This window comes from Maniola jurtina, chromosome 15 (assembly GCF_905333055.1).
Source record: "Maniola jurtina chromosome 15, ilManJurt1.1, whole genome shotgun sequence".
NCBI classification, from domain to species: domain Eukaryota; kingdom Metazoa; phylum Arthropoda; class Insecta; order Lepidoptera; family Nymphalidae; genus Maniola; species Maniola jurtina.
In genome coordinates, this window is record NC_060043.1 from 12,234,139 (window position 1) to 12,474,473 (window position 240,335).

The window sequence follows — 240,335 nt, forward strand, 5'->3', positions numbered from 1 at the left end:
TGGTTTTTTATTGTTGCTGTTATTTGTAGCGACAATAGAAATACACACTTTGTAAAAATTTCAACTCTGTACCCTTTAGAGTTTAGTGCATGAGATACAGTCCGCTGACAGACAGACAGACGGGCGGCGGAGGTCTAGTAATAGGGTCCCATTGGCATCCTTCGATATGGACCTTGAATTGAGAACCTCCTTTTTGAAAGTCATTTAAATAAAATTGTCAGCATTGTAGTTTACCAAATTATGAATTTTCCCAAATAAACGTTGCTAATGTAACCTCACCTTAACAAAACCGGTAATAATATGTAAATGTGCGTATCATTGGTTCCCCAATTCCCATGCGTACACGAATGTATATTAATTATTATTATAGCATACTAATAGGTATTTAATATTTATATTAATGTATCTAATATGTATCAATAATTTGTCCTTGCTTACATTATAATATAATTATAGCTAGTAATTTTAACAATCGAGGGGTTGAAACTAGCGTTGAAATTTGAATAACAATAAAAAATTTAAGTTAAGTACATAAATATTATGTTCTCAAGGGTTGTGAAATCTACCAATTCGCACTGGGCCATCGTGGCGGGCTATGGTCTAAACTTTAGACCATAGCCCGCCACGAGATTTTAACCCTTTAAAACCCTTATCATTCTGAGAGAAGACCTGTGCTCAGTAGTGAGCCGGCGATGGGTTGTATGAATGAATGAATATACTTTGATTGTACACCACAAAATTAATACAGAAAAGACACATACAAAGCACAATTTGGCGGTCTAGCGATCTTGTATTTTTGCGATTTTATTGCGATATTGTATTGTTGATGCTGATGATGATGGTTCCTCTGGTGCTGCAAGTGTTCATGGGCGGCGGTAATCACTTAACATCAGATGACCCGCCTGCTCGTTCGCTTGCTATTTTTACCCGACTACGGCAAAGCCAAAAGGAAGGGTTATGATTTTAACAGTTTATATATGTATAGGTATATGTTAGTTGTATCAGTTTTTAATCCCCGACCCAAAAAGCGGGGTGTTATAAGTTTGACGTGTGTATCTGTGTATCTGTCTGTGGCATCGTAGCTCCTAAACTAATCAACCAATTTTAATTTAGTTTGTTTTTGTTTGAAAGATGGCTTGATCGAGAGTGTTCTTAGCTATAATCCAAGAAAATCGGTTCAGCCGTTTGAATGTTATCAGCTCTTTTCTATATCACTGTAACCTTCACTTGTCGGGGGTGTTATAAATTTTTAATTTACACTTGTTTGTATCAGATATTGTGTGTTCCACTGTATGTGACGAAGGAGGTGTCAATTGATTTGTTGTTATGGACCAGGTGACATAGGCTACATTTCACACGAAAAGATCGACCTGACGGATGTTACATCCAAAAAAGTGGGGGTCTCCAAATTTTTTTTTGCTATTGTATCGAGTGGGATATGAAATAAAAGAGGAGAAAGTTTTGAGTTCATAAATATAAATATACTTAATATAATATTTAAATATATCAAGCGATTTTTTACTTTATTTCAGCGTTTTAATATTTAAAAAATGATACATAGTAAACTAAGCAAATTTCTAAACATTAACTATCCAGACGAAACTCATTTCAGTTAATAACTACTCTGAAAAGTTAATTAATCCTGAAACAACACTTACTTCTAGTTGAAACTAAACCGAGGAAATGGGATAAAGCTAACCCTGTTTCAGAGGTTGTGATGTCCTTTCGTTCATAAAAAATCATAAATCCTTTATTTTGCCAGAAAACATCTAACAATGGGTGTAAACAATTTTATAGATATTTTATATCAATATAATCGGCCATTTCTGGCATGCAAAATTATCCTTATTAAGTATCACTTCATTATAAGTATATAAAATTTTTATTCGTTATAATATGTTTTGTTGACGAATGATGATGATGATGATGTGAAATCTTTCAATAGAAGCCCGATATCTTAATTGATGTGAGGCTGATCGCATGACATTATAGGTACAGCTATGTTGTACAGCTATGCAGCTGTACAACAGCTTTGATCGTCAAAATGTATAATCTCGTAAGGAAAGTTAACCGTTGAAAGGATTTTCCAGGGTAGCAGCAAACGACGCGGGGCATCCCACGACGGTATAATCCCCGTCGTCTAATGAAAACAAAGAAAGCTTTTTGAAAATTAAACCGGTTTGCAGACAGTTCCAGCTCAAACATACAATATTAACATTACTTCTAATTAAACTTATTTAAATGTTATGAAGTTAGGTTAGCTAGAAGAGCGCTACCTATAAGATTCGCCTTTTGTAGGCGCACTCTTTTTTAACCGAATTCAGAAAAAGGAGGTTCTCCTTCGTCGGAATCTTTTTAGGGTTCCGTACCTTAAAAGAAAAAACGGAGCCCTTATAGGATCACTTCGTTGTCTGTCTGTCTGTCTGTCCGGCCGTCCGTCCGTCCGTCCGTCGTGTCTGTCAAGAAACCTATAAGGTACTTCCCGTTGACCTAGAATCATGAAATTTGGCAGGAAGGTAGGTCTTATAGCACAAGTACAGGAATAAATCTGAAAACTGCAAATTTGTGGTTTCATCATTAAAAAAAAATTAAAACGTGTTTCAATTTTCAAAGCATGATAACTATTACAAGTGGGGTATCATATGAAAGGGCTTTACCTATATATTCTAAAAAACAGATTTTTATTTATTTTTATGTATAAATAGTTTTTGATTTATCGTGCAAAATGTTGGAAAATTAACCAAGTACGGAACCCTCAATGCGTGAGTCTAACTCGCACTCGGCCGGTTTTTTATTATGTGTTTAAAGAAAGGACAAGCAAACAAAATCCACTTGATTTTTGAATTATTTTGAATCCATGTTCATCATCATAAACATCATCCCGACTGCCGGATATAATATTTTATGTCTCTTATAGGGACTTTCATATTCCACAGTCTTGCGCCGCCCGAATCCAGCGGCTCCCTGCTTTATGTGTGTAAAGAATTCAAACAAACAAACAGAACTTGATTTTTTTGAAGATAAAAAAAGGAAAAGTTACACTAAAAGTTATTTAGGTTAGGCTTGGATTTTATATCTACGAGGTCGGGCAAAAATCACACTAATATTATAAAGGAGAAAGTTTGTATGTGTGTGTATGTGTGTGTGTGTGTGTGTGTATGTTTGTAACTCCTTCACGCAAAAACTACTGGACGGATTGGGCTGAAATTTAGAATGGAGATAGATTATACCCTGGATTAGCACATAGGCTACTTTTTAACCCGGAAAATCAAAAAGTTCCCACGGGAATTTTAAAGTACCTACATCCACGCGAACGAATTCGCGGGTATCAGCTAGTACAGGATAAAGCAATTGTAGCAATTGCCAGTAATTCGGGCGCATATCAGTGAACACTTTGAAACGAACTACATAACAAAGGTGATACTAAATCTCCTTGGCATAGAAATAGTACGTTTTTGTATTATCGGATAGTACTGAAGTGGCTCTTTTTAAGCTGCGAAAATTTTAGTAAATAACTTTTCATCTATCTTTTTCTTTTTAATATTGCTAAAAAAGGACAGAATATGAATTTTACATTTAAAGACTATGTCAATTTCCGGGACTCAAACTAGCTCTGTACCAAATTTCATACAAATTGGTTAATGGGATGGGCCTTTAAGAATCCGGTGGAAACTCTTTGATTTTCCGGGACAAAAAGTAGCTGACAGACAGACACACTTTTGCATTTATAATATTAGTATGGATTTAGAAGTAAATGCGCCTTTCCAATATGACCCTATTATAGTCCGCCCCCGTACCTGGCGTCCGCGTTGACAGGCGAAAATGTAATTTCGCCGCCTGACCAACCTTTTGGTCAGTTTATTCCGTAAGCCGGTCCACGGAGTTACCTAAGAATGGATAAATCATGAATGTTTCAAGCAGTTTCGTATGAATAAAACCGTTTACGAATTTTTAGTCTGAGAGTTGAAGAACATTTTCTTTAGCTAGTCATCATCATTATGATCAACCCATCACCGGGCCACTACTGAGCACGGGTCTCCTCTCAGAGTGAGAAGGGTTCGGTCATAGTCCATCACGCTGGCCAAGTGCGAATTACCAGACTACACACACTTTTGAGAACATGTTTTTCTTCACCATTAAGGCAAGTGATATTTAATTAGGTACTTAAAACGCACATAGCTCCGAAAAGTTAGAGGTGCGTGCCCGGGACGGAAGTTTGGACTCCCCGATTGGAAAGCCGTCTTAACCACTAGGCTATCACCGCTTTTAGCTAGTTCACTATTATATAAACAAATCGATAAATAACATAGGTATTGACCTAAATACTACTAGATGAAGCCCGTGTCTTCGCCCGTATGGTTTAGCTTTTCAAGGGGACTCTTCGATTTTCAGGTATAAAAAGTAGCCTACTCCGTATATGGGATATAAGCTGTACCTTTGTTCTCTGTACCTTTCGTTAAAATCGAATGGATGGCCCGTAAAAAGATAGCAGATAGACAGACATCCTTTCACATTTATAATATTCCTATGTACGCTTGCGGATAACCTAAGGGTGATTTTAGAACCCAATTTGTTGTTACTTTGTTGATTTTATGTACATAGTTTATACGTAACATTTTTTTGGGAAAACTGTTTTAGAAAAACGATTGACTCTTTGACTATTTGTGATTTCGCCAAACACTCTATTCCGACAAGAAATGACGTAAGATTGTTTGTGTAACGAGAATCCAAAAGCATTTTCATTGATGAAATAAATAAGTTTTTGTCTAGGTATATTATTGTTACGTCAAGAGAATTCGGAGGGAAGTTTTCTGCACTGCATCATAAGTAACTTTAATCGTAGTTCCAATAAAAGAGACCAAAGATTTCAAACTAGAGTTAAGTTCTGTAAAACTCTTAACTTTGTTCTACGAAATCAGCGATTTCGCCTTTGGTTTCGTATTTTCGTACAAACTTTCATTCCTTATTTTAACCTTTACGGACGTACTTTCCAAAAAATCGTTCTTAGTTAGAGCTTATGTCATAAAGATTATGACGACCTCCTTGGCGAAATCGTGAGCGCGTGTGAGTGTGCTGTGTGAGTGTGTGAGTGTGTGTGATGTGTGTGTGTGTGTGTGACATGTGTAAGGTAAATGGGAGGTCCCAGGTTCGATTCTCAGCAGGGATAATTTGGGAATTCATAATTTGTAATTAAATTGTCTCTGGTCGTCTGGTCTGAGGAGGATACGGCCATGGCTAGTTACCACCCTACCGACAAAGCCGTGCTGCTAAGTGCTTTAGCGTTCCGGCACGACTCTGTGTAGAAACTGATGAGAGGAAGGGTGTAATAAAAAACTGCCACACCCCTTCCAAGTTAGCCCTCTACCATCTTAGAGATTGTAGTCAAGGGCTAACTTGTATTGGAATAAAGAAAATATAGGTGCCTACTGCCTATATACGTATATTGATAGATCAGTTTAGCTAGGACAAGTAGTTTTTTATGTTTTTGTTTCAGTAGCGTTAGTATTTTATGCTGATTTTTTGCGAGCAAAGCGTTCTAAATTGCTCTCGCAAATGGATCCATTTTTACAAAAGCAAAACTCGTTGGAAAAACGATCACGTAGAAAGAATGTAAGCAATTGAACGACTACAAAGAGTCTTCTGGTCCATTCTGCAGTAATTATAACTGGTTATTACCAGCGATTACTGGCGGCAGACAATAGCGAACCACCGGATTTAGCGGCCAACTTGGTCACTGGTCCAAGTTGTAGGCTTTTTGTGGCCGCGCTGCTTCGACAACGCTTACTCGCAAGCTTAGTGCCTCCTACTACTAAAAGCAAGCAATACACACTACTAACACACAATACAACACAAATATTCTAGAATTCGACTTACATTTCACTTTGACACCGGAGCATCTTCAGAAGACGAAGACTCCGAGTATACAGATTTGTCCATTTTGGTGGATTGTAGCGAATTGAGATTGTTATTTTTTTAAAGTCATAGCTTTTTTAATGTACTAAAAATGAATGAAACTTGCTCATGAAAAACGATCACGTAAAAAGAATGAACGAGCGCAAAGGCTCTGCTGGTCCATTCTGGACGTACTACAACGTCTACAACGTACTGCACTGCCTGCTCTCCCACTACTAAAGATGCAGGAAAAGCAGGTAAAACACACCCCAACACACAATACCACAGAGATCGTTTGGAACCTGTTAAACGTACAGACTCTGACTTCATAAAGATTTGTCGGTGCCAATGAGGTGCCATTGTGGAGTCTCAAATAAATATGAAGTATAGACGATTCGTGAAGCCAATAAGCTAATTGGCACCGGCTCCAATAAATATATTATTATAGAACTATATTACATCTTAATATACATAATAATATATTCGGTAATAAATTAAATTAATTTTTAAGTTTTAGTGTCTGTAGTTACTGGTTATATATTGAAGTTGGTTTTTTTTTTGTAAATTTCTTTTTTTTAACTAAGATTTGTCTGTTTTGGCGTAAGTGTTATAGCTAATTCATTTTCGCTATACGCTTTGGACTTGTGCCATCTAATTGGGAATAGCGCGGCATCCAACATTGCGGACACGTCCGCCATAGTCCGCGAATCGAGTCGGAAAATTGAAAATTTTCGTTTTAAATAAATAATACTGAGATACAACCGTATTTGCGGTTGACTTTACATTTCACAATATTGTTTGTTGTTACATTTTAGACCGCATTGTACAATATTTCTGGGATCAGAAAGTTATGAATTTAAATACTTGCAAAGGCGTAGTTGGCGATTGTGGTCCTTTTTAACCCCCGACCCAAAATGAGGGGTGTTAGAAGTTTGACGTGTGTATCTGTGTATCTGTCTGTGGCATCGTAGCTCCTAAACTAATGAAAGTTTCTTTTGTTTGAAAGGTGGCTTGATCGAGAGTGTTCTTATCTATAATCCAAGAAAATCGGTTCAGCCGTTTGAAAGTTATCAGCTGTTTTCTAGTAACTGTAACCTTCATTGTCGGGGGTGTTATAAATTTTTAATTTACACTTGTGTATGTAAGACCAATAATCCTAATTTTTTCCTCATATTAAATATACGTAACGCCACCTAGGCCCATTCTGATTCTGAGATCTGAGCGCACTTTAAGTTTGCTCAGACTTAGGTACTAAAACGAGACAGCGCTATATTGCTTGCCTAAATCTGTCTCGTTTTAAATGATACTTAAGTCTGAGCAAACTCAACGTACCGTTTATTGATCTCAGCCAAGTTGTATAGTAGTTGTGTAGGTATATAATGTTTATTTTCTAGAATATGGTACATGCATAATAAAAATGACAATGAATGATACTATGGATAATGAAATCGAACAAAAATTATACTGTTCTTTTCTAGTTTATACAGTCTAAATAGGATGTGTAACGTTGTAACGTGTTACCTTAAAGACTAAATAAATAATTAAGGCGGAACCCGCGAGCTTCGTTCGCGCCGGTTGGGTTTTCCATGCTTTGAACTGCAGTGCGCACGCGGCTACCGAACCCTACCTACTAGAAACTGGTTTTGCACACGGGCCGCGTCGCGGCCGGACGGCGCTCGCGGACACTCACCACCGGGACGCTGCGCGGGCGGTTGTTCTCTCGTTACACTAAGAAAACTGTTAAACGCACCACACGCCCTAACCTTTGTGACTAAGTGTGCTAGAGTGCTCCTTCAGGACCCGCTGGGGTCCGCTGCATAGGCACTGAGCTCAACGGCCCTCCTTCTACCTGGTGCAACGCTCTAACGCCGAGGAGCTGCCTCTGGAGCACGTCGTTAACCTGCCTGACGGAACCCCAGAAGGCCACGGAATTCCTCCTGGAGCAGGCCAGTCTCGTTTGTCCTAACTCATCTGCAGGGTGCGTGCGGTGGTAAAGACGATTAAAGGCAGGATTGACCCACACCCGGGACTTTTATTTAACTATTCCTGTGACGGCCTACCCCGTCACAGATGGCCATAATGATTTGAGCCATCTAATTTATACTTTGCGCAAGGATTCGGGCCAGTCATAAATTACCTACGGCGACCTATAAATCGATCAAGCAATAAGCTTGCAAAACATTAATTCAGCTGATAATATAATAAAGACCATTAAAGTACAATTAAATTGTCCGTGCCAAAATAGAGCTGTTATTTTTAAATAATCCCGCAATAAATTGTAATGTACATTTCACCTCGCGTTTTGCCCATTAAAATGGCGTGAAATTTAACATTTCCATATGAATTAAATTGATGATGTAATAATAAATAATTCCACATTAATAATAAATAAGTCCTTTAATAATAAATAATTCTACATTAGTCATATTATACTTAATTTTATTCTATATTATTATCTTATTATGTAATATGTTCAGGTGAAAGATACATACATATATAGACATACACATAGACAGCCAAAACAGCAGTTTAGGCGCCAATAGTAGTTTTCACCGTAGCGCCTGAACTACTGGACCGATTTTGATGAATGAGGTGTCGATTCGATTTATAAACCGGAATAAAAAGTAACCTGTAGGTACTAAGGCTGAAATCTATAAAGCGCACTTTGACTTTGCTCTGACTTATGACTGAGTTAAAACGAGACAGATTTATGTGAGAGATATAGCTCTGTCTCGATTTAACTCTGTCTTAAATCTAAGCAAAGGCAGAGCGCGCTCTATAGATCTCACCCTAAGTACTCTCCAGGTCTTCAAATATATTCATTTAAAAAATCAGGCCAATCCGTTTCTCTGTCGCAGCGTTATTCAAGGACAAACCAACAACCCAATAAACCAGCAAACCAACAAACAAATCCACTCTCATATCTATAATATGGGTAGTGATAATACTTTACCATGTTGTAGCCCACGGTATTATACATAAGGAGGTTGACGAAAAAAGTTGGACTTTCAACTTCCCCGAGTAGATTCCAATCAGTTTAGAAAATCCAAAATCCAATTCACGCTTAGGACAGTGAATTCTCCCTATTCCAATTTGGTTCAGAGAGAATTAGGTGCGCAAATCCTCAACTCATCCGGTTGCAGATGTAAAAGGCTTTGATGCCGCGCTACTGTATTGAGCCTTTTGGATTTATCGCTCCTACCCAGTTACTATGGTGCGAGAGTAATTACTTATTATAAATCTTTTACTTCTACTACTTCACTTTTGTTTTACTTCTCGTCCGCATAGCCTTCACAAATTCCAAACCCCTATTTTACCTCCTAAGGGGTTGAATTTTCAAAAATAATTTCATAATGGATGTCTACGTCATAAACATAATAGACAACTGCAAACCAAATTTCAATCCGATCCCTTCAGTAGTTTGAGCTGTGCGTTGATAGATCAGTCAGTCAGTCAGTCAACTTTTCTTTTTATAATATGGAGATACTGTATACTTGACGATGTTGTGAGGTTGACCAAAAAAGTAGATTTTCACTTTCCCCGAGTAGATTTGAATCAGTTTAGGAAATCCAAAATCCAATTCACGCTTAGGACAGTGAGTTCTCCCTATTCCAGTCGTATATAACGTCAAAGTATGGCGCAAAAGGGCTCAAATTAATTCCTTTTCTTGGTCTGGACGCATTATATCAACCCAGAATCTGAACCCTACCCAAAACTTTTTAAATAAGGCAAACCGAGCTGGGGCAGTGAAGGTATTCAGTGACGGCATTTATCACTCACTGTACCTGTCCGCAACGCCATAAAGGCCATGAACTCGCCCTTGTGCGGTAATTAATGGGCCTACCTTTTATTGCGCACTCCAGAAAAAAGTTCTCACATACGTTTTTTCTGGACGTATATTATATCAACTTCCGGAGTACGGTTTATGGAGTGCGCAATAAAAGGTGATGATGATGATTATTAGATTCATCATTAACCCATCATCGGTCCACTACTGATCACAGGTTTCCTCTCAGAAGGGTTTAGACCATAGTTCAGATGATGATGATATAACAACTAGCTGATACCCGCGACTTCGTTCGCGTGGATGTAGGTTTTTTAAAATTCCCGTGGGAACTCTTTGATTTTCCGGGATAAAAAGTAGCCTATGTGCTAATCCAGGGTATAATCTATCTCCATTCTAAATTTCAGCCCAATCCGTCTAGTAGTTTTTGCGTGAAGGAGTAACAAACATACACACACACACACACACACACACACACACAAACTTTCTCTTTTATAATATTTGATTTAGGAAAGTTGCCAACGATTTATACGGTTACGATTACTAGGTACGTACTAAGCAGGATAAAAATACCGAATGAAATTGCAGGCAGTGCCATACTAATATTGACATACTTACTTCACATAGCATACAATTTTTGTTAAGAATGACCTCAGTACCTACTTGGTACATAGAGCCAATGTTCATGACAGTTAGAGAACTTATAACAAATTGTCGAGGCTTCTACGTCACGGGCAGGCGTCAAATGTTCCTACATTTGACGCTTATGAATCGCCTATTTTTATATGATTTGACGTCAACTATAGCCCAATATTTGATATAGACTATCGTTGATTCAGGATCAAACCGAGAGTTCCCTCACTCTAGTTCACTCTGACTAGAATAGAAATGTAGGAACATTTGTCGCCTGCTAGTGACGTCGAAGTCTCGTTGTTTTGTTATTCCCTATCTGTCGTGAACTGTGCTCTAGTTCACTCTGATAGAGATTATTGAAAGTTCCTTTAGTTTTTAGGGTTCCGTACCTCAATAGGAAAAACGGAACCCTTATAGGATTACTTTGTTGTCTGTCTGGCTGTCTGTCTGTCGGTCCGTCCGTCCGTCCGTCGTGTCTGTCAAGAAACCTATAGGGTACTTACTTCCCGTTGACCTAGAATCATGAAATTTGGTAGGTAGGTAGGTCTTATAGCACAAGTACAGGAATAAATCTGAAAACCGCGAATTTGAGGTTACATCATTAAAAAAAAATTTAAAATGTGTTTCTATTTTCAAAGTAAGATAACTATACCAAGTGGGGTATCATATGAAAGGGCTTTACCTGTACATTCTAAAACAGATATTTATTTATTTGTATGTATACTAGTTTTTGATTTATTGTGCAAGATGTTGGAAAAAATACCCGAGTACGGAACCCTCAGTGCGCGAGTCTGACTCGCACTTGGTCGGTTTTTTTACATCTTTTCTTTCTTTACTTTTCTTTCTTTTGTTAATATAAGCCAAAGCTCGATTCAGTTACCACGAACTCATGCTCACCAACATTGTAATATATTTCTTCATAACATTTGGTTGTAACATAAAAATATCGGCACTTTTACACGCTGTGCCTGACATTCATTCAGTTGAAAAGTGTGTTTCCATTAGACTCCAACGATACATCGACCTAATAATGATGTTAAGTACCTACTTATCCACTCATTGTTGGTCCTAAGGCTCTTGGTCCTAAGGCTCATACAGTAATATCACAGTGATTGTGGATGATTAGGCATCAATCTCATAGTGAACAGTCTAGAGTTCAGACTTCACAGTTCTAGAACCTCCAGCTGCAGTTTTTTTATTTATTTTTAACCCCCGACCCAAAAAGAGGGGTGCTATAAGTTTGACATGTGTATCTGTGTATCTGTCTGTGGCATCGTAGCTCCTAAACTAATGAAAGTTTTTTTGTTTGAAAGGTGGCTTGATCGAGTGTGTTCTTAGCTATAATCCAAGAAAACCGGTTCAGCCGTTTGAAAGTTATCAGCTCTTTTCAAGTTACTGTAACCATCACTTGTCGGGGGTGTTATAAGTTTTTATTTTACACTTGTAACAAAATCAGATTATAAATTGGTTTGCTAATGCGTGCAAGCGCTTGACAGCTGTTTATGTCGACGCGATGTTCAACGGCGTTTCCCGTTAAACCTAGATGTAGCCACAATCAACCTACAACGGAATTCACAATTAGGGCGTTAGACGATTTTAACCCCAATTCTATTGGCATTATACGTTAACCGTTTAATAGTGGCCACTCAGTTTAACGCGTTGACTATTGCGATAATTATGGCGTTGTTGGGCATTGACGTTAACCTTGACACTTTAAGGTAAGACAAGCTTGAACCCAAGTTGTAAGGTAGGTAATTGAAAGATAGAAGAATAAGAATATTTAACAAGTTCCAATTGTGTAGCCTAAGGTATAATTATAGTTCTTTAGACCGTTGAAGTCAAGTACTTTTGTGTGGATAGACTGCATCAACGGAGTGCGCTGTATGAGGGTACCAATGAGGCTGGTTCCATCTAATTAGGGACAGAACTCTAACAATCGTCAAGAGCTGCTGTTGCATTCTGGGTCATTACTCATTTAAGACCTATGTAGTCTGTATTTTTAACCGACTTCCAAAAAAGGAGGAGGTTCTCAATTCGTCGGAATCTTTTTTTTTTTTTTTTATTTTTTATTTTTTATGTATGTTCCCCGATTACTCAAAGACCTCTGGACCGATTTGGAAATTTTTTTTTTGTTTGAAAGAGTATACTGTGCAGTTGGTCCCATATAAATTTGGTGAAGATCTGATGAATATCTTCGGAGATGGAGAACAGAACTCCTCAATAGATAGGAGCAAATTGCTCGCGATCAGTGTAATAGCTTAGTAAACAGTAGGGTTTTAACTAGGCATAGCATATTATAGTACAGTGGGCCACTAAAAATTGTGAAATAAAAAATTTTCAAAAGAAAAATAAAACCGACTTCAAAAACCACAAACACTAAAAAGTAAAAAATAACTTTTATTTAGCTACACGTGTAATGTACCTAGGTATGAAGTCGGGCGAGCTTCACTCTTGGATTTCTAATTTTGTTTTAATATGCTCGCTCGACTTCATACCTAGGTACATTACACGTGTAGCTAAATAAAAGTTATTTTTTACTTTTTAGTGTTTGTGGTTTTTGAAGTCGGTTTTATTTTTCTTTTGAAAATTTTTACGAGATCAACTGCAGGTGGTCCATCGTAATTTTGCAATCTAGTATTCCTGTTGCTAAACTGTTGAACTTTTTCAAGTTGCTGTTGAAACAATCATATTGTCATGACCTAAGTTTCTGATTAGCTGGTATTATACAATACTTAATAATTTAAATTAAAAATAATTCACTTAATTGATATAAATTAAAAATTAATAATTATAAATTAAAATTACTATTAGTTATCGTCGTCACTCGTCAAAAAGACCACCCCTGGTTGCCCCTGGACCGAAAGTGCCCATCATACAGGCAGCATTGCCCCGCTGAATGGCGATGGACACCCTTTGGACCAGGTAGGCCCCAGAGCGTGGATCGCAGCCTCTTTCTCTTAGACGACGGATTTTTAATTTTTTATATGTGACCATAAATAAATAAAGAGATACTTAATTAGCTTAAATTCATAGGTCCCAATATTTTTTTTTTTTGCTATTTTATCGAGTTTTTCCTGCAATGTTAAAATACACCTAGCGATAAAAAAAATTATACTATACATGGTTATATATCGGCCGTTCGCGGGTAGTAGTTAGGTTATATTGGTGTTTAACTTCATCTATAACTGCACCGTACGCCACAGTAAGCAATTTCAGTCTCACCACCTGGTTGCCTGATGCACTTCGACCGCTCATTGTGTCAGATCTTTTTTCAGGCACATGCAAACTGTGGAACCAACTCCCTTCGGCGGTGTCCCTACTAGATTACAACATGGGGTTATTCAAGGGGCGGAATTTCAAAATTTCTAAAAGGGGAAAATTCCTCATAGGTTGAAAATGCATTTCCCTGTTTCTTTGATTTCCCTACATTACTTTGCGCGCGTTGGGAATAAAGTCCCTTTAGCCCAAAATCATTCAAGGCCAAACAAGTACGAAAGCCTTTTTTGAGACGTATGTCAAAGCCGTGTCGTAGTAATTCAATGCATAATGGAAAAGAAGGTCGCAAGCCTCAAGTCGTCGTAAAATCCGCGCCCAATCCGCAATCCATTGAATTTATTAACCGTCCTCTCCGGGCGAGGTAATAAATGTGCCGATATAAAATGTATATGTAGTATTGGCTCAAAGGGAATGGTTTCAATAATAAATGTGTTTAGTATGTGTTAGTATGGAAGCCCTTGGTGTAATTCTGTAAAGGGTAAGGGCGCCTGCTTTGCCCCAAACGCCGCGTGGAGGCCTAAGGATGAACTGACGCGCTAAGTCTGGCCAAATCCAAAATTCTTTTCTTCAGGGATAATGATCTATCTCATCGTCTTTCATTGTCATACAAGACACGTAAAACCTTATTTCCCATGAACCACGGTGGTACAAAGCCTGCCATAATAATATATCAGGTGAATGTGCCTGTCACCGCGTTGCCCGCACGGACTCACCCTTTGTAGTAATTAATGGCCACATTTTATTTACTCCCCAGTCCCCAGTTGATCACCTCAATTTTGTTTCATGAACATTTTTTAGATTAATTTGGCTATATTCCCATTAGCAGCAATATGCTAGTATGGGGTAGGAGTTAGGACGCAATCCGATGCCACATGCATTTCTAACTTTTCGGAGCTACGTGCGTTTTAAGAAATCAAATATTGCATGCCTGAGAGTTTTCTAAAACCACGACAAATGAGCGGTTACCCACTGCATGGCAAACGCTACGAAAATTTCTGCGTCGTTTAATTAGGTGCCATAACAATGTCACAGGCAACTTGATGTGTTTTGCCGGCTGTTTAGTGAAGTGTCTGTCAATAACAAAAACCTAATCAAAAACCAACGAGACAACCGAAAATCAAACATGTCTTGTTGCGTTCGTTACAAGGGAATCAAGCCACTATACCGTCAAAGAAGTTGTTTGAATAAAAAAGATGATTACCAGGATGTCAGAAAGCGTAAAGAGCTTCCACGAAAAAAATGATAAAGCATTTTCCTAAAGAACCCGTCCTTCTTAATCAAACTCCAATATAGATTCATCTCATTCTTCACTCGCTGTCTAAATCTGCATTTGATATAACGTATTGGAATAAAAGCTGCTAAAAGTGTTGTCAAAACGTTATCTCCGCATGATTGATGACTTCAATAAATTCGAAAATAAATATAATTTGTGACGGGAGCAAATGCGTCAAATAAATCTACTCTAGGATTCTATAATAATTTGTATGGACAGGCCCGTTATTCTTTTCCACACGCTCTTATAGTAATTGACTGTAGTGTTTGTCAAGTTAAATAATGTGAGCGCGGAGTTCATCTCCTAACCTAGTGGTTAGGACGTGCGTCTGTTAATCGGAGTTCGGGGTTCGATCCCAGGCACGCACCTCTAACTTTTCGGAGTTTTCAGTAATTATATATCACTTGCTTCAACGGTGAAGGGAAACATCGTAGGGAAACCTGCATGCCCGAGATTTCTCCATAATGTTCTCTCAAAGGAGTGTGAAGTCTGCCAATCCGCCAGCGTTGTGGACTGTGACCAAAACCTGTCTCATTCCGAGAAGAGATCCGTGCTCTGTAGTGAGCCGGCAATGATGATGATGGTGATGAAGATCATCTTAATCTGCAGACATGTTATTTAGCAAAATTGTTATTTGGTCAAAAAATACCGGTTATTATTCAAATTAGAACCAAATTACGTTCCTATGAAGCGCGCTACGAATATAGGTACTCTTTAGAGGCGATACTGTTTCTATTACTGTATTTAGGACTAGATGATTCCCGCGACTTCGTCCGCGTGGATTTAGGTTTTTGAAATCCCGTGGGAACTCTTTGATTTTCCGGGATAAAAAGTAGCCTATGTGCTACACACACACACACACACACACACACACACACACACACACACACACACACACAAACTTTCGCCTTTATAATATTAGTGTGATTCTGTGATCCTGACCGTAGACGGTTTATTCATTTTTTGAGGGCTGACAAACATTGGGGGCATCTTAAAAAGAAATGAGGACTTACGGAGGCGCCCTTATTCATCTGAAATATCAAATTACGTCTTCATGCTCTGTTGTTTTAGGCTAAGGTGGCTTTTACAAAGGCAAACAATTCCGACATTTTATTGAATTTTTGACGGAGACTCTACACTGTAGGTATTGAGCGCAAATGCAAACGACTGATTTTAATCACTCAAGTTACTCACGTCACTCAAGTCACTTTATGACGTATGAAAAATAAATATTGAACACCATATATCTTTATTCTTTATTCTTTCTTTATTTGCATTCATGTCTTCATCATAAAAAATATTATTACAACATGAAGCCCCGTCAGGGCGCTGCAAAGTATAACATTGGTGATTAAAACAATTACAATTCTATTGTTAACAATTATGAAAATTATGAAATGTAAATAACAATTTTGAGTTAATTTAATGGTAGGTAATTAATTAAAATATACAATATCACAAAAAAAATACAATAATTAAAAAATACAATAATTAAAAAATACAATGTCACGTATAAATAAATGTTCTTATCCATTGCTCAGAATACATCTATCGTAACAATATTCATTGGAGTACATAATTTATCGTGGAATTGAGGTCATATGCGTAAAAGTAGGTGCAGTTAGTTACGAGGAAAGTTCATTTATGTCATAAAAACAATTTAGTGTGAGCCATTGTTTGAGTATACCATTTCCCATAATATAGTATAAGGGAGATTTCCCAAAAAAATGGTCCTTTGAAAATCGGAGCAACGCCTACTTTGGCGGAGTAGTCAAAACATACGTTTCAGTACGATACCGTGGAGAAACCAAAGGGGTAGGTATAGGTTTAATAAAAACTGCCTACCCCTTCCAGGTTAGCCCGATTTTATCTTAGACTGCATCATCACTTACCACCAGGTGAGATTGTAGTAAAGGGCTAACTTGTATCTGAGTAAAAAAAGCGGTCGTCTACGCTAACGTTTATGAGGTATTGACAACAAAAGCGACGTCTTTCTTCATTAAATGTTCCATGTCTTGAGTATAATGAAGGTTGGAAAAAAGCGCAATTTCTTGTTCATTAGAAAGGAAATATTTGGTTTTTATACTTACCCCTCTTTTTAAAACTTATTAGAAACCGTGGTGGTCTTGTCATGGGATAAGATGTCGCTTTCACGCACAACAGACGGAAACGTTTAAGTGCGGAAACCAGCCCAGAGAGAAGAAGAGAAGAGAAGAGAAGATGTCGCTTTTTGGCCAAAGAAAGCATCACTAGGAAATATTTTGCATAATAATTTAAAATAGGAAGTTTTAGAGATATCTAGGTACATTTAAGAGGTAGCAATCCTTCTGTGATGAATTTTTGTTCTAAATCCTTCTCAATTTGAGAGAAGACCCGTTCTCAGTAGTGGGCTGGAAATGGGTTGAGAAATAAAGGTTAATTTTAGTAAAAGAGGTAAAATTGAGTGTTACTTTACTTTACTAGGTATAAAGCTACATACAGAAGAGATGAAATCAAGCTGTAATAATACAAATAATAAAAGAAACCCCCGAAAGGTTAAATACGGTTGAATGAACACGGTATCTTCATTATAACGTGTGTCATACGATATCTTATATCGGTCGTTCAAACGAATATAATCACTAACAGTATAGGCATAAAGTTGAATATGTTATTGAGATAATAATTTCGGTGGCGCCCTGAATTATATTAAATTATTCGTATCATCTGAATTGTGCTTCTTTTGTACATCCGGTCGAGTAGTCAGTATTTTCCACAGACACATACATAGACATACGTAGATAGGTTTTTAAAGATCCCGTGGGAACTGTTTGATTTTCCGGGATAAAAAGTTGCCTATATCAATTACAGGGACGCAAGCTACCTCGGCACTAAATTTCATACAAATCGGTTAAGCGGATGGGTCTTTAGGAATCCCGTGCGAACTCTTTGATTTTCCGGGATAAAAAGTAGCCTATGTCCGTCCCCGGGATATAAGCTAACCCTGTACCTTTGGTCAGAATCGGTTAAACTGTTGGGCCGTGAAAAGGTAGCAGACAGACAGACAGACAGACAGACAGACAGACAGACAGACGGACAGACAGACACACTTTCGCATTTATAATATTAGTATGGATTTTTCTCCATCATACTCCGGTATCCGAGTAAACGTACACGGCTACATAGTGTGTTTTAGAAGATTTATTTGTTGCGTACCGTTTGCTTGTCTGCTAGCTTTTCCTGCATGTTTAATAGTGTATCGCTGCATCCGCTTCTCGATTGTAGTAGAATGACAGCTACAATGTCACCATCGCAATCGGCTCTGATTAGTTGACACTCGCTCACTATTGGCTACAATGCATATTGCAACAAGAATACCATAAATTCAGCCAATCACATCAGTTGAGATTATAATGATTATTGATGCGGGTTTTACGGAATCAACCTACTGTTTTGGCGGATTATAGCGAATTAAGCTTAATGTGTGCTTTTGCATAGTAACGACTGCTTCTATTCATTCATATACATTCGGAACTCGCATTGCCAGTGAACTGAACTCGCGCGAGTGCACTGGCTCGTTAAAAGCAATACTAATAACGCGTTCGCGTGCGTACTTGTGTCATATCGCACGACGGAGAATAATGAAGGAGCCTTTTGGGCAAATTTGCAGGCTGACATTTATGTTAATACCCCTATTCGTCCCTAATACAACACTTAACAGGGCTCTCTCCGTCACTTACTCCATACAATCGTAGTTCCAATTTCATTTGAATATTAAGCAACCAAAGTCCATTAAATTTTGCAGACATATTCTAGAAACTAATCTCTGCCTGTGGTGTTTTAAATTTTTCTGAAAATATTACGTAGTTTTAAAATTACAGGGGCCAAAGATTTGTATGTGAATTTTTAAGACCGCGTAACTTTGAAACCGATTATTTTAACAGAAATCTGGAAAACCACAGGCATAGATATTAGTTTTTAGAATATGTCTTCAAAATTTCATGGACTATGGTTGCTTAATATTCAAATGAAATTGGAACTACGTTTTTATGGAGCGAGTGACGGAGAGACCTCTCTAAATAAATTCGTTCACACGATAATGTATCGTCGACGCGAATTATGTGGGACCGAGTCGAATAAAAACGTGTATTATATTTACGATATTTACTCGTATTCATTTTATTTGAGGCAACTTAGGGGTAAAGAGCTGATCTCTTACTCTGCGTTGTCAACCCTAAGGCCTCATTCGCACGAGAGCTTTTTTAACCTCCGTTAAAAAAGTGCTCAAATAAAACAAATGCATTCCCAAGTGTCTTGGTCTGTTCACACATCAACGCTTTTTAACGCGCATTTTTGTATTTTCAGCGCAACGCCGGGTTTTAACGCAACGCTTTTTTAACGCTCGTGCGAATAAGCCCTAAGGCCGTGTCCCCATTAGGTGAACAGTGAGTGCTTGACTGTTCCGCTGGCTGACACTAAGCGGTGTATCTGTCGCTTTCTCAATGTCGAGTTAGCGGCGATCTGGCGATCTCTTGGGGAGGAAGGTAAACGGTTAGTAAGTATCAGTGTACCACGCGCATCGTTCGTTGCAATTCAGCTGCGCTAATTGAATTAGTTAGCAAGCGAAACGCGAAAGGAAGCAAACAGCTAGCCGCTCACTGTTCGCCTAGTGGCGACAAGGCCTTATGCTAATACCCATATTCGTCCCTAATTTCGTTCACACGATAATATATCGTTGACGCGAATTATGTGGGACCGTGGCCGTATAAAAACGTGTATCATATTTACGATATTTACTCGTTGTATTCAAAGTCAAAATCAAAATCATTTATTCAAAGTAGGTACAATTGTACTCCTTTTGATGGTCGAAATTATTAAATTTGTACGATATAGTGGTGATAATAATTAATTACGTAACTTAAAACTAAATTTTATTTGTGGTAAATTAGGGGTACAAAACTGTTCCCTCTTACTCTGCGTTGTCAGCTCTAAGGTCGAGTCCCCGTTAGGTGAAAAGTGAGTGGCTGTCGCTAGTAATACTAAAACCAATGACAATAAAGTATCTAACAATAAGTGTAAATTAAAAATTTACCATAGTAACACCCCCGACAAGTGAAGGTTACAGTAACTAGAAAAGAGCTGATAACTTTTAAACAGCTGAACCGATTTTCTTGGATTACAGCAAAGAACACTCTCGATCAATCCACCTTTCAAACAAAAAAAACTAAATTAAAATCGGTTCATTAGTTTAGGAGCTACGATGCACAGACAGATACACAGATACACACGTCAAACTAATAACACCCCCCTTTTTGAGTTAGGGGTTAAAAAATAAATCAAGCAATTATTTTAGAGGTTTCTCACATGTTCCCAGCTTTAGTGATTCATTAAGTTATCTAATTAAAATCTTTTATACAAAAATTCCTATTTTCATTTAGAGTCCACCTAACACATCTGGTTATAATAAATTGATCATGTGCATGCCAAGCATGCCGGCTCGGATTAGCATGCAAACGACTGCATTATAATATTTTATGGCATTGTTGCATAACATTGCACTGTTCTGAGGCGATTCTATTGCGTATAGTTTAAAGTTAGGCGTGCACATCGTGGCTAATTCTGTAGTATCTTTTACACACATTTACAACATTTTAAGACACAATCACATAGGTTTTCTTTATAATATAACCTGTCATCGAGTATTTATTCATCCATGCCTGCCATTATGTAATTTGTGTTTTGTGGTGCAATAAAGTATATGTATACGGGGTGTTTGGTAATAATCTATACTAATAAATAAAATTGGAGTGTCTGTCTGTAATTTCGAAATAACTACCTCATATTAAGCTCATAGGGTTATTTGAACGATACCTTAACTGAATCACACGTTTTTAAATTTTTGTCTGTCTGTCTGTCTGTCTGTCTGTCTGTCTGTTTGAAAAGGCTAATCTTTGGAACGGCTGAACCGATTTTGACGGGATTTTCACAGACAAGTAGAGGATTGACCAGGGTGTAACATAGGCTACTTTTTTAACCGACTTTCAAAAAGGGAGTTGTGTTTTTCTACTTATGTACACCGAAATCTCTGAGATTTCTGAACCGATTTGCGTAATTTTTTTTTAATCGATAGGGGAACTTTGCGACATTGTTTCATAAAAAATTTGGATTCCAACTCCTCAAGCTGCAGGGGATCTGACCAATCCACGCGGGCGAAGCTGCGGGCATCAGCTAGTTAGTATAATATAATGACGACACGTACCCATGCTACTTTGATCTGATAAACACAATGCTGAAGTACAGTGACGAAATAAAACTGTAAAAATTTCCATACAAAATTAAAAAAAATATATGTCAAAGTTTTCATGACCCTAACGTGCCCTAACTCACTGATATCGTTGGTCATCTTTAGATAGGCCGAGACCAACGATCTCAGTGAGTTAGGGTGCATTAGGGCCATGAAAACTTGGTCATAAAAAAAATTAAATTTTGTATGGAAATTTTTATAATTTTATTTCGTCATTTTACTTCAGCATTGTATTTACCAGATCAAAGTAGCATGGGTACGTGTCGTCATTATATACTAATTACCAAACACCCTGTATACAAATACATACATGTATATCGTTGAATGGGGATCTAAACTGCCAATTTATCTCGACAGGTGGCGCATAAGCCAACCGGCCATAGAGGTAGTAGGTATCATCATTTGTGGAACCGGCCAGGTACACTTAGTTGTCAAACGCCATAATTTTAACGGTACGAGCTTCCAGGTAGCTTATATGAAAATATCTCTACTTATTAAGGTTCATGAGGTAGTTACAGCCCATGGACAAACAGACAGATGGACAAACGGACAGCGGAGGCTTAGTAATAGGGTACCGTTGGCACCTTATTTCCACTCATGTTTAGGATTTCGAACCTTAAAAATGAGTGAAAAAGTTTACTTTTGTCATTACTCAAAGCATCATCAACATTAGCCGTTGTCGATTAAATCTAAATTGAATTCCCCTGATAATGAGATTAAAAGAGGGACCACTGAGTTGTAAACCATAGAGCAGTACAACTTTTACTTCAGGTGTTAAATAAGTGTCCCACCGTAATGACTAAGGGCCGATTTTTCAATCGTTAACCGTTAACTTTTATCTGAGGAGTGACGTTTTGACAGTTTTCTTGTACAAAAACTGTCAAAACCTCGAAAAGTAATTTGACGATTGAAAATTCGACCCTAAGTCAATACATATTTCTAAGTAAACAAAGTACTAAAATAAAATAAAAAAATTAAATTGAAGACCGTCAATTGATAGTGCAATGGTGAACGCTATGGTCTTATAAATGAAAGAGTTAGATTCCCGACAATTTGTAAAATAATTTCTATATTAGCTCTGTAGAGTTGGTTTAGTCTCTTGAGAGCTTTGTCCACGACTAGAGCCCTTAGTATCGTTCCATTATGCTGCCGCGAAGAAATATTTTTTTATTTTTTTTAAATGTGTAAAAGATAAAATAATATAATAAAGCCGAATTTTTAAGTGACGAAATAATCTAACCACAATAATGGACGGATGTCCAATGTCCAATATTGTCTTTAATCTTCAGTTAAACATTATTCAGTAATTGAAAAATTAGCTTACCCTTGTAAAAATATCGAAGGTCCATCATGAATGATCATATCGATATTATTGACAGATAATGTGAAAGCATGTACAGCGTCTATTTACTGAATGATATTTCGACCGTTTTCTCGCATCGTCTCCTCTAGAACTGGCAACTCCCTGGCAGAGGCTTTTATCTTTCCGCCCAAAATACGCGTCCCCACCGACCTGTGTAATTAATGAGCCGGAAAATTAGTAGTCGAATACTTTAGACGGAGACGAATTACAATTTAAAGGAAAACTTTTTTCTAAAACCTTCGCTGGTAGTAGCACGCACAACTTTAAAAAAACCTTCATACAGTCGGTCTACTATGACGTCATCCCTTAATCCACGGAAAGAAGTTAGTATAGTGCTCTATCTGTTACGTAATTTCTCATGAAAATGACAGAGACAAAAATATTGTATAGAAGCAGGCGTTACTTTGTGGAAGTCCATGATATAACAAAGAATCAAAAGCTTAATTTGCTATAATCCGCTAAAAAGGCAAATACTTATAATCTATACTAATAAATAAAATTGGAGTGTCTGTCTGTAATTTCGAAATAACTACCGCATATTAAGGTCATATGGTTATTTGAACGATACTATAACTGAATCACACGTTTTTAAAATTTTTGTCTGTCTGTCTGTCTGTATGTCTGTCTGTCTGTCTGTCTGTCTGTCTGTCTTTCTGTCTGTCTGTCTGTCTGTCTGTCTGTTTGAAAAGGCTAATCTTGGGAACGGCTGAACCGATTTTGACGGGATTTTCACAAACAAGTAGAGAATTGACCAGGAAGTAACATAGGTTACTTTTTTAACCGACTTTCAAAAAGGGAGTTGTGTTTTTCTACCTATGTACACCGAAATCTCCGAGATTTCTGAACCGATTTGCGTCATTTCTTTTTTATTCGATAGAGGAACTTTGCTTCATAAAAAATTTGGAGTCCAACTCCTCAATTCTGATGCTGCAGGGGATCTGACCAATCCACGCGGGCGAAGCTGCGGGCATCAGCTAGTATAATATATATGCAGCATGCGGCATGCACCACCTTGCTTGCAATGGTACAGCTCCTGAGGATGCTCCGGTGTCGTAGCGAAACGTACGTCGAGGGTGTTCTGGTGGATTTGTGTTGTATCACGTGGTGGTGCTTGGCGCTTGCTTAGTGGCTGGCTTTTCCTGCATGCTTAGCAGTGAGAGGGCAGGTGGTGCATGCCGCATGCTGCATGTAAATCATGTTATACCGTACATATTTGCCTTTTTAGTGGATTATAGCAAATTAAACTTTTCATACTTTGTATACAGACAAAAATCTCAGTGGGCCAGTTTTGGGAAGGTATTGCAATAATTCGTTAAAATTATTTAAATAATACTCGTACCTGCTTTACTGAGTGACGCTTAGGTATAATACACTACCTGATGCCCGCGACTTCGTCCACGTGGATATATGGTTAAAATAATCCGCGCGAACCATGGACTTTTACGGGATAAAAAGTAGCCTATGTATTAACCGAGGTATAATTTATCTCCATTCCAAATTTCAGCCAAATCGGTTCAGTAGTTTTTTGTGTGAAAGAGTAACAAACATACACACACACACATACACATACGAACTTTTGCTTTTATAATATTAGTGTGATTGCGCCAGTGTGAACGGCAAATTCTTCCATTGAATGTTACATTGCATGCTACCTTGCGTCAGTCTATACACAGCGTAACTTTTTAACCCCCGACCCAAAAAGAGGGGTGTTATAAGTTTGACGTGTGTATCTGTGTATCTGTCTGCGGCATCGTAGCTCCTAAACTAATGAACCGATTTTAATTTAGTTTTTTTTTGTTTGAAAGGAGGCTTGATCAAGGATGTTCTTAGCTATAAAACAAGAAAATCGGTTCAGCCGTTTGAAAGTTATCAGCTCTTTTCTAGTTACTGTAACCTTCACTTGTCGGGGGTGTTATAAATTGTATATATACTTATCAACTTTAATGTTCTCGCGAACGACCTCGCGGGTTTCATCCAGTCCGGGGATAATCACAGTTCAATTTAAGCCATTTCAACTAAATACAATGGTTAATACTGTCGCTCACCGAAGAACGGATCAGCCCCGGATATAATGAGACTTCCCATGGCTTCTTTTTCATTTTTATTGGATATTCCCAGATATTAAGCTGCCTTCAACCGTGTCCGTTTTAAAGTAAAGCCAGTAAATTTAATTTTCAACGGAAAATCCGATTTTAAAATGTGTTGTTAAAAATGCAAAACTCATTTCTGAATTCTCTTTGTTTGGCATACGGAAGCTGTAGTTATTTCATAAAATTATTTATTGTGTTGACACACTTTAAATGACATACTCTTATAAAGATCCCGTGGGAATTTTTTGATTTACCGGGATATATAGCCTATGTCTAACTGTCTATCCCTGGGTTGCAACTTGGAAGCTATCTCATTTTGTCAATAGCTAAACGCATGTTTAGTAAACGTAGGTTTAGTAACCCTATAGGTTTCTTGACAGACGCGACAGACAGACAGACAGAGAGACAGATGGACGGACAGACAAACAGACGGACAAACAGACGGACGAACGGACGGACGGACGGATGGACGGACAGACAACGAAGTGATCATAATAAGGGTTCCTTTTTTTTTGAGGTACGGAAGTCGGAACCTAAAAATTGAGCCCAGCCTGGTCGTATTCTGTTTGGTCAGTTCATATATAGGTCAGTTCAGTCCCCCGACAAGTGAAGGTTACAGTAACTAGAAAAGAGCTGATAACTTTCAAACGGCTGTACCGATTTTCTGGGATTATAGCCTAAGAACACTCCCGATCAAGCCCCACCTTTCAGACAAAAAAAAACTAAATTAAAATCGGTTCATTCGTTTAGGAGCTACGATGCCACAGACAGATGCAGTATACACAGATACACACGTCAAACTTATAACACCCCTCTTTTTGGGTCGGGAGTTAAAAATAGGACCACTAAAATAGTTTCATTGGGGTTCTATCAATACAACACGCCTTACAAAATCGAGATTTCTAATCCGTTAGGGTCGGTACGTGTAAAAGCGGAACATCTCGTATCAAAGCTTTTTCTTTGAGCGTTTGTTGATAACTCGTACGTTTTGTCCTATTTTGCACGTTTTTCCTTATCTACATTCCACCAGCCCTCTGTTTCTCTCACTGCTTACGTCACGGAATATATACTTATCATATTAAATGTAGAGTGGGTGCGAAATATTATGCTGATGAGAAATTTTTGTTACAATTTGGCAGCGAACTTAAAAATATAATTTTGTGACATGAAAATACAAAAATTTTGACAAATTTTTGTAAAGTTTTAAAGTCAAGTCTTTGTACTGAAATTGATATAATATACGTACAAAAGCAAATGATATTTCAACGGACATAACTCCGAAAAGTTAGACTTGCGTGCCTGGGATCGAACCCTCGTTACTCAAACAGGAAGCGAACATCTTAAAACTATCTATCACGACCTAACGCCAATATTTTCAGCTAATTTAAAACCGATTCACACCAACTGCGTATACAGCACGTATAGGTGGCACGTGCGTAGTGACGCGCGTGAATCCGTAGACATAACTGCACGCATTACGTCTACGCGCACGTTCACGCCACGCAAGCGGTATGCCATGTCTCATACAGTTCCATACATTACAACGCAATGGTACGCCCTACGTCTACGCTTACGCAGCCTGTGTGAACGAGCAGTTACTTTTGAAACCAAACCGAATAAATAAATAGCTATAACAAATTGAGCTGCATTAGCATAGAAATAGTTTATGTTCCCTGTATGATTTAAAGGCAGAACTTTTCACCTAAGCGAATTTTCACCACGCTAAGAGAAAATTCAATTAAATCTACTGATGGTATGCGGAAATTGCATTAAGCACATTCACACCCAAGGTATTGTTACCCGCCCATGCTGAGCGAGTGTTACGCAGTTTACTGGTACTTTAACTGACTGACTGTATCGTCAAAATACTACTGCTATTCCTATCGCGACGAACCAGCAAGAAACTCGGCGGTTGCTCTTTTATATTTGGTTGCAATTCACAGTATTTTGTTACATCAAATTATTATTATAGTTAGACAATAACATTACGAGCAAAAATTAATATATATCACAATTTAAATGAACTTTTCAAAATAAGAACACACAATCTTAGACTTGGACCTCTTATTTAAGGGGTCCGGGGTTCAATGATCAATCGTCTAACTTTTCGGAGCTACGTACTCGTAGGACCTGATACTCTAGTAATAAGATATCTCTCTGTCTACATCCCAAATAGATCGGAAACAAAAGAGTCTGTGTAGGTAGGTGATTAAATTTCATCCAAGAGGTCACTAATGGATCTAAATGGAAAGGGCTCATGTATAGACTAAAAGAATAATACGGACAGAGCATATTTTAGTAATATTCGTTTGATATTAATTTAAAATTTAAGGGGATCGTAATCTTTAACTGACGGTTTTATGCCATTTTTCTTTATAGAAGTATTTCTCATAAAATAATACGCATTCAATCTTTACAACAACTACACTTAATAACCTTTTGAGAATTTGTAGGTAGGTACTCTTCACAATCGCTATAATGATAACCGACAGAGAACAATGGAAACAGAATGGATCCCAGCAAGACCCAGGACCACGACCATACATGGCATAATATTATTGTAAATCGAATCTTTGAAAAGAGCAACCGCCGAGTTTCTTGTTGATTCTTCTCGCTATGAAAGACACTCTACGCACAGGTAGATGCTTCTGACGAGTTAAGTACTTGCAAAAGTTAGATTAATTGAAAATCTTTCTATTTTTATTTTACCATCTTCTAGTCTCTGGGTTCATGTAAAATTAAGTCTCGCAGAAACATTCACGGGATTATACTTACAAGTGCGTCAATATTGACGTTAAAGTTTTGGTCGATGAGGGGTCTCTCCATTACTCGCTCCATACAAACGTAGTTCGTCTCTCATTGGAATACTAACCAATCATACTCAATGGAATTTTGTAGAAACGTTCCGGGAACTAATATCTATGCCTGTTTCCAGATTTCCGTTAAAATATTCGGTTTCTAAGTTACGCGGTCTTAAAAATTCACATACAAATCTTTGCGCCCCTGTAATTTTAAAACTACATATCTTTAGAAAAATCTAAAACACCACAGGTACAGATATTATTTTCTAGAATATGTCAGCAAAATTTCATGGACTTTGGTTGCTTAATATTCAAATCAAATTGGGGTTACGATTGTATGGAGTAAGTGACGGAGAGAGCCCTGTTAAGTAGATATACCTACACTGTACCGCAGACTACTTGGATGTAGTTGTAATTCAACGACCTTTTGGTAAAATAAACCTGCAAAGAAACTAGTATTTTGCAAACCTCTGTGAAAGGACCGTTAGGAAAATTTCTCATTATACATTTTATTGCGTAGCAAACTCTGAATTCAAAGTAGATAAGTACGTGCTTTGAAAGTACTACAGTCGGCAAAAATATTCTTGAGTTCATTACAGAAAAATTTAAATAACTCTTTTAATGAAAGTCATATTTGCGCGGGTCTCACACGGTTCTGTTACAGAGAGATGTTTATTTTTCAAATTATTTTATGCATACCTACTAGAGAAACTTACAGGCGATTTCATTAATTATTTTATATAAGATTTTAAGCTAGTTTCGTGGAAAACTTGCATACAAAACAAGAAAAAACAGGCGATTTTAAGAGGAAACAAATGGTAATAATAAAATCTTGTTCCGCCCACAAACTCAATCTTTATTATATTAATAATTATAATTTAATGTTTACAAGAAGACATACTTTTTACGACGATCATGTGGAACGAAACATCGAATCTCGATTTCGAATGACAGAAAAACATCCTACAAAAATAGAACATTATTTTTGTCTTAAGTTTTTCTTGATGTAATGAGATTACATATATTATGTTCCAATAGAAACCTGCATACTTGATAATTCTTCATAATGTTCTCAAAGGTGGGAGAGGTCTGTCAATCAATTAGTGGTGTCTACCTGAGACTGAGACTGCCGAATATAGTTAGAGAAGAACAGAGGCGGACGAAGGCGCGGGCAAAACTTAGTTTATGCTAAGTTGCTAGAGGAAAATCGAGACACTTTTAAGAACTGTACCACATTTTTGAATCATACAGCAAAACTCAGCTCGGTTTCCTTTGACGCGCTGTAGGGAAGTGTAAACTGTTCGCTTACAACGCCCACTTCCCCCGAGCCATTGTTGTCCACGCGTACATTTTGACCCATTTTCTCTTATCTACGCTTGCCAGACCGTGGTTTTTATTTATTTATTTCAATACAAGCAATGGCTGGGTAATATTTGAGGTGGAATATTGTGGTAATATTTACTCCTTATGTTATTTCAAAAAGCCGTAATAGCCTAGTGGTTATAAATGAAATAAATAAATGAATGAATTTTATTTCAGGCCATAAAATTATGACCCATAAATAATTACAGTATAATATTGTAACAAAAAACACAATATGTAGCAGATACTAAAGGTAAATAAAAAATAATGAGATAAATGGAAAATAAAAATATATTTAAAAATGGAGCTTACAATTTTAAAAAGTAAAAATTAAAAATTTATAACACCCCCAACAAGTGAAGCTTACAATAACTAGAAAAGAGCTGATAACTTTCAAATGGCTGAACCAATTTTTTTGGATTATAGCTAAGAACACTCTCGATCAAGCCACCTTTCAAACAAACAAAAACTAAATTAAAAGCAGTTCATTCGTTTAGGAGCTAAGAGCCACAGACAGATACACAGATACACACGTCAAACTTATAACATCCCTCCTTTTGGGTCGGGGGTTAAAAATAAAATAAGGTTTAAGACGAATGGAAAATAAAAATACAGTGAAAAATTAAAAGACAGACATTCAATTCACTTTTTTATTTTATGTTTCCAAAAGTTGAAACAGGAATTCAAACATAATCATTCTTTATGCATTAAACACTTTCACTTTAATGTGGACATATTAAGTGAATACATTATACATATCCGTAAATGTCGGAGTACCTACCCTCATTTTATACGGGCCCTCTTCATTTAGGTCCATTAGGCAGTCTTGGGTGTAATGTAATCACCCACTCACCAATCTATTGTTTTCGATCTCTGGTACGTGAAAATGTCGTTAACAGCCCTTCATTCGCACGCATGCGCTCGGCGGGCGGACGTGCATGAATCCATGCGGCTAATTGTTTACGTACACCGTTAGTTTCTGAACTGCATACGACGCGACGCAATAAAAATGGTGCATTGTAACAAGTGTAAATTGTTTGTTTCCCTAACCAAGGACGATGTTATACAATGTAAAGGGCCTTGTGAGGCAGTGTATCATAAGAAATGTGTACGTGAGAAAAGTTTTTTCAAAAAAGGAATATGTGGAGGATGCCAAGGAAAACAGGAAGGAGGGGAGATAGATGTAAACTTGACTGAGGCTTCGCCAGAAGGACTTCTAAAAGAACTGAATAAGAAACTGGAAATCATATACAAAATGGAAAAAAAACTAGAAGACATCAGCGAGGCCGTCGATTTCTATGCCGAGCAATACCAACAGATGGTAAAATTCAAGGAAGAGGCTGAGAAAAAAATCAAATCCCTAGAACAAAAGAATGTCTACCTAGATAAATGTAACAAGGCCCTGGAAGAGAGAGTATTAGATTTGGAGCAGAGTATGAAAGTTAATAATGTGGAAATTGTGGGCCTAGAGAAGCAAGATAATGAGAACACAACACAGGTAGTTCGAAAAATAGCTCAAACATTGAAACTAGACCCGGACGACATCACGGAGACACTGAGGGTAGGAAGAGAGAACGACAAAAAACCGCAACCTGTAATCGTGACACTGAAAACCAGACGTGCCCGAGACCTATGGATTAAATCCCGGAAAAATCTACTCACTAATAAGGATGTCTATAATAATAACAGTGCCCTGCCCATCTACATAAATGAGGACCTTCCACGAGCCACGCGACAACTATTCTGGAACGCTAAAAATCAACTGAAGGGAATGTACAAGTATATTTGGGTCCAAAACTCAAATATTCTAGCACGGAAGGACAATGAAAAAAGGATATATAGAATCAGAAATGATAAAGACATAGAAAAATTAGCAGGCTGAGTTGCAACTAAGGCTCCGAGTACACACGAAACATAATTAAATAATTATAAAATTCAACAATCTTACCGACTCTTCACCAGATATAGACTACACTAGATATAGCAACATTGAATCTTGGTTTAAAAATAAGGATTACAATACTAAAAAATTACACATATTGCACATAAATATAAGATCAATCCGAAAACACTTCAACGAGCTATTGGTTGTACTGGATAAAATAAAGTATCAAGTGGATATATTAGTACTATCGGAAATTAATATAAAAGAAGAAGAATTATCCTTATATTCCATAAAGGGCTTTATTACCTATGCCAGAACACGACAGACAAGCAAAGGAGGGGGATTACTATTGTACGTGAAAGAAAATCGAAGCTTTTGTATGAAAGAAATTAAAACTACGGTTACTGAAAATATTTATGGTATACTGAAATTAGAGAACAAGTTAGTACATATTATCGCATTGTATAGGCCACCGAACAAAAACAAACAGAAATTTTTAGAGCAAATAAATATATTATTGGAAAGTATTCCAAAAAATGAGGATCTAGTTGTCATCGGAGATATTAATATAGATATATCGGAAGTCAAATTGAATGCAACTTCAATACACTATAAAAATATCCTATGTGAACACGGCCTACAATGTGCGATCCCTACAACGGAGGTAACACGCGAAGCGATAGTCGACGGGCGGCTCGACCGATCGTGCATTGACCACGTGTGGGTGCGAGCGGGACAGCTGCGGCGAAACGAGCATGTTAAATCTTTTCTACTTGAAAGCGATATCTCTGATCACCATATGATAGGCGTCTCGTTCGACCTGGACCGTCAACTCAGCGACTGTAAGACGCCCGAATGCAATAAAAAGTATGTATTACGTGACAATCTTGTTCATGAAAAATTAGATAATTACGATTGGACTGAACTTCTGGGTATACGTTGCCCAGTGTTATTATTTAGCAAAATTTACAATGTTTTTACGAGTGTTTATAGTGATAGCACTATACAAAAAACTGTAAGACCGTTTCGAATAACACAACCATGGGTAGATGAAAAGTTATACAGCATGATTCTAAAGAGGGATAGATTGTTCCGGGCATGGAAATCGTCACCTGATTGTATGTGTAAACGCTTAGAGTATACCAAATTTAGAAATAAAGTAAACAAGTTGATAAATAACGCTAAAAATAATTATAGAAGGCAAGAAGTTAAAAATTGTGAAGGGGATTATAGAAAAGTGTGGTTAACTATTAATAGCTGGTTAGGAAGGTGCAAGCCGAATGTAGATAGTGTCATTAAGAGATATTTAGGTAAAATAAATAGTATACATTGTATTTGTAATGAGTTTTCTAAAACATTTACTCAAGAAATAGAGAAAATAAAACATAATTGCAGTGTTAAATTTTTAGAGAGAAACACATATGTCAAAAACAGTGAGGTCTCGTTTAGATATATAAAAGTTAATGATAAAGATATAAAAAAAATAATTAGGAAGTTAAGTAGTGAAAAATCTCCAGGCTTTGATAAAATTAGGGTACAAGATGTAAAGGCTATGTCAGACCGGTTGAGCCCAATATTGGCTTATTTTGTGAATTTGTGTGTTCAAAATGGCTTATATCCTCAAGAGTTAAAAAAAGCAATCATACGACCTATTTATAAAGGTGGTAGCCATCTTGAATACACAAACTATAGACCGATAGCCATACTATCTATAATTAATAAAATAGTTGAGAAAGTAATTGTGGGCCAGATATCAAGGTTCTTAGAAAAATATAACATATTGACAGACGCACAACACGGTTTCAGGAGAGGCAGGAGTACAGTTACAGCCCTCACTCAGTTTGCAGACGAAGTAAATGCCAATTTAAATAGTGGTAGGCAAATTTTAGCTCTTTTTATTGATTATAAGAAGGCTTTCGATACGCTGGAAAAAGAAGTGCTACTCTTGGCCATGCAGGAGTGTGGCATTGCAGGTCCCACCAATGAGTGGTTCCGCAATTATTTGTCGGAAAGAACCATACGCACCGATATTGATGGGACTCAGGGCGACGAGTGGCACGTAACCCTGGGAGTACCGACTGGCTCAATATACGGGCCAGTGGGTTACCTGATGCTCGTTAATAGTGTAGTCAATGTGATTAAAAAATGTCGAGTATATATGTATGCTGACGACATGTGTCTGCTGTACGCGTCAAAGGACGTGAGGGAGGCGCGCGATCATATCCAGTCAGACTTTGAAAATGTGATTAAATGGGCGCATGATAATGGTATAATTATTAATATGGAAAAGACGAAATGCATGCATATATACTCGCCATACAACAGACGGGCTAAAATGGTTCAGTATAAAGATATAGGTATAGTTGGCCACAGCTATGACTGCTTGCATGGTGCTAAAGACTCGTGTGTATGTCCACAGCTACAATATGTAGATAATTATAAGTACCTAGGTTTGATCATAGATCAAAATTTTAATTGGAAATCTCACATAGGAGCTGTGTGCAACAAGCTAAGGTCAATATTGGGAAAATTTTATCACCTAGACCGAGTTTTAAGTAAACATACAAAACTAGTAGTATACTATGCGTTAGCAGACTCAGTAATTAGTTATGGCTTGAGTGTTTATGGCAGAACATTTAGTACCTATCTCACAGAAATTAAAAAAATACAAATTAGACTTTTAAAACATATTTTAGGAAAAAAAGAGAAAAAAAAATACAAAGGACAATATGACAGTATTTTTAAAGACTTACAAATTTTACCTATCAACAAAAAAGTAGAATATTTAATAGTAAAAAATAATTTTTTCTCAACTATTTATAAAAAAAAGGTTAAAATGGGGGATAATCCTAGAATAAATAGGAAGGTGAGATTCTCAATGCCAAAAACCTATAACTACTATGGCAAAAGAATAAACGCATATATAGTACCCAAATTATATAATGTAATCGGCTGGGCTGAGGAGGACAGCGATGGGCTCAGTGAGGGAGTCCTTAAGAAGAGGTTAAAGGAACACCTACTTAGGGACTCCCTAACGGAGTAGGTAGGTTTAAATAAATATTTAGTCGTAGTATAGTTTATTATAAGTATAGATTAAGGTGTAATGTAATGTGTAAGTTAGTTATATAAGTTAAAATAAGAGCGCCACCTCGCCAACAAACTGGCACACCAGTTTGGCGAGCGATAATATTATAGTTTCTTGTGAATTTTCTTTGATTAAATAAATTAAAAAAAAAAAAAAAAAATGATAATATAACTTCTAAAAGTGTTTTAGGGCTGGTCCACACACAGCGCGTTACTGCCGTATCCGACGTTCCTTATATACTCTATCCATGGAAAGAAGTTAGTAAAGCACTCTCTCTGTTACGTTATTCCATACAAATGATAGAGACAAAAATCTCAGTAGGCGCTAACCACCATTTGAGTCACCAATCAATCATAAGCGAAACTGTGTACTCTGTCTGTCTATCTATCCGTCTGTCCGTCTATCAAGAAAACCTATAGGGTACTTCCCGTGGACCAAGAATTGTGAGATTTGGCAGAAAGGTAGGTCTAAGTAAAAGGAAAAACCCGAAAATCGTGAATTTGTGGTTACATCACAAAAAATACAACTTTCAAAATAGATAACTGTACAAAATGGGGTATCATATGAAAGGGCTCATTCTAAAACAGATTTTTATTTATTTTTACACATTATAGTTTTTTATTTATCGTGCAAAATATCGAAAAAATACACGAGTACGAAACCCTCGGTGAGCGAGTCTGATTCGCACTTGGCCGCTTTTTTCTCGTCTAATCTTTCTTTTTTGACCTCAAAGCTGTATTTAAAAAAATACAGGTGCAGTTGAGTGCAAGTTCCAATGTCAATAAGAATAAGTTAACCCGAGTGGAGCATATTCACCTGGATCGTACTATGGCCACAGCTTGTCGTGGATGCATTTCCATACGAATAGCGGAAGTTTGTCTCGTTTTAAAGCTTTTTGACATCTGTTTGTAAGTAGTTTTTTGCATTCTGACGACACTTCATATGCAAAATGCCTGGGTTTTTAATTTTTTAATTCAGATACAAGTCAGCCCTTGACTGCAATGTCAACTGGTGGTAAGTGATGATGCAGTCTAAGATGGAAGCGGGTTAACCTGGAAGGGGTATGGCAGTTTTTAATAAACCCGTACTCCTTTGGTTTCTACTAGCCATGCCTGAAGCCTTCGTGATTTAGAAATTATGAAGTTCCGAACCCGGGACCTCCCACTAATAAGACCACAGTGCTTACCACTACACCAGGGAGGTCGTCGAAAGCTTTATTTCTAAAACACACATAACTTCAAAAGTTAGAGTTAACAGGGCTCTCTCCGTCACTCGTTTCATACAATCGCAGTTCCAATTTCATTTGAATATTAAGCAACCAAAGTCCATGAAATTTTGCAGACATATTCTAGAAACTAATATCTGTGTCTGTGGTGTATTAGATTTTTGTAAAAATATGTAGTTTTAAAATTACAGGGGCTCAAAGATTTGTATGAAAATTTTTAAGACCGCGTAAGTTTGAAACGGAATATTTTAACAGAAATCTGGAAAACCACAGACATAGATATTAGTTTCTAGAATATGTCTGCAAAATTTCATGGACTTTAGTTGCTTAATATTCAAATGAAATTGGAACTACGATTGTATGAAACGAGTGACGGAGAGAGCTCTCTTAAGTAATACTTAAATAAATAGGTCATCCCGTGATGAGAATAACACCACGCAATTTTGATTCAGAAAATATCTAGTTATGGGTAGTAAATGTGTAGTAAAAACTCATCTTATTTAAACGAATTTATCCCTAGAGCGAGAGTTTAATTAAAAACAAAAACTAATAATGAGGGTTAGATCTAAAAAGTTGGGAGAACAGTATAGAGTCCCATTAGAGATTTTGTCATTAGAATTTTGCAGTAACTAAGGTCGTAATTTGTCACCAATTTAAATACTAATTTTTTTGTAGGTAATTAAGGACCGATTTTTCAATGGAAAAATAATGACCTTTAAGGAGGAATAAATATGACGTTTTGGCAGATTTTCTTAAACTTATCTGAGAATAAAACCCAAAAATCAAACTCTTATTATAAGTAGGTCCACATCAAAACTGAAAGCAATTTAAAAAAAAAACATTATTCCTTTTTCAAAGCAACAAATCATCATTAAGAGCAAGAAACTGGAGTGCGAGGCGTTTATTCTCGCTCGTATTTAATTTTCCGCAATTCAGATTGCTTTGCTGCAAGTTGCTTGCACATAATGAGTGAGCTTTCACTTCGAAGCTGTGCCTAGGATTCAAACTTATAACGTTCTAGCTTTTATGTATAACTAGAAGATGCCCGCGGCTTCGCCCGCGTGGATTTCGGTTTTTTTTAAATCCCGTAAGAACTCTTTGATTTTCCGGGACAAAAAGTAGCCTATGTGCTAATCCAGGATATTATCTATCTCCATTCCAAATTTCAGCCAAATCCATTCAGTAGTTATTGCGTGAAAGAGTAACAAACATACACACACACTCACATACAAATTTTCGCCTTTATAATATTAAGTGTGATACTTTCCGATTTTGATGACTTCGTTCGCGCGGATTAAGGTACTTAGTTAGTTTGAAAGTTTTTTTTTATTCACCATAGGTCAGCGCTTGATTACAATCACACCTGATGGAAAGTGATGATGTGGTCTAAGATCGGACGCGTTTACCTAGAAGGTGCCTATTCACTCTTGTTTTAAAAATACCCGGATTGCAATTTTTTTTTATTTATTTTTATTTATTTCACTAAGATTTAATTATATAAAAGAACATTTTACACCAATTGTTGTAGACCAAAGCACTAGACAAAAAAACTGAGACTGGTGCTTGCAATTATGCAGCCCAAATAGACCGTGGTCTGTGCTAGGGCTGACAAAAAAAAAGTTTGGGAAAAAAAAGATAAAAATCGAGAGTGATAAAAAAATAATTAAGCCTATATTTACATTTTTTCAAAAATATATATATGTATTTTAATTTTAGTTAACAATAGTGCATCAGTGTTAAATATATAATATATATAATATGTATAAAAATATTTCAAAATATATAAGGATAGGATAAAGTGTTTAAGTAATTCCAACATTAAGTAATTTCAACAGATCTTGTCATAAAGGCATTTAAAACTTTCAAAACCGGATTCTAGCAAAAATTTCTTTATATAGACTTTTAGTTTTCTCTTTAAGGATTTACGCTGGGCATATAAAAGCAGTTTGGATATCTCCAAAGGAAGATTATTAAACAGTTTTGGCGCCGCAGCTGTAAAATGTCTACTCGTGAATCCAGATGTTCGTCGGGGAACTGAACATCTTTGTTGCCTTTGCCTGAGGTGACTGGGAGTTTGCTCAAACGTAAAGTCGTCTATATATTTTGCCATATACATTGTTAGTTGCCATATGTATATTTTCCTTGGTGTTAGTACTTTACTCAGCTTAAATAGTTCTTCTGTAGGAAATCGACGATTTTTTCTTAAAATAATTTTGAGATTGAGTTTTTGAGCCTTATTGAGTTTGTCTAATAAAGTTGATCCACATGAACCCCATGCTATGATGCCATACAATATTAACGACTGAGTTAAAGAGCAATACACTGTTAAGAGTAGGTTGACACTCATAATATTTCTTAGATCATTGTATATATAGCTCAAACTTCGGACTTTTTTAGTCAGCATGTCTACGTGTGCGTCCCATCTTAGATGTTGATCAACAATAATACCAAGATAAGTTGTGCTGTTGGTAGGAATAAAAAGTATTTCTTGGTAGAGGCATGAGTAAAGATGTTGTTACTCTGTGGTAATTTGTCCGGGATCTTTTGGTGATATTCCCAAAAAGAAGTGAAACTGAAGTGAGTTTGGGTTACGGGCTACGTGCACGGGACTTTGTGAAGACGGTTTGGTAATGGAAAATGCGTTGAAATTTTTTGTCAAGGAAACCAATAGCCCCTGTGGCCTAATGGATAAGGCATCGGCCTCCTAAGCCGGGGATTGTGGGTTCGAGTCCCACCAGGGGTAACTTAATTAGTTTTTGATATTTTTTTTACCTTCTTCTTTGTTACCTACGCCTTCTAGCAGAGTTTATCCCATTGAGTTGAAACTTTGTACAGTTGTTGTGAACACTTGCAGGATGGTTTCTGCTAATTTAACATATTTATATAGGTAGAGGGCGGGCGAGTCACAATGCAATGCAAGGAATGGGGCGCCAGCCAGGTAACATCCCAGTGTGCCTGGATGCTGCTGGTCCCTTTTGGATGCGTCCGAGGGGAAGAGCAGTGTTCGGGCCGGTGCGCCCCGGTAACATGGCTAATAATTTCTCTTCGGAGATATAGTTGGCTATGGCTAATGACCTGGCAGGGAGGGAGGTTTCTCCGCGTGTCCCTCTGACTAGCAGAGGGCACAGTGGACGAAGCGTAGGATAGGACACGGGCGACGTGCGCGTCCCAGGGTCGGGGGACGCACTTCGTTGGTGCGTCCCGGAGGTGCGGTGGTGGGGACCGAGCAGGTCCCCGGTGGAGGGTCTGCCTCGGCAGACGTCGCTGGCTGGGTCGCGGTTGTTTGCTTCGGCCGTTCCCGTGACCCAGTCGCCAGGCGACGCGCAGTAGCGCCGCTGGGGTTTAGTGGCTATTCCGCTCGCCTCTCGGCCGGCGAGTCCCACATACCCTCCCTCAGCTGGCTGGCTGCCTCACGGCTGGCAAATGCATTCCCCAGCGTCAGCAAAAAAAAAACCCTTATATGTGTAATTTTTATACCTATTTCAATAGGTATTTAGCAGGTATTCCATTTTCTTTTGAATTAATAGATGGTACCTATTTAAATCAGTACATGCTGAGTATTGAGAAAATAAAATAAAAATATGATTCCAAAGCGTAGAAATTGTAAGAAACGATGTTATTTTCCCTGCAAATAAATATAAAAAATTTATAACCTCCCCTAAAAAACAAAAAAAATACGTTCAAAGCACTCAAGATGCTACGTTTTATGTACAAAATGCAATGATTTCAAGAAAACATGCTCGAAGAAGTCCATTTCGCTACGGTTATTAGTTATAACTCAGAAATAAAACGCGAGTCCTGCAAATACTTTATTCAATACGGGTTGATATAGACTTGAGAAAAGAAAAATACAATATAAATAAATATAATATACATTATAAATAAAACCTGGCCGAATGCGAGTCAAACTCGTGCACCGAGGTTTCCGTACTACAGTCGTATTTTTTCGACAGGTTTTCTTGACAGTCACGACAGACAGACGGACAGATGGATGACAGACAGACAGACAAAAAGTGACCCTATAATGGTTCCGTTTTCTTTTTAGGTCCGGAACCCTAAAAATAAAATATAGAAATATAGAATAAAAAAATACCTAATAAAAATACCTGTTGCGGTTTATGAGTTTCAGCCCACTGACAGATGAATGGACAGACAGACGGACTGACAGCGGAAGCTTAGTGATAGGATCCCGCTGGCTTCCATCGGGTACAGAACCTTAATAAAGAAGCACAAGCTCTTGTAATCACATATTTGAGGGTAGACACTGAAACACATGTGCTACTTTCAAAGTTTACTTAGAACTCGGCATTAGGAGTAATTTTCTGTTGCTAATTGGTCCAGGAAGTGTTTCAATTATAACATTTCCTAATCTAGCCATATCTCGCCTATACTCTATCTGCAGAAAGAAGCTAGTAGAGCGCTCTCTCTGTTATGTAATTCCATACAAATGATAGAGACAAAAATTCCAGTGGGTGTTAACCATTTTGAGTTACCAACCAATCAATCTATTTACATCTTATATAACAAGTAAATAATATAATCTCGTAGACAATTCGTATAATAATACAGTCTGATTGTATAATATAGCAATATCTCGTAGGCGTATCGTAGCGGTGCTACATGCAAAGCTACGCCTTCTACTATTAAGTGCTACGCGTGACTTTGACAGTAAATTATGTTGCACATGTATTATTGCATGTTACTTACTGCACATGACAGAATCAAAATTGTAGCAATATACAAATTAACTTCTTAGGTATAAACTACTGACCGAAGCTGAGGTGGCTTCAAACTGGGTTTCAGTCTAAAAGTGAATTTACCATAACCTTCCTCTAAAATTTTCAGGATAATAAATACAACATTGCTCATACACTTATGTTTGTGTAAGATATAGATCATTATCACACACCTGACACTCCATACAAGTGATCTTATTTAGTTACTACTACCGGAGTACTGCTCTGTCCGCACACGATTTGTATACGTAAGGTTGAAGTCAGAAAAAAATCAACTTTACACGAGACAAGAAGGTACAACGCTTTATGTAAGCGAGCGTTCATTTTACAGTGACTTCATTATATTACATTGACGTTATACATGGAAGAAACAATTAGACCAAAGCCGATCACCCATCAAGTTAATGATTCGGGTTAGTTGCAATAGAAATCTAGAGCCTCAATAGCTCAACCGGTAAAGGAGTGGACTGAAAACCGAAAGGTCGACGGTTCAAACCCCGCCCGTTGCACTATTGTCGTACCTACTCCTACCACAAGCTTGACACTTAGTTGGAGAGGAAAGGGGAATATTAGTCATTTAACATGGCTTATATTCTTTAAAAAAAAAAACAATTGATACAAGCGTCGCCACACGTCCTTCTTGCTATGCTATTGTTACATATAAAAAATTGGTTGTATGGGCTCAACAATCTGTAGTATAACTAAGTTCTAAGTTAAACCTATGTTAAACTATCTCAAACCATAAAACTATCATGGTTCGTTAAATATATTATAGTACGACAAATTAACAGAAATACAAACGTAGACTTGTAAAATATGGTAGCTAAACGACTGTTCACGGCAAAGGTCTAGTGGATTTCATTCTACCGTGACCGCTGCTTAAGTTACAAGAGAATAGCGTATTTACTTTATTTCCTCTAAAATATGTACCTACTAAGTACAAACGTAGAAAGACAAGAATAAATTAAAAATTTATAACACCGCCGTGAAGGTTACAGTAACTAGAAATGAGCTGATAGCTGATAACTTTCAAACGGCTGAAGCGATTTTCTTGAATTATAGTTAATAACACTCTCAACCAAGCCACCTTTCAAACAAAAAACACTAAATTAAAATCGGTTCATTAGGTTAGGAGCTACGATGCCACAGACAGATACACAGATACACAGATATACAGATACACACGTCAAACTTATAACATCCCTCTTTTTGGATCGAGGGTTAAAAAGTACAAACGCTGAAACGATTGTTCACGGCAAAGGTCTAGTCGACCAAGAGAAGAGCGTTTTTAGTTTATTAAATGTCCTCTAAAATATACTACTTATTAAAGAAATGTACAATCGTTGAGTTGTAAGATATGGTAGCTAAACGACTGTTCACGGCAAAGTTCTAGTGGATTTCTTTCAAACATGGCCGGCACTCAAGTTCAAAGTCAAAGTTATTTTTAAATCAAAATCATATTCAAAGTAGGTACTATTGTACATCTTTTGCTTGTCTGTTAGATTTAAAAGATGATATAGTGGTGATAATTATTTATGTAAACTTAATAACTAAAGTTACGAGGGTTCCAAACAAAAGTTATGAAAGAAAAGCGTTTTTAGTTTACATCCTCCAAAATATACTTACTAAAGAGAAATACAGAAAGAAATTGGCTCCTAAAATGTGGTAGCTAAACGACTGTTCATGGCAAAGATCTTAGTGGTATTTCATTTAACATGATCTTAGCCAATGAAGGTCGAAATTGATTTGTGCTTATAATATCTGTATGTACACACACCAACATTTTATGCATATAAAGAGTTTTGATTTTGAATTTGCTTATAACTTGGACTGACGTCATAAGGGCAGATTTCATTGAGCGCCCGCCTTAGGCCGTGAATAATTCATCCGGTGAGTTCTCGCTGAATAAACATGAAACAAACGCCAACTGTGCGCAAACACTGCGTTATTTTTATCTTTCAACGCTTCAACTAGATTACTGACATCAATAGTTTTTTTAACCCCCGACCCAAAAAGAGGGGTGTTATAAGTTTGACGTGTGTATCTGTGTATCTGTGTATCTGTCTGTGGCATCGTAGCGCCTAAACGAATGAACCGATTTTAATTTACTTTTTTTTGTTTGAAAGGTGGCTTGATCGAGAGTGTTCTTAGCTATAATCCAAAAAAATTGATTCAGCCGTTTAAAAGTTATCAGCTATTTTCTAGTTTTCTTGTAGAAAAGAAGTTTAACTAACCGTTAGGATCATAATATTATGTCAATTGACAAATGTCAAGCTGTCGAGATGGACGTTGCCTAGATACATAATTACATATTTATTTGAAAATGATGTTTTGGAAAACTCAGATACTTTGGATAGCTATAATTCTAGAAAATCAGTTCAGCAGTTTGAAAGTTATCAGCTATATTCTAGTTACTGTAACCTTCACTTGTCGGGGGTGTTATAAATTTTTAATTTACACTTGTATCTTTCAACGCTTCAACTAGATTGCTGACATCAATAGTTTTTGCGGGATTCCTTTCAGATCGGCTTGGTTCGTTAACTCAGTGATCAACACTGATTGAAAGTCACCAAGCTCATTTGAAATTTATTTTAATCCATTGAAGGTTTGCTACAAAATATTACTTTGTCCAAAACCAGAGGGACGTTCAAGCTCTTAACATCTCGCCAATAAAACCCAGGATAGATAATCATGGCGCTTACCTATATATTATACAATCTTTTTATACAATCGAAGATTACGTAAATGACAAAAAAGCTTGGATTTGACTCGCTCCAGAAATACACGGCGTTGCAATTGCTTGTATACAGTATGGCATATTGTTGTAAATTGAATACTTGAAAAGAGCAACCGCCGAGTTTCTTGCTGGTTCTTCTCGGTAAGATCGGCATTCCGAACCAGTGGTAGATTATTTTGACGATTCAAAAGCACTTGTAAAAGTTTAATTGAATAAAAATATTTTGAATTTGAATTGAATTTGAATAAGTAGGCTCAACTCCAAATGAAATGGGACAAAGATAAGAGAAAGAAGAAAAAAAAATAGTCAATTGATCAAGATCCGGTTGAGTCATCATTTGGTAACGTAGGTATTATCTTACTAACCTAACTGTTCACGCTCTTCTCTAAAGAAGATTATGAATAGTTAGGAATACTTAAAGTGCATGAGACGGGTCTGCCCGCGAAATTCAAAATTAATTTGGTTTTTCTCAGTTTATAAACTAATACGACAAAGTAGGTTTATGGCATTCTAATTCCGACAATTGCAGTATCATCTTCACGGGATTACATAAAAATCTTTACTTGAAAGTGTTCAGTTTAAGAAATTAGTCAAAATAATGAGTTTGACATGAGTTACTCACAAATTAGTCGATACTATAACCAATTTTTTAAACTAGACCCTTTCAAGTTGTTCTATTGAATGCCTTAAGCAGTAACGAACCATTACATTATTAACTTATACGGGTATTTGATATTTGTTCAGTTTGAGTATGCTTTATGAGCCTATTTGTGTTTCCTTGCCCTCACTTGACCTTGCTAAAGGGATTATGAAGTATAAGGAAATAAAACTTTCTACATAGTTTAGGTGGAATTTCCCCATGTGATTAACTTTGTAAATATTGAGTTGAATAAAACAAGCACCATTTTCTTATTTGATTGATAATCTATATACTTAATCCGTTCCGTTTTCGGGTATATTTTCCAACATTTTGCACGATAAATCAAAAACTATTATACATCCATATAAATAAAAATCTGGTTTAGGATGTACAGATATAGCCCTTTCATATGATACCCCACTTGGTATAGTTATCTTATTTTGAAAATTGAAACACATGACTGACAGACAGACAGACAGACAACAAAGTGATCCTATAAGGGTTCCGTTTTTCCTTTTGAGGTACGGAACCCCAAAAAAATTACAAACCAATCTCTCTGTGTGGAAAATATAAATGAAAACATATTTTGAACAGAGGCATTTTTTTTTAATTTACAGGACTTAACATTTAATTTAAATAGTGTTTGTAATTTGGAGATCAGCAATTAAATACATAAACCGTATCACTTGCTCATAAATCATATCGAGATAGGCTCAAATAAATTATCTTAAATACAAACTAAATAAAACTCATATGATATATTGAGTTAAGTGCTTATATAAATATCAGAACAAATAAATATAAAATATCACGCTCTGCTTTATCGTGCAGTTTAAGGCAAATAAAATATTAAAAGCGTCAAACTAATTACGATTTAGTTACTAAAAGCATAGAGTTTGTTTTAGATTGTACGAAAATTAACAGTAAATCGTCATAACGGTTTCGTTAATGGGTTTGCACTGCATTTATCATTAAGATTAATATAAACAACGGTTATTTTAAACTGGATAACTTTATGTTTTGAAGTTTAGCAAGAGTCTTAGCGCGTTACATTAACTATTTTAACTGGTGAAGTGTACATATTAACAGAGAGTTAAACTATATTTTCAAATTACCTTTTTAAAAGTTGGACTTTTGGTTTGGCTACTACACGAGAGCAATTTTTTAAATTTATTCGTAAGTACCAAAAATTTTTAACAGTTAAAAGACAAAAAAATAAAAAAGTGGACACGGAAGCATTTATCTCTATCAAAGATCTCTGCCAGTCAGCCTTGGCAGTTGAAGAAGTTGTAAAGAAAGAATAATAATAAATTATAGGTCCAACAAAGATAGAAGGTTGGACTTATATTTTAATGCTCAAATAAATCACATTATCACATTAATATTATAAAGGAGAAAGTTTGTATGTATGTGTGTGTGTGTGTGTGTGTGTGTGTGTGTGTGTGTGTGTGTGTGTGTGTGTGTGTGTGTGTGTATGTTTGTTACTCTTTCACGCAAAAACTACTGGACGGATTGGGCTGAAATTTAGAACGTAGTTAGATTACATCCTGGATTAGCACATAGGTTACTTTTTATCCCGGAAAATCAAAGAGTTCCCCCGGGATTTTTAAAAAACCTACATCAACGCGAACGAAGTCGCGGGCATCAGCTAGTATTATATAATAGTACCTACATACAAACTTACGTAAATATTCATGTAAAGGTACAGTTTTGTCTCAGTTTCATTGGTCGACAGGGAATACAAACATTAGGGGTGCGGTGATTTCTGAAAGGTTGGTAATTTTAATCAACTAATGAATTTCAGTGATCGTGAAAGATACGCGCTTTGATGATGCTTGACCCGTGTCAATACCTATCTACACTGATGTTATAAAAAGGTAAAGTTTGTAAGTTGGAATGAAGGTGGTAACCTCCGAAATGAATGATGATTCTGGAAATTCTTTCACTGATATTTAGGTAATTACTAGGTACAATATCCCCGAAAGCTATAGGAATAGGAAATAAAACATTATATAGAGTGTAATTAGAACCCTAGCGAAAACTTATCACTATTAACAGCTATACACAATCCAATACCAATTACCTGCCATTTGCCTTATATTTATAGTTTTAGTGATTTAGTATACCTATTTCAAACCTGCAATGTATAGCGTGCAAAATTCGAGGTCAATGCCCCGCCCTCAACAAGGCATTATCCTGTGGCACCTATCTACGCAACGTTCGTTGACTCTAGCGACAGTCAGATTTTTGATTGCGAACTTTCAATATACTTTCGTATTTTTTGTGGTATTTCGTATTTATCAGTACTATCCCGTGACTTCATTTTTGCCAGTGTTTTAATAACACCGTGTATAACGCGGATGAAGTCGCGGTAAAAAACTAGTTTATCATAAAAGCAATGTTTGTAAATAATTAAACTGATAAAATACATCAGTAGTTACTTAAACGTTCTGGCAACAGAACGACAGTCATATCTAAATATTATGTAAGTAATATATTTCGCAGAATTATTTCAACGTCTTATGAACTTTATTCTCAAGGTATTAAAGTATATTTTTGCTTATTAATATGTAAAGTTTGGGGAATTATTAACGGCAATACGAGAATTTGACCATGCGAATAACACGTCCAATAAAGTAGCTAATGTGGAAGATCAATATGGGCGCTCGAGTTTGTTATATTTTGGTAATAATCTTACAAAGGGAACGACTGTTGTGTACCAACTTTATTATTACAACAAACTACTCGAGATGTTCTGAGTTTTTTGAGTGTTCTTAACGCAGGATAAATAGTTTTCATACGTAACCCTCTAGGTACCTGCTTGTGCTTATTGTAGTTAGTTTATTAACTCCCGACCCAAAAGAGAGTTGACGTGTGTATCTGTGTATCCGTCTGTGGCATCGTAGCTCCTAAACTAATGAACCGATTTTAATATAGTTTTTTTGTTTGTTTGAAAGGTGGCTTTATCGAGAGTGTTCTTAGCTATAATCCAAGATAATCGGTTCAGCCGTTTGACAGTTATCAGCTCTTTCCTAGTTATTACTGTAACCTTCACAGTCGGGGGTGTTATAAATTTTTAATTTACACTTGTTAACTGAGTAAAGGTCGTAGCCCATTTACACGTCCCGTTCCCAAGGCTCTGCCTCAAGTCGAAGTGACCGCTAGTGGCGCTAGTTGTCTAGAAAGCTTGCTGTCCACGCGATGATAGCTAGCAGTACGACATCTCCTTACTAGCAACAAAGGAAACTTAATAAGAAAGAATCACACTAATATTATAAAGGCGAAAGTTTGTATGTGTGTGTGTGTATGTTTGTTACTCCTTCACGCAAAAACTACTAGACGGATTTGGCTGAAATTTGGAATGGAGATAGATAATATCCAGGATTAGCACATAGGCTACTTTTTATCCCGGAAAATCAAAGAGTTCCCACAGGATTTAGAAAAACCTAAATCCACGCGGGCGAAGTCGCGGGCATCGGCTAGTCAAAATATTATAATGCAAGTCAACAAACATTTAGATTTTATCTGCTCAGTACACAGTCTAATAAAAATATCTTCAAGCCACTCTGTCAAGCGACGTCGCGAATTGCCCGGAAAAATAAACAAAAGGCTCCAGATTTATAAGCCAAAAGACAGCTTTAATACGCTTAAATTAGATTTATAACGGCACCCCAAAAGGGTACGCTGTCTCTTCTTTGAGGGCACGAGCGGTACGTGGCGTTCAATTTTGCCAATGTACAAGACCATTGGGTTAATAAATAGAATAAGAAGTGGTTATCGCAGTGAAAGGCAATAGTTGATGTGTTTATCAATTATTTGGTGTGTAGCGTTGTCGTGGTTAACTTTCTGAAAATTATTGTTGTGTAAAAAAACACGTTTGTTGCACTATTTGCAAGAAAATTAATCCATACTTACGCGTGTCAATTTAAACACAAAATTGCAGGTTCGTATGCCAGCCAGTTTCGGAAGTCCGCTCCACAACCGTTGAGTCTCAGAATACAGAACAAACTTTCTCTGTATTCTTGTTTGTTCTTTATTATTTGTTCTGTATTCTGAGCGTTGAGCTATCGAGGCTCAAAATAAGTATAGTATTAATTTAAATCAAAAGAGAAATAACGATGTCTACTCTTATACGTGTAGCTAACAGCTCTCTCACCCTCACCAAAATTAATTCTTTTGTATAATGACAAATGGCCCGTTTTGTTTTTATTTGGTTTTCATAAACAATTCTCGGAATAAACGCTTTAGCGAATATTGTGGTAGAGGAGACAAAATAATTTGTTTCTATGAAATAGCTATTAAAAGTGACACAGTTTCCTTTTTTTTGTTTGTATTTAGTGTTTTGGTACTTACACGTGATTAGGCTACTCTCAAGTTTGTCTGAGTCTTGGATTGTGTACCCTTAACATGATATACCATCTTAAGTTAGAAAATTAGAAAAGAAAATGATTTGAACTAGAAACTAGGAAGCAAATCGTACCCACGTGTTCGTGGAGTTTTAGGTACGGGTCTAGACCTCGGTGAAGCTTTACGGTACGATAGTAGATATAAGGCAGGAATCAGGTAAAAAAGGTCCAAAGGATTCAATTCCAAAGGTCCAAAGTACACCAATAAAAAGTTAAGTGGGTGACACATGTCAGTATTCGTACCTCCATGATTAAGGGTTTAAAGGTATTTTAAAGGTTGGTTCATTCGTATTTTCAGAAGGTACTAATTTTAACTCTTGATAGTATTGTAAGTACATAATTAAACCCTATGCGGCTTAATTTGCAAACGAAAAGTAAAATTATATTCATTTTGCGAAAATATCACTGCGAAAGTAACTTAATTATTAATTATTGAGGCACAAGCTGAGTAATATAACAAAACTTCAATTTGTAAACAAAAAGCTGGTAAAATAATATTTATTCTGCTAAAATATTCCTTTACAAAAATAACTTAGTAATAATTAAGGCGAAAACAACAAAAATAAAACTTAATATTCAGAACTCGGAGCAGAATTAAATTACTATTTGAGTTTTAGAACTTTCAGGAACCACAAGTTTGTTTTAGGAAACAATAGACAAAGTAGCTAGTAATTTGAAATGTATACCGCAGACCTTATTAATGAGCAAAATTTTGAAATTAACAGAGCTCTCTCCGTCACTTACTCCATACAATCGTAGTTCCCATTTCATTTGAATATTAAGCAACCAAAGTCCATGAAATTTTGCAGACATAGTCTAGAAACTAATATCTGTGTCTGTGGTGTTTTAGATTTTTCTAAAAATATGTAGTTTTAAAATTACAGGGGCTCAAAGATTTGTATTTTTCTTTAAAAAAAGGCCCAACTTTGTGCTCGTTTTTCTAGACAACGAAGCAATTTAATGAAATTTGGAAAAACCACAGACCTAGAAAATTTAATGAATATTATGTAGTAAAAAATTTATCTTTATATATTTTATATTGTTATAATTATGTGGGAACTACGAAAACCAGAAATTACACCCAGAAATCTTGAAAATTTCGTGCTGTCTCGATTTGTGCAAGCGGGGTGGTGAAGTGCGGGGGACGACACGTGAAACTGACAGAAACTGACAGTCTAAACACACGGGCCACATTTAGACTGCACCCAACTCCAAACTTGTCGATAGGTCTAACTAAATACACTGGTACATTTCAACTTGCGTTAGACGTATGCGTTACCTACTCAGACGTTGCCTGTAGATAAAAATATGTCTCATGTTTGCTGGCAATAGCGCATGCATCAAACCCTGCAAGTTGCAACTCTCTTGCAACCTATTCCTCACGCAATACGCACAGCTTTAATATTATAATTTTTGACAATGTATACTATATGTAATGCCATATCACAGGTCACTCTCTGATTTATTGCTAACAATTTACTTCCAAATGCAAAGAAATCTAAGTGTGTTGAATTCACACTGCAAAATACCAGGACCTTAAATGACATAAATTCATTGATAAATAATCATATGTTGAAAATAAAGGAGAACCCCGTGTTTCTCGGTATAAGGTTAGATGCAAAGCTTCTATGGAACACCCACATATCAACACTTGATGGTAAACTCAGCTCTGCTGCTTACACTGTTAGAAAAATTCGACAGGTACTGACGTGGAAACTGCAAAAATTGTATATTTTGCTTATTTTCACTGTATTATGTCTTACGGACTCTTGCTATGAGATAAAGCGGTAGAAATTGAGAAAAAAATGTATTACAGAAAAGGACAGGACGTGCAATTTATAATTTAAAACCGCGCGCTGCCATACAATAAAAATATAAGGAAATAAGTACCTTATCTATTATCTTATAGTAGCTTCTAAATATATTTACAACTAGCTAATGCCCGCAGCTTCGCTCGCGTGGATTTAGGTTTTTAAAAATCCCGATCCTTTCATTTCCCAGAACAAAAGTTGCCTCTCCGTAATAGCCCGTCCCCGGGATGCAACTTGTTTCTGTATCACGTAAGAATATTTAAACGGATGATCCTTTTCAAATCCCGAGGGATCACCAGGATTTAGGAATGCAATTTCTTACAGCATCAGGGTTGAGGTCAACGACAAAGTGTTTACTTGGTATAGATACCTTCAATATCAATTAATAATCGACACTTTTTAAATCCCATTAGCTTTAGTAGTCAGGTCCCCTGCAACATCAGGGTTGAGGAGTTGGAATCCAAATTTTTTATTGAACAATGTCGCAAACTTTCTTTATCGATTAAAAAAACTACCCAAAATTACGCAGTTAGGTTACCTGCCAAATTTCATGGTTTTGAGTCAACGGGAAGTACCCTAGAGGTTTTCTTGACACACACGACAGACAGAGAGATAGACAACAAAGTGATCCTATAAGAGTTCCGTTTTTCATTTTGAGGTACGAAACCCTAGAAAACGTAGGATCGGCATTCCGAACCAGTGGTAAATTTATCTGACCATCCAAAAACACTTTGAAGTTTACCTAAAAGTTTACAGGAATAAAAATTTATCATTGTATTCCATTCCATTTCATTCTGTTCAAAGATAAATAGATAATAAAAATATTTGTCACCGAAACAATAATTTACGATACATCGACCAATATCAATTTTACTGATGACAATCTGACTATTACCAAAGTGAACGACTACTATAATATCTATTATATACGACTAACATAATATGTATTATAAATTGTGTGCCGTTTGCATTCTCACTAGGTTCTCATTAAGTTTGTTTTATTTGGTTAAACTTTCTGGCATTTATATTGTTATGACGTTTAATTGGCAAATAGTCTGTTTATTGGCTGAAACTCAAAAATTCAGCCAATCACAACAAAGAAAATATTGTAATAATGATTGATGCAGCTTTCTGTAATTGAAAACAAAATATTTGACATTAACTTGAATGTGACAGTGTTTTCCGAATAGGGTTGCCAGAGGCCCCGTATTTTACTGGTTACCCCGTATTTCAGGATACAGAAACCTGTAATTATGAAAATAAAATACGGGGCAAATAAAACTAAATATTTTTAGGGTTCCGTAACTCAAAAGCAAAAAAGAACTCTTATAGGATCACTTCGTTGTCTGTCAGTCTGTCAGTCTTTCCGTCTGTCCGTCTGTCCATTTGTCCTTCTATCCGTCTGTCATGTGTTCATGAACAAATATTAGTATTTTCAATTTTCAAAGTAAGATAACTACATATATCAAGTGGGTTATCATATGAAAGGGCTTTACCTGTTCATTCTAAAACAGATTTTTATTTATTTTTATGCATATTTTTTTAATGCATAACAGTTTTTGATTTCTCGAGTAAAATGTCGGAAAAAATACCCGAATACGGAACCCTCGGTGCGTGGGTCTGACTCGCACTTGGCCGGTTTTTTACAAATTCAGCAGGAGCTGGCTGGCGAAATCAAACACTGACGTTATGTCCAGTAGAAAGAATATTTTCCTTTTGCGGCAATGCGTAGCCGAAACCCACTCGATATTGATCATGATCGTTGTCAAGGCGGCGGGGCTTGGTTTGAGGATGTAAGCCTTTTTTTATACAAGTTAGCCCGTGACTTTAATCTTTTCTAGTGGTAAGTGATGATGCAGTCTAATTTCTTGGCCGTTAGGGCCATACTAACCATATAACTAGCCATGACCGAAGCCTCCCACCAGACCAGAAATTTCGAAATGGCGACTGCGCCTGGGAAGCCGTCAAAAACCTAAGCCTAAAATAATACTTACACTATTTCTTGCATTTGCTTACCAATTTTTTTTTGGAAATATATCAAACATTTCGCGCTCACTTCACTCGCGCTTTGAATTTCTATTACTTGGTGTAAACCCCGCAATTTCGTTTGCATGAATTTAGATTTTTAAAAATTCCGTGGGGGATTTTCCGGGCTAAAAAGCCGCCTAAAAAAAATGTCTGGGATGCAATTAGTTACCTCTGAATAGTAAGTACCAAAATTTTGGTAAAGAAGATGGGCCGTGAAAGGGTAACAAATAGATAGGCAAATAGATATACTGTCGTATTCGTAATATTAGTATGGATAGGAAGCTTTAAAAATAAAATCTTGCTATGGCTACACTCGTTTCCCTTTCACTTTAATTTTTTCTGTATTGAACCAAAAACACTTACGCTCACTGCGCTCGCGCTTTTTTATTGTTGTATTTTATCTCACTGTCAAATTGAAAGGCGAAATTCCACTAACCAGGTAATTAGCTCATAAAGTTGAGCGAATGTTTTTTTCCTCATGACAGGATTCAGTTCCGGCCCTAATAAAACCTGTCCCGCAATCGATTCCTGGCTACGGCCATAGTATTGATACTGTGAAGGTGGAATTACAAATTAAATGTAATTTTAAGTTGAAATGAGAAGATTGTATGCATGAAATGTATAACATTTTGCTTTACAACACTAAGAGTTTTTAAAAGCTATTTAAATAAATAAATCTTTTATTTAAAACCACATTGCAAACACAGTTCACCAATCAAGATACGGCAACATACAGAGAAAAAATACAAAACTTATAAATAAACTGAAATATCTAAATAGGCTTTCCATGCATTTCAGAGAGAACCACCGCCTATATATATATTCTTCAAATACTTCAAAATTTCAAATTTCTTCAAATCTAAACCCCGTATTTTTGATGGTGGTAGCCTGTAAATCAAAAAGAGCTAGGTGGCAACCCTACTTCGACCTAGACAGAATGAAAAATTGTTTTCATTACTCGGTATGCCTACTGCCATAGTGTGACAGAAAGTGTGACGGTAGTTGTGACCTCTGATTGGCCGACTCTCTTTCACTATTTCCTAAAATTGATGATTGCAACAACAATTTTTTCTTTTTTGTAATCGAAAACAGAACACGGACGTCAAACAGGTTGACTAATTGCAATCATTTCTGACCGGCTAACATTGTTCCGCTAGTGGCTCAAACTCACTGTCGCAGCAAGAACATGGTAAATTCAGCCAATCACAGCAATTTGAAATTTGGTTATCACAAATGTACCGATCTAGGAACCGAGAATGCACGAACCAGGGCAGATAGAGATAAGAACAATAATATCATACGTAGGAAATCGACGGGGGATCGTTGGCAAGGATAGCCTTAATACGTCTAAATCCATTTCAACCCATGGCCTGCCTTCGAGCCTTTCATGATTCTAGGTCAACAAGAAGTATTATAGGTTTTCTTTACAGACACGACAAACAGACAGACGGACAGACAGATAGACAGACAACAATGTGATCCTAACAAGTGTAAATTAAAAATGCCCGACAAGTGAAGGTTACAGTCATAACTAGAAAAGAGCTGATAACTTTCAAACGGCTGAACCGATTTTCTAGGATTATAGCTAAGAACACTCTCGATCAAGCCACCTTTCAAACAAAAACAAACTAAATTAAAATCGGTTCATTAGTTTAGGAGCTACGATGCCACAGACAGATACGCAGATACACACGTCAAACTTATAACACCCCTCTTTTTGTGGTACGGGACCCTAAAAATAAAAATAAAACTCTCGACCCCCGAATAGGAGATCAAAGTCTTTTACCACCTGGTTATCATAGCTACATAAAATTACTATCTAATGTAAATAACTACTGATGGAATCTGTTTAGAAATTTGTAAATGGCACGCGATTTATCTTAAGCACCGCACGACACATTGTATTTCGCGTTCATCAATATTGCACCTGACGCAGGCCGGTAGTCGGTCACACCCCCTGAATACATAAGCCCTAGAGAAAGCATATTATACAATCGAAGGTTATGTGCAGTCAGCAACAAAGCTAAGTTTGCACCCAGTACCTACAAGCAACTATGAACGGGTGCTGCAAACCTATTTTTGCTGCTGACTGTACCTAATAATGAAAAAAGTCGTGGATTTGACTGGCTCTAGTAATGCGTGGGGCTACAATTGCTTAGGTATATACAATATGACATAATATTATTGTAAATGAATATTTGAAATATGTAGCCACCGAGTTTCTCCCTGGTTCTTCTTGGCAGGAATGGCATTCTGAACCAGTGTCAAATTCTTTTGACGATTTAAAGGCTTTTCTAAAAGTTTATCTTTATATCTTTCTCGGTACACTACAGTGAATAAACGTATCTTGCTCACATTTTTGCTTAGTTCTGGGCTCTGGGTTCCAAATGCCACTCTACTTTCGGAATTCTCAACTTAGCAAAGCTTCCAGCTAGTTAGAAATTATTGTGATGTAGAAATTAATGGTGGGAAAATTTATGAACTTTCTGTATCGATGATATACAGCGATTTGGTTGACCAAAGATTTATAGAAATGGGAATTTAAATTAAAACTTGGCGTTTGCATCGTTAAGAGGGCTCTCTCCGTCACTCGCTTCATACAAACGTAGTTCTAATTTCATTTGAATATTAAGCAACCAAAGTACATGAAATTTTGCAAACATATTCTAGAAACTAATATCTATGTCTGTGGTTTTCCAGATTTCTGTTAAAATATTCGGTTTCAAAGTTACGCGGTCTTAAAAGTTTACATACAAATCTTTGAGCCCCTGTAATTTTAAAACTACATATTTTTAGAAAAATCTAAAACACCACAGACACAGATATTAGTTTCTAGAATATATCTGCAAAATTTCATGGACTTTGGTTGCTTAGTATTCAAATGAAATTGGAACTACGATTGTATGAAACGAGTGACGGAGAGAGCCCTGTTAAAAGTTAGTATTGAATCACTGAGTTGTTGACAGTTTGCGATTCACTACGTCTGCTTCAAAGATATTACAAAACTCTACATTCGTATTTAAAAAAGTGAAGACAAATTCGTACGCTTGTGTGTGTGACATGCATGTGCATAGTGGCACAGATTACTAGACACTGCACTGGTGCGGTGTTCACACCAGTTACGTATTCCCACCGCCAGAAATTACGTACTAGGTACATCTACGTATTTCATGAGAAACCCACCAACGTAGTGCCATTGCACCCTTGCCTATACTAGCGTATAACCAACATGGAAATTAATAGTTACTTAGTACTTAATAGTAAAAAGTCTTCGTCTTGTCTTCGTTGAAACGACACCTACGTGCTTGTTTCAATACCGGCGGTCCATTTATAAAGTTATTTATTAAATTATCAAACAATAACTTCCAAGTTACAATACTCTGAAAATTGCTTAACAGTTATTAAACATTAAATTAAAAACTCGAAAAGTTATTCTGTTGATGTATCACAAAATTAAGTAATCAGTCTCAAAATGGCACTGCCAGGTCTTTGGAATGCACCTTAAACCTAGAAAACACTTAAAACTGCCAACTTTACTTCGCTTTCGGCTTCTCATTGGTACCTTCACTTTGGTCTTTGATTTCCTTTCTAACTGGCCCCGTTTGGGCGATGGGAACTTTTCTTTCGCCCTTGATCGCCTCTGGGACCTTTATCGGCGCTGTGATCGTCAATACTCCATCGGAGGAAAGCTTCGATTCAACAGTTTCTGGCAAGGTGCCCTCTGGTAAGGCGTATCGTCTCACAAACTGGCGGGAAATATACCCGTGCTGATCTTGCTTTTCCTCGTGTTTGCCTTCGACGATGATGAATCCATCGGCAGTCTTAACGCTGATCTCCTCTGGTGCGAAGTGCTGAACGTCCAGGCTGATTTGGAGCTTGTCTTTGTCTGCTTTGATGCAGCCGAGGTCCCTGGCTGCGGCGGCTAGATGACGCCAGGGGCGGTAGTAGTCCCTGCTGACGAGAGGTGCTGCTGCAACCGCGGTGAGGAGGTCGTCAGGAGTCAACGCCAAGCCGAAATGCTGGTCCACAAGGCGGCGGGGACGTACCAAAGGAAAGTCGTCAAACAAGTATGGAAGTAGAGACATCTTGAAAACTTCTTGGTTTATAAGTCACGTAGAGAGTTTGCGTAGAAGCGCAGTCGAACACTTCCAGTTCCAAATTCAAATCTATTTCCATATACTGGGCGTTCCTCTTCTCTAAAAGTTTTGTGCTCAATGGCCACACCGTAATTAATGTTCCAGCGTCCAGTTCCGATACATAACTCTCGATGAGTTCTATTTTTAGAACCAGACCATTTCATTGTTGTGGTAGTTTTGTATAGAGCTAATTACGAAATTCGTTGGATTTGTTTGTTGTTTTATACCTGTGGACTTACCATCGTATACGCTAGCTATACGAGGTTTAGCTACGCGGGTTCCAAATGCACCCAGGTCTTAAAAGAAGCCATCAATAAACTCAGCCGATTATTCTTTTTTAACGATCGAGAGTGTTCTTAGCTATAATTCAAGAAAATCGGTTCAGCCGTTTGAAAGTTATCAGCTCTTTTCTAGTTACTGTAACCTTCACTTGTCGGGGGTGTTATAAATTTTTAATTTACACTTGTTATTAGCAGGTAAATACTAACATTTGACGCCTGCCAGTGACGTCGAAGCCTCGACGTTTAGCTAAAAGTCCCCTAACTATCGTAAAATGTGACCATTGCCTAATGGAAATTCAATTCGATGTTTACTTGAAAACTTTCGCTCAAACATCAAGGTAAGGAAATCACTCTCCACAATATAAATCAAAGGGCCTTACTACCGTATCTACTAAAAGGTAAAGCCGTTTATCGGCTCAGGGTTGACCATAAGGTCGCAGTAACGAGTATCTCTGAGTAACGCGCTCAGATAACGCGGTTATGGCCCGAGTTAGGACCCTCATAAATTAGGTATTAATAGCCCCAGACGACTGTCTTACGAGACGGTGAGAGAAATATTCTGTAAGTTACCAAGACTATTATAGATGTGAATAGTTATCTTATAAGGTTGATGAATAGTTATTTTATATGATTAATATATATATATATTTTTTTAATTTATTATTACACCAACAACTTCCATACAAATAAGACAAAAAAAATTACAAAAATAACTTCAGTATGGTTGTCAATTACAGGTGTATACTTTATAATAAAACTAATCTAACACTAACCTAAAGTACAAATTCTTAATATATTATGCATATATTTTTAAAACAATGGAAAGTAAATTTACAGTTAAACTAAAAAAACACAAAAATATCCACTATCAATGATCACTAATTAAAACTATTCTCTTTTTAAATTTGTTTAATTTGTCGTGAAAAATGTCCACATCAGTAGCGCCTGACACACATACGTCATTATAGCATTTAAGCATGCGAGGATTTTAATTGAGGATTTAAAAAAAACATTAATATGAATAGTTATACAGTGTTTTTTTTAACCGGGACAGTATGGGGAAATCCAAAACCATAGGAGATACAAGGAACTGTCTAAGAAAACTTTAGCTCTTTTTTTGTGAAAACAATTTTGGCATAGTTAATTTTTCGGTCAAGCGTGAGTTGTCCATAAAAATCAATGATATTGAGCAAAAATTTTTTTAGTGCCGATCGATTCAGTTTATGTATTTTTTATAAAAAGATAATAGTTATAAAACATAGCTAAAAAAGAGTACCTATTTCTTGAACTAGCACACATGCTAAAAAACAGGTTTCTACATGTACTCACATCTTTTAAAACCAAACAAAATGACATCGAAAACGAAAATCCTTAACAGGACGCTCTCCGTCACTTACTCCATACAATTGTAGTTCCAATTTCATTTGAATATTAAGCAACCAAAGTCCATGAAATTTTGCAGACGTATTCTAGAAACTAATATCTGTGCCTGATTAGATTTTTCTAAAAATATGTAGTTTCAAAATTACAGGAGCTCAAATATTTGTATGTGAATTTTAAGACCGCGTAACTTTGAAACCGAATATTTAACAGAAATCTGGAAAACCACAGGCATAGATATTAGTTTCAAGAATATGTCTGCAAAATTTCATGGACTATGGTTGCTTAATATTCAAATGAAATTGGAACTACGTTTGTATGGAGCGAGTGACGGAGAGACCTCTCTTAAAAATATACGTAGCGGAGTTTGCATACGCAGCGACGATATCAGACCCGCCAATTTAGTTTAGAGATTTTGTTCAATACTTATTCTATATCTATGAACAGAATAGTCCAAGTGTGACCAAAGTCGCATAATTTCCTTATTTGTTTAGTAACACGAAGCAATTTCATATAATATTTTCGGAAAGGAGAATACAAACACATTAGGCAAATGGAAAGCTCTCGTCGAAAGGAAGGAAATTTTAAGTTTATATGCGTGTAAGGGGGAAGCGACGCAACATTATTTTCTTAGGGCTCTTCCTACACAAGCACTTTAATATACTTACAAGGAACACTGTCAAAAGTTCAGAGTCTCTACAAAAATGTTATGGTCTTCTTTTTAACCCCCGACCCAAAAAAAGGGGTGTTATAAGTTTGACGTGTGTATCTGTGTATCTGCGTATCTGTGTATTTGTCTGTGGTATCGTAGCTCCTAAACAAATGGGCCGATATTAATTTAGTTCCTTTTGTTTGAAAGGTGGCTTGGCTTGATCGAGAGTGTTCTTAGCTATAATCCAAGAAAGTCGGTTTAGTAGTTTGAAAGTTATCAGCTCTTTTCTAGTTTTCTTATAGAGGTTTTTGTGTCGGGGGTTTATAAATTTTGAGTTTTTAAATTTGTCATTCATTCCTTCATTAGCAGAGTATACGGCTCGTATGTATATTCATAAACCGACCAAGTGCGAGTCAGATTCGCGCACCGAGGGTTCCGTAGTTGGGTACTTTTCCCGACATTTTTAACGATAAATCAAAAACTATTATGCATAAAAATAAATAAAAATCATTTTTAGGTAAAGCCCTTTTATATGATACCCTATATTTTGGTATAGTTATCTTACAATGTAAATACTAATTATTTGTTTTTGAACACATTTTTTTTGTGACAGACAGATAGACAATAAAGTGAGCCTATAAGGGTTCCGTTTTTCCTTTTGAGGTACGGATAAATATACTATTGGTTCAAACACCATGATAGGTTCAAATGACGATGACTTTAATTCACTACACAAGTAAGTACCTATACCTACTCGTTGTACTAAACGTTGTTTCTATTCCTGAATGTAATATAACACGGTCACTCAACTAAATTACTATCTAGGGGCGTATTCAGTACAATTGGTTTTTTCTCAATCGGCTCTGAATTCCTGCGGGGCCTGTTCGCTTATCTCCTTTATTGGCGCGATTAAAGGACCTTGCCGATACCCCCGAGATGCTCTGACGGAATAAATGCGTTTTATTTCTAAAGTGAATGAATGAATCATCATGATCCACTACTGAGCACGGATCTCCTCTCAGAATGAAAAGGGGTTAGGCCACTGTTCACCACGTTTGCTTAGTGTGATTTGACAGACTTCACACATCTTTGAGAATATTATGAAGAACTCTCAGGTTGCAGGTTTTCTCACTATGTTTTCTTTAGCCATTAAATCGAGTAACGTAGCTTCGAAAAATTAGAGGTCCGTACTGGGATCGAACCCCCGACCTCCCGAATAAGAGGCTGAACCACCAATTCTACTTAATAGGTTTTCTAATTTTTCCTTTACTTGTGGCTATAAGACCAATCTACTTGCCTAACATGATTCTAGGTCAACGGGAAGTACCCTATAGGTTTTGTTGACAAACACGACATACGGACAGGCCAACAGACAGACAGAACTGATAACAAATTGATCCTATAAGGGTTTTTTGTTTCCCTTTAACCCTAAAAATTATAAACTTATAAATGTCAGATTTTCAGGTCAGATAATATTCCTTCTTCAAAAAAGCTGGTCGCTTCCTAGATTAAAAAAACAGTTTATCCAAGGAGGCGAATCTATGGCAAGATATCAGCATAGCATTAAAAATTTCTTCATTATACCAACCTCTTTTAGAGTATTAAAAAAAAACAAAAGGAGAACCAATTTTTTCACTTTCCGTATAACAATTTCGCGTGAATTTTTCCCTCGGCGATGTTATACGATTTTCATTTCTCCAAGGGTCTTTTAGACCCGAAACACTTGAGATTAAGGCATTTGTCCCACTGCCAAAGAGATGTAGGTTACACACATTCTTATTTAAAAATAAAAGTTTGAAAAAAAGAAAAAAAACCTTCACTCAGATTATTATACTTCAAGACTGTTTTGTTATCATTGATTATTGATGTTGTTGTGAGAAAAATTAAAACTAAATTTTTACAAAGGAACTCCGTGTCGTTTAATTACTTTATCACCAACGCACCGAGGATTCCTTTACTGGTGACCTCTATATACGAACATGAGTAAGGACGTACAAGGCACGTCGGCATCATCGCCGCCCGGCGATAGTAAGGGGAACGAGTCGACAAATCACAACGATGTTTTTAAAGTTGGAGTACGGGTCCCGCCGTTCTGGCCCGAGGAGCCAGAGATTTGGTTCGCGCAGGTTGAAGGTCAATTCGCCATATCTGGAATAACCAGCGATGCCTCAAAGTTCAATTACGTCATTGGTCATCTTGAAAATCAACACTCCAAGGAAGTTAAGGATATTATAATTAACCCTCCCGCTAGTAACAAATATGACAAACTCAAAAGCGAACTGATAAGGAGACTGACTGCATCGAACGAGAAAAAAATAAAACAATTGTTGATGCACGAAGAGCTCGGCGACCGCAAACCTTCCGCCTTTCTGCGCCACCTTACAGGTTTAGCAGGCGCTGACGTCCCAGACGACTTTCTGAAGACGATTTGGATCAGCCGACTCCCGCATGGCATACAAACGGTGCTCGCCGGTCAGCCTGCAGGAACAGCGCTGGAAGACTTAGCCGACTTGGCGGATAGAGTGAATGACCTGGCTTCTTCAACACCCAAGGTAGCTTCCCTAGCTAATGAGGTCCCTAGCTCACTCATCAGCGACCTCACTAAGGAAGTAGCTGAGCTACGGAAGCAGGTTCAACAAATGGCGATGCAGAGGAACAGCAGATCACGTTCTCGCACATCCCAAGGCACGCGTAATTCCTCAAGGCAACGAACACAATCCAACTACAGGAAGTTTCCGCTGTGTTGGTATCATAGCAAGTATGGAGATAAAGCCCGCACATGCGTTCGCCCCTGTGACTTCAAGTCGGAAAACTCGATGGGCGGTCGGTAACGGCGACAAACGATCGTCCTTCAACAACTACTGGTCGCCTGTTCGTCACTGATCGATCGTCGAAGATGCAATTTCTGATCGACACCGGTAGCGATCTGTGTGTTTTCCCCCGATCTTCGCTAAGTGACCGTCGTACTCGGACTGAATATACTTTGAGTGCAGCTAACGGTTCTGTGATAGCTACTTACGGTTTTGTGAATTTAGCTTTAGATTTCGGACTTCGTAGGACTTTTTTGTGGCGTTTCGTTGTAGCAGATGTTACAAAACCAATAATAGGCGTAGATTTTCTAAATTATTACAACCTTGTAGTAGATTGTCGCAACAAGCGTTTATTAGATAATCTCACTTCTATAGCAACTACGGCTACATTGGCTAACTGTAAGAATATATCTACTTCTGATATGCTTGTAACAAGTGTGAAGGTTCCAACCGGCGGCAACAGCAGATATCACAACATTTTATCTGAATTTCCGGATATCACTCGCCCCGCCGGTACACCAGGTATAGTGAAACACACCACACAACACCATATCCGCACTACACCAGGACCCCCAGTGTCGTGTTCACCCCGAAGGCTGGCTCCAGATAAACTGAAAATCGCCAGACAGGAGTTTGACGCGATGCTGGCTAATGGCACCGCTCGTCCTTCTGACAGTCCGTGGTCATCACCTCTCCACCTTGCGACCAAAAAAGATAATGGCTGGCGTCCTTGTGGTGATTACAGGTTACTCAACGCAAGGACGATACCAGACAAATACCCAATACGTCACATACATGACTTTTCCCACAGCTTAACTGGTTGTAAGTACTTTTCAGTTATAGATTTGGTCAAGGCTTATAACCAAATCCCTGTTGCTGAGGAAGACATTCCGAAGACTGCCATTACAACTCCCTTCGGATTATACGAATTTCCTTTTATGACGTTCGGATTGCGGAACGCAGGGCAGACTTTTCAGAGATTCGTGGATGAGCTGACACGTGGATTTGACTTTTGCTACACATACCTCGATGACTTTTTGGTATTTTCCAGGACTCAGGAACAGCACGAAGAACATTTGCGCCAACTCTTCACACGTATGCAAGAATACGGCGTACTCGTGAACACGGCCAAATGCGTCTTTGGCGCACCTGAAGTAACATTCCTGGGTTACCAAATTTCTGAAAAAGGTACGAAACCCTTAGATAGCAAAGTCAAGGCTATCGCGGATATCCCTGCTCCCAAAACCGTCAGAGAGCTGAGGCGATTCTTGGGCATGATAAATTTTTACAGACGATTTTTGCCCAACGCTGCCCAAATCCAGGCCCCTCTGAACGCTCTGCTAACCGGATCTGTAAAAGCTTCCCATCCGGTCGTTATAGAAGGAAGATCACTGCAAGCTTTCGAGGACTGCAAGAAAAGTCTGTGCAATGCAGCCCTACTAGCGCATCCTCATCCCGATGCTAAACTAGGTCTCGTCACGGACGCTTCAGACAAAGCCATCGCAGCAGCTCTACAACAATACGTGGATGGAGCTTGGCAGCCCCTAGCATTCTTCTCGCGTAAGTTGAGCCCATCGCAGGTTAAATACTCGCCATACGATCGGCAGCTCCTTGCAATATACGAAGGAATTAAGTACTTTCGTCACATGCTAGAGGCCAACCACTTCACTGTCTATACTGATCACAAACCGCTATGTTACGCTTTCCATGAGCGGAAAAGTAACTGTTCGCCACGGCAGTATAGACACTTGGACTTCATCTCACAGTTTACGACAGACATCCAACATATTGCGGGCAAAGACAATGTCGTGGCCGACACTCTTTCCCGCATATACGAACTACAAATGCCAGTCGATCTAGAAGTCCTTGTCAAGTCTCAAACCACAGACTCTGAGCTTGCAAACTACCTTAAAGGTGAAACATCTCTTCGCCTCACCAAAATGACAATCCCTGGCAGTCGTACCGAATTGTACTGCGACGTCAGTACCCCGACTCCCAGACCTTTCGTCCCCGAGAGCTGTCGTAGGCAAATCTTCAACTGCCTCCACTCCCTTAGCCATCCTGGTCCTAACGCTACAGCTAAGCTCGTCGCACAACGTTTTGTTTGGCCTCTCATGCGCAAAAACTGCCGTGAATGGGCTAAGGCATGTTTGGACTGTCAGCGCACTAAGGTAAGCCGACACGTGTCGTCACCTTTGGGTACGCTTCCTTTACCTTCAGCGCGATTCAAACATGTCCACATAGACCTGGTCGGCCCACTACCATATTCAAACGGTTTTCGGTATTGCTTGACAGCCGTCGATCGCTTCACGCGATGGCCGGAAGCTGTCCCAATTACCGACATAACCGCCGAGACGGTTGCCAAAGCCTTTATTTCCTGTTGGGTGTCGCGCTACGGAAGTCCAGTGGATGTCATAACGGATCGGGGAATGCAGTTTCAATCGGCACTTTTCCAGCAGTTGGCCAAATCCATTGGATTTCAGCACCGCAGCACAACCGCTTACCACCCACAGTGCAACGGTTTAGTCGAGCGCTTTCATCGACAGCTGAAAGCAGCTATAACTTGTCACGCCGACGAGAATTGGACCGAGTCTCTACCACTTGTACTTCTTGGCATAAGAAGCGCAATAAAAGAGGATCTTAACGCCTCATCAGCCGAGCTGGTATACGGTGAGCCACTGCGCTTACCTGGCGAATTTTTTGGCCAAAATATCGCAAGCTACACCACCGACATCACTGATTTCTCAGCTCGCTTGAGATCCTTTGCCGAGAAGCTACAACCAGTACCAACTCAGCACCACTCTAAACCTAAAACCTTCGTATTTAAAGAGCTGAGCACCTGCAGCCACGTATTCCTTAGGGAAGACACGCTACATGGTGCCTTGCAGCCAGCTTATACAGGGCCATACGAAGTTTTAAAGAGAGGCGCTAAAACCTTTAGATTAAAAGTTAAGGGCCGAGACGTGACTGTATCAATTGACCGACTAAAGCCAGCCTACATATTATCTGACGATACTACCTTACCCAAACCACCTAATCCTCCCCAACCTAAACCTCCAGATGTTCCCCAGCAACAAGCCGGATTGCGAACCACGCGTTCCGGTAGACGAGTACGGTTTCCGGATTATTATCGTCCGTAGACACGGCCTCTGGAGGGGAGTGATGTAGGTTACACACATTCTTATTTAAAAATAAAAGTTTGAAAAAAAGAAAAAAAACCTTCACTCAGATTATTATACTTCAAGACTGTTTTGTTATCATTGATTATTGATGTTGTTGTGAGAAAAATTAAAACTAAATTTTTACAAAGGAACTCCGTGTCGTTTAATTACTTTATCACCAACGCACCGAGGATTCCTTTAGAGAAGCGACTAGCTATCAACTATTTTCTCGCTCAAAAACGTATATTCGATGTCAATAAAAGAGATAAATAAAAACTCGTAAATAAAGTGCAGAGTCAGCTGATCGCTGATTCTGCACTTTGTTTACGAGTTACGAGCGACAAAAGACAAAACTCACTCAGCGACGCTCTCTTGGCGGTCAAAACACTCGCACATTTTGTGCAAGGATTGAAATATATCTTGAGCGATCGGCGCGAGTAATCGCTCGTCAAACTCGCACACTCGCTTGTAGCCCAGCGACAAAGCTATCCTTTTCGGCGCTCATAATTCAGTTCTAGTTTTTAGAAAGAAAGAAAGAGAAAATGTTTGTTTCTTAAATCGTACCACACATCGCAATATCTTATAGATACGAGCAAGAATTTCTGAGAGTTGATTATTCCTCCATTTGAGCTTTAAAGCCAACATGCCTCAAGCTTTTTAGCTTAACTTATTTCTCGCTAATCGTCGGTGGTCGGACAAGTACCTTAGATCCGAAACACTTGAGATTAAAGTACGGACCCGTGTTCTGGGAATTTTTCATTTCACAGTTTAAGAAAATTTGTAACAAGGTGTAATTACTGAATGTTTAAAATGGAATTACCTACCTTTTTTTTGGAGTGAGTTTCCACAGTTGAATATTTCTGGCCGATAATAATAATTTTCAGATGTTAATCTGCAGCGTTAAGTAGATTAGAGGTATGAAATAATCCATCCATTGCTACATTGCAGCCTTATTAAAGGACAAACCAAAAAAAAAATACCCTTAGTGATTTATATTATTACTAGCCGATGCCCGCGACTTCGACTCCGTGGATTGAACCTATCCCGTGAGACCCCTTTGATTTTCGGGGATAAAAGTACAAGTAGCCAATGTCACGCTCCAAATCTTCATCTATGTAAAAATCACGTCGATCCGTTGCTTCAAACAAAGACAAACAAACAGATAACAGTGATTAGATCAGTGATTATTTTTTCATAACCAAGCTAGTAACAGTAAATAATGTTACATTATTTCATCTCAGTATTTTCTTTATTCAGCCTATCAATCTACTTTGCTTTCTCTTCTTTTGTATATCGATTTCAATATTCACATGGTTCATTCGAGAAACATAGCATCCATCAACGCGCCGACACCGCGTTTAGGACATTTATTGATGACCTAGAAGATTTAGGCTTTTTCCCTCTAGGATTCTAAGACAAGGGTCTGGCCGACAGTGATTCAAATTATGTGTGAGAGAAGTAGCCTATAAAAACAAGCTATGTCCTTTTTAGGGTCCCGGTAAAGGATACCAAACGGGACCTTACTACTAAGCCTTCGCTGTCCATCCGTCCTTCTGTCTGTCAGTGGGATGTATCTCGTGAACCGTAGTAGGTAGAGAGTTGAAATTTTCACAGAATGTGTATTAATTTAATTCTAATGCCGCTATAACAACAAATGATAAATATTTCAATATGACCGCTATGAAAATTAAAAAAAAAATATTACGATGGTACCAAACCTTTCGTGTGCTAGTTCGATTAACACTGGACGGTGTCTTTTACATCTACACATATATTGGTGACAATTACGGCCGTGGCTAGTTACCTCCCTACGAGCAAAGCTGTGCCGCCAAGCAATTTAGCGTTCCGGTATGATGCCGTGGAGACTCCGATACGGCTACATCCCTTTCAAGGTAGGCTGGTTCCATGTGAGAGTAGGTATCATCACTTATCATCAGGTGAGATCGCAGTCAAGGGCTAATTTGTAATCGAATAAAAAATCGTCACGCGAGCGAAAACCTTCAGCACGCTGGACCGATGACCTGAAGAAGGTGGCGGGGAGCGGATGTATGAGGAAGGCGTAAACCTTGTGCGCTCTTGGAAAGGCCTTTGTCCAGCTGTGGACACATACATGCTGATGGAATGGAGCGAAAAGCACTGATGTTGCTTGCGTATAACGATTACCTTGTCCCGCACGGTCGGTTTCGCTCAGACCTCGGCCCTACCGTTATTTACTTACATATACAAATCGTGTGTGGACAGGCCGGTGTGCCGATAGTAGTAATAAGTAATTGAATTAAAATGTCGGGGGTGCCCTTTCAGTGAACGTATATGAGTAAGTAAAATAATATTACTACCACAACTGAGCACAAATCTCTCGGAATGAGAATGGTTTAGGCCATAGGCCACCATGCTGGTCAAGTGTGGCTTTGCAGACTAGTACTATACTACTTACTGATAAATACTCGACAATTACTTCTTCCAAAAAATAACATCTCTGCAGACGTAATTTACGTAAAAGGTATAGGTAAGTGTGATTGCATAAATAAATCAACATAAGAAATTCTATCTAATCTGCGAGTAGATTGGAATGTAATGAATAAAGTAACACAATAGCAAGAATAAGTGGACCTATAAACCGTCGATGGGCCCGATTGATCTTAGTCCCCACAACAAATAACTTTGTATCAGAGTTGTGATGGAAAAATATATCTACAAACGAAACGTTTTGATAGAGAAAAATAATCGCCGGCTGAAATTGTACTTTGTAGTCGGCTTTTCATTTTCAGGAGATACCTACTCTAGAAATATATTTTTTCAAAATTGAAATACAGGGCAGGGCGTAAGCATAAAAAATAACGATTTTTTTAAAAACCTATATTTTTTAAAGTTCATAATTACAAATAAACTGACTGACGCTAGGGTCAAGGAACGTTCCGTAAATAGACCACTCGAAGTCAATGGCGCATCGAAAGTGTTGCATTGACTCGAGTTGTATACAATGCGCGTTCAAAAAATACTAAATCACTAAAACTACAAGATAAGGTTATCGGCATTGAATTTTATAATATCGCTAAGGTTTTGCTCGCGTTCAGTTACACCCTGTATTTATACCTTTGTAGGTTTCTATACTAACTCAATTTTACAGCTCTTATTGTTTACTAGCTGATACCCGCGACTTCGTTCGTGTGGATGTAGGTTTTGTAAAATTCCCGTGGGAACTCTTTAATTTTCCGGGATAAAAAGTAGCCTATGTGCTAATCCAGGGTATAATCTATCTCCATTCTAAATTTCAGCCCAATCCGTCCAGTAGTTTTTGCGTGAAGGAGTAACAAACATACACACACACACACACATACAAACTTTCTCCTTTATAATATTAGTGTGATGTGTAGGTGGCTGTGACACACAGACAGACGGACGAAGCTGGAAGGGTTCCTTATTTTTTATGGAACGGTAAAAAGAGAAAATATAAAGGCTCATTAAAACAACATTCTCAAAGCATACAAAGCAATACATTTAAAGACATGCAAGTTCGTACATTGTGAACATCATAAGGGGCACTAAGTATGTTTAAAGTGCTTCCCTGCTTTGCATTGCACCAGTATAAAATAAGCTCTATCAACTCTAAGTAGATACTTAACAGGGCTCTCTCCGTCACTCGTTTCATACAATCGTAGTTCCAATTTCAATTGAATATTAAGCAACCAAAGTCCATGAAATTTTGCAGACATATTCTAGAAACTAATATCTGTATCTGTGGTGTTTTAGATTTTTCTAAAAATATGTAGTTTTAAAATTACAGGGGCTCAAAGATTTGTATGAAAATTTTTAAGACCGCGTAACTTTAAAACCGAATATTTTGACCGAAATCTGGAAAACCACAGACATAGATATTAGTTTCTAGAATATGTCTGCAAAATTTCATGGACTTTGGTTGCTTAATATTCAAATGAAATTGGAACTACGATTGTGTGAAGCGAGTGACGGAGAGAGCCCTCTTAAAGCTACGTCGTAGAGCATACTTGAAGCTGGAGAGGGGTCTTTTGAAAATGGTTTATAAAGGCGTTCAGCATACTGTAGCACAATCACTTTTTAGTTTATAGGTGGGTATTTGTGAATAATGTTTAAAGTGTTTGGTTTAATATCACATTAATTGCGATGCTAAAACTATAGCCGCCGAGTTTCTTGCTGTTTTTTAGGGTTTCGTACCTCAAAAGGAAAAACGGAACACTTATAGGATCACTTTGTTGTCTGTCTGTCTGTCCGTCCGTCCGTTCGTCCGTCTGTCGTGTCTTTCAAGAAACCTATAGGGTACTTCCCGTTGACCTAGAATCATGAAATTTGGTAGGAAGGTAGATCTTATAGCACTAGTACAGGAATAAATCTGAAAACTGTGGATTTGTGGTTACATCACAGAAAAAAATATTAAAATGTGTTTTAATTTTCAAAGTAAGATAACTATACCAAGTGGGTTAACATATGAAAGGGCTTAACCTGTACATTCTAAAACAGATATTTATTTTATGTAAAATAGTTTTTGATTTATCGTGCAAAATGTCGGAAAAATACCCGAGTACGGAACCCTCAGTGCGCGAGTCTGACTCGCACTTGGCCGGTTTTTTTCGGTAGGGAAAACATTCCGAACCAGTGGTAGATGCATTTGACGATTCATAAATGCTTGTAAGAGTTTATTTGAATGAAAAATATTTCTATTCTATTCTTGTGACGCCTGTGAACCAGCAGCTCCCTGGTTATGTCGTTGGTACGCTGGGGAGGGGTCTTCCAACGTGCAACGCTGCACTTTCCGTTACGAGGTCGCCTTTCTAGAACCTTGAAAAGAGCAACCGCCGAGTTTCTTGCTGGTTCTTTTCGGTAGGAACGGCATTCCGAACCAGTGGTAGCTTATTTTGAAAATTCAAAAGCACTTGCAAAAAGTTTACTTGAATAAAAAGCTATTCCATTCTATTCTATTCCTAGGACTTCAACTCAGAGTGGTCATAGGCTGTATTATTTTGTAAAAATAATAGAGAGAGCCGGTGAGGGCCAGACCTTCGTTATTTTATAAAAGCTAAAAGTTTCTCAGCACATTGTCACAACACGGAGGAACGGTGAGCTACAATGTTAGAATCATCGTGGCTTTGACAGATAAAGGGTAACTAAGGTATATAAAATCTTTCGTCAAATTGTAAGGTCAATACTTTTTATATTTTCTTCGGAATAAAAAATCACGTCATACGTTGCCAGACAATAGGCTGAGATGTATAGACCGTATTTGACTTTGCTCAGGCTTAAGCTTCAGTTAAAACGAAACGGTTTTATGTCAGCAGTATAGGGCTGTCTCGTTTTAACTGTGTCTTAAGTCTAAGCAAAGTCAAAGTACACTCTATAGATTTCGACCTTAGTGTCGTGGCAACCTCCTGATAGAACCTTTACATTTTAATAAATTCTTAAAGTTTCAGCTTTTATAAAATAATGAAGGTCTTGGTCCATAATAAAAATCATAAAAAAAATCTGTCAACATTTTTGTCTGTTCGTAGTAAATCCGAAACGAAAACGGATTCCACGTGGCTATTTGATGCTGTAAGCAAATTAAACTAACATCAACATAGTATCCCATTGGCCCTTATCAATATCGGGACTCGGGGGAAATCAGAGTTGTGACTTTGTGACAGGCCTAATCAAACGTAAATACGAAAAAGGTATACCTCAATAAGGGTTTTCAAATAAGGGAATCGGTTTGGAAAACATTTTGTAACATGAAACAGGGTATGGAGGGCGTATAAATATGACAAATTGTAACTGTGCTTGAGTTTAACGATGGCTGAAAATGATTAAATTTTTGTTCAAAATAGGGGCTTCTTTAGAAGACCATTCAGAGGACGTGACTGTCATATTCAACTTCTGCATTAAAGTTGAATATGACACATGTAATTTGAATATCTAAAGAAGTGCCTATCTCGACTATTGGCGAGGCAAAATTTATGCACTATTAACAACTGGCTCTTCAAATTGTTTTTAACCCCTGACCCAAAAAGAGGGGTGTTATAAGTTTGACGTGTGTATCTGTGCATCTGTCTGTGGCATCGTAGCTCATAAACTAATGAACCCATTTTAATTTAGTTTTTTTTTTTGTTTGAAAGGTGGCTTGATCGAGAGTGTTCTTAGCTATAATCCAAGAAAATCGGTTCAGCCGTTTGAAAGTTATCAGCTCTTTTCTAGTTATGTAACCTTCACTTGTCGGGGGTGTTATAAATTTTTAATTTACACTTGTAAACTGTACCTTCTGGTATCTTATGGTGGTGGTGTTATGGTATCTTATGGTGGATCAAAAAAAAACAATAGGTATTGTTTATTAACAAAATTTTATTTCGAACTTGAAAAGCATACAAAATGTATTCAATAATAATCCTTAAACTCTATTAAAATTTCATACATTGATAACATTAAATATTAAAATTCATTTAATAAGCTTGTCGTTAACGTATATTAATAGCTTACATACAAAGAGTCATTTTTTAAAAGTTTCTTTAAGTATAGAATTATTATTTTTAATATTTCTGCTATAAATTACGATTTATTTTTATAAACATAACTAGTGTTTTGCTCGGTGCGCGAGCTGCTAAAGCAGCTCACGTGACGTGGTAAGGTAGACTTAATTATATAAAATAAATTTATTTATTAACCCCGATTAATTCACCCCGAAAAAACCCATAAAATGACAGGCATTTCTATTTTTTGTAGAAAATGTAAATCCACCATCTTGGATTTGAAAATGAATGTCATTATCAAAATCAGCACCCTGGAAAACCCTGAAAACGACATCCATATCATTTTTTATAAAAACGGGGTAGTTGAGGTTAATAAAGTAGGTTGCGTGGGTGCGCGGACCACTAAAGTGGTCCGCGAGCATGCAGGGTTTGTTCCACCGAGTAGAAATTCGGACCCTGATCATCTTTTGCCACGACACCACTCTTCCATCTATTATAGCCTCCGAGATAGACACCGACGAAATTTGTACGACGGCCATCTTGTTTTTTCAAAATTTTCCGCTTTTTCTATTAATCGTTTACTACTTTCTTCAAAGATTGCGAGTTTCAACGAAATCGGTTGGAAAACAAAAGAGTTGCAAAAATCACGTCAGTCGCCATCTTGTTTTTCTGAAATGTCATAATTTTCCCCTACTCATATTGCGCATCCGAACATATCTCCCATACATTAATGTATCGTTTTCTGTCTCTTTCTAGGAGAATGAGACATTCAATATTCGCCATACAAAATGTATGGGAAAATAAATTCCGCCATTTTGAATTTTTTTTTCTATTCATCGATTAGACCTTTGGATCCTGATCCTCTTTTGCCAAGAAACCGCACCTCCATCTTTTATACCCTCCGAGCTGGACGCCGGCGAAATTTGTATGGCGGCCATCTTTTCTTCGCCATTTTGAATTTTTTTTCAGCTTTTTGGCAATTGCATGACGTCATGAATGACATTTGGTCGAGCACCCCCCACCTATCTTCAATACCTTAAGCGGACCCTTCACCCGTCTCCGATATCCTCAATCATCAGCTTTCTCCATAATTTTGGCTTACTAAGTTTTTGTTTTCTATATAACACCATCAGTGAAAAAAAAATTTTTCATACAAAATTTTACAGGAGTTTCTTAGTTGAAAATCTCGAAAATCTCCCCAAAACTGGCAACACCGGTTGCATATCTCCATATTGCCAGCCGAGATACACAATCGATTCATACATACTGACTTTCCAAAATGTTGCCAACTGCCTCAAAAACGTGATCAAAATTTCGAAAAATGAAAAAAAATACAAAATGGCCGCCAACTCGTTTCACAGAAAGATTTTACACGGTTTCATAATTTTCCTATTAACTACAGGATATACCGCGCCCGATGACGTTTCAATCTTTCCTCTCGCTCGCACCCACGCGAAAGGGGATACCGTGAAAAAGACCGTGTCGAAAATCACTTTTACTTTGATAAATTCCAGTGTTGCCAGTCTCCGGTGACAAAAATACCCAAATGTCATTTGTACGAGCAAAACACGTAATCACTCATACTCGGATTTTGCTAAAAGTGCGTATTTCGATTTTTTACAATTTCCCGAAAATCTTGAAATTTCCCTAAAAGTGGGGTAATTTTTTTCCTCCAATCTATACCCCGAGTCTATACGTACAATCGCTTCATAGAAACCGAATCGCTCCGATGTTGCCAACTTTGAGATATTTAACTTTTAAAATTGCGTTTTTTCATACCTCGAACAAAACGGCCTCCATGACAGCCGCCATCTTGAATTTTTAAAAACCACTCCCGTTCTGTCAAAATACAGGATAATCGTGGGCGAAACACGAAAAAATAATTATCCTCGACTTCTCCGTCTTGGATCTGTGGCGCCGCAGTTTGGGGTCGAAAAATCAAAATTTTGAAAACGTAGCGGTTCGGCCGCCATCTTGTTTTTTCAATTTTTTTGACATTTCCTATTAATCGTTTACTATTTTCTTCAAATATTGCAAAATTCAACGAAATCGGTTGGAAAACAACGGAGCTGCAAAAATCACGTCGGCCGCCATCTTGTTTTTCCGAAATGTCATAATTTTTCCCCAGAGGACTCCCGAATCCGACCACATCTCCCCTACATCATTATATCATTTTCCGTCTCTTTCTAGGAGAACAATTATGTCAATGAGTCAGTCAGTCAGTGGTAATCGAGCTATATATAGTATAACTAGTGTTTTGCTCGGTGCGCGAGCTGCTAAAGCAGCTCACGTGACGTGGTTAGGTTGAATTTATTTATTAAGATACACAATTCACCCCGAAAACCCCGTAAAACGACACCCATATCGATTTTTTTCTTAAAAAGTGCATGTCCGCCATCTTGGATTTAAAAATAAATGTCGTTATCAAAATCAGCACCCTGGAAAACTCTGAAAACGACATCCATATCATTTTTTGTAAAAACGGGGTAGTTGAGGTTAATAAAGTAGGGTGCGTGGGTGCGCGGACCACTAAAGTGGTCCGCGAGCATGCAGAGTTTGTTCCACCGAGTATACCTTCGGATCCTGATCATCTTTTGCCGAGAAACCACTCTTCCATCTTTTATACCCTCCGAGATAGACACCGACGAAGTTTGTGTGGCGGCCATCTTGTTTTTCCAAATTTTTCCACTATTTCCATTAATCGTTTACTACTTTCTTCCAAGATTGCGAGTTTCAACGAAATCGGTCGAAAAACAATAGAGTTGCAAAAATCATATAGGCCGCCATCTTGTTTTTCTGAAATATCATAATTTTCCCCTACTCATATCGCGCATCTGAACATATCTCCCATACATCAATGTATCGTTTTCTGTCTCTTTCTAGGAGAATGAGGCATTCAATATTCGCCATACAAAATGTATGGAAAAAAAAATTCCGCCATTTTGGATTTTTTTTCTATTCATCGAGTAGACCTTCGGATCTTGATCATCTCTTGCCAAGAAACCTCACTTCCATCTTTTATACCCTCCGAGCTGGACACCAGCGAAATTTGTATGGCGGCCATCTTTTCTTCGCTATTTTGAATTTTTTTTCAGCTTTTTGGCAATTGGATGACGTCATGAATGACATTTGCTCGAGCACCCCCCGCCTATCTTCAATACCTTAAGCGGGCCCTCCATCCGTCTCCGAAACCCTCAATCATCAGCTCTCTCCATAATTTTGGCTTACTAACTTTTTGTTTTCTATACGACACCATCAGTGAAAAAAAAAAATTTCATACAAAATTTTACAGGAGTTTCTTAGTTGAAAATCTCGAAAATCTCCCCAAAAGTGGCAACACCGGTTGCACATCTCCATACTGCCAGCCTAGATACACAATCGATTCATACATACTGACTTTCCAAAATGTTGCCAACTGCCTCAAAAACGTGATCAAAATTTCGAAAAGTTAAAAAAAATACAAAATGGCCGCCAACTTGTTGCACAGAAAGATTTTACACGGTTTCATATTTTTCCTATTAACTACAGAATATACCGCTCCCGATGACGTTTCAATCTTTCCTCTCGCTCGCACCCACGCGAAAGGGGATACCGTGAAAAAGACCGTGTCGAAAATCACTTTTACTTTGATAAATTCCAGTGTTGCCAGTCTCCGGTGACAAAAATACCCAAATGTCATTTGTACGAGCAAAACACGTAATCACTCATACTCGGATTTTGCTAAAAGTGCGTATTTCGATTTTTTACAATTTCCCGAAAATCTTGAAATTTCCCTAAAAATGGGGTAATTTTTTCCCACCGATCTATACCTCGAGCCTATACGTACAACCGCTTCATAGAAGCCGAATCGCTCCGATGTTGCCAACTTTGAGATATTTAACTTTTTAAATTGCGTTTTTTCGTACCTCGAACAAAACGGCCGCCATGACAGCCGCCATCTTGAATTTTTAAAAACCACTCCCGTTCTGTCAAAATACAGGATAATCGTGGGAGAAACCAAGAAAAATAATTATCCTCGATTACCCCGTTTCGGATCTGTGGCGCCGCGGTTCGGGGTCGAAAAATGAAAATTTTGAAAACGCTACGGCTCGGCCGCCATCTTGTTTTTCCAATTTTTTCCACATTTTCTGTTAATCATTTACTACTTTCTACAAAGTTTGCAAAATTCAACAAAATCGATTGGAAAACAACGGAGCTGCAAAAATCACATCGGCCGCCATCTTGTTTTTCTGAAATGTCATAATTTTTCCCCAGAGGGTTCCCGAATTCAAACACATCTCCCCTACATCATTATATCATTTTCCGTCTCTTTCTAGGAGAACAATTATGTCAATGAGTGAGTGAGTGAGTGAGTGGTAATCGAGCTATATATAGTATAACTAGCTTTTGCTCGGTGCGCGAGCTGCTAAAGCAGCTCACGTGACGTGGTAAGGTTAACTTTATTATATAAAACCAAATTGATTTATTAAGATACATAATTCACCCCGAAAAACCCCATAAAATGACAGGCATTTCTATTTTTTGTAGAAAATGTAAGTCCGCCATCTTGGATTTGAAAATAAATGTCATTATCAAAATCAGCACCCTGAAAAACCCTGAAAACGATATCCATATTATTTTTTGTAAATTAGGATAATAATTTAGTAGGGTGCGTGGGTGCGCGGACCACTAAAGTGGTCCACGAGCATGCAGAGTTTGTTTCACCGAGTAGACCTTCGGATCCTGATCATCTTTTGCCATCAAACCACTCTTCCATCTTTTATAGCCTCCGAGATAGACACCGACGAAATTTGTACGGCGGCCATCTTGTTTTTCCAAAAAATTCCACTTTTTCTATCAATCGTTTACTATTTTCTTCAAAGATTGTGAGTTTCAACGAAATCGGTTGGAAAACAAAAGAGTTGCAAAAATCACGTCGGTCGCCATCTTGTTTTTCTGAAATGTCATAATTTTTCCCTACTTGCTTCCACCAGCCAAACACATCTGTCCTACATTATTGTATCGTTTTCCGTCTCTTTCTAGGAGAATGAGACATTCAATATTCGCCATACATTTTCTATGGGGAAAAAAAATCCGCCATTTTGAATTTTTTTTCTATTCATCGAGTAGACCTTCGGACCCTGATCATCTCTTGCCAAGAAACCACACTTCCATCTTTTATACCCTCCGAGCTGGACACCGGCGAAATTTGTATGGCGGCCATCTTTTCTTCGCCATTTTGAATTTTTTTTCAGCTTTTTGGCAATTGGATGACGTCATGAATGACATTTGCTCGAGCACCCCCCACCTATCTTCAATACCTTAAGCGGGCCCTCCACCCGTCTCCGAAACCCTCAATCATCAGCTGTCTCCATAATTTTGGCTTACTAACTTTTTGTTTTCTATGCGATACCATCAGTGAAAAAAAAATTTTTCATACAAAATTTTACAGGAGTTTCTTAGTTGAAAATCTCGAAAATCTCCGCAAAAGTGGCAACACCGATTGCATATCTCCATACTGCCCGCCGAGATACACAATCGATTCATACATATTGACTTTCCAAAATGTTGCCAACTGCCTCAAAAACGTGATCAAAATTTCGAAAAATGAAAAAAAATACAAAATGGCCGCCAACTCGTTTCACAGAAAAATTTTACACGGTTTCATAATTTTCCTATTAACTACAGGATATACCGCGCCCGATGACGTTTCAATCTTTCGTCTCGCTCGCACCCACGCGAAAGGGGATACCGTGAAAAAGACCGTGTTGAAAATCACTTTTACTTTGATAAATTCCAGTGTTGCCAGTCTCCGGTGACAAAAATACCCAAATGTCATTTGTACGAGCAAAACACGTAATCACTCATACTCGGATTTTGCTAAAAGTGCGTATTTCGATTTTTTACAATTTCCCGAAAATCTTGAAATTTCCCTAAAAACGGGGTAATTTTTTCCCACCGATCTATACCTAGAGTCTATACGTACAACCGCTTCATAGAAGCCGAATCGCTCCGATCTTGCCAACTTTGAGATATTTAACTTTTAAAATTGCGTTTTTTCGTACCTCGAACAAAACGGCCGCCACGACAGCCGCCATCTTGAATTTTTAAAAACTACTCCCGTTCTGTCAAAATACAGGATAATCGTGGGCGAAACCAAAAAAAATAATTATCCTCGATTACCCCGTTTCGGATCTGTGGCGCCGCGGTTCGGGGTCGAAAAATCAAAAATTTTGAAACGCTACGACTCGGCCGCCATCTTGTTTTTCCAATTTTTTCCACATTTTCTGTTAACCGTTTACTACATTCTTTAATAGTTGCGAGTTTGAACGGAGTCCCTTAAAAAACAAAGGAGCTGCAAAAATGACGACGGCCGCCATCTTGTTTTTCCGAAATGTCATAATTTTTCCCCAGTTGACTCCCCCACCCGAACACATCTCCCCTACATCATTATATCATTTTCCTTCTCTTTCTAGGAGAACAATTATGTCAATGAGTGAGTGAGTGGTAATCGAGCTATATATAGTATAATAATAAATACAGGTTTTTGGCAATTCTTTTTGGCGTTTATATCTACGATTTGATTAAATCTGACTAGAACAATACTTATTAAAGGTACTACTAGTATGTGATATAAAATGATAAGAGTATATTTCTACACGTCTAGATCTGGTGCTAAAGCGATCAAAGAGCTATTGAAAATATTAAATTAAAAAAAAGACAATCAAATATAAAATAATTAAAAAGATTATAAACTTTGATTTATATTATTTGTTTTTTAAGATTTTTACTAACATATTTAAAAGTTATTCTTAGACCCTTCAATATCATTGTGCAATAGTTATTGCATTTTATTGTTTGAATCATCATGCCCTCAATAATTTGCCTCAATATTTCCGTATGAACGAAAATAGGGAGCAACGTTATCCATAGACGGCACAGTAATAATATGTTCAATCTTTTAAAATTATTGCACAATTCATTGCGTAATCATTAAAAAGATTTCAAAACTACCTACAGTTTCAATCAATAAACCAATATGAATATTGCACAATATTATTGTTGGTGTAAAACTTTTCTCAGTAACTATGATAATTGAGTTACTTCAGTAGAGGAGCTGGTGAACAAAATGGTATATAGTGCGTAAAAAATGACTTCTTCCGCGCCATTTTAACTTTAAGTGTCAAATTTCATGTCAAAAGTGTGATTTAGTCCTTATTTTAAAAGTGAACCATACTTTTGATAGAACAGGTGACCCATACAGTTAAAATGGCACTTGAGAAGTCATTTTGTATGGACTATAATTACATTTCTGGTCAAAAAACTTTTTTTTTATTCCAGACCTTTTTGGACCAGTGCATTTTAAGTAAAACCACCTAAACTGTCCTAAACTGGGGTCCAAAGTTTATAATTTCAATCACTAGATACAAAATATAAACTGATTTCCAAGCAAAAGGGTCTAAAACTTCGCTGAAACCAAGTCCAAAATTAGCAATTTCGGTCAAAACAGTACAATTACAGTAAAGTTTGAAGAATTTAATACAGTTTTTTGCTCGTGCAATTAAATTTAATTTCGTACTATTAAGAGTCTCTCTTTTTATAATATACTCGTAATCAGATATGTATATCCAACGATAAAATTTTCGCTATAACATACATCGCAAAGTTGCTGTTAATTTGAAAAAATAAGAACGCAATTTGCAAAATTGATTGAATTTATTAATCAAACTATCAGTGGCATGATTCTGTGAATAATGAATTTAGTATTCAATTTTTTAGCACAAATTTTTACAGGCGATTTTTTTTAAAGTCTGATATTTTATTGCCTAAAAAAATTTACAAAGCTGCATGGTGAAAATAAAAAATATATTTCTATAAGCCATTAAGGAGATATGGGATAGGAAATGAGCGTGAAAAATAGATAGATAAATACAAGTAAAAAAAAATTAGTCGTATTTAAATACTTGGCCTCCGAATTTTTTTAAGTGTTTTTAATAAGATCCGTAATTTAAAAATAAATATTAAAAATTCGTAAGTAGTTCCACTTCTTTAGATTATTGTTCTTAAATATTTATAAAACTGTGATAGTCATATTAATTAAGTTTTCGACTTTTTAGTTGTCCTAGTACGCGGTAGATTACTTTCATTTATTTACAAAATCGTTTAATTAATGGTATAACTTATTAATAATAATATGCTTCACGTTCGTTGAATTAAGTAATCTGAAAATAAAAATAACGAAATTAATAATTAAATATAATTATTTATAATAAAGTTATCTAGTTAGTTAGGCTTATCATCTACATATTTTAAAATAATTGCAATTAAATGATGATAATTGATGGCATAGTTGTATTTAAAAATAATTTATTTGCATACATTAATTACATTTACCTTATACAGGCTGTAACCAGAACGCTAGCAAAAACGAAGACAGGTGATGGTACTCATGATTACTGATAAAATACCACAAAATAAACGTGAAAAAAATAAATAAAAAAATCATGTATTTTTTAAAAGTTCACAATATATTGCAAATAAAACATCTGACTGACGCTAGAGTAACGTTGCGTAAGTAGACCACTCGGAGTCAATGCCGCGTCGTAGGTTGGGCATTGTCTCGAATTTTGCACGCTATACATTGCGGGTTGAATAACACTTAAAACTACAAAATAAGGAAATTTATTTACTAAGGTTATTGGCATTGGATTACGTTTAGGTAGTTTAAAATAATTGTGCTAAGTTTTTGCTAGCGTTCTGGTTTCATCCACTATGTATTCTATTACTAAAACAACATTTACCTCTAAAACACCTGCACCCTATGGTTCTCCCGATCGCAGACAATAATGTTTCCACCAGACATGACAGCGATGCCTTCCAGACCCTTGAACTCCCCATCACCGGAACCCCAAGACCCGAAGGCTCTCAGGAAGGTCCCGTCTGGATGGAAGATCTGGATCCTGTTGTTGCCAGAGTCAGCTACCACGATGTAGCCTTGGTCGTCTACTGCTACTCCCCTGGTGACAAAATACATATTTATTGGTATAAGAATCATCAATATTGATCCGCTCATTTTGTCGCTGCAAAGGAACAAGACTGATGAACACATCATAACACTCGTGGACTTTTTTTTTTTTTTTTCTTTAAATCTGGCTTTACTCTGATCAGCCAATGTCAAGTTTGTGATATTTTCAAGTTATTGAATTTATACAAGTATGGACTCCGTCTGCGCCGGCGCCCGCCGAAATACGCGCGGCGCCCCTTTAGAGCGCTTCCCAGTCAGTTCCACCACCAAAAAACACCAACTAACACAAAAACCAGCCACTCTTAACAAAAAAAACACTCCAAACAAGCACAACACGCGCGCCAGCAAACGCCATCGCAGTCGAAGTCCCTCGTGGACTTGCGCAGTCGGGTAAAAATTGATTAAAATCTTTATGTCACAGACTAAACAGATGCCTCAAACCATAGACATTTTTACGAATTGTAATGTAGAAATCTCCAAATTAAGTAGGTATAACTGAGTGTTGCTGTTTGTTGCATTTAATATAATTTTCTTACTTAGTGCTGTGCCACTCTCATCCCAAAAACATTTATTTATTTATTTTATTTACCTTTCATTCTACATTTAAATTTCATAAATTCATGGAATTAAATTTAAAAAAAAAATTACTAATCAAAAATATTATTTAAATTCCAAACCACTGTAATGAGACAAGGTGCCCAGAACTCTGGAAGCGTTACCTCGTTGAATAGCCAGACTAATATTTTATTTATTTAAAAAAAAATAAGGCGAAAAACTGTACACAACGGAAAATACCCTAAGTACGTTAAAAGATTGCGAAGTTTGCTTTGGAAACTTGAAACTTAAAGTTAAAACTTATTTAAAAGTTAAGTTTTAACACTGTGCCACTGTTATAAATACCAAAGATCTAGATTTTCTTAGACATATCTCTGGAAAGACCCCATTTTATGTCTGTGTAAGTTATGGATATTAGTATGAAAGTATAGATTACGTAAAGGGACCACAAAAGCTATTAATAGGGGGCCTTGTTAAAGAAACTCGAGGTTAGTTTACAATGGATTGAAGTCCTTGGCAAGTGTAAAGCTATTAAGGTCCCTTGTGGTTCAAGTAAAGGCCCCATTGTACGAGCGACCGAGTTTTAGTTTAACCAAATACTTAACGAGTACTTAAGAGGAAAACCAATGCGAATGACATAGACGATTTCACCTTCAAACTAGCAATTTTGACATGCCATGACCCTCTATTGACAATTAATCAAGCAGACATTTCAATCTGCGAAATTTACGCGGACTTTTAGTATTTTGACGTAGGAGGGTAAAAGATCCAGTACATGAACGAATAAGGACTACCCTGATATTGACCTAAAATTAAGGTATATGAGAATCGTTCTATATCTAATTTTTATATTTTGTGTGTCTGTACACAGTAGGTAAACACTCTTAAATTATTTAAATATCAAAAAATCAAATAAAATGCGTGGTATTAATTATTATAAATTATTTTATTTAAGAAAAGGATAAATTGCCAGTAAATGAACTGGGAATTTCAGTGAATGAACGAACTCTATCTAGTGCATAAACTCTCGATTCCTATTAATAAATAAATTCTTAAATATATTTTCGGCTTGGAATTCAAAAAAAATTGTCAGATTTTCACAGTTTTTGACTTATTGTATATTTTTTTCTACATTTTGCGCGATAAATCAAAAACTATTTTACATAATAATAATAAATAAAACCTGTTTTAGAATGTATAATAGAGCCCTTTTATATGATATTATCCCCTTTGGTATAGTTATCTTAGGTTGAAAGTCACCTAAATTTTCTGGAAAACAGTCTAAATGATTACAGAGAAAATGAAACTTAATGCCCATGTTGCACCCAAGTCGCTGGAAGTGCAACATCAGCTGCTGAATGTTTTGAGAGTAGTGAGAACAATATACCGTAACACATGTTATCAGATTTGTTCCTTTGAGCCGAGAAGCCACATGTTCTGATGCTTTTTAGACAATCTAAGATCTCTCATTAAGTGGTCCAAATCATTTTGATTAAATAGTCTAAGTTGAGATGTAAAAGTCACTACATCGTCACTACCTTCTGAAAGTTCTTGAAGTTGATTGGAGGTACTGGGTTGGGGCTGAGGTACAGATTTATCACCAGAAGTCAGAATCGTTCTAATTGAAGACTGCAAGTTACAATAGAGTCGCTTGGAACAATTTTTTTGCTGTTTCTTCTGGTTATATTCACAATTGTAAGGTTATTTTTAAAAATTGATTTGAGTTGTCAAAAATAATATTAATTTATCTAATGCAGGTAGTTTGATAAAATCGATATTTCGCTCATTCGATGTCATACAATCTGTTACTAGGAGGCCGACAAGATTGAACTTGCATAAATACGGGTGTTTTGAAGGTTTTAGTTCAGTCTCCCTCTGAGATTCGGAGCGATATCGCATATTTTCGGTATTTGGGTTGTGAACTGGATAATTAGATGTTGTGATAGCAATCACGCTCTAATTAAATTATTTATTTTGGCATTAGTTTGTTTAGATTAAAACTCTCGGATAACCTTGCACATTAAACTTGTGTTTTTTTTGTGTTGGTTTTGGAGAGGACATTCCAATAATTCGATAAAAATATTTAAATAATACCTGCTTTTCTGAGTGACGCCAATACAATGCAGAAATAATAATCATCATGGTGTTTAGATGGTTCGCGCCAAATTATAAGACTTTTTTTTAGTAAAAGTAGGGTCTATTCTTATTTGCTCATAAACGCAATGAGGAAATACAGCTTCCACATATAAAAATTTGGAGTCCAGGCCTTGCTGTTAGCTGCTAATGGGTTCTCAAAGTAGCCCGAGTATGCTTGTTTTACAAAGTTAGACCCACTTGCACGACATTCTTTAATACGTACTCGCCACCAAATGGTACAAAAATGATTGGAATAACTTGCAGATGTTCTTCTTGATGTTAACACCTCGATAAATTTTGGAAATTACTTGTGAGATCTTAATAAAGTGTGAACATACAAAGTGTGAGTATAGTGCAAAATATGGGGGTACCTGTATCTCAAAAACTAGAGCTGCTGTGTAAAAAATTAAAGTAGATCTGAAATCAGCGACGTCAAATTAGTAAGAAACAGTTTCAAAACCTAATAAAACAAAAAAGTTGAATTTTGTATGCCAGTGAAATGATTCGGAATCGGAAGCCACTTTATATATCGCGAAATTTGGAAATGTGGTAAAATTTTCGAAATCCATATTTATCAATGAAAAGCGACATAATTTTGTAAGTAGTACCTACTTACTTCAGTTTACTATTTTTGAACAGTTTCGCAGAGGTACAACAATCGGCCTCATTCAATCAGCCGCCATATTTATAGTAACAGGCAAATAAATACAATTAAGTATTGGAACTACAATACCTATGCTCCTAAATGTATCTTAAATAACAAGTCTCATTCAGCGTTACAAGTGCAGAAGAGGAAGTAGACAGACGGATTAACATCAGTTCGAACAAGTACTGGGCACAAAAGGAAAGAATGAAAGGAGCTTACCCAGTACATCTTAAAAGATCCGTTACAGATACATGCATCCTGCCATGCCTTACCTATGCCAGCCAAACATGGGTCCAGACAAAGAATATAAAAAGAAAAAGTGACTTGCTAAAGGGCGATGGCAAGGAGCATAACTTAAGGAAAAAATATTCAAAGTGAGAATTGAAGACATAAGAAAAAAGACAAAGCCTACAGACACCTTGAGACATGCCCTAAAACTGAAATGCAAATGGTCATATTGTATCGATTTTTACAGATGAAAGAAGGACAGGAAAAATCTCCCCTTGGCAAGGTCCAGCAGGTAAAAGAAAAATAGGTAGACCGAAGACGCGTTAGTCTAATGCTATTGTGCAAATCGCGAGAGAAAATTAGCTTGATAGTACCAAAGACAGAGAGAAATGGGGATACCCAAGAGGGATCCTTATCCAAGAAAGAAGAATACCAGAATAAATATTTAAAAAAAATCTAAAGAAAAATTAAACCGACTTCAAAAACCACAAACACTAAAAAGTAAAAAAAATTTTAGTGATTGTGGTTTTTGAAGTCGGTTTTATTTTTCTTTTGAAATTTTTTTATTTCACAATTTTTAGTGGCCCCACTGTACTATAATATGCCATACTCAGTTTACCTAAACAACCCGAACCAAACCCTAACCCTAACTCTTGCCAAACCCTACTGTTTACTAAGATATTACACTGATCGCGAGCAATTTGCTCTTATCCATTGAGGAGTTCCGTTCTCCATCTCGGAAGATATTCATCAGATCTTCATCAAATTTATATGGGACCACCTGCGAAGTATACCCTATCAAACAAAAAAATCCAAATCGGTCCAGGCGTCTTTGAGTAATCGGGGAACATACATTAAAAAAAAAGATACCGACGAATTCAGAACCTCTTCCTTTTTTTGAAGTCGGTTAAAATATACTAAGATTTACTAACATGGTGTTATACCACAGAGTAGCGAACAGAGGCAAAGCTTCTAAGAAGCGAGCAAAATTTATAACTATTTTGGTAGGGTTGGCACAGAAGAATACAATTTAATAAACAATAGGTATTTGTTCAACAAGATGGCAAAGTTTGTTTTTGTTGTGATTGCTTAGTTTAAATATCGATCGATAGATCTAAATATCGATTTTGAACGAAATCAGTCACTTTACAAAGAATTATAAATGGTGCCAACTTTTTTAAATTTTGGTAACAGTTTCCTATTTTGTGACCCCAGGGAGCTCTAAATATCGACTTTGAACGAAATCGGTCAATTAACAAAGAATTTCAAAATGGCGTCAACTTTATTAAATTTTGGTAACAGTTTCTTATTTCGTAATCCCAGGGAGCTCTAAATATCGATTTTGAACGAAATCGGTCAATTAACAAAGAATTTCAAAATGGCGTCGACGTTTTTAAATTTTGGTAACAGTTTCTTATTTTGTGATCCCAGGGAGCTCTAAATATCGATTTTGAACGAAATCGGTCAATTATCAAAGAATTTCAAAATGGCGTCGACGTTTTTAAATTTTGGTAACAGTTTCTTATTTTGTGATGCCAGGGAGCTCTAAATATCGATTTTGAACGAAATCGGTCAATTAACAAAGACTTTCAAAATGGGGTCGACTTTTTTAAATTTTGGTAACAGTTTCTTATTTTGTGATCCCAGGGAGCTCTAAATATCGATTTTGAACGAAATCGGTCAATTAACAAAGAATTACAAAATGGTGCCAACTGTTTTAAGTTTTGGTAACAATTTCCTGTTTTGTGATCCTAGGGATCGTCAGATATTGATTTTGAACAAAATCTATGACAGTTCAAGAAAATAGATTTTAAACACGATTTAAATTATTATCATTAACATTAAATTAAATGAAAACACGACGCGTGACGTGTACTGCAGCCCCTGAGCTTGAGCACAGGCCGAGCCGGTATAAACCGATTTCTCTCCGTACGCGACGTAGGGCCTGTGCTGACGCACACACGCGCCTCAAGCTTGTAGTAGTGTACCTATGGTAGCGCGCATGTATGAAGCTTTGACTCTGTTCGCTACTAATGTGGTTATACAACGCAATACCACACTCACAAACACTCGTACAAACATACAGACAAGTATATACTCACACACACACACATGGACGCACGCACACGCACTTTTGAACGGTTTGAACGGAACACGGTTTTGAAATTGAAATTGAAAAAAAGTGTAAGAATTTGTAAGAAAATATTTAAAAAAGGTATATCAGCCGGTTTTTTATTCCAGTTCTTTATACATGTAAAAACGTCCAATCTGTTCATTTACTCGAGCCTTTACCCTAGTACCTAATTATATCGACCGCCCCATATCAAAACAAAGTAAATGTCATTTTTCCGAAAATCGTTTTATGTCATAAGCCTAACTTTCATAGTATGTCCCGTTGTATTGTAAGGACACCCACATTAAAGTAAAATTAAAAGCTAGTAAGTCGCTTTGACCATTTTAAAACATAGTAAGTCTATGAACTGGCTAGGTTTTTTATAGATTAATGCGCCTTACTAAGTTTTTCAAAGGAATTAGATTAAATAAAATAAATATCACCCATTATCTAAATACCATGTCAAAACAGTAAATACTTAATAATGCATTAAAACTTAAAAGTAAGATAGGAAAAGTCAATGACCTCTACATGTCAACTGTTAAATATGGTTTGCAAGGGAAATACTTTGCATACTTACATAATGTTTTTAGGGTTCCATATCTCAAAAGGAAACACGGGACCCTTATAGGATCACTTTGTTGTCTGTCTTTCTGTCCGTCTGTCCGTCTGTCGTGTCTGTCAAGGAAACCGATAGGGTATTTCCCGTTAACCTAGAATTATGGGCAGGTAGAGAGGTCTCAACTCTCATAGCCCAAGTAAAGGAATAAATCCGAGAACAAATTTCGTGATTCTAGATCAACGGGAAGTACTGTATAGGTTTTCTTGACGGACGGACGGACAAATGGACAGACAACAAAGTGATCCTTTAAGAGCTCCGTTTTTCATTTTGAGGTACGGAACCCTAAAAAAGAAAATGATGCACATGTAATGAATAAATGTGTAGGCCAGTCTTCACACTAAAATATTTAAACCCCTTTAATTTAAAAACTGTCATAGCCTAGTGGTTAGAACGTCCGCCTCCTAATCGAGGGTCGGGGGTTCGATCCTGGAATCACGCACTACTAACTTTTCAGTTATGTGCGTTTTAAGCAATTTAATATCACTTGCTTTAACGGCGAAGGAAAACATCGTGAGGAAACCTGCATACCTGCAAGTTTTCCATGTTCTCAAAGGTGTGTTCCTAAACTTCTCTTGAATTTAAACCACTTACTAGGTTTTGATATGAGAAAGAAATTTGACATTAATTGACAAAATTGAGAGACCTAAGCTTGTATAAGAACACAGAAGTGTCATAATTCGTGTTCACTTTGCCTAACGTCTCTCGGAGAGCAGAGAGAGATTTAAACTGTTTCTTATAATCATTGGCCATATTTCAAATGCGAAAGTGTGTTTGTTGGTTTAATATTCAATCACGCTGCAACGGAGCAACCAGTCGACGTGGTTTTTTGCATGGATACATTTAAAGACCTTGAGAGTGACATCTCTCTCCGCATCGTATTCTTTATTGCTGAGGGTTGTGACCTCTTTCCATTATTCCTACATCTAATGGTAGGTTTTCTTGGGATAATAATGCGGTGGGTTCAAAGAGCCTACGGAACTCGACTAGAAAAACGAGATTTTGACTCTTAGGTTTAACGGTTATGAATTAGTTATTATTATCAGTGATAAAATTGATTAGGGCTGCCAAGTAAAATGACATTTATCTCGGAAAATCAAAGAGTTTCCACGAGATTTTTTCCAAGTTTGCGCTACTAAGTGCATATATTATGAAGAGGAAAGGTTTGTTTGTTTGTTATCGATAAACTCTGAAACTACTGAACTACTTGCACTAAAGACATAATCATCAACATCAACCGACAGACGTCCACAGTGAACATAGGTCTTTAATAGGGTCTTCCACATGCTACGGGTTTGCGCCGCCTGAATCTTTGCGCTTGCGCTTGACGACAATCATGCTTTAAAGAAAGCAATGATGAGGTCCAAGTTGGAGCACGCTTACCTAGAAGATGCCTATTCACTCTTGGCTTGCAGGTATCTAAGGTATATATGGCAGGAAACACGGCCGCCGAAATGGCGTTCCAACCTTTAGGCTCTCCCCATTGCCCGCAGCATGAATCTGAGCTTTCTTATGATGGTTATATTATTATGTACATATAATATCTCATAAGAAATCTCTAACACACAATCCAGCTAAGTAGGTCCAATTTCAAAAAAAGCTAGCTAGCCGACAAATCTAACTCAGTTAGGCAGCCTTCGGGAACCTTCGAGATGTCTCTCGTCCAAAATTCCTCAATGCTTGAAGACCAGTCTTTGAATAGTGCATGATGTCAGTGATGAAAAATGGATCCGAAATATAGGTCTTTTTTTGTACACAGGAAATGCCTGACGCATACCCCTCCGTCATGTGGGGCTTGCACCAAACTTGCACTACTACGAAATCCATTTCGGAACACGGCGCCCGAAACGAGGCGCGCTATCTCCTAAAAAACATAGGTATAATACCTATTTAGAACACTTACTATCTGTCATCATAATCTATGACAACCTCCGAGTATTTACCTGGTAAAACCGTAACTTTAGAATAAATTTTAGTATATAAGCAGGCTTCATTTAGAAATGAAAAAATCCCTATTTTATTTTTCAACGATTATAAACACAACTTTCATTCAAAAATAATAAGCTTAAATTCATTTTAAATAATATTTTGCGACGAAATGACGCGCACAGTCCTTCCGCCATGACAGTCCAGTGGACACTGAATTCCATAGAGCGCCTGCAAGAAAATAAATAGCACAGGAAGTTTTTTGGTTAGTTTTAGATTATTTAAGAAATGAAAAACATTTAGTATAAAACTAACAGTTCGAATTGATTGCTAAACCTAAACATATCATTTTCTGGAGGTTGGCTTCAAAGTATCAAGATGTTAAAGAAAATTTTTACAGAACAAGTTGCGAACAGCAATGTTTTCAACTTGTTTTTTTTTTTATTGGGATAATGTATACAAAATTAAAAGAGGCACTTATAATCTTCACAAACTGAAGTTTTTAATTGCATGTATTTAATAGCTGTTAATGCTTTAGAAAAATAAACAATTTACTTCAAAGTACAGCATTTTTGCGATTAGTCAAATAGCCATAGTCTTAAGCGCTGCTATTGATTTTAATTAAATGGATTTTGGAGATTGAGTTGATGTAGTTTCAAGGCTGAATCCGGTAAGTGGTGTAAGTTGTGCCTGTCTTATTGAGAGTTACTTGACAGTAATAGTGGTATATAAATAGTCTGAATTCCACTAGCAAGGCCAATCTGCTTACTGATTCACTAACTCAGTATCCGACCCTGAATTAAAGCCACCCAGCTAATTTGACGTTTATTTTTAATCCATTGAAGGTTTCTACGAATAAATATTTTAATATCACTCAGTGAAGCAGCAATGTAGAACCAACCAATGTCAAATAAGTTCGGTGGCTATCAGTTTTAGACACTGATCCATTTCAAAATCGCCCAACGCGCCTAAAAGTTTTCACTTTAAAATTTTTGCATACCTATATGTACCTACCTGTTTAGAATAAATAGGTACCTCTAATATCTATCGTTATATTGTTCTTTACATTGTTTGTTGCTTGAAAAATAAGGTCACTAATGGCCGATTCACACCAATTGCGTATGCAACACGTACACGTGACACGTGCGTAGTGACGCGCGTGAACCCATAGACGTAACTGCACGCATTATACGTCTACGTGAACGTTCACGCCACGCAAACGGTGTGCCATGTTTCATACGGTTCCATACATTACAACGTAAAGGTACGCGCTACGTCTACGCTTACGCAGCCTGTGTGAACGAGCTCTTAATTGTAAATACCTATATTACGTGACGATATATTTTTTTTCTTTTTGTGTTCTGTTAATTAATTCATTCATGGATAATAAATATTTACATAATATAGTACCGGACTCTACCTAGATTAGCGTTCTAGTCAAGTGTGACGGCCAGATACTAGATTAGTGTTAAGACATTCGTGGTCTAGTATAGCACATGCACGTATGACGTCATCTTAATCACCGCAAATTAGTCAAGCCTGCATCCCGGCTAGCGTTTAAGCGTTTATCGTCAAGACAAATGACATAGCTATACTGATGCAGTAATCTTCCTGTTACACCCTAGACATGAACTAAATGGCTTAGTCAAAGTAGGTATTAAATGTACCTACATCTATTGCAGTTAAAAAATTGGTTGTCTGTAAAGTCGGTTTGACGGTTGACGATAGTTGAACGTGACAACAAAGGCCGATTGTGCTTCTTTGTCGCTCGTTCCGCGCTCTCGCTTGCACTTCAAGCCTTACATGGAACGCCTCAGAGCGAGGTAACGCCGCATAAGTCATGTTTTTTCGTGCGTGCAGCCGGCTTTATCGAATTATAAGACGTTATCACGTCAAAAACTAACTCTCTTCAGGCGTGGCGTTCCTTTTATCTTTGGAAAAAGCACCACAAAAGCCTAACATCGATCAGGCAAGCTTTTAAACAATAAACAAAAGGTAAGGACCCTGTATAAAAACTTTGAACAATAAGTGGGTACTTAACAACACAAAGTCGAGTTGTTGTATGATAAGTTTCCTCGACAACTTTTCTCCGTTTCTCCACTTACTTATGAACGTAAGTTTGACAGTTTTCGAACTTCTCCACCTGACCTTGAAACTTTGATATTACCCTGCATCTATTTACTTGATTTTGAATTCGCATTCAATACTTGGCAGATCCAAATCTCGATACTAATAGAGACTATGTAGAGTGGTATGTCCAGCAGTGGATGTCTATATCAGTTGACGCGCGCTTGACTGCAATCTCACCTGGTGGTAAGTGATGATGTAGCCTTAGATGGACGCGGGCTAACTTCGATGGGGTTTGGCCACAGAACTAATTCAAAGGCGTAGTTCCGACATCAATAGGGTATGACAATTATAAATAGATACCCCTTCATGGTTTCTACACGACATCGTACTGATATGCTTAATCACTTGGCAGCAAAGCTGGGGTGGTAACTAGCCACGACCGTAGCCTCCCACTAGAAAACACCTTACTGAAACAGGGCGCGTTCCTTTTGCAAATGTGTAAATACACCTTTACGTTTATCATTATCGAAATGGAACACGTGTCATTCCAATTTCAATTCATTGTTCTGGTAACTTCGACAGGTGCTCCGTCCCTTTCCATCATAATATGCCTGTCGGATATTTCCTTGTCTTTGTCTCTTGACAGCTATTTTAACGTAGAGTTTAAAGCTTGATGTACACTTTACACGGTTCACACACCACCAAAGGCTTTTTAGGCAAAGCAAGTTTTCTAATGTAGCCTATTTACACTCTAGGAGTACGGAGTACTAGTGTCTACTGTATGGAATATGGGTAGATAGGTACTCAAATTTAAAAGTATTTTTAACTGAGCTTTTCAGCCGTAAGTACTTCTAACCAATATTTTTCAGTAAAAACTACTTTTGGCCATCGTCGTTCGTCATAGTTTTGACTATTTTTTCAGTTCAAAATAATATTGACTGTTTAAAAGTTTAAACTGTAACATACAAAACCTAAGCTTTTATGACGCCTCGCGGGCCAATGTAAAAGTTTAGTTTTAAGTTTAAAATACTCTTGAAAATACAATTCAGAAGCTTGCGAACAAAACGGTATGATTAAATTTTACAGGAGAAGCGAAAAACTGAACAAACGATGTTAAAACTTTACTGCAATTGTACCGTTTTGATTGAAATCAACTCAATATTGGAACAGTTTTTGACTGTTTTGTTTGGAAATAAGTAGATTTATATTCAATAATTGAAATAGCGAATTTTGGATTCAATTTCAGCACAGTTTTAGGCAATGTTCCTTAGAAATGAGTTTAGATTTATATTTCGTAGAGTTAAAATGCACAGATTATATAAAAAATATTTTGATTGGAAGCGTAAATAAATATACTCGTACTGTTTTGTTCCACAGCTCCTCATTTGACTTTCTCAACATACCTTGGGAATTTGAACTGTCCATCTTCAGAGCCTTCTTCTCCAAATGAGGACAGCACCCTTCCATTCACGTCGAAGACCTGGATCCTGTGGTTGTTGGAGTCGGAGACCAGCACGCGGTTGGTGCTGGACACGGCGATGTAGTGAGGATGCTCTAACTGCCCAAGTTTGGAACCAAAGCTGCCGAATTTGCCCACAAATGTACCATCGGATTGGAACACCTGATCAAAAAAAAATGTGATATTAAGTACCTATTATTTAAAACATTCTGATTATTTAGATTATTATTAATATTGGATACATTCCAGTAATGCCAATAAAAAATGGTAAATGCTGGCGATTATCCAAAGAAATAAAAACATTTGCAAGTATCATATTTTATTAATTGCATTAGGATTTGTATGAAAAAATAAACTTCGATCTAATTTTTTTCATTTTTTATTACATGCTTTAAAGGATAACTTTGCCAAAAAATGGTATATCAGACGAAATTCAATTGAAAAATGTGTCGTTTTATGGATTGAAGGCACATACATGAGTAAATTTTTACTCGTACGTTGATAATGCTGATATTACTGACCTGAACTCTATGGTTTTCCTTATCACACACGTATATGAATCCGAGGGCATCTGTGGTGATGCCCCAAGGGTAGTTGAACTTGCCGTCGCCAGTGCCTTGACTACCGAACGCTCTGAGGAACCGCCCGGCGGGGTCAAACACCTGGGACAAAAGACGTTCAGTTAATGCACAATTCAAGGGCTTAAGGCGGATGTGACGGGTCTGCCCGCGAAATTCAAATTTTATTTGGTTTTTCACAATTTGAAAACTAATACAACAAAGTAGGCTTATGGCATTCTGTTTGATTGATGCAAAATTAATTCATTATTGTTATTATAGTCCAAAATTCACATTGCATTGCACATTTATTTCAATATCAAAAATTACATTGTTTGATTGATGCAAAATTAACAAATCCTTTCTTCGAATATATAAAAGTCAAGTAAAAAAACGTCAGACGTGACATTTGTCATTCGGCACAGACTATTTCAGTTTTTAACGTCTGGTGCACACGAACACTCCCCCGGCCTTGGAAGGCATCACTTTCAAAGGTTCTTAATCACTTGCTACCGGTTGGAGTGGTTGGAGCAGTTGGATGCGGATCACACGTCACTGGTAAGGGGCAGATCTTCGAGAATGCTCGCCGTACCACGTTGCCATTAGCCATGTGTATGGATGCTACCCTAGAGACTCCGTCCTTTCCGGGAAAGATGGCGACGATGCGGCCCATACTCCACTTCAGAGGGGGATTGTTGTCCTCCTTTATGAGCACAAGTTTGTCTTCTTTTAAACTGTCACCGGCCTTGTTCCATTTTGTTCTCACTTGGAGCTCGGAGACATACTCTTTGGACCACCGGCTCCAGAAGTGCTGTCTGGCTTGCTCGACTCGCTGATAGCGCGTGAGTCGATGCGCTGGTACTTGCTCGTAGTCTTCACAGGCAGGCGACGTCAGCGGACGGCCAACCAAGAAGTGTGCGGGTGTGAGAGGGGTGAAATCGTTCGGATCAGTCGACATAGGAGATAGGGGACGGGAGTTAAGGACGGCTTCTACCTGTGCCAACACCGTGCTAAACTCCTCAAATGTAAAATTTGCATTGCCTACAACCCGTCTAATATGGTGCTTGCATGACTTTACCCCTGCTTCCCACAGCCCTCCAAAATGCGGGGAATATGGAGGGATAAACTTAAACTTAATGTTATTGTTTATAGCGAATTCTTTAATCTCATCTGCGCAATTAGCTAAAAATTTTGAAAATTCTGTCATTAGACCTGTAAAATTCCTTCCATTATCAGAGAAGATCTCGGCTGGCTTGCCACGCCGCGAGACGAAACGCTTTAGCGCCAGCAGATACGCATCAGTCGATAAATCTCCGACTAACTCGAGATGAATAGCTCGTGTTGCAAAGCAAACGAACAGGCTAACGTACGCCTTTATTAATTTAGCGCCTCTTCCTTTGCGATTCAGTACGAATACTGGCCCAAAATAGTCAACTCCACTAACTGCAAATGGAAAACTTGGAGCTAGACGCTCGGCTGGGAGATTGCCCATTATTGGCGTTAGAGTTTTACCGCTTAACCGTGTGCAAATTATACACTCGTGCACAACCTTTTTTGCGAGGTTCCTACCACCGATAGGCCACCACGACTCTCGAATGGTAAATAGCAGCAACTGTGGAGCTGCATGTAGTTGCCGTAAATGTTCATATCGGAATAACAAATAGGTGAAAGGATGCTTTGCTGATAAAAGAATGGGGTGTTTCTTATTATAATTGAATTCAGAAGCATTGTATAAACGACCGCCCACTCTAATTAAATCATTTTCATCAATGAATACGCTTAACTTCATTAACTGGCTCCGTTTTGCTAATGGTTTATTATTGCGCAAAGTATTATATTCCGGAAATGATTCCTGTTGCGATAACCGAGCAAGAGTATTTACCGCTTCTCTCAGCTCATCCACATTCAGCGCACCGGACAGTTTATTGCTCGGTGATTGCGCATTGTGTATGAAACGCTTAACATACGCCATAGCGCGCTGAATGCGACTGAACTGGGAGAATCTGGAAAACGCGATAACAGGATCAATGTAATGACCTTCCTGAGGATTAACATGTTGGGTGTGTAAAACTTTAACCTCCGGTAGGTCAGCAACCTTACTAGCCGTAGGAGTCTTAATCGCGCGCGGCTTGAAATTAGGATCACGAAAAAACTGTGGGCCTTCCCACCACAGGTTTGATTTTTCGAGTGATTTGAGATCAACACCCCTCGATACTAAATCTGCTGGGTTATCCTGAGTCGCTACATGATACCACGCATAATTACGCGTCATCTCTTGCACTTCAACTACTCTATTTTGTACGTAAGTTTTAAGTTGATAGGGCGCCATACGTAGCCACCCTAGTACAATGGTCGAATCGGTCCACAGAGTGACGTCATCAAACTCACAACGCAATGATTCTATTATTTTAATGCAAAGTTTAGCACCTGTTACGGCACCACACAATTCCAACCTCGGAACGGTTAAAGGTTTCAAAGGAGCTACCTTTCCTTTTGCGCATGATAACCTTACCGATACGCTGCCGTTTTGTGTTAATGTGCGTATATATGCACATGCCCCATATGCCTTTTGCGAGGCGTCGGTAAATATGTGCAATTCCGCGCGTATGTGGTGCTTAGTAAACGTATGACGCGGTATTCTTAAACAGCTAAGCACGTCTAAATTACTAAGAAACCTTTTAAATTCGTCAGCTACCTCTTCTGGCAATTGCGTATCCCAGTCAGTTTTAAGTAGCCACAGTTTTTGTAACAGAATTTTGACGGTCATGATAGTAGGGCTTAATAGACCTAAAGGGTCAAAAATCTGTGAAATCGTAGACAAAATCAGGCGTTTAGTAATTTTAGTTGAAGGTAATCGAACTTTTGATTGATAGTTAAGTTGATCGGATTGGCTTATCCAGCTCAATCCCAGCGTCTTCGACTGAGGAGGATAAGTCAATCCGATTCCTTGTTCTCCTAAAGACAAATCTTTGAGCGTATGAGACGACGGTAAAGAATCGTTTTTGAAATTAAAGACCCACTTTCGAAGTGGAAAACATCCTGTAGATAAAACATTCGCTGTCTTTTCGCATAACTTTAACAATTCATCTTTATCGTCCGACCCTGTTATCATGTCATCAACATAGAAATCATGTGTAATAATTCGCTTTACATCCACATCATTGCATTCCATAGCCAACTGCCGTAAGCATCGAACGCTAAGAAAAGGTGCCGATGCCGTCCCGTACGTCACCGTGTTCAGCCTATAAATTTCCAATGGAGCCGCAGGATTAGAACGCCATAGGATAAGTTGAAGGTCACGCTGACTGACATCTATTAAGACCTGCCTGTACATTTTTTCTATATCGGCGCAAGCTATGTAGGCATTTTCACGAAACCGCAGTAAAATTGCAAATAAGTCACCTTGAATAGGTGGGCCAACCATTTGTAAGTCATTTAGGGATTTATCACTGGTGGATTTGGCGCTTGCATCGAAAACGACGCGTAATTTGGTTGTGGTACTATTTTCGTTAAACACACAGAAGTGTGGCATGAAGTAATGTGGAGTTGGAAAATCGTGTATACGATCCATGTGCCCCAGGCTAATATATTCGTCAATAAAAGCCTTGTATAGCTGCGCGCAATTCGTTGAACGAGAAAGTCGTTTTTCCAGAGCGACTAAACGCCTGTATGCTTGTGTATACGAGTCACCTAGTAAGGTGGGAGACTCGCTGAATGGTATTTTAACAATAAATCGTCCCTGAGGATCGCGCCTAGTATTTAGGACAAAGTCTTCTTCGCAAGCGCGCTCCACCTCAGACTGCACATGAAAGCCACGGGAAACTTCTTCGAGCTCCCAGAATTTGCGTAACTGGGAGTCGATTGATTGTAATTGTGTGTAGTTACAAAGGATAGTATTAGAAATAACCGGTAAGTTATTTATCGGTCCTGAAATGACCCAACCTAATTTTGTATTTTGTAAGAAAGGGCCACTCGCAAGGGGAATTTTCCCTTCGCTTAACAGGTCCCAAAAGTGATCAGCACCTATTAAGATGTCTATGTCAAAACCGTCCAGGTATGAGGGATCAGCTAGCGTTATGTGATGCGGAATTTTAATTTGGTTGAAATTAATAGGTATAGATGGCGCCGGTGGTGTTATTTGCGGTAACACCAAACATTGTACATGGGTAGAATAATCGTCATTTAATGATCGAATGTTAATTTTGCACGATTGAAAACATTGTGTGACGGAATTTCCTATTCCTTGTATTTTTCGTGTGGACTGTATTAATGGCGTATTAATTTGGTCGCAGATTGCCTTTCGTATAAAGCAACACTGACTCCCGCTATCAAGCATGACGCGGCATATAATAGTTTTTCCCGAATCATCTGTTACTCTGACTAGCGCTGTCGATAACAATACAGGTTGTGTGAGTGACGCCTGCGCGCATTTGACGTCTGTCCCACTAATAACCTGTGACGAGTAGGTCTGAACCGATGTGCATTGAGGGGAGTCACTGATGCATTCATTCTGAGCTGGTGCTAGTGGTAGTGCCACTTGACCTTCAGTTGCGCTGCGTTCGCGATGGATAATTGTGTTATGTTTGAGGTTGCACTTCCGGCAGGGCCCGAACCTACAAACGTCCGGTCCGTGCCCGGCACGGAGGCAATTCACGCATAATTTATTTTTCTTAATAAAATTAATTTTATTGTCTATGGTGGAGTCCAAAAAGGTCTGGCATGAATATAGGTTGTGAATGTCTTTACAGTAAGGGCATGATCTCTTAAACTGTTTGTCCAAATTAGACGTGGACACATTGCAGCGTACCTTGTTACCCGAAGTATCCCTATTGCCTGGACTATTATTTGAATTTTTTGTAAATTTATTAAAATCTTGATTATTTTTACTATGTGACACGTGTAGTGTTTCCAACATGTCAGCCCTTGCCTTTAAAAACTCCAACAAATGAGTCACCTGTACTAGCACTTTGCCGTCCTTCTGTTGTTCACCTAATCCTAACTCACTCCTATGTTTTTCCCACGCTCGCTCCGTTGAGTCATCTAGTTTTGACACAACCATGTAAATTATAAGTGTGTCCCAATGTTCTGTGGGCTCGCCTAGTAACTTCAGGGATCTTAGGTTCTTCAACACAACATCAATTAGTTTGCGCAACAATACAGGCGACTCCTTCGATATTTGTTGAATAGTGAACAACGCTTTAACATGATTATGTATCAGTAGCCTACTATTATTATATCTATTCATAAGTAATTCCCAGGCAACAAAATAATTATCTGGTGTAAATTCAATTGAATTAATAACTAGTGCGGCAGGGCCCTTAAGTGCAGACTTAAGATAGTGAAATTTTTGAATAATACTTATAGTATTTGACACATGAACGAGAGACACATAAGTATTCTTAAACTCGAGCCACTGTTCGTACGAACCATCAAAGGAAGGTAAGTTGATAGTCGGCAGCTTTACCGCCTGATACGCATCATGATTGTCCCTACACTCATTTCTCACAGTAGATGGCACGGACTCAGTGCCTAAGATGCACTCGGATTGAGCTATGATAGCATAATATTTGTTTTCAAAGCATTCCCTCTCTTCAAGCTGCTCATCATCCTCTGAGTCTGGAAGGAGTCCATCCAACTTCATTTGAACTTGATTGAATTCAGACAACAAGTTAGATGCACCTTGTATTCTTAAATTTAATTCTGCCCGCTTACTGCGGTCTAAAACCTGATTTTCAAAGGAACTTACATATGCAGATAATTTAGTTAATCTGCCCTTTAAAACCCCCCTTTGTTTGATTAACTCTTTTATTAATTGCGCAGATGGGTCTAACAATGGAGATTTAGGCAAAGTAAGATCAGTTTTAGACATTTTGTAGTTTGTAAAAGAGAAGTAAAGTCACAGCAAAGTACTTACATGTAAATGTTGTAGCGCGTAGATAAATAGCGTTAGATTGTTGAACACTGTGTTAACACAGGAATTAGGAATATAGGATAAGGATTTAGATGGGATGTCTTGGCTGGCACGTCTCACCGAGTCGCTTTGCTGTGATGCGAAGTCGCGCCACAAGTCTTGTCCCCGCTGGTTATTTGGTTCGAAGCTGACCAATAATTTGTTTGATTGATGCAAAATTAATTCATTATTGTTATTATAGTCCAAAATTCACATTGCATTGCACATTTATTTCAATATCAAAAATTACATTGTTTGATTGATGCAAAATTAACAAATCCTTTCTTCGAATATATAAAAGTCAAGTAAAAAAACGTCAGACGTGACATTTGTCATTCGGCACAGACTATTTCAGTTTTTAACGTCTGGTGCACACGAACACATTCTATTTGCGACAATAACAGTATAATCCCCACCTATTTATATAAAAATCTTTACTTAAAAGGGTCCAGTTTAAGAAATTAGCTCTAGTATCGACTGTAACTCACACATTAGTCGATTTCGCGGACAGACCCGTCGCTTGCCCATTAAACAAAGACAAGAACCAGCCTAGAGCTACTAACTATAACATTTAAAACATATTATTATGAAATTTCCGAATAAAACTGTTTTATAACTTTTAACTTATTACCACCAGATCAAATATTTGTTACTTAATTGATATCCGATATTTAAATAGCCCACAAATATTGGATTTGGCTGTATTAGCTATAATAATGATGAGGAATAAACACCAGCTGATGCGCGTTATGTGAGCCATTATTATAAACGATTTTAATGCATATTTTATTATCGATTGTACTAAGCTATAGGCCACTATGGCCGCAGTTTAAACGCTAAAATAGATTTGAGTTATTTAAAAAGATCTGGCGCCTTAGCTCCAGTTCACTCATGCAGGTGTGTGTTGCTCTTAACTTTCAGGTTGGTAGTTGTTTATCTATTTTAATAAATCAACTTGTAAACTAAGCCATCAATCGAGGACTGTCAATTAATTTCAATTAGCGATCCGAATACAAAGTGCCGTTGGGAATAAATCCGAAACACGATCACTCTAGTTATTCTAGTGGGCTTTGGGAAATAATTGGCGGGCGTGATGAAAACGGGCTTAGATTTATTTAGACTGTGCTATTGCCAAAAATATGTATACATTTGGATTAAAAAAAGCTTTGAACAAGATAAAGTTGAAAACTAAAAGTAGGTAGGCTCAAGCGGTCGCATGCTTTCGGCTGCAGTTGGACACCAACGGATGCGGTCCACACGGTAGGAATAGATAGATACCTGATTAGGTCGCAGCACCATCTAGCCGCATCATCACACTAATTATTATTATTATTATTAATATTATAAAGGCGAAAGTTTGTATGTGTGTGTGTGTGTGTGTGTGTGTATGTTTGTTACTCCTTCACGTAAAAACTACTGTACGGATTTGGCTGAAATTTGGAATGGAGATAGATAATATCCTGGATTAGCACATAGGCTACTTTTTATCCCGGAAAATCAAAGAGTTCCCATGGGAATTCAAAAAACCTAAAATCACGCGGGCGAAGTCGCGGGCATTGGCTAGTGCTAAATAATATTGGAATGCATAATAAATGAATATGAATATGAACTAATCAAAAAATACGGAAGCATGCTGTGGCATCCGACGGCATGCGCTCGCATTCCAGCGCGTTTTCTTCACCAGGCGTATGCGTTCGGCTCCTGCAGTATGTGTACGGTAGGATTCCACTCAATTCGATGCGACGCGTTTGATTTAAAGGTGACACAGTTGAAGTAACGTGCATATGTAAAACTAGATGTTGCCCGCGACTTCGTTCGCGTGGATTTATGTTTTTCGAATTCCCATGGGAACTCTTTTATTTTCCGGGATAAAAAGTAGCTTATGTGTTAATCCAGGGTATAGTCTATTTCCATTCTAAATTTCAGCCAAACCCGTCCGAATATTAGTGTGATCATGTAAGGAGATGTCAAATAACGACGCTATCCCGTCAAATGATAGATCAAAGCGCAGTTAACAGGGCTCTCTCCGTCACTCGTTTCATACAATCGTAGTTCCAATTTCATTTGAATATTAAGCAACCAAAGTCCATGAAATTTTGCAGACATATTCTAGAAACTAATATCTGTGTAATGTGTATGTGGTGTTTTAGATTTTTCTAAAAATATGTAGTTTTAAAATTACAGGGGCTCAAAGATTTGTATGAAAATTTTTAGGACCGCGTAACTTTAAAACCGAATATAATAACAGAAATCTGGAAAACCACAGACATAGATATTAGTTTCTAGAATACGTCTGCAAAATTTCATGGACTTTGGTTGCTTAATATTCAAATGAAACTGGAACTACGATTGTATGAAACGAGTGACGGAGAGAGCCCTGTTAACTTTAACTTGAAAGGTAACTACACGAGCCGGAGAAATTCGAATCTAATTATTCCCTAAGGCACTTTATATTCGGTTCGCTAATTGAAATTAATTGACATTCCCGATTGATAGCGCTTGTTTACAAGTAGACTAATTAACCTGAATCGCGCTAACGAAGTTTTCTACGTGACACTATTTCGTGATAGCGCGTGTGACGGTTGGGTTAACGAAAATGTGTTGATTCGGCTACTTCGGCTAAGAAAATCGATTTGCCAGAAATACCTATCCACAAAAGTTTTATTAACATACTAGGAGTTACCCGTATACATCCCGTATATCGTTCACGTGGATGGAGGTCTTTTATTTTCCGGGATAAATGTAGCCTATGTGTTAAGCCAGGCTATAAGCTATTTTCATTCCACAGCCAAATCCGTCCAGTCCAAATTTAATTTGTTTTGGTTTTAATTTTTTTTTCTTAAATTTAAATTTTGATTTAAGTGTATAATTATAGAATTGTCAATTAATTGTTTTCCAGAATAAAAAGTAGGCAATCTGTTACTTTTCTGGTCTTTACCTACAGTCCCGCGAAAAATCACGTACCTATCTAAAGCCTTTGATTTGTTGCTGCATGACGGACGGACAAAGCCGTGAAAAATAGCTTGCTATCCAGCAGGAACCGTTTATTTTCCCAGGATTAAAAATACCATATGTCACTGTAGAGGTCTTTAACTATAGCAATGAAAAAAATCACGTCGATTATTTGTTTCTTTGCTGAATGATTGAAGGATAAACCAATAAATAATTACACTTTCGCATTATTATAGTAAGGTATCTTGATAATGATGTAAAGTTCGCGACATGTCGAGATGGCAATCGGAGTATGAGACAAGAGGAGGCCTCGCATACACGCACGCCACCCGCGCTCGCCAGCACCGGGTTAGCGCGGGGGCTATGTGGCTGTGCGGGGCATCCTCACCTCGATTGCCATCTCGACTTGTCGCGTACTATTTTAAACGTATTATGATGAGGATACTTAGGATAAGGTTCTTTTTTGAATTAGACTCGTACGATCACGTACGAACAATCCCGACTTTCCAAGAAGGTACTATAATAATAATAATAATAATAGTTTTTATTGTCAGGCATAAAAAAACCCATATACCTATAAATAAAAGTTACACAGAATATACGTTACATTAAAAGCATTCACATAATACATTAGGTTAACTTAAGACTAACTGAAATGGTTAAAAAAAACTCATTTCAGATGTCACAGGTCACAGGTATTATTTTCTGTTCTTATCCTGGTGTACAGACAACCAATAATTAACAAGTGTAAATTAAAAATTTATAACACCCCCGACGATCTAAAGTATTTGAGTTTTCCAAAACATCATTTTCAAATAAATAATTATGTATTTAGGCAACGTCCATCTTGACAGCTTGACATTTGTCTATTGACATAATATTAAGAACCTAACGGTTATCTAACCTTCTTTTCTACAAGAAAACTAGAAAAGAGCTGATAACTCTTAAACGGCTGAACCAATTTTTTTAGATTATAGCTAAGAACACTCTCGATCAAGCCACCTTTCAAACAAAAAAAACTAAATTAAAATCGGTTCATTCGTTTAGGCGCTACGATGCCACAGACAGATACACAGATACACAGATACACAGATACACAGATACACAGATACACAGATACACAGATACACAGACACACAGATACACAGATACACACGTCAAACTTATAACACCCCTGTTTTTGGTCGGGGGTTAAAAATAGGGCTGGGCATCCCTTCACAAACAACCTTGAGTATTGAATTGTTAGAGCTCCGAAGTCTTTCCCAAAAGGATGCCACACGAGCTCTAACAATACAATAGAAGTCGGGCACTCTCGCTTCGGCAAACATAGTAGAAGCACTGCAATACCTCGGCAAACCCATGAGTATTCGGAATGCGTCGTTATATTGTACTCGTATTGCAGTGAACGACTTTTTAAGAAAGTTAGTCCATAGCTGGCACGTATAAAAGCATTGGCAGTAGGCGTTAAATAAGGTTATTTTAACTTCCTTGCTGCATTTGCCAAATCTACGCGCCAGCATATTGGAACGGATCGAGAGTGCCCTCCTTTCTCTCTCAATATCACTGTCATCTTTTAGATGCTCTGTCAGGATATGCCCGAGATATTTGAACGTCTGCACAACCCGAACAGCTTTACCATTTAAAATAATTTCTGGGATTCTTTCCGGACCTTTACCTGCCTTGAATACGAGCATCTCAGTTTTGTTAACATTATATTTCAGCCCATGAGCATTAGCATAATGCTCACAAACCGAGAGCAACTTTCTGAGGCCTTTGATAGAAGGGCTAAGAATCACCATATCATCCGCATAACTCAAACTATTTACACATACTCCATTGATGTGGCATCCGATCTTGGTGTCTCTCAGCTCCTCTATCAGGTTATTTACATAAATGTTAAAAAGATCCGGAGAAGTAATCCCACCTTGACGAACACCGCAGTCTAATTTATATGAATTAGAAGTCGCTTCGCCCCATTTCACAATATTTGTTTGGTTTCCGTACCAGTACCTCAACAGACCCACAATTTCATTTGGGACCTGAGACCGGTTCAATTTCTCCCAGAGAATATCATAATTGACTAGATCGAAAGCCCGGCTCAGATCGAGAAAACACGCATATACAGATGTATCACGCCTAGTATAATACTGTATAGTGTGCTTCAGACCAACTATAGCTGAGTCTGTCGAGAGACCAGGTTGGAAACCAAACTGTGCGTCATCGATGACTACATTCCTAAGCAGTTCAGGTTGCACAAGACGTTCAAAAATTTTACCTATTACTGTGCCCAGGGAAATAGGACGATAGTTAGCAGGCGATCCCAAGTCCCCAGTTTTATTTTTTACAATCGGGACAACTATTGTTTTCATTAAATTATGGGGAAGATACGAATATCTTATACACAAGTTATATAGACCACATAGTTTCTCGTGTAGCAAAAAACCCCCATATAAAATATGCTCAATGCTTAGTTCATCATATCCAGGACTTTTCCCTCTTTTCATTTGGTCCACAACTTTTGTTATTTCGTCAGTTGTAAATTGTATTTTAACCTTATCTAAGTTGGGTAATGCATTGACATAATTGTTACCTTTTAACATCGGATCCGCTTGTAGCGGTTGAATTTTAAACCGTTCCGCGAACATATTAGCTATCTGTACGTGGCACTGTAAGCCATCCACTGATACTGGTTTGCTTGGTTTATGATTAAATGCCTTAGTTTGTTTCCAAAACTTTACAAAATTTTTCTGTTTACGGTGCATGGCTAGAATATCTAATTTAATGATTTCTTCATTCCTTTGACACCAACGTAACTTATTTTTAAAAATTTTACGAGATTTTGTCAAATTATCATATACTATACCAGTAGATGGCTTACCCGCCAACACCCATGATTCAAAGTACAATTTATACTTACTATGGCTTTCCTGAACATGAAAATTCCAACCCGTGACCTGTTTGTGCTTAATATTATTATACTGACATCGCTTTGATGAGCGTTTAGCACCTGACTGCATAATGCTGACAATATCATTATATAAATTATTAATAAATAAATGGTGACTATCTAAATTGTTACATCTATTGTTATCACAGTTCTTACATATTATCTGTTCACAAATCTTAACGAGTCTATTCTCACAGTAATTATAGTACGAATCAATTTGAGATGCGTCTCTGTTACCCCACCGAATGCCCGTTCCGGCAAAGATACCGTCGTCGAGTGTAAGACACTCGGTCGCTTCAATATTACATACTACACGTAGTGGAAAATGATCGGACCATGAGATGTCGTACATAACGTCCACGCTTAGTACGGATTTCCACGCGGCTTCGGTAGTGAGACAATGATCCAACCAACGACGACTGCCGTGCGATTCACTAATAAATGTAAACGTGTCAGAATTGGGACCAAGCTTAGTTATATCGGCCCATATCCACTCCTGTTCATCACAAAATTGCATCAGCTCGTTACCGAAACGGGCACTCGGATGAGCGTTAAAATCCCCCAAAATATAAACCGATGCTACATCACTCTCCTCGACAATCGCACTTATTCGTGCTAGACAATTAGTAAAATCTGGAAGATTTTCAATTTCGTCTGTCGGCATGTAAACATTAAATATTAGGAAGGATCGCAACCCCAAATTAACACGAATAGCCATAATTCTGTCGTTTGAGCAGTTTATAATCGACACATTATTGAAGCGAGCCTTTTTCCACATAAGCGCTAAACCACCGTAAGGCCGCCCACGCAATACTCCGGCTGACAAATCCACTGAGGAGGTAGCAGCGCACCCAAAGTCTGAATGAATGCTTTGCACTAAGTCTAAATCATGGGGTAATAGCCACGTTTCCTGTAGTGCTACAATGTCAGCTTTATTACATAAGTCACGGACACACTGAATCGATCTTTTAATAGATTTGCAATTAAAAGATAACATAGTCATATTTTGCATAGAAGTACTATTCATATTATGTATTATTTGTAGCGTTTTTAGCAACTGCAGATCGCTCGCGATACACTCGAAATTTCACACCTTCAGGCCAGAAGTCACTCTTAAGAAATAAGTCTAATTTTGAACGAGAAATTGAAATTTTGAAAGAATTGAAGGATGTCTCATATTTCTGCTTCAAAAGTTGTACATCAATGCATTCGTGTCCCATTTCTCTAATGTAACTTCTCATATCGTCATTGGTCGTATTTTTCGATAACCTTGATACATAGATCGAAATAGGTATGTCGGCAACTTGAATAGTGCAACTTGTACGTTGAGCCGAGCCACGCAAATTATTATTACGGAGCTTACGCCTTTTTGTTTCCACCAAAGTAAACTCTGTATTTTCATGCCGATTGATAGAACTCCTTACTGCCATCGGCTTTCGGTTCATATTTGTCTGCGTTTCAGAAGACATACTCGGGCATACAACTATATCACGGTATGACGGCGCGGTCGCTGTGTCCACTATGGTCTCGACCGAGCTAGCCCTCTCTGTTTCGCGCGGGCTGATCAGCCGTTCACTGCTACCGTCGTCGCTCGGATGGCGTCGCCCGGACTTCTTACTCTTTTTCGTACAACTTTCGGCCTTATGCCCCTCCTTTTGTAATTCATTTTGGCGGTCAATACTCGATAGAGTTTTTAAATTAGAAATGTCGGTACTAATTTTCGTTTGCCATAAAAACATCTCGGATTTTGTGACCGAGTCAATACGCAAGGACTGTAGCTCGTTTTTCAGAAAAACAATGTCTTTAAGCAAGCGCGTAACGTCGACATGGTCAAAAGACACCGGCAGTAATTTATTTAGATTCTTAGCGACATATGTAGGCTGTCGCGAGGGTTCAGTTTCTTTAAACGCCTTTATTACATCTTTAATATTTTTCTTACTTTTGTCTTCACCTTTTCTCTGAATAAACTTCACACCTTCGGACGCCAAGGCATTAAACAACTCCGCTTTTCCTGTCTCAATTTCTTCAGCCGTAAAGTTCGTGGTACAGATTTGTATAATGCTCAACTCGTCAATTAAATCTATCTTGTTTTGGATAAACGTCAAAAATTCATTTACCGTCAGTTTTTCTTCCATTATTACTCATAATCTCGCAAATAATGTCAAAACATAATATAACTACATAGCCGCACAAATTCACTTTACACAACACGTCCGTATCGCTCCTGCGTATAGATGTGTTAGTGTACTGTGTTGTGTGTAGTTACTATAGGAGCGCACATACTGGATGCAATTTAATCGTACTTACTTACCCAGTCTGCGCGTTTTATCATACTTGGAAGACCGGCATTGTTCGTGCGTGGCCGTGTATGTTCGCACGGGTCAAATTCGTATAAAAAGGCGCTGAAAGTGCAGCTAGCCAAAGATAAATCGATGGAAAAAAGATTGCATTTATGCATTTCACGGAAACAAAATGAAACAAGCTGTTTGTGTGGAATATGCAATGAGCTGTAATACATGCCATTTGTTATGATCATATAACATTACTGTTACGAGTCCGAAACTAAAGGAAAATATAGACAGAACGAGGTGGTCAATAAATGAAACGCATTTGAAAAAGCCCTGATACACTTGCGTGATAAAATGCTGCCAAATAGTAAAATAGCTTCAGAAAGTCAAAAGAAAGTGTAAGTAGGTAAATCTTGTTACATAAACCTTTGGTTTTAATGTTTTCCAAGTTAGCCCATTTCCATCTTAGAGTGCATCAGCACTTACCGTCAGGTGAGATCGCAGTCAAGGGGTAGCTTGTAATCGATAAATCAAATCAAATCAAATCATTTTTATTCAAGTAAACTTTTACAAGTGCTTTCGAATCGTCAAAATAATCTACCACTGGTTCGGAATGCTGTTCGGAATAAAAACATATGCAAATATATACCCCTAAATTTCATCGTAACTAAAATAATAATTAAATCTCCTTCCTCAATAACAGTCAAAGACTAAGTTTACCTTTCCTTTTACTTATTTGATGCTAGAAACTTAACTATGTATTTTGACACATGTAATGCAATTATTGCAAATAATTTACACTCTTCCACTATTATAAATCATAATATTATCAAATAATTTAGCCTATAAAATAATTGGCTAATCGTTTTTATTTGGTTCTAGTCTGGCTGGATAAAACTTGTAGGCAGCTAACACAGCCTAAGTCGATCTATACTCCATTCAGCTTTCTGTCAGGCTCTAGTGGTCTATCGTTTTTTTCTTTAGTCTGTGTGCATGCTACGGGTATAACAAAACATTTATCATGAGAATCGCGGACCGTGGTGCATTTGTAACGTCAGGGATACAGATTTAAAATGAACGAAACTGATGGTCCATACGTGAAATATTGAATTGTGTTGTGGCGGTCAGATAGGAGTAGAGAATGCTTTGTGAACTAACGGCGTAATCTTTCAATTTTAGATTGGACTTGAGAGCTTCGACGTAACGTTGGGATGATGTACAATGCCAAGCTACATAAAGTGTCTGATAGATGAGCGAGCTTTACCGTGGTTTTCCTAAAGTTAAGGTTCCTTTCAGTGAAAGAAGACCGTAGTTATGAACCATCTAGCGAGGCTATGCTGTGCAAAATCACAGCGTGGCACTGTGAAGAATCGGTCAAATACGAGTGGGACTCGCACAGTAAGAGTTCCGTACAATCGTTCAAGAAATATCACTTTTCTATTTTTTTATTTTTATGGCAGCCATTTTGAAATTTTTATCATTAATTGTTTTTAAAGCTTCAATAGAAATATGGTTCTGTGGCAACTCTCTACCTATTAGGTTTCACGAGATATAGCCTGTTGACAAAATAACGGACAGATGGACGGAAGGACGGACAGCGGAGACTTAAATAGGGTCCCATTGACATCCTTAGGGTACGCGACCCTAAAAAAGCAAAGAAGACGAGCCTAGCCATTTTAAAATTTGTAAACTGTCTAACTAATCTAACCTTAGCTCAACAGTTAGAGGAGCAAACTGATATCCGAAAGGACGCCGGTTCAAGCCCCACCCGTTGCACTATTATCGTGCCTACTCCTAGCACAATTGGAGAGGAAAGGGGAATATTACTCATCATAATAACCTTGGCTACTATTCTTTAAAAAAAATTACTGCGAGCTTATGGCTCGATAGTCGATCGGGGCCCTAAGAAACTATTGGCGATGATAAATTTTCTCGTCGTTGAAGGAAAAATATCAGAAGCTGAAGTTAATATATTAGTAATAGTAATTTATTTAATAGTTAAGTAACTTAAAATAAAGTTTGTTACTTCTTCGACTGATCCCGTGAGTCCAGCCGGTTTTTACCCGACTGCGGCGAAGCCCAAAGAGGGTTATGTGTTTGACCTGTATTTAGTTATTTAATTCAAATTGGCCTTGTCCACAAGTTCAAAGTCGCTCAGCGGGCTATGTTGGAGATTTCTCTGAGAGATAAAATTCCTAATGAGAAAATTCGTAGGAGAACCAGAGTGACGGACATAGGTCAACGAATTAGTCAGCTGAAGTGGCAGTGGGCAGGCCACGTCTGCCGCAGAACTGATGGCCGCTGGGACAGACGTGTTCTGGAATGGAGACCACGTATCAGCAAGCGCAGTGTGGGACGACCTCCGACCCACTGGACTGACGACCTTAAGAGGATAGCAGGAAGTGGGTGGACGTGGAAGGCAGAAGATCGTGTGTGGTGGCGCGCTCTCGAGAAGGCCTATGTCCAGCAGTGGACGCAAACAGGTTGATTGATTGAATTAATCTACAGGATATATTTCGGAGAGTGTGCACAAGAACTCTTTGACCTGGTTCCTCCTTCACCTTTCTACCATCGTACTGCCAGGCATCGTCAAGGTCTGCATCCGTTCGTAGTCGAAATTCCTCGAATACGTACGAAACGATTTGCTTCCTCTTTCCTAATTCGAACCGCTAGGATATGGAACGCCCTTCCGGCGTCAGTTTTCCCTTCCACCTATAATATGGGTACTTTGTAACGTTGTAACGTGTTACCTTAAGACTAAATAAATAATTAACGCGGAACCCGCGAGCTTCGTTCGCGCCGGTTGGGTTTTCCATGCTTTGAACTGCAGTGCGCGGGCGGCTACCGAACCCTACCTACTAGAAACTGGTTTTGCACACGGGCCGCGTCGCGGCCGGACGGCGCTCGCGGACACTCACCACCGGGACGCTGCGCGGGCGGTTGTTCTCTCGTTACACTAAGAAAACTGTTAAACGCACCACACGCCCTAACCTTTGTGACTAAGTGTGCTAGAGTGCTCCTTCAGGACCCGCTGGGGTGAGTTCCAATAACCTAAACTGTAAACCAAACTGTTTTGTGTGCGCTGTAGTGTTGTTTGCGGTCGCTGGACCGTGGACAACCATGGCGGACGAGTAACTTGGCCTCTCCTGACACTACCCACTCTGGGGTTCCAGGTCCGCTGCATAGGCACTGAACTCAACGGCCGTCCTTTTACCTGGTGCAACGCTCAAACGCCGAGGAGCTGCCTCTGGAGCACGTCGTTAACCTGCCTGACGGAACCCCAGAAGGCCACGGACTTCCTCCTGGAGCAGGCCAGTCTCGTTGTCCTAACTCATCTGCAGGGTGCGTGCGGTGGTAAAGACGATTAAAGGCAGGATCGACCCACACTCGGGACTTTTAATTACCTACTCCTGTGACGGCCTACCCCGTCACAACTTTCAAGTCAAGAGTGAATAGGCAACTTCTAGGCAAGCGCGCTCCATCTTAGGCTGCATCATCACTTGCTAGCAGGTCTGATTGCAGCCAAGCGCTAGTCTATATAATTAAAAAAAAAAAAAAACAAATAGGCAGAGATGATGAAAGTATACTTACTTGTATCCGATGGTTGTACCGATCAGCAATGATGTACTGTCCTATGCGGTTGACGGCGACTCCGGCGAGACAGTCGAACTCGCCCTCTCCGCTGCCGTACTGACCGAACTCCTTCACGAATATACCATTCGAGTCAAACACCTGGACAACAAAAGAGGAACAAACTTGTACTCATAATAGCATATTCAAAAAACCGGGCAAGTATGTCAGATTATGTACTTTTTATTAAATAAAAATTAAAAGGATTAATAATTAATTTAATTTACTACCAAACATAATATTATATTAGTATACTAGCTGATGCCCGCAGCTTCGCCCGCGTGGATTGAGATCCCCTGCAGCATCAGGATTGAGGAGTTGGACTCCAAATTTTTTATGAAACAATGTCGCAAAGTTCCTCTATCAATTAAAAAAGAAATGACGCAAATCGGTTCAGAAATCTCGGAGATTTCGGTGTACATAGGTAGAAAAACACAACTCCCTTTTTGAAAGTCGGTTAAAAAAGTAGCCTATGTTACTCCCTGGTCAATTCTCTACTTGTCTGCGAAAATCCCGTCAAAATCAGTTCAGCCGATCCCAAGATTAGCCTTTTCAAACAGACAGACAGACAGACAGACAGAAATTTTAAAAACGTGTGATTCAGTTATAGTATCGTTCAAATAACCATATAACCTTAATATGCGTTAGTTATTTCGAAATTACAGACAGACACTCCAATTTTATTTATTAGTAGTATAGATACAAGAGTGCTCCGAGCACTATTAGGTGCTATTCGTTTTGGCATGTCGATGACGCGACCTTGACGATTTTACCAATCAACAAGTGTAAATTAAAAATTTTCAACACCCCCGACAAATCATTTTCAAATAAATAATTATGTATATCTAGGCAACGTCCATCTTGACAGCTTGACATTTGTCAATTGACACTTGAATATTATGAACCTAAGGGTTATCTAAGCTTCTTTTCTACAAGAAAACTAGAAAATAGCTGATAACTTTTAAACGGCTGAACCAATTTTTTTGGATTATAGCTAAGAACACTCTCGATCAAGCCACCTTTCAAACAAAAAAAAGTAAATTAAAATCGGTTCATTCGTTTAGGCGCTACGATGCCACAGACAGATACACAGATACACAGATACACAGATACGCAGATACACAGACACACAGATACACAGATACACACGTCAAACTTATAACACCCCTCTTTTTGGGTCGGGGGTTAAAAAGTCCATTTTGGGATTGGTCAAACCTTCAAGGTGGCGCCTAAAGAATCTATAAAATGAAATCTGTTATTGAATTTCAAAAATATTACGCCTGATCCATACCCAACAGTTGTGGAAATATCACATTCCAATAAACTTTTCAAATATGTAGATTTACTTATATTCCACATACGAGTACGTTGCCATAATATTTGCTGAACTTTACAAACTTCAGTGGCGTTGTTGGCCTGGATTAAATTCCCTTGATATACGTTCGCGATTTCACATCATTGCACCGAAATTTTATATTGAATCACGCGGTGTGAGTGTAAATAATATAATAAATATAAGAAATAATATTATATGTTATTCGTGCATTTTATCTTTAGTAACACGATGTATAAAGGTGGGCGGTAACAATTACTGCAACACAGTTTTGTTACTAACGCCGTTGTTACCGTACTTTACTTTTAAGGCCATGTAAAGGGATGTAAATAAGGAATTTTTCATCTTTCCTTTTTTCATAATACTTACTTAATAAAAAGTTATATTATAAAAGTTATAAGTTTGTCGTGGTTTTTCATTTCCTAATTGATATCATGAAACTTTGTATATTGACTTTCGTAAGAGCTTTCTATATTGCATACATTGAAAATAAATGGAATGTATTGAAATAAAAAAGATTTCTAACCTGTTTCTAACCGGCTTCTTTTATAAGTACCTACTTTATTCATTTGGTTGGGTCATTTTATTCGAAAACTGCAGAACCGATTTTTTTGTGGTTTTTGAGGTACCTCAGGTATATCAGAGACAGTTTCCAGGTATGTTTTACGATTTTAGGCCACAAGGTGACGTTTATGTTATGAGGTTACTATTTTTTTAAGCATTTTGCAATTTACTTACTTGTACTCGATGGTTAGATGAATCAGCCACGACCATTATATTGTCAGGTCCTACAGCGATGCCACGAGGCCATGTAAAACAACCCGGTTCGCTCCCCCGACTCCCCACACTGAATTGTAAACGGCGTTTCTGCAAGTACTGGCTCCTAGGGGAGGAACCTGCTGCTGCGAAACCTGTACCAAATAAACTAGATTAAAACCTGTCCAAGATTAGTCGACAACCCAACTCATCAGAAGCCGCAAACCTATGTACACGCCACTCATCATTCTAACCTGCTACCGCTGCTGTAGCCGCCGTAGGGGAGATGGGGGAGCCTGCCGCGTTTTTTGAATCGTCATCAGAACTGGCAAGCTCGTTGGCCGAGCGCAAAGGCAGCCCGAGAGACAAGCGACGGGCGTTGCTCGAAGACGTACTGCTCGGATCGCGCTCTTTCCCTCGCGAGCCGTACTTGCTCTTCAAGTATCTCGCCCAGGAACTCAAGGCTGCTCCGTCCTTCTCGCCGGCAACCGGGCGTTCGGGGGAACTCTCTCTCGATTTGAGCGCGTGGGAAGATCGGCTGCGAGACAACTCCGAGCCACCCGTGCCGGAGCCGTATCGAGCCGCGAGGTATGCTGATGGTGACGCGGTGGTCGGAGACACGGGCTCATCGTCGTCGTCATCACCTCCACCAAAACCCGTATGGCTACTCTTACTACGTGCGAGACGATTGCGCCTTTCTTTCAAGGCGAGGTACCTCGATCGGGCGGTTGGGTATTTGGTATCGTCATCTAATGAAGATGTTAGCTCTTCGTCTTTTGGTTTGCTACCGTAGCGACTGCTGTACGAAGAGCCACTAGCGCCGTATCGAGGAGCAGGTTCTTCTTCGGGTTGTGATGGCTGCCGAGTTCGGTATCGTGATGGGGCAGGCGCGTCTTTGGTTTTATTATCTTGTGCGTCACTTCGAGCATTGCTACTTCTCGCTAGGAGAGGACCTATGTCGGTTCGCGCCATCGTTTGACTGTCGGGCTTCCTTTGCGTGACAGGCTCCTCTTCGCTCTCCTCTGAGGAGTCAGTTTCTTCCTCAGAACTCGTATCGGAGTCCTCGTGTGCCGGCTCGGCGGGCGCCGGGGCGGGCGTCGGTCGCTGAGACCCAACGAACCGACTCTGTACCCGTTGTGCGCCGCCAGCTGTTCCATTGGCTGTCGTCGGTGTTGGTCTTTCATTGCCTGCGGACAGAAAACGAGATCTCGGTTTTGGTTTCGCTTCATCAGGGCTGTACTTTGCTTTCAACTCTGCGATACTCAGAATGGCACCTGTGTGTTTGACCGCCGAGCCGGAACTTTCTGTAGAGGCGCTAGATTCAGTGCTAGCTGCTCGGGCTGCCGGCCGGTGGGCAGCAGGCGTATCGGACGCAGACGGCCTTCTAGTGACGGTCGGTTTGGGTGCAGGCGCGGTATTCTTCCGCTGATTTCTTTGCAGGGATCCAACAGATTCATCATCGGATTCACCGTCGCTGGAGGCCTGAGAAATATACTGAAATTCGGTATTGCACCAATTGAGTTGTTAACGCGTAGAGTTACAATTTTCGTAGTGTTGTGTTTGTGTGAGTATGATTAACGTGGAGTGTAATTATGGAATGCCCTAGTAAGTTATTGCGTTGTCCATGTTAGTATCGATGATTAATTTTCTAAATTGTACTTCGTTTTGTTGTCGTCACTTTTATTCATCTTCCCAACTCACCTCACGAGCTGGTGTCGGGGGTTTGCGACTAGTCGTAGTTCTTTCTTCCTCTACTGGTCGCGGCGGCACACGATCTGGTTCTGTAGATGAAGCCGCTCCTTTGTTTTGTCGTTTTAGGCGCGTGATTTCGTCATCCTCACTTTGTTGTCTCACTGGCGGCGGAGGACGTTGTTTTTGAGGTTGAGGCGCTGGTTGAACCGGCTTTGGCGGTGGTGGTGGTTCCTTCTTCTCCTTTTTTTTACCACTATCTACGTCAAATATTCTTTGCATAACTCTGGGGCAGTCACTTAGTCGGAATATTCCACTAAGAGGACCACGAGTGGCATCTTCAGTATCGGTGACCTTTTCTTTTTCCTTTTCCTTTACTTCGGATTTCGTAGCACGGGTTGTTACTTCAGTGTCAGAGTCATTATCTTGTTGATGACTTTTAACAAAACGCGAACGGAATCTCCGAGAGGGTCTATGCTCAGATTCATAGCCACTGTAGTCATCTGTACCATAATCTCTGGTATGCTTTTCTGGTGGAGGTGGGCGGCGTTCACCAAACTTGCGACCACCTAAAATTGGTTCTTCATTTTCCATCCACCCTTTCGCTTCCTCTTGTTGACGGAATTGCGTAGCTAAACGATGATCACTCTTTGATCTCGTCAGGCCTTGGGTTTGTTGAATGCCCAATGAATAAGCATTTGGCTGAGTAATATTCAACTCTCCATAACTAGCCACATGCATGACAAGTTGATTAGGATCATGAGTCATTATAAATCTTATCCTACGGTTATAATCACCAGCCTCATAATCAAAGTTTCTGAGGAACTCGACTGTTTTTAGGAAAATTTCTTTGGTGTCAACCAGTTCCGTGTCCTCCCATTCAACGTCATCATTTATATACTTATCAGCGAGATCACTGTTACTTTGAATATTACCTAACTCTAACTCTAAATTATCCTTCAAATGTGTTAAATTTCTAAGTTCAGTAGCTAGATAGCGGTCGACTTCATTGCGTAGAAAGTCTGTTCGGTCCTTCAGAGCCTTTGATAGTCTCTTGTGAATTTCATCTATTTCTCCAGCTACTGCACCACAATTTGTTTGGAGGTTCGCTGTATTTCGTTCTACTATAGCTAAAATATCTTGAATTCTATTTACACCACGACGTATTTGATTATTGATGCGGGCGATTTCTCTTCGCAGAACTTCCATATGAGCAGATTTGCAGTCTTCACAAACTTTTTTGTCGCAATGGGCACATGGGGCGCAATAAGCCTTTTCTGAGCATACATTGCATCTCTCCATGACTTGCCCAGCTGTGGGATCGGGAAGTTCCCCAGCAATGTTGGCGTGTAGCTCCAGAAACCTTTGTAGGGTGACATTTGTAGGGAAGCCCTGCACCCCCTGATAAGGAATTCGGTGCTCTGCACGACATTCTGGACATTTAACCTGGAAAAAATAATACTTACTGAGTTTGTAGCTTAATATGAGTATATTATCATCGAATGGAAATTAGCGCTTTGCTGCAATCACACCTATCAGTAAGTGATGATGCCGCTTAAAATGGAGTGTGCTTGCTTAAAAGATGCCTTTTCACTCTTAAGGTACCCATATTAAAAGTGTAAGAGAAAACTGATGCCGGAAGAATAAATGAATCCAGAAAATGTCTATTCACTCTTGCCTTGAAGCTCCCTATTTGGCAGGAAATACGGATGCCGGGAGAGCATTCCAAATCTGAGCGGTTCGTGTCAAAAACGTTGAGCAAAAACGTCAGATATCATGAAAAAGAGCTTACCTGTCGGCGTACATAGTCGACCAGCCCGTCCATGCATGGTTCCATACAGAAGCTGTGCTGGCATGGCAGCAGCTTCGGATTTCGGAACCGGTCCAAGCACACGCAGCATGTCAGCAGCGATTCGAACTGCTCCATTTTTTATGTTTCTTCTTCTTCTTTAAGTATCTGCAAGAGAAAAAAACCTTGGTTAAAAGTATTAACTCATTTCAATACATGCTCTTTCATTTTAATCAAGGTCCAATTCAAGTAAGTATTGGTCAGGGGGTTATTTGCTAACTCAGTGTTCAACATTAAATAATAAATTTTGGGATTGTTTCGTTCTACATTGCTGCGTTACTGAGTTATATCAAAATGATTTTTCGTAGAAAACTTTCAATGGATTAAAATAAATGTCAATGAGTAAGCGAATCAGAGCGCAGAGGGGTTATTCGCTATCTCAATGATCTCCTTCTTTTCTTGTTTGGTGGCTCTTTGTAAAGCCAGGCCAGCACAATGCACTTCGCCAATGACAAGTAGTTTGGACTGAATGAAAGCCATGGGGTTCATTTCTTTTTAATCCGTACAAGGTTTCCTACGAAAAAATATTTTTATATTGCAGAATAAGGAGGAACGAAAAATGTTAAATGAGAAGGTGCCTTCTTTTTAAAACATTCTGTAGGTTATTAAAAATATTAGTGATGCTTAACTTTAGTTAAATACATAAGTTTTAAAACTGCACATATTTTAATATCAAAGAGTAGACTCGGTTCTAAAGATTAATTGCAAACGAATTGCAGCATTAAAACATTTTGTATGAGACAGTTATATTTTTATATCTAAAAGCGTACTTTAGTCAAAGAGTTCTTTCTATTCATTTAACTGTAGATTTCTACCTTCTAATATTTAAATTTAAACTTTAAAGGGGCATCATGAATTGCCGTGACTTCACATGGCTCTCTCCGTCACTTACTCCATACCATCGTGGTTCCAATTTCATTTGAATATTAAGCAACCAAAGTCCATGAAATTTTGCAGAAATATTCTAGAAACTAATATCTGTGCCTGTGGTGTTTTAGATTTTTCTAAAAATATGTAGATTTAAAATTACAGGGGCTCAAAGATTTGTATGAAAATTTTTAAGACCGCGTAACTTTGAAACCGAATATTTTAACGGAAATCTGGAAAACAACAGGCATAGATACGCCTGCTCTCGGAACGTTTCTACAAAATTCCATTGAGTATGATTGGTTTTTATTCCAATGAGAGATGAACTACGTTTGTATGGAGCGAGTGACGGAGAGACTTTGTGGACATTTTGTAAATCATGAGAATACAAAGTTTTGGTGACGCGTGTAGGTATTTAACGCGATGGTGTGGTGCTAAAATACTTTGGTTAAATTTGGCATTTGTAAATATACGCGAAGATCCGGCTGGGCTTATAAATAGCGACCCAGGTTCTCCCTAGTGACCATTTCATAACCTACTAGCTTTACGCCCGCGACTTTGTCCGCACGCATTTACGTTTTTAAAAATCTTGGGATAAAAATGTATAATATCCAATGTCATTCTCCAGATCTTTTACTATATCCATGCAAAAAAATCACGTCAATCCGTTGCTAAGTTGCGGCGTGATTGAAGGACAAACCAACAAACAAACACACTTTTTATCCCCCGACCCAAAGAGAGGGGTGTTATAAGTTTGACGTGTGTATCTGTGTATCTGTTTGTGGCATCGTACCTCCTAAACTAATGAACCGATTCTAATTTAGTTTCTTTTTGTTTGAAAGGTGGCTTGATCGAGAGTGTTCTTAGCTTAATCCAAGAAAATCGGTTCAGCCGTTTGAAAGTTATCAGCTCTTTTCTATTTACTATAACCTTCACTTGTCGGGGGTGTTGCGGGTGTTACAAATTTTTAATTTACATCTAAGTCTACTCATACGCTATTACCGTTTGACTGTTCACTGTTTCACACGTTGATGGTTTTATGGTAAATTATTTTAACGATTCAAAAGCACTTGTAAAAAGTTTACTTGAATAAAAATATATTCTATTCTATTCTATGTGAAAAATCTTCCCAAGTTCTAACAACAACCTCACAGTTTCAACTCAATCAGATGAATGGCAAAGGAACGCTTTTGGGACAAAATCCACGTTTATAAAAGTAGGTAAATAGATTATTTTTCATAACAGACAAAGTGGTAGAAAGTGCCAAAAAAAAATTGCGTGGGAATCACATTTATAAACACTACGTACCTAAATACTCGTATTTTGTCTCTTTTTAGGGTTCCGTACCTCGAAAGGAAAACCCTTTTAGGAACACTTTGTTTTCTGTCTGTCTATCTGTCCGTCGTGTCTGTCAAGAAACCTATAGGGTACTTCCCGTTGACTTAGAATCATGAAATTTGGCAGATAGGTAGGTCTTATAGCACAAGTACAGGAATAAATCTGAAAACCACGAATTTGTGGTTACATCATTAAAAAAAAATGTGTTTTAATTTTCAAAGTAAGATAACTATACCAAGTGGGCTATCATATGAAAGGGCTTTGCCTATACATTCTAAAACAGTTTATTTTTATTTTTATATTTAATAGTTTTTGATTTATCGTGCATATTGTTGGAAAAATACCCGAGTACGGAACCCTCAGTGCGCACGTCTAACTCGCACTTAGCCGGTTTTTTTTTCTTAAATTCTACGCAAAATCTCCATTTTGCTGGTGACGCCTTATTACAAATGACTCCTTGATTCTATTAAAAACGGCAATCGCAATCGGTATTTTTGGCCGTTTCGTCAATGAGTGTTTTCGTAAAGTTGGGAAATAGTTGAGTCTAACGTCGCGTCGACGTCATGCAAATGTCCGTTGAGGCAGATTTTATCGAATTCCTAATTATAGTGGGTTGAAGATCATGATATATTATGCGACATAGTTAAAAATTGTGTGGTCCCACCACGTTTGGCGTTAGACGATTTTAACCTCAATTCAATTAGCATTAGACGTTAACCGTTCAAGTGTGGCCACTCAGTTTAATGCGTTGATTATCGCGATAGTTATGGTGTTGTTGGGCATTGACGTTAACCTTAAAACACGTTATTGTAGCCGCACATTTGCGAATTAGTAGGCATATCTGTGGCCCAGATATAAATTACTTGGCCAATGTCACGGAGGACGTGCAAAATTGACAAAAAAATAGAAATGTTTGGAGTAAGATTAACTTTATAGCTACGTTAAATCGTTTCTGTAGTTTTATCTCTCGTTTATCCGAACGTCCGAGTTATTTTGGACAAGGTTGGCGGATTCTTTTTATCGTTTCCTTCATATTTTGTCTCAGCTGGACACATTTTTAACTAAACATTTCTAGTTGAACAACTTTTTGAATTTTTCAGCTAGCAATGTAAGATTTTTTAGTAAATAATCGGACAAGTGCGAGTCGGACTCGCACACGAAGTGTTCCGTACCATCGCACAAGAAATAACACTTTTCATTTTTTTTCATTTTCATGGTGGCCATTTTGAAATTTGTATTATTTGTGGTTATAGCGGGATTACTCTTCTCTGAAAATTTCAACCCTCTACCTATTAGGTACGGTTTACGAGATAAAGCCCGCTGGCAAACAGACGGACAACGGAGGCTTAGTAATAAACGTGACCCACGTTGGCACTCTTCGGGCATGAATCCTTATAAACTAGTTGATGCCCGCTAACTTTAGAAAACCTAAATTCAATCGCATTAAACGATTTACAAAATCATCTACAAGGGAATACATAGCATACTTTTAAATAAGATTTTATTTGTATTTTTAGTAATTTGTAAAATAAAATAAAAATATTTTGACAGCGGTGGGATTCGAACCCACGCCCTTTCGGACTGGTGCCTAAAACCAGCGCCTTAGACCACTCGGCCACGCTGCCTGATGAAAACAACCTCAAAATTACTAGATAGTTATTATTTACTATGTCATGCATTGCCATTGCTATTGCTTGTCAAGTGATTGTCATGTGCATTAACTTATACTCAACGTATTCTTTGAAGACAGCCATTGTATTATCGCACTAGTGTAGCAAAATGGTAAAGTCATTTCTAAATCGATGGGCAAAGCAAAATGTTCCTACATTCCCACTTAGCTCTGTTTATAGAACAAAAGTGTACTATCTCCTCCTTACTTATTCCTGACTGACTGATCTATCAACACAAGGGTTAAAAAACCGGCCAAGTGCGAGTCATACTCGTACTATAAGACCTACCTACTTACCTTTCATGATTCTGGGTCAACGGGAAGTACCCTATAGGTTTTCTTGACAGACACGACGGACGTACGGACGGACGGACGGACAGACAGACAGACAGACAGACAGACAGACAGACAGACAGACAGACAGACAGACAGACAAAGTGATCCTATAAGGGTTCCGTTTTTCCTTTTGAGGTACGGAACCCTAAAAACTTGACAGCACGGCTCAGGAAAATACGTAGGTATAATATAATGCGTACTTGTATAGGTACGTGTAATGGTGAGTCCTTTTTCAGATTGTACTCGTTATACCAGCTTCAAATGAAACAAGCACAAGGAGAGAAAACACGTTTTTCAGGCAATGACGTCCCGTTTGACGGTGGAAACACAAAAGATATGAATTGCAATGAATAAAACACAACGTCACGGCGTGAAGGCCGCCTACGTCAGCCGTTTATTTAAATATTTATACGCACACGCTTTGTTCGCTTTTAGACACTGATAAGTGGTGAAAAACATTTTCCAGACTTTTTCAGACACTTTTTAACCCCCGACCCAAAAAGAGGGGTGTTATAAGTTTAACGTGTGTATCTGTGTATCTGTCTGTAGCATCGTAGCTCCTAAAGTACTGAACCGATTTTAATTTAGTTCATTTTGTTTGAAAGGTGGCTTGATCGAGAGTGTTCTTAGCTATAATCCAAGAAAATCGGTTCAGCCGTTTAAAAGTTATCGGTTCTTTTCTAGTTATTGTAACCTTCACTTATCGGGGGTGTTATAAATTTTTAATTTACACTTGTTAGTTCGTTTCGTCAACACTTTTTTCATCCCGACACAAGATAACCCTTAACTGCGATCTTACATGTAAATCATAATGCAGGGTATGATGAAAACAGGCTAACTTGGAAGGCAGTAGGTATCGTATCGGAACGTTAAATCGCTTGACAGCACGGCTATTGCCGGTAGGGTGGTAACTAGCTACGGCCGAAGCCTCCGACCAGACCAGAGACAATTTAGAAATTATAAATTCCCAAATTGCCCCTGCATGCCGTGTATCGAACCGAGGACCTCTAATTATAAGGCCACAGCGATAACCACAGATTCAGGGAGGTTGTCAAACATTATCTAGTGTCATCCCAATCCTAGTAGTTTTATGTTGCATGTATTATGAAAATTTCTACGTTTGGAAGTTCGTTTGGCACCTACTCCTTCACCCTACAATGACTGAACCGATTTGGCTGAAATTTGGATTAAAGATAGCTTACACTTTAAATTAACACATACTCTCTCTTTCTATTCAGTTACCATAAGTATAATATGTACCATGGTCTTTTATACTTACTACTATGGTATAAATGGAACTGATTGAGCTAAATCATTAATTATTTATTATTATTAAAATACACAAGAGTAAAACAGAGCTAAAACCACAAAATGGCCATGCGTGGTTTATTCTAATTATAGATTAAAATATAAAATGAATTAATTGTAAACTAAAAAGCATGGATTTAGAAAGATTTGAAATAGTGAAGATTTGAGATCAATATGCTATTTTACGTTAAAGTTTACGTTTAGTTTACCAGCGGCTCGATTGCGGAAGAATGACAGCTACAATGTCACGATCGCAATCATCTCTGATTGGTTGATGCTCGCTCACTATTGGCTACAATGTAGTTGCAACAAGAATACCATAAATTCAGCCAATCACAACGATTGTAATAATGATTAATGGAGTTTTCCCGCAATCGAGTAGCAGAGTTACCTACATAGCTCAGTGGATTTTGTGGAGTGGAAACTGAAGTGGCAATGAGCAGGGCACAAAGTTTGAAAAACCGAAAGACATTGAGGTCCCGAAGTGTGAGAATGGCCTCGTACCAGAAACCATAGCGTGGGCAGACGACATCAAACGAGTCATAAGGAGACGCTGGATTAAGGCGGCACAAGACCGTGGCACGAGGAAGTCCCTACAAAATATCTATGCCCAGCAGTGGACGTCTATTGGCTGACGATGATGATGATGATTAAGCTTAGTTGGAGGAAAAATGCGAACACTAGGCATGTTTAAAAAATCTCTAAAATTCTTCTACTACTACACAATTATAAAAACAGGAAATCGTTAAATTTTCAATAGAAAAATCCAAACTATTCTTATAACCATGAAGTCACATAGAATCCCACGCGAGATTTTCGCGAGCGAATCGTATATTTCAAGGAAACAAATCACTTCCTGTGAAGTGAGTGAACATGAAAACTGAAAACCGGGTTTTTGAAACAATGCATTCTCTCTCACGAGTCAAAATGTGCATTAAAATGAAACGGGTGCATTTGGGTTCAAAATATTCAGCAACAGTCTCTGTACAATCAATGCGACAAGTGAAAACACTTTCTTGGGGATTTTGTTCCCTTTGTTTATGCAAAACTAGCTGATGCCCGCGACTTCGTTCCCGTGAATATAATATATAATCCCGTGAGAACTCATTGATTTCCGGGATTAAAAGTAGCCTTAAAATCCAGGGTATTATCTATATCCGCTCCAGTTTGAGAGGAAAGAGGTTAATCATGATAAACATTGCTAGTATTCTTTAAAAATATATCACACTGATTGTGTTTGCGTTACAGCGCCTTAACTTTCTATGAAAATGATGTGATATAAACTTGAGATAAAATCTAAAAACTAAGTCACGAACATGGACCCAGTAGGTCACAAATGGGGGAAAAATCGGGGCAGAAATTGTTTACTTACATGGTCACTGTTCTCATAAAGCGGCTGTCACTGTTATATTACAGCGGGTTTTTTCCACATAAATGATGTAAAAACCCGCCTGTTTTATTTATGTGCGAAATTCAATTTTGAGTTATGAGTAAGTTATTTAGACTTCAGAGTTAAAACTCAGAACGCGTTTATAATATTGTCACATTAAAAAATAATACTCTCCCAATAATATCGAATCAACCTCTCAAACTGGGAAAAATAGAGGGCAGCAATAAAGGGCATGATTGTTATCATAGTATTTTTTGTTTTAGTTAAAAAGTGTGATGAAATTCAGAATATTTTGAATTTAATTTAAGTGACATTTTAGAACTTTTTACATTGTTGGTAAGCAGTAAACCTGAAGCGCGTACTTGCAGCATTTATAATATAGAAAAATCTGCTGGGAAAAATGAAGGGCAGAACTTGTTACTTGTTATTTATACGGTGTCACTGAAAAGGACAGAGACTAGATAACTATAATTATGAATCATGAGCAGTGTTTTTGTTTTGCTTTTAAAAGTCTACGTTAATTAAGATTTTGAGATATTTCAGTCCTTTACACCTTGTAGGTTAGCAGTTATTTTAAACTCAAAGCGCGTACTTACAGCGTTTATAATATAGCCACATTAGAAAATAACACTGGAGGGAAAATCCAAAAACCAAGTCACAAGCTGGGAAAAATGGGGGGCAGCACTTATTTATTTGTCATTCTTCCAGTGTCACTTAAAAAGGACAGAAATACTCCACTATGAATTACGGGCGACATTGACGAACCTTTGTTTTTCTTTTAAAAACCCATTCATAGTGAGAGTATTTTGAGTAAAGATTAAGATTTATTTCAGTCCTTTATACCTTGTAGGTTAGCAGTTATTTTAAACCCAAAGCGCGTACTTACAGCGTTTGTAATATAGCCACATAAGAAAATAACACTTGAGGGAAAATCCAAAAAAACCAAGTCACAAGCTGGGAAAAATGGGGGGCAGCACTTATTTACTTGTCATGTTTGCGGTGTCACTTAAAAAGGACAGAAAGACTAGAATACGTATCACAGGCGGCGTTGTTCACGATCTTCGCTATACTGAAGGCAACTCGATACGGGAGCGGAGGGTGTTATTTCTGGACATGCGCGTGAGCAGATGGATCCGTCACGGTTACTTTTGGCCGTTTAAAAGGTCATTGGACACGCGTTATTGTTTTCTATAGGTGCGCATTGTCTCTCGGTGAGTTTCAATGTCGGTGAATTTTTTCCGGGAAATGGGTCATGTTTTCCTTTTTTTTAACCCCCGACCCAAAAAGAGGGGTGTTATAAGTTTGATGTGTGTATCTGTGTATCTGTCTGTGGCATCGTAGCTCCTAAACTACTGAACAGATTTTAATTTAGTTTTTTTTTTTGTTTGAAAGGTGGCTTGATCGAGAGTGTTTTTAGCTATAATTGAAGAAAATCGGTTTAGCCGTTTGAAAGTTACAGCTCTTTTCTTGTTACATTCACTTGTCGGGGGTGTTATAAATTTTTAATTTACACTTGTTTAAAAGATTTTTGTCTGTGACCTAATAATTTAAAGTGATTGTGGTCTTTTATTGTTAGCTTGATTTATCGAGTATTGATTCTCGTTCAGAACCTAAAGTCACCGACTTTTCATTCTGAAATATAAACATTAGGGAAACTCCTAGAAAAACTAATTGATTCTTGAATAAGTATAACTACTTTATTAAGCACCAATAATTATAGTGACCACCCGCGGCTTTCTCCAGGGTAAATATAAGTACCTACTTAAATGCTCTTTACTCTCCATCTATTTTATAAAGGAAATCTCTTTGCAAAATTTCAACTTTCTAGGTCCAGTGATTTTGACTGGGATTTCATGAGTCAGTAAGTGAGTGAGTTTGGACTGTTCTTTTTACGTCTTTATTATATTTATTGATGATGAATTATTCACCATTTTAATATGCCTTTTCAAAATAATTACATAAGTATATTAAACTTATTCTAATTTAATTTGGAAGTTCAAGTGCAAAGCCGTAGTCATAATGTCTACAGTGTGACACTTTTTGTTCAACGCAAATAAATTGCTAAAGAAAAGTCGTTAGCTTAAAATAAAAATAATTAGTCCCAAACGAGCACTGATTGCGTAGTAAAAAGGTGATTTTAACAATTATAAACTCGTAATACCTATACCACCATTTGTAATTTGGATCTAAAGGATCCAGAATTATATTTTTTTCATGTTTTAGTAGTGATAAAGCTGCATATTTTACACCTCAGAACCACATAATGTGATAATGTGCTAATCCAGGAATCTATCTCCATTCTAAAGTTCAGCCCAATCCGTCCAATAATGTTTGCGTGGAGGAGTAACAAACATACACACACACACATACATAAACAAAACTTTCGCCTTTATAATATTAGTGTGATCTTAGAATAGGCGAAACCAATGCATGACAGGCAACAGTAGCTGCTGCTTCTGAAACCGTCCTTAAAAGTCCTGAGAAGTCTTTTCAGAGTACATAAACGTTGGTGCGAAATTCTGAGCTTTATGACTCCTCGATTACCCGGCCACACTCTTGCCTCGAGAATCTTGCAACAGCAATTACTAGCCGGCATCTAGCCGGTAATAAACACAAACACGTGGCCGCATACCCTGCCCACGCGCTCGCATCACCAAAGTGACGCATACCTCTCTCCTGTCGATCACGTCACTATTAATACTGCAGTTGTACTGGCATTTATCGGAAAGGACACTAGGTTATTTATTTATAGAGGCGATTTTTGCCACTCTATATACTGAAAGATGATGATGATGATGATCGTCCCATTGGCGACCCACTATTGAGCACAGTCTCCTCTTAGAAGGAGAAGGGCTTAGGCCATAGTCCACGACGCTGGCCAAGTGTGGATTGACAGACTTCACACACCGTTCAGAACATTATGGAAATCTCTGGTATGCAAGTTTCCTCACGATGTTTTCCAACACCATCAAAGCAAGTGATATCTAATTGCTTAAAACGTACATAATTGAGAAAGGTAAGGTGTCCGGGATCGAATCAAAGAAATCGAGGATAGCTCTTTTATACGCGCCTGAGCGACTTGAAGTCTGTAGACTAACTCGCTGTCAGTGTCAACATTTTTTTTTAATTCAGATACAAGCTAGCCCGTGACTGCAATCTCACCTGGTGGTAAGTGATGATACAGTCTAAGATGGAAGCGGGTTAAACTGGAAGGGGTAGGTTTATTAAACCCTTTGGTTTCTTTCTACACGACATGGTAGCGGTATTACGTTAAACCGCTTGGTGGCACGGCTTTGCCGGTAGGGTGGTAACTAGCCACGACTAAAGCCTCCAAACAGAGAAAGACTTTTCAGCATCGTAGCACAAGATATGTGCAAGTCTTATGATGTGTTAGACATACCTGTTTATTTAGGTCAATTGAAGTCTTCTGGCAGTTTCACATTAATAACGTTATATATACTTAATTCAATTCAAATGTCTTTACAACGAATCGATTGACACCTCATTCATCAAAATCGGCCCAGTGGTTTAGGCGCTACGGTGGAACACACAGAATCTGGATACAAACATACATACACATATAATTATATACATACACACATATTATATACATACATACATACATAGACTGCTGAAATTGTAAACCTTCCTTTCGGTTTTGCCGTAGTCGGGTAAAAAAAGTAGGTAGTTGTCAACCATTGTAAAACATTGCTATTTGCTAATGATAAAGCTTGTTGTATGGCAATGTAGCCATCATCAAATTCGTATTTTGGGAGTATTTTCTCCACTTTTCGGCCCAGTGCCAATTTAGCTCACTTTGAAATACGCCTTCTTGAAATTTTGCCGAATACGAATCGGCAAGGTTTAAAAATATAAAAATGTTGCTGTCTCATAAAAGACTTTATTTTGTAAATAATAGTTACAGTTTCTGTTCTTTATTTTTAAAAAAGAGTGACTTTTTGCTCAGCCACAATTTAAATTTTTGAGGTAGGTACCTCAAAAATTGCGGAATATTATGTATCAATTTATAGTGCAAACAAAAGGTACTTACTTACCTATACTTAGTAATCTTGAATCTCTTGCTTCCCTATAAACTGCTTATTGGGTCACGTCACCCGAGTATCTATTATACGGACAGACAGACAGACAACAAAGTGATTCTATAAGGGTTCCGTTTTTCCTTTAGGTACGGAACTCTTAAAAAAACTTAGTATTATGTTGCCTTAGCCACTCCTTACTCCTTAATTTCATAAAAGTCACTTCCGTAACATGAAAATAATTGCGCACTTCAACCCCTGCTATACTTCGTTAGAGAATCCCTTTGTTCTCTAATTACCATACATTGGGTTCTTTGTGTCAGAACAAAGTTAATTTTCATAAGTTCAGAGTTTCAATCGGTAGGCTTAGTACGATTTTATTCATTTCGATAACGTTGATAGATTTCGAATGTCGGTTGCTACAATCTCAATTGTTAGGCTGATGATTGGTTTTTATGGTAATCTTGCTCCAACAGATCAGTTTAGACAATAGTGAGAGAGCCAATTAGAGGCGATTGCTGAGTGACAAACTATGACTATAGGCACCAATAGGCATATAGAGGGACCTAAACTCTCTTCAAGTTTGAGTTTATCCATACATGACGCCATGCAGCGGTGCTAGCGGAAACATTAAATAAAGTCAAAATTTGTAGAAATCAAATGAATAAACGTCGTTAACATAACCTTTAGGTTGATCTTTACTCTAACTTTAGAATTTTTTGTTACTCGAAATCGATCAACGTTGTCGAGACTAACAAACTCGTACTAAGTGGTAAATAAGATAATAAATTTTGTACGAAACACGTGAATACATTAATTTACGTCTCACGTCGCTTCAAATTGGATTATGGTATATCTTTTACTATTGAATTTGAGTTTAACAGGGCTCTCTCCGTCACTCGTTTCATATAATCGTAGTTTTACAATTTTCCAAAGATTTGCTTTGAGCCCCTGTAATTTTAAAACTACATATTTTTAGAAAAATCTAAAACACCACAGACACAAATATTAGTTTCTAGAATATGTCTGCAAAATTTGAATTGTTCCTATCCGTCCCCCTAATCTGTCCCCCCGGGGGGACGGTTAGGAATAAAAAGTTCGATCTGTCCCCCTACACGCGACGAGGGGACAGATCGAACTAATTCTTTCCGAACTGTCCCCCCGCTGCTTTCTTAGGGGGACAGATTGGAATAAAAAGTTCGATTTGTCCCCCTGCCACGGACGAGGGGACAGATCGAACTAATTCTTTCCGAACTATCCCTCTGTTGCCAACGAACTAATCGAAAGAATCAGACAAATGAACAAATTATTCCTATTATCTGTACGCCAAAATAAAAATGATTAAGCATCTATACTATTACGTTATCAGTTACCGTTATAAAGTTAAAAAAATTTGGAAACGTTTCCTGGAGGATTTCACAACACTTTTCATTTATCTTCTAGTTTAGTCAAAATAGAATTATGAAGCAAAATAATAATTAATATTTATTACATCCATGGAAACAAAACTGTGATACCACGCATTATATTTGTTTTTAAGCAAAATGACAAGAGCCGAGGGTCGTTCAATTACAGTATGACTTCAATGACTTAAGGTTAAAAATAAAAAATAAACCAGCCAAGTGTGAGTCCGACTCGTGCACGAGGGTTCCGTACTACAGAACCCTAAAAAAATCAAAATATTTTTCATTCATTAAAACTTTTACAAGTGCTTATGAATCGTGAAATGAATCTACTACTGATTAAAAGTTTATTATCTAATACATAAAAGGCAAATAATGAGGTTTAGAATGAAGTGTTATGCAAGCTTACCTTTACTACTACTTTACCTCTCGATTTATTCAAATTTCTTATAATTGGATCTTCCAAACTTTGTCACATCATGTAGTACACATGTAGTACGGATATGTTAATCAAGCTTTATAAATCCCTTGGCGAATGTGTCCTCAGCTATTGCATCTGTGCCTGGGGTGGAGCTGCTAAAACGCATAATCTTGAGGTTGAGCGGGCTCAACGCGCCTTGCTCAAAGTCATTAAGTTTTATCCGTTTATCTTTCCAACTACAAGATTATATGAAGATTGCGACGTACTCTCGGTAAGAAAACTCTTTATCTACCAGACTCTGCGCAGATATCACAGTGAAGCGGTTCCACTCCTACCTGCGAGTACAAGGAGAATCGACAGATGCCCTGTACCTGCAGTCAAGAGTAGTTTAGCGCGTAGACAGTACGACTTTCTTGCACCCTTCTTATATAACCTACTAAAAAAAAGAACATTGAAAGATATGACGAATAGAGACTTAAAAAGATATGTCAAAACATGGCTGAAGAAATACGACTATGAGAATGTCGAGAAATTATTCTGCAGAAAGGATTAACAAATTAAATAAATGTAATTATTATATTCTATATATATTTTTTTCACGCGCAAACGCACTCAAACTCGCACACACACACACACACACACACACACACACACACACACACACACACACACACACACACTACACAAATCTCTTAGAATTGTAACTATCTATCTTTAAATATTAAGTATACCTTTAATTACGTGTTTTCAATTTAAACTTAATTTAATTATTATAAGTGGTTATATTATATTGTGCTGTACACTATATTATGGGAAGACACTGCCTCCTGAAACACAGTTTTCACTTCATCAGGAGGCAGGGCCTCACACCAAAGTCTGTAAATAATGTTCTGTTCAGATAATAAAGATTTATTTATTTATTTATTTATTTATCTAGTAATTTTAATCACTCCACTGGAATGAGATAAGTATTGATGTCACGCGTAGATACAATACCTACTAACCAGCATAACTACAATTAGCTCAAACTCTACGTGAAATACAGTTAATACTCTACTAATTAATAAATTAATAAAAAATAATACTCTACAGTTTTGTTTCCATGGATGTAATAAATATTAATTCTTATTTTGCTTCATAATTCTATTTTGACTGACCTAGAAGATAAATGAAAAGTGTTGTTAAATCCTTCAGGAAACGTTTCCAAAATTTTTTAACTTTATAACGGTAACTGATAACGTAATAGTATAGATGCTTAATCATTTTTATTTTGATAATAGGAATAATTTGTTCATCTGTCTGATTCTTTCGATTTGTTCGTTGGCAACAGAGGGACAGTTCGGAAAGAATTAGTTCGATCTGTCCCCTCGTCCGTGGCAGGGGGACAAATCGAACTTTTTATTCCAATCTGTCCCCCTAAGAAAGCAGCGGGGGGACAGTTCGGAAAGAATTAGTTCGATCTGTCCCCTCGTCGCGTGTAGGGGGACAGATCGAACTTTTTATTCCTAACCGTCCCCCCGGGGGGACAGATTAGGGGGACGGATAGGAACAATTCCAAAATTTCATGGACTTGGTTGCTTAATATTCAAATGAAATTGGAACTACGATTGTATGAAACGAGTGACAGAGAGAGCCCTGTTAAGAGTGCTGAGTACGGTTTTATTACTAGGATTTTCACCTTCCTTTCTTCACTATTCGTTATCCTAGTGGATTCCTAGATTTGCATTTTTATATGATTTTGTCTGAATAAAGCCTTTTTTAACTAAGGATAATAAGCTTGCTTGACTACAATCACACCAAAAAGTAAGAGATGATGCAGCCTAAATTGGACAGGGAAGCACTTATCCCTATAAGAGATCTACCAGTGACGCTTGGCAGTGCGAGAGGTTGTAAAGGGAGTAGAATAGGCACAAGAAAGACAGAAAGTATTCATGAAAAAAGTATGATAGATATTATGTCTGCATCTCTACGTAGTCGAAATTCCTCGGACACGTACGAAGCGATTTGCTTCCTCGTTTCTAATCCGAACCGCTAGGATATTGAACGCCCTTCCGGCATCAGTTTTCCCTCCTACTTTTAATATGGGTACCTTCAAGTCAAGAGTGAATAGGCAGCTTCTAGGCAAGTGCGCTCCATCTTAGGCTGCATCATCACTTGCTAGCAGGTCTGATTGCAGCCAAGTCTATATAATTAAAAAAAAAGTTATGTTCTTTGTGCAAAAAATGTACTTATCCGTTGACGCAGTGTAATTGCATTCGTTGAAGCGTTGACAATAATACGTGTCCACGTCGCGTCGGCATGCCGGCATGCATATTGGCTGCGTGCCCAGATCAAAGTATTTCTGTGCCATTTCTCTTTATCATCGGACAAAGAGATATGTACGGGAAATAACGTGAAAACATAATAATAACAATAAATTATAACACGTTTTTAAATATATTTTTTTCCGGAAGTTGAGCTAAATGTTGTTTTGAGATCTGTTGTGGGACATTTTGATTTTTTTTGCACAATAAATAATATAATATAGTTAATATAGTTTAAATAGGTACAGTGGCGTTGTATTATTTGAAAATATTTTATGTAAAAATATTATCATAAGCAAATATTTAGCTTATTTAAGTTGTATTTATTAGTATTTGTATTTTTTCCCTGAACGTTGCTGTTTTTCATCCTGTGTTCTGTGTTAGCGCTATCTACTTAGTCTCAAATAAACGAATATTTATTTATTTTATTTATTTAAGTGTTATGAATCCATATTAATATTTAAAAAGTAGAAGTGTGTCTGTCTGTCTACAAGTCCATTTGTTTGTCTGTTTCCATTTCACGGCCGATTTTGATGATATTTGGTACAAATATAGGGGACAGACATAGGTTATTTTTTAATAATTTTTTTTCAATATTATCAAAAAGTGTGCATGGAATTTTTAAAAACCTACAGCCATGCGAACGAAATCACGGGCTATTTTCATGTAACACTTTATTTTTGTTTGAACCTACTGTAGTTATGATTGCTATGCTTTGAGTTTTACATTACAAATAAATATATTAAAAAAAAAATGCATTTAATATATTATATACCTACGTTAAATCCAATAATACAAATAATTCTTCATGTACATTGTTATTCTGTTCCATATTCCATTTAATAAGTTTATCCCTTTCTTCTATTATGTTACAGGAGGCCAAGTTTTCGTACAAAATGTGAAAAATAGAGACTCCAAAAAGTTTATTATTTTGTTAGCAGTTTCGGATTTGTGTCAATTATTTTCAACTTTCCTTGACCGAAATCTCTTGTGGACACTTTATCTACGTAGGTAAATGTTGTTGAATGAAAATTTTGTTTTATTGCCAATAAATTTAAATTGAGATCCTTTACAGACTTTCATTATCACTAGCCACAATATTTTAAATTCAAAAGGGATTTATTTAATAGCTTATTAGTTTGTAGGTTTGACAATGGATTGAAGTGATTTTTCGCGAGGTTATAGTTAAAAACCTGGATAGTGACATAAACTAGATACTTTTCCCTGAAAATCAAAAAATTTCCACAGAATTTTCAAAAACATAAATCCATGTGGATGAAGTCGCGGGCATTAGCTAGTATCTACTATTTATAAGTGGGTAAGTAACTGTTACAAAGAGCCGTGATATGTATGATAGCTGTTTTCCAAGTTTTTATAACCTACCAAAAACTTAGAGATATTATTATACTACCATAACACAAACCATTTGCCTTAGATTGTAGTCTTCAGTGTGTAGTAATCATTAATGATTTAGTATTTTTCAAACCCGCATTGTATAGCGTGCAAAATGCCCCACCTATGACGCGGCATTGACGCGGCGTGGATATTTAATCATTTTTCAAAATTTGAAAAATGATTAAATATTTTTACCTGCATGCATACCTTACCTACCTTACCTACCTTAGCGTGTGCATAAAATTACCCAAATCCCCTAAAATCGTATCGATATCGTATCGTATAGTGTGAAAACAGTCTTACTATATTGCGTTTGTAATAGGATTTCGATGAGATCTAGTCCTTTGTATATGTATTTGAGAAAATAATATTCATAGAAATGCGTTAGAAATGTAAATAAAAACATTGTATCATCGAGCAACACGCATAGAAGACATTACGTGTATGCATTGTTATTAAAAAAAAATTCAAAAGAAAAATAAAACCGACTTCAAAAACCATAAACACTAAAAAGTAAAAAATAATTTTTGTTTAGCTACACGTTAATGTACCTAGGTATGAAGTCGATCGAGCATATTAAAACAAATTTAGAAATCCAAGAGTGAAGCTTGCCCGACTTCATACCTAGGTACATAACACGTGTAGCTAAACAAAAATTATTTTCTATTTTTTAGTGTTTTTGAAGTCGGTTTTATTTTTCTTTTGAAAATTTTTTATTTCACAATTTTTAGTGGCCCAACTGTACTATAATATGCTATGCCCAGTTAAAACCCTACGGTTTACTAAGCTATTACACTGATCCCGAGCAATTTTCTCTTATCCATTGAGGAGTTCTGTTCTCCATCTCCGAAGATAAATTATCAGATCTTCACCAAATTCATATGGAACCACCTGCACAGTATACCCTTTGAAACAAAAAAAAGTTTTTCAAATCGGTCCAGGGGTCTTTGAGTAATCGGGGAACATACATAAAAAAATTTAACTGAGAATAGAGAACCTCTTCCTTTTTTGGAAGTCGGTTAAAAATAGGTCATCAACTTTAATGTTTAAACTATCGTGAGTTATTTTTATTTTTAGTATACATTGTACCAGCTATACTCAATTTAGTCGATGTAAGCCCGACTGGTTTCAAACCAATCCGGGGTCCTTTTTCATAGCAACTCGGCTCACTGTACGTCGCGGTTGAGGCTACTGAGTATTGCTGGTACAGCTGGTACAGTGGTATAGCTGGTACAGTGTATACTTAAAACAGATCACCTATAATTATTATTAATCGATTATTAATAGTAGTAGTAGTTTCTTAAAATGCGTAAGAGGCACCTTATACGAACTGACAATGAAATCGTGATACTAGTGGAAAATATAACTCCAGAAGGTCTAAAGCGCCTGGCAGACCGCGTCGCTTACACGTTTCTCCGAGAAACAAATACATGAATGTTTGTCTTGAAGAGGATTAATTTATTCATATATTATTAGGAAGCAAGATCGAGTATTACGTCCAAATACCTGAACAGCTGATGTGGGTATAGTTAGAATCCTTACAAACTATCAAGTGACCCGGGCTGTAAATTTTTCGAAAAGTATCAATATGTGTATCAACATACATTTGACAACAATCATGAAATTTGACCATCTAGGTTTCTTTTAGGCTTTCAGGCACTTACTAAGAAAGGTTTTTGAAAATTCCACATAAGGCAAGCGGGGTTTTTAGACCGCGTGGTCCGGTACTTTCGTAGTGCACATTGCTTGTATAACGTCTCTCTCAAGGAAAAGAGCTTTACTTGCACGCTAATATACATATACAGTCGATTTGATATTATTTTGTCTAACCGTACGATACATCAAACTGAAATACACATACACCTATACATACATACCTAATACCTATTCTGGCTAATCACACTAATATTATAAAGGCGAAAGTTTGTATGTGTGTGTGTGTGTGTATGTTTGTTACTTCTTCACGCAAAAACCACTGGACGGATTTGGCTGAAATTCGGAATGGAGATAGATAATATCCTGGATTAGCACATAAGCTAATTTTTATCCCGGAAAACCAAAGAGTTCTCCCGGGATTTCGAAAAGCCTAAATCCACGCGGACGAAGTCGCGGGCGTCAGCTAGTATATGAAGTATGACGAGTAAAAACAATAGAGTAGTTACTCAACCGTTGAATTCAATATAAGAGCATTTTATTGTCTGTTCCAGGCATTGAAACTCAAATCATCGCTTTTATGGCGATAGAACGTAAACTGCAGGGAGCGTGCATTTTACGGTTTCTCGCAGACTCTTTAGCTCTTTAGTCTACAGGTACTTAGTTTTTTTTAGAACTCCGGTCTATATTAAACAGTGATATTTGCTCTTTTTTCGTTTTCGTCATCAGAAAAAAACGGTCAAGTGCGAGTCGGACTCGCACACGAAGGGTTCCGTATCATCGGACAAGAGTACAAGGCATACTAACACTTTATGTGAAAATAAATAGTACTTAAATATTTTTTTTCGTGAACACAATTTAATTTTTTTTTTTGGGACGTAACCACTAAACAGTTTTCCGATTTTTCCTTTACTTATGCTATAAGATCTACTTACCTACCAAATTGTATGATTCTAGGTCAATGGAAAATACCCTATAGGTTTTCTTAACAGACACGACAGACAGACAGACAACAAAGTGATCCTATAAGGGTTCCGTTTTTACTTTTGAGGTACGGAACCCTAAAAATTCTGGGTAGTATATTTGGGTAATTTTAAATAAATAAGGGACCTCAACAGAGAGAATCATCAGTTCAGCTTCTATTTAAGTGTTTCGTTGTGTACCGATAGATGTCACTAGTGCTGCAATCTGTCGCGCCAGATATTCGTCGCTGCGAAAGGTAAATTGAGTTGATTCACAATATATGAGTCGTATTTTCGATCCGTCATATCAAGACGAGCCAAACTAAAGGCTATTTTTGGAAAGCATATTCACAAACTGTGATTGCTTTGAATTAAACGCTCGATTCTGTAACAATAAATCTGATGTTTAGAATATTTTTCTTATCTAGTCTAGGATTTAGATTATTGTACAAATATTTACTACTTTTCACAGACTTAGATAGCTACTCGCGGACTTTGTGCTACTTTACCTGCTATTTCCAACATTTTTAGGGTTCCTTACCTGAAAAGGAAAAACGGAACCCTATACCGGAACCGGAACGTGATCCTATATATACGTGTTTTCTTGACAGACACGACGGACGGACGGATGGACGGACAGACAGACAGACAGACAACAAAGTGATCCTGTAAGGGTTCCGTTTTTACTTTTGAGGTACGGAACCCTAAAAATTGTGGGCTAAAATTCTTGGCAGTAAGCACTCGCCGGGTATCCGCTAATTTTAAATAATTATTATGGGACCTAATCAGTTCAGCTTCTAACTATTTAATCGATAGATGTCACTAGTGCCGCATGCTGTCGCGCCAGATATTCATCGCTGTGAAAGGTAAATTGTATTGATTCACATTCAATTGAATTGACTAATATGACTTTTCGAACCGTCATTTTGGACTATTTTTGGAAAGCAAATCCACAAGCTGTGCAAATTGCTTTGAATTATATGTTCTACTAACGTAACAATGATAAATGTGAATTATATAAATTAATAAATAGTGGTAGAAAAGATGAGGGGTAACAGGCTGGCATGGTATGGGCATATAATGCGGAAGAAATAAAGTCATATCAGTCACAAGAAGAATGTTAAATATGCATGTGGAAGGACAAAAGAGGAGAGGATGACCAAAGAAAAGGTGGATGGATTGCGTGAAAGAGGATATGCGTATAAAAGGGGTGGGTGATACGTTGATGGATGACAGAAGAGAGTGGAAGAGGAAAACATGTTGTGCCGATCCCACGTAGCATGGGAGAAGGTCTGTGTGCCTAGTTGGAGATTTTTAACCTATTCGATCGCGTAAAAGTTAACTGCGTTTTGTATGGAATTGAAACAGCGCCATCTAGTGACAAGAAGATGGCGCTGTTTCAATTCCATATAAAACGCAGTTAACTTTTACGCGATCGAATAGGTTAAAAATCTCCCACTAGGCACACTGGAAGAAGAAGAAGACTTAACAATGATAAATTATTAATTAATAATTAATTATTAATTAATAATTTGTTTTGCTTTAATGAATGTTTTTCTTACCTAGGACTTTTGTTACTGTGCAATATTTACCACTTTTCACAGGCTTGAGCTATTAACTAGCTGATGCGCGCGACTTCATCCGCGTGGAATTCCGATTTTCAAAATCCCGCGGGAATTCTTTGATTTAAAAAGTAGTCTATGTGTTAATCCAGGGTATAATCTATCTCCATTCCAAATTACAGCCAAATCCGTTCAGTAGTTTTTGCGTGATTGAGTAACAAACATCCAAACATCCACACTTTCACCTTTATAATATTACTAGCTGATGCCCGCAGCTTCGCCCGCGTGGATTGGTCAGATCCCCTGCAGCATCAGGATTGAGGAGTTGGACTCCAAATTTTTTATGAAACAATGTCGCAAAGTTCCTCTATCGATTAAAAAAGAAATGACGCAAATCGGTTCAGAAATCTCGGAGATTTCGGTGTACATAGGTAGAAAAATACAACTCCCTTTTTAAAAGTCGGTTAAAAAAGTAGCCTATTTTACGCCCTGGTCAATCCTCTACTTGCCTGTGAAAGTCCCGTCAAAATCGGTTCAGCCGTTCCAAAGATTAGCCTTTTCAAACAGACAGACAGACAGACAGACAAAAATTTTAAAAACGTGTGATTCAGTTATGGTATCGTTCAAATAACCATATGAGCTTAATATGAGGTAGTTATTTCGAAATTACAGACAGACACTCCAATTTTATTTATTAGTATAGATATAGATTATTAGTATAGATTAATAATATGATTGCAAGTGTTACAGAATTGAGAAAAAGAGTTTTAGTCCCTGTGTGGGCTAGCTCTAAAGTCATGTGTTAGATATTATAAAGAAATCTGAGTCTAAATACTGAATCAGTTTGTCTTTACTATGTGTTACATGCTTATAATATAATACAGCTGTACAAAGAGCTTATTACAAGTGTTTCGCGCCGAACTGAGACATCGAGGTATCCCATAATTCCCATTAGATAGTTTTTCTTTTAACTATAATATATTGTAATAGTTAACTTTAACATTAAACGCAAAAAGAGCTAAAGAGTTATTGGAGATGGTTGAATTTTGCAACAATGCTTCACAATAATGTTGACAGCGCCATCTATTAACATTGTTGTGAAGTTATGTTAATAATACGATGCCTATTAAAAATGACATAATTTCGTTTCTGTATAATATTTATCTAATTTTAGTATTTGTTGTACAAGAACAGGATGTTACTGACATTATTCACAAATTTCAGTTTATTAGTAACCATTTTTGACATAATAGGGTCAAATTCAATCTCCACTTTAAAGCCCCCCATTTCATATGATGCATGTTTTTTTTATGCAATATTCGACTGAAGACCATCAGTTTACATAATGTTATGTTGAAATTGGAAGTAATTACGTTCAGTAATTCAATAGTTATAAGTCTCTGACAGACAGACTGACGGTAAGTGCAATTTTACTCAATTTACCATTAAACCCAGACCTTGCTTCGCTGTCAAAAAGACAGATAAGTAATGTAGGTAGGACTCGAAAGTTGGAGTTAGATAGGTATAAGCGATTTGTGTTTGCCTAAATTTTGACATTTTATTTCAACTTTTCAACTTTGTCGTTGCTACTTAGTAACTTTTTGTTTTATTTTGCAACTTGAATGTTTTTTGAGTGTATCAATCATTGTCTTTGTGCCATAGCCTCCGGGTTTTGAGAATTTATTTCCATTTGTCTATTTAAAGTTTTAGCGGCTGTGTTTAGTCGTATTCCTCATTGCTGAGGGTCGTGACCCCTTTCTATTAATCCTATAGTGGTTCTCTTGGGATAATAATGCGGTGGGCTCCCAGATCCTTCCGCATACAATTCGACTAGGGGAACGAAATTTTCAACTCTTAGGTTAATTTACAGTTATTTTCAGATATTATTGATAATAACCGCGACCGACTCACGTGCTCTCCGAGACACGGAGGAGACGAAAAGGCCAAATTCGGACCTCTGAAGTCGTTCACCCATCCAGTTACTGACTTGGGTCAACGTTGCTTAACAATCACAATCGATTGAGCATCGTTACAACTAGGCTACACGTCCCTCTCGTTGTATACTATGACGAAAACCCTTCACACTTTGAGGAGGACCCGTCCTCTGTAGTGAGCCGGTGATGGGTTGATCATGATGACCGATGATTAGATGAAGCTGAGTTCAAGCCTTTGACCTTCTCACCTTCCCCATGGGTGCGTCTACTGCGCCCTCTGCTCGGGCTTAGAGGGATGCGCAGACGAACAAACTCCCCCCCCCCCCCCCCATTCAAGGACCAACTCCGTGGGGTAGACCGTAACATCTCGTTGCGGTATTTGAGATGTAATTAAGGAGGAGTGAGCGAGCGATGACGCTGGGGCCTGGGACACATAATAATTAATTGTAGCCGAGGTGTGCCATTACATTACAGCCCGGCTGTAATGTGACCTACGAGGTGTGATTAACGATTATTCGCTACAATTAGAGGTCTGAATTATTGCTATTTTAAATAATTTCCTTGAATATTATGAAGAACTCTCAGGCATGCAGGTTTCCTCATTATGTTATTAAAATGATAGTAGGTAAATTGCTACGCACGTACATAAATTAACTCCGAAAAATTAGAAGTGCGTGTCTGGGACCGAACTCCAGCCCTTGATTATGGTAAAAATACAGTGATAATGGAACGATCGCAATGGCTTCTGGTTGGCAGACCCTTTTTTAACACAGGTTATGCCTAACACATATCCCTCAACGGAAACGGAGGGGTTATGTGGGGTTTGCACCCACTAAAACCTATGTTTCTCCCTCAACGGACTGACGGTTGCGCGGGTATCACTAAGTAGTATTCACCGCACTCCCGCCAGGTCTTGGCCCGCCACTAATTGGCAGGCGCCAGCGCATCCCATCGCTAGCCTGGATGCTACCAGATCCGTATCAGAAGCGCGCCCGGAGCACGGCGCGCTACCTTCTGACCTGTATTTCGGTTGACGATACGCTGACCAACCCTCACTCACATTGACAACAGTGCATTGTTACAACAAGAACTATAAATTCAGCTAATCGCAACAATTGCGATTGTAATTTAATGATTGACGCAATTTTCCGGAATCGACTTACGGGAGCTTCACAATAAGACTGCTTTTTAACCCCCGATGAAAAAAGAGGGGTGTTATAACTTTGACGTGTGTATCTGTGTATCTGTCTGTGGCATCCTAGCTCCTAAACTAATGAACCGATTTTTATTTAGTTTTTTTTTTTATTTGAAAGGTGGCTTGATCGAGAGTGTTCTTAGCTATAATCCAAGAAAATCGTTTCAGCCGTTTGAAAGTTATCAGCTCTTTTCTAGTTGTAACCTTCACTTGTCGGGGGTGTTATAAATTTTTAATTTACACTTGTTACCGCCTATTACCACCGTTTGTCAAAAAATCATACTCCATGCAACATGATCACGGCTCGCTACTTCACATGTGACACATGGGACATGTTCACGTCTCATGACGACGCTAACCTACCGCGAAGAAGTTAGTGCTCTTTTGTGTCGCCATAATATTTAATGTAGGCACTTTACTGACGGTCAATGGAAGTTCAAATATATTTGAAACTAGCTGATGCCTGATGCTGGAGATTTCGTGCACCTGGATTTGGATTTTTGAAAACCTCTGGGAAATCTTTAATTTCATCATAATCTTCAATTTTAAGTCCAGCTGAAAACGCAATAAAAGGTTTACAGGTTTGCCAGAATCCCCTGAAAGCGACCGCGTACGGTCACCGCAGTACCTTTGATCGTTTCCTTTTACCAGAGTTTACCGACCATTCGCTAAGCTTTCTAAATATTTTCTTCAAAGCGGACGATAAACAAATAGTATTAAAGTAAAATAAATAGTTTGTTTGTCATTTTTATTAACCCGCGACCCAAAAAGAGGGGTGTTATAAGTTTGACGTGTGTATCTGTGTATCTTTGTATCTGTGTATCTGTCAGTGGCATCGCAGCTCCTAAACTAATGAACCGATTTTAATTTAGTTGTTTTTGTTTGAAAGGTGGCTTGATCGAAAGTGTTCTTTGCTATGTTCCAAAAAATCGGTTCAGCCGTTGGAAAATTATCAGCTCTTTTCTAGTTACTGTAACCTTCACTTGCTAAAATAATCTACACTTCTATACTACGAGAAACTGCACTAATATAATTAAACAAAGAGGTAAAGTTTGTATGTTTGTTTGTAGGGGATGATTCCTGAAACTGCTGAACCAATTTTGAAAATACTTTTACTAGTAGAAAGCTATATTATTCTTGAGTAACAAAGGGTAATAATTGATTTTATTTTCGAAAAATTAAAGATCCCTAAGAAAATTGTAATAATCTCAGAAGCTCCGCTGCCGAAAAGGGTTACTAAGTAAGAAGTGTTAGGTCTCTGAATAGTTTTCATAAAACGTTATTTTACCTAGGTATATACTATTTATCTTACTTATACGAATGAAAGTAAGCCAATAGGGACTACGGGTCCGGGAGGCTGTATTTATTAGAGCGTGGTAAATGATTAGGAGCGGTTGGGTATATAGGACACAGAATAATAGGCACATATTTGGCTAGTCAAGGTAACACAGGTAGGTATAATAATATGACTAGTCATGTTTTTAGGGTTCCCCCTAGTAAGGCAATGAACCCTTAAGAGAGATTATCGTGCGGGGCGCTGACGCGACGCGCAGTTCCGCTGCAGTGCAGTTGTGGTGCGTGGGCACCTTTACGGTACGTTCACACGGATACATCCGATTCAAATCAAATCAAACCATTTATTCAAATTGCATATCTTGTATAAAGTGTCCAGGTTGAAATGGAGATGGGCAGGGCATGTCTGTAGGACTACAGACGACCGATGGACTCGTTTGCTGCTGGAATGGAGGCCACGCACCGGAAGGAGGAACGTTGGAAGACAGCCCTCCCGTTGGTCAGACGACATTACCAAGCTGGCGGGAAAGACTTGGAAGAGGCTCGCACAACACCGAGAGGAATGGCGTGCACGTAAGAAGGCCTATGTCCAACAATGGATTAATAAAGGCTAAGAAAGAATATCTTGTATATTTTTGATTGTCAAATGTGAAATTGGTAAGATAATTATGTTAGTAATTGTAGTGGAGTCAATGGAGTCTTTTCGTTGGGAGTCCTCAGAAACAGCTACGATTTTTATGTTTTTTTTTTTAAATTTTGTTTTTTGAGAGAGATGCACACTTGACGGCGTATAGCTATCTATCAGTTGACTGGACGCCACTGCAAACTTGACGGTAAAATTGATCGTGTAGTCAAATTTATTTATTTATTTATTTATTTACTATAGTACCGCCCACAGAGTTACACATTTAGATTAAATACATGTTGTTCCTTAAAGTCTAGGGCTCTTATGCAACTCCACTTACGGGCAGTCACAGCATGCATTAATATAAACATAAGTCGTACAGTAAAATATAAAAAATAATATAATAGCTAACCTAAGGACTATGAAAAAATACCTAAGTTATAAATTTTAAAAGAATAAATTTTAAATTCAAAATATTTTATTCAATTAGACTTTTACAAGTACTTTTGAATCGTCACGAGCATCTATCACTGGTTCGGAATGCCTTTCCTACCGAGAAGAACCAGCAAGAAACTCGGCGGTTGCTCTTTTCAAAGATGTGATATACAATATTATGCCATGTTTAAAAGCAATTGATGTCCCTCGCATTGCTGGAGCGAGCTGCAAGTCAAATCCACGCTCTTTTATCATTTACATATAGCCAGCTTAACTTTAGCGTCTATGAAAATTGGCTAAGCGAAAAGATGAAAACATGGAAAAAATATTGTTACCTACAATTTGCTTACAATGAGCCTCACCTTAATACACAAAACAAGGTTAGCATTGAAGACAGAAAGTACGATTCGGCACATTTTTATCGCAATTCAATTTATCTTCCCTTAGGGTAAGGACGCATCTAGCGGATAAACGCGAGTTGAAAATCTTATTGAAAACTAGCCGATGCCCGCGACTTCGCCCGCGTGGATTTAGGTTTTCCGAAATCCCGTGGGAACTCGTTGATTTTCCGGGATAAAAAGTAACCTATGTGCCAATCCAGGATATTATCTATCTCCATTCCAAATTTCAGCCAAATCCGCCCAGTAGTTTTTGCGTGAAGGAGTAACAAACATACACACACACACACACACACACACACATTACAAACTTTCGCCTTTATAATATTAGTGTGTGATTAGCCAGAATAAGTATTAGGTATGTATGTATAGGTGTATCGTACGGTTAGACAAAATAATATCAAATCGACTGTATATATGTAAAGCTCTTTTCCTTGAGAGAGACGTTATACAAGCCATAGACATACTAGTTTTCGCTACGTACGTGTACAAACTTTCGCCTTTATAATATTATAGTGTGATTGAAATCGTATGGAAATGCGATAGGTTTCTCGGATGTATGGAATTGTTGTATTTAGTACAAGATCATGACCTTGATTTCGTCGATGTAGGTTTTTAAAAATTCCAACGGAACTCTTCGTAACTTTGATTTTACAGGACAACAAGTGCAAATTAAAAATTTATGACATCCCCGACAAGTGAAGTCAGAAGTTACAGTAATAACTAGAAAAGAGATGATATCTTTCAAAAGGGCTGAACCGATTTTTTTGGATTATAGCTAAGAACACTCTCGATCAAGCCACCTTTCAAACAAAAAAAAAAAACGAAATTAAAATTGGTTCATAAGTTTAGGAGCTACGATGCCACAGACAGATACACAAATACACACGTCAAACTTATAACACCCCTCTTTTTGGGTCGGGGGTTAAAAAAGCCTCCATCTATCCTCAGGATGCAAGCTACCATCCCTGCACCAAATTTTGTCAAAATTACCATCTTTTTCTCGGTACACTATAGTGAATAAATGTATCCTTCTCACGTTTTTTATTTTTACTATGGCCTCCAGTCCAACTGCAAAGCTGAGCTGCTACATACGTTTCTTATAGATTTTTTCAAACAGATTATTTAACTATTTTATTATTTATGGGACGTTTGACCAACACGGCACTCCAAAACAATCGTAGCCTAAATCACAATCTAAATTACTTAGTGGAGTGCAACAGATACAACTGATGATATATTAACGTCATACTTTTTCTTTTGAATTCGAAGTTCTTTTGAATTAAGTAGGTATAACTTTTGGCTGAAAACGCGAGCGTCGATTAACGCTGCTGGTCACGCGTTCCTTGTGTCCAAGCCCTTATACCTTACCCGTCGAATTAGGATAGATCAAATTAGATCACTGAACCGCATTCATTTTATTTGGTTTTCGTACCTTCTTTATTCTTGTTTACTCGGCTAACCTTTTTGCGGGCGTAGGCAGGAGGACTTTAGTAGGTCACACATCTAAATGATAGAAGTGAAATAAAATATCAAATAGGCACTGAATAGGGCGCGTATCAAACCCTACCCGTTGCACTATTGTCGTACCTACTCCCAGTATAAGCTTTACGCTTAATTGGAGGGGAAAAGGGAGTATTAGTCATGATAAGCATGGCTAATCCGTACTTTGCCATACTAATATTATAAATGCGAAAGTGTGCCTGTCTGTCTGTCTGCTACCTTTTCACGGCCCAACAGTTAAACCGATTCTGACAAAATTTGGTACAGGGTTAGCTTATATATCTCGGGGACGGACATAGGCTACTTTTTATCCCGGAAAATCAAAGAGTTCCCACGAGATTCTCAAAAAACCATCCGCTTAACTGATTTGTATGAAAGGTACCGAGATAGCTTGCGTCCCTGTAATTGACATAGGCAACTTTTTATCCCGGAAAATCAAACAGTTCCCACGGGATCTTTAAAAACTTAAATCCACGCGGACGAAGTTGCAGGCAACTCTAGTATTCTTTAAAAATAAAAAAAACATTCGCGAAAAGTCTATAAGTTGCTCCTAAAAAAGTAACTACTAACAGAGAATGATAGAGATAAGATAAATAAAAATCTTATTAAGTTGATCAGACAAATAAAAGCCACCGCTAAGAAGGGCTGCAAGTCGGAGTCGTTGTTTTTATAGGCCTTTATCGGTTTACTGCTTTCTGTTCCGCTTTAAACTGGCAGTTTAACAGTTTTAACTCCGCTTATGATGGTACGATTACGACACGATATCTCAACGATTATAGTCCAGATGTGTTATGCTAAATTGCATTTTAAAAACGCAAGCTTTAATGCAATTTAATCTGAAATAATAAATGAAAATAGTATCTGCTCCCTAAAAGAAAACATCGTGAGGAAACCTTAGCCTGAGAGTTCTCCATACTGCTCTCAAAGGTGTGTGAAGACTGTCAATCCGAACTTGACCAGCATTGTAGACTAAGGCCAAAATCGTTCTCATATTGAGAGGAGACCATCTCTTCAATAGTGAGCCGGCGAGGAGTTAATGACGATGTAATATTGTGTCATTTTGACTGCGTAGTCATGTCACACACAAAGCCGACAAACAGTAGGGTTGCAAGCTTGATGATAATATAAATAAAATACTAAACTCCTTAATACGTATTGTGTAATTCTGTGGGCAGTTCTAAACCAAATAAATACATAAATAAATACAGTGGATATAAACACTAAACTGATATCATTTGTTTGAATAATAAAAACTATTACAAATAGGTTTAAGCGCAGGGTAAGCACCCTAGTAATGTAACAGTTAAATACTGATTTCAATCACCATAATCAATTTTTAAATCTTCTCGTAACTAAGTCACACTACCGGCTACCCTCAATGTATTATATCACGATGTCGTGTCGTACCGATGTCGTGTCGTATAGACAAAAAGTCACTAAAATGCAATCAAGGCGCAGGTTTTAAAGCAAGGCTTTATAGGTGATAAAACTTAGTACTTAATATCATCTCAGTTAGCTCCATCAAAGTGAAATATAAGTTTACCGTTTTCCGCTATTGCTCTACCAGGCTAGAAGTTTAATATTCATGTCTAAAAATTTAATATTCATTTTGTTACTATAGCTGTTACTTTTCACACACAGAAAAACCGGCTAAGTGCGAGTCAGACTCGCGCACTGAGGGTTCCGTACTCTCGTATTTTTACGAACATTTTGCACGATAAATCAAAAACTATCATACATAAAAATGTGTTTTGGAATGTACAGGTAGAGCCCTTTCATATGATACCCCACTTGGTATAGTTATCTTACTTTGAAAATTGAAACATATTTTAATTTCTTTTTTTAATGATGTGACCACGAATTCGCGGTTTTCAGATTTATTCCTGTACTTGTGCTATAATTTTAATTTTTATTTTATTTTACATTTGAGGTACGGAACCCTAAAAATAAGGTTCTTACTCGTATAATAGAAATGTCATCTGTTATGTTTAGTTAGTACTACCACGATAGTATGAGCGAGTATTGTACCTATAGTGCGCGACAGGTTGAGATGGCAATCGAGGTGGGTAAACCCCGCACACCTGCACAGCCCCTGTGCTAACCCGCTGCAGGGAAGCGTGCGGGTGTGTGCCTCTTACCCCGATTGCCATCTCAACCTGTCGTGTACTAATCCACGTGAAGTGCAATGGGTCGGGTTTGACTTTCGAACTCTTGTATTTCAGTCCGCCTTTTAACCACAGAGCTATTGAGGTTTTTTTAATAAAGAATATTAGCCATGTTAATACCCACTCCTAATACAGCGCAAAGCTGTATTAGGAGTGGGTACGACAATAGTGCAACGGGTGGGGTTTGAACCGCCGACCTTTTAGAATTCAGTCGGCTCCTCAACCTGTTGAGCTATTGAGGTTTCAATTTAGTATATTCGTGCCTTTTCGACCTAAATTATTTTCAATTTTATCGCGCTACAATTTTATTCTGTAGCTGTTTTTGTTTCATCAAAGTTATAAATGGATGAGTGATTTAAAAATTCATAGATAGATACGAAACTTCGGAATAATGTTCTTTCACTGTATAAAAATGTTATTAAATCTATTAAACAGTCATCATCATTTCAACCCATTGCCGTCGGCCCACTACTGAGCATGGGTCTTCCCTCAGAATGATGAGTTTAGGTCATAGTCCACCACGCTAGCTAAGTGCGGGTTAGTAGGAAGAAATAATATCCTACTAGTTATGACGTCGGCCTCCTATTCGGTGGTTTGGGGTTCGATTACGGACACGCACGCTTTTCATTGGTAATGTGCATTTTCAACTTTTTTTGATTTTTCTTTTGCTTTTTTTTTTTTTTTTTGAAAAAATTGCAATTTGAGCAAACGAGCATCTGGTGTAAAGTGATTACCGCCCCCCATGCACATTTGTAGCACCATAGGAACCGCCTCCGATGCGATGCCGTTAATAGAACTATTTACCTATTTTGACGATGAAGAAAACATCGTGAGGAAATCTGCATGCCTAAAAATTCTTCATAAGTTTTCAAAAGTTGTGTAAAATAAACAGTAGGTACAGAAAAAATATGCCCAGAGTAAACAACGAGTTTATGACTCAGTCAGTTAGTGCGTAAGTAAAATATTAAGATTTTTTCCCTGAAAATGGGTTTCCCTTGTTTAGGTTATGCCTAGGCCGTGATAAAGTATCTTGCTACATGATTTTGAAAGGAGAATAGATGGGCCTTTTTAGGATTTTCTTTATGATATTCAACGTGCCCTATTTTTTTTTGTATTATTTATGAATATGGGCTAATATTAAACTTTGCCTACAAATCTGAATACCTACATATTTTCATAAGAATAAATGTAAAAACTTTTGGTAATTTTGCGGCAACTTAAGCTCTGAATACTCCATACAAACTGGTTTTTTCTCAAAACTGACTTAGTAGTAGTAGCTGACGTAATTTAAGCAATGTAGTCTTATAGATTTTTAAGTAAACCTTTAATGAGATGTTTTAAAAAAAAAATAGCTAGCAAACCAGCAGGCGGGTCACCTGATGTTAAGTGATTACCCCGCCCAGTGGTAACTACCACTGGCAAAGCCGTGCCGCCAAGCGATTTAGCGATGTACGATGCCGTGTAGAAACCAAAGGAGTATGGGCTAGTGAAAACTGCCATACCCCTTCCAGATTAGCCCACTTCCCTCTTAGACTGCATCATCACTTACCACTTCTACTACTACTTTAACTTCTATGCAGTCAAGGGCTAACTTGTATAAAAAAATGAAAACAAAAAAAAACGATTCCCAGCAAGAATAGTACCTATAGTAGAAAGTTAGTAGGTATTTTACAGGCAGACCCTTCTTCCTTAATCCTTCATTCGCTTTTAATTATTATAATTAATTTTCATCAAATCCGTATAAATATTATAATTCGCGAATTCAAAAGCACTCATTCCAAAAGCTAAATGAAATATAACCGATTTTTTTTCAAAGTTTTCAAAATAATTTATTCACGAAACGAAACGAAACACCCGAATATTATTCAAGGAAGGCCCTTAAGAAGTTCGGAATTTGCATAATTATCATATTTTCAAAGATACTGCCGATTCCATCAAGTTTCAATTATGTCTCGCTATCAAAGCTTCAGCTACAAACTCTTAATTATGATATTCTAATTTTGAGTAAATAATATCCACTGTGGACTTTAAACAAGGACATTAAAGCTGAGTCAAACACAACGCGTGATAGCAGCAGCGTCAGAGTGAAGTAGAGTGAGGGAACTCTCGGTTTGATCCTGAATCGACACTATGGTGATGAAATCATAGAAAAATAGAATAGGGCTACCTGCGTTAAATGTACTAATAATTAGACCACCATTAGCTGTGAAGCGTATCCGTTGTGTCATTTGCCATAATAGACTTCATTGGAGTTACAAAAATGCAAGAACAGTTTAACCGATCCTGACGAAATTTGGTATAGGGTCAGCTTTTATCCCGGGGACGGACATAGGCTACTCTTTATCCCGGAAAATCAAAGAGTTCCCACGGGATTCCTTAAAACCCATCCGCTTAACCGATTTGTATGATATTTGGTACCTAGGTAGCTTACGTCCCTGTAATTGACATAGGTAACTTTTTATCCCGGCAAATTAAACAGTTCCCACGGGATCTTTACAAACCCAAATCCACGCTGACGAAGTCGCGGGCATCCTCTAGTAATTAATAATAATTAAAACTAAATCTAAAGTTACCTCCTAGTTTTTATTTGGCCTCAAATGGGTTAAGGGATCCTCCAGAACCTTAAAACATTTCAATTTTTGAATACTAGTTAGTAAAGTACTTTTGTCATAATAAAAATTTATTATAATTGTTATGTTTGCATAAATAAAGAGCAATTTAGCTAACACTGTTCAGACTGAAGTATCTACTAGGTACCTACATAATTAGTTTTGGGAAACATTTCGTTAATGAAATTGTGAATGGAGAGAGGCTCAGGGGATCCTAGTGTAAAAGTCCATTTTGTCGTTCTTTTTTTTTGTATTTTTTTGTAAAAAAAAAAACAACCTCGCTTACGTTGCTAATTTTCTAATTAATTTTTATTAACACAGTACTTAGCTGCATGATCACTTAAATCTAATTAAGTTTCGTCCAGTCCGTGTACCTGTGTGACACAGGTATCTTAAAAATAAACTCAGAGCCATCTCAGAGCTGTAAAATTGAAAAGCACAGCTATTATTTAAACCTGTTACTACCACATAGAGACATTATTTTTAAAATTTCGAAAAAAAAACCGGCTAAGTGCAGAGGTCAGACTCGCGCACCGAGGACTCCGTAGTCGGGTATTGTTTCCGACAATTTGCACGATAAATCCTAAACTATTATCTGTTTAAAATCTGTTTTAGAATGTATAGGTAGAGCTCTCTCCCTTTGAAATCCCGTGGGAACTCTTTGATTTTTCGGGATAAAAAGTAGCCTGTGTGTTAATTGAGGATATTATCTATCTCCAATCCACAGCCAAATCCGTTTAGTAGTTTTTGCGTGAAGGAGTAACAAACATACACACACACAACACAAAACACACAAACTATCGCCTTTATAGTATTACTGTGATATAATTAGTGTGATAGTGTGATTAAAAGAACTCATTTTGTAAAATTATCTAAAAGATTCAGACTTTTAATTATTTAGCATTGCGAATGGTATAATTATTACTATGCAACCTGAGTACCTACCGGATTCTATGTAGTTCAAGATAAATGCACGGGAGATAGATCCAAGTTAAAGTTGAATAAAGTTGTAGAAAGGCATTTTCAAGTTACCGGTCTTCGCACGTGCGGAAACTGTTCGTTCAAGCATTCGAGCTTACCTGCTTCATGAATTACGAGTACTTATTTCCTTTCAACTTGAGATCATACTGGGGACTTTTTGTTTCACAACTTTTTGTCTTGTCGCCTATGCAATGATGTGAAGTGAAACTCCTTAACAGGGCTCTCTCCGTCACTCGCTTCATACAATCGTAGTTCCAATTTCATTTGAATATTAAGCAACCAAAGTCCATGAAATGCAAACATATTCTAGAAACTAATATATATAATATAAGTGTCTGTGGTGTTTTAGATTTTTCTAAAAATATGTAGTTTTAAAATTACAGGGGCTCAAAGATTAGTATGTAAATTTTTAAGACCGCGTAACTTTAAAACCGAATATTTTAACAGAAATCTGGAAAACCACAGATATAGATATTAGTTTCTAGAATATGTCTGCAAAATTTCATGGACTTTGGTTGCTTAATATTCAAATGAAATTGGAACTACGTTTGTATGAAGCGAGTGACGGAGAGACCCCTCTTAACGCACGGTTGTAGAGAGCAAAACTTAGATAACTAGCGCGAATATTAAAAATAATCGCGCTCTGGTCAATTAGGTAAATCCTGTCACCAAAGGTTGTCTGTCAGAGATTGCTTTAGCAATAAGGCCGCCTTAGAAGCCCTTTGTAAAGTTTCTTCTGTTTCTTGTATTGTTTTTCTGTAGATATATTTATCCATGTAAATAAAATCAGGTCAATCCGTTGCTCGTTGCAGCATGATTGAAGGAGAAACCGACAGACTAATAAACCAGTGAACCTAAAAACACATTTTCGCATTTATGTCGAGTCGTTATGAAATTTTACTTCTTTAATAGCTCGTTTATACACTGTATGAAACATGCCATACCGCTCGCGTGGCATGAACGTTCGCGTAGATGTAATGCGTGCAGTTATGTCTACGGATTCACACGCGTCACAACGCACGTGTCACGTGTACGTGCTGGATACGCAATCGGTGTGAATCGGCTTTAAAAAATTTGATGTGCGACAGTATGGCATCTCGTCTGATCTAAGCTTATCCTCTGAACTACAACTTTACATTTAAAATTCAAAATCGATCGGCGAAGTAAAACATTTAGCAAGATGTGAATAGTAAAAAAAAACCAAGAATATAGCTCAAATTTAAAAGAATAGCTAAAAAATTTTATTTTTCACTTAAGTATTAATATTGAAAGTTTTACTTTTTAGGATTCCGTAACCGAATAATGCCCACGGAACACTATTACTAAGCCTTCGCTGTCCGTACGTCCGTCCATCCGTCTATCTGCCAGCGGGCTGTATCTCATGAACCGTAATACGTAGAGAGGTGAAATTTTCACAGTGTGTATTTCTATTACCAGTATAAAAACAAATAATTAAAAATTTCAAAATGGCTGCCATGTAACTAAATAAAAGTACCGACATAATTCTGTAATATCGTACGGAACCGTTTACATGCAAGTCGGTCTCGCACTTGATAGGTTTTTATCAATGATATGAGAATAAAAAGAGGTTTTTATAGTTAAAAATTATTTCCAAAGTATCTCTTCTCTGGTATTGGGCAGTTAACATAAAAAAAACACGTTATGAACAGAATATAACGCTTTAAAAACTAGAACAGTAGATGAAAGTGCCTAATAAAAACATCCAAACTTTTGCAATTAACAGAATAATTAGGTGTAAAGAGACTCATTCGTTTTGCACCCCAAAAGGAAATTTTGTTTCTCTACCAGAAACTCATGCTATATTTTACTAACCCCCGACCCAAAAAGAGGGGTGTTATAAGTTTGACGTGTGTATCTGTGTATCTGTCTGTGGCATCGTAGCTCCTAAACGAATGGATCGATTTTAATTTAGTTTTTTTTGTTTGAAAGGTGGCTTGATAGAGAGTGTTCTTAGCTATAATCGAAGAAAATCGGTTCGGCCGTTTAAAAGTTATTAGCTCTTTTCTTATTTTCTTATAGAGGTTTTTGTGTCGGGGGTTTTTTATTTAATTCACTGTCACACTTTTCCTTTTACTGGATTTCCTCTAGTTAAAAAGTCGTTGAATGTAAACATATTTTTTGAGCTATTGCCAAAATCGTGAGAATTTATAAAAACTAATGTTTAAGTATAAAATTGATAGGTATACTTACCACATGAATACATGTAAATTATAATTCTCAAATATTGTTATTCGAGAATTTCTTTGACAAGTCTTTGAAATAATTTATTCATTAAATAAAACGTCAGTCATGCAGATAGTATCAGCAGTCCAAGAATAACTAGTGGGACAACGTTTTCTCGGGACTTTTTCAACGCTTTGTCGATGCAAAATCCAGTAGCACAGAGTACATTATATTACGTTCAGTACCTAGGTAGTAAATCATTGATGTTTTGATAAATCAACACTCCGAGATAATAATATCTATTGAGACAATAGGGGATGTAATGTATTTAGTTTATCGTCGACGATATTAAAAAATTAAAATATTTTGTGAGCATTGTAAGGAAACCTACATGTCTGAGAGTCCTCCAAGGAGATTAATGTTTGAATGATTAAATAATTAATGATTAAATGATTAATGATTAAATGATTAATGATTAAATGATTAATGATTAAATGATTAATGGTTAAATGATTAATGATTAAATGATTTATTTGTTCTTGTCTTTCTACAAATAGTGCCGGGGGCCCTGAATTAAGATTGCAAAATCAGTATCTCAGGGTTTATACTTCAGTAGGTATATGTATTTTGAACTAATTTAACAGTTATTTCAATCAACGCTAACGTGGATAGATCCACGAGAGATATGTGTTGCACTGATTGTGCTAGGCTGCGACTGTATTCGTTCATCAGACGTTTTTCAAAGTTATCTCACGTCTTTCAAACATGTCGGGATTGTTTAATTCATAAAAGGTTTTGAAGATATGCTTATTTATTATCTTAGCTTTGAGACAATATTATCAGGTATTCAAAGTTTGTTTGAGAAATCTGTCCAAAATGATTGCGCTTCTGAACTCAACTTCTCAAGAAGACTTTTGAAAACATAACGTCTTGTTCCTTTGAGTACTAATTTGTTTAGTCTGAGTTGAAGTTTTTATCAGAAAGACTTCTCTCCACAGCGTCTGAATGCGTCAGCCAACAATTATAATTTTAACGTATATTATCTGTGCTATTCTATTACATTAGGATAATAATATGCCTAATTAAATCCTGCCTTCGTTTCGGGCTTGAACTCACAGGTGTGTAATAAATACAAGCAATAACAGTGAAAAGAAACTGTTATGTTCGCTGTGGGCTCTAATGTGGCGCTTAATAATTTCTATTTAAGATATGAAATGTTTGTTTATACAAATATTTATAAGTTTTATTTAAATTACAATATCATACAATCACACTAATATTATAAAGGAGAAAGTTTGTATATGTGTGTGTGTGTGTATGTTTATTACTCCTTCACGCAAAAACTACTGGACGGATTGGGCTGAAATTTAGAATGGAGATAGATTATACCCTGGATTAGCACATAGGCTACTTTTTATCCCGGAAAATCAAAGAGTTCCCATGGGAATTTTAAAAAACCTACATCCACGCGAACGAAGTCGCGGGTATCAGCTAGTAGTATCATACTATAGCCTAATGGTTGGAACGTCCGCCTCTTTAATCGAAAGTTGGCGCTTCGATCCCGGGCACGCACCTCTAACATATAGAAAGAAAGAAAGAAAAACGATTATTTTTGAAAGCTGTGCCACACATTACCAGTTATACCTACGGGTTAGGTTATCCCGGTGCCTCTAATACTCGAGCATTAATGTCAAAAGACCTCAAGCAGAAGAAGCGCGGGAATATGTCATGTGTGGCGAAAAAACCTGCAAGCTTGAGAGATCTCCGTAATGTTCTCAAAGGTGTGTGAAGTCTGCCAATCCGCACTGGGCTAACGGGCGTGGTAGATAGGACCAAACCTTTTAGATGCTTATTAGATAGATAACATCTATTAAATGCTGAAATGCAGTTTTAATTCTTCGTATTGGAACCGCGAAAGAATTGTAATAACATGAATAAACGCGTTGTGAATTTACAAAAAAAAAATTCAATTAAAAAAAACATATAATGGTGTGATTGGTGCCTGTCTTCATTGTGAGGTTGAGCACGCAGGTGTATCATAAATACAGACAATAACAGTTCACCGGAATTGTTATGGCTGCTGTGAATCTTAATGTAGCAAGCAATTTCTGTTTGGGGTGCAAAATTTTCTATTTTGTAGTACCTACGCGCTCCAATGTTTCGTAACTCTATATTTACCTGTAATCAAATTATATTTCCGTACTTTGATTACTCTTGGTGGAAATACCTTTTTCGGAAGTATTTAGTGAAAGTTAAAATTTTACTTTGGGTTGTTTGGGTTATGAACAATAGGTAACAATGAATGAAAATGGTTATTGACACGATTTCTGTTTGGGGTTCAAAGATGTCTTTTTCTAGAGCTTTGGTAGGTAATCGTATTAACCTGAAATTGAATTACATTACAGAACTGTGATTACACTGTATTGTATATATTTGTAATAGTATTAGAAGTATAAATTAAAAATTTATAACACCCCCGACAAGTGAAGGTTACAGTAACTAGAAAAGAGCTGATAACTTTCAAACGGTTGAATCGATTTTCTTAGATTATAGCTAAGAATACTCTAGATTAAGCCACCTTTCAAACAAAAAAAAAATTAAAATCGGTTCATTAGTTTAGGAGCCACAGACAGATAGATACACAGATAAACACCCCTCTTTTTGGGTCGGGGGTTAAAAACCACGAGAGTAGGTAGGTATAATATTATTATCTTTGTACAAAAATAAGGTAAGAGATCATTTTAGATGACATTCTTAGTGATGATGCTGCAGTAAATGTTGGAAGTGGGTTAATCTGGAAGGGTTCAGCCTATTATTGAGTAGGTACGGATCATGATCTAAAGGTTTTAGGCCTAAGCCAAACTGGCTAGCTGGCGATTGCGGATTGGTTGACTTCACACACCTTTGAATGAGTGCATAATGGAGAACTTTCAGGCATGCAGGTTTCTTTACGAAGTTTTCCTTCATATATCATCGCTTAAAGATATCTAGTTTTTAACTTATTTTGTGACTTAAACCCTCAAAACGTACAGGCAGAAGTCAATATAATATTTTATTAGACTTAGTTAACAGCACAAGTTACTAATATGGGAATGGGCCATTAAAGCACTTCCATACCTGCGACATCGTTACATATCGTTATCATAGTAATAAATGTGCCATCAGACCATAAAGTGATTCACGCAAATGTGTTGAAAAGTTGTAAACTCCTTCGTTATACGGCGCTCTTGTCATTTTGTTTCAACTTTGTATATTACTTCTGAAATCTAGAACATACCTAATGTAGTCGTAAAATAATCACATTCACACAAAACGCGGTCTTAAAAATTCACATACAAATCTTTGAACTCCTGTAATTTTGAAACTACATATTTTTAGAAAAATTTAACACATCACAGGCACAGATATTAGTTTCTAGAATATGTCTGCAAAATTTCATTGACTTTGGTTGCTTAGTATTCAAACGAAATTGGGACTACGATTGTATGGAGTGAGTGACGGAGAGAGCCCTGTTAAAAAAAACATATACCTAATGGTGTGATTGGTGCCTGTCTTCATTGTGAGGTTGAGCACGCAGGTGTATCATAAATAGAGCCCTGTTAAAGGGCGTTCAACTAGTAAAAACATTTAGCATATTGCGTGGATCGTAAACTAAACAGCAAAAGTCACAATAAAGTAACAGCGAAGCAAAACTTTGTTACATTATGTTTTTGTTTTCATTTACTATGGCACATAAATCTCGAACTGCTAAAATATGTATCAAAAGTTGGGCTTAAGTTTGTTTTGCTTTTACTTTATTTACTCTTACATCAATTTAAGCTTTTTTGGGTAGTAAAGAATGATTAAGTTTAAAAGTCCCTACTGATCTTTTGTTTTATTTCTAACCGACTTCAAAAAAAGAGGAGGTTCTTAATTCGTCGGAATCTTTTTTTTTTTTTGACGTGAAAACGTCTATTCGCTAACCAAAGTCAAACTTTCATGTGTTAAAAATACCGTCAGATTTCAATCGCTAATAACTACTAGGAGACTTTCCTAAACGAATGAATCGATTTTAATTAAGTTTGTTTTTGTTTGAAAGGTGGCTTGATTAAGAGTGTTCTTAGCTATAATCGAAGAAAATCGGTTCAGCCGTTTGAAAGTTATCAGCTCTTTTCTAGTTACTGTAACCTTCACTTGTCGGGGGTTTTTTAAATTTTGAGTTACATCATTTAGATAATTCTCATAACTTTTTAACATTATGAACTTGTGAGTCTTGGCAACCTTTACATGAAATATTTTTCGTGAGATATAATATTCTTTTCTCAGGAGCATATTTTTAATAAGTAGATTTTTTAAACTTGTGTAAAGGCAACTCTAAAACCATCGGTAAGGTTATACTTATTATAATTGATCGTTACATAAAATTTTCTTATCGGAGTGGTCCCAACTCCCGTCCCACAGCGCTTGTCATTGTTTTAATTAATTTGACAGATAGCGCCGGGGGATCGACGGAGTCATCTTAAATTTGTTAACAGGGCTCTCTCCGTCATTTACTCCATACCATCGTAGTTCCTATTGATTTGAATATTAAGCAACCAAAGTCCATAAAATTTTGCAAACATATTCTAGAAACTAATATCTGTGCCTGTGGTGTTTAAGATTTTTATAAAAATATGTAGTTTTAATATTACAGGGGCTTAAAGTTTGTATGCGAATTTTTAAGACCGCGTACCTAACTTTGAAACCGAATATTTTAACGGAAGTCTGGAAAACCACATTAGTTCCCGTAACGTTTTTACAAAATTCCATTGAGTATGATTGGTTAGTATTACAATGAGAGACGAACTACGTTTGTATGGAGCGAGTGACGGAGAGACCCCTCTTAAGTGCTGAGGTAGGATGTCTCATTCAAGCGATAAATCTATAATATAAAAATGAATCGCAAAATGTGTTGGTAAGCGCATAACTCAACAACGCCTGGACCAATTTGGCCAAATCTTTTTTTAAAATGTTCGTTGAAGTTCAAGGATGGTTTTTACGGCGAGAAAAATTAGAATTATTGCTGGAAAAACCCTAAAAATAGCCCTTTTCTTTTTCCCATACAAATGATTTCTAACTAAAACGTAGTCAATTTGAGCTTTATTGCTATGGTATAAAGTTCATATTAAATTACAAGCACTCACTGTTGTCTAAGCAATGTAGGTGTGTTCCTAACGTCAACGGTTCTGTTCAGGAGAATTTTTTAAAATACGTAGGCACAAAAACTGCCACATTACAAATCTTTTTGACAGGACGAAGTCTGTCGGGTCAGCTAGTTATTAATAAAATGAAGACTTTTTAACCGATTTCTTACTAGATGCCATAAGAAAAATTGCTTAGTATTTAGCAATAATTATTAAAATTGCATCTCTCGCGCGCATGCATAAAATTTTCAATCTTTCTATTAATTCTATTGGTAGTGGTCTATTGGTATCTGGTAAATTATTTGACGATTCAAAAGCATTTGTAAAAGTTTATTTGAATAAAAATCTATTCTATTCTATTCTATTATGTCTATTTTGGTGGATTTTTCCTGGAAAATAAAATAGTAGAGAACTAAAAATTACTTAATTGCGTCATTGTTTTTTTACGACTTTTGTTCTGACTTTTCCTTGTCTATTGTTCCTTTTAGAGTGCTTTTGTAGATTTTTTCTTATACAATGTATTCTGTTTCACTTGTAGATATCGTGTTTAAGTGAACGCGACCGTCAGTACAGTTCAGCTAATGTAATGAGACCATTACGACTTATGGATACCTACTTTTAACGGGAAAAGTAATGTGTTTCAGCCATTAACCATAAGTAGAGTTAGAGAGGTTCATGTTTGTATTAGGGTAATGGAATTGTGTAACTATTTAAAAATTACCAAAGTGTTTATGTTTGACTAAATTAAAAAAACCGGCCAAGTGCGAGTCAGACTCGCGCACTGAGGGTTCCGTACTCGGGTATTTTTTCCAACATTTTGCACGATAAATCAAAAACTATTATGCATAAAAATAAATAAAATCTGTTTAGGATGTACAGGTAAAGCCCTTTCATGTGATACCCCACTTGTGATAGTTGTCTTATTTTGAAAATTGAAACACATTTTAATTTTTTTTTTTAAATGATGTAATCACAAATTCGTGATTTTCAGATTTATTCCTGTACTTGTGCTAAAAGACCTACCTACTTGCCAAATTTCATGATTCTAGGTCAACAGGGAGTACCCTATAGGTTTTCTTGATGACACGACAGACGGACGGACAGACAGACAGACATACAGACAGACAGACAACAAAGTGATCCTTTTAGGGTTCCATTTTTCCATTTGAAGTACGGAACCCAAAAAAATCATCATACTCAACCCCTTGCCGGCTCACTATAAAGCACGGATCTCTTCTCAGAAATATCCAATTCAGAGTAAAATAGGGGTTTGAAATTTGTATAGTCCACGCGGACGAAGTCGCGGGCATCCTCTAGTTTGTGAATAAAATGCCTAAAGAAATATCTTGAAAGTAGGCCACCTGTTAGGAGTGCCATATGCATTGCATTCGCATACGACTGTGAATAAATTCCACTTCACAGGCTACGATGTAGGCACCTACGTACGAGCTCACTGGATATTTTGCCATTTAAATCTGAATTGTAGTAAAGTGCGACTTGGTATTTTTCTTATGCTCTGACATTTTATATTCTTGGACTTAAATTGTTCTTTATTTTTACGCATTGATTTGATAATTTTTTTGGTATCACTCTCAGGGATAAAATCCGGAACGAGGAAATTCGTTGAAGAACAAAAGTGACTGACATAGCTCAAAGGATTAGCAAGGTGAAGTGGCAATGGGCAGGTCATGTCTGTCGCAGAACCGATGACCGATGGGGCAGACATGTTCTGGAGTGGAGACCGCGTACCGGTAAGCGCAGTGTGGGAAGACCTCCATCCCGCTGGACCAATGATCTGAAGAAGGTGGCGGGGAGCGGGTGGATGAGGAAGGTGGAAGACCGTGTTTGGTGGCGCGCTCTTGTAAAGGCCAATGTCCAGCAGTGGACGTATACCTATAGTAATATTAAAACATGTCAATATAACGAGGTAATCATGTAAAGCCTGACTAGAAAAGTAAAAAACCAGTGAATCTAATTTATACAAGACCATTTATTGCTGACTTAGAGTAAAAAAATTGCTTTGGGCATATAAGGTCGCCGTTACAATATCTTGGTACTCCATCTATCGGATCCCATGTCCATAGCCACTTTTCACTTCACTTCGTAACCCATTAATCTCTAAATCATAAATCATCATAAGGGCGATTACGCACTGCATCCTATCCGAATCCGTGAAAATACGGTCCGAAATAGTCATAGAACTATTTGTATGGACGCTTACGTAATAGATCTGACTTCCGTCATCCGTGCATAGCATCCGTGAGAATATCTCGAATGTACCTCGGATTCAAATCGGACGTAAGTATGACGTAAATATGTCAAATATGTCCACTGAAAAGCAATTTCAATTTCAATTTCAATTTATTGCAATTCAAGGAATAATACATGGGTACCCAGTTTTGGGTGTCGCAATTTGGTCAAGTGCAGCAGACCGTGGTAGGGAGACCCATATAAGCTTGGATTTGGATCAGAGATCGGATTAGTGCGTAAGCAATATCAGAGTTCGGTCCGTGTTTTTTACATCCGTATTTTCACGGATCCGTATTTTTATCGGATAAGATATTATTTTGTACGAACTTCAGAGAGTCATCACAAAAAAGTAAGTAAGGCAATATTACACGAGGCTCCGTAGAATTTGTACGAGTTATCAAATAAGCAGGCACACGCTCGAGTTCACATTATGCTCTCTTTATGATATCAGTATTTTATTTTTTATTATTACCCCTGGCACAACTTAGCAGGTCGGAAGCAATGAGAGGGATTTTAGGTGAAGAGCTAGTGGATTACTTCGTAGAAAAAAAATTTCAATATCTAAAAAAGCGGCATCAGTTTCCTCTCCAATCTTAATATGGATACCTTATAGGCATGTTCTAGGTAAGCGCTCCATTTCAGGCTGCACCACTTGTCTGTAGGTTTGATTGCAGCCAAGCGTTAGTCTATAGAATAAAATAAATCTAAATGTATAAAATGAAAAGCTGATTAATTGATCTATCAACGGACAGCTCAAAGTGGCGTGAAGATGGCTATTATGCCAGAGACATCTGCTAAAAAAATAGTTTTGAAAATTCAACCCCTAAGGGGGCAAAAAAGGGGGATGAAATAGCGGAAGTAAGCTAGTATTAAATAAATATCAAAAACGCGCTACTAGACGGTAAGGTGGTAAAAGGTTAAGGTTCGAAGTTTGTGTAGACTATGCGGATGAAGTCGCAGGCATGAGCTAGTAATATATAGCTATGTTTATTATACTGCCTAGCAGTGGCGTACACAGGGTTTAAAGCCAGGGTAAGCATTAAGGTATGAACTTATTTTCTGGCAGGTCATGGTGAAAAATAAGTGTTGATTAATTACAACTAGGGTATGCAGTACTTTTATACCTCTATGAGCTGCACTCCACTGCTGCCTAGTATCACTTGTTTATGAATTACCTTCATAAAATTTCCCACTAGCTCCTGCACTATAACAGGTTGGAGGCCGTGAAAGATATTTTATCCCCTTTGTTCTGAAAAAGGTGTGATTTAAGAATATAGAGAAGTGTTAACGCTTCATACGCACGTAATGTATTAAAATCTCTCCACGTATCGCAATATATAGGAGTGTGGAATTTTATTACGTTTCGTATTACTTTTGCCTTAAACAAGTAAAAATGTGATGTGACTGTTAAATGGATTCAATAGATAAATAATCTTAGGTATATGAATTGGTTTTTTCGAAGGTTATGATTTTAGGGCGGTTACAGACTAGCGTTTTTAGGGTTCCGTATCTCAAAAGGAAAAACGGAACCCTTATAGAATCACTTTGTTGTCTTGCAGTAGGCACTGTAATATTGAAACTAATATCCATGAAGATTACAGCGTTTTGCTTCTCACTGCTGTATTGTATGAAATGTTTATACTCGTAAATTCTATTGTAAGCTTACTATGTTTCATTTTAATAATAATATGATAAGTTAAGCAAAAATTAAAAGTGTTATTTCTTGTACGATGGTACGGAACTCTTCCTGAGCGACTCCGAATCCCACTTGACCAATTTTTAGGGTTCCGTATCCCAAAAAGAAAATGGAATCCTTATAGGATCACTTTGTTGTCTGTCTGTCCGTCGTGTCTGTCAAGAAACCTATAGGATACTTCCCGTTGACCTAGAATCATGAAATTTCTAGGTAGGTAGGTCTTATAGCACAAGTACAGGAATAAATCTGAAAACTGCGAATTTGCGGTGGTTATATCATTAAAAAAAAATTAAAATGTGTTTTTATTTTTAAAATAAAATAACTATTCCAAGTGGGGTATCATATGAAAGGGCTTTACCTGCACATTCTAAAACAGACATTTATTTATTTTTATGTATACTAGTTTTTGATTTATTGTGCAAAATGTTAGCAAAAATACCCGAGTACGGAACCCTCAGTGCGTGAGTCTGACTCACACTAGGCCGGTTTTTTCCTGTTTCTCTCTATAAACAGCTATATTTTTATTTACATTTAAGTATATTCAGTTAACTTAAAAGTCGCATGTTTCCGTTACTCAGCCTAAGCGAGCTTAAGTGTAGCTAAGGTTTAAGGTGCACGGTCGACCGGGCAGGCTTTTAGCTGTATTTTTCTAAAGCTTTCCTTTGTATATCCTTACTTTAAGAAATAACAGGTCAAGCAATAATAGTACAATGGAAGAATAGGTTTAAAAGGTAAGAATTTATAACCTGCAGTAGGTAAGTTACATATAACTTTACTGTAGTAGGTACCTAACTGTGTTTAAGTCTCGACCATATTTGACCACAATTCCCGACTACAAAACCAACCCAAATATCGACCACAGGTCACCACAGGGGTCAATCTGTACCAAATACAATGTCCATGCGGATTTAGGTTTTTTCGGAACAATGAAAGCCCTCGGGATGTAAGGTGTAAATGTAGCAAATTTCGTCAAAATCGGTTAAATGATTGGGCCGTGAAAAGGTAGACAAACAGACATACTTTCGTATTTATAATATTAGATACTAGCTGTTGCCCACGACGTTGATTGCGTGGATTTAGTTTTTTAAAAATCTTTGGGAACTTTTTGATTTTCCGGGACAAAAACTAGCCTATGTCACCTTCTCAGTTTTTGAATATGCAACAAGTGTAAATTAAAAATTATAACACCCCCGACAAGTGAAGGTTACAGTAACTAGATAAGAGCTGATAACTTTCAAACGGCTGAACCGATTTTCTTGGATTATAACTAAGAACACTCTTGATCAAGCCACCTTTCAAACAAAAACATTCATTAGTTTAGGAGCAACGATGTCACAGACAGATACACAGATACACACGTCAAACTTATAACACCCCTCTTTTTGGGTTGGGGGTTAATAAGAGAGAAACAAACATTTCTAATAAGTCCTCTGTTTACTCTGTTTTATCAATATTTCCGTTTAAGCTACGTTTACATTGGATATTTTATAAGGTACCTGCTTTATTCCGAAATATCAAAGAGTTTTGCCTAGAGTTAATATTTATAAAATTAAATCTAGGCAGACGATGTCTCGGTCATCACCTACTTTATAATATTAAGACAGACACAATAATTGTAATATTAAGGTCCTGTTTTACAATCGCCAGATAAACTTTATCTAATGGATGTCATTTTGACAGATTCCCAAATTCCCAATACAAAATCTGTCATAACCTCATATAATGAATATGAGGTTATGACAGATTTTGTAGAGTAGACTAGATAAAGTTTATCTAGGAATTTACATAGAAGAAGAAACAGGCCCTTAGTAGGATATGGATTATTATGGATTGATGACAGAACACGTTGTCGCTAACACACCGTATTTTGTACGGCTAGACACGTGTAAAGTGACGTATAAATATATCAAAACACGTATTTACGCGACACGGACGCCTACTCGCTGATTTAGTGCGCAATGTGAACGCAATTTTATAAGTTTGTCATTTATATAAATAATACCAAAGAAGTACGTATTGAACATTTACTAAGCTTTTAATTGCCTTTTGCTTGTTTTTTTTAGTTGGTTTTCATAATATTTTAAGAAAATTAATGACTTTGATTCTTTGTAGCTAATAAATAATTGAATTTTGATTGGTTCCATAATGAAACGCTTAAACATTAATGGTATTTTTATTTATCTATATAGTGTTATTTTCGGAAATGTTGTTTGTACAGCATTTTTGTCGTATTTAAGAGACATAGCTTTCATTCCGGGGACGGACATAGGCTATTTTTAACCCCCGACCCAAAAAGAGGGGTGTTATAAGTTTGACGTGTGTATCTGTGTATCTGTCTGTGGTATCGTAGCTCCTAAACTAATGAACCGATTTTAATTTAATTTTTTTTTTGTTTGAAAGGTGGCTTGATTGAGAGTGTAATGATTGAGAGTGTGAGCTATAATGCAAGAAAATCGGTTCAGCCGTTTGAAAGTTATCAGCTCTTTTCTAGTTACTGTACCTTCACTTGTCGGGGGTTTATAAATTTTTCATTTACACTTGTTATTCCATAAAAATCCATGGTTCCCGCGGGATTTTTTAAACATACCACGTGGAAGAAGTTGCAGACGTCATCCTAATAATAACTGGAAATTAGAAAAACTTACATCTGAATGTAACAGCGGCGGGCCCGACCATTCGGTGGGCCCGCACTTCTGCTTCTATCTAAGCAGCACTTTTGGTAAGTGACTGCTAGACCTGAAAAAAAAGAAAATGTTTTTTTTATTGAAAGAAATAAAAAAAGATGTAACCACAAATTCGCAGTTTTCAGATTTAATCCTGTACTTGTGCTATAAGACCTACGTACCTTGCAAATTTCATGATTCTAGGTCAACGGGAAGTACCCTATAGGTTTCTTAACAGACACGACGGACAGACAGACAACAAAGTGATTCTATAAGGGTTCCATTTTTCCTTTTGAGGTACGGAACCCTAAAAAACCTTGTATTATTATGTAGTGCATGGGTGCAACAAACAGAAGCAATACATATAGTATTTCTTTCATCAGCTATCAGCTTCCGCAGCGCTACGAGTTCTGGCCTCCCGCCAGATGCATGCGGCATTCACTCTGGAGTGATAATTCTCAACATATCAACTAGGAATGTTGAAATAACTAGTCTTATTAATTCTATTGTTAGTAATAGCTAGTATTAGTATACTAGCTATTGTACTTTCTGACAATGTGGCTAAGAAGATTTATCCCAATACTAGGCGATGCCCGCTACTTCGCCCGCGTGGATTTAAGTTTTTCGAAATCCCGTGGGACCTCTTTGATTTTCCGGGATAAATAGTAGCCTATGTGCTAATCCAGGATATTATCTATCTCCATTCCCAGCCAATTTCGTCTAGTAGTTTTTGCGTGAAGGAGTAACAAACATACACACTCACACATACACACATACACACAAACTTTCGCCTTCATAATATTAGTGTGATAGTGTGATGTGACTTTAAAGCATCAGTTAAAAGGAAAATAAAACAGTGGTTTCGTGAGTGTTTTGGTATAGTTTGCACGATTTTTTTTTTGTATTACTTATTAAAAAAATATTTATGCCAATCCTTTAAAGCATCACTTAAAAAGAAAAACAAAACATCTCAAGAGTGTTTTTGTGAGTGTTTTGGTATAATTTGCCCGACAAAAGTTTGGTCTTTTTGTTCACTTATCCAGATAAGCCGCTAAGTAACTTCTGGTAGCTTTTAAAGTAAATTATGCGGAATTAGGCTTATTTATTTCGTCGCACGTTTATTCCATTCAATTCATATAAGATTCATATAATATTGACACAGAGGTAGCTTGCGTTTCGGAAATTGACACAGGCAACTTTTTATCCCGGAAAGTCAGAGTTCCCTAAAACCTAAATCCATCTAAAGTCGTGGGCATCGGCTATAGTTATGAAATAAAGTTCCCTCCCTGATCCATAAAATATAAAATAATAGTTACCATCCGAAAGAAAATTTCATATAGGTACTTAGGCTCCTAGCTCCTAGCTGCCGTATCGACTCGGATCTCCAAGCACACTTATCTTGAATTTCAAGTGCTTAAAAGGCCTGAAACCGTCGAACCCTTTGACGTTCGGATGATTTATTTAATCTGAAAGGGTCTGGAACGATATTGTTTCTATCTTGCCCCATTTAACGTCGGGTGGAAAATAAAACAGGCATAAGGCTGGTTTTCCTATATGTGATATACCTACCTAGTAAGACTAAGTGGTTTCAGAGACTAAAACTAAGCTATTATAAATTCTGCCGTCCTAACGAAGAGAGCAATAACTAGGTTTCGACTACTTTCGAGATATTCGCGGTTATGATTAGCTACTTACAAATCGTAATATTACATATTGCAGTTTTGATAACCAACAGAACCGAAACTACTGAAGATACAAAAAAGACGCTAAGGCGAAAATATAGAGCTCATTTTCCTGATTACGGATATTATGGTCTTAAGTCAATTTGCCCAAAAACTCGACTTATTGCACTCTTTGCTAGGACGGCAGTATTAATGACTAGCTGATGCCCGCGACTCCGTCTGTGTGGATTTAGGTTTTCAAATCCCGTAGGAATTCTTTGATTTTCCGCAAATCTATTCAAAAATCTCGCCGATCCGTTTCTCCGTTGTGGCGTGATTGAAGATCAAACCAACAAACAAAACACACTTTCGCATTTATAATATTAGTATGAAGTAAATAATAGGATAATATGCTTTGGATTATGTATCAACCAAAGCTAATGAAATGAAATGAATGAACAATCTTTTATTTCAGGCACATAAAAACCATAGGTAAATGATAAAATTACTTTAACAAATTACAAAACTAAGTAAAAATACAAATATTAACATAAATCTTATTCTAAATCACACTATCACACTTCACACTAATCACACTAATAATATTATAAAGGCGAAAGTTTGTATGTGTGTGTGTGTGTGTGTGTGTGTGTGTATGTTTGTTACTCCTTCACGCAAAAACTACTGGACGGATTTGGCTGAAATTTAGAATGGAGATAGATAATATCCTGGATTAGCATATAGGCTACTTTTTATCCCGGAAAATCAAAGAGTTCCCACGGGATTTCAAAAAACCTAAATCCACGCGGGCGAAGTCGCGGGCATCGGCTAGTGATATTATAAACTAGTTTATGCCCGCGAATTCGTCCACGAAACTATACTAATTTTAAACTCCGATTTCACGCCCCTCGCCCTTAGAAATAAAACTTTCAAAAATCTTTTCTTAGCGGGTGTTAGCTATCTGCATACCACATTTCAGCACGATTCCAGTGGTCTCCTGTTTTACAATTCTGGTACGAAACCCTCGAAATGAAGAGATTCTATTAGTGGCTCTCTCTTGATGTAAGTACTTGATTCTAGCCCATGCTCCGTGAAAAGGTAGCCTTATTCTAGAACCAATGCTTCCAAGCGCTCGTGAACCGATGTTAATTCTTGTTCACGGTCATATATTTCTATCGAATACGATTCTTTATGGTAGGTAGTTACTCGAAATAATATTATTGTTGAAAAAGAAATAGCGGCTGTGTTATACCTACTTGTGATTGAAAAGAATTTTGAGGTAGGTTTCTTTTTTAAATCGCGGTGTATGTGAAATCTTTACAGAGTTATTCCGGTGAAAATTTCAAGTTGAATAACTCTTTAAATAAGCTTTCTATATTTATATTTTATTTACACAAACTATACCTTCTCTAAGATTTTCAATTACTTGTTTCTTAACTGACCTATTACCGAATAAACACTAAAAAAAATCCTTTTAGGTAAGTACTAAGGACCTATCATAAAAGATATTTTTCAGATTCTAAAAGTAGGTATGTCTGTCTGTCTGGTGCCTTTTATCCTGGGAAATCAGAATTCCTTTGGAATTTTTTAATAAATAAAATCCACGCAAAGTTACGAAGTCATAGGCATCATCTAAACAGTTACAAGTGTAAATTAAAAAGTGTATAACACCCCCGACAAGTGAAGGTTACAGTAACTAGAAAAGAGCTGATAACTTTCAAACGGCTGAACCGATTTTCTTGGATTATCAAGGCACCTTTCAAACAAAAAAAAACTAAATTAAAATCGGTTCATTAGTTTAGGAGCTACGATGCCACAGACAGATACACAGATACACACGTCAAACTTATAAAACCCCTCTTTTTGGGTCGGGGGCTAAAAAACTAAGGCTACGAGGGTACCAAATGCGCTCAGTTACGTAATTAGCTAACTCAGTGCCTAACTCTGAATGATAGCCACCGAGGTTGGTTGGTTCTACATTGCTGCTTCATTGCGTGATATTTAAATATATTTTACATAGAAAACCTTTAATGTTATCATTCAGTGTTAGACACTGAGTTAATGAATCACGCCACTGGTAGTTAAAGACAATTAAAAGACACAATGTACCTACTTATTATATTCGAAATTTTATTGATCTTTTGCTTGAATTACACTTAGCTGTATCGTGCACGGTGCAACCACTTCATAGGTGACATAAATTACTTTTTGAAGGCCAAACACTTTGACTACATTAATTGAAGATGTAAAGCCATTCCATATGGCCTCAATTTTGTATGGAGAGTGGAAGAGTGTGAAGTGTCATCGAACATCGTGTCTCTTAGTTGTTTGGAAGCTAGCCAGATACTGAGCATCTCAGTTCAACGCGATTGGAATTAGTTAATATGGGATACATGCATGACTTTGTTATTGGTAACTAGATATTACCCGTATTGCAATTAGATTTAACAAAACGAGCCCGTTAAAAAAATATATCTACTTAATCCATGTTTTATTGTAAGTCGAGTCGATATGGAGTCGACGTTGAGTGTGAGGTTTCTTTGACAGATTTTTGGACTAAAAAACTAAGTGTCGTTTAAGAAATAATGACCGCCATATTTTTGGCAACTAACATAGCTACCGAACTCTACATTAGGGTGCGTTTGCACTGCACTGATACGACGTTGGGCGAAGTGGATCGTACATTGGCTAATTTATGGTCAGCTCCGCTCCACTCCGCCCAGCTCCATGTTAGTGGAAACACACCCTTATCGTGTTCTGATACGTGCTTGACCAGATTGCAAAAATACCGCTGTAGATGTACGAAACAAAAGAAGCAGCGTCAGCGTGCACAATTCCAATTTAGAACACTCTAAACTACTTTTCAATTTTGATTTAACGTCCAATTGTGTAGGAAATGAGAGAAATAAAAGTAGGAACTTTTGCATACCTTTTACGTAAACCGTTTTATGGACCTTAAAAGGGGAATAAAACGACGATTTCAAAGAAATAGCTCAGGGGGTATAAATCTTTCGAGATTACGTCGATTTAAGAATAGCAATAAAGGATATCAAAATGAGTGGCGCAAGTAAGAACTTGCTAAATCGATTATTAACTGCGAAGACGCAGTTAATAATCGATTGGTCTAAATATCCTCAAGTAAATAAACTCATAATGAAAGTTTTCAGCTTCAATCAATACCTCGTTCAGGGAGTCAAGCCACTCTCTCTTGCAGTCAGGTCAACAGTATCAACAAGAATCAGTCCGAGAAAACCGTAAATTATGAAGCAACAACAGTGTCAGAATAGAAAACAGTCTAATAAACAAACTAGATTAATGTAAAATCAAACACTAGAACAAAGTAAAGAGCACAAAAAGACGTCTATATAAAGTAGGTTTTTATAGGTTGACGACAATCAATTGGACATGTAAGTTAGAAGTGGTGCCAATAATCATTGAATTATTACTAGCCGAAAAGGATAACATAAGCAAAGAACAAACAAGTGTAAATTAAAAATTTATAACACCCCCGACAAGTGAAGGTTTACAGTAACTAGAAAAAAGCTGATAACTTTCAAACGGCTGAACCGATTTTCAAACAAAAAAAAACTAAATTAAAATCGGTTCATTCGTTTAGGCGCTACGATGCCACAGATAGATACACAGATACACACGTCAAACTTATAACACCCCTCTTTTTGGGTCGGGGGTTAAAAATAAATTTTGAGATCCAAGTAGGTAATCCTTTAAGTTAGTACAAGTATAAAAGGAAAATTCCACTCAAAAACTTCTGTAGCTTTCGTTTTTATTATAGTGCCGTACAAATACAATTTACTTTCATACGACAACAATAACAGTTTAAAAACGTTGAAAGTCTTTAGCGAACAGCGCAACCGACGGCTTGACGTTGAAACTTGGAATTACTTCTGCAAAGTCCTATAATAAATTCTCGCGCAGCGTTTCAAAGTATTTAATAAGGAAAATTGTAAATAAATTCACTGTGAACTAGGGTTGGATAACTTGGAATGAATGAAAAACAGCTTGAAATATACAAGGATTTTGATAAAAGATTGCAACCGTTTAAGTTATGGGTCTTCTGGCAAGGAAAATAAAAACTAGATTGTTACTACATAGTCCAAATTAAATTGAGAGTTCAAGACGGCTATTAATATGCAACTAGCTGAAGCTTGTGGCTTCGTCCGCATGGATTAATCTCAGGATAATCATCCCAAAAATCACAGGGATTTCTCTTGTTAAAGATATCCGTCCCACAAGGTTGCAACTGTAAACTATTTTTATGCCTTGAGGAAGTTTCTCGGGACTATTTAACTGAGGTACATTTTTAAACCCCGACCCAAAAAGAGGGTTGTCATAAGTTTGACGTGTGTATCTGTGTACCTATCTGTGGCATCGTAGCTCCTAAACTAATGAACCGATTTTAATTTTTTTTTTTGTTTGAAAGGTGGCTGGCTTGGTCGAGAGTGTTCTTAGCTATAATCCAAGAAAATCGGTTCAGCCGTTTGAAAGTTATCAGGTCCTTTCTAGTTACTGTAACCTTCATTTGTCGGGGGTGTTGTAAATTTTTAATTTACACTTGTAGCCGTATGCATTTTACTCTTACAAAGTATTTTGTCGTCGTCATCATTGCCAACTAATAGACTCGTAGGTCTTAAGGTCTCTAGTAGGGACTTTCACACGCCATCGATCTTCTGTCGCCTGGACCCAGCGGTTTGCTAAGTCTCGTGTGGGGGGTCTGTCAACACTGTCTCCGTTCCAAAACCCTAGACCGCAACGATTATTGGCTCTCCAAACTATGTGTCCCGTACAACGATTAACGATTAGGTATCGGCTCTCCGAACTATGTGTTCCGTACATTAAACACTTCAGCTTCGTAACCCGTTAAGGCTATGTCAGTTACTCTGATTCTTCCACGGACCTCCTCATTTATGATTTGATCACGAAGAGAAACTCCAAGCATTTAGTCATTTATTTCATGCATTCCAATATTTTAACATAACTATACAGTGTCTGAACTTTCATAAGCTTTTTGAGGTAAATAAAATTAATCATAAAATAATTGCTTTTTTTTTTCTATAGAAAGTAAGAATGAATATGAAATGAAAAAATGAAAAGAATGAGAAAATGAATTTGAAAAAAAACACAATTTTTTTTCAAATTCAAATTCAAATTCAAAATGTTTTTATTCAATTAGACTTTTACAAGTTCTTTCGAATCGTCAAAAGCATCTACCACTGGTTCGGAATGCCTTTCCTACCGAGAAGAACCAGCAAGAAACTCGGCGGTTGCTCTTTTCAAAGATTTTTTTTAAGACAGAAACATGGTTTGCGAGACATACACCCTCATTTTCTTGCTACTAAAAATACATAAGAACGATATGAAAGCTGTTTATTTCAGACGTTAGCCCATATTACCTACATCTAGTAGGTATTAGTACAACATTTACTCACTAAAAGACCTGAAATTCGGAACATTAGACTGAATTCAAGTAATCCCAAATGCAGTTAAAGTGCCGAGATTAAAGTCCAAGTTACTGGAATTGTTTTCACAAAGTCGCTGTGCGGTGAGAGGAAATAAAATATGCCCTCTAGTTTTGTTGCGAAAATTACGTATTCAAGGAAATTACTTTTCTTACTTTCTATAGAAAAAAAAAGCAATTATTTTATGATTAATTTTATTTACCTCAAAAAGCTTATGAAAGTTCAGACACTGTATAGTTATGTTAAAATATTGGAATGCATGAAATAAATGACTAAATGCTTGGAGTTTCTCTTCGTGATCAAATCATAAATGAGGAGGTCCGTGGAAGAATCAGAGTAACTGACATAGCCTTAACGGGTTACGAAGCTGAAGTGTTTAATGTACGGAACACATAGTTCGGAGAGCCGATACCTAATCGTTAATCGTTGTACGGGACACATAGTTTGGAGAGCCAATAATCGTTGCGGTCTAGGGTTTTGGAACGGAGACAGTGTTGACAGACCCCCCACACGAGACTTAGCAAACCGCTGGGTCCAGGCGACAGAAGATCGATGGCGTGTGAAAGTCCCTACTAGAGACCTTAAGACCTACGAGTCTATTAGTTGGCAATGATGACGACGACAAAATACTTTGTAAGAGTAAAATGCATACGGCTACAAGTGTAAATTAAAAATTTACAACACCCCCGACAAATGAAGGTTACAGTAACTAGAAAGGACCTGATAACTTTCAAACGGCTGAACCGATTTTCTTGGATTATAGCTAAGAACACTCTCGACCAAGCCAGCCACCTTTCAAACAAAAAAAAAAATTAAAATCGGTTCATTAGTTTAGGAGCTACGATGCCACAGATAGGTACACAGATACACACGTCAAACTTATGACAACCCTCTTTTTGGGTCGGGGTTTAAAAATGTACCTCAGTTAAATAGTCCCGAGAAACTTCCTCAAGGCATAAAAATAGTTTACAGTTGCAACCTTGTGGGACGGATATCTTTAACAAGAGAAATCCCTGTGATTTTTGGGATGATTATCCTGAGATTAATCCATGCGGACGAAGCCACAAGCTTCAGCTAGTTGCATATTAATAGCCGTCTTGAACTCTCAATTTAATTTGGACTATGTAGTAACAATCTAGTTTTTATTTTCCTTGCCAGAAGACCCATAACTTAAACGGTTGCAATCTTTTATCAAAATCCTTGTATATTTCAAGCTGTTTTTCATTCATTCCAAGTTATCCAACCCTAGTTCACAGTGAATTTATTTACAATTTTCCTTATTAAATACTTTGAAACGCTGCGCGAGAATTTATTATAGGACTTTGCAGAAGTAATTCCAAGTTTCAACGTCAAGCCGTCGGTTGCGCTGTTCGCTAAAGACTTTCAACGTTTTTAAACTGTTATTGTTGTCGTATGAAAGTAAATTGTATTTGTACGGCACTATAATAAAAACGAAAGCTACAGAAGTTTTTGAGTGGAATTTTCCTTTTATACTTGTACTAACTTAAAGGATTACCTACTTGGATCTCAAAATTTATTTTTAACCCCCGACCCAAAAAGAGGGGTGTTATAAGTTTGACGTGTGTATCTGTGTATCTATCTGTGGCATCGTAGCGCCTAAACGAATGAACCGATTTTAATTTAGTTTTTTTTTGTTTGAAAATCGGTTCAGCCGTTTGAAAGTTATCAGCTTTTTTCTAGTTACTGTAAACCTTCACTTGTCGGGGGTGTTATAAATTTTTAATTTACACTTGTTTGTTCTTTGCTTATGTTATCCTTTTCGGCTAGTAATAATTCAATGATTATTGGCACCACTTCTAACTTACATGTCCAATTGATTGTCGTCAACCTATAAAAACCTACTTTATATAGACGTCTTTTTGTGCTCTTTACTTTGTTCTAGTGTTTGATTTTACATTAATCTAGTTTGTTTATTAGACTGTTTTCTATTCTGACACTGTTGTTGCTTCATAATTTACGGTTTTCTCGGACTGATTCTTGTTGATACTGTTGACCTGACTGCAAGAGAGAGTGGCTTGACTCCCTGAACGAGGTATTGATTGAAGCTGAAAACTTTCATTATGAGTTTATTTACTTGAGGATATTTAGACCAATCGATTATTAACTGCGTCTTCGCAGTTAATAATCGATTTAGCAAGTTCTTACTTGCGCCACTCATTTTGATATCCTTTATTGATATTCTTAAATCGACGTAATCTCGAAAGATTTATACCCCCTGAGCTATTTCTTTGAAATCGTCGTTTTATTCCCCTTTTAAGGTCCATAAAACGGTTTACGTAAAAGGTATGCAAAAGTTCCTACTTTTATTTCTCTCATTTCCTACACAATTGGACGTTAAATCAAAATTGAAAAGTAGTTTAGAGTGTTCTAAATTGGAATTGTGCACGCTGACGCTGCTTCTTTTGTTTCGTACATCTACAGCGGTATTTTTGCAATCTGGTCAAGCACGTATCAGAACACGATAAGGGTGTGTTTCCACTAACATGGAGCTGGGCGGAGTGGAGCGGAGCTGACCATAAATTAGCCAATGTACGATCCACTTCGCCCAACGTCGTATCAGTGCAGTGCAAACGCACCCTAATGTAGAGTTCGGTAGCTATGTTAGTTGCCAAAAATATGGCGGTCATTATTTCTTAAACGACACTTAGTTTTTTAGTCCAAAAATCTGTCAAAGAAACCTCACACTCAACGTCGACTCCATATCGACTCGACTTACAATAAAACATGGATTGTATTTTTTTATACCAGAAAATAAAACAATTCCCACAGGAATTTTTAAAGACAAAGTAACGGGCTAATTATGTTAAACCTAATTGCAATAGGTACGGCTAATATCTAGTTACCAATAACATAGTCATGCAAGTATCCCATATTAACTCATTTCAATCGCGTTCAACTGAGATGCTCAGTATCTGGCTAGCTTCCAAACATCTAAGAGACACGATGTTCGATGACACTTCACACTCTTCCACTCTCCATACAAAATTGAGGCCATATGTAAAACTAAACTTGTAAAAGTCTAATTGAATAAAAACATTTTGAATTTGAATTTGAATTTGAAAAAAAATTGTGTTTTTTTTGTAAATTAATCTTTTTTAAAGAAGTATCTATAAACTCGAGTTGTGCTGTATTTTTTTTAATTAGTGTATTTGGATAATGTCCGTACCAATAGGGATGATATCTACTAGTCAAATCACTAACTTTTTATCAAACGTCCACACTGTTTTGGCTTGATTATCCATACCTACTAATATTATAAATGCGAAAGTGTGTCTGTCTGTTTGTCTGTCTGTCTGCTACGTTTTCACGGCCCAACTGCTGAACCGATTTTGATGAAATTTGGTACAGACATGGGCTACATCCCGGGGAAGGACATAGGCTACTTTTTATCCCGGAAAATCAAAGAGTTCCTGCGGGATTCAAAACACCGAAATCCAGGCGGGCGGAGCCGCGGGCATCCTCTAGTAGTGAATAAAAGTAAAACTGTATCAGAATTTCATTTATTTAATCCTGCCGTAACGCTTTATCGGCAACGGAGTGTATCGTAAAACTGAAGTTCCCTGTTAGTTAAGCGATAGGAAAGGTTCGAATGGTTTAGTTTTATTGCCTGTTCAATTCTTTTTACTAACTCTGAAATTTTATGTAACCTATCCAATGAACCTTTACGTTAACAAGCGTAAGAAGAAGTGGATGTTATTCCAAAAAGTTTCAAACCTACCTTCTGGTTTAGTGGTAAGTTTCAATTAAACTGCAGATAACGAGTTTCGGAATTCAATTCCCGGGTCGAGCCAAAAAACAGCGTTAACACTGTCCAGGCCGAAAACAAAGCAATTGCCGGTCGAGTAATATTGGAAGGAAGCGGCAAAGCCGAGGACTTTCCAAGGTGATTTTAAATGGACGATTTTTTAATAATGAAGCGATTTCCGAGAATGTGGGAGAAAATTTATTTAAACACAATTTTTAAATTGTTTAATATAATTGTTTAATATAATAATTTTATTGTTTAATAAGCAGGTTCTTAGTTCAGGATGAAGAATTATTAGATTTCACTAGGTAAATGTGTGTAACTTTTTTCTTGAAATTCTTATTATTAGTTTATAATTTCCTCGCAAATGAGGGAAAAGTAATAATATAAGTTTCGGCCGAAATAGCTAGCATAAACCTTGCTTAGTTTAAATAACTAGGCTGGTGCCCCGTCCTTTTAAAATCACTTTGGAAGTCCTCAGCTTCGCCTCGTCCCTTTAATATTACTCGGTCGGTAATTACTTTATTTCCAGCCTGGGCAGTAATGTGTATTGTCGTCTTTTTCAATCCCGATTATCGAGTCGCAATTGTTTTGTCGGGCGTATTTTTCTTCTTTTATCGATAAGAATCTACAATGTAAGAAGACAGCATCCCTTCGGATTTATCATCCGGAGTTTTCTGAGTCGATCTGATAACATCCTTTGTTATGTAAACTGTTTATTGTACCTTTTCGGCTCGAGTGACAGATTTCTTTATGCAAGTGTAAATTAAAAATTTATAAGACCCCCGACAAGTGAAGGTTACAGTAACTAGAAAAAAGCTAATAACTTTCAAACGGCTGAACCGATTTTCTTGGATTATAGCTAAGAACACTCTCGAATAAGCCATTTTTCAAACAAAAAAACTTAATTAAAATAAGTTCATTGGTTTAGATCTACGAATTCTACGATGCCACAGATAGATACACAGATACACACGTCAAGTTTATAACACCCCTCTTATTGGGTCGGGGGTTAATAAGTACCTATTGTAATGTTATTTTCTGGTGAGAGAGTATTACATCCATACTAATATAGATATGCAAAAGTCTAGTCTGCTAGCTTTTAACGACCAATCCTTTTAACCGATTTTAACGAACATAGAGCTAATTATCACTACTAATATCGTAAATGTGAAAATGTGTTTGTTTGTTGGTTTGTCCTTCAATTAAGCAACGGAGCAACGGATTGACGTGAATATTTGCAGGGGTATAGTTAAAGAAGACTCCGGGAGTCATATAGGCTACTTTTTATCCGGGAAAATCAGAGAGTTCCCACGGGACTTTGAAACCTAATTCCACGAGGAACGATCAGCGATTTTGAAGTTTGGATCATGGTGGCTGTAGGGTAATAAAGGCGTAAAAAAATCTTACGTCAAAGCATTTTTTTTTAATTTTCTTCAAAATACGATAAAATTTAATTTTCTTTAAAATAGAAATCACGTGAAGCATTTCCAAACACTCAGTGGCGTGGTAACTCCCTGCCAGACGCCCCTAAAACTCATAGTAAATTCATAGGCGCTGATCGTTTCTTCCTGTGTTTGGGAAAATACGCAGTGAAATTTCAGCTTTTATAAAATAACGAAGGTCTGGCACACGCTGGCTCTCTTGCTATATAAGACGGAGTGAGGCTACCTCATAATAGGCTTCTACTCGGCATCCTAGGAACACTCAATCAATTTGCAGTACAGCTTTGTCGGTTACTATGCCTTGGTCATTGGCTCTAGCCTAGTTTAACCAAATCTTAGCCAATTAAAGCCATGGACAGACAAAATGGTTCGACAACCTTCCTATTACAATCTGTGATCTAAGGTAATCTTTTAAGTGGGAGGTACTGGGTTTGATTTCCGGCAGGACAATTATGATATTTGCTTTTAGGGTTCCGTACCAAAATTTCTTAGATTTTTTTGAAAAAGGGCTCCGGACGGTTTCGAAAGTCGGGTATAGACCAAGTAATCACAGTCATTAAATCATTTTATTCAAATTACTAGAGGATGCCCGCGACTTCGTCCGCGTGGATTTAGGTTTTTAAAAATCCCGTGGGAACTGTTTGATTTTCCGGGATAAAAAGTTGCCTATGTCAATTACAGGAACGCAAGCTACCTCAGTACCAAATTTCATATAATTCGCTTAAGCGGATGGGTTTTTGGGAATCCTGTGGGAACTCTTTGATTTTCCGGGATAAAAATTAGACTATGTTCGTCCCCGGGATATAAGCTAACCGTGTACCAAATTTCATCAGAAAGGGTTAAACTGTTGGGCCGTGAAAAGGTAGCAGACAGACAGATCTGACACACTTTCGCATTTATAATATTATAGTATGGATTATTTCATTACATCTAAATGCTATTGGTCAGTAGGACGTAGGTACGCACTTTAAGAGGGCTCTCTCCGTCACTCGTTTCATACAATCGTTGTTCCAATTTCATTTGAATATTATGCAACCAAAGTCCATGAAATTTTGCAGACAAATTCTAGAAACTAATATCTATGTCTGTTGTTTTCCAGATTTCTGTTAAAATATTCGGTTTCAAAGTTACGCGGTCTTTAAAATTTACATACAAATATTTGAGCCCCTGTAATTTTAAAACTACATATTTTTAGAAAAATCTAAAACACCACAGACACAGATATTAGTTTCTAGAATATGTCTGCAAAATTCCATGGACTTTGGTTGCTTAATATTCAAATGAAATTGGAACAACGATTGTATGAAACGAGTGGAAACGAGTGACGGAGAGAGCCCTGTTAAGTCCTAGCGATATTAGGCTCAAAGATTATTTCAGGTGGGACGAATTTAGGGCCAATATACCTAATAATAAATACGAACAGGACCTCTTAAACCCACCCATCAATAAATAATATACCATTTACGAGGGACCATTATTTTGCTATCGCTGTTAGTTAAAAGTATTTATGTGTATACGCTCTTAAAGAGGGAAAATAAAAGTAACTAAGTGGGACTACCGAAACTGCCTACGTGAACAGAATTCAATGATTGAGAGGTTTCAAAGTGTATACCTTCTAGGTTCGTTAGTTCATCTTACTTGAAAGGGTCGCTTATCTTGTACTTGCGCAGTAAACGATTTATTGGTCGACTAGATGATGCCCAGGACTTCGTCAGCGTAAGTTTGGGTTTTTAAAATCCCGTGGGAATTCTTTGATTTACCTCTTGATGACCTCTCTACCTTGATGATCGGTTGCAGGGTGGTCGTCGATCGTCGTTTAACAATAACCGTAACATAACTTTAACTACCTATCTTGGAACTGGATCTTAGTAGAAAGAATGAATCGTCGATAAAACTATAGGTACAGAGTACAGGGTCGGAACTTCCTTATCGTTCTTCAATAACTTTAGTTTTACGATACACAAGGTTTTAGTGTTACGACGGGCTCAAAGGAAATGTTAGGCAAATATCCATTTTCATGCTCGATAGTAAGTAGGTACTTACTGCTTTTTCTTGGGTGCCATTTCCTTTTCTATTTTTAACAGGGCTCTCTCCGTCACTCGCTTCATACAATCGTAGTTCCACTTTCATTTGAATATTTAGCAACCAAAGTCCGTGAAATTTTGCAGACATATTCTAGAAACTAATATCTGTGTCTGTGGTGTTTTAGATTTTTCTAAAAATATTTAGTTTTAAAATTACAGGGGCTCCAAGATTTGTATGAAAATTTTAAGACCGCGTAACTTTGAAACCGAATATTTTAACAGAAATCTGGAAACACAGACATAGATATTAGTTTCTAGAATATAACTGGAAAAATTTCATGGACTTTGGTTGCTTAATATTCAAATGAAATTGGAACTAAGTCTGTATGAAGCGAGTGACGGAGAGACCCCTCTTAAGGCCCTTTCAAGACGATCCTGCTTAAAGGTTTTATATAGATTTTACGTTACACTAACTTTCTTGTTTTGTTCTCATAATCTCTGTAACCACTCAAGCTTATGTCAATGTTTAAACTAATATTTCTCAACTCCTATTTCTTTTAAATTCATCATAAGTACAACCTTGACCTAAATCGAACGTGATGGTAATTTGATGTGGCCTAGGTTGGAAATGCGTTTCCCTAAAAGATGCTCACTCTACTTTACTCTAGTTAAAGACACCTGGATTGTAACACAGATCGTGGAAAAGTATTCCAATGTAAAAGGTAACAGACAGACACACAGACAAAATTTCGCAATATTAGTATGAATGGAATTTCAAATATAATATTATTAGAATTCTAAAATGTTTTTTTGAACACTTTCCTCTACTTGCAAAACACATTTAATATTTTTCTTAAAAAAAGTTATGATACTATAATTTTTTAATATTGTTTAGTTTAATGTTGTTAAGTTACTCATATAGTTACTAGCTGATACCCGCGACTTCGTTCGCGTGGATGTAGGTTTTTAAAACTCCCGTGGGAACTCTTTGATTTTCCGGGATAAAAAGTAGCCTTTGTGCTAATCCAGGGTAAATTTCAGCCCAATCCGTCTAGTAGTTTTTGCGTGAAGGAGTAACAAACATACACACACACACACACACACACACACACACACACACACAAACTTTCTCCTTTATAATATTAGTGTGATAATAACACTCACTTCCAGTCTGTCTTATTAAAATTTGTCTCTAAGTTCTAGATTTTGTTCTTGGTACCTATATCATGTTGCGAAGTAAATTGTATTAGCCTTTAAAGAGAAACTCGGTTATATTATTATCTCGAACGACATTCGCTGCTAAACAAAGTTTTGCTTATAATACACTTGAAATATAATCTTTTGTGTTTGAAATATTTGCTAACTTGGTGATTTTTAGTAGATACTTATAAAAAACTTTACGTTAAAATTTTTGTATTGGTTTATTGTATTGTAAAAGGATGGAGATTGCAAAGAAAATATTTTATATCGTATTATATATATGTCGGCGCGCGGCGCTGGCGGCTGATATCAGATAGCACCTTGCCCAATTTATGGGAATGCTTTTGCTTATGTTAGCGTGTTCAACTTGTCGCGAAGCAAAGTACAAAGAGATCATTGTTTTCATTATGAGCGACGGTGACGTGGTTACCATGCCATCGAACGTGGCCTGGGGTCGGTTTGTTTATCTAATGGGAAAGCTTACATTACAAGCTGAGAGCATGAAGCTCGCAGTCAAATTCTGACCTCTATACCGAATGAGCGCGACCCGCGGGGACTCGTTATTCGCCCTATTAATTAAACTTAATGAAATCATAACAAAGACTTCTAAACGCAGATTATAACGTGGCCATTTGATTAAGAACGTAGTGACTAGTGATTAGTGAACGATATCGTTAAATAAGACTCTTTAGTCATTTCATTACACCTAGTTATTGTATTTGCCTCGCGCGTTTCCTTTGCCCACAAAAGATAGACGAACTAAGCTAGAACCTAGCCTTCTTGATGACGATCGTGAGCCGCTCGCTCCGACATATATATATTATCGTCCCTATTCAGTAATTTTCCCTGTAATTTTTCAGTGTTATAAACGTTTCAGCAATTACTTAATTATTATATGACTTGATTCAATAGTAAAGTAAATCATCGTAAAGAAACCTGCATGTCTGAGAGCTCTCCAAGTTTTCAAAGGTGTACAAAATCTATCAAACAAATTATTTCTTAAAAAAAGTATTTTTAACTAGGAAAAATGCTCCAATTAACAAAAGAAAGTTTGTAGCTTATTAATCGTTAGCAAGTTAGGATTTCTCAGTGCGAAAAAAGTATACAATTTGCCACTCTGCCACTCCCCAGTTTTTGTATTTCCCTATTAATTAAAAACATCCAGTTTTGGGAAAGTAGGGCTTTCAAGCGGACGCATAAAAATTAAAATTTTGTTCCAATTTAGCATAATTTGTTTTTTGTTGGTTAATTTAGGTCCCAGCCAGTAAATATTTAACGAATTCCTGATGGGAGTTAAAATGTATACCTACTGTCCAGCGGCGGAGTGAGACCATTGGAGGCCCCTAGTGGCATCGCTGAATAAGGCCCCGATTTTAAGGCCCATTTTCTTATGTTTTTGTGGAGGTCTCCAAGCAGGTGTCAAACAAAAAGTGAACAAGAAATCAGCGACTAGCCACAGACTAAGCGAGCTTTTTTTTTAATTTTAGAGAAACGAAACTTACCTTTCTCATTATAAGGACGAAATTGGCATTCAGACACCTAGTGAATTTTGTGTTTTTTTTTATAATATCTCAATAGTTTTACAGAATAAATTAGATTCCAAAACAGAAAAGGCTAATCCAAACGGGAGAGTAACGAGTGCTAACATATTTCTTTAATTTTGTAGAAACGATCCTTAAAGGGCATCCAACAGTTAGGATAACTTACTAATTCAAGATATTTTACTATTAAATCAAATAAATATTATAACAATTAAGAGTTGCCCCGCTATAATGCATAAACGTAGCATCCACCTATGGAAACACATCGCATACCCAGAATGCTGCTTTAATTCCAGTCGGAAAAGAGCTGCTGTATTTGGCGGCCATAGGTTTCGACGGAATTATGAAGTGGAGGCGATCACAATAGATCGGATACGGTTGAAATGATAGGGTATAGAATCTACAATAGCCCCAAAGCAGAGGATGAGGCCCGGAGTTGTCCTCTCGCTAAGTCCGCCACTGCTACTCTCTCGCCATTTAAAACATTTATAGACCCTTTCCGTAGATTAAGGGCCCTCCCCGATGATAAAGCAATTGGAGGGTTTACGGCCTTTTTTTATGAATCCAGCACTTAAACTTCTGTTTCCAGATAAGAGATATTAGTGGCCTGCTCCGTTTTTCAAATAATTCGCGCCTAAATGTCTTTTTCTTATCGGAATTGATTGGCCATTAACATTATTGCCAAAAGAGTACACTCCTTTTGGGCTTCGTTGTTATATTCTTAACCTGTGTTTAAGGGGGTATGTTTGTCCGTCTATATGTTCCCTCCTAGATACTAAAATTGGAATCATTATCGTGTCACAGCGAGTGACACTGGCGATAGATTTCACAAAAACCAACATGGCGGCAAATTTGATGATTCATCTCGAAAATATGTGACAATACAATATTGAAATCGGAGTAATCATATTTTTTTTTCATCATATTTGTAATATTAGATGAGGTGGGGTTTTTCACAAAACTCATCCAATTTTCCCAAACCCATTAATTTCTCGAAGCGAAATCCGAAGATGATAAAACTTCTCACATTATGATCGCGAAAGACAAAAGGCCTATACAAATCCTCGCAAATTCGGAGGCCGCGGGAATTTCATAAGGATAATAAAATAATCCTTTCCTGCGCGGCCTCCCAAAGATGCGTATTTACAAAGCATATTTTATTGAATTTAATAAATCCGGATATACTTTGGAGATCATAATATTATTTATCTAAGAAATGTATTATTATAGCACATCTAGTATATTAATTAGTAGTATAAGTTAAATGTAAAAAAAAAAAACAAAAACAGAAATATTTCTGAAACACCCTTTATTAACGAATCGATTTACAGCTAATGGTGGAATACACATAGATACAAACATACATACACCTTCCTTTTGACTTTGCCGCAGAAGGGGAAATAGGGTAAAGAATTCATTTAGTAATAACGCTCCAACACCCCAAAGATCTTATCTCAGTTAGGAAGCGATATTCTCGAAAATAATATCAAAGGCGAACCCGCAATCGCATTTGCAAGCGCTTGTTGAGCGGATTTTCGCCCAACTCCATGATTGTGTTGAATAAGTCGATGAAGATTTTCATTGTGAGACTTTTTGAATCATCTAGGTACCCTGACCAAGACCAGACACCCGCGTGGATATAGGTTTTTTAAAAATCCCGTGGGAACTCTTTTCTTTTCCGGGTTAAACAGTTGCCCGTGTAAATTTCCGGGACGCAGGTTATCTTTGTAGTAAATTTCATATTTCAATTTCAATTTCAAAGCCTTTATTAATTTAATTCCTTACCTTATCTTAATTATATACATCTTTTTAAAGTTATACGTCTTATACATTTCATATCTTATACTAAATGTTAATATTTATATTAGTCTTTTTATTTAGTGTAGGAAAATGTATGAAATGTGTATGTGTTCTCTGAATGTATACTTATGTGCCTGTGGATACAAGTGTTTGTGAATGTGGAGTTGTCTAAGTTCATATAAATTAAATAAAGTAAATTTCATATAAATGAATTAAACAAATGGGCCTAGAATTCCGTGGGAATTTTTTTGATTTTCTGGGATAAAATATGTCTATGCCCGTCCCGGGGATGTAAGCTAAATCTACCAAATTTCGTAAAAATCGGTTAAACTGTTGGGCCGTGAAAAGCTAGCAGAAAGACAGACACACTTTCGCATTTATAATATTAGAATGGAAGTATGGATAGAGTAAAAGCAAAATAAATATGTCTTCATAGAGCCGAAGAAAGACATTTTCCTTAAGTCAAAACAAAGGTAGGTAATATATTATGATGAAAAACTAAGCAAAAAATGAAGATTTACTTAATGGCAACTAACGCACGGTAGAGAAAACTAAGTCCTCTCAGGTTTATGAGTCGGCTTATTACGACGACGGGGGAAAAAACTTTCTGCTTGTTCTAAGTTATTGTTGGACGTATGATTGTCACTGAAGTTACTCATGTGTTTGATTTATTGTGGCATATTTATATAGGTGAAGCTTTTTGTAAGGATATCTCGCAAAGTTTTAAGCAATTATATATCACTAGCTTTTACCCGCGCCTTGGTCCGCGCGGACAACACAAATTTTAAGCCCCTGTTTTATCCCTTTAGAGTTTGAATTTTCATAAATCCTTTCGGATGTCTATTTCATAATAGCTATCTGCATGCCAAATTCCAGCCCGATGCGTCCAGTACTTTGAGCTGGGCATTGATAGATCAGTCAGTAAGCTTTTCTTTTTAACCACCATCCCAAAAAGAGGGGTGTTATAAGTTTGAAGTGTGTATCTGTGTATCTGTGTATCTGTCTGTGGCCTCGTAGCGTCTAAACGAATGAACCGATTTTAATTTAGTTTTTTTGTGGCTTGATCGAGAGTGTTCTTAGCTATAATCCAAAAAAATTGGTTCAGCCGTTTGGAAGTTATCAGCTCTTTTTTGGTTTTCTTATTACTTTTTATATATTTAGATAAAATCGAGACGACGACGCGGACGTACATTATTGATTGTCAAAGCAAATCAATAGATAATCATCTCAGCTTAAACGTTTATGCACGTAACTTTAGTAGGTAGGTACATACCAGTAAAAAAACATTTAAGTATAACCTGGTACCAGTTTATACTTAGTATTTATTTTATTCTTATTTGTTTGAAAGTACTTTCAAACAAGGAAGAATAAAGTAAATATTTTACTTTATAAACGGACCAAAGTAAAGCCTTTTAGTTAAGTCGCCCAATAAAGTAAAAATAGAATGGTACATTTTTCTCCCAGCTTTGTGAAATTTGGACGAAACTCTTGCCAAAACATGTCTTTTCCGCAGAAATATTTTTTACCTTGTAATTTAGTAATCTAATTTATTGGTAGGACTATAACTTTAACCAGAATATTTAGTACAGTCGAGTTCAAAAGTTAATTAGTAAACTTTCAAAGCAACGGCGGTCTCAGATTTTTTTTGCTATTGTATCGAGGCGGATATCTAATGAAAGAGGAAAAAATTCCGAGTTCATAAATATAAATATTAAATATAGTACAATGTTAATATACACCAAGCGACAGAAAAAAAAAATTACTATATCAAGCTTAGCTTTAGCTTCATCTTGTCATTTCAATTATTAAAAGTACAAGTGTAAATTGAAAATTTAAGACAAGTGAAGATTACAGTAACTAGAAAAGAGCTGATAACTTTCAAACGGCTGAACCGATTTTCTTGGATTATAGCTAAGAACACTCTCGATTAAGCCACCTTTCAAACAAAAAAAAAACTAAATTAAAGTCGGTTCATTAGTTTAGGAGCTACGAGCCACAAACAGATACACAGATACACACGTCAAACTTATAACACCCCTATTTTTGGGTCGAGGGGGTTAAAAAAACCTGGTATATTAAACTTATTTATCGTAAAATATGTATTTTAGCAAAAGCCTCCAATCTGTTGAGACGTGTACACACGATTATGACAAGTAGGTACATTTGGATAGATCTAATGTACATTCCATATTTGCTCACATAAGTACTTGTGATATGTGTGGGCAGATTAAATAAATTCGTAGGATTGAATGTAGAATTCTTGGATACAGATCACATAGAGATGAAATCGTACATGAAATTGAAAATTCGAAATTGAAATGAAATTGATTAGATACATACCTATACTGTACATAGGTATACACAGTAACACACAAATCTTCAGAAATTCTTAATAATTTTGTGCTAATAAAAATAATAAGGATTATGTCTACTAGTCAAATCAGCAACTTTTATCAAACGTCAAAACGCTCGCATAGTAAGGCAGGTTAGTATAATAAAATACATACGAGTAAATGTGACGTCATACACTTTTGATGTAATTTGACGTACTTTTTTAGTTAGATCAACAATTTACAATGGTTAGCAAACGCAAATTTTCTTGGATAAAAAGTTTCCTATGTCAATTTCCGGGTCATAAGCTATCATACATCGGTTAAATGGATGGCCTAACCTAAGAGTGGGCTCTAAGAGTCCCGTGGGAATTCTTTAGGTTTCCGGGATAAATACTAGCCTATGTCCGTCCCCGAGATGTAAGCTAACTCTGTACTGAATTTCATCAAAATCGGTTAAACTGTTGGCAAGCGAGTACTCACCCAAGTGTATGAGTAGGGCAAATCGAAAAGCTACCAGACAGACACACTTTCACATTTATAATATTAAGTATGGATATGGAGTATATCTAATTACAAGCTCTCCCAATAACAGCTATACAGTAAAATTATTTGAAAAGAGGATTTTAAAATTAAAGAGTTCTGTTGTGTTATTTATTTTAACAATATTATATGAATAAAACAATATTTAGCGCTGACTGTACACTATATACGGCGGTGCAGCATCTCCACCCGTGCCCAGAATTGCGAAGTTCATTATACTCATTGAAAACTAGCAGACTGCCAACTCTGAAGTCTGAACTTCCTACGTGGATACCGAATTGTCCACTAACATCATTATGAATTTTGCCAAAAATAGATTTTCTAGATTCATCAGATATATAATAAAGCGGTATTTTAAAACTGAACGTTTTTACTAAATATCTTAAATTTTTCATGGAATTTTTCTGTATCGCCTTTTGACTTTTGTCTCATATCACGAATTAATTTTCGTTAAGCTATAATTAATTAGGTTACATTATACTACCGCTAGATTACGATAAATCGACTCATTAAGAGGGATCTCTCCGTCACTCGCTCCATACAAACGTAGTTCCAATTTCATTTGAATATTAAGCAACCAAAGTCCATGAAATTTTGCAGACATATTCTAGAAACTAATATCTATGCCTGTGGTTTTCCAGATTTCTGTTAAAATATTCGGTTTCAATGTTACGCGGTCTTAAAAATTCACATACATATCTTTGAGCCCCTGTAATTTTAAAACTACATATTTTTAGAAAAATCTAAAAGACCACACACACAGGCACAGATATTAGTTTCTAGAATATGTCTACAAAATTTCATGGACTTTGGTTGCTTAATATTCAAATGAAATTGGAACTACGATTGTATGAAACGAGTGACGGAGAGAGCCCTGTTAATAAACTAGCGTTCAGTCAAAAGTCAAAGTCATTTTGTATTGAATTGGGTACTATTCTACACTTTGGTTGCTTAATATTCAAATGCAATTGGAACTACGATTGTATGGAGTAAGTGACGGAGAGAGTCCTGTTAAATACACTACGCCAGAAGCTTCGTTTCGTTGCCTCTTCATTCAGCTTCACCTACTCGACCTTCGTTTTGGTTTTTTCACCGACTCGCTGCACTTGCTACCTCCTCCCTTCGCTTAGTTCAAAACCTCCTTCAGGAGATTCTAGATACAAAAACAAAAAAAAAACGACTTCAATTTATGGTTATTGAAGTCGTTTTTTTTTAATTCTTTTTATTATTTCACAATTTTATGTGGCCTCACTGTATTATATTATGCTATGCCTAGTTAAAAACTTACTATTTACTAGAGTACTAGACCATTACACTGATTGCGAGTAATTTACTCTTATCCATTAAACAGTTCTGTTCTCCATTTCCGAAGATATTCATCATAAATCTTCACCAAACTAAAATGGAACCACCTCTGCAGTATGCACTTACCAAACAAAAAGGAATAATAAAAATCAGTCCATATTTGGCGGAGAAATCGCGTAGATTTTTAACCCCCGACCCAAAAAGAGGGGTGTTATAAGTTTGACGTGTGTATCTGTGTATCTGTGTATCTGTGTATCTGTCTGTGGCATCGTAGCGCCTAAACGAATGAACCGATTTTAATTTAGTTTTTTTTGTTTGAAAGGTGGCTTGATCGAGAGTGTTCTTAGCTATAATCCAAAAAAATTGGTTCAGCCGTTTAAAAGTTATCAGCTATTTTCTAGTTTTCTTGTAGAAAAGAAGGTTAGATAACCGTTAGGTTCATAATATTATGTCAATTGACAAATGTCAAGCTGTCAAGATCGACGTTGCCTAAATACATGATTATTTGAAAATGATGTTTTGGAAAACTCAGATACTGTAACCTTGACTTGTCGGGGGTGTTATAAATTTTTAATTTACACTTGTGTATCCACAGTCTCAGCTACTACAATTAACTTCAAAACTTCAGCAAAGTTGATTCATTGCATGCTTTCCCGTGTTAAGTTACATTATATTTTACTAGTAAATCATACTTCGCAGAGCTTGTAAAATTAATTAAAAACTGTACCACTGAAGCTTTACAATTTTTAATGAAAAATATGAGTAAACTTTAATTATATTTTTATATTTTAATTAAAAGAAATTGTGGCGCATAAATGTTTCACAAAGTTTTCTAGTGGGTTTTATTTAGACAACTTGTTTTATAATATTATGTTCCCGTAATTTATGATTTTTTAAGAAAAAGGAAGAAATCCGCTTGCTGTTAAATTAAGAAAACCAAGCATATTTTAATTTTCTTTACGCTTTAGTTTCTGATGTGGAATACAAACATAGTTTGTGAAATCAGATAACAATAGGGATCTTATTTTTGAAAAAAGATTTTAAAGAAAATTACATTAAAATTACCCGTAGTGTAGTCTGGCAGTTGTCCTACCACTGATGAGGAAGAGACTAGCTATCAACTATTTTCTCGCTCAAGAAACGTACAATCGATGTATGACTCCGTATCAAAGAGATAATTAATATATCTTTCTCCAGTAGTTTGTTGCACCAACAAATCGAACTATTAAAGAAAAATTCATTCAGCCACGCTCTCTTAAGGGCCAAAAAGCTCGCGCAGTTTACATCATAAATAAATTATTTCTTAGGAAGTATAAAATAAAGGGTCTTCCAAAATTCGTAAAATCCACGTTCGCTGTTAGTTTTAAGTTTACTTACCATTTTAAATTATTGATTTATAACTAAAAAAGTACGTCAAATTACACCAAACGTTTATGACGTCACATCTGTGAATTTCATAGGAGCTTACTAAGCATTAAGCAAGCGTTTTGATGTTTGATAAAAAGTCGCTGATTTGACTAGTTTGTAGTCATCATGCCTATTATGACGTGGTACGTAAGATTATGTAGGTACTTTTTCTTTACTTTTTCTTTTTATATGAAGACAAGTGTAAATTAAAAATTTAGAACACCCCCGACATGTAAGGTTACAGTAATAACTAGAAAAGAGCTGATAACTTTCAAACGGCTGAACCGATTTTGTTGGATTATAGCTAAGAACACTCTCGATCAAGCCACCTTTCGAACAAAAAAAAAACTTAATTAAAATCGGTTCATTTGTTTAGGAGCAACGATGCCACAGACGGATATACAGATACACACGTCAAACTTATAACACCCCTCTTTTTGGGTTGGGGGTTAAAAAATCATAGTCACTCTACACACGTACATACTTGTAAATAGAATTAACCCGTGACAAGTACCTACGTGAAAACACGGTCTAGCGCACCCGAGCCACGTGCCCTGTTAATACACTTCTTTGTCGCTTTCATTTATTTTAATGTGTGTGTCCCTTTACCCAAACCGTACAAGCCTGTATAGGCTAGGAGCTGGTGCATCTTTAACGTCATCATCTGCAACATATTAGGTTGTCGATTGTAGGACTAAGCGTTTTTAAGAGTTTTTTTATTTATTTTTATACGAAATAGTGCGCAAATGAGCAGACGGGTCACCTGATGTTAAGTGATTATCGCTGCCCATGAACAATTGCAATACTGGAGGTACCGCCGCGTCGATGTGTTGCCGGCCTTTTAGGAATTTGTTGGTCCGCCCCTTGAATAACCCCATGTTGTAATCTAGTGTACCAGTACAATGTACAGTGTGTGAAGTGTAGTGTACCCGAAGGGTGCTAACCCTGTTACTCAGACTCCGCTGTCCGTTCGTCTATCTGTCTGTCATCGGGTTGTATCATGTGAAACATAATAGGTAGAGACCTGAAATTTTCACAGAATGAGTATTCCTATTGCCGCTATAGCGACAAATACTAAAAATTTCAAAATTGCCACAACGAAAATAAAAATATAATAAAAAAAGAGTTATTTCTTGTTCACTGGTACTGTGCGCGTCCTTTTTACCAAAAAAGGTTAAATTCTAGAACTTCAATAATTAGCTTATTTTAGTTGCACACCTTTGATCGTACCTACCTAATACAAAATTTAAATCGCTATAAAAAATAAACAAATCATTCACCCAGCTCTCAGCCTACTTATTTTAATGTTGTCCCTTGTCCACAAGCCCCGCTAAACTACCGTGTTTTATTGTCCACTCCCATTACAAGGAATTTTGGCTCTTTGTGTAGGTCGAACCTATTTAAGTTACAGGATCAGTTTCAGTCCTAGTCGTAGATTATAAGGATGATGCCCGCGACTTCATCCGCATGGATTTAGGTTTTTAAAAACCCTGTGGGCACGATGATTTCCCGGGATAAAAAGTAACCTATGTCCTTCCCCGGGATGTAAGCTAACTCTGTAGACTGACTCAGATTTCATCAAAATCGGTTAAACTGTTGGGCCGTGATAGGTGCGCTAGCAGGCAGACAGACATACACTTTCGCATTTATCATATTAGTATAGAGAGATGTATGGATTGTACGAGAGAAACATAATCAAACCTTATTCAAACTTTACTTTTATGAAATGCTTCAAAATACCTATACATCCATCCATGCATTCATCCATCCATCCATACATCATACATACACTTATACAATCATAACCCATCTTTTGGTTTTGCCGTAATCGGGTAAAAACGGTTGGAAATATAAAGCGATAAGATCCGAAATCCTTTCGCTTTCCTTAAAATTCTAATGTTCCCCACTCTATGGTAGTTGTCCAAATCTTGGAAACACGAAAACTTTTATCTTGCAAAATCCTACAAAGGAAAACCATAAGTACCGCTCTCAAAACGCCAAGAGTCCACAATAAAATATCATAATGGGGAAAACCATTTTCTGTTGTAAAATTGTAACATAAAAACACCAAACAACTTAACCGACATTAAATGGGAAAGTTTTGAACAAAACAATCCCACTGCGCGTTCTATTTACTTACTAATCTTAGTTTAGTAATCATACAGTGTGGACATGTATATTCTTACCCGACTACGGCAAAGCCAAAAGGAAGGGTTATGATTTTAGCATTCTTTGTATGTATGTTTGTATTCCGATTCTGTGTGTTCCACCGTAGCGCCTAAAGTACTGGGCCGGGTCCGGGTGACATAGGCTACATTTTATATGAAAAAAATCGACTTGATGGATGTTACATGCAAAAAAATGGAGATCTACAAGATTTTGTTTGCATCGAGTAGGATATTCAAATGAAAGAGGAAAAAATTCTGAGTTCATAAGTACAAATATAAGTACATTGTTAGGCCGACATGCATAAATCTAAAATCCTATAAATAAATGATAAAAAAAGTACAATGTTAAAATACGCCGAGTGACAGAAAAACAATTTTACTATATCTATCGCTTCCTATCGGAAGTTCGCGGGTAGTCGGGCTTTAGTGCTGTTTGACTTCATCTTGTAATGCAAAGAGGAGACCGTGTATTGTACGGAGCTGGATGTTCATCGTTACGGTACGGTTAACCATATAAATGCAAATTACGGCCAGAATCCACAATCCATATCCATGCTTTCCATACTCACTAATAGTATTGAATGCGAAAGTGTGTCTGTTTGTTTTGGTTGGGTGAAGCTAAGACTCGAGTGAAAGTTTTAAAAAGCAAACATTTCGTAATCTTGTTGGTTCCTCTCGAAAGGCATTCCGAACCAGTGGTACCTAATTGACAAACATTATTCATGCCAACTGTATGTTAGCTAAGCTGTGATATTAACAAGGGAGGACGAAACTTTATTCTAACTTCGAAACAAAACTTTCAGTTGGGTGTTTTTTACCTTTAGATAAAAGGCAGGGTAGGTACATTAAATATTAACGAATTTTCCGAAAGCCATTTTTACCAAAAAGGAAAAAGCTTATTGTAATCCGTGAGAATAATGCTATACAAAAGAATCGCAGGGGCTTTGATGGAGAGTTCTAGAGTATATATTTTACTAGCTGATGCCCGCGACTTCGTTCGCGTGGATGTAGGTTTTTTAAAATTCCCGTGGGAAATCTTTGATTTGCCGGGATAAAAAGTAGCCTATGTGCTAATCCAGGGTATAATCTATCTCCATTCTAAATTTCAGCCCAATCCGTCCAGTAGTTTTTGCGTGAAGGAGTAACAAACATACACACACACACACACACACACACACACCTACAAACTTTCTCCTTAATAATATTAGTGTGATTTGATGCTATACAAATACACATATCAGCGTGTAGCTCTAGACTTCAAGGTTCAAAACTTTCAAACTAAATGGACTTAGGTAGGTACGTTCTGATTCCAGAGGTTTTAAATACAGCATACGGAAACTTTGATCCTTTAAAAATAATTTCTATTGGGCGTTTTCTTGTTTCTGATTGGCTGAAATAATCGGTTTCTCAATTCTCTAGTGTGTGTCATAATAAGTAAATAAGCCTTTTTTTGCTCTTCATTTCACATAACTATGCTTTTTACATTATAATTATATATTATTCGTTATTAAAAACATTACATTAAATAATTATTACTAATATATATTAAGATCTGTAAACTAACCCAAATTCGCAATAAAGAAAATTGAATTGAATTAATCTTACAATCACTCTTATATAATATTATAAAGCCGAAAGTTTGTATGTGTATGTGTGTGTGTGTATGTTTGTTACTCCTTCACGCAAAAACTACTGGACGGATTGGGCTGAAATTTAGAATGGAGATAGATTATACTCTGGATTAGCACATAGGCTACTTTTTATTCCGGAAAATCAAATATTTCCCACGGGATTTTTAAGAAACTACATCCACGCGAACGAAGTCGCGGGCATCAGCTAGTCATTGATATATTTAGATAAACAAAAAAATATATTTCAATTCTTTTCGTAGTCTACCCACATGCCCTATAAATTAGTTAGAAGCGTCCAATTTAGTTCGCAACTCGTCACATAGAGTCGACAGGCAATAAATAGCGGAAGACCCAGGTGCCAGGTCTAAATGTGACATGACTCATAGCTCACGTGTGTATCTACATTTGGGAATGTATGAGGTGCGTGTACAGGTAGATATATTGCAGTATACAATATACATATCAATGTCTATTTAACAGGGCTCTCTCCGTTACTCGTTTCATACAATCGTAGTTCCAATTTCATTTGAATATTAAGCAACCAAAGTCCATGAAATTTTGCAGACATATTCTAGAAACTAATATCTGTGTCTGTGGTGTTTTAGAATTTTCAAAAAATATGTAGTTTTAAAATTACAGGGGCTCAAAGATTTGTATGAAAAATTTTAAGACCGCGTAACTTTGAAACCGAATATTTTAACAGAAATCTGGAAAACCACAGACATAGAAATTAGTTTTTAGAATATGTCTGCAAAATTTCATGGACTTTGGTTGCTTAATATTCAAATGAAATTAGAACTACGATTGTATGAAACGATTGACGGAGAGAGCCCTCTTAAGAATGCATGCCGTATTGATGATTGATGTATTACGTGTATTATTACACGTAATAACTCTTAAAATATCTTATAGTGCAATGATTTAATTAATACAATATATTTCTATAATGTAATTACATAATTCGTTATAGGGATAACGCACACCTACGGAATGGAGTGGAACCGACGCACAGCGAAAACAATGAAACATTACGCCGTAAAACTTGCAAGCGTGCGGCAGTCTATTTTATATCGAGACAATATCGTTCTTCGTTCATAATTCGAATATGTCTACAGCCTGTTGACAATTTTATTCTCATTACATTTTATTATTCTACCAAAGAATGCCACAATGTTGCAATAGATCATTCTGGTGTATAGCTTTATTTCATTGACATGCAGATTAAATTGGCATATTTAATGAAAACAAAACATTGCAGACACCCTAGGCTTGCGCCGCGTGTATCCACCGCGCTCAAACTAAGTTTCAATAACAACTCAAAATAAGTTTCTTTTGATATATCAAAAGAAACTTATTTTGAGTTGTCATTAAAAATTATTCTTCTCCGTGGCTACACTCCACTCTGCAAGTGTGCCTTGCACATCAATGCAGTTCAGTTCTTGAAAAGCTCTATAAATAGTCTTTATTGGTAAGTTAAAGTTTCTTGACAAAAGTTAAAGAATAAATCTTACCATCAACCGAAAGTAGAGCAACGTTTTGGTCATTCTCACTTCCACTTCACTTAATAATGGCAGCGCACCTGAAAATAAAAATAATTGTGATAAGGATAAATGGGATTTTTTAAATAATAAAAATAGAACGATAGAAAATTGACCAAAAATAATACACCTAATCAACAAGTGTAAATTAAAAAATTATAACACCCCCGACAAGTGAAGGTTAACCTCCTTCAAACAAAAAAAAACTAAATTAAAATCGGTTCATTAGTTTAGGAGCTACGATGCCACAGACAGATACACAGATACACACGTCAAACTTATAACACCCCTCTTTTTGGGTTGGGGATTTAGTTAATCTTCCCCAACCCGATACACAAAATTGCAGATATAATAAGTAATAACGCAAAGGTCAAAGCAACATCTATAAATTTTCATAATTATCTTCGAATATATCACGAACAATACAGCGATTTCCCGAGGTTATTTCCTCGTAGGAAATACGTTACGGAAACGTATAGGATTCCCTCAACTTTCACGCGAGGAATTCTGAAAGAATAATGAAAGCGATCGCACACGGTTTCAGCAAGACCTTTTTTTTTAAATATATAGACTAGCGCTTGGCTGTAATCAGACCTGCTAGCAAGTGATGATGCAGTCTAAGATGGAGCGCGCTTGCCTAGAAGTTGCCTATTCACTCTTGACTTGAAGGTACCCATATTAAAGGTGGAAGGGAAAACTGATGCCTGAAGGGCGTTCCATATCCTAGCGGTTCGAATTAGGAAAGAGGAAGCAAATCGTTTCGTACGTGTTCGAGGAATTTCTGTAAAAGCCACAACAAACCTACGCCAATTTTGCCAGAGTTGAAAATGCGAGCGATAGTGAGACTTTTTTTTTTGTTATTATAACACTAGCTGAAGCTCGCGACTTCGTTCGCGTGGATAGTTTTTAAAAATCCCGTAGGAACTCTTTGATTATCCGGAATAAAAAGTAGCCTATGTATTAATCCAGGGTATAATCTATCTCTATTCTCAGCCAAATCCGTCGTGTCGTTTGCGTGAAAGTGTAACAAACATGCACATATACACACAAACTTTTGCCTTTATAATATTAGTGTGATAGCGTGATAAAGGGGGAATTGTGTATGTGTCAGCTAGCTTTTCAAAACCCAATCATTGAAACAATTTTAACGGAATTTGGTACAAAGATAGCTTGTAACTCGGAGAAGGATATAGGCTACTTTGACCCTAGAAAATCTAACTGTTCCTGCAGGATTTAAAAAATATGTAAACCACCATGTTGTGACCATGTGCGGTCTCTTTAACATTCGCGCAAGAAATTCCGAAAACAATTATTATCCGACTCAGAACATACGATAGGGGAAAATGTTGCTGATTTTCTTTCACAATATCAAAAAAGAATTGTGTTATAAATAGAAATATGTATGAAACATAATGTCTTGTTCATTTTCTGACTGTGCTTTGTGGATTATAGTATAATTAAAAATCAAACGAACTTACCAAGTGAAGTTCGATTGTAATTATGCGAGCAGCTTCTTTCGACGCGATTTGGTTTACATATTGTAGAACGCGTCCCACGCATCAGCCTAGCACGGATTTTTAGATCTTTTTTGACTTTGAAATTGGCAACACTGCCTACCTGCATCCAATCCCCCACTATCGCCCTCCCACCACAGCTCGGACCACTTCACGACCGGCTTGTCATTTTAGTTGATAGTTATAGATAGATACATTTTATATTTGTTTATATATATGTATGTATATATATAAATTAGGGTAGGGTGTACTTTTGTGTACTTTATGAAAATAATAAAATTAGGGAGGGTGTGTATAAATCGCGTCGAAAGAAGCTGCTCGCATAATTACAATCGAACTTCACTTGGTAAGTTCGTTTGATTTTTAATTATGCTTCGCAGCTTCTTTCTTTGCGATTTGGTTTACATATTGTAGATGTTCAGAGCTAACAAATATAAAATGAGTAACCTATTTGGAAAATAAATAGATTACGTAAGTATTTGTGAATATTACAAATAAAAATTTACATTAAAAACATAATAGATTATGGTATATTATAGCTTGTTGAATCAACTTTTTTAATTGAGTAGGTATATACTTATACAATACATTTGTGATCTTATACATATACCTACTATCTACATAATAAATTGGCATGTTAAATATAATAAATAATAATAAATTTAATAAATCAACAAAAGTTATCGTTAACTAAGTATCTTTATCTCTCTTTTATAAAATTTAGCGAAAGTAGCCGATAACTGGCTGTAATCAGCAGTGTTATCATTGTTGACACCTGCTCTGCTGGCTCCAGATGTGGATGCATGGCGTGTTATGTGAGCACTAAATTTTGTCATATCAATAACACTTTTATGAATTGTTATCCAATGACTCAATCATTGGGATGATAACTTTTTGTAAGGCCCTTTGTAACTAATATAAACAAATAATCATTATTAGTTTCACGAATAGAATTTGTTTTATTGATATACTACTTTAAACATGTATCTGAATATATACTAAAATTTTCACTAAAGAAAGGTAATTTCAAAAAAGGGTTGAGAATTGAGATGAATTAGGTCAAGAGGTCGTTATCAAATCTGAAATTTTAATAGTAGTCTAGTTCAGCCTATTGACGTTGCTTATTTTTATCAGTGAAAAAGTAAGCACTCTATGAGTAAGCAGTCATTAAAGCCAACAAAGTAAGGGTCTTTTTTGAAAGATTTCCCAAGTTGAGGTTCTCATGTGGCCATTGTTCAGATAAGTAACTAGGAACAGTGTCAGTATCCCATGTTATATTATACTTTGGTTGAGTTGGGCTTGACCTGCAACTCCCTTCATAAACTTCCTAATTTGATAGTCATCTAACATATTAGGAAAACCCAATAACAAGGCAGATAAGTACAAATTTACAGTTCCATTTTTTGTACTCTTATCAAATATTTTTGTAAGAAAATCTAAAATCACAATAACATTTTTGTGACTATAATGATAATCATTTTGTTTACGATATTCTATCTAGGACCTAATACGTGTATCGCATTGTCTGTACGTAATGGTCAGAATGTGAATTAATCACAAGATCAACAATTATTGCTGGTACCGACATTTTCAGATATTTTTGTCGCATAATTTCACGGTGACTAAGTGGATTGTTTTGTGAAGATTATGAGGTTTTCTGAAAGGTCAAAAGATTAACGTTAGGATGAAAGTATACATAGGTACATGGTGAGCAGACCGATCTTGTAAACAAAGGAAACTAGGCTTGCGATGGCTAGTTATTATTTTTATAGGTTTTAAGTTATTATTTTTCTTATCATTTTTAAAATTAAAATCAATGGTGGAAACGCATAATAGTACAAATGTTTTTAGGACACCGTAGAGGAATCAACAGTACATGCATCAGGATTGATTTTCTATGTGATGTAAGTCTCACATTTTGCATTGCAACGACTAGCGAACAAATCTATTTCAAAACTGTCAAACACTTGAGTCAACGTTTTAAAAGCATAGTCAGTTAATTCCTGGTTAATTCCCATTCGGTGTCCTGGAAAGATTTTCTCGACAAAATATTAGCTTAGGTATTATCTTTAATTAATAATAAAGATGTAAATACATAAGAATTACGGGTACTGCGCGCTTCCCCCGTACAATTTACGTAGAAAATAACTGTTGTACTATCAATCCTTAAAAGGATTGTCTACGTTACAAAGATCATTTGCAAATACCTTCAAAGCTAGGAAAACTGCCTTTAGTTCTAACTCGTTTATATGTAAACAAGAGTCTTTCTTCTTACGACCGGACGCTACACTGTAGCTACACTATACATTATTATAATAAAAAGCACTCCAGTTAAGCATGCGTCCGAATGTTTAATTATCAATTAATTAAAGGTGAAAATGCACTGTTGATACTATTTAACTTTCTCAAATCCTCAATCCTCAAAAACTCAAATTTAACTATTTCAAATTGCTAAGGCGGTGAATGTTTTTGTTCGTAACTCGGGTTATTTAGTAAGCAATGATACTTGTGACGTTTGAACATTTTCGTATAATAACCCACGAATATTGGACTCCAGGATAAGCTGAAATTAACGGTTCAAACAATCTAGCAAAATCACGAAGTTTGCGTTTCGATTGTGTGAATATCTTTTCAAAAAATAATAATAATAATTAATTTTAATTTTCTTATCATCAAGAAGTTTTAAGTATCATGTCAGAATGCTCACGACATTTAAAACGTAAATATTTTCGCTGTGATATAGTTATATTAAAAAACATGCATCTTTTAGGCTGATTTAAGCCAAGTGACAATTAATTTTGATGCAGTGCGATAATCTTCTATTTTAAAATTACTACTTTTAATAAACCTAAATAGGTTTATAAGGTTTAAATACTAAAATATACTATAATAGTTCTTATCTAGAACTGAGAGTTGTGATTCGTCATTTACGAATCGCTCCTATTTCGAGTAATTTGTTTAATGGTTTTTGAAAATCTAAAGACTTGTGAGGTGATTTTGGGCAACAATCACTGGGATTGCTATTTTGGATAGGCGTGCTTATAAAAGGAATGTAGCCTTCGATCCATTATAAAACAATTAGATCACTTGTAATAAATACATGATCATTCATGTGAGAAAGGACGTAAACGTCATGCGTACGATACCTCGTGTAGCACTAGCGGCGGCTGTGAGCGCATGCGGCGCGGCGGCGACGGCGGCGGCGAGCGCTCGGGTGCCGCGGCGCGGAGGGGCCGGCTGCTCTGCTGCTGGTACTGGCGCGGAACTAGCCGACTCTTCCCTATATCTTGTTTGATTTTTCCGACACATTATCGCCGAATATATACTTGTTAGTATTTGAGTTTTCAAGAGTGTCTATAGAAGACACCACGAATTTTTTCCTGCTTCGTTGTGGTGCATATCACATAAGATTCGGCAGGCGTCGTTCGCTATTGCTCTTGGTTTAAACCTTCGTATATTATGATTTCTAGTGCTGGAGTTAAGGCAGTTACGGTGTTACCGAGTTGTTTGTGCAATTACATAATTACATTTTACAAAGGGTTCCGTTAGGACTGCTTTTAGCCTCTCAGTTCAAAATTGGAGGTAAAATTTTATCAATTTTCGAGTGACATAATTTCAGTAACCGGGTTTGACTTCTACTTCACGTGCAACCAGCACGTGAAGTAGAGAAGCATCGTCGCTATATTCATCATGAATATTTGAATGAATGAAAACAAAATTGAAATAGCCCTCAATTTAGCTATTCGCTATTTTATTTTTGTTTTGACGGTAAGAGCCCAGAATTTGGCAATTACGCATCAATGTGGTAAGCTTGATGGATAAAATCCAGGTATTCATCATGAATATTTGAAAGAATGAATATTCAAATTTAAATCAAATTCAAAACATTTTTATTCAATTAGACTTTTACAAGTTCTTTTGATCGTCGAAAGCATCTACCACTGGTTAAAATAAAATTGAAATAGCCCACAATTTAGCTATTCGCAATTTATTTTTGTTTTGATGGTAAGAGCCCAGAATTTGGCAAATACGCATCGTGACGGTAAGAGCCCAGGAATTTGGCAAATACTCATCACTGTGGTAAGCTTGATGGATAAAATCCCTGTATTCATCATGAATATTTGAAAGAATGAAAATAAAATTGAAATAGCCCACAATTTAGCTATTCGCTATTTATTTTTGTTTTGATGGTAAGAGCCCAGAATTTGGCAAATACGCATCGTGACGGTAACAACCCAGGAATTTGGCAAATACGCATCACTGTGGTAAACTTGATGGATAAGATCCCTGTATTCATCATGAATATTTGAAACAATAAAATTGAAATAGCCCACAATTTAGCTATTCGCTATTTATTTTTGTTTTGACGGTAAGAGCCTAGAATTTGGCAATTACGCATCAATGTGATAATTATCCATCAAATAAACTGCAGCTATTTATCATGAATATTTGAAAGAATAAAAATTCTTTAAATTAAAACTCCAAATATTTCTAGTCAATTAGACTTTTAAAAGTTCTTTTAAATCGCCAAAAGCATCTACCACTGGTTAAAATAAAATTGAAATAGCCCACAATTTAGCTATTCGCTATTTATTTTTGTTTTGACGGTAAGAGCCCAGAATTTGGCAATTACGCATCAATGTGGTAAGCTTGATGGATAAACTCCAGCTATTCATCATGAATATTTGAAAGAATGAAAATTCAAATTTAAATTAAAACTCAAATATTTTTATTAGACTTTAAAAAGATTCTTTTGAATCGTCAAAAGCATCTACCACTGGTTAAAATAAAATTGAAATAGCCCACAATATAGCTATTCGCTATTTATTTTTGTTTGACGGTAAGAGCCCAGAATTTGGCAAATACGCATCATTGTGGTAAGCTTGATGTATACAATCCAGGTATTTATTATGAATATTTGAAAGAACGAAGTCTTCTTTAAAATTATATTTTTGTATTGGTTTAATTTTAATAAAATGGATTTTACTTACGATTTGTGTTCTCGTTTTCTCTGGCGTTTTTCATTTAGCCTCCTTATTTTTCTCCTAATTCTTTCCTCTGGGTCCTCATTTTTCCTCTTCTTCCCCATGTTCAGAACGATGATTTTAATAATATTTCGTGCGGGTTTCTGTGACGTGCGTAGGCTTCGGCACGGAAACATGTAATGACAAGCCGGTCGTGAAGTGGTCCGAGCTGTGGTGGGAGGGCGATAGTGGGGGATTGGATGCAGGTAGGCAGTGTTGCCAATTTCAAAGTCAAAAAAGATCTAAAAATCCGTGCTAGGCTGATGCGTGGGACGCGTTCTACAATATGTAAACCAAATCGCAAAGAAAGAAGCTGCGAAGCATAATTAGTCAATAAAATATGCTTAGTGTAATATTTTATTATACTGCAAACTATTTTTTTTTAATGAGTTATTTGGTTGCGGAAGAACTTGAGAAACCCCCGAATTATCATCACAAGAAAACCCCGACCATCAATGCTTACCTACTAGGTGATGCTTGCCTAGGCCACTCTCCGGCACTCTTATAAAGCCTATTTCACTCTTCTTGACTTTTCAAAAAAGGAAGAGGTTCTCAATTCATCGAAATCTTTTTTTTTTTTGAATTTAAGTTTATTTTATAACAAGTGTTAATTAAAAATTTATAACACCCCCGACAAGTAAAGGTTACAGTAACTAGACAAGAGCTGATAACTTTCAAACGGCTGAACCGATTTTCATATCTGATAGCTAAGAAAAAGTTCATTGCTTTAGGAGCTACGATGCCACAGACAGATACACAGATGCACACGTCAAAGTTATAACACCCCTCTTTTTGGGTCGGGGGTTAAAAAAACTCTTATGTCGATGTCAATAATATATTAATATTATTTTAAACATAAAATCCCACCTTTCAAACAAAAAAAAAACTAAATTAAAATCGGTTTATTACTTTAGGAGCTACGATGCCACAGACACATACACACGTCAAAGTTATTACACCCCTCTTTTTGGGTCGGGGGTTACAAAAAACTCTTATGTCGATGTCAATAAAATATTAATATTATTTTAAACATAAAATCCTACTGTTATAAATTATTCCCAATCGATTACAGTTTAATCAGAAAGGGTTTGCCCGATGGGACGGTAACGGCCGTTCTAGGCTTAGTGCCGGCTTAATAGATCCTGATAAGTCTTCGAGGCCACGGTCATAGGCCGTTTGAGACCGGCCGTAGTTTATTTAATATCAAGGCATTAGGTATAAAATATTCAGGATCTGTAGGGTACAGTTTAAGCTTCAATATTGGTGCCTAATGGCGTCCATTAGACGAAGGTCAAGTCGCAATAGTTCAAAGAACCTTGGGGTGCAAAAGTGCTAAAATGGCGACCTCGTGCTGGAAAGTGCAGCGTTGGCGGACCCCGCACTATGTGAATAGACAATCATCATCACGATCAACCTATCGCCGCCTCACTACTGAGCACGGGTACTCCTCTCAGAGTGAGAAGGGTTTGACTATCGTGTACCATGCTGTCCAAGTACGGATTGGCAGACTTCATTCAATTTCAATATATTGCAACTCCATATAAATTCATTCCTTGAATATAACATTTGGAGTAAATACTATGATTATACAAGGTAGTATTATTATGGATACTCAGTTTTGGGTGTCGCAATTTAGTCTGTGCAGCAGACCTTAGTAGGGAGACCCATATTTTTATTTATTTTTATTGGAGTCCTTGAGAAATTGATTTATATCACTATTATATGTATTCATGAAACTCTCAGGCATGCTGGTTTTCTCACGATGTTTTTTCACCGTTAAAGCAAATGATTATTTATTTAATTACTTAAAATGGGTTGATGCCCTAAAGCCTGAAGCAGAAATTCCCCCTTCAAGGCACCAACCTAGGACCTCCCACCTAAATGGGCAATACTGTGCCAGGGAGGTACTCGTATCATGCTATAACAAGTGTAAATTAAAAATTTATAACACCCCCGGCAAGTGAAGGTTGCAGTAACTAGAAAAGAGCTGAAACTTTCAAACGGCTTAACCGATTTTCTTGAACTACAATTTTGGTACATGAAAAATAAAATAAATAAATAAATAAATAAGAACAAGCCACCATTCAAACAAAAAAAAAACTAAACTAAAATCATTAGTTTAGGAGCTACGATGCCACAAACAGATACACAGATAGGTACACACGTCAAACTTATAACACCCTCTTTTTGGGTCGGGGGTTAAAAACAATACAGAAAGATAATTCAGAGCGAACTAGTTTTTGACGACTAGAATTTTGGCGCTACCTGAACGGAAGATATCATGTCACAGAAACAATTCATGCCAATATTATACCGAAAAGACAATACTAATCCCACACGTTCGCGAGGAAATTCAATTATGTCTAACAGATAACTTCCAAGGCTGACAAAATAATATTATTCCAACTCCTAACAAGTTCCTTTATTCAATTTATGGACACATAATATTAATCTGTTTTCCTTGTACCTCCCCCGGGGAATCCCATGTTAAAATGGTTAACCCGGTAATTTCTGCTACGGAATATCACTTCCGTATATTGTCATAATTATCTATTAACTGTCTATTAAAGACAGAACCGATTTTTCAATCGTCAAATAACTTTTATCTGAGGATTACATTTAAGGGTTTGACAGATTTCCTATACAAAAGTGTTGGAAAAATTGAAATTTTTCGTAAAAGTGCCGATTTTTCAATCGTCAATCGTCGTTATATAGAGTTTACACTATATATTCGAGACGTATTTCGGGATTTTTGGAAATTCCCACTTCTTACCGATTTTAAATCCCACTAAAATGAAGCCGGAACAGGTCAGCTAGTATTATAATAGATTAGCTGATGCCCGCGACTTCGTTCGCGTGTATGTAGGTTTTTAAGAATCCCGTAGAAACGTTTTAATTTTCCAGAATAAAAGTAGCCTATGTGTTAATGCAGGGTATAATCTATCTGCATTCCAAATTTCATCCAAATCCGTTCAGTACTTTTTGCGTGAAAGAGTAACAAACATACACACATACATACTTAAACTATCGCCTTTATAATAAGTATTAGTGTGATACCTAGTAATAATCTAAAGCAAGTACAGACAGCTGATTACTAAATTAATCCGAACTTAAGTTCCAGTCCTGCCCCAAAGTACTTAGGTGTCAAGTGAGTGACAGGGACCTAAATAATAAAGTATCTAAGTTAGGACATGTTCTAACGATAGACACGTCGAATACTCTAAGCTCATTAAATCCTAATGCTTATTTATCTCTCTTCAGGCATTAAGCGAGAATTAAACATTAGATTAAAACTCTAAATTAACTTTTATGTCTACGTTAACGTTTGTCAAGTAATTAAGCAATTTACACATTAACACGACACAATAATTAATTTAACGTGACGGTTTTTTAATTAATATTACTTGTTATGTATGGCAAATTGAAAGGACCCCTAACAGCTACGCCGAAAGCTATAATTTATCATGAATGATATTTTTATTGTCTATTCAATAAAATTGATAAAATCGAAAAATAAGATATGGATAATATCATCCATTAGAAATCTCGATTAAATAAAACGGTATTATACTGATAGAAAAACGCAGGTGTACGCCTGCTTTTTGGATCTGTCTAAAGCATTTGACTTGGTCTCATATGACGTTCTATGGCACAAACTCAAATACGAAACCGGGGCTAGGTCAGAACTGCTGTCCTTGTTAAAGTATTGGTATAGTAACCAATTAAATGTGGTTAAATGGGGTAACTCTTTTAGTGACCCATATGGGTTGAGTTGTGGAGTGAGGCAGGGGGGGCTGTCGTCACCGAGGCTGTTCAATCTCTATATGAACCAACTGATAGAGAGGCTCAGCAAGGCGGGTGTTGGCTGCTCAATAGATGGCGTAAGCATCAATAATATTAGTTATGCAGATGACATGGTGTTGCTGAGCCCCTCAGTTAGTGGCCTCAGAAAGCTGTTACGTATTTGTGAGGAGTATGCAGAGGAGAACGGACTCAGCTACAACTCAAAAAAGAGTGAGTTTCTTGTCTTCAGAGGGAGGAACAAACCTATAACCTTTACTCCTAGCATATATCTGTGCGGTACCCCTCTGAAGCAAGTAGCTGAGTTCAAGTACCTCGGCCACGTGGTGACTGAGCGCCTCGATGACGACAAAGACATGGAACGGGAGCGCAGGGCGCTGTCGGTCCGCGGCAATATGTTGGCTCGCAGATTTGCACGCTGTACAACGCAGGTAAAACTGACCCTTTTCAGAGCCTACTGTCAATCTTTTTACACGTGCAGTCTGTGGACGGACTATACGCAGCGGTCCTACAGCGCCTTACGTGTTCAATACAACAATGTGCTGAGGGCGATGCTGGGAAAACCACGGCACTGCAGCGCGTCCGCAATGTTTGCGGATGTGCGCGTGGATGATTTCTACGCGATCATGCGCAAGCGTGCGGCGTCTATGATAAGCAGAATCGTGACTAGTACCAACTCCCTCCTCAGCGCGTTGGCATGGAAGCTGGACGGCCCCCTCTGGAGGACCTGGAACGCTGCACATGTTGAAATAAGGGCGCCTAAAAGGTGGTTTTGAAATGTAGCTAATTTTATAGCTAGTAAGTACTAACATAGTTTTTAAGTTATTGTTACTAACACTTTGATTTAGGTTTAGCTACTAATATAGGATTAAGTAAATAACAATGTTACTAACACATAAATATGGACTATGTATAATAATGGTCTGAAATAAACAAAAAAAAAAAAAAAAAAGTGTTTTGCCATTATGTATCGAGTATAATATAACAAAATCCAATAAATTATTTAAATGATTAGTTAAAACAAATTAAATCACAGTAAACCACACACTAATTAATTATCACCAAAGTCGGCCATTGCGAAACAATTTCAAAAATAGAACAATACATTTCCCGCCAAACTTCACCTTCACCCACATTTCATTCCGAATTCAGTTTTTTTTTTCAATAAGCGAGGCAAAGGATCGCTAACATGAAAGGTCAAACCAACAAAACTTAAACCCACGCAAACCAATCACACAACGGTTTAAAATTGGAACACTTAATTTTCCACTGAACTCAATAATTTCACGGTCACATTCCAATTTTAATTTAAGATATTTTTTTTAATGCCAAGGCAAAGGTTTGTCAAACTTTTTTTTACTTACTGTATTGCGCGCCTAACACAGCGATACTGAGGGCTGATCTGTTAATTCATTTGAAGAGCTTCTAAAAAAAGAAAGCATAGTCAGACGTGAGAATTGTGAGTAGGTGGAGCATCATAATAAAGCGTTTTATTAATATACCTAACGAGGTGGTTGTAATTTCGAGAGCGCTATGTAAAAAAGGCAAAACTCTACCACGCTCTACTAAAGATCTAGATTTTTCCGTGGCTCACCAAAATTTAAGGCTAGGAACCATTCTCTTCTCCGAAAAAAAAATTATCCTTAGGTATATAGATAAGGTCGGTCTTCAGAATTAGAAATAACATAAAAGTCGGCTATTGACGCGATTCATTTATATCTGTTTAAGTTTTTAGGGTTCCGTACCCAAGAAGTTCCAATACAACGGAACCCTATCACTAAGATCCGCGTCTGTCTGTCAGCGGGTTGAATCTCGTTAAAACAAGAGTGAATAGGCACCTTCTAGGTAAGCGCGTCCCATCTTAGACCACATCATCACTTTCCATCAGGTGTGATTGTGGTCAAGCGCTTGCCTATAGTGAATAAAAAAAAAAAAACCGTAATAGGAAGGGAGTTGAAATTTTCACAGTACATGTAATTTCTAGTGCCGTTATAAATAACAAATACTAAAAATTTTAAAACTGCCACCATGAAAATTAAAATAAAATAATAAAATAAAAAGTATTATTTCTTGGACGTTGGTACAGAACCCTTCGTGTGCAAGTCCGACTTGTACTTGACCGATTTTTTTTTATGTAGACTGAAATATTGCGGGATAAAGGGTCCGTCTAAGCCTATTTAGAATGAAAGTTAGTTTAATTTTTGTATGCTTTTTAGTGATGCTGGCTATTAAAATGAAGCATTACTAAAAAGAAAGCTGTCCTACTGAGAAGAGCTAGCGAGAAACTCAGCAGGTGCTCTTTTCAGCCAAAATAAATTCAGGGTCAGCCAAAGTACAATGTGACATTGAGGGTTCAAAAATAGTATTTTAAATCCCACTTAAATCGTCATGAAACGCTTAGGATTATCTATACTAATAAATAAAATTGGAGTGTCTGTCTGTAATTTCGAAATAACTACCTCATATTAAGCTCATATGGTTATTTGAACGATACCATAACTGAATCACACGTTTTTAAAATTTTTGTCTGTCTGTCTGTCTGTCTGTCTGTCTGTCTGTCTGTTTGAAAAGGCTAATCTTTGGAACGGCTGAACCGATTTTGACGGGACTTTCACAGGCAAGTAGAGGATTGACCAGGGCGTAAAATAGGCTACTTTTTAACCGACTTTCAAAAAGGGAGTTGTTTTTCTACCTATGTACACCGAAATCTCCGAGATTTCTGAACCGATTTGCGTCATTTCTTTTTTAATCGATAGAGGAACTTTGCGACATTGTTTCATAAAAAATTTGGAGTCCAACTCCTCAATCCTGATGCTGCAGGGGATCTGACCAATCCACGCGGGCGAAGCTGCGAGCATCAGCTAGTGATAAATAATTTTGATAACATCGTGTTGTGTTGGCAAGTGGTTGCCAACGACTGAGTAGGCGTCAGAAATGATTCGAGAGAACTTTTTGGTAAAGCTTGAGTTTGGTTTTTCGATCATTTCGGGACATTACGGGTTGATAACCTAAGCCCTTTTTACTCTGAGAGGAGACCAGTGCTCCGAAGTGTAATACTTAGGCGGGGTAATATCATCAACTAGCCGATGCCCGCGACTTCACAGGCGTGGATTTAGGTTTTTCAAAATCCCGTGGTAACTCTTTAATCTTCCGGGATAAAAAGTAGCCTATGTGTTAATCCAGGATATTATCTATCTCTTTTCCAGATTTCAGCCAAATCCTGAAGTAGTTTTTGCGTGAAGGAGTAACAAACATACACACACACACACACACACATACACACAAACTTTCGCCCTTACAATATTAGTGTGAAGTGTGAAGATATCATCAAAGACTTGAGGTATTTCAACATGACACAAATAAAACACGGTAATCGAGCGCTGTGAGAGCGCGAATCTGTTTGCCAAATATTGCGACAGACGGGATATACTCAGGAATTCAGACAGCACTAAGGCGCAGCGCATACAGGCAGAGCCAGGCTTTTTTAGGGTTCTGTAGTCAACAGAAATCTTATTACTTCGCCATTCTTGTGCGTCCGTCCACGGCTAAGGTGGCTAAGATCTCAAAAGGCGCTGCGCATACAGGCAGAGCCGGGGAGTGACTTTTTTAGGGTTCTGTAGTCAACAGAAGTCTTATTATTACGCCATGCTTGTCCGTCCGTTCACGGCTAAGATCTCAAAGACTCTTAGTACTAGAAAGCTGTAGTTAGGCTTGGCTGTATTTAATCAGGCCGGCAAAGTAGTAAAATGAAATCTTGAAAAAAATCAGGGTACTTACAAACAAAAGGAATGTTTCCGTTTTTAAATAAACAGTATTTTGTGTCAGACTGAAAGATTATCTATACATAAAATAAAATTGTAGAAAAGTGGTGTCTGTACAATGGAAATATATAAAAAAAAAGTAGCAGGGGTTGTTATTATATCGATGCCGAACCCGATATTGTAATTAATTTTTTTTTGTCTGTTTGTCTGTGTGTTTGTGGACGCTAATATCAGAAACATCTTATTCGATTTAGATACGGTTTTCATTAATATATTGTAGTAAGCTTCACTTAACATTTAGTGTTTATTTCATGTCAATCGGTTCATAAATAAAAAAGTTATGTCAATTTAAAGAATCACGGCGAACATTTTTAACGTACAGAGTAAGTACTACACGCCTCGCGCCTGAGCGTCCGTGACTAAATAAAGAGCGCTGAGAGAAACGACGGTATATGTAATTCAAAATATGGTGCCCGAAAAGTCACTATTCCACGCGAACGAAGTCGCGGGCACAGCTAGTATACAAATAAAACGCGGTAATCGAGCGCTGTGACAGCGCGAATCGGTTTGCCAAGTATTGCGACAGACGGGATATACTCAGGAATTCAGACAGCACTAAGGCACAGCGCATACAGGCAGAGCCGGGGAGTGACTTTTTAGGGTTCTGTAGTCAATAGAAGTCTTATTATTACGCCATGCTTGTCCGTCCGTCCACGGCTAAGACCTCAAAGACTCTTAGTACTAGAAAGCTGTAGTTAGGCTTGGCTGTATTTAATCAGGCCGGCAAAGTGGCAAAATGAAATGATGAATGATGAATCTTGAAAAAAAATCAGGGTAGGTACTTACAAACAAAAAGAATGTTTCCTTTTTTAAATAAACAATATTTTAATTCACACTTAAAGTTTAAATAATTCCTTATAGTTATGTTATTAATGTTAGTACTAAGTAAATGAATAAAGTAGCCTACCGTGGTAATTCTAGTCTAGTCTAGTATCCAATGTTTCGTTATTGGGCAGCCTATCCTATCCCTTATTGAATCCAGAATGCCGTTGTGACTACTACGAAGGCGCTGGGGCCATCTTTTTGCGGATAATGGCATGAAAACCATCAGACATGTAGTATTAAGTTATTAATATGCAGTCGTATAGTCCTCTAGTATCCTCTAGTCCTCTAGCATAATATTATAAAAGCGAAAGTTTGTGTGTATGTGTGTGTGTGTGTATGTTTCTTACTCCTTCACGCAAAAACCACTAGACGGATTTGGCTGAAATTCAGAATGAACATTGATAATATCCTGGATTAGCACATAGGCTACTTTTTATCCCGGAGAACTAAAGAGTTTCTCCGGGATTTCAAAAAACCTAAATCCACGCGGACGAAGTCGCGGGCGTCAGCTAGTAGGTAATATTATTAACTAGCTGATACCCGCGACTTCGTTCGCGTGGATGTAGGTTTTTTAAAATTCCCGTGGGAACTCTTTGATTTTCCGGGATAAAAAGTAGCCTATGTGCTAATCCAGGGTATAATCTATCTTCATTCTAAATTTCAGCCCAATCCGTCCAGTAGTTTTTGCGTGAAGGAGTAACAAACACACACACACACACACACACACACACACACACACACACACACACACACACACACACACACACACACACACACACACACACACACACACACACACACACACACACACACACATACAAACTTTCTACTTTATAATATTTGTGTGATAGGAACAGCGCACAGTTTAATGTAAGAAAATCTCTAATAGAGATGCTGTTATCGGTAGAAAAAAACAGCTAAAGATGGAAATTGCTGGGAGGTTGGAGACCGCGCAGTCGCGTCGTTACGTTTAACGACAATAAGTAAAGTGCCACTAACCGATTGTACCAATAAAGGGCTATTCACACTTATACGCACTCGCTGGAACGATATTTAGTTAAAGGTGTAATTAGAGCTGTAGTTATGAGTTGCCTAGCCTACTGTGAGTAGGACTGTGGTTATATTATTATCCATGTCTTTCTCTACCAACATCGTAATCGCCATTGCTGAGGGTTATGACCCTGTTTTTGAACACAAACTTAAAAATTGCCGGGAAGTTGAAGACCGCAAAGTCGCGCCGTCGCCCTATAATATGGGTACCTTCAAGTCAAGAGTGACTAGGCATCTTCTAGGCAAGCGCGCTCCATTTTAGGCTGTACCTTCAAGTCAAGAATGAATAGGCATCTTATATGCAAGCGCGCTACATCTTAGGCTGCATCATCACTTGCTAGCAGGTCTGATTGCAGCCAAGCGCTAGTCCATATAATTAAAAAAAAAAAAAGTCGCGTGTGAACCCCCCGTCGAACCGATTATACCAATAAAGGTCTATTCACACTTAGATGCCCTCACTGGACGGATATCATACGATATTTTCCAATGTCAACAATAAGAAAGAAAGAAAAGAAAGAAAATGCATTTATTTGTTGTTGGTGTCACATAACTTATTTCTCTGTGATTATTAAATAGAGGGTCTTCCAAAATACATAAAATCCATGTCCTTTGTCAGTTTTAAGTGAAGATAACCATTTCAAACTATTGATTAACTATAACAACACGTCAAATCATTGTATTTGTAACGTCACATCCCAGTATTTCATACCTATAAGCTCGCATACTAAGCGCGTGTTTTGATGTTTGATAAAATAAATACTGATTTGACTAGTTGTCGAAAACTCATTAGTTCAGTTAAAGTTATTATATACTACTATATACTATATTATATACTATATTTATATATTATATTTTTTATGTATAGAAAATAGATAGATAAAAAATATTGTATAATAATATACCCAGCTCTATTAACTTTCCATACTTAATCGCTGAAAGTAGGTTTTGTATAGTTGCGGAACGCTGCGTGAAAATATATGAGCTCCCAGCGCCGCATTAGTGTTGGAACATTAACGTACGATTAAATTCACCGTGATAACGTCTCCGCCGAGATGATGGATGCTCGCGATGACTTCATAATGTGTGGCGCTTATATTTACACAGGGCTCTTTCTTGTTCACACGGTCGTGGCTCTGTTTATTACTCTGAGCCCGGAATGTAAGTTTTCACACTAGAAAAGTATCACCGTTTGTTTTTTAATCCTCGACCCAAAAAGAGGGGTGTTATAAGTTTGACGTGTGTATCTGTGTATCTGTTTGCGGCTTCGTAGATCCTAAAGTAATGAACCGATTTTAATTTAGTTTTTTTTTTGTTTGAAAGGTGGCTTGATCGAGAGTGTTCTTAGCTATAATCCAAGAAAATCGGTTCAGCTGTTTGAAAGTTATCAGCTCTTTTCTAGTTACTGTAACCTACACTTGTCGGGGGTGTTATAAATTTATAATTTATACTTACTTGTATTGAAAGCTAGATGACGCCAGTGACTTCGTCAGCATAGGTTATTTAAAAATCCCCCGGGAATTCTAGTACTGGGAGTGGAATTAAAATCGTCTTCAAAAATTTAACCTTAACTAACATTGTAATTCAAATAAAACGTTTAAAAAAAAGGTACTTAGTAGCCTTTTGAAAGGAAATGTAAAAATTTTAACTGTGCAAACATTTTACGCTGGTAGGCACTCACAAGGTTTTTAGGCTGCCTATCCATCAGGGATACTTTTTTATTTTTTATTTTATTCACATACAAGTTAGCCCTTAACAGTAATCTCACCTGGTGATTAGTGATGATGCAGTCTAAGGAGAAAGCGGGCTAACCTGGCAGTTTTCATTAAACCCATACGCCTTTGGTTTCTTCACGGCATCGTACGGGAACACTAAATCGCTTGGCGGCACGACTTTGCCGGTAGAGTGGTAACTAGCCACGGCCGAAGCCTCCTACCAGATCAGACTAGAAAGTTAGAAGTTATAAAACTCCAAACATCTGCCGGGAATCGAACCTCCCACAAATATGACCCTACCTACCCTATAGGTTTTCTTGACACACACGAACGGATGGACGGACGGACAGACAGACAACAAAGTAATCCTATAAGGGTTCCATTTTCGCCTAAAAAAGTAAAACCCTAAAAAAGTAATAGCACGGTTTAAGTAGAGACATACCATCATTTTCCGTGGCAATAGGTAAGTACATATTTCAAGTGAAAAGACAGTGTTTCCCTAACCTCACCTCAGTACCTACTATCGTCGATAAAAGGGGTAATATGTTTGCCTTCGAAAGCGAAGCGTAAAGTAGGTAGTTACTTACGTGAGTCGTCTATTATAATGGCAATTTCACGGTTTAAAGTTTAGATTGCCTTTTGTATTGCAGCTAATGTAAATTGAATTAGGACTGGTGGAAATATAGATTTTTAGCTCACGACTTCTAAATGTAAATTCCAGAAATATTATACAGTTTTATGTATATCAGTATAGTTATAGACGAATATGTAAAGGTGGGACACAGGATAGGGAAACTTGGTCTTGTCAACTCGAACTTGGGTGAGACTACAGACCGCCACTGTAAATAACTCTTGACGTCATGTTGGTGCCATTGCAAATCACACAACAATAATAATCCGTAAGTTTTAAATTTCTCTACGTGATCAAATAAGAAATGAGGAGGATCTCCTCATTTTAAAAATGTGAATTAGCCGTTGTTGATTCTTAACCGTTAATTCGTTACCGTAGTCCCAACCAAGTTCAAGTTGACATGACGTCTCCAAGTTTCTCTATCCGCGGGACATATCAAACACAAGATCAAACACGTAATTATTATCCCCGGCTGACATTACGATTTACCACAGATTTAGGAAGAGGATTTACTCAGGTGACCGTACAGACCATACTATAACTTATCCCCTGACGTCATATTGACATATTATGAATCACACAATAATAACCAGTAAGTTCTAAGGAATACAAGTGTAAATTAAAAATTTATAACACCCCCGACAAGTGAAGGTTACAGTAACTAGAAAAGAGCTGATAACTTTCAAACGGCTGAACCGATTTTCTTGGATTATAGCTAAGAACACTTTCGATCAAGCCACCTTTTAAACAAAAAAAACTAAATTAAAATCGGTTCATTTGTTTAGGCGCTACGATGCCACAGACAGATACACAGATACACACGTCAAACTTATAACACCCCTCTTTTTGGGTCGGGGGTTAAAAAGCAGACAAAGCAATGGTGCTAGCATGACGGCAAGCCAAGTTCTAGTTGACAAGACGTCTCCAAGTTTCTCTGACCGCGGGACATATTAAACACGTAATTATCCCCGGCTGAACGACACGGGACTAATGAGCGGTCGCCATGTGATGGATTAGCTAAACAATTGCCTGGAGCTACAATTGATAGCTTGAGGACTATAGTTCGCCTTATTGTCTGGGTAATAAGAACTATTTCCACTAAATAGGTTCGATTGGATAATTTGACAAGGTAAAACAATTATGGTGATTCACTATGGTAATCCTTAGAGGGAAGTTTGTAATTTGAGTAAGCGCGAGTATTAGTTGTAGATAAGTATGCCAGGTTGTGTTCAAATCCGAGCAGTTTTAGAGTAAAGCATGCACAGACAAATAAAATTTAAAAAAAAAGTTAGGCATATCGATAACAAGGCTCTCTCCAATTCACATATACAAAATATATTTAACTAGTGACCCGCCCCGGCTTCGCACGGATAGCTTATTACTATTATCGCAGGGATCTCTAATTTTTTGTGAATAAAATATAGCCTACTATGCCACTCAGGAAAGAATATACAAAATCGCTTCAATAGTTCCAGAGATTACTTCCTACAAACAAAATTATAAACTTTACCTCTTTATAATAATAATTACCTAGTACCTATAGATTAGTAAAGATGTACAACATTTTTAGTGGCCTACAATTAAAAACCTACTGTTTACTAAGCTATTCACTGATCGCGAGCAATTTACTCTTATCCATTGAGGAGTTCTGTTCTCCATCTCCGAAGATATTCATCAGATCTTCATCTTTATATGGGACCACCTGCGAAGTATTATACCTTTCAAACAAAAAAAAATCCAAATCGGTCCAGTAACCAGTATAAAAAAACTGACGAATTGAGAACCTACTCCTTTTTTTGAAGTCGGTTAAAAAGCGTCGAGTTTACAGTTTTATTTTATGCGCTTAATTTTAGATTCACCATTTATTTTTATTTTAGCGTTAAAACGGGGCAAGTTACTTATGTATAAATTCTAAGTGCTCCGATATAGTATATTATTATCTCCGCGCAAGCAGCCTTGCAATCTCTTGTATTGCTCTCCACTTTTAAATCCGACCTGATTTGAAATTCTAGTGCGCTCCTTATGAACTCTTTCTATTGTAGGTAGGTACAGTTATTCTACTTTAACTAAGGAAGCAGCTAGCAACTAAGTAGGTAAGTCATCATGATCAACCCATTTCCGCCCCACTACTGAGTACGGGTCTCCTCTCAGAATGAGAAGGGTTTAGGTCATAGTCTGCCACGCTGGCCCAATGCGGATTGGCAGACTTCACACACCTTTGAGAACCAAGTAGGTAAGTTCTAGACGTTTTTAGCCAACTATGGCATAGCCAAAAGGAAGGGTTGACATGAGACCGCCCTCAAGATGCTGCACGCATCCTAAGGCGAAGTTTATGATGGAAATGTCCAACAAAGTAGAAATTCGGATTGATGAAATCCTTGCAGAGTGACTATCGGATGCTGATAATGGACTTCGGTGAGGACGACGAAGTGGATAAAGGCATGGCTGACGAGAATTTAAGGGTTATGATTTTAACAGTCTATATAAGTTTGTATTTATGTGTGTTCTACCATAGCGCCTAAATTACTGAGCTGATTTGAATGAATGAGATATCAATCGATTCGTTATTATGGTTCGGGTGACAAGCTACATATGAGATCCCGTGGGAACGTTTCGGTTTTCCGGGATAAAAATAACCTATGTCACTCTCCAGATCTTTAATTATACCCATGCAAAAATCACGTCACTACATTGCTCCATAGTTACGTGATTAAAGGACAAAACAACAAAGCAATAAACCAACAAACAAACACACGTTCGCATTTATAACATGGGTAGTATGACTAGTGACTATGGAAGTATGGTTATTAAAGAGCAAAAGTTTTCTAGATAAGATCATATTTCTCTTTACATCGCAGAATAATGTCTATAGACGTACACTTCAATCATTTCTTTGTAACAAACTTCGAAGAATTTTTTGTAGAATATTTCTCAGTGAATTTCAAAGTCATCAAAGAATTATTCCGAGTTCCGTATTTTTAACTTTGCTTGTCTGGGTTTGTGCGATTTCTTATTAGAAAAAAGCAAACTTACTTTCTTTTAGGTACGATTTTTATTGCTATGACTTCGCTTGCGCGGAATTTCTAGATATCTTTTCTTAGATAAAACCTACCTGCTAACTGCTAAATCTTAACAGGGCTCTCTCCGTCACTCGCTTCATACAATCGTAGTTCCAATTTCATTTGAATATTAAGCAACCAAAGTCCATGAAATTTTGCAGACATATTCTAGAAACTAATATCTGTGTCTGTGGTGTTCTAGATTTTCCTAAAAATATGTAGTTTTAAAATTACAGGGGTTCAAAGATTTGTATGTAATTTTAAAAATATTCGGTTTCAAAGTTTTGAAACCGAATATTTTAACAGAAATCTGGAAAACCACAGACATAGATATTGGTTTCAAGAATATGTCTGCAAAATTTCATGGACTTTGGTTGCTTAATATTCAAATGAAATTGAAACTATATTTGTATGAAGGGAGTGACGGAGAGACCCCTAAGTTTCTAGACCCAACGGTATAAGACTGTACCATCATCATCAACCCATCACTAAGCTCACCACAAACACTAGTCTCCTCTCAGAATAAGAAGGTTCTAGGCAGTTTGCAACGCTGGATTGGAAACATTATGGAGAACTCTCAAGCCTGCAGGTTTCCTCACGATGCTTTCCCTTACCATTAAAGCAAGTACAAATGCACATAGCTCCGAAAAAGATAGATCCATAATTATTTATTCTTCACTAGATGATCCCACGATTTAGTCCGCGTGGATTTAGGTTTTGTAAAAATCCCGTGGGCTCCCGTGACTCTTTGTTTTTCCGGGATAAAAAGTTGCCTATATCAATTTCCGGGTTGCAAGTTACCTCTATACTAAATTTTATATTATAAATCTGTTCAATGGATGCGCCTTTAAGAATCCCGTGGGAACTCTTTGATTTTCCAGGATAAAAATTTCCCTATGTCCGTCCCTGGGATGTAGGTTAACTCTTTATCTTTCATCAAAATTGGTTGAACTGTTGGCCTGTGAAAAGCTAGCAGACAGACAGAATGGCTATTGAAACAAGCTCCTATATTCTGTCATTGTTTTCTCTTCTTGAAGTACCAGTGGCGCTAAAAGGGGTAATATGTTTACGCAAAGCGCAGGAGCTCGCGCGAGGATCGCAAGTGGCGCCGACATATTTATTCAACTAATAGCAGTTTTCATTATCATAATCAACCCATAGCTGGCCCACTACTGAACACGGATCTCCTCACAGAATGAGAAGGATTGGGTTATAGTCTATCACGCTGGTCAAATGTGGATTGGCAGACTTCACACATAATGAAGAACATTATGAGTTAAGCACGTTTCTTCAAGATGTTTTCCTTTACCGTTAAAGCAAGTGATATTAGTTGCTTAAAACACACTAACTACGAAAAGATATCCCCGCTTTCTGCACAATCTTATGCATAGTCACACTAATATTATAAAGGAGAAAGTTTGTTTGTGTATGTGTGTGTGTGTGTGTGTGTGTGTGTGTGTGTGTGTGTGTGTGTGTGTGTGTGTGTGTGTGTGTGTGTGTGTGTGTGTGTGTGTATGTTTGTTACTCCTTCACGCAAAAACTACTGGACGGATTGGGCTGAAATTCAGAATGGAGATAGATTATACCCTGGATTAGCACATAGGCTACTTTTTATCCCGGAAAATCAAAGAGTTCCCACGGGAATTTTAAAAAACCTACATCCACGCGAACGAAGTCGCGGGCATCAGCTAGTATCAAATAAAATGGCTATTGAATATATTGAGGTCTATATTCTGCCATTGTTTTCTTTTCCAGAAGTACCAGTGGCACTAAAAGGGGTAATATGTTTACGCAAAGCCCAGGAGCTCGCGCGAGGATCGCAAGTGGCGTCGACATAATATTTATTCAAGTAATAGCAGTTTTCATTATCATGATCAACCCATAGCTGGCCCACTACTGAACACGGATCTCCTCTCAGAATGGGAAGGATTGGGTTATAGTCTATCACGCTGGCCAAATGTGGATTGGCAGATTTCACACATAATGAAGAATATTATGAGCTATGCAGGTTTCCTCACGATGTTTTCCTTTACTGTTAAAGCAAGTGATATTAATTGCAAAAGTTATCACTGCTTTCTCAACTATCTTATGTATAGTCACACTTATATTATAAATGCGAAAGTTTGTGTGTATGTGTGTGTTTGTGTGTACCTATGTATGTTTGTTACTCATTCACGCAAAAACCACTGGATGGATTTGGCTGAAATTTAGAATGGAGATAGATAATATCCTGGATTAACCCATAGGCTACAATTTATCCCGGAAAATCAAAGAGTTCCCTCGGAATTTCAACCTAAAACCTAAACCTAACTTAACCTTCAACGAAAGACCTAAATCCATGCGGACGAAGGTACGGACGTCAGCTAGTATCAAATAAAATGGCTATCGAATATATTGAGGTCTATATTCTGCCATTGTTTTCTTTTCCAGAAGTACCAGTGGCGCTAAAAGGGGTAATATGTTTACGCAAAGCGCAGGAGCTCGCGCGAGGATCGCAAGTGGCGTCGACATATTTATTCAAGTAATGGCAGTTTTACGGTTTAACTTGGAATTGCTTTTGAACAGGGCGAACCCGTTAACAGTAATGCACGGTTTATGGTTTACATTGTACGAGAGAATGGTAAAGGGAACAGTCAACGACCATTGAAACAGAGTGCAAAACTTCAAAAGATACTCTTTTAATATAAAACTCTCTCACCTAATACATCCACGTACTTCCATTTCCACACTAATATTATAAATGCAAAAGTGTATGTCTGTATGTCTGCTAAGTTTTCACGGTTTATCCATTTAACCAATTTTGATGTGGTACAGAGATCCCTGGTGCCTGCATCCCGTGGCGCGAAACTTGATACGTTACGTTGCACGTTCATAAGAAATTATTTTGAGAAATTCCAGGATTTTTAAAAATCTAAGTAAATTCTATTTAATTTCTAGTGAATTGGAAGCTATAGTCTGGAATGGAGACTTTTGTGTACAAGAAGATTGTAAAAACAAAATGGTAAACCAAACGCGACCGCAACTTTGTAGGCGGCTAGTAGCCAAAAAAAACCCGGCCAAGTGCGAGTCAGACTCGCGCACTGAGGGTTCCGTACTCGGGTATTGTTTCTAACATTTTGCACAATAAATCAAAAACTATTTTACATAAAAGTAAATAAATATCTGTTTTAGAATGTACAGGTAAAGCCCTTTCGTATGATACCCCACTTGGTATAGTTATCTTACTTTGAAAATTGAAACACATTTTAATTTTTTTTTAATGATGTACCTAACCACAAATTCGCGGTTATCAGATTTATTCCTGTACTTGTGCTATAAGACCTACTTACCTGCCTTTCATGATTCTAGCTCAACCGGAAGTACCCTATAGGTTTCTTGACAGACACGACGGACGGACGGACGGACAGACAGACAGACAACAAATTGATCCTATAAGGGTTCCGTTTTTCCTTTTGAGGTACGGAACCCTAAAAATAAAACAGAAGCAAAAATCCGAGAACTTTTTCTGCTAGTTTATTTTTGCCAGTTCTCGGCAAACAGAATTTCCGATTTACCAGAGAGATTGACGCGCCTAATTAGTCGACAGGCCTCAGTGGCCGACAATCGCTAAACACAATGGATCATTAGGGAAATTTGGCCGTTTTTGTACACTTAAACAATGGAAATTCCTCCGGATTTTCTGTTAGCAAGAATTCAGTCAAATGCGGGCTGAAACTTGAAAGTCGTTGTTAAGATTCTTTTGAATTGACAATGTTACCCTTGACTTTGACTCGTTTGCCTTTAGGCAGTCGTCCGACCTCCGACGATTAGCTATAATAAAGAGATGAGTTAGAAACTAGAAACGAGTTGGCGAACGAGACTGCACGCTGTAGTTGGGATAATTTTGTCGTTGGGCTATGAGCGAGTCGCATGTCAAATTGGCGATTATTTTGATCGCCAAGAAGCATCGTTGAACGAGTTTTTTTTGGATAGCTCTTGCGACAAACTAGTGGAGGGAGTTTTTGCCATCAATGTCAAATAATCTTTGTGTTGTCGATTGAGATGAAACTTGGTAAAGTTGAAGTAGGCACTTGCGGAAATATTTTTTGATTGTACCTATCAACGTACAATAGGTGGCGCTCAAGTCGCATTACTATAAGTCAATTGCTTATAAGAAAAATGTAATTAAGACCCATAATTGTTCGTAAGTTCATAATAAAAACTGAATGAAGTGCAGTACAATGCACTATAATATCTGAACATTTCAATTTCTAAATTGTGTCTGATCTGGTCTAGTCGGAGGCTACGACTGTGGCCGCTGTCGAACGGTACAATACTATCCATATAGATGCCATGAAGAAACCGTTTGTTACTAAGGTTTAATAAAAACTGCCATACCCCTTCTAAGTTAGCCCGCTACCACCTTACCACCACTTATCACCAGATGAGGTTGCAGTGAAAAGCTAACTTGTAATAACTTAAAATTTAAAAAACCCCCAACACAAAAATCTCTATAAGAAAATAAGAAAAAAGCTGATAACTTACAAACCGCTGAACCGATTTTCTTCGATTATAATAGCTATTGAACACTTTCGATCAAGCCACCTTTCAAACAAAAAAAAAACTAAATTAAAATCGGTCCATTCATTTAGGAGCTACGATGCCACAGACAGATACACACGTCAAACTTATAACACCCCTCTTTTTGGGTCGGGGGTTAAACAGAGAATTAGGAATGAAACGCAGTACAATGCACTTCAATATTAGACAAGAAGAAAAGCTTTTTACACTTCAAGCTCAGTTCGAGATAAAGTTAAGCTTTTATAAACACACAGTCATCTCGAGAACAAAACGGAGGAAAACTAATGCGAATTTCAAGCTGAGCTTGGGATAAAATTTATTATAAAAATGTTTGTTGCATCTGATGGGGACTTTTTATTTTTACACCACCATTTTTGTATGAGGATGTTAGTTTATTAAGGGGCTGCTAGCCTCGCAACTTAAGTTTTAAGTTAACTTAATTAATTATCACCACTAGGTACATCATTGTTTGATAACCAGAAAGTGTACAATAGTACCCAATTCAAATAAATGACTTTGACTTTGACGTTAGTTTATTAAGGACTTTGTTCTTTTGTAGATTTGAGTAAGTATTGTAAATTTCTTTTATAGGGTTGCACGCAGAACAAGATCTAAATTCTTAGGACCGCCAGAGTAGTAGAAAGAGGATAGAGTAGTATTGGTGTGTATTTTTAACGTTAAATGATATTATATACCAAGACCCTAAAGTATGATAAAGAAAAATTTTCAAAAGAAAAATAAAACCGACTTCAAAAACCAAAAACACTGAAAAGTAGAAAATAATTTTTGTTTAGCTACACATGTAATGTACCTAGGTATGAAGTCGAGCGAGCATATTAAAACAAAATTAGAAATCCAAGAGTGAAGCTCGCCCGACTTCATACCTAGGTACATTACATGTGTAGCTAAACAAAAATTATTTTCTACTTTTTAGTGTTTTTGGTTTTTGAAGTCGGTTTTATTTTTCTTTTGAAAATTTTTTATTTCACAATTTTTAGTGGCCCCACTGTACTATAATATGCTATGCCCAGTTAAAACCCTACTATTTACTAAGCTATTACAGTGATCGCGAGCAATTTGCTCTTATCCATTGAGGAGTTCTGTTCTCCATCTCCGAAGATATTCATCAAATCTTCACCAAATTTATATGGGACCACCTGCACAGTATACCCTTTCAAACAAAAAAAAAATTTTCCAAATCGGTCCAGGGGTCTTTGAGTAATCGGGGAACATACATAAAAAAAAAAAAAAAGATCCCGACGAATTGAGAACCTCCTCCTTTTTTGGAAGTCGGTTAAAAAGGTAACTGATCGACTGACAGACTGATCTATCAACTCACAGCTCCAACTACTGGACGGATCGGGATGAAAGGCATAGAAGTCCGTTAAGAAAGGATTTTTGAAAATTCAACCCCTAAGAGGGCAAAAATAGGGGTTTGAAAGTGTAGTCCACGCGGTTGCAGTCGCGGGCAGATGCTAGTCTTTAATAAATCTAAATGTATTATTAAACGCAGCACCATTTTTGATTCATTTAGAAATTTCTAAATTCTTTTGCAACTCAAACAATATGAACAAAAGCTACTACATGGTTTGCTAATTCCATTTCCCAGTGTGTTAACTCATGCATACGGGGAAGGTGGAACAAATAGCGAGCGGACGTGTTGTACAGGAGCAGCATTGAGTTGCAGGCCATAGAGTAGCGTACCTCATACACCAGACGTGAAAATTATACAAGGACTTAACTAGAAACAGTTAAAAATTATTTCGCTATAATCCGCCAACAAAAAAAATCTGTATGGTCAAACATGCAGTTACAAGCTAAGCACCGCTTACTTCCCCAACCAAGCAATAAAGCAAAGTTCCCAAGCAAGCACTGCCACCACCACTCACTTAACTCTTTAAGCTTCTCTCTTTTTCTTTTGAAACTTATTAATTATAAATATTTAATGTAAAAAATGCGCAGAAGCTTACATGGATTGCTCATTCCATTTCGCAGTGTGTGAACCCATGCATACGGGGAAGGTGGAACAAATAGCGAGCGGACGTGTTGTACAGGAGCAGCATTGAGTTGCAGGCCATAGAGTAGCGTACCTCATACACCAGACGTGAAAATTATACAAGGACTTAACTAGAAACAGTTAAAAATTATTTCGCTATAATCCGCCAACAAAAAAAATCTGTATGGTCAAACATGCAGTTACAAGCTAAGCACCGCTTACCTCCCCAACCAAGCAATAAAGCAAAGTTCCCAAGCAAGCACTGCCTCCACCACTCACTTAACTCTTTAAGCTTCTCTCTTTTTCTTTTGAAACTTATTAATTATAAATATTTAATGTAAAAAATGCGCAGAAGCTTACATGGATTGCTCATTCCATTTCGCAGTGTGTGAACCCATGCATACGGGGAAGGTGGAACAAATAGCGAGCGGACGTGTTGTACAGGAGCGGCATTGAGTTGCAGGCCATAGAGTAGCGGATCTGACACAGCAGCTGCAGGTGTGAAAATGACACAACCTGATGACGTACATTGTGTTAGACACAAATGTGTTTGCATGCTAGTTGGGCGCGGTGCAGCTAACAGCATACAAAGTAAAATTCCAATAATTAAAGTTACAGTAAGGCATCAGGCTACAGTGAAGTACACTCACTCCCAATTGGTTAAAATGTATTAAGTTGGCAAATACAGCGCCAATTGTGTAAGTACTGAATTATAAAATGCCCGACGGTTGTACCTATACCAGTCCTAGGTTAAAGCTAAGGTTGCTTTGCGTAAAGTTACCTACTGTCTCTAGAAATATAAATCGCCCAACTGGATCAACAGATATTCAACAAGGTTAATAAGGGTAATTAGCGAGACATTGCCACCTCTAAGCTCTAGTAAATTTCAGCTCTAACAGGAACAATGTTTAAAGGACGTGAATGGAATAGTATACGATTACCGCAATTTTAACGTAGTTTTTTAATCCCATTTTCACTCTATTGTTAAGGATTTTCGTTCGTGTTAAACGTTTTTATGTATCTTATAGTACCTACAAGGTCTTATACATAGGCTGCACTAAAAGTATCGGGAATGGAATATTTCCACTGTCCCTGTCATATTAAAATCTTTTTAATTGAAAACTCCTTGGTTTTAAAAATCGAATACCATTTATTTATTTAAAAAAAGATTCTCGGTCTTGTCACAAGGTCTTGTCAAACTTGTTTAGTCGTTGAGAAAATGGAATTGACTCGAGAAAATTCTAGAGCGATGATTTATTACGACTTTCGAAGTGGTTTAACACAAAAACAGTGTGTTGACCGGATGATTTCTGCATTTGGTGATGAAGCCCCATCTAAAACCAAAATTTATCGCTGGTTTGCTGAATGTCAACGTGAACGTGTCAAGCTCAGTGATGATCTCCGTCAAGGTCGTCCAAAAACTGCAGTCACCCAAGAAAACGTTGATGCTGTGCGTAAGCTGATTGAGGAAGATCGACATGTGACATACCCCAAGATTCAGGCAACTTTAGACATTGGCATGAGTCAAATACAAATAATCTTGCATGAACAATTAGGTGTAAAAAAGTTATTTTCCCGATGGATACCGCATTTGCTCTGTGAAGAGCAAAAAGCGGCTCGCGTTACTTGGTGCGGCAGAACTCTCGAAAGATTCCACGCAGGATCCTCAAATGCTGTATACAACATCGTATCAGGTGACGAATCCTGGATATACGCGTACGAACCCGAAGCAAAAAACCTTTGGGTTTGGGTTCGTAAGAGTTTGGGTGTTCGAAAATGAGTTAAAGCCAACAAAAATTGTTCGTTCACGAAGTGTTGCAAAAAAAAATGGTGGCCACGTTTGTCTCCAAAACCGGCCATGTTGCGACTATTCCTCTTGAGGGACATAGAACGGTTAATGCAGAATGGTATGCTAGCATTTGTTTGCCACAGGTCGTTTCTGAACTCCGTAAAGAGAACTGCAACTGCCGCATCATCCTCCATCACGACAATGCGAGTTCTCACACCGCGCACAGAAGAAAAGAGTTTTTAGAGCAAGAAAACATAGAATTATTAGACCATCCGCCGTACAGCCCCGACCTAAGCCCTAATGATTTCTGTACTTTCCCTAAAATAAAGAATACATTGCGTGGTCAGAGATTTTCATCACCTGAAGAAGCTGTGGACGCCTACAAAACGGCCATTTTGGAGACCCCAACTTCCGAATGGAATGGTTGCTTCAATGATTGGTTCCATCGTATGGAAAAATGTGTCTTTCGCGGAGAATACTTCGAAAAGCAATAAATACATTTTTAAATTGTAATGTTGTGTCACTTCCTTGATTCCCGAAATTTTCAGTGCCGCCCTCGTACATGCTCAGGTCTTACTGTATTTTTATTCCCACTTCAGCTTCGCAATCCGTTAAGCTATGTCGGTTACTCTGGTTATCCGACGGATTTCCTCATTTTTATTTGATCACATAGAGCAACTCCATGCATAGAGCCCTCTAATCGCCCGCTGAGTGACTCAGAGCTTTCTTATGAGGTCCATAGATTGATCAGCATATAGCTTCTATGCAAGTATCTGGTATATACTTCCAGTAGCATACATCCACGTTTTCCAAGGGCCTATAAACACTGATCCTTTATCTCAATTAACCCGCAAAACGGCGTTCTCAGATCACATCGCCCAAAACTAACCAAACCCATTATTTACCTACCTTAACACCTATGTGTTAAAGGCTATATTCCCCTAACAATACCATCTGTGGTACATAAATGACGTCATTAACCTCAATTTATGTACGGATAGTGACACTGTAATGACTTTCACGTAAACATACTTCAATCAAACGATCTGTGCGAACGATCAACTGTGATTTATGTCTGGACCTTTTGTTTAGTGGCGTTATTTACTCAAAAACGCTTTTTGGAAAATAGTAGACCCATTTTTGGCACAGATCGTTTTTGCGGCTCTATAAATACCAAAACCAAAAATATAAATAAAAAAACAAGAATTTGAATTTGTACCTAGTTAATCAGTTTAAACTTTTTTTTAACCCCCGACCCAAAAAGAGGGGTGTTATAAGTTTGACGTGTGTATCTGTGTATCTGTGTGTCTGTGTATCTGTCTGTGGCACCGTAGCGCCTAAACTAATGAACCGATTTTAATTTAGTTTTTTTTGTTTGAAAGGTGGCTTGATCGAGAGTGTTCTTAGCTATAATCCAAGAAAATCGGTTCAGCCGTTTGAAAGTTATCAGCTCTTTTCTAGTTACTGTAACCTTCACTTGTCGGGGGTATTATAAATTTTTAATTTACTCTTGTTTAACTTCTAGACTAAAAACCGTTTTTTTTTCTAAATTCTCCGTCAAGTTGTCGCTTTAGGTTCATTTCTAAATAGCGTGATGTATCGCTGGAATCGACGAGACACCATTTGCATTTTATACGTTTCCAGCCACATTGTTAGGAATACACAAGCAGAGGCGAGATATGTGGAGACTAGATTTAGAGAAATGAGTTTCTCTCTTACTTGTACGAGCTTTTGTGTGTTTATCTAACGAAAATCACACTAATATTATAAAGGTGAAAGTTTGTATGTGTGTGTGTGTGTGTGTGTGTATGTTTGTTACTCCTTCACGCAAAAACTACTGGACGGATTTGGCTGAAATTTGGAATGGAGATAGATAATATCCTGGATTAGCACATAGGCTACTTTTTGTCCCGGAAAATCAAAGAGTTCCCGCGGGATTTTGAAAATCCTAAATCCACGCGGGCGAAGTCGCGGGCATCGGCTAGTAGAACAATAAAACCGACTTCAAAAACCACAAACACTTAAAAGTACTCGTAAAAAATAGTTTTTGTTTCTACACGTGTAATGTATGTATGAAGTCGAGCGAGCATAATAAAAGAAACTAGAGATCCAAGTGTGAAGCTCGCCCGACTTCATACATACATTACACGTGTAGAAACAAAAATTATTTTTTACTTTTTAGTGTTTGTGGTTTTTGAAGTCTAACTCAGGTTGATCCGTTGTTTTGCAATGGCGTCACTTTCGCATTTCTCATATTAATGAATATCTATTAATTTGTAGTAATTAAGCTTCATACAACCGAAATTTTCTGCTGAAATCAATCTACGCCCTATAGATCTCACCCTTACCCACTCGGAAACCAGCGGTTGTTAACAAGAAAAGACCATTTTCCAAATTGACCCAATTGGTAAACCTCCCACCAGGTGCCAGCAATGCTCCAGCGTAGCTGCGAAAAATAGAATTTTACATTATTGAATTACCTGACTCGCGTTTTAAGAAAAGTTTCAGCTCAAACTGGCCTTTTCCATTACATTCTTTCCTTTCCATTTACGAACTATGTGTTTAGTATGAACTTTTTACATTTTACCAACTTTGATAGAATTCGAATGTCGAAACACAATATCATCAGAATCTAAAAAGTCATGTTTTTTTAAATCCTAATATATAGCAAATTAAGCTTTTGGTTCCTTGTATATCATGGACTTCCACAAAATAACGCCTGCTTCTATAATACTTTTTTTTAATCCTGTTGACCAAAGGCCCGACAGGGATACGGATCTAAGTTGGCATCCTTACCCTGGTTAGGCGCAGGGCAACTTACGAGTTATAGTGCCCCGGTGGTGATCTTTAAGCGGCATTTTACCCGGCTATGGCTTGAAAACTTGGCTTAGGGCACTAGGGCTTGCTGTGTCCGTTTGTTCTTTGCATCATAATCGATGATATCGCCGCTGAGTGCAGAAATGATGTTATCCAGTGATTATCTTACCCACTTGGGCGTCTTGAGGTCAAAATGGATGATGACTTTCCTCACGTACCTCGGAGCCTTCTTCTAAAAAAAATTGGTTGTCTGTAAAGTCGGTTTACTGACGATAGTTGAACGTGACAACAAAGGCCGATTGTGCTTCTTTGTCGCTCGTTCCGCGCTCTCGCTTGCACTTCAAGCTTTACATGGAACGCCTCAGAGCGAGGTAACGCCGCATGAGTCATGTTTTTTCGTGCGTGCAGCCGGCTCTATCGAATTATAAGACGTTGTCACGTCAAAAATCAGTACCACCAATTACAATTTCATAAGGTTTCTGAGATGTATGAACGAACTTGAGCTTTAAGACAAGGCAGTTGAGATCAATTTTACGTTAATTCTAAAGTGTTTCGACGTTTCGATGGTGAGATGTAAGATCTCATACTAAGCACACTGAGCATGCATCGCTCGCTACGAGCTACGAGGCGTTGAATAAAACATGTGACGCCGACGAATGCGACGGACAAATGGCTGGGCGAGTAATAGAATCTCATCGCACTTTCATTTCACACTTGTAACCTTGGTAGGTCTCTTGAAAAACATTGTTAGTTCTTTGTTTAGTGTTTGACTGCGATCTCCTCTCAAATTAAGTAAAGTTATCCATACTAATATTATAAATGCGAAAGTGTGTCTGTCTGTCTGTCTCTCTGCTACCTTTTCATGGTCCAACAGTGAAATCGATTCTGACGAAATTTAGTACAGGGTTAGCTTATATCCCGGGGATAGACATAGGCTTTTTATCCCGGTAAATCAAAGAGTTCCCACGGGATTCCTAAAAACCCATACGTTTAACCGATTTGTATGAAAGGTACCGAAGTAGCTTGCCTCCCTTTAATCGAAATAGGCAACTTTTTATTCCGGAAAATCAAACAGTTCTCACGGGATCTTTAAAAACCTAAATCCAAGCGGACGAAGTCGCGGGCATCCTCTAGTCAAAAATAATTCACTCTTGTCTGGTAACATTCTAATCTGATAGTGGCAAAATTGTTTTCGAAATGATTCACTGACTTAGTTTGAAATTTATAGAGCGCACTTTGACTTTGTGTAATGATTTGGGAAATAAATGGCTTATTATTATTATTATTATTATTACTTTGACTTTAGTCAAAACGAGACATATTTATGCCAGCGGTATAGCGCTGTCTCGTTTTAACAGTGTCTTAAGTCTAAGCAAAGTCTCAGCCTTAGTGTTCACGCTTGACCAAAACTTGGATAGTTTTGGTCGAGTCTAAAAATCTTCCAAGCTATATGGGCTTAGAACACAGTTGATAATAATATATTAGGGAATTGCATAGAAAAACACTGAAGGTATTTGGAAATATTGCAAACATTTTAAGTAAGTACCTATTATAGGTAATTCCTATAGTTGTTCGGTAAAATCAAATAGTTTTCCAGTAGGTATTCCCAATTAAACGGTGGAATCAGCAGTGCCCCGTAATGTGAACTCTGAATAAAATATGTGGCACGTTGAAATGCGGCGCATCGATTGGTAACGGAATTTAATTTCCTTTACTCGGATTTTTGCGGACATTATTAATTCATACATTGGCAATTATTGGATGGAACCTATCATAGTATTTTTTACTAACTGACGCCGGCGATTTTATCCGCGTGAATTTAGTTTTTTGAAAATCTTACTGTCTTTAACAGGGCTCTCTCCGTCACTCGTTTCATACAATCGTAGTTCCAATTTCATTTGAATACTAAGCAACCAAAGTCCATGAAATTTTGCAGACATATTCTAGAAACTAATATCTATGTCTGTGGTGTTTTAGATTTTTCTAAAAATATGTAGTTTTAAAATTACAGGGGCTCAAAGATTTGTATGAAAATTTTTAAGACCGCGTAACTTTGAAACCGAATATATTAACAGAAATCTGGAAAACCTCAGAAATAAGGGTTCCCTTTTTTTCTTTTGATGTACGGAACCCTAAGAATCGTGAGCCTTTATTATTTTATCTCACTCTGCTTTTTCCACAAAATGAATGAATGTATGAATATACTTTTATTGTACACAACAAAATTAGTACAGACAAGACGTAAATTAAAAATTTATAACACCCCCGACATGTGAAGGTTACAGTAACTAGAAAAGAGCTGATAACTTTCGAACGGCTGAACCGATTTTCTTGGATGATCGCTAAGAACTCTCTCGATCAAGCCACCTTTCAAACAAAAAAACTAACTTAAAATCGGTTCATTAGTTTAGGAGCTACGATGCCACAGACAGATAAACACGTCAAACTTATAACACCCCTCTTTTTGGGTCGGGGGTTAAAAAAACACATATAAAGCACAACTAAATATAGACAGGTAGGTACAAACAAGGAAGTTAGGTGAACCAACTGATAAAACTGATCACACTAATATTATAAAGGCGAAAGTTTGTATGTGTGTGTGAGTGTGTGTGTGTATGTTTGTTACTCCTTCACGCAAAAACTACTGGACGCATTTGGCTGAAATTCGGAATGGAGATAGATAATATCTTGGATTAGCACATAGGCTACTTTTTATCCCGGAAAATCAAAGAGTTCCCACGGGATTTCGAAAAAACTAAATCCACGCGGACGAAGTTGCGGGCGTCAGCTAGTAAAGATATAAAACTACCTAAGTAGTTAGCCTCGTTAAGCCTCCCGACTTGAGCCGACAGACGACAGTCGTATCACGTAGAGAAGTTAGTGCAGTTTTACAAGTTTATGCTTGAGAACTTTTGTATTGTTATCAAGTCCTGCCCCTTAATGCAGTAGAAAGTTATAATTGTTTGGAAAAGATCCTTTTGTGTGACAAGATTGTTCAGCAAAAATGACATTTTTAACCCCCGATCCAAAAAGAGGGGTGTTATAAGTTTGACGTGTGTATCTGTGTATCTGTCTGTGCCATCGTAGCTCCTAAACTAATGAACCGATTTTAATTTAGTTTTTTTTGTTTAAAAGGTGGCTAGATCGAGTGTTCTTAGCTATGATCCAAGAAAATCGGTTCAGCCGTTTGAAAGTTATGAGCTCTTTTCTAGTTACTGTAACCTTCACTTGTCGGGGGTGTTATAAATTTTAAATTTACACTTGTTAAATGAAGATGACTTTGAAGTCAAGCATTTTAACTATATCTACCCCGTTCAGATGTAAGATGAGACGTAGGTATGTCATGTTTCAAAAAAAATATTTTTATCTTTCTAAAAGTTATTTGAATACAAGTGTAAATTAAAAATTTATAACACCCCCGACGATCCAAAGTATTTCAGTTTTCCAAAACATCATTTTGAATTAAATAATTATGTATTTAGGCAACGTCCATTTTGACAGCTTGACATTTGTCAATTGACATAATATTAAGAACCTAACGGTTATCTAACCTTCTTTTATACAAGAAAACTAGAAAAGAGCTGATAACTCTTAAACGGCTGAACCAATTTTTTCGGATTATAGCTAAGAACACTCTCGATCAAGCCACCTTTCAAACAAAAAAAACTAAATTAAAATCGGTTCATTCGTTTAGGCGCTACGATGCCACAGACAGATACACAGATACACAGATACACAGATACACAGACACACAGATACACAGATACACACGTCAAACTTATAACACCCCTCTTTTTGGGTCGGGGGTTAAAAAATATTTTTATTTCTATTTCAAATAAAACAATTGTTATTTTTCACCATAGCGAAAGCGATAAGCTATTTTTTTATCAAATGATATGTACGTCCATCTTATTTTATTTTTCAAATAGAATTTTGGATAAAAACTATTATTATACGTTACTAATTTAGAAAAACTGAGTTGAATTAACGCTTGTATCAAAAATATATTATGTAGAGTTGCATCAATGGATACAAAAAGTTCGTTATAAATGCAAATAAATAATTAATTGATTGCATTTCAATCCTTCTGAAATCCGGAATGAAAATACGGCGGTAATCACAACCCATCTACATACTAATATTATAAATGCGAAAGTATGTCTGTATATCTGCTAGTTTTAACGGCCCATCTACTTAACCGATTTCGATGAAATTTAGTGCGGAGTTAGCTTGCATCCCGGGGAAGGATACAGGCTAATTTGATCTCAGAAAATTTTTACGGGTACCTACGGGATGTAAAAGAATAGAATAGAATAGAATAGATTTTTATTCAAATAAACTTTTACAAGTGCTTTTGAATCGTCAAATAATTTACCACTGGTTCGGAATGCCGTTCCTACCGAGAAGAACCAGCAAGAAACTCGGCGGATGCTCTTTTCAATAACAGTGGTACAGTAGTATTCTTGTAGTTCAATTTACAATAATATTCTAAAAGAAAACCTTAACTCACATAGACAAAGTTGCAGGCATTAGCTACTTGGTACAAAGATAACTTGCAACTTGGAGACCGACATAGTCTATTTTTATCCCGGAAAATAAAAAAGTCTCCCAAACAAAGTCACGGGCATCCTCTAGTCATCTAGTCACATCACACTAATATTATAAAGGCGAAAGTTTGTATGTGTGTGTGTATGTTTGTTACTCCTTCACGTAAAAACTACTGGACGGATTTGGCTGAAATTTAGAATGAAGATAGATAATATCCTGGATTAGCACTAGCTACTTTTAATCCCGGAAAATCAAAGAGTTCCCACGGGATTTCAAAAAACCTAAATCCACGCGGGCGAAGTCGCGGGCATCGGCTAGTAATTAATAAAATATAAAACAAATTAGTTCATAAAGCAGATTTTCCTTTGAACATTCAGTGGCTCAAGCCTTGATATTGCATACAGATAGCTTTAATTCCGTTAAGCCGATTAATGTCTTATTCATTCCGCATCCATTTAAATTAATTCCATCCTGACTTTATAACTGAGGGGAACGACTAATTTAATTATTAACTGAGCTCTATTACCATTGAAGCTTTTAAAGTCATACCTATTAGTGGTGAAATCTAAGTAAAAACCGAACAGATAAAATAATAGACAAAAAATAAATTTTAAAGTTAACAGGGCTCTCTCCGTCACTTACTCCATACAATCATAGTCCCAATTTCATTTGAATATTAAGCAACCAAAGTCCATGAAATTTTGCAGGCATATTCTAGAAACTAATATCTGTGCCTGTGGTGTTTTAGATTTTTCTAAAAATATGTAGTTTTGAAATTACAGGGGCTCAAAGATTTGTATGTGAATTTTTAAGACCGCGTAACTTTGAAACCGAATATTTAAACGGAAATCTGGATAACCACAGGAATAGATATTAGTTCCCGGAACGTTTCTACAAAATTCCATTGAGTATGATTGGTAAGTATTCCAATGAGAGATGAACTACGTTTGTATGGAGCGAGTGACGGAGAGACCCTCTTAAGGTAGACTTGGTGACGTGAAATACTTATACTGTGAAAATTCAACTCCCTATCCCTACCTATTACGGTTCACGTACGGTACCCTAGGTACGAAACCCTAAAAAGTATTGGAGAGATAGCTTATTAAAATCATATCTTCCAGTTTTCTATACCTACTAACCGAAATCCCAGTTGGGAACTCATTGAGTTTCCGGGATACAAAGGGTATTAATCCAGGGTGTAATCTATCTCCATTCCAAATTACAGCCAAATCCATTCAAATAGTCCTTGCGTGAAAGAGTAACAAACATCCATACATCCATCTATACATACAAACTTTCCCGTTTATAAAATTAGTAGGATTTTTAAGAGAAATTCCTGCTTGGTACATTTTATCCTTCATACGATATTCCACAGAGTAACGCTTACCAATAGGTCGGTGTCCACATCACGTGTGGGTACACATTGGCTGAACGTGCTCAGTGGAGTGCGATGTTTAATATCCGGTGCCCTCTGTAGACCTCTTCCTGTGGACTCTTCCAACATACGCTGTAAAACTTCCCTACATGACATGATTTCTGTCTTACTTATGTTAATTTTTAACCCCCGACCCAAAAAGAGGGGTGTTATACGAGTAAGTTTGACGCGTGTATCTGGTATCTATGTATCTGTGTATTTGTCTATGGCATCGTAGCTCCTAAACTAATGAACCGATTTTGATTCAGTTTTTTTTTGTTTGAAAGGTGGCTTGATCGAGAGTGTTCCTAGCTATAATCCAAGAAAATCGGTTCAGCCGTTTGAAAGTTATCAGCTCTTTTCTAGTTATTACTTGTAACCTTCACTTGTCGGAGGTGCTATAAATTTTTAATTTATACTTCTTAGGCCCTCTTGTTGGGAAACTCTGCTAAGGTCATCAAGCATTGTATTTAAATCTTCCAGCTGCTCGATTGCGGGGAAACTGCATCAATCATTATTGCAATCGCAATCGAAATGGCTGAATTTATAGTATTCTTGTTCCAGCAATACGTTGTAGCCAATAGCAAGCGAGCATCAACCAATCAGAGATGATTGCGATCGCGACATTGTAGCTGTCATTCTACCGAAATCGAACCGCTGAGTCTCTGTAATAACGACTGGAAAATAGCAGATAAGTGTATAATGTACACGCAATCCAGCTGTGGTACGACCGTCGACCATGCATTTTTCATCATAAGAAATAAGAATAGTTCTGGAACACTTGCTGGTACATAGAACCAAGCTTACATTCTCCCAACAGAACCGAGCCAAGCTGTCAACTTGATTGGGATCCAGATAAATCTTACTCCCCTTATCCCATCTTCTAATCTGAGAGATACCTCTTATCGTACCTACTAGTCTCAGAGTTAAAAACTTTCGAGCACTGGAAAAGTCAATTATTAAGGGCAACTCTCCAACTGGATAGTGGCAGATTCTAGTATAGGAAGCAAAGATCATCTGAGCTACCCAACTAAGTTAATATTTAAGCTGAAATTAAAAAGTTTTTCAAAAGTCATACCGCAAATTTAATTTCCTGTCACTGGCACGGGGCAAAAAAAAAACTTTCACAATTTTACGATATTAAAATCTTTGACGCTAAAAATATATTGGAAGAAACTTTTCCAATAACGCTCTCTAGGTCTCGGAATAATTAATTAATTAGTTTGAATATAACATAAAATAGGAATCAAATGCAGCTGATCTTAAAGAGTGGTTCTTAGACTAACCAGGCCTGTTGAATATGAGAGGGAATCTAAAGCCGAAATTTGAAGCCATTCGGCGCATAAAACAATTTTTGAATTATTGCCAAAAAACGCGAGCTTTTAATTTTTTTTTTTGCATTTAATGAGTTATTAGTTACAGAACACACTTGCCTTTACCAAGTTTAAAAAATCTTTTAAAAGAATGCTCCTCAAAAAAGCTTATTAAGTATACTTACAATCGAAGATTATGTAAATGATAAAAAAGCTTGGATTTGACTCACTCCAGCAATACACGGCGCTGCAATTGCTTGTATACAGTATGGCATATTATTGTAAATTGAATACTTGAAAAGAGCAACCGCCGAGTTTCTTGCTGGTTCTTTTCGGTAGGAACGGCATTCCGAACCAGTGGTAGACTATTTTGACGATTCGAAAGCACTTGTAAAAGTTTACTTGAATAAAAATAATTTGAGTTTGAGTTTGACAGTATAACAGTAATTAATCATCGGCTATAGACCTTATAGGTATAGTTTTCGGATAAAAGTTAATCACAAGCATAAAGCGATCGTCCAAATAAGTTCTAAGACCAAAAAACAAAAATGTGAGTACCTACTTACCTACTACTAAGTCAGGAGTGTACTAAAAAACCTTCAATACATTAGAGCACTTCCACACCTGAGTCTGAAATATTACTATGTCAACAAGAAATGTGACTTACGTAGCTTTAACTCCACGCAGCTGCGACCAAGGCCTGAAAATTTTTTTTGGACATCAAGTCAAATGGTTAGCCATCAAATAAATGGGTCACTTTGGCTTCCGTGTACTGCGGGTACCTAAATTTGGATATTGTAGACTCCAGTATGATACATTGAAGGAGTGTTTACACGGAATCGTGATGAATATATTATTTTACTAGCTGATACCCGCGACTTCGTTCGCGTGGATGTAGGTTTTTGAAAATTCCCATGGGAACTCTTTAATTTTCCGGAATAAAAAGTAGCCTATGTGCTAATCCAGGGTATAATCTATCTCCATTCTAAATTTCAGCCCAATCCGTCCAGTAGTTTTTGCGTGAAGGAGTAACAAACATACACACACACACACACACAAACACACACACACACACACACACACACACAGACACACATACGTACAAACTTTCTCCTATATAATATTAGTGTGATTTATTTATTCAAATACAAGTTAGCCCTTGACTGCAATCTCACCTGGTGATAAGTGATGATGCAGTCTAAGATGGAAGCGGCCTAACCTGGAAGGGGTATGGCAGTTTTTATTAAACCCATAATCCCTTGGTTTCTACATGGCTTCGTACCGGAGCGCTAATTCGCTTGGCGGCATGGCTTTGCCGGCAGGGTGGTAACTAGCCACGGCCGCCTCCCACCAGACCAGACCAGTTTAGAAATTATAAAATTTCAAACCCCTGCTGGGAATCGAACCCCAGACCTCCCACTAATAAGACCACAGCCCTTATCACTACCAAATATGATTTGATACCCATTTAGTTGGTTTACTCACTCATCCAATCAGAGTCCGTCGACATTTTTGACAATTAATTCAAAACATTTTTAAAATTACACCTATAAAATGACCTGTATCAGCAAATAATTTAATTGAATTGACATATCTACGTCATAACTCCATCTAGTGAGGTCTCTTCCAACGCTACAATCTCCAGTGAGAGGCACCATCAAAGCAACCTTGCACCCTAAGTTCCTAACACCTAACGGTTCAACCTATGCTCCATTGCCACTTCAACTTAGTGAGTCAGCTATCGTGGTTACTCTGGTTGATCTAAGGATTCTTAATTTTGATCACTACTTTGAATCCTTTATAATTTGCATCAAAGATTATAACTGGTAGTCATTATACCTGACAATAAAAATTACCTGAAGACCTGCTTAAAACTTTGGGGACCGCGGACCGTACTACAATATTGCTATCGCAACGTTATCTTTTGATAAAGTGCGGAATTTATTGGATCCGACAAAAATGGCTGCTCTAGCAAACTCAAGTTTCAGTTTTATTGCAAAATTTATAGCAACTCGCCCGCGACTTGTCTCGAAATGTTACTGCCCTTCGATTGCGGCGGACTTGGAAATTACTTCTTCTTGAGATCAGTGTTATCTAAATCGTTTACCAAATCTGTTTAAATAGATGTACCCTCTCTACGCATACCCACGTATCTCTACCCTTGTACTTTTAGTTTTAAGTTAACGTAATTAATTACCAAATCCAAGAATAAAATTGACAATCACTTTGTTAGCTGTTTGTTTGTCTGTCTGTCTGTCTGTCTGTCTGTCCGTCCGTCCGTCCGTCCGTCGTGTCTGTCAAGGAAACCTATAGGGTATTTACCGTTGACCTAGAATCATGAAATTTGGCAGGTAGGCCTTATAGCACAAGTACAGGAATAAATCTGAAAACCGTGAATTTGTGGTTATAATATTAAAAAAAAATTAAATGTGTTTCAAAGTAAGATAACTTTACCAAGTGGGGTATCATATGAAAGGACTTTACCTGTACATTCTAAAACAGATTTTTATTTATTTTTATGTATAATAGTTTTTGATTTGTCGTGCAAAATGTCGGAAAAATACCCAAGTACGGAACCCTCAGTGCGCGAGTCTGACTCGCACTTGGCCGGTTTTTACTTTGACTTTGGCTACTTTTTATCCCGGGAGATCGTTTAATAGGTATAAAAAAATTGTATCAGTAACGTAAAAGTAACGAAAGAGTAAAAGATATGCGCTTGGTCAAAATCTCAGCTGAAAAATCAAGTGCTATGAATGTTTAATTTTATTTTAAACCGTATTTTTACGCCGTAAAGTGGCAGCATTCGTGTAATTTTCTTTAATTTTATTGCGAAATATTTAAACAAGCTGACTTTTTCCATTTAAATGGAAAATTGTACGGCGAAATGAAACAAAGGCGTCACCGATGTTTTACATTATTCATGCTTCATTTAATTACAGAATCGGAATTCTGTATTGCATTCGCACGCGCGTTCTGGTATTGGAAACGTTTGTTTTGTAAAATATACCTACAGTCTTTAATAGTACCTATAGCCTTATTTAATTACTATAAGAATCATGCCCGCGTTGAATGGTGCCAAGAATACTGTCTGCCTTTCCGCGCTGGACAGTCAGGCTGATCCGTTGCGCAAAAAATAAGCCAGCCCTTCTGTCACCAGATGAAGCTATTAATCGCGGTGAAATGTCTCAACAAAAAATTAAAAAAAAATTTAAGTTTTTGTCTCAAAAATTATTCTTTTTAAATGCAATAATTCCATTTTATCGTCGTCGTCGGTTGGCTGCCATATGCCCCCTATTATGACTATAAGGGTAAGAATAAGCATCGTTGCTATAAAATAAAATAAAATTTGCTCTCGCTTCGCTCGCGATTGCTAGTTTTTTTGTTGATTTATGAGGCAGCAAACTTTATTGTCTCAGGGCGTAAGGGACTCAACTATGATACGTTGTGCAGTACGCCCAATTCATATATAGATACTTATTGAGTTGTACGTATTTTAGTATCTGAATAAAAGTTTCAATGAAAACCAATCAATTTCATTCCATCTGTCCACCGAAAAATCAACTAAAAGGAACCAGAATTGAAATACAAACTGTGTCAAGAGTTTCATGTCCGTTTCAGTTTCAGTTTAAACCACAGAATTCAGATTACTTAATAGAGATTGTATCGCGCAGACATGCAGGGACCCATCAGGGCGCGCTGTTGTAAGAATATTATATATTTATTATATAATATTATATATTTGCACAGCATTATAGTTTAACTATCTGATGTCCGCGACTTCGTTCCCGTGCATATAGGTTTTTAAAAATTCCGTGGGAACTCATTGATTTTCCGGAATAAAAAGTAGCCTATGTGTTAATCCAGGGTATAATCTATCTTAATTCCAAATTTCAGCCAAATCCATCCAGTAGTTTTTGCGTGAAAGAGTAACAAAAATACATACGTACAAACTTTCGCGTTTATATAATAGTAGGATTTACTTTACTTTGGATACTAGAGATAATATTATGAATTGAAATTTAAAGGAAGAAATCTACTACCCAGAGGCATTTCGAATTTTGAAAATAATAAATTTTGAGGTTATCTGAACACGACCAGCGTGAGTTAAAAAGAAGAAGGTATTTAAAAATCATTATGTTTCTCAGACAATTTGTGAGAAAAATATACCTCCAACCATTTAAAGAATGTTTTTATAGTTTTTTTTTTATTCTTTCATTTTATGACGGGGCTTAATCACTTCGTGATTATGTCGCCCCCATGACCAAATCAACTTATATTAAATCTTAATCACTAATTTAAAAAAAAAAAAAATTGTGAATTGTAAAGTTAGCACGTATTTTAAAGAAATGATATCCTTTCTATAAGCTTATTTAGCCAAGATGGCGGGCCCTAGCCGGTGAAATCCCGGCTAAAAGTTCGTCACCAGGGTACAAAGTTGCCCTGCGCCTCACCAGGGTAAGGAGGCCATGCCTCGAGGCCCGTACCCCCGCTTGGCCATTCCGACCAAACGGAGAAGACCCGCACTCTCTTATTTAGAGTTCCGTGGTTAAAACCTTTTCCGTTATGGCCAATCAATCGATAAATTCAAATTGCACTGGAGTAGAATACGTGATTATGAATAAAACATGCGATAGCGTTGGATTCAGCAAAATGCCCATAGATTAAATCTATTCCTTTGTTGAGGATCGCACCAAACTTCTCGTTCCTTTATGTTCACGGTCGGCGAAACTTCATTGAAGCCAATGATATTATACCATATACATATAGACAAACACACTATCGCATTTATAATTATTATGTGTAGTGATATGGATATCTTCAACTCCACGTGAATGAAGTCGCAGGCATCACACTAATATTATAAAGCCGAAAGTTTGTGTGTGTGTGTGTGTGTGTGTGTGTGTGTGTGTGTGTGTGTGTGTGTGTGTGTGTGTGTGTGTGTGTGTGTATGTTTGTTACTCCTTCACGCAAAAACTACTGGACGGATTGGGCTGAAATTTAGAATGGAGATAAATTATATCCTGGATTAGCACATAGGCTACTATTTATCCCGGAAAATCAAAGAGTTCTCACGGGATTTTGAAAAACCTAAATCCACGCGGACGAAGTCGCGGGCGTCAGCTAGTACCATATATAGACAAACACACTATCGCATTTATAATATGGGTAGTGATATGGATATCTTCAATTCCACGTGAATGAAGTCGCAGGCATTACTAATAATAATAAGTCCATCCATACTTCCATTCTAATATTATAAATGCAAAAGTGTCTGTCGGTCTGTCTGTCTGCTACCTTTTCACAGCCTAACACTTGTCCCGGAAAATCAAACAGTTCCCATGGGATCTTTAAACACCTAAATCCACGCAGACGAAGTCGCGGGCATCGTCTAGTAATTCAATAAGTCCTGGTAGACCTAGCCTTCATTTAAAGAGAGAAAAGTTTTAATTTCCACAAAGATATCGCAAAATGAAACTTTTTGCCCCGTGTGAGAGGAAATTAAGTTTGCGGTGTGGCGTTTGAAAGCCTATTCATTTCGACCTGCTGTTGCAAAATACTATTGGAGCTTAAGGAATAGCTGAAATATTATAACAGAGTATTTTTTCAGCTCTCGCCAACTTTAGCGTATTACTTCTGGTTTGGATTATGTTTAAACATATTATTTTGTAGACAAAAACAAATTTAGTACGGGTTTTGCAGTTAACTAATCAAACTTAGTGAAATTAATAATAATAATCATATAGGTACCTAAGTAATTTAGTCATGTGACATAAACTTAGAATATTAGGTACATTTAATCAGGAAGGTACTTATATTTATTATTTTATTTATTTATACTTTAATTCCAGTCTGGAAAATGCTGATATATCTGGCGGCTACAATTAGTATTGCCATGAAACTGTAAAATGTGATGATCACAATGTATCGGATAGGTACGGGCGAAGTGATACATGGAATTCGAGGACCTGCATAGTCCTAAAGAAGAAAGACGAAAGTGGGACCCTAAAAATACTGTCCCTAACAAAAAAACCGGTCAAATGCGAGTCCTATTCGCACACAAAGGGTTCCGCACCATCGTACAAGAAACAACACTTTCTCTGGAATTACGGAACCCTAAAAATTAAGCTTAAGAAGGTTCAGAACAAGTGTATAACGGGCATAAAGAACAACGGACGAGAGGCAAGTGTTTCAATCCCTATTTATTAACGCCGGGGGAAGCATTCGAGTTTCCAAACTGTATATTTGAATCCGAATGAGCCGGGCTCATTTGGTACCCGCGTCAGGGATTTTGTTTGGTGAAAACGATTATTTTGCCCCGACTTGATTTTGCCTTGGCATAAATTTTGGAAGGGAAACTGAAAGTTTGGGTGTCATAAAACAATAAAGCATTCGTAATATTGCACCTATTGAGAAGTGGTGATAGCCTAGTGGTAAAAAAATAGACCTTCTTTTCGGGAGATTGGCGGTTTGATCTCGGACATGCACCTCTGACTTTTCGGAATGTGTCAAAGCAATCAAATCTTAAGTGCCTTCTTGTTTTAACGGTGAAAAAAAAATAATTGAACAACTTGCATGCCTAAGAGTTTTCCACAATTTCTCAAAGGTGTGTAAAGTCTGCCAATTCACATTTGGTCAGCATGGCAGACTATGGTCTAAGTCCTTCTCGTTCCGAAAACAGATCTGTGTGCGCGAAATATCTGATTTCCTCTTCTTTTTGTGATATAATATATTATAGTCTGGAAAACACACCAGAGGTAATAATATTAATAACTTTTCTTTCTGCAACACTGTATTGTATACTGACATAATTGAAAACAGAGCGTGTTCCGATATCAATTACACAAGTTATTGTTCCAGAAAAATAAATTGACAGCAAGCCCGAGTGAAGTCAGTTGAAAACTTCGGCTACTTTACAGAAACATATCTGATAAAATTTCTTCATCTTTCTATAGCCACATCCCCGGCAGTACCTAACGCAACGCATCGCATTACATGGCATTGCATCGCATTGCATCGCATCGCAACGCATCGCATCGCATCACATCGTATCGTATCGCATCGCATTGCATCTCAACGTAAGCACGTGATGCGATACGATACGATACATATAATAAAAGGTCAGAAACATTAACGCAAGTGCTAAAACAACTGTGCAAAAGTTTCAATACAATAGGATTAGCTATGCGCAACACATAAATAAATGATAAATGATTCTACGAGGCAATTCCAAAGTTTAACACGAACTTTACGATCAATATTAGTAATTATAGCAGATACTCATGAATAAAATTGTAAGTCAAGTTACTACTACTAGAAGTCTCGGTTTACAATCTTCACAAACACAAATTCATAAGTTTGGCCAATTCCAACTAGCAATCATCAAAAGCCAGTAAACGACAAAGCATAGTAATTGTATAGGTACGTTATCCTTTACAGCATTTAACGAGATCTCCACCGTATGCGTCTTGAATTTCATTAAAGCTTCTTAAATCAAGTATTATACCTTAAATTGACTAATCATGGCAGCGGCTATTGCCGCACGGGACCATAAATTGTTATGATTAAGTAAAATATTGTGATTTTACAAGCGTTAGGTCCCTATTTTTAACCCCCGACCCAAAACGAGGGGTGTTATAAGTTTGATATGTGTATCAGTGATACACAGATGTCTGTGGCATCGTAGCTCCTAAACTAATAAACCGATTTTAATTTAGTTTTTTTTGTTTGAAAAGTGGCTTAATCGAGAGTGTTCTTAGCTATAATCCAAGAAAATCGGTTCAGCCGTTTGCAAGTTATCAGCTCTTTTCTAGTTACTAACCTTCACTTGTCGGGGGTGTTATAAATTTTTAATTTACACTTGTTATGATAATTGCTAGAAACAAGCCCAACAACAACAAGCTTAGAAGTAAGCTTTGTCGTTCACTGATGAAAGCTATTTCGTCTTCAATTGACATCTAAAGAGCTAAGTCAATCCCCAGTC

General features: G+C 37.2%; 5 protein-coding genes, 2 long non-coding RNA genes and 2 other non-coding genes across 15 annotated transcripts; 6 read left to right on the forward strand and 3 right to left on the reverse strand.

Moving 5' to 3' along the window:
• The first annotated feature begins 29,675 nt into the window (after positions 1–29,675).
• Positions 29,676–33,338, forward strand: LOC123872468. Its single transcript, XM_045916751.1, has one exon. The coding sequence runs from the start codon at positions 29,767–29,769 to the stop codon at positions 30,637–30,639; it is 873 nt and encodes a 290-aa protein (XP_045772707.1). The 5' UTR covers positions 29,676–29,766; the 3' UTR covers positions 30,640–33,338.
• A 651-nt stretch (positions 33,339–33,989) lies between these two features.
• Positions 33,990–50,745, forward strand: LOC123872469. Its single transcript, XR_006797483.1, has 3 exons — positions 33,990–34,094; positions 34,602–34,604; positions 50,735–50,745. It is a non-coding gene; the product is annotated as an uncharacterized LOC123872469 (long non-coding RNA).
• Trnar-ccu lies at positions 37,623–37,695 on the forward strand. The gene has a single exon. It is a non-coding gene; the product is annotated as a tRNA-Arg (tRNA).
• A 3,900-nt stretch (positions 50,746–54,645) lies between the features above and the next one.
• On the reverse strand, positions 54,646–55,472 carry LOC123872390 (protein lethal(2)essential for life-like). The gene has a single exon (XM_045916624.1). It carries the CDS (start codon positions 55,393–55,395, stop codon positions 54,844–54,846), a length of 552 nt encoding a protein of 183 aa, XP_045772580.1. The 5' UTR covers positions 55,396–55,472; the 3' UTR covers positions 54,646–54,843.
• A 4,266-nt stretch (positions 55,473–59,738) lies between these two features.
• LOC123872616 lies at positions 59,739–60,590 on the forward strand. The gene has a single exon (XM_045916999.1). It carries the CDS (start codon positions 59,739–59,741, stop codon positions 60,588–60,590), a length of 852 nt encoding a protein of 283 aa, XP_045772955.1.
• A 16,769-nt stretch (positions 60,591–77,359) lies between these two features.
• LOC123872766 (RING finger protein nhl-1) lies at positions 77,360–204,235 on the reverse strand. Of its 7 annotated transcripts, XM_045917278.1 has the most exons (12): positions 204,184–204,235; positions 192,454–192,521; positions 162,627–162,717; positions 114,851–115,015; positions 113,071–114,504; positions 111,624–112,863; positions 111,352–111,524; positions 109,242–109,382; positions 91,478–91,618; positions 90,901–91,118; positions 78,981–79,196; positions 77,360–78,401 (listed from the first exon to the last, which is right to left on the reverse strand). In XM_045917278.1, the coding sequence occupies exons 4-11, from the start codon at positions 114,983–114,985 to the stop codon at positions 78,983–78,985; spliced, it is 3,696 nt and encodes a 1,231-aa protein (XP_045773234.1). In that variant the 5' UTR covers positions 114,986–115,015; positions 162,627–162,717; positions 192,454–192,521; positions 204,184–204,235; the 3' UTR covers positions 77,360–78,401; positions 78,981–78,982. The 7 variants fall into 7 exon arrangements, with proteins under 7 accessions (XP_045773234.1, XP_045773237.1, XP_045773238.1 ...); XM_045917281.1 differs by lacking the exons at positions 162,627–162,717; positions 192,454–192,521; positions 204,184–204,235 and adding an exon at positions 122,801–122,913 and having other exon boundaries at positions 111,624–112,556; positions 112,644–112,863; XM_045917282.1 differs by lacking the exons at positions 162,627–162,717; positions 192,454–192,521; positions 204,184–204,235 and adding an exon at positions 122,801–122,911 and having other exon boundaries at positions 111,624–112,556; positions 112,644–112,851.
• On the reverse strand, positions 118,658–118,737 carry Trnal-uag. Its single transcript has one exon. It is a non-coding gene; the product is annotated as a tRNA-Leu (tRNA).
• On the forward strand, positions 202,843–203,595 carry LOC123872617. Its single transcript, XM_045917000.1, has one exon. The coding sequence runs from the start codon at positions 202,843–202,845 to the stop codon at positions 203,593–203,595; it is 753 nt and encodes a 250-aa protein (XP_045772956.1).
• A 6,065-nt stretch (positions 204,236–210,300) lies between the features above and the next one.
• On the forward strand, positions 210,301–233,736 carry LOC123872759. Its single transcript, XR_006797534.1, has 3 exons — positions 210,301–210,464; positions 215,328–215,333; positions 233,719–233,736. It is a non-coding gene; the product is annotated as an uncharacterized LOC123872759 (long non-coding RNA).
• Positions 233,737–240,335: the final 6,599 nt, after the last annotated feature.

Coding starts and splice junctions, on each gene's coding strand:
- LOC123872390 (XM_045916624.1), bottom strand. CDS start 55,395: ATGTCTCTACTTCCATACTTGTTTGACGACTTTCCTTTGGTACGTCCC.
- LOC123872617 (XM_045917000.1), top strand. CDS start 202,843: ATGAACCAACTGATAGAGAGGCTCAGCAAGGCGGGTGTTGGCTGCTCA.
- LOC123872468 (XM_045916751.1), top strand. CDS start 29,767: ATGGTGCATTGTAACAAGTGTAAATTGTTTGTTTCCCTAACCAAGGAC.
- LOC123872766 (XM_045917278.1), bottom strand. CDS start 114,985: ATGGAGCAGTTCGAATCGCTGCTGACATGCTGCGTGTGCTTGGACCGG. Junction 112,864..113,070: donor CCCCGACACCAGCTCGTGAG/GTGAGTTGGGAA, acceptor ACCGAATTTCAG/TATATTTCTCAGGCCTCCAG. Junction 109,383..111,351: donor CATCTAACCATCGAGTACAA/GTAAGTAAATTG, acceptor TTTGTTGTCCAG/GTGTTTGACTCGAATGGTAT.
- LOC123872616 (XM_045916999.1), top strand. CDS start 59,739: ATGAGTAAGGACGTACAAGGCACGTCGGCATCATCGCCGCCCGGCGAT.